The sequence below is a fragment of the Panthera pardus genome, unplaced genomic scaffold (genome assembly GCF_024362965.1).
Source record: "Panthera pardus isolate Hobbes unplaced genomic scaffold, ASM2436296v1 HiC_scaffold_23, whole genome shotgun sequence".
Lineage (NCBI taxonomy): Eukaryota > Metazoa > Chordata > Mammalia > Carnivora > Felidae > Panthera > Panthera pardus.
Window position 1 is genome coordinate 844,187 of NW_026526799.1, and position 281,414 is coordinate 1,125,600.

Genomic DNA, 281,414 nt, shown 5'->3' on the forward strand with positions numbered 1-281,414 from the left:
AACCTGGAGATTTCAAAGGCTGTGTGCATTCTGGTCGCAGTGACTTTGCTTGAGCTGTTCTCTGGGTGGAACTATCTTTGGCTGCCAATAAAGAGAGAATTCCCTCCCGTGGTCTAGATCCGTAAGGGCTTTCGTTCCCAGGTAAAGGAAGGCTGGAAGTAGGTGGTCCGGGGTGGGTCTGGTGGCTCACAGTCATGCGAGACCCGGCCTCGTTCCGTCTGTCTGCTCCCACCTTGTTAGCATGTTGCACGCATCTTCGAGGTCACAAGGTGGCTGCTGGCACTCTAGCCATCACGTTCAACTTCCAAGCAGGAAGAAAAATAGGAGGAAGCAAAGGGGCATTCTCTGCCTGATCTTTTTTTTAAGAAAAAAATTTTTTTATTACATTTCTTTATTTTTGAGAGGCAGAGAGAGACAGAGCATGAGTGGGGGAGGGGCAGAGAGAGAGGGAGACACAGAATCCGAGCAGGCTCCAGGCTCCGAGCTGTCAGCCCAGAGCCTGACACGGCTCAAACCCACAAACTGTGAGATCGTGACCTGAGCCGAAGTCGGACACGTAACTGACTGAGCCACCCAGGCGCCCCTGCCTGATCTTTTTAAAGGTGTCTGATCCTAGAACTAAGTGACCTACACGTGTGTGTCACTGGCCATCAGGCAGGGCAGATATTGCTGTTAAAAGCAGGTTTGTATCGCCAAGGAAGAAGGTGAGGACGAACACTGGCCGTGTTCTAGCACTCTCCAGCTCCCGATGTCCTCCTGAGAGCACAGGTGTGGTGGCCCCTCCCTTCCCGGAGTCCCAGGCAGAACTGCAGCCGCCCAGCCCCCCACGGACTCAGAGACCCCTCAGTGTTTACATCATTCTTATTTTTGCCCGAGAGGTGCTTACACCCCCATCCCCCTTGTACACCCCCCACCTCCCTGTGTGTTCAAGCTCGGCCTCAGAGGTCTAGCCCGTGGGGGCTTCCTCCAGGATTCCTTCCCTGATTTCCTCTGTCCAGGCCAAAAGTACTTCCTCGCCTCCTGAGTCCCACAGCACTTTGTGCAGCCACAGTAGGACGAGGGACTGGGGTGGCCAGCTGCTCTTGTTTGCCCCAGACCGAGGGTTCACGGGACTTTCAGAGCTACAAGTGAGACAGTTCTGGCAAACCCGGGTGGGTGTGTCCCCCTAAAGGGGACAGAACTCTGAGTGTGGCCGACGCAAGATGAGAAGGGGAACACCTGTCTGTCCTGCACCAACGGACCAGATGGTCTTGGGCCTCTCTGACCCTCGGCATCCAAATCTGTGAAGCGGGACTCCAGCCAGCTTGGCAAGGTCCCGAGGACAACGGAAGCGCTTTGCAAAGTGGTTCTGTGCAAGTGTGTGCGGTACTGGTCCACACCACCTTCCGTTTTCCCTCCTGGGCCGGGAACCTTGAGTGAAGCCCCATAAATCAGAAGGCTCAGCCGTCTCTTTGTAGCGGTTTAAGGACTGACCCAGTATTTATTTTTGTAAGTCACATTGAAAATGGGTAAGGGCTGCCCGTCTCCGTGCTCGTCGTTCCCTGGGGCGCCCTCCTCAGGGCGAGCAGGGTTTGCGTGGGCCAGGAACCTCCTCGAAGCTTGTGTCCTGCTGTGTGCGAGCTCACTCCCATGCCTCATGCTGGCTTGAGCCCCCCCCCCCCCCCCACGGCCCCGGGGAAGGCGGCCCCTCCCTCCAGCCGAGCCAGGCTCAGAGATGGTCTCCGTCCCTGGTCCCATGGGCCACCCAAGGAAGGTCCCGCTCCCTCCGCCCCCCAGGTGTTGCGTGGAGGTAGGTGACTCTCCCGGGTCATGGGGGTGCAGAGGCCGGCTCACCCCGCTTGTGAGGCCCGCTGTGGGCACCTCTTCTCACCTTCCCATTCACGCAAAGCCGATGGCCCTGGTGGGAATCTCTACACCACAGAGGTCAGTCCCCACCGCCAGTCAGGACCGTGTCCATTGCCCCGCGGGCAGGCGGCTGCCTTCTGCCAGCGCACCTCACGCCACGGCCGCTCTGTCGCTCTGTCTTGGGAATCTGGTCCCTGGGGGAGGGGCTGCTGAGCCTCCTCCTGGCATTCCAGAGCCTGTCGTGGTTGCCCTGGGGCAGAGAAAGGGAGGTTTCTCTCGGGTTTTCTGCACCTTCCCCCTCCCAGGCCTCGCTCCCCTGCTGCCGTGCTGCCCGGCCTCTTGGCTTCTGGGTCTCTTTGTGGAACCAAGCACTAAATGTTCCGTCTGGGAGGCTGGCTCCGACGAATTGCTCATTTTCAGATATTTATGCCTGAAACCGAAGACCAGATACTCCTGTTTCTTCACGACGTCATTAGTAGTTTTCAGGGGCTGGTTCTGTAAGTGCACCTGCCAGCTTGTCACTCGTGAGTTCTGTTACCAGTGACACTTGAAGAAATGCCCAGAATAACTGCTGCCAGCCTGCAACGCAGAACCAGGGGGACAGGAGCTCAGACCCACGGGTTTATGGAGAACCGTGAGGATCGCGTCTATAAGCCCGGTGATCGCTTGTATCTTTCTCTAAGGGGGTAGGCAGACTGTTGTTCCCTCCAGCCTCCTGCTCGGCACTCCTGTGAGGAGGGTACCGGGCAGAAGTTAGTGCCGTCAGGCTGTAGACGGGCCCACCGAGTGAGGCCGCAGACGGGCACACTGAGGTGCAGGACAGTTACTACAACTGCAAGAAAATTAAGTAGTAGACAGGAAGGATCGCTGAAGCAAATATACGCAAAGGAAGAAGTGAAGTGGGAGACGTGAATCATGCATTCATCCATTTATTTACTCAACAGGCTTCAATGAGCCCCTGTGTGCCAGGGTTTTTGCCAGGATGGGGAGAGGTACAGAGATTAATAAAACAGGACTCCCACTCTCAAAGAGCCTTCAGTCTGGTTGGAGAAGCAGACACTTAAGCAAATAATTTCAATGTTCTGTGTGCAGGCCCACCATGTACAGTTGTCCGGGTGCTTCACTGCACCAACCACTCAGCTGAAGGCACAAGGGACCTGAAATCTAGCCATTAAGCTGCTTGCGGAGCCTTTGCCCTGTCTGAGGAAGGGGTCCCTTTTTCTGGTGGTGAAAAACGTGGGTGAGCTCTGCTGTGGCCCCACATTTTTACCGCATCAGTCAATAAACCGTACCAGATACCAATCACAAATGGGTGTCCTAATAATCAACAGCAGCCACCTGCTCTGGGTTCTGGACTTCTCTCTGTCAGTGAGACGCTGTGCTTGCTCCCCCTCCCTGGGCCTCAGTCTCCCCTCTGCAGTGTCCAGGTGGGCAAGATGAGCAAAGGCCTTCGGGTGCCAGCCTAGGTGAGCACGGTTTCTTGCAGACCACCCTAGGGGCGATGGCTCTGACCGTTACACCTGCTGGCTGGATGTTGGGTAAAGTCCCGGACTTTACTCAGCACAGAAGGGCTGCCTGAGCCCCAGTGCCCAAAGGGTGGAGGAGGTCACGGCCATGCTGGCGGCCTTTCTGGTGGCGGGGTGATGGAGGTGCAGGTGATTGGAGGTCCAGGGGGTGGTGGTGGGTGTGCAGAGGTCCGCAGGGGGCCTGGGGCCGACTCCAGCTTGTGGGTCCCAGACTCCTTCAGAGTTTCCTTCAGCACAAAGGCCAGACTAAGAAGCAGACACCAAAGCCGGGACTGGGTCAGCATGGACATGTCGGGGGGGTGGGGTGGGGGGGGGCGGGTCGCAGGGGCCCTGGGGACACCTGGCACAGCCTTTCTTGGGTCTCAAAGCGGGGGGTCATGCATCAGCCGGGCCTGCGAGGACCCGCAGAGGCCGAGAACCCGGGCAGGGACGGGAGTTGCCCTTGACTGGGCCGGAGACCATGTGCGGCCGCGGGCAGAGCTTGGGCAGGGGCGGTCGGACATCGGGGCTCAACCAGCCCCAGGACTGGAGCCGGTGCGGCTCGGCTTCCCGCCCGTAGAACGGAGGTGGCAACGCTTGCCCTGCAGGGTGGCCGTGCGCGTTAGCGGTGGGGGGCTGAGGTCCCGGCACAGGGCTCAGTAACTGCTCCCGAGGGGCAGCGTCTGGGAGTCCCAGCCGGACCGTGGCACGGGCGTGAGCAGTGTTCTGCGTGGCGAGAGGGCACGTTCCGCCCGAGCTGCAGCGGCGAAAGCGCTTCCTTCTGCCGCGCGTCTGGATGAAGGAAGGGCCTGGGTGTCTGGCTTGTGTGACGGCTTCCTTTACTAGAAGGAATTCTAAGCCGGCCGTCACCAGGCTGTGTTCTAGAGACGGCGACAAGCCGTACCCAGGTAGCAGGCGGCCAGACTTCTATTTTGGTGACCGTGTCAAACAGATTCTCGCGGCGCGCTGTCACATCGGAACTACGGAGAGAGCACTGGAGACGGAGCCCGGGCAGGAACCTCACACCTCGGTGAGGCCGCGTCAGACAGCCGGCACGTGCCAGCGTGTCCGCGGGGCGATCAGACCCAGCAGCCGTGGGAGCGTCAGAAGGAGAGCGCCACGGATGACGGGGGACCCGCGTGCAGCTGTCACGGAAATGGGGGCTGGCGGGAGGAACTGGCCGCGGTCCCCACGCTTCGCTCCGCCCCACCGTGTGGAACAAGCGTGTCTCGTTGATCCTCCCAGCTACCCCCCCCGGGGGACGTGGTGCCCCCATTCTACAGACACAGAAACCGAGGCCCAGAGAGGATAATAGACCAGCCGGGGCAGTACGGCGTGGAATGGGGTGACAGCAGGACCAGAACCCAGGAGCCCGCTGCTGACGGGAGGGTCACCGCAGTGCGGGGTCCGTGCCCTCCAGAATTCAAGCCGGGCGGGAGCTAAGCTAATGAGGCAGATCTGGGTTTTTCCTCCTTTTTTGTCTTTTTTTTTTTTTTTTTTTCCATTTGTTGATCCAGCGTGGGAACTTTTTATTTATTTTTCATTTATTTATCTATTATCTATCTATCTATCTATCTAGACAGTGATCAAGCAAGTGCCAGCAGGGGAGGGGCAGACAGAGAGAGAGAAAAAAAGTCCTAAGCAAGCAGGCTCCCTGCTCAGCACAGAGCCTGATGCAGGGCTCGATCCCACGACCCTGGGATCCTGACCTGAGCAGAAACCAAGAGTCAGACGCTCAACCGACTGAGCCTCCCAGGCGCCCCCAGTCTGGGAACTTCACGCGGAGCGTGCTGGCCCCAGAGAAAGGCTGTGCTGCCTCCCCCGTGTGCCCTCCGGCTTCCCTCCCATTGACAGGGGTCATTGTGCTCTTGTGCGCCCACACCACAGGTGGGGTTTCTTACTCCTTCCTGGAGGGGCGAGTTTAAAGCCTTCCTCCACCGACTTCAGGCTCCCTGAAGGCAGGTCCTGCATCTCTGCTTGGGGTCAGTCTTGCTGGGACGCCCGGCGCACAGTAGTTGCTAAGCAAATGAAGACCATTGCCTCTTGGAGGAGGGTGGGATTTGGTCCAGAGGAGATGGGTGGTGGCCACTCCAGGTGGAGAGATGAGCTCAGGTGGGAGAAAAGCTGGACTGAGTGTCCACATCCTCTCTGCATGGGAAGCACAGGGCCCGACGCATAGTAGGTGCTAAATAAAGACGGATTGATCGAATACTGGAAGGGAGGGAGCAAGGTCACCAGCAAATCCTGTCCGGGGTTCTTTGTTCCTTTGGGTTTGTTTGCGTGGCTGGTTTGAGTGTGAGTGGCTCAAGCACTTGTGGGTCGAAGGGGCCAGAATGCAGAGAACCTGCAGGGGCCCCCAGACGTCCTGTGATACTGACAGATAGATGTCCCATTATCCTGGCGAGGGGACTCCAGGGCTCTGGGACTATACGTCAGTCACCTGGGTCCCCAGAGATCAAAGATTAAGCCCTGGTGTAGACTGACAGCCTATTGGGTACATCTCTAACCTCAGCCGGTGGGTCTGGGCTGCTGGGGACCCCCATGCCTGACACAGTGCCTGGAAGGGAGTAGATGGCCATCAACATTTGGACGTTGGGTTGATTGGACGGAGAATTATGTAACTGATCAAGACTCCTGAACTTTGGCCGCCTGGAAATTCAGAGCTAAAATCGTAAAGCAGCTTTCATAACTGTCAGGGTCTCCAGGTTGGGCATCTCTGTGTGTTGACTTCTCATCTGGGGGTGGGGGGTGGTAGGGAAGGGTTCGGCCGCCTGCGTTGCCGCCATGTTCTCTCGGCGGCCCAGAATGCTGGGTGAGTGTCAGAGGTCCAGGAGGGTCTGGGGAGGACTGCAGAGCAGGTGCGGTGAAGAAGGGGCTGGGTGGGGGGGGCGCTGAAGGCCGGCCTGGGGAGGGCCCTGGAGGGGGGCCTGGAGGCGGGGCTGTGAGGCCCTTCAAAGGGGCAAGCACAGGCCTCACCAGGTTTGGGTGGAGGGTGATGTCAGGGTCAAGGTCGCACCTGGTCCGCAGGTGACACCTGCAGAGACCTCTGACCCTCCGGACCCACACGGGCGCCCGAACGCGCAGGGGAGGGTCCCAGGGAAGAGGCCCCAGGAGGGGGCAGGAGCCCGGGCCTCAGCCACCCGGCTACCCTTGACTGGAGAGGACAGAGAGCAGAAGTGACGCCAGGTGACAGGAGTCCACCGGTGGGAGAACTTTCAGGGCAACAGAGCTCCAAGTGCCATCACCGGGGCTCCTTCCAGGCGACTGCCTGAGCTCCGTGTGAGCCGTGGGCTCTGCTGACGGCAAGGTGGTCACCGCGGCCGCAGGGCTCGCCCCGGGCCAGCGTCCCCCAGGGGCACCCTGGGAGTGAGGAAGCCCTCCCTCCCCGTGCTGGCTCCTGCCGACCACCGACCACCGGCGAGAGGCCGGGAGGCCCCTGCCCACAGCCGGCGGGCAGCAGAGGGCGGCGGTCCCCTTCCTGCCATCGAGGAGGGGTCTGTGCGCCAGGAGGCAGGGGCGCCCCGAGGCATCAGAAGCGGAGGTCGGCTGGGCCAGGAGGGCCGTGTTGCCCTGGGAGCCGGCAGGGGAGGCCGTGGCGGTGACTCAGCGTCTGGGCCTCGAGGGGCAGGGGCGGCCGAGGTCGGCTCCCGGCAGGGAGGCCGCGGGGACGCGGGCACAGGCTGCTTCAGGCGCTCGGCCCACACGCCACGCACGCACACATTCGTGCCCGCCCCGCGCGCTCGTGACCCTATGCGCACACCCGTGCCCGCCTGCACACGTCCGTACTCGTGCGCACACACCCGTGATCCCCCCCACCACTGCCCGCCCCGCAGGCCTATGCCCGCCCCCGCACACCCGTGACCCCACGCACACACTGCCCGCCCCGCACGCCTGTGCCCGCCCCCGCACACCCGTGACCCCACGCACACACTGCCCGCCCCGCACGCCTGTGCCCCACCCCACACACCTGTACCCCCACACGGCCCTGCGGCCCACAGGGTAACCTCCTGAGATGGCGCAGTGTGGTCCTCGGCCCAGGTGACAAAGGGGGGCCCGGTCCTTGTTCAGAGACCCCGCCCAGTGCACATCTCCACCTGGGCGTCTCAGTGGCCCTCCAGAGCCCACTGGCGGGCCGGCAGGAATCGGGGGGACTGGCTGGGCCCCTGGGTGTCCGCGGCAGGGCTGGCTTCTGACAGGGGGGAGGAGTGCTGGCTGCAGGCTCCTTGAGGCCTAGAACAGGACTCCTTTCTCCTGGTCTGGGCGAGGCCTGGGGCCAGCCCACGTCAAGGACAGGAGGGGCCGGCAGGGTCTCCCAGGGGAGGAGCGGCTTGTGCTGCAGGTAACAGGATCATTGGCGCCGGCTGGGAGAACCGGCCTTGCCCTCAGGCCAAGTCCACACTTGGGGGGGGGGGGGGGGCGGCCCATGGTCAGACCCTGGGGGCGGTGCTTGCGGTCTTCCGGTGCCCCACCCCTTAGTGTCCGAACCGGCCCCTGATAGGAGGGGTGGGGGCGGGGGGTGGGGGAGGTGGAGGAAGATGGTGGCCATCCCCCGACTTCCCACTGGGGCACCTAGACCCCATCGCAGACTCTTGGAATTCCTGCTAGACGGTTTCCAGGGCTTGTTCAGGGTCCTTTATTCACTTCAGCTCTGGAGGCTTCTTACCGTGCGTCGCTGGGTGGGGGGGGAGGCCACACCGTGGATTGTCCAGGGTCACATGCAGCCCCCAGGCTGGGCTCCTTAGCGGTGGACACAACCTCGGACTTTCCCAGGGTGACACATGGTTCCCTCTGCGTGGATTCTGGGGCTGGACTTGCACACCGGGCCTTTCCTCTCGCGGCCTGCCACCGTGCCCACGGCCTCCTGCCCCAGAGCCGTCACCTGAAGGAAACCACACAGGCAGAGAGAGAGATCGGCCGCCTGGAGGCGCGCCCAGCCAGCGCAGGGGTCACTGAAACCTATTGGGCCCTCCCAGCGGAGCCGAGTCCAGCTGAACCCCCGGCAGCACAGGGGCTGCCTGCCAAACGGCCCGGCCCGCCTGTCATCCGCTGAGTTCCTGACCCTCGGGACCTCCAGCAGAGAAAAACGGTTCTTGTGTTAAGCCCCTGTTTGGGGTAGTTCTGCAGCAACAGAGGGTGGAACCAGCACCCCAGGCCTCACGTGCTCACAAGCCCTAAGCACATGGGGCTCCCCGATTTCCCCGACACCCTGCCGAGTCCCCTGTAGGTCACAGACACTCAACACCCAGTTCGAGAAGCGGGGAATTCGGGCAGTGAGTGCCACCTCTGTTTCTGGGCCTGATGGGAATGGCAGAGCGGGACGTGCCTCCCCTCTGGGAAGCTGTCCCCTGCCGAAAGGCCCCCCTGGCCTTCTGGAAGCCCGTGTGATGATGCTGCCCAGCACAGCTGCCCGCCGACGCCAAGCAGTGGGGGGAGCTCCCTGCCCTGCTGCGACCTCTGACTTCTCCCCCAAGGGTAAGAACGGGGTGCCCAACTCCGCGGGCAGGGCCTGGGGAGGCCGCAGGGAGCGCTGAAGCACAGGCCGGCTCGAGCTCCCTCCCCAGCCCATCGGAGCCGCAAGACCCCGGTGCTGCTAACAATCTTGTCCGGGCCGCTAAGAATCGGCTCGGAAAACCACCGGTGCCCCCGAAATCCCAGAGCCGCGTCACAACACAAACCAGCGCGGTATTAAAGACCAATCATCCTGTGGGGCCTCTTGGTGAGTTCCGCTGCCGTCTGTGTGCAGAAATCATCACCTAATGAAAATGCCGTGTCTGAGCCACGGGGGTTTACATCCGGTGGCGAATGTGTGCCCCAAGGACAGGGCGAAAGAGATAAGCATAAATAGAAACAACCATAGTCACTAATTAAAACTTCTCCCCGCCCGGGCTAAGATCACCAAGTAGATAAGTCCCCCAAGCTGTTGAGCGTCCCCGGTCCAGATTTTATTGATAAAACCTAATCTGTTTCCCCCAGGTTATGGATTAAGTTCCCTGGTTACATTATTTATTCTCACCACCTTTTCTTCTTGAATCACAAAATAAATGTCAATTTCAAAAGTTAGATGGTGAATATTCATCTCTCTCTCTAGAATATTGTGGGTGGGAGGCTTTCTTCCTGATTTAGCAGGGGAAAAAAAACCCCACGATTTAAATATGAAGTACACACGAGAGAAAAAGCAATGGGAAATGTATTTTAAAACAGTCTTTTTTTTAAATTTCCTTTCGATCTGCATTCTGCGCTCTCCCTACCCTCCTCCCGCCAGGAGAGGGCTCTGATGTCTCTGCTGGGTGCTGCTTTTGGTGTCTTCTTGGCGTGCACTGTTGGGGTGTGGATGCGTTTTTTCATTGGTGTTCTTGGTGTTGCCATAAATCCCACCGCGTGTCTCAGATCTGTCTTTGCGGCCACGTGGACGTCTAATCTGTGGATGGCAGCTGAGGTGCCTTGCTCTGTGATGTGCGGCCTCCGCGTCCCGTCGGTCACTTCTGCCCGGGATGGACCTCCCAAGGCCTCCACTCCCCGGGCCACACCGTCCTCGACCCCCTTGTTCCCGTCTCCTCGCAGACCTGGTAAAACGAGTGTCTGTGCATGTGATTCACAAACCACAGCGTATGTCCCATGCCTTTAAATTTGGTGCAAAAAAACAAAAAAAAAATACATATCCATGAAGATTTATCCAAATTTAGATTTTCTCAATTCTCACTTCGTTTTAATAATGAAAATGTTCAAAGAGCCCAAACAATTGACGTGGCCACTTTGAAAACACAGAATCATTTTAGAAACAAATTATTTTCTAATTTGTTTCTAATTTAGAACATACCCATGAGGGGGAAAAAAACCCCACTAGAAACCGTCAAATCTGTTGTGTTAAAACAAGCACACACTGCGGGACGACCTCCTGAGGCCTGCACGAGGTGTTTCTCGGGCCAAGCAGAGTGTTGGGGGTTTGGGAAGGGCTCCCGGATCACAGGGCAAACGGATCACGGGGGCCTCAGGCGCCGCGCAGGGGTGCTTTCCTCCCCTTCCACTTCTGACTCCTGCAAGAAGCCCGATGCATCCGCAGGGGCACGTGGCTCGTACCGTGGATTCTTTTATGGGACCCTGACGCTCTCAGTCCACATTCCCGTTGGGATCTGGCATCTCCCCACTCGGAGACCGGCTTGCCTGGGAGCGGCTGGCCATACCCTGGTCACTCAGCGAGAGGGCCAGGCAAAGCTCACCGTTCAGAGGCCCTTGAGCCCTCCACGTCGCTGGCAGGTGAGTAATCGGGGGTGTGGTTTTTGTCATCGCCTCTCTACGTGGGTGCAGAGACCCTTGTGCGCGGTCAGAGGCAGTGCGCCTGAGGGCTGGGGGACCCCCATCCCTACCGAGCCGTCTCCTGTTTTAGACGAGGCAAGCCTGGTGTGCTGGGGTCACAATCCCCTCAGGTCTCAGCCCTCATCAGCTTCCCGCTAATCCTGGAACCTGGAAGCCTGCCCCTCGTTCCTCTGTCCGTGATGCTTCACCACATCCCCCTCCAATTCCTATTGAAGCCTCCTTTAAAAAGATGTACAAGAATAGCAGAACATTTTAGGGATGGTTATAAAGACGGGAGGGATCTCGATCAGGTACTACCGTGCTTTAAGTGAGGACAACTGAACTCGTTTGGGACCAGCACAGGGGTTGACAGATGACTGGAATGGAAGGGGAATCTGGGAATACTATATCCAAGGCTGGGAGTACCACCCAATCCTTGTGTGTGCATGCCGGGGATGGTTAGATCCCTACCTCACACCAGATACATGAAATACCTAAGTGTTCATAGAGAGAGTCCTCGGTAGACCAGAGAATATTGGTGAAAATTGTATCTAAACTGAGAATGAGGAAAGCTTTATAATCGTAGCAGCAAAGACAAAAACCATAAAGAAAAGTATTGATAGATTTCACCCAAACGGAAACTTAGGTAACTTCTGTATCTACAGACCCATTAAAAATAAAACTTAAAAGCAAAATAAAATAAAAGGGGGGGATGCTCATAGCGTGCATGGTAATCACTCGTATCATCAGTATTATTAGGAGCTGTCAGAGATCGGCAGGGACAGAGGTGAGGCTGGGCTGAGCCCTGGATAAGGCCCCGCTGTGCAGGGGAGCTGCTGGCCACGTGGGGACATGTTGACGGAATGAGACCCTTTGTCTCCATCTGGAGTTCTGTCTCCTGCACGTCCTGGTGTGCCTCGCGTCTGCCAGCGATCCCGTCTGCGGACAACAGAGCCAGCGTGTGGCCTCAACGCGAGGGACCCATTTCACTGAGGAGCAGGGGGCGGCACACAGCAGTGGGGTTTTCCGAGTCCCGATCGGCCGGAAGGGGCCAGCCCAATAAAACAGCCGAGTTACCTGTTGTCGCCTTAGCGGAGGCAGCTCTGGGACAGCGCCTGCCTGGGGTGTGCGGGGCCCCGGCTGCCATGTGCACGCCCCCCTCCCCCCCCCCCCCCCACCATGAGTGATGGTTGGCGCTGTGCTGCCAGTGGCTGGAGCCCTCGGGTCTGGGGACCCACCTGAGAAAGGTGTGTTCCTTCCCTGTGAACTGAGTCACTGTGGGATCAGAGCTCGTTTCCCAGGTGCAGAACGTTCTCGTCAGGGGACACAGTAACTCTGACCTTGAAGCCACGATCTTCTCACACCCACGGACCAGGAGGCAGAGAGAGGTGTCTGTCCTTCTGGTGTCCCTCAGTGGGGTCTCCGAGCAGCTGGCCCTGGCCCAGGGTTTGAGTGCAGATGCTTTATTTGGGAGGGGATTCCAGAAAATACCAAAGGGGACGGGGACATAAGACGGAAGCAGGAAGGAAGCCAACACGGGGTGTTATCGGGCAGGTTGCTGCTGTGGGGACCCCTGGGGGCTCGGGTGCCAACCTCAGAGCTGTCTCTGCAAGAGGGGCCCGGGCCCGGGGCTTTAGCTCCACACTCTGCACTGAATGGGAGCTGAGCAAGCTCCTCAGGCTGGAGGACCTCCCTGTCCCTCTCCTGTCCCCACCCCCTGTCCCCTGTCCCCCCTGTCGCAGCAGGGGGCACTGGTGTCGGAAGCAGGTGCCCCTGGGGACACAACAGCAGCTCTCTGGGCTCCGTGTTTGAGTGTGATCATCAGCACGCCTGGCCCGCTAGCTTTGGGGGATACCGGCCTTGCAGGGGTTCCGGGGAAGCCTCCTGGCTTTTACACCGCGTCCTGAGCTGGCGCCAGGCCGGTCCCAGGTTGTTAGTTTCTTTCTTCGCGGCTTCTGTGGCTGGTGACGCAGTATTATGCTTGTAATGACCATCGTCTCCTTGCTTTTCAAGCGTCAGAGCTAGTGCTGGACCGTGCACCCCCTCCCCCCATGTGGTACCTGGTGCCGGAACGCACACCCCCTCGCCCGGTGCACCCCCTCCCCCCAGGCACTCCCTCCCCCCAGGCACCCCCTCCCCCATGCGGTACCTGGGATGCTGGGGCACAGCTAGGGCAGCCACCACGCAGCGACCATGGAAGTTGGGTCCCTGTTGCCACCTTCAGTGAGGGACCCAATTCCAGAACGCCAGCCTAAGGGGCTGCTTCCTAGGGCCACTTCTGTTACCAGATGTTCTAGTTTGGGTTCCTTGCAAAGCAGGGTGGACCTTGAGGGTGAATAGTTAAGTTGGGGGGTGATTCCAGGAACCAGCAGCCAGGGTGAGAAAGTTAGACAGGCGAGGGGGCCCGTCCAGTGTGTGCGTTAGTGATCACAGGCCCCCCACCGCAGGCAGTGGGAGACCGCGGAGCAAGCCTCCCATCCCGGCCTCACTGGAGGGGCTGCGTAGCCGGAGACTGTCCCCCGGTGCCCGCTCCCCAGCACCCTTGACCTGGGCTCAGAGTGAGCCAAGCACCTCTCTGCAGCCAGAGGGTCTTGGGTGGGGGGGTCTCCAGGCCTGGAGGTACAAGCCACCTGTGTGCACTGACAGCCACACGCGTGCGGGATGTGTGTGATTTACCCTCATGCCACCAGGTGCTGGGTTGTCCTCCACAGCGGGGACAGGGAGGAGCGTGTCTGGAGCCCCGAGGGTTCACTGGACTTCTGTGCTGCTCCCCTTCCCGGTGACAAGGTGCGTGGGGAGTTTTAGCCGCTGGAATCGCAAAAGGGCGAGGCGGTAGAGGAGGCTCGGGTGACAAGCTGGGTCCCCCCACTGGGCAGGCAGCATAGATCAGCGTGCTGGTCGAGGCTGAGGGAGGTCTCTGGGTGGCAGGGGACGAGGAGGGGGACGGTTCTGCGTGCGTCCCACTTGACTCCTCAGAAGTCCCCTGGTGTGGAGCGCCGCTCCCCACAAAGGTGGCCAGATTGGTGGCCCGGTGGTTCCCCGTTTCGCTTCCCTGTCCCTCACCTCTGCTTCCCCGGGGTCAGCTCCCAGTAGACGAACCTCCTGCGAGCCTCGGGCAAGCACAGGCGGGCCTGCTGGAGGGCCCAGGATGTTTGGGATACGTTTTATTAAGGGTCACTTCGGCGTCACTTCCTTTGTCCCACGGGAACCTGACTGACGAACTGTCACGACACGAAAACTCAGCACCCTCGCGAGCTCGCCCAGACCCCAGGCAAGGCGCTGCTGTCTGCTTGAAGGCTCCAGCGTGGGTGACCCCTGACCTCACCTGCACGTGGGTGTCCTCGGTGGCATCGTAGAGGGTGACCCCCGGCCGGGCCCTGCTCGGGAGACCACCGTCTGCGGGACTTGGCCATCTCTGCACGTGCTACAAGCAGACGCTTTGTTCCAGACTTCTTCCTGACGTGTCCACATAGTGACGTGTCTACCTGACGGGTAGAGAGCACCTCCCTCGGGATCAACGGGCAGGCCTGTCCCCTCCATTTAGAACAGATCCAGCTTTCTAAGTTCAGGGTTCCGCTCCTGAAACACCGTGTCACCTGCCACTGTTCCTGCCACCTAGACCTCTTTGCGTCACCCTGTGAGGCAAAAAAAGGCGGCCACTGTGAGTCACAGAGGGCTCCGCCTCTGGCCCAGGACGCCGGTCTTCCGCGAGCACCTGCGGGGCTGTGATAGGCCGACTCGGTGGCTTGTGGGCGGGATAACGTCTTAGTTCTTCCGGATTTGCTTGTGCTGTTCCCGCCCTTGCTGAGACCCTCCCTCCACGTGGCTAACCCCCCACCGTGCTTTGCCCTCAGCCTCGGGTCACGAGGGTCACTCAACAACCACGGCACCAGTTTTCAGTGAGGACCTCCCGTGCGTCCAGCGCTGTCCCGAGTCCTGGAGACACCGCGCATGCACAGACACGGTCCTCACCCCGCGTCAGCACCGCCGTCACTGCCTCCCACTTTGAGGCTGGGAGCCCAGATCCCGGCCCTCGGCGACCTTGGACGGGCCTCGTCCACTCGCACAGCGTCCACGCGCTCATGCGGGATGGCGCCACGGGCGCGTCCTGCCGAGCTGTTGGAGGCGTTGGAGGAGGTCCTGGGTGTAAAGTCCCTGACTTTCTGGGCAGTGACCACTCATCCCGTTCCAACCCAGTCCAGCCCTAGCCCAGCCCCCAGTCCCACGCTTGCCCAGCCCCCCAGTCCAGCCCCAGTCCAGCCCCCAGTAAGGACAGGCTGGAAAGGGGGAACCCAAGTGCACCTAATTGTCTGCGTTTCTCCGATTTCGATTTCGGACTCAGGGATGGTCTGACATCACCTCCACTCTCACACCCTGATTTCCACACGGTCCACTCAGCCTACTCCCGCCCCATCGTTCGGTCCCGAACGGCCCCACCCTGAGGCCACGGCTCCTTGCGGCCCGCGGCAGACGTCCACCCCACCTACGCTGGGGCCACACGAACTTTGCTTCCGTGGCAGCTGCGGTTGGTTGCAGTCGCTGACCTTTGAGGCCCCTTACAGATGTGCAAACTGTGTTGCACGAGGTGGCTTCACATCAGTGAGAGTGGGTTCCTCCTGCTCTTAAGCCACATCCTTGAGACATCTTACCTCCACTCCCCGCTTAGAAGCACCTCGGGCGCCTGGGGGGCTCAGTCGGTTAGGCGTCTGACCAGCTCAGGTCGTGATCTCGCGGTTCATGGGTTCGAGCCCCGCGTCGGACTGTGTGCTGACAGCTCGGAGCCCAGAGCTGCTTTGGATTCTGTGCTCTCTCTGTCTGCCTCTCCCCCGTTCATGCTGTCTCTCTCAAAAATAAATAAGCATTAAAGAAAAAAAAAAAAAGGAAGACAAGGGGTACCTGGGTGGCTCAATCAGTTAAGCGTTCGATTCTTGGTTCCGGCTCAGGTCGTGATCTCAACGGTTAGTTGGACCAAGCCCCATGTTGGGCTCTGCACTGATGGTGCCCAGTCTGCTTGGGATTCTCTCTCTCTTTCTCTCTCTCTCCCCCCCTCCCCCGACTCTCTCTCTTTCAAAATAAATAAACTTAAAAAAAAAGAAGTGAAATGTTTGTTTCTGGTGGGCGTTGGGGGAGTATAATTAAAAACAAATCCCAACCCAGAACACCTTCACACAAAGGTAGAAGAGAAAGAAAACGATTTTCTTACTGAATAACTTAAAGCGGCATGTGATGTGCACGTCGGGCGGTCCGCCAGGAGACCGCAGGCACAGGAGTCCCCTTTACCCGGCCGAGCGCGTCACCCGATGGCACACCTGCTCTCCGGTGACAAGACAGTAGCCCTTGCTACTTGGGTGACCACCTGTATTCGCTAATCGGCTTGACCCAAAGGGAAAACGAACTTCCCGCATCTGACGGCCGGAGGTGGTTTGACAGCCTGGGGGGCCTGCCCTCAGAAACGGGGGCAGGCGAGCGCCAGCTGCCCAGGTGATGCCATCTGGGAGAGACGGCCCGTCCTTCAGAAGGACAGCCCCGGGTCTTAGAGCCGGCCAGGGGCTTGTCCAGCTTCTGGAGAAGATTGACACCCATTTCAACTCACAAGTTTTCTAAAGTAAAGGCTCCGAGAAGGGGGAAGGGGTGGGGGAAGGGCACTAAGTCTCTGGATTTTAATTTGTATTTACCCTTAATACATGGAGACACCCCGGGCAAAACTCTGTTTTAAAATGGCTCTTTGAACAAGTCAATTCTGAGGTGTTTCTTTTTAAAAAAAATTTTTTTTAAATGTTGATTTATTCTTCAGAGACCGAGAGAGAGTGTGAGCAGGGGAGGGGCAGAGAGAGAGAGGGAGACACAGGATCTGAAGCAGCTCCAGGCTCAAGGCTGTTAGCACAGAGCCTGACGTGGGGCCCCAACTCACGAACCAGGAGATCATGGCCCGAGCCGAGACCAACAGTGGGACACTCAAGCGACTGAGTCCCCGGTCGCCCCCAGAGGAAGGGCACACCAAGGGATCACAGAGGGGAGGCCGTTCTCACTTCTTTCACTTACTGTGTGCCGAGGAAGGTGAGGCCTTGGGAATCAGCCCTGGAAGTGGTCCCCTGACATCAGCCCTGGGAGACGCTGGTGTTCTTGGCCAGGTAACGTTGTAGGGTCTTTTTCTTTGCTTTTCAGAAAAACAGAAAATCACCCGAGTTTCAGACTCAGCCTAGACCTAACTCAAGGACCCATTGCGCCGGATGGGGACACGGGAGCCTGTCACAAATCCGGGGGGGGGGGGCCGCCTGTGTGGATGACACCCAGGTGTGTGCAATGTGGCCTGCGTCTCTGTGCGTCACAGCCATTCATCCGTGTCCCTTACAGAAAACCTGCGTACGGTTGACCTATAACTGTCTGTGGCTCCTGCCTGAGAAAGGCCGGGGCAGGTCCAGACAGAAAGCTTCCAAGTTTCCTGAGAACTGTTCCTGCTTCCTCGTGTCCGTTGATGAGACTTGGAAAGAGACTCGTACTTCCAAGCCTGGCTTCCTGCCGGCCTGGCCTCCAAGCCCCTGGCACATTTCAGAAGGAGCACTTTTGTACGGAGCTGTTGGGCCGTTCCGACTTTTATAAACGTGGGATCAAACTGTTTTGAGTCTTTGAAACAAAACCTAACCTCATGCAGTCTCCTGTTTCAGGTTTCCAGGTTCCCACTTTTCCAACGTCTCCTAGCGGCCCCGCCTTCCTCCAGTCTTTGGGAAACATGATAACCTGATGTTAGAGGGATGTCCCAAGAGGGCCAAGACCTCCAGGTGGAACCAGAGACTCAAGCCAACAAGGTCCTTACCCAAGGGGCCATTGAGACCCAAGCTGCCCTACTATTGGTATTCTGATGGAAGACAGAGAATGTTCCAGAAGTAGGGACCTTAGCCCACACTGCTGGGATTTAAATCCCACTAACCTGGTGAGAGTTAGGGTCAAACTGAGTGTAACAAACCAGCTCCCGCCAGGCCCCAGGCCCTCGAGGCCTCCGCAGGGCAGGGCTTGATCCACAGCGGCAGTCTGGGCCCCGAGTTACACGTCTGCTCAAGGACCCGAGGGGGCTTGAGACGTTTTGAACATAAAGGATCCGAATTCATCGCCAAGCAGAAGCTGCCAGAAACTCCTATTAGGAAGCAAAAGAACTTCAAAATGCTGTACTACTGTGGGGGAATTTTAAACTAGCACATTTCCCTAAACTAGACTTTCTTCTGAGAAATGACTTCTTTTCAAGACCATATGGCCGGAGCACACTCCGTGTACAATAACACGCTTGATTCTGGTGACAGTGAATAAGCTGTTGAGATGGGAACCATGAGCACACAGGTGCCACAGTCACCGAGAGCCGGGAGTTATGGCTTTCGGCGGTCTCTGAGGGCCCAAGATGGCTGCTCTTGGCCTGCTCGGCTCGGGGCTTGGAGAGGAACAGACGAGGAATGAGCGGGAGGGTGGCAGGAGGAACAGGGTGAAGAGAAGGAAATGATATAGAGAAGGAGAGAAAGAGAGTCCAATTTTTTTTTTTTTTTTGATGAAGTCATCGGACTGTCAAAGGAAGTCACTTTAAGGACAGACTCTGGTTTTCAAGGGAGCAGGGGTCTGTGTGGACCTGGTCGTCTAGCAGGGTGCTGCCTCCGGGTACAGTCCCCCTTTGGAGCTGGAGTCGCAGACACTGAGCTCATGGGAAGCAGAGGTGGGGAGAGGGAGGCCATGGGGGTGGGCTGGGCGCCGGTGGGTGAATGTCTTTATTTACTGGAGCTGAGCCTCCACTGCCAACCTCCCTAGACTGCAGACACACGTCCAGGAGTCTGTCCTTCAGGGGAAAAAGAAATACCCTGGAGGGCTGTCTCTAAAGACACTGAGTGGCTGGAGCCAGAAACGTCCCACCTGGTAGGTCGGAGTCACCCCTGCGAACCACCAACTACTCCTGCTTATTGCCTCCTGCATATGCAGAACTCACTCTCTGGCTTTCTTTCTGTTCTGTTACATATGAAGGGAAATAAAGGACCCTCAAACGTTTGAAGAAATCCTCCAGCATGAAAGAGAGAGACTGAATAAGCACACAGCCTGACCCTGGAAAAACAGATGAACTGGGGGGAGCAGAAGGGAGCTTAAAAAAGCAGCATATCCCAATTATTCTCTAGAAGATGTATTCAGTAACCAAGAACAGGACGTCATGAAAAAGTCATGCTCATGAAAGAAGGCGTGTAGACATTAAGACTGACGTTGCCCGGAGACGGCTCCGAGGAATAGCAAGAGGACATGTCCGAGGAAACGCTGTAGGAAGCTGAAGATGAGCGGAAGGAAGAGAGGAGGGATCCAGGTGAGGAGGCCAACATCCGAACAATGGGAACCCCGGGAAGTGGAAACGGGGAGAGCAGAGGGAAGAACACGGTTAAAAATCCAAGGTTCTTTCCCTGAGCTGAGGCCACAGAACTCTTGATTGCAAGGGCTTGTTGGGGGGGCGGGCGGGGGGGGCAAGAACGAGGGAGGAAGAAGGCCGCCACCCAGCCACATGGCTGCGCCATAGCCCACCCCGGGAAGAGCTGGGAGAGCTCCAGACATGATGCGGGTCAGCTGGAGGATAACAGGACTCGGATTAGCCATGGCTGTGTCACCCACCGTGCTGGGTTCTGGAAGACATTAGAGCCCTGCCTTCTATGTTTTGAGGGGGAATTATAATTACAATTTTTTTAAATGTACGAATCCATTAAAAAATAGTAAACCCATTACGTGTTAATATAAATGACAATTTCATGAAAGACAGCATTCTGGAAATCTCTTTAACGTCTGGCTTAGTAGATGAGGCCAGAGGGTCCTATCTGCTTCTGCATTTAGTCTGTTGTGATTTCTCGTTTTGGTTGAGGAACAAAGATTTTAACCTGGACATGAGAAGGTGGGAAGAGGTCATGTCAGACGTGCAGGGACTCTGAAACCTCACAAAGTTAGAAGCTATTTGAGAACATGCCCGAGCAAAGGAGAAAGGAGCAGACCAGGAAAGGCGGGGGGCTGGGGAGCACCAGACAGAATCCCCCTGGAAATCGGTGAAGAGGAAGCCAGAGGGTGCTTGGAGCCACTCCGTGAGGGAGGTCCCTGGGGGAGAAAGGAACTCGGTCAACCAGGTTATATTACGGAGCGTGTGAAACAAAAGGAAATAGTGATAATAGGACACACAGCGTCGTTGGAAACCGTAGGACGAGTGAGCGGCAGCCTGTGGGGCCCGGCTGTGCTGTCCGGCATCGCGGGACCACAAACACCGGCCAGCGTCAGCATCTGGCCACGTCCCACAGACAGAACAAAGGCAGCTTGAGTCCTGGGATGGAACAGAAGGGTCCGGCTGCCGGTGTTCAAATGCAGCGGAGACAGCGCAGCGGGCAGAGGCGGAGGGGGGCGGGTGTTCGACGGGGCAAGAAGCCGTGTTGGCTCGTGGCTCAGAGTTACAGAGGTCATCCAGGTGGAGGTCCAACTAGTCTAACATCAGGACGTTGCAGAGGGTGGAGGGGAGGGGGGTTTCGGGCAGCCACATCCTCATCCAGCACGGCAGCCGGCTGGCAAGTCAAGAAACAATGGTGGACGCCTGCCGTTCTGTACTATGGAGGTGAGAGCCAGGAGAGCCCAGAACATGGGACGAGGAAAGGCAGGAGGTTGCTGCTTTTATGGACCGTGTTTTAAAATTAACTTCAGAAAAAATAAATAAATAAAAAATAAAAAATAAAAAATAAATAAAATTAATTTCAGGACATAAAGAAAAAGAAACAGACTTGTGTGGGCCAGGCCACCGACAACCACGTCAAATTGGCCCAGTTCGTCCTTGTCTTGTTTGGTGACATTGAGGTTGGGGAGGGAGGAATCAGAATCTGGCCTGTTTTGTTTCAACCTACATCTCAAATCTGGATCAGAATGCTCCGGAAGAGCCTTCAGGATCGTGGTATGCAAATGAAGACCCACTCTTTTTCAAATAACATCCTTCTTTCTTATTGAATCTTATCTCTGTAGGAGGGTTGACAAATGTTCCCTGTTATCAACCACAACTTCATATACTGTCAGTGGAGGGCTGTGGAGGGTGCTGCTAGTCAGGGGTGGGATGGGACAGAAGACAATGTTCTCTCTTACAGCAGCGTCAGTGGTGTCCGTGACTGCCAAAGACACTCCCAGGAGAGTTTGATACGTCACCTGCCGCCATCTTGGTGAATGCCTTGGATGCTCGGTCCAGATACTAAAGGAACATCAGTTCTTCAGACGCAGCACAAGAATCAACCCTGAGGCTTACCTGCAGCTCCTTAACGGAGGGGGCAAAGCACACAAAGAAAGCGGCCTCTAAGACACCCCATTTCACCCAAACTGGCGGGTCCTGTGTCCGGCAACCGAACACATTGAGAATAACCACGCTGGTGTGCCAGGTGTAAACAGGGAGCCTGGAATGCCAAGAAAAGTCCCACATTGTCTGCCTGGAACAGGTGTCTCATTGTCATCTTGTGGAGACCAGAGAATCCTTCCAAGCCAAGCTTGTTCATCATGAAGTTCACGGAGTAGTAGTTATTTAGAGCCAACTTAATGAGATCTGGGGGGGGTGGGGAGGTTGAGAGAGGTTTATTGGTCCCAGTTGGATTTAACTATGAGGTAGCCTGCATGCCTCTGGGAGCTGGGCTCTGTAACTCTCAAAGGTATGGAACTTTGGGGTGCTGGGGGGCTCAGTCGGTTAAACGTCCGACTTCATGACTTCTGTGATCTTGCGGTTTGTGAGTTCAAGCCTGGCATCGGGCTCTGTGCTGACAACTCAGAGCCTGGAGCCTGCTTTGGATTCTGTGTCTCCCTCTCTCTCTGCCCTTCCCCACTCAAAAAAAAAAAAAAAAAAAAAAAAAAAAAAAATATATATATATATATATATATATATATATATATATATATATATGGAACTTTGGCCATTACATGATTTAAGTTTCCAGATGTGGATTTCTTGGCTGAAAAATAGACTTTGATGGTTGTCGTGGGCATTGATCACATATTACAGATGCTTAGAACGTTTTGAGTCACGTTGCTACATTCAGAGAATTACAGCCTTACAAGCCCCATCTTTTTTCCCTGAGGGAGAAACTTGGAAACTCATTTCCCCGCTGGCTTGGCGTCCAGGATGCGGGCATATGACCTTACAATCAGACTCGTGTCCTTGAGGTTCTGATGTGAGAGAGAGTGAGGTGAGGAATGGCTGGGGCAGGGTGGGGGCTGCCCAGGCGTCTGACTTTTGGTGACTTTTGGGGTGAAGCCTCTGCAAGGCGGGGCAGGACCTGGGGCAGTGGGGGAGGGGTTTCGTCGATAGGAGAGGTGCAGTTTTGAAATTTTTTTTTTTAACGTTTATTTATTTTTGAGACAGAGAGAGACAGAGCATGAATGGGGGAGGGGCAGAGAGAGAGGGAGACCCAGAATCCGAAACAGGCTCCAGGCTCTGAGTGGTCAGCACAGAGCCTGACGCGGGGCTCGAACTCACGGACCGCGAGATCATGACCTTAGCCGAAGTCGGACGCTTAACCGACTGAGCCACCCAGGCGCCCCAGGAGAGGTGCAGTTTTGGTCGTTGATCTAAGAACCTCAGATTCAAGTGTCAGCTTTCTCAAAGCACCCGGTGAGTGATGAACTGTCCTTCAGTGGACGCCTTTGCTGGGTCATCCGCTGGACACACTGTTGCTGATGGATATGGTGGTCTGTGCTGGTCAGAAGCACCAGGTAACTGCCAGACGGTTCAAATGCCGTGAACCCGTTGGTAATTGAGGTGGGCAGGGCACGTGACTGAAGTTCCACGTCCGGTTTTAGACAGTGCCCCAAAGCCCGATACACTGACGTTTTATTAGGTTTTCAAACTGAACGCTAGCTAACTTTGAGTCTGAATTATGGTGGCAGAAACGTCTGACAATATAATTATGATCGTACCTCTTAGCCGTTTCACGTTGTGCAAAAATAGATCCTTATTCCCCAAGGAACTTCTGGAGAATGGGGGGGGCTCTTCTGCCTGGGTGGTTATGAAGGGACTAAGGTTTGGATACCTTAGAAGATATTTTCATCGTGTTATTTTCCAGTGTACTTAAATCAAGTTGTTCTTTAAAAATTTCCAGAGAAATTCAGCTTCAGTAGGAGAACGTACCACAAGGCTGTACCCAAAGTCAGCACAGTCCAGCATTTCTAGGATTATCTCTAAGTGACAAAAATAACAACAGAGGGGCTTGAATTCAAAGGCCAATGAAAGACTTGGCAGGATTTCTATTGCGGGAATGTCAGCTCAAAGAAGACACCAGAACATTTTTTTTTTTTTTCTGGCAGAATATCAGAATTGTAAAGGAGTTTATGTGGTCTAATAGCCTAAAACTGGCAGGGTGGGTCTGTGTTTGCTCAAACTCGAAGGAGACTTCCAGGACCCCTTAGTTACACCAACAGTTAGGGGAAAAGGTTCAGAAGGAGAGTCCTCTCCCAAGCCCCCCTAATACATGGTCATGGGGAATAATGGGCAAGGGAGATGTTCTCAGGGTGCAAAGTTTGGGGCATCCGTAGTGACAGACCAAGAAATTCACTCCACGGCCACACAGTGGAGTCCGTGTAATCCTCGTGAGGCAGCGTGTGGCTTACACCATTCACTCGAGACTGTGCTCACTGTTTTCCGCTTTTCCAGTTTTCAACGTGTGCGTGCGTGCATGTGTGTGTGCACGTGTGCACGTGTGTGCGTGTGCATGTGTGTGCCAGTATTCCTCCGCCACTGTGTACCGAGCGTGTTTGGAGGGGGTAAATGATCGTCTGATCATAGGAGCCGCATCCAGATCTGATGGACAGAAATGTACAAGGTTGATGCATATTTGACACATGTGGGATCGTTGCGATGTGTTAGGTGGGCATTTAAAAATTGTGTGCATGGGAAGAGGTGTGTGTGCACACGCACATGTGTGTACACACACTGGGGACGTCAGGGGTGGGGTGTACCAGGCTCTGCTCTGGTTTCCGACTCTCTCACGTGGTTGCCGACTCTCCCGCGTGGTCGCCGACTCTCCCGCGTGGTCGTCGACTCTCCCGCGTGGTCGCCGACTCTGCCGCGTGGCTTCTGTATCCTTGCTCTGATAAAAGTAATCCACTTTTTCTTTGGAAAACGACCTCTGCCTCAAACTCTGGTGTGTGGATGAGGTGGTTAATCACGGCCGCTAATGTTACTTTGGCCACAGAGTTGGGGCAGGTGAGCCAGGTCTGTGCCGCCAGGAGTGGGCACGCTCTGGACCACAGGGACTGTTTCAAAGATGAGCATTTGTCGCACACCCGGCTGTCAGAGTCCTAGCTGAGGTTTTTCAGCTCATGGAGAAGACGGTCCCTTTTCCACCAGCCTTGGAGGGGGTGAGCCTGCAGCTCAGGCCACCAAGCAGCCCGCCCCCTGCAGAGGACGTGCCTCAGCAGGTGTCTGTGGAGTGCCGAGTGAGTGCCAGGCCCTGTGCCGAGTGCTGTGAATGCGTCGTCTCATCCAATCTGCGCAGCGATTCTATGAGATGGGATTTAGTGTATCCTCCCCCCGAGCGACGGGGAAATCAAGGCAGAGAGAGCCGAGGATAAATCACTTACATTCATGGTGCAGCAAAGACCCACATTCAGGAAGTGTGACTTTGCAGCGACACTGCCCTGCTGGGCAGAGCAGAGGAAAGCCGAGGGCAGGAAGAACCGGAAGGGGGGCGGGAAGGAGGCTGAAGCATCGGTTCGAGGAAGCTGAGACAGACAGAACCGAGGGACGCAGAGACTCTAGCGAAACACGGGAGCCAGCTGCGCACAGGGCTGTGCAGGTGCTGACCGCCCTCAGGGCTCTGCATGAGTTCGGGTGGGTTTTCGTCACCTGTCACGGCCACACGGCACATTCTGTTTTCCACCAGAAGGAAACGTTCCACGCTTGGGACGTCTGACACAGCAGCCACCAGCCACACGTGGCTATCGAATCACTAAAATGTGCCTAATGCACCGGGGAGCCGAACTTTTAGTTTTGTCAGGTTCTAATTAATCAAAATTGAAAGTTAAGTAGCTGGCAGGTCCTGTGTTGGACAGCACTGGTCTGGAGGTCTCTGTCCTCAGAGCCCTGCATTACTACACACGCAGGGCTGGAAACTAGTTTTTACAACCCAAGAAATTGGAAAGATAACAAAAAGCGAAAGCAAGGAGAAGAAAGGAAGGGTTATTACAACCTAAGAAATTGGAAAGATAACAAAAAGCAAAAGCAAGGAGAAGAAAGGAAGGGTTCACAAAAACGAGGAAAATTACTGGCTCAGAAAATAGGACACTAGCACATAAACCCAAAAGCCAGGTAACTTGAAAGAAAAACACACACGTGATGAGGGGGGCAAGACGCCCGCCAACCTGCACAAGGCCAAAGGGGAAAGCACAATCATACGAAATTAGAAGTGGAATTGGGAAATAATCACAGGTACAGAGGAAATCACATTTTAAGAAAATGCTTCACTTGTCTCTATGCAAGTAAATAGGAAAAAATTGGACTACTTTTTCTAGGAGAATGTAAATTTCCAAAACTGATTGTATCCTAGGTGGAAAATCTAAACCAGCCCGACGGCCCGCCATGGAGGAAGCGGCCTGCCCGAGTGGACGCTTCAGTAGCCTCGTAGCATCTCATCCCACATCCACTCATTCCTCGCTGCCCACTGCTGGGCGTTTGAGACTTGACTGTGCCTTTCAAACAAAGTGTCAGTTCCATGAAACTTGGAGGAAAGGAGGACCCCCAACTCCTTAAAGGGCATCAGAGGACATTTCACATTGAGCTAATGCCAACGTGATATGGATTCAGATCCGATGAGCCGTAAAAAAGAATTATAGAGGTAAACTTCATGTACAAAGATCGATACAAAATCCTGATAAAATACTAACAAGTAGAAACGATGACAAGGAAGACAGTTCCACTAATGGGACTCATCACAGAAGTTAGAGATGGTCCAGTACAGGGTCACGTTTCCTTACACTTCATTTATTATCACTCTTGATTTTACAGAGTTTTCATGAAATAGAAATTGAGGAAACGCCTACAAACACAGGTATTTCCTCAACAGGACAAAACTATACCTCAAGCCAGAAGTCAGCATGATTCTTAATGACGTAAACCGGTTGACGAGAGTGACTCCAGAATAAGACGTGGGTAGTTTTCCTGGGCTGCTCAACCATAAGAAAAGACATAGCGGTGTAAAAATTTTAAGGAAAGAGTCAAAATTGTTTTTTTTTCATGATACATGGAAGGATGCTTATGTAACTAGAAAACCCAAGGAATCGACTGAAAAACACTGGTAGAAGCAATAAGAGAATCCAGCTGCTGGTTTCCAATCGATACACAAAAATCGATAACTTTCGAAATGGAATAGCGTTTCGCTAGTTAATATAATGCACAGAAACACGTGAAAGCATGCAGACTCTCATTCCTATTTAGCGAATCAAATGAAAACAAGTACTCTTTCTTCACTTATGATAAAGTCGAGACAATGGACAGTAGCTAAAAGTCTAGGGAAATAGACATTGTTATAAAATACCAGAGAGAGAGCCAGACCGGTACAGCTTCTTTTGGGGGCGAGGAAACATTACGTAGCATCATAACCATAATCCCACTCTTTCGCTTTGCTCCCACACATCTAGGGGTTAACCCAACACCTAGCTTTCACGTGCAAACACAAATATGCAAGAGTGTTTACTGCAGCCCGGTTCGAAGTGCCAATACGTGTAAAATCAGAAATGTCCAGCAAAGGGAGGGGGGAAGTTATATGTGTTTGGAATGGGATACTACACGGCTGTTGAGAGGAATCTCCACGTGCAGATATGGAACAATGCCCAGTACATATGTTAAAAAGGAAAACCCCACAAGACATTGAGCAGTGCCCACGGTCTGTTCCTACTCGCGTCAAGAAAAAAGAGATCTAGCGATAATAATTCCTGGAAGATAAAGAACCTATTAGCAGGTGACCAGAAGTACAGACAAGAAGAAAGACTTGCTTCTTTTGTAATGTGTTAGCCTTCTACCACGGGCACGTATCATTCTCAATTAAATGACCGGCGTATCGATATATGAATGAATGCAGCCCCCATCTGTCATCTGTTCATCCTTTTGTTTGTTTATTCACAAAGCGTGTCCTGAGCCTCCTCCTGCTGGGCCCGGGAGGGACAGCAGGGAACAAAAATGTATGTTCTGGTTTCTTCCAGCGTGAAGTCTAGGCTAGGGCTTTGCTACTCAAAGTGTGGTCCCTGGACCGGCAGCACGGACATCATCTGGAGCTTGTTCGAAATGCAGCATCTCGGGCCTCACCGCACACCTGCCTTTGAGTCAGCCTCTGCAGCTTAGCCGAGTCCCCAGGGGGGTCCTCAGTGGGGTTTGCAAGCACGGTTCGAGGGACCATTCCCGAATACTGCACCCTCGCTACCTCACGTACAGTTTCTGGACAGGAGAGAGAGGGCACATTCGGAGCTCGCTGGGAACACGCTGGGTGTGCTCAGAGGACTGTGGGGGACGGAGGTTAAATACCCACGGCCCAAATTGCGCCGTAACTTGACATGAATCCTTGTGCCGACTTGTCTCTCACGAGTTAACCACAAAATAGCTTTGCTGTGCTGTTGCTACGGCGACGGGGTCTAATAGCGCTGTTACTTTTCCCATTTCCAGAGCCCGCAGCCCAGTCTCCCTGTCTCCAACCAAGCCTGTTTTCTGTTCGCCAAAGTTGAAATCAAACACCTGGCCGTGGGGGCAGTCACAGTCCCCGCGTGACTCGGCAGGTGCGTTCTCTGCCTACCTTTGCATTCATTTCAGACCGCCGGGCTACGCTCGGCTGATCCCCGCCTTTGGAACAGCCGCCCCTTCCCCCAGAGAGAAGAGCTTCCTTGAAAATCATACATTTTCATTTTTAAATGTCTGTAGTATTTGTTTGGTGTATATGGTGAAAAATGAGAAAGCGCAAATCAGCGGGACAAAAATGCACCAGCTCTCCAAGTGCACGCGTGTATCTCGATCTCGCTTTTAGTGCCTGTGGATTATTCCAGGCGGGAGAAATGAGGTGGTGCGCGGCCCCACATCCCGCGAGCCCACAAACCGCGGGGATTCTCATCCCCCCTTCTCCCGAGTTATAAGGCAGGTGCTGGCCACACTCCTTGCAGCGCTGACAGCTTCCGTTTGTCCCGAGTGGCATTACAGCCTTTCCGAAGTGCCTTCACAGGTACACGGGGTGTAGACACGAAGCCACAGTCATCCTTGCCTGAAGGACAGTGGCTGGAAATGCAAGCCCAGACACTCCACACGGGGCGGTGGGGGGGGGGGGGGCGTCCTTTAGCCTGGACCATACGTCAGCTCCTACTAGACCTTCCCTGGAGCTGCCTCCTCCTCCTTGTTTGTTTTGAAACAAATGTCTAGGGAATTTGGGGACGAGGGGGTCGTGTGCACCTTGATCCCGGGCAAGGCTCACCCATTTGTGGATGTGGTCACGGTGGTCCCAATAAGTTACACGAGGTCCTACACCAACCACGCTGATGGCAGAGGGGACGTCAGGTAGCTTTTCTGGGTCTCCTGTCACATCAAGAAGAAATTTAACATTTTGTCAGATTACCACATATGGCAGCCAAGTGTGCACATCTTGTGTGTGTGGCTCGGTGAAGCTTCACATATGTGCATACCCGTGTAAACACCACCTACATCAAGACATAGAACGGGGCCACAGACTCCCTCATGCTGTCTCCCAATCAACATCCCCACCAAAGAAAGTCACCATCAGCCTAGATTCATTCCGCCTGAACTTGTGATTCTGAGCATCTCAGGAGCTGCTCCTGCCACGGCCGTTTCACACGTGAGCAATTTGTGACCCTCATCGAGTAACAGCAGAACCATCTAGTATGTCACGACTGCTGCCTCTATGCCTGTGCACGTGCACACGTCACTCAGTGCTCACGCCTCCGTGCGGCTAACACTTTCCCACCCGGTGTCTATGGACATCTATCCATCCACCCATCCATCCATCCATTTAGCCATTCAATCTTCTACCCACCTTCCGTCTATCTGTCTATCTATCTATCTATCTAATCATCTGTCTATCTTACCGGGTTTTAACCTTCACAATGTGGGGCTGATTAAACAGTCTCTGGAAGGTTGTTTATTTGCGTCCGATGCCGGGCCTTGAATCCCACAGAGCAGGCCACGGGGGAGGGGGCTGGAAGGAAAGTAGGGGAGAGTGAGACCCAGCTGGACCCTGTAAGCCAGAACTGTGACCAGCTATCCTGTTTTTCTGGGACCGAAGGTGTTCCCAAGATGCAATACTTTCACTCTTGACATTGGGCAAGTCCCAGAGGGAGGAGGAGGTCACCCCAGCTGCAAACCAAAGGACTGAGAGCTGTGTCAGTCCACGCTATTTCCAGCCTCGATGGGGCCTCTCCTGGAGCTGGATACAGACCTGGCCTGGAAGACACAGAAACCGAGGGGGTCGAATGCAGGCCCCACACCAAAGAGGGGGGCCAGCAGATGGTGCCGCCCTACGTGAGCCCTGATTACAGGCTGTGGTTCAAGAGCTGCCTGTGTGCCTGGCACCCACCGGCGGGTGAAAAGGCTTCTCGGCCTGATGACGCGGCAGGGGTCAGCCCAGCCCTGCCCCAGGACCCCCAGCAGCCCCAGGACACGGAGACAGACTGGGGTGGAGGCCCGGCTCCCCTCCCCCCCCCCACCCCGGGGCAGGGGCAGCGGGAGGGCTGCTGAGTCAGGGCAGTGGTGCGGCCAAGGGGGCAGAGACTCCTCGGGGTTGTCACCTGCCACACGTCCCTCCCCCAGAGTGGCAGTTTTCAGAGAAGGGCTTTAAGACACTGGTCTGCCAGCCTGGGCCCCGGGTGTCAGCGGTGGGTTTTTGAGCATGAGGACAGTCCCAGCAGAGGGGGAAACAGAGCAGTGACCTCACTGCCCACTGTGCTGCCCACGGCTGCACCAGTTTCCCAGAGTTTGGTGCTAAATTTAGAATCCAGCTTCTTGGACTGTGTTCGGTTGGAGGAGGAATCCAGGGCCGATGAAATTCACCTGCCAGTCACCGCCTGGCTGGCAGGGGCCACCACCCATGGGGACGGCACAGGACACTGTCAGTGTCCGTGTGTGTGCCCTCGTCCTGGGCCACTCCCCAGGCCAGGGCTGTGTGGCCACCAGGGCAGGTCCCTGACCCCTACTGTGGGGCCGGAGGGCCTCGAATAGGGCTGCTGCTTTGGATTGACAATGATCTTGTGGGTGGAGTCAGTTCCACCTTTTCATCTGAAGCTCCTGCTGATTTCGAACTTGACCCTGGGGGATGGGATTCACCACTAGGGCTTCTGGGCCCCAGGGTCTTATCTACCGGTTCAGGGAATCAGTTATTCCCTAGGCCAGGGCAGAGCCCTGACTCAGTGGAAGTCAGCCTGGGGATTTATTGAGCACCTACTGTGTGCTGGGCTCTGTGCGAGGCCTGTGAAAACAGGAGCTGTCTGTTCAGAGCGGTGTTTAAAACTCAGACTTCTGCACAGCAAAGGGAACAGTCAACAAAACTAAAAGGCAGCTGTTGGAATGGGAGAAAAAATACTTGCAAATGACGTATTGGATAAAGGGTTAGTATCCAAAATCTATAAAGAACTTATCAAACTCAACACCCAAAAAACAAATAATCCAGTGAAGAAATGGGCCGAAGACATGAATAGACACTTCTCCAAAGAAGACATCCAGATGGCCGAGCGACACATGAAAAAACGCCCAACATCACTCATCATCAGGGGAATACAAATCAAACCCACCGTGAGATACCACCTCACACCTGTCAGAATGGCTCACATGAACAACTCAGGCAGCAACAGATGTTGGCGAGGATGCGGAGAGAGAGGATCCCTTTTGCATTGTTGGTGGGAAGGCAACCTGGTGCAGCCGTTCTGGAAGACAATGTGGAGGTTCCTCAAAAAACTAAAAATAGAACTACCCTATGACCCAGCAATTGCACTACTAAGAATTTATCTAAAGAGGAAAAAAAATGCTGCTTTGAAGGGGCACGTGCACCCCAACGTTTACAGCAGCGCCGTCGACAATAGCCAAATCATGGAAAGAGCCCAGATGTCCATTGACTGATGATGTGGTATATATACAATGGGATACTACTCACTGATGAAAAAAAAAAAAATGAAATCTTGCCATTTGCAACAATGTGGATGGAACTGGAGGGTATTATGCTAAGGGAAATTAGAGAAAGACAAAGATCATATGACTTCACTCATATGTGGAATTGGAGAAACAAAACAGATGAACACAGGGGAAGGGAAGGGAAATTAAGATAAAAACAGAGAGGGAGGCAAACCATGAGACTCTTAAATACAGAGAACCGTCGGAGGGGTGCTGGTGGCAGGTAGGTGGGGGACGGGCTAGATGGGCGATGGGCACTGAGGAGGGCCCGTGTTGGGATGAGCACTGGGTGTCATGTCTAAGTGATGGATCACTGGGTTCTACCCCTGAAGCCAAGACTACACTGTGTGTTACCTAACTTTAATTTAAAAACAAACAAATAAATAAGTAAGACAAAGTCAGAGTCGCCACCGTCAGTGGACCACGGAATCAGCTTGGGGGATCACAGGCGGCACTTAAGAAAATGAAATAAGGAGCATCTAGGTAGCTCAGTCGGACGTCTGGCTCTTGATTTCAGCTCGGGCCATGGGCTTGCAGTTCCTGGGATCCGGCCCCATGTTAGGCCCCAAGCTGACGACACGGAGCCTGTTTGGGATTCTCTTTCTGCCCCTTGCATGTGCTCTCTCTCTCTCTCAAAAAATAAACAAACTTAAAAGAAAATGAAAGAAAATAGAAAAGACCAGAGGGCACTGAAAGTAGAAAGGATATTGTTTCCTGAACTGTTTGTAGGTAAGGACTAGACTTTAATGCAAAATGTGTTTCTTGCCAAAGGCCAACGTCTAGAAGAGTTTCAGATACACTGGCCTAGAGGGGGAGGAATTGTAATGGAACCTGCAGCTGTGGGAAGGGGCAAGTCCTGGGTTTGAATCCTGGGTCCGTCCCTAGCTCTGCCATCTGGTGTAGGCAGTGACTGTAAGTGTCTATTTCTCTTTTTTTAAAAGATGGATAGTAATGTTTTCGAGGACGGATTTTAACAGAAGCTAGGGTGAAGCACAGGGTTTGGCATCACAGTGGGTGCCCAACACCGGGCGGAAGCTGGCGATGTTGTCCCAAGTGCCCAGAGTGATCAGGAGAGGGGGTGGGGCCAGCCCTGGGGCTGGTAGAGTCTTCATAGGAGAGCTGAGCGCCGGACTGAGCTTACGAGATGAGTAAAAGCCTGTGAAAGAAAGTGGAGGGCGTAGGGTGACCGTCATCTCTCGGGGAGGGGTACAGCAGGAGCGGTGAGGGTTGTCGGGCTGGCTGGCAGGTAGAGCTGGAGGCAGGAGGTGAGCCTGTTGGTGACATGGGGCCCCGTGAGGAGGGGGTCCTGGAATCACATATGGGGAGTTGGGGCATCCCCAGGATCCATCCAGGATCCATCTGGTACATGGTCAGATGTGCCTTCAGGGTTAGTTCCTTGCTCTGTATGCTTATTTCCATGATTTATTTTCAAAAAAACCCTCTCCCCTGGAAACTCAGAGTGGCCCCCAGCTGAGGCAGGGGCTCTTAGTCACATAGCTGCAAGGAATTGAATTCTGCCTGAACTAGGGGCGCCTGGGTGGCTCAGGAGGTTAAGCATCGACTTTAGCTCAGGTCATGATCTCGCGGTCAGTGGGTTCGAGCCCCGCTTCAGGCTCTGTGCTGACAGCTCGGAGCCTGGAACCTGCTTCTGATTCTGTGTCTCCCTCTCTCTCTGCCCCTCCCCTGCTCACACTGTGTCTGTCTCTCTCTCAAAAATAAATAAACATTAAAAAAAATTAACTTGAGGTTGTGTATATTTTCACAGGTTCAAGAAACATTTGTATTTTCTTCTCTGAAATCTGTGTTCATATCCCTTGCCCTCTTTCTTATTTGCTTGTTGGTTTTTTTTTTTTTCAGATTGATTTGTAGAGCTCTTTATCTATTAGGATAACTAGCCCTGTGCGATATGGATTGCAAATACTGTATTTTTCCTAGACTGCATTTTGACCTTGTTTACGGTGGCTTTGCAGTATTTACTTCTACAGAGCCCAATTTATTAGTTTTATCCTCCCCTTCCCTCCCTCCGCACTCCCTCCTTCCTTCCCTCCCTCCTCCCTTCCCTCCTTCCTCCCTCCCCCCCACCCTTCCTTCTCTTTTTCTTTCTTTCACAGCTTCTAAGTTTGCCGTCTTACAAAGTCCTTCCCCACTCAGAGACAATAATAACGATTTCCTATTATTATGCTTCAGAAATATCGGTAAATATGCCAGAAGGAAGTTGGTGCCTCTGAAACTGACCAATAAGAACATCTCTGGTAAAAACCACACAGGAAGCAGAGATTTCAACTTCTGAAGCCAGAAAACGGAGGCAGGTGCAGTCTGGGCAAAGACTGAGTGCAGAAATCAAAGAGATCCCAGCTTGGATCAGCCTGACCTCCTCAGTTCAGGGGCCTAGGTTTTGTACCAGTTCCAGGCTCTGTCACCCCCGAGGACCCGAGGCCCATGATACCAACAGGTGCCATCGACTTCATCTGTAAAATGGGAATGCCGTTACCTGCCCCACCGTGCCTGCCTTGCTGGGTTGCTGGGAGAAACAAACCCCATGAACCAGCCAGACAAGGCCTTGAAGACCTCGAGTGCTGTGTGCGCGCAGCTCCCCCTCCCCAGCATCCAGAATAAACATGTCCCGCCCCGTCAACACCTACGGCTTCAGCACGCCCCAAAGCGCCCTGGCTGGAGCACGCCACGGTCATGTTCGGCCCCCCCTTGCCCTACGTCCCCTGCGCCCGAGGACTTGCCAAGACTCGCTGATTCTAAGGCTGACATTTCTCTCGCACGTGTCTTCTCTTTTCTGTTTCCACCCGCCGATGCCACTATTCTGTGTGCATCATTTCCTGGTTCAGCATAATGTCCTCAGTGTCTGCTGGCCACGGCTCCTTGCCTTCTAGACCGCAGCCCTCAGTCCTGGCCTGTCCTTGGAGGGGAACTGACCACATGTGTTCGGGTCCATTTAAGCACAAATACCGGGGCAGAGAGCGGGTGATTGCCTGCTCGAGGGCCACCCCCTGCTTCCCCCTTGCAGACCCCAGCAGGAGGGGAACTGGGCCCTGCTCTAGTTCCGGGGGCGTGGCTATTACGTTAGCCAATCACGTAGGTCCACGCCCCTTGCCAGTGATTGGCTTAGGGACGGGGGTGGGGCACCGTACCAGCCAATGAGATGTGGCGGGAAGATTGGCCGGGTGATTCTGGCTCGAGGGTGGCCGGCGCGGAGCCCTTCTCCGAGGCTGCGTGTTTGCAGGTGCGCAAGGGACGTCCGCAACCGTGACACACGTTTTGGGGCTGTGACGGGGCGCGAGCCACGGCCAGCTGGTGGTGGCAGAAAGAGAGAAGGAAGCACCTGCGTGTGTGAGACTGTGAACTGCTGAGCGGATCACACCTGGACTTGCCCTACCTCGCCCCGGGGCCTGCCCGAGATCACAAGCGGGTGACAGGTTCTGCGCACCGGTTTCCGTCACTATGGCCACGGCAGTGTCACTGCTGAAGATACTAGGATGGCCTGTAGCAGCGGGACAGGGGGCCTGGCCGGGGCCGAGCCGCCCCGTGGGCACCCCCCGGCACGAGGGTTCTGCAAGCCTTTGCTGGTGTTAGCCTGTGGGGGGCTCGTCGTGTTGGCCTGGGGGCGGGGGGGGTTCGGGTACAAGCGGTGGTGGCGGAGATGGGAAGGAGGAGGATGGGGAGGGCCACAGGGACGCTGCTCCTACCCTCCCAGTGACCCGCCACCCCCACCCCCTGCGCTCTGTCTACAGAGTCCCAATAGGCTGTGAGCCTTGCTGGGGGAGGGTCGGGCCAGGGGTCATGCTCTTGAAGCAAGGCGGGAGACCCTGAGCCCAAACCGCGCCAGGCCCCAGCTGCAGGAGAAAGCGGCGGCAGGGGCTGGCCGGGAGGCTGCTGTGACAATTCACGTGGAGAGAAGGCGGACGGCTCGGGACAGGGGGGCCGCAGGGTGGGAGGGGGGCTGGAGGGGGCCGGGGGTCAGGACGGAGAAGAGCCCACTGAAACCTCGGGCCCGGCGAATGGCCGCAGAGCCGGGAGCCCGTGCGGGCAGGTCTGGGAGTGATGCCACGTCCTGGGGCCAGAGCGGGTCACGAGGGCGGCACACGGGGCAGCAGACAGGGGAGCGGGGCACCCCGACTCCGCCCGCGGCTTAGAGGCGGACGCGGAACAACTACCAGGTCTGGGAGGTGGGCCTCCTGTCTAAGCCAAGTCCCCAGTTTCTGGCGGAAGCAGGGGCTGTGGTGACAATGGTGGGTGGAGCCTGGGGGAAGCACCTTGTGAGAATCTGAGCACAGCAGCGCTCGCCCAGGTGGGGGTCCTGGTACCATCCAGGTTACAGCGGTCCCTTCCACCGGAAGAGGGCGGCACTGGGGCCCGTGCGCACACCCAGGGACCTGGCGTCCAGGAGGGCGAGTCTGCAGCCCGCTTGCCACCTGCCGCCCTGAGTCCCCCGAGGCTCCACGGGGCCTTTCCACGTTTGCTTCCTCCTTCCCCAGCCGGACAGCCCTGCTCAGACGCCATGGGACGCAGCCCTGCGGGCAGTGACGGGGGGGGGGGGGGGGGGGGGGGGGGGGCCTGCAGCTGCGTCTGTTGCCATAGCAACAAGGTAGGGAAGCCCGCCCCAGACCACAGCCCACTGCCCACCCCCCACCTCTGTCATCAGGGCACTGCGGCCCCAGAACGTCCAGGAATTTGAGAGGAAATTTGAGTGGGTGGGATCTTAGAGGCTTGGCCAGAGGACACTGTCCCCCCTTCCCTCCTCATCCGTGCCTACCGCCACCTGCCACCAATGTGCAATTTCCCCCGTCTCCTTGTGAATTAGCAGCGGCGCCAGAAAGGCGTTCCCACTTCCTGTCAACACACAGGCTTACGGAGAAGAAAACGTCTACTTGAGAGTGGCCTGAAAAATTGACTGATGCTCCCTCCGTCCATGGCCTGGCAGGGGCTCGGGGTGCCCCGGTCAACCCGGGCTGCCCCGGTCAACCCGGGCTGCCGTGACTAAACGGCCGGCTGGGCGGCTTTCACAGTAGACAGTCCTCACAGCTGTGGACGCGAGGCAGGCCAAGTCCAAGGTGCTGGCTGATTCGTTTCTAGTGAGGCTCTACTCCAGGCTTGCAGGGGACCACCTTCGAGAGGTGTGCTCGCACGGCCTTCCTCGTGCGTGTGCAGAGAAGAGCGTAAGCACGCTCCCGGGTGCCTCACGGGGGGTCTCCGCCCTGGGACCTCATCTAACCCTACTTCCCTTCCCACGGCCACACGTCCACATTCCGTCGGGAGCTTTGACATATGCCTTGTTGGGGGACACAAATGTCCGTCCATAACATGGGGCTTGCAGAAGTTGAAAGTGGCCCTTTACCTATCAGGGAACATTTATTTTCTTGGTTCCTTCCTTCACCCTTCCTTCCTTCCTTCCTTCCTTCCTTCCTTCCTTCCTTCCTCCCCTCCCTCCCTCCCTCCCTTCCTTCTTTCCTTCCTTCTTTACTTCCTCCCCTTCCTGCCGTCCCTCCCTCCCTTCCTTCTTTCCTTCCTTCCTTCCTTCCTTCCTTCCTTCCTTCCTTCCGTCCTTCCATTCCTCCCTCCCTTCCTCCCTCCTCCCTCCCTCCCTTCCTTCTTTCCTTCCTTCTTTACTTCCTCCCCTTCCTTCCTTCCTCCCTCCCTTCCTTCTTTCCTTCCTTCTTCCTTCCTTCCTTCCTCCTTTCCATCCCTTCCTTCCTCCCTTCCTTCCTTCTTTCCTCCCTTCCTCCTTCCTTCCTTCCTTCCTTCCTTCCTTCCTTCCTCCTTCCCTCCTTCCATTCCTCCCTCCCTCCCTTCTTTCCTCCCTCCCTTCCTTCTTCCTTCCGTCCTCCCTCTGCTTCCTTCCTTCCTTCCTTCCTTCCTTCCTTCCTTCCTTCCTTCCCTCCCTTCCCTCCTCCCTCTGCTCCCTCCCTCCCTCCCTGCCTCCCTCTGCTCGCTTCCTTCCTTCTTTCCTTCCTTCCTCCCATCCTCCCTTCCTTCCTCCCATCCTCCCTTCCTTCCTCCCTTCCTCCCTCCCTCCCTCCCTTCCTCCCTCCCTCCCTGCCTCCCTCTGCTCGCTTCCTTCCTTCTTTCCTTCCTTCCTCCCATCCTCCCTTCCTTCCTCCCATCCTCCCTTCCTTCCTCCCTTCCTCCCTCCTCCCTCCCTTCCTCCCTCCCTTCCTTCCCTCCTTCCCTCTCTTCCCTCTTTCCTTCCTTCCCTCCTTCCCTCCCTCCCTCCCTCCCTCCCTTCCTTCTTTTCTTCCTCCCCTTCCTTCCTCCCTTCCTTCCTTCCTTCCTCCCTTCCTTCCTTCCTTCCTTCCTTCCTTCCTTCCCTTCCTTCCTTCCTCCTTCCCTTCCTCCCTCCCTCCCTTCCTTCCTTCTTTCCTTCCTCCCCTTCCTTCCTTCCTTCCTTCCTCCCTTCCTTCCTTCTTTCCTCCCTTCCTTCTTCCTTCCTTCCTTCCTTCCTTCCTTCCTTCCTTCCTTCCTCCTTCCCTCCTTCCATTCCTCCCTCCCTCCCTCCCTTCTTTCCTCCCTTCCTTCCTTCCTTCCTTCCTCCCTCCCTCTGCTCCCTCGCTCCCTCCCTGCCTCCCTCTGCTCGCTTCCTTCCTTCTTTCCTTCCTTCCTCCCATCCTCCCTTCCTTCCTCCCATCCTCCCTTCCTTCCTCCCTTCCTCCCTCCCTCCCTCCCTTCCTCCCTCCCTTCCTTCCCTCTTTCCTTCCCTCCTTCCCTCTCTTCCCTCTTTCCTTCCCTCTCTCCTTCGTTCCTTCTAATATTTTATTTGACTACCAGACACTATTCCATGTCCCGAGGATATAACAGTGAACAAAACAGACAAAACTTCCCACACCACACGTCTCTCTGGCTTCCGGACAGACTGAAGCTGGTGTGGACCGTTCCTGTCTGTGTGTTACGATCTGTCTCTGGCTGGAGCGGTGGTGACCCCCCACCCCGCCCACCCAAGCATGCTCCGTGCCTTTGGCTTCCCCTTCTCTCCATTCGCCCCTGCTTTCCCCCAGTGTCAATTTTACTTCCTCTTGGTTTTTTTTTTTTTTTTAATCAAATTTGCCATGACATTTTGTCTGGGTGGTTTGAATATTAAATCTCTTCATTTCTGGAAAAGAAATTCCCATGCCATGAAGCTTACCTTTTCATGGCAAAGGATAGGAAAATTGGTAAGTAAGCAAGTAACTTATGAAATCTGTGAACGATAAGCACAATCAAAAAGGCACAAAGCAGGGGAGGTTGGTAGGGATGCTGGAGGGGAGTCGTTGGAAGGTTACATCTCCCAAAGCTGCTTCCTGCCAACTTCGACCTCCCCAGCGAGACCTGACCCCTCGTCGGCAAGCTTTGGCTCAGGGGTTTTGCCAAAACTTCCGCAGCCTGTACAGAACCCTAGGATGTTTCCATGATGCCTCGTCTCTTCTCTCCTTCCGTGGGGTCAGACTTCCGCAACCACCAGACCACAACCCTGGCCTCCCCCTGCTCATCCTCACTTCCTTTCATGAGGACATTTCCCCTAATGAAAGCCTTGCATGGTTGATCTCTCTGGTCCTTGGAGGACCAGGAGTAACACAGATCTAAAAAGTTTGAGAGCAAGCCCTGGGGACTGCAGAGGGAAAAGTGTTCCAGGCCCAGGGAACAGAGGCTGCAGTGGTCCTGAGGTTGGGAGCGTGGTTGGTTTGTGTTAAATCTGGAACATGATTTTACCCAACTCACTCGTAGGTAGTTAGCCGTTGTGGTCCACAGATGCTGGCAGGAGATACGAGTCTCATGGGTCACAAAGGACTTCAGTACTCAGGGCAACGCATTCCACGGGTCCAAACCAGACAATAGGACTGTCCAGCCTCGGGGGCGGGAGGTGGGGGGAGGAGGAGGGGAGCAGCTCTCCTCTTCCTGGGGGGAGGACCTGAAAGGTCCTGTTGCAGAGACGGAGATGCTGGGTACAGGGAGGAGAAACGAGTGCCACGGCAAGGGCAGGAGCCAGGGAAGTCGGGGCCTGAGGACTCAGAGGAATTCTTCCAGGGACCAATCAGTCAGCGCCTCACTTCCCCCAGGTCTCACCCAGAACCAGCGACCCATCCTTGCCGAGGGCCAGGGACCACCGCCCCGAGGGTCCTGGAGAGAGCCCAGCCACCCGCCCCCTTCCCTGCCGGCCTGAGACACCTTCCATTTTCCTGCCTCCTGTGTGGTGATGGGGGGAGGGGGTGGGGAGGGGGCAGCCTGGGAGCGGCACGAGCTGCCAGCTCTCACCTCCGCCATAATCGCCCGCGCCGCACCCCCACTCACTGCCGCTTGCCCTGCCACCGGGGTCCAGATTGCCACCAGATTAGGGAAGCAATTTGCTCGTGTGGAACGTGCCTCCGTTGGAGTCTCTCTCTGGTTATTAGCTAATTTGCCGTGCTTTAGCGTAGCCCTTGTTATCCATAACCATGGCAACAATGCAGCGCGAGTGCATGCCTTTGCTTTGGACTCTGGAAGCCCCAGCACGGTCTATTTCTGTCTCTGGGCTGCAGGGAGGCTGGGCGGGTCTGTGGGCACGGCACCGGGGGCCGCGGGATTTGTGGCACAGAACCCCAATTCCGGGGCCTCAGTGTCCCCGACTGGGAGGTGTGGGCGTGGGGGTCACGGCCTCCGGGGACCCTTCCAGCACCACGTGGCCGGCAGCGGGACTGGTGTGTCCGGGATCCAGCGGCCGAGTCCCCAGGGAGGCCGCCAGCCGGCCGGCTGTGAGCTGGGGACGTGGGCAGGGGTGTGCGGCTGCCGCAGCTGACGGCCCCTCTTTCTGCTAATTTGGTGCCTCGCTACATAATTATACTGTGAAATTCCCTGACTGAAGACAGTTTTTTTAAATATCCTTCCCCGGCTCCCACCTCTCACTGCCCGGATTCGTGAATGGGGAAAGTGGGTGTTCGCGGCTTTTGGCGGAGAACGAGGGGTGTTATGCAACCAGCCCTTCTCTGCATTTCCCCGCACCACCCCCACGCTGGGCTTGGGGGTGGGGAGGGTAGGCCCTCTCAGCGTGGGAGGATGTGGATTTGGACCTCCCTGGGGCTGGGTTTCCGAGATCTGTCGAGAGGGGAGGTGGTATCTTCCTTCCTGCGGAGTGAAGGGGCCTGTGCCTCCTGACCGCAGGGGGCGGGAGCAGAATGCGGGCGCTCTCCCTGGGCAGCTGGTCCTCCGAGCCTCAGTTTCCCCGTCTCTAAGTGGGGTCAACACTGGCTGTGTCACGGGGTGCTGTGGGGGGTTCAGTGGGTTACTGCCTGGCATGGAGTCGGTGTTCCGCGATTGGCATTTACCGTGATGGTTCGGGGAAGTTTGCCCTGTGCTGTGGCACCCTGCACGGACCCAACGGCCGTGGGCTGGGCCGCCAGCTCTGTGAGGTGTGGCCGGAACTGGCATCGAATGGGTCTGTCGGCTCCGTTCAGAGCACTTCTCGGAGCTCCCCCGAGGCGGGCGCCGATGCCACATCGATGAGCCACGTCCCTCTGATGCGCTCCTGACATTTCCGGCCTGACTGGGTCAGTGGTCAGTGGTCACACTGAGTCACAGCCTCGGCCCCTGGCTGCCTGCCGCCCCGGGGTGTGGGGTGGGGGTGGGGGGGACCGGCTCTGTATTCCTGTTTCAAAACTCTACAATTTGTTCCTTATTTAACACGCGTATCGTTGCGATCCCAACATAACAAAAACCCCCGGGATGCTTTGACCTGACTGATTGACCGCACATGTCACTGCATGTTTACTGGGACCCAGATGAAGGTCTGGAGGGCAGACAGAAGGACTTTAGCAGTTGTTATGGCTGGGGCGGGGGGCTGGGGCGGTGGGCTCAGGGCTCAGGCATACACTTCACAGACCCAACGAAGCGTCGGGATCAGCAAAGGTGTTAGATTTGGGTTTGAGTGAGTGTTCTTCTGTATCTCGTGTTTAAAAAGTTGAAAACTATAAACAAGAGAGTTTGTTTTGGAACTGGAAATACTTTTCAAAATTTAAAAAGACAAACGTTGAACATACCTTTCAGGAGGAGACTCATTTCCATCGTGTTTCTCTGAGTGTGTGGATGGGGCTGATCGCCAGGCCCCTGGGAACGGCCGCTCCTGCTTTCATCCTGTGTGGGGACGAGGGCTGCCGTGGGGACCCGGGGGGCAGGGCGGCCGCGGCCAGCTCAGGCCTGTTTCGGTTCTGTGAGTGGGTCTCTCCTTCCCTCGAGTGTGAGGAAAGATCCTGAGGCTCTGGGCCCACCTGCCTCCTGCTGATCCCCACCCCACCCCCACCCTCAGCCCACTGCTCCCCCCCCCCCTCCCCAGCTGGATCAGACTTTACAAAGCCCTTGGCACCTGCTGTATCCACGGCCTCTCTGCGGGAAAGATGCTCAGCAGTGTGGACCCTGGATGGCCACCCCAGCCCCAGCCCCACCCCCAGCCCCACTCCACAGAACATTCTGGAACGGTCTGGTGGGAGAGTCTCCCTTGAATGGGGGGGGGAGCGGTCTAGCCAGTGTGGACCACTTCAGGGGGGACAATGCGGGCCCCTCCTCCAGAACTTGAGAGTCCCCTCAGGTGGGCATCAGGGCATTTGCAAATTTCGGAAGAGGAGACTGAAAGCCCGAATCCTGGCTAGACCGGGGAGGACAGACGCCACAGGCTCTCGCTGGCGGGGGAGGCGTGTGCTCACTTCCTCTGGGAGGGGGCCGCGGTAGTCTCAGCAAAGGGTTTGAATCCCAGCTGTGCCACCAATCGCCGTGTGACCTTGAGTAAGTGACCGCACCTATCTGAGCCCCAGCTTCCTGATCTGTCAAAGCGGGATCCAAATCCCTCACAGGATTTTGAAAGAGGACTCCCATCCATGAGATCAAGTACGTAAGGTGCCCCAAGTGATGAACGTTAATATTAGCGCTCAGAAGACCAGCCATGACCGCCGTGTTGGGGGCCTCTGTGCGGGGCAGTCAGGTAGACGGGAGGCGACAGATGTCGCCGTGTGGGGGACGGCAGTGTCCTCTGTCCCTTGCTACCCCAGGTGTGGGGGCATCTGGAACCAACTCTGCCACTTACCTGCTGGATGACGTTCAGTGGGTTCCTCCTCCTCTCTGGGCCCCAGAGCCCGGCCGACCGTGTCCGTGCAAGGTGCGCATGTCCACGGGCCTTTGAGGCGTTTCCCTCCCGGCCCACCCCTGCTGACCCCTCCCCGCTCATGCAGGAGGGGCGCTGTTTCCGGGGGGAGGTGACAGGAGCCCCTTTCGGCCACCCAGCTCCTAGAGGAGGATGCATTCCCCAGCCAGTCAGACACCACAGGCCCCTGGACCCCCTGCCCCGGCCGTGGCCACCCCTGCCAGAGTCCTTCCCGGGGCCACACTGACCTCAGAGCCCAGAGCCCCAGGCCTCACATGGACCTGCTCGCAGGCCGGGGTTCTGGTTTTGGATCCCCTATTTCGATTTGGGTCCGTCGTTCTTCCCAGCTCTTGTGGGGTTGCACCCGCTCTGGTGCCCCTGCGCCCCTCTGCCTGCTGCCTGCCTGGTGGGCTCTGGAAGGTGTCCTGGCAGTCCCTTCCGGAGTCGGGCGGACGTGGCCCCGTGCCGGGGGAGCAGGTGACCTCTGTCCCGGGATGCTCCCCACTTTCCCTCCTTGGCCGCCTGGCCGTGGTCGCTGTGGCCCTGCGTGGGCCTCCCCCGGGCCCTACCCTGACCGAGCCCCAGGGCCCCGCAGGGCAGCTGGGGACGTGGTGAGTCACCGGCTCCTGGCTCAGCACTGTCTTTGGTTCTTCCTTCCTTCCAGACCAGCCTAAGGCCGCACGGCGTTCCGCTTCCTGCACCTCCCTTCCGCTCTTTGGACTGAGGGCGCCTGGCCCCAGGAACGCACTTTGCTCATCCAGCCACACCGGGAGGGCGGCGGGAAGGTGGGTGCTGTGGAGGCCACGTTTGGAGCCCGCACCCGGGCTGTGCTCGGCTCGCACACGGTCCCCATAAAGCACCTGCTTCTCAGCTGGTCTGGAGGTGGGCCCTCTGCGCAGATGCCCTCCCTGCTCCCCTCCCCCAAAGCTGGGAGCAGGTGTCAAATCCCAAGGCCGGGAAGGAGCTCAAGCCTGGCGGTGGTTCGTGGTGGGACACAGACTCCTCAGCCGTGGACACTGACCGAGGTCCCCTGACCCCCGGTTTCCAGCGCTCTGCCACAGTCTGGCACTAAGTGCTTGGGCTGACAGCGGCTCTTTCTGGCCAGCCTCCATCAGATCCGCCCCAGGCGAGGTTCCTGCGGGATTTACACTCACGGAGCTGTCCCGGGGCCTGGCCTCCGGCTGGCAGGTGACCGCCCCGGGGCCTTTGCAGCGGCTTAGCCGCCCCCTCTCTGAACTGCCGCTTGGCCCCAGGGCCGATAGACATAAAGGAAGACATCCAAGGAGCTGGCGACAGTAGAAATTAATAGGGGTGATTAGTGGCCAGGAGCGGAGACCGTGGCGACGGGGGTTGGGTGACAGAGTCAGAAACCTTGGTCCCTTTGCTGAGCTGCCCTCCAAAAGGTCCCCCTTCTTTGTGAACAGCTCACGTCAGCTTCGCGAAGAGCCCAGCTTTGGGGTCAGCCTTGATTCTGAGCCCTGCCCTCCCACCCGTCCTGCTGTGCTGTCCGGGCCAGTTCAGCCCACTTCCTTTGTGTCTCCACCTGCACGGCGGACAGAGGAACCCCACTGTGCTGAGCTCCCGGAGGGCCAACCAGACGGCGGGCTCTGGCACCAGCTTCTTGCCGAGTTCAGTTCCCGCACCGACACCCGTTAGCCGTCTGAGCCGCCAGGCCCTCGTCTGTCACCTGAGCGCTGGCTCCCTGAGCTGCCCTGTCCCGTCCCGGGGTGAAAAGGGGCTCAGGGCCCCCACCTGGCTTTCCGGGGGACTCACCCCTTCCCCGCCCAAGACCACTCGCCATCCAAACCCTCATCCCCTAAATTGCTTCATGAGACCACCATCCAGGCCCCTAACCCACGAACTTGGGTGTCCTCTTAAACGGGGTGGTGGAGTGCCTTCCGGACACAGGGACCGGATCGTAGGCAAGTGGCTGAATTGTTTGGGGCTGGGAGGGTGTGCGTGAGGGGCGGGGAGGTGAGCAGGGCCCGGCCCGAGATTCCCAACCCTACAGCTTGTGGGGTCACCGAGGAGCTTAAGGCCCGGGTCCACCCCGGAGATTCTGACTGCCTGGGTGATGCCTTAGAGATTTCCAGCTGATTCTAGCACCAAGTGGATAGCTGGTAATCTAGACGGTCATGTGAGGAAACGCAAGCCGTGTTGGGTATGTAGATGTGCTCTGTCTGATAAATTAATTACCTGTAAGTAAAATTAAACCCTCAGTTCCTCAGTCCCACGAGCCCACGTCAGGTGTTCCGGGGCCACCATGCCGGACAGCAGGGGCCCGCGCCAGCAGCCCCATCATCTCTGAAAGTTCTAGTGGGAGTGGCGGGACCGGTCATCCTTAAGTCCGCCTGGTTGGAATCAGAAGCCAGCTAAGCATTTGAAGGACAGCGTCAAGGGCAGGCTTTGCCTCAGACAGATCTGGGGGCAGGCTGGAAACTGGATCCAGTAGAAGGGGTGGCAGGCCACACTGAGTGTCCTCGGAGTAATTAGGGGACTGTTCTGATAGTTCGGGTGGAGGGGAAGACCCCACCGTTGGCGCTGAGACGTCGGGCCTGATTCGGGAGTCAAGCAGGTGGGACCAAGTGGAAGGCGGTGAGGAAGGCGGGGGGGTTGAGGTGGCCTGGAGGCCTCAACCAGGGCGATGTCGCCCTTGGGGGACATTTGGTCATAGCTAGAGATGGTGTAGGTTATCATCACGGGACTGGGGGTGCTCCCACAATCACCCCATGACTCCCAGGACGGACGTGAGAAACCCCGTTGTCTGGGCAGCAGAGGAGGAGGGAAGACTGGCCCAGTTGGGAGGGAGGACTGGCCCAGACTGGGGGGAGGACCGGTCCAGACAGGAGGGAGGACAAGTCCAGACAGGAGGGAGCACGGATCGATGCTCTCAATCCTTGTGAGCGTGGCTGGTGGCATCTCAGCAGACGGTGGCCCCTGGACCCGGAGCTCGAGGGCAGGAGGAGCGGGGAGCCCCCAGACACATCTGCTGCATCCAGACCACGTGGTGACCCCGGGGTGCTCAGTGAGAATCGGGGCCGAGAGTGGGGTCTCTGGGAGCAGCCACCCTCTGGGGACAGGCAGACGGGGGTCACCACATCTCTGGAAGCTTCTTTGTCTCGTGCCAAGCACTGTGTGTTCTGTAGTGCCCACGGGGTCCCTCCCCTCCATCAGGTATTGGTGGGCGGCAACCACATAGCTTTGCTGCCCCTCTGGCCCCCAGCACCCCGGCTTCACCCCTCCGGCCCCAGCACCCCAGGCCTTGGCCCTCCGGCCCCCAGCACCCCTGGCTTTGCCCCTCTGGCCCCAGCACCCCAAGCCTTACCCCTCTGGCCCCAGCACCCTGGCTTTGCCCCTCCGGCCCCAGCACCCCAGGCCTTACCCTTCTGGCCCCAGCACCTGGCTTCACCCCTCCGGCCCCCAGCACCCCAGGCCTTGGCCCTCCGGCCCCCAGCACCCTGGCTTTGCCCCTCTGGCCCCAGCACCCCAAGCCTTACCCCTCTGGCCCCAGCACCCTGGCTTCGCCCCTCCGGCCCCAGCACCCCAGGCCTTGCCCCTCCGGCTCCCAGCACCCCCGGCTTTGCCTTCCGGCCCATGTCCCAGGCCCCGGCTTGTTTGTGAGGGATATCTTCCAGACTCCTCGTGATGCAGGCCGCGCTCCATGGGAGGGAAGGGCCGGGAGGGAGCTCTCCCGTGCCGAGACCCCTCTGTGCCCCATACCCCACAGGCACGCACAGAGGGCGTACGGCCAGGTGGCCGAGCACTGGGCTCAGGACTGTGGAGTGGGCGAACAGTGCCATCATCAGCTTTGAAGGCTGTGCCTGTGGGCAGTTGAATAGGGTCCCCCGCAAATACACATCCGCCGGGAACCTCAGAACGTGACCTGATATGGAAGTAGGGTTTTTGCAGGTGTTCTCAGTTAAAGATCTCGAGGTGAGGCGCCCTGGATCTAGAAAGGACTTTCAGTCCAGCGAGATGTGGGAGAGGCAGGATGAGAAGACAGAGGTAGTCATGGAGCTGCTGCAAGCTGGGGTGGGAGGAGGGAGTGGGGGGCCGGGAGGAGGGAGTGGGGGGTGGGAGGAAGGAGTGGGGGGCCGGGAAGAGGGAGTGGGGGGGGTGGGAGGAGGGAGTGGGGGGGTAGGAGGAGGGAGTGGGGGGCCGGGAGGAGGGAGTGGGGGGGTAGGAGGAGGGAGTGGGGGGCCGGGAGGAGGGAGTGGGAGGGTGGGAGGAAGGAGTGGGGGGCCGGGAGGAGGGAGTGGGGGGGCCGGGAGGAGGGAGTGGGGGGCCGGAAGGAGGGAGTGTTTTTGGAGCCTCAAGGGGAGCACGCGTCCCACCTTGATCCCAGACCTCCAGCCTCCCCAAGACAGGCTGTCCTGTGACAACTGCTAGGATGGGCCGCTCTCGGCCCCCGAGACTGAGTCCTGGCCGCTGGGCCCTGTAAGCCTGTCCCCAGTGACTCGTCCGACCCCCGCGGGCCTCGGTTCCCTCAGCGAGGGGACAAGGCATAACAGTGACCGCCCGGCTGCCTCGCAGGGGTGGGGTTTGAATCAGGACGAGTCCAAGGTGGCACAAGTGGCTGCGGAGCCCAGAGCCCCCGCCCCGGGGGGCAAGGCCTTGCTCTGTGCGCAGACTCGCTCTCTGCTTCCGGGCTTCCAGTGTCGCTGTTGGGAACCTCACTGTCCAAGCGGGGGACACTCCCCACATCTACGGAGAGGGCGAGCAGAGGTCACTGGGGAGGGCGCCCGACTCTGCACACTTCTCAAATCCTGCCCTCAAAGGGCAGCTCTCCTCAGGCCCTGCTCCCATGCTTCCCACCTGGATTTGGTCAGAACTTTAAAAAAATGTTACAAGGATGTTGCAAAGGAAGGAAAAGACGGGAAAAAGCCCCTCAAGAATGGAGGGGAAGTGTGTATAACGTGGGACCACCATGTTGGCCACCTGAGCTGGGGGTGGTCTAACCTCCTCAGGCGGAGCACAGACCTTTGGTGATCTGACCTGCATCTCTCTCACCAGCCTGCTGTCTCCCGAGCTGCACTGGATGTATTACCAGTTAGGCAGATTTGAATGACTGGCTACCTTGTCTTTGCTCGTGCTGCTGCCTGGAATTCTCTTTGCTTTCCATCCAACAGACCCCTTCTCATACCCCAAATGGATTTACAGGAGGCTAAAGAACGTCAGCCTTTGGGCCTCTCCGGCACAGTCCCGTCCAAGGCCCTGCAAGGGGCCCTGGCAATGTGTTTATGTGACAATGAGTCATTTAGAAATTTGCCAAAGTAAGATATCCTGCCCGCACTTGTCTAAGCCCCCTGGCTCTTCCTGCTCAGAGGTCCTCCTGTCACACTGACGCTCGCGTCCGTGGCATTGGAGATGCCCCTGACACGTCCCAGTGCGGTACGACCCCTGGCCTGCGCTTCTGGGTCACGACAGCGAGGGGCCGTGGGGGTCTTACTCGAAGCCCCTCCCGCACAGGGGCGGCTCCCGCAGACCCCGCCACGGCTCCCCCCAACTCATGCCCGCCTCGCTGGAGCCCCAAAATGCCTGGTGCAAGCCGCGCAGCGTGTTCTCGCGGTGTCTTAAGGAACACACACCTACATTTCGAGTTGGAGGACGAGCTCAAACACTGACACAACATGCAACGCTTACTTGAAAAGTCTTTAAGCTCAAGTCCACCATCATAACTGTAGCTTGGAGGGAGGGGTTGGAATGTTTCCCCAGAACGAATGAGGAACCACAGACTCCTGACTCGGACAGTACGAGGGAATCCTTCTTCGGAGGCCGTTCAGCTTATTGGCTAGAGAGGGGAGAGGCTGTTCAAGTAAAGACAAGCGGGATACGGGGCAAAAGCTTCAAACGTGGGCAGCGAAATGGACAGCAAGCGATCCGTGCTGAGGAGTGAGCTCCCCGATTCGCTGAGGGCAACAACTGCATTTTCAGTGCGGAGAGCGGTTCTCGGAAGGTTCGACCGCGAAGGGAGCCGTCCTGTCACCCTGCTTGGAGGAGACTGAAACTTCCTGCTAATTTGGAACAAATACGAGCATCGACGAAGACAGCGTAAAACGTACAGCGTGCCGCCCGCCAAGCGCTTTGGTCACAAAGTCAACGGCACCATCAGTTTAAGGAGCATTTAAGACAAATCCTTGAAACCCTCGCCCCACCCCCCCCCAAAAAAAACAACCCCTTTGAAGTGCCTTGAAATCTTACAGTTCACCTGTGAAAGGTCCTTGACAGTGGTTTTCCGAAATCGGTAACCATCCTAAAAATGTACTTGACTTCACCAATAATAGGTGGTGACATTATGACAACAACACTTTTTTCTGATCCATCCGGCTGGTGGAAAGACAGATTCTCTCTACCAAAAAAAAAAAAAAAAGCCAATCGCACCGCCCACCGGCTCATTGTCACATGCAGAGGCCGTCAAAGGTTATGCGTACAAAAAATACAGGAGGCGAGTATTTTAGGTAGAAGCCAGGCATTCTACTAATCAAAATATGATGTTCTTTTTCTGACTTTCCTTGGTAATCTCCGGGCTCTGAAATACTGGATTTGTTGTGGTTTCTCTCCTCATTCCGAATCACTGTTAGATTTTTGTCCTCAATCTTGGCTTTGCGTTCCTTTACTTGCAGAAGTTTCCCGCCCCCCCTGCCGGGAGCACGCCCTCAACCGTCCGAGCGCCAGGCCCATCTCCCTGTTTAGAGAACCTGGCGGACTCCCCGGTAGAGGGAATGCTCCGGCTCCCGCAGGACCGCGGGGCACCCGCCCCAAACGCCCCTCACGCCCCCCACTGCTGCTGTGTTTTCGTTCCCGCCTTCCCGGAGGGGACAAGAGCATCTCGCAGATCTGGCTAGCTGCACCCAGCACTGGGCCTGGCCCGAGCAGACACCTGGAAAGGCGAGAGTCCGGGGGTGAGAGCACTGCCAGTAGGCAAGGGAGGGGAGGGGAGGGGGTTGGCCGCCCCAGGTGCCCGGAGGATAGGACTTCTCTCTTCTCTCCTTGCTCTCTGGAAAAGACTGGATACTCATTCACTGTGGGGTTCAAATGCTTCACTTTTGATTACACCGTGTGCCTTCCCGGGGCTTTCAGTTTTTCCACGGGGGGAGTCTTCAGCCCCAAGTATCAAGACGCTCGGTGGTGGGCCTGCGGGCATTGGGGAGCAGGGGAGGGGGGTTTGCCTGCACGCTGTCCGATCCAGGCAGCGGGCGTCTGGGGTCCTCATCTGTCGGAGTCCGGCTGGTGCCAGGAAGAGAAAGGCTGGGGATGGCCAGGGAGGAAAGGACTGAGCCTGTGTGTGTGTTTGGGGGGGGGGGGGATGGAGAGGTGTCCCCGAGGGGCGGGGGCAGTGAAGGGGCCACGGGTATGAGCCTGGGGGTGGGGGCGGGGGCACCTGCAGTTCTGTCTTCCATTTCTAGGGCTCCTCTGGAGAGACTGGGAGTCCAGAATAATTTCATCCCGGGGAACATCTGGCTCATGTTTCTCTCTCGAACATGATTTGAGCCTCTGTGTTCCCCTCCGTAATGCGAAGATCATCCTTGCAGACAGTGCTGAATGCTGGGAGAAGCTGATGAAATAGCAGACGTGAGATTATGCTCAGCAAACACAGCATCAGAGCAGGTGCTCAGCTAACAGGACTGATGCCAGGCAGGTGCTCGGCAAACAGGGCCGGGACAGAGCAGGTGCTCAGCTAACAGGGCTGATACCGGCTAGGTGTTCAGCCAACGCTGGTACAGAGCAGGTGCTCAGGTAACGCGTGTAGCTGGTTTGCTGAGTGAGCGTACCCCGAAGTCGGGAAGCCTGCTCCTGCTGGCTGGCTGCCTCCCAGGATGTCTGCCTGTGATCAGAGGGCCACGTGCCTTTGCCAGTTTGGAAACACCCACGTGTTCCTGGCGCGGAGCTGTGGGTTCCTGGGCCAGGGCACCCCCGGAGCCCACCTGGGACACGGGTCCTCAAACTGTTTTCACCACAGAATGCCTTGTTTGGATGAACAAAGCCCAGTGGAAGCCCAGTATGTAGACAGGTAAAAAGGGGCTGGTCGGGTGGCAGCACGAGGCGAGGGGCGCAGGGACCCACGTCTCGATCACTTAGTGTGCAGGTCTGGGGTCAGCCCTGGCTCCCGCCCCGCCCCCCCCATCCCATCCCCAAGGAGCTGCCATGACACCCAACATTCCAGTGTGGAAACGGATTTGGAAGGGGAACTATCATACAGGAGGAAGATAACTGCTCAGGAAACTCAAGGAGCCTTTCGCTTTCTCTCGGCCTCAGTTTCCCCGTCTGTAACAGGAGGGCAGGTAGTTGGATCACCCAGTTTGGAGGCGTTCTGGCCCGGACACCAGTAACACATGGCACAAGCGCCACCTAGTGGAGAGGAGGGGGCTATGGCAGCTAGCGCCGCCCACCCCCCCTTCCTGCCGGCCTGCCACTAGCCCCGTGTGATCTCGGCCAGCTCCCTTCCCCTCTGCATCCCCTCAGCATCTCCTCCTGCAACGCTGAGGGGCTGGGCCAAGGCTCTTCATGCGTGGTCCAGGGATCCGTGGCCGGGGATTTTGTGAATTCCCCGAAATTTCACGAAACTTGTGTGTGTGGGGGCGGAGGTCTCCGCCCCGCTCTCTGAGGGGCCTGCTTTCCTGGCGACGTCTCCTGGGAGCCCTTGCTCTAGATGAACCGCAAAGGCATCCAGGGCTCCTGAATTCCAGGAGCTTCCTCTCTGGAGTGTGCTCACGTTCAGACAACCCAGAGGGCCCACGCTGGGCACATGCATCCGGTCTCCCGGTGATGTGGGGAAGCCAAGGACAAATGAAAAGCAGCCGCCCAGGTGCACGCTGGTAATGGAGGGAATGCAGCTCAGCCCCCCCCCCCCCCAACCGTGCTCTGAGGTTGGTGGCTGCGCCGGGGACTCTGCAGACCTCCGCCAGCTGAGGCCGCCGTCTGGGCTTGCCGGCCCCTGAGGGGACCCCCGCGGCCCCTTCCAAGAGGGGGGGCCCGACCACGGCAGGACTGAACAACTAGTCCTCCGTCTGGCCCCCTCCTTGGGCTCACCCCCAAGGCCTACCCGCCCCCGAGTACCCCCCTCGCGCAGGGCACCGAGTGGGGGACGGAGGAGGGCGAGGAGGAAGGCACCAGCTGTCTCTGCCCCGGGGGCCGGCTCCGTGCTGAGCATTTTACCGCGATGAGTACACCCAGTCCTGGCTCTGTGAGCATCTCAGGCGCCGCCCCAGCTCCTGGCTGGCCGCCTCGTCAACCCGTCGGCCCGAAATTGCCCACTGACTCTGCCCTTTGGATGTCTCATTTCCCAGGGGCGGGTGATGGTGACCCAGCATCTGACCCGGACGCTCCCCAGACCACACCCTGCTCTGCTGTGTCCGCACCTTTCCTCCGCTCCCTCCAGGGCCCGCGGGCCGCCCCTGCCTGCCCAGAGAGAGGGCAGGTCCTGGCCGGCCCTACCTGCGGCCCCATCGGGGCTCCCAGCCCAGGCGGTGGAGCTGCCCCACTCACCTGTCCCCCAGGCAGCCTTCTGCACCCGGGGTTTCCTGGGCATCCGGGAGACTGTCAGATGTCAGGCTTCCCTTTATAAGCGGGCAGGGGGACCAGGGTCACGCGGACGCCCTCGGCTCCTGTCTAGAGCAGGGCCTCCCTGTTTCCTCTCCCTGTTCCTGCAGACGCCGTGAGCGGGTCAGAGACTGTCTGACCCTGCGCGGTTGTAACGAGGGAGATACTCCCCTGAGTGACGGTTGGGCCCCGATAACCAGCTGTGAGGGGTGGGTTTGATCCCGTGGACTCAGTTAGGGCCCGTGCACTTCCTCCCAAGGCCGTGCTGCCATCCGGAGGGGTCTCGGATCCCGACGGCATCATGCCGCCTGGTCAGCACAGCGCCCGACTCCGCAGGGCGTGCGGCTTCCACACCTTCGTGGCGGCCCCGTCTCTCACCTCCTGCCGGGTGACAGCCGCCTGCATTCCAGAGTCTTGGGTTAGATTTGGTAAGCTGGTTTCCAGCCCGCCTGGAAGCGTAATCATACGTCACCCCAACGTGCTCGCAGGGTTGTCGGTGCGTGCTCGCCTGTGGCGAATCCCAGATGGATAAAATAAAGGGAAGAGACCGGGTCTGTCATGACCTCTTTCCGGTGACATCCTTTCCTTCTTGGACGTTCCTCTTGGCTTCTGATTTACTTCCTTCGCCCACGTCCCTTGTCCCTCACTGGATGGCCCGACAGCCGCCTCGGTGCGAGGATCTGGGTCTCCGCTGTTGTGCCCCTGTTACTTTGGGTGCGGAGTGCCGAGCTCGGCCGCGGGCCAGGAAAACCGTGGTCTTGCCTTCCAGTCATTTGGGGTCCAGCTGTTCTCACACGATGACAGGGAGGAGGAACCATCGGGGGATGAGGACTTGGAACAAACCCGTGAGGGTCTCCTCCTCCAGGCTCCCACGCCCTGGGTCAGGGACAGAGGCCTCCTCCTTCCAGGCGTCACCTCCCCTTCCTGCTGTGAAGCTTGGAGCCACCTCTGATGAGAACCCTAACAACACGCACGTCTGCGAACCGGGAGGGAAGGGAGCCTGATTCCGACCGCAGACTCCTGATCGCACGCGTCCGCGTGCCCGTGTGGCGGGCGCACACGGTGTCTGCGTTCCAGAAGCACGAGGAGGTCACTGTGTGGGAACGCGGGGAGTGCACGCATCGTGTGACAGTGTGTTCCGAAGGGAGGGGTCACGGGTTCTCGGCAGACGGACAAGGGGAAGGTGTGGGACCTTTCTCCATCGTTCCGGCCCGAGCCGGGGGGAAGGAAGCATGCTGGGTGGCCTTGGTGCCCCAGCTGGACGGGCTCTTGGCGTCGCCCCGTCCTGCTGTCCCCGTGCTGCGGGCTGGCGGAAGGCCGGGTGTCGTCCAGAGACCAGAGACACACAGTCCCAGGAGGCGCTGGTGCCAGGGAGTTTAAGTAAGTTTTCACAATTAAGTAAGTATGCACAACTAGGTACAGTAGTTAACTTACATAGTAGTTAACTAGGTGTGGTATTTAATTAGGTATAGTAGTTAACTAGGTATAGTAACTAGGTGTAGTGGTTAACTACTTGTAGTTAACTAGGTGTAGTAGTTAACTAGGTATGTAGATAACTAGATATAGTAGTTAAGTAGGTGTAGTGGTTAACTAGGTGTAGTGGTTAACTATGTATAGTAACTAGTTGTCGTTAACTAGGTTTAGTTAACTAGGTTTAGTAGTTAACTAGGTCTAGTAGTTAAGTAGGTATAGTAGTTAACTAGGTATAGTAGTTACGTATGCACTGAACTAGGTATAGCAGTTAACTAGGTATGTAGTCAACTAGATATAGTGGTTAACTAGGGGTAGTGGTTAACTAGGTATGTAGATAACTAGATATAGTAGTTAAGTAGGTGTAGTGGTTAACTAGGCGTAGTGGTTAACTATGTATAGTAACTAGTTGTCGTCGTTAACTAGGTGTAGTAGTCAACTAGGTATGTACTTAACTAGGTATAGTAGTTAAGTGGGCATGTAGTCAACTAGATATAGTGGTTAACTAGGGGTAGTGGTTACATAGGTGTAGTAGTTAACCAGGTATGGTACTTAACTAAGTAGTGGTTAACTAGGTCTAGTAGCCCTTGAAGTGATTACACCACGATAACCAGGTGTTTCCGTTCTCTTATCTTCTAATTTCAGACAACTCGGACTAGATTTCTTTGTGTGAGTAGGGACATTCACTCTAAAGTTTGATGGCAATTTTATTATTCTGGGAGAAAGACCAATTCGAGCCTGCCTCGCCTCTCAGGGGGTCAGCGGACCTTTCCTACAAAGGGCGGGATAGTAGGGGCTTTAGGCCCCGTGGGCGGGCGCACGGTGGCCGTGAACTCTGCGGTGTGAGAGCCGCTCTGGACGAGGCCTCCTCGCACAGCCCCACTGTGCCCAGCGGGGCCACCGTCTCACGGGCCAGTAGGAAGAGGCTGCAGGGGGCCAAGGCCGCAGGGGAAGGGGCGGCGGCAGGTGCCAACCCGGTGTTCGCGGGTGTGCGGGGCAGCCCCGTGCCGGGAGAGAGCGGAGGGTGGGGCCGTGGGAAGTGAGTCTCCAGACAGAGGTGGTGGGACGCGTTCCTCCTGCCAGACCCACCGCTTACTCCCTGTGGATCTTCCACATCCCACCTGGACGCCTGCAGCTTCCCCGCGGAGGCGAGCCCACCCCAGGGCACCAGCCGATGGGACGTCGTCCCTACGTCCAAGGTCCGGCGGCCGCTCTTGGAGATGAGGGGCGACCCGGGTCCTTCTGGAACTCAGAGCCAGACCCGGCCTTGCCCCCGCATCTGCGTTTTCGTGCACCGTTGCAAGAAGGGGCCTGCCTCGGTCCCTGGTTTGCTCTCTGGAAATAGGGTCTGCCCTGAACTGGGCAGGACCCCAGCTACACGCCCAGGCGCTACTGCCCGAGTGCCCGCCTCCTAGCTCGGGTCCCACCCGGAGCTGCCACCACCTCACCCCCTCCCGACCCCGCGGTTCCGCGCACTTCCACCATCACGCGAGCGTCATCTGGTCCAGGAAGTCCACGGCCACCCCCTGGACAGAGCCCCTGGGGGCTCAGGGCTCCACCGGCCACTGTGACCCTCAACTCTGGGGCCCACGGCCGGCCCTGTAGGCCCCGAGTCCTCCCGACCTGAGCCCTCCTGACCGGAGCCCTCCTTCCCGAGGCCTCCCTGCCCGAGTCCTCCCGACCCGAGTCCTCCTTACCCGAGTCCTCCCGACCCGAGTCCTCCTTACCCGAGTCCTCCCGAGCTGAGTCCTCCCGACCCGAGTCCCTACCCGAGTCCTCCTGACCCAAGTCCTCCCTACCCGAGCCCTCCTTCCCGAGGCCTCCCTGCCCGAGTCCTCCCGACCCGGGTCCTCCTTACCCGAGTCCTCCTGACCCAAGTCCTCCCGACCCGAGCCCTCCTTCCCGAGTCCTCCCGACCCGAGTCCTCCTTCCTGAGTCCTCCCGACCCGAGTCCCTACCCGAGTCCTCCTGACCAGAGCCCTCCTTCCCAAGGCCTCCCTGCCCGAGTCCTCCCGACCCGAGTCCTCCTACCCGAGTCCTCCCGACCTGAGCCCTCCTGACCTGAGCCCTCCTTCCCGAGGCCTCCCTGCCCGAGTCCTCCCGACCTGAGCCCTCCTGACCGGAGCCCTCCTTCCCGAGGCCCCCCTGCCCGAGTCCTCCCGACCCGAGTCCTCCTTACCCGAGTCCTCCCGACCCGAGTCCTCCTTACCCGAGCCCTCCTTCCCGAGTCCTCCCGACCCGAGTCCTCCTTACCCGAGTCCTCCCGACCCGAGTCCTCCTTACCCGAGTCCTCCTGACCCGAGTCCTCCCTACCCGAGCCCTCCTTACCCGAGTCCTCCCGACCCAAGTCCTCCCGACCCGAGTCCTCCTTACCCGAGCCCTCCTTCCCGAGTCCTCCCGACCCGAGTCCTCCTTACCCGAGTCCTCCCGACCCGAGTCCTCCTTACCCGAGTCCTCCTGACCCGAGTCCTCCCCACCCGAGTCCTCCTTACCCGAGCCCTCCCGACCCAAGTCCTCCCGACCCGAGCCCTCCTTCCCGAGTCCTCCCGACCCGAGTCCTCCTTCCTGAGTCCTCCCGACCCGAGTCCCTACCCGAGTCCTCCTGACCGGAGCCCTCCTTCCCGAGGCCTCCCTACCCGAGTCCTCCCGACCTGAGCCCTCCTGACCGGAGCCCTCCTTCCCGAGGACCCCCTGCCCAGGTCCTCCCGACCCGAGTCCTCCTTACCCGAGCCCTCCCGACCCGAGTCCTCCTTACCCGAGCCCTCCTTCCCGAGTCCTCCCGACCCGAGTCCTCCTTACCCGAGTCCTCCCGACCCGAGTCCTCCTTACCCGAGTCCTCCTGACCCGAGTCCTCCCTACCCGAGTCCTCCTTCCTGAGTTCTTCCGACCCGAGTCCCTACCCGAGTCCTCCCGACCTGAGCCCTCCTGACCGGAGCCCTCCTTCCCGAGGCCTCCCTGCCCGAGTCCTCCCGACCCGAGTCCTCCCTACCCGAGCCCTCCTTCCCGAGTCCTCCTGACCCGAGTCCTCCTTCCCGAGTCCTCCCGACCCGAGTCCCTACCCGAGTCCTCCCGACCTGAGCCCTCCTGACCCGAGTCCCTACCCGAGTCCTCCCGACCTGAGCCCTCCTGACCGGAGCCCTCCTTCCCGAGGCCTCCCTGCCCGAGTCCTCCCGACCCGAGTCCTCCTTACCCGAGTCCTCCTGACCCAAGTCCTCCCTACCCGAGCCCTCCTTCCCAAGTCCTCCCGACCCGAGTCCTCCTTCCTGAGTCCTCCTGACCTGAGTCCCTACCCGAGTCCTCCTGACCCGAGCCCTCCTTCCCGAGTCCTCCCGACCCGAGTCCCTATCCGAGTCCTCCTGACCCGAGCCCTCCTTCCCGAGTCCTCCCTACCCGAGCCCTCCTTCCCGAGTCCTCCTTCCTGAGTCCTCCCAACCCGAGTACTCCCTACCCGAGCCCTCCCCACCCGAGTCCTCCTTACCCGAGCCCTCCTTCCCGAATCCTCCCGACCCGAGTCCTCCTTCCTGAGTCCTCCTGACCCGAGTCCCTACCCGAGTACTCCCTACCCGAGCCCTCCCCACCCGAGTCCTCCTGACCCGAGTCCTCCTTCCCGAGGCCTCCCGACCCGAGGCCTCCCGACCCAAGTCATCCCGACCGGAGTCCTCCTTCTCGAGTCCTCCCAACCCGAGCCCTCCTTCCCGAGTCCTCCTTCCTGAGTCCTCCCAACCCGAGTACTCCCTACCCGAGCCCTCCCCACCCGAGTCCTCCTTACCCGAGCCCTCCTTCCCGAGTCCTCCCGACCCGAGTCCTCCTTCCTGAGTCCTCCTGACCCGAGTCCCTACCCGAGTCCTCTTGACCCGAGCCCTCCTTCCCGAGTCCTCCTACCCGATTCCTCCTGATGTTAGTCCTCCCACCCGAGTCCTCCCTACCCGACTCCTCCCACCCGAGTCCTCCCTACCCGAGCCCTCCTTCCCGAGTCTTCCCGACCCGAGTCCTCCCGCCCGAGTTCTCCCGCCCGAGTTCTCCTACCCGAGTCCTCCCGACCTTAGTGCTCCCTACCCGAGTGCTCCCGACCTGAGTGCTCCCTACTCGAGTCCTCCCGACCCGAGTTCTCCTACCCGAGTCCTCCCGACCTGAGTTCTCCTGACCAGAGCCCTCCTTCCCGAGTCCTCCTACCCGAGTCCTCCTGACCTGAGCCCTCCTTCCCGAGTCCTCCCTACCCGAGCCCTCCTTCCCGAGTCCTCCTTCCTGAGTCCTCCCAACCCGAGTACTCCCTACCCGAGCCCTCCCCACCCGAGTCCTCCTGACCCGAGTCCTCCTTCCCGAGGCCTCCCGATCCAAGTCATCCCGACCGGAGTCCTCCTTCTCGAGTCCTCCCAACCCGAGTCCTCCTTCCCGAACCTGTGAGTGAGTGGCTGCGTTTCTCACACTTTTGGGAGAGCCCAGGGGTTATATTCACGACCACGCCCCACATGGCCACAGCTTTGAGCCCCGTCCGCCGGGTGTGCGGGCTTCCGCCCTCGTTAGAGGTGGCTTTGCTCTTTTGTGCCTCCCTGGACGTTCCCAGGGAGGGTGTGTTGGGCCGGTTCGGGTCTCGGCTTCTGCTGTTTCCTGCTGGCCTCTGTCCCTCTCCGTAGGCCTGTGTGTCCACAGATGTCCCTCAGGCCACAGCAGGCCCGGGGTGGGAAGCAGGAGAGGGGACGTATTTCTTATGACGGGGACCCCTCGTTTCCCAGGTGGTGCAGAAACCGGTCTGTACGTGCCTGTGGGACGTTCTGAAGCGCGCGGGGCGACGTCCCAGCGCAGCGCTCCCCGCCTGTCTCAGCCCGCCCCGGGCGGTGGGGCCCCGCCAGCGCCTCCGTGACAGCCTAGTGACTCTGACTCCCTGCAATCCGGGGCCCGGGAACGCTCGCTCCCTGCAACAGGGAGAGGACTGAGAACACGGTGGAACGGGTGCAGCCGCTTCCGGAAGCCCAGAGGGCCTCCCTTCGAGGCGCTTTCTGCGCAGAACCCTGGCTGAACGTCCCAGGCCGAGTCTCCTCAGACCAGGCCCCGCTTGCCTGTTGGCGGAGGTGCCTCTCACACGGGGCACGGATGGTGTCTTCCCCCGCCCAGCCTCAGAATGCCTGTCACCAAATCTACACTCACACAGCTTCTCGAGAAACCACAAGCTCGGGGCAGTGCGAAGCCGCGTGTGGAAATAACCAACCGAGTGTGCGGAGCAGAGGCTGACCCAGCCGCGAGCCGCGCGGGAACTTGACTCACGGAGCAGCTAGCTTCTTAACGAAAAGCAGGGGTTTTCAGCTGGGAGATCGGGAGCTCTTGGGGGAGGGTGGCCTGGGAACGGGCCTTTTCCAAAGCTCCCCGGGCGATCCTCGTGGTCCGAGAACCAGTGCTTTGAAGCGTCGACATCGAGGTGGCCGGTCGTGTCCGTCCGGAGAGGCCGGGTCGTGCTGCGGCGGCTAATTTGTCCCAGATCACAGCAGAGGGCTTTCGGCCACGCTGCCCGTGGCTTTCGGCCACGCTGCCCCATGCGGGAGGCGAGCGGCGTGCCTCCTTCTTCCGAGAGGGCTCCATGTTGGCACAGGGCCTCCTTGGCTGCAGGGGACGGCGCCCCAAAGTCACGCCAGGCTCTTCTGTGTTTGGGGCCGGAAGTGGCCTGTGTCATTCCCCCGAGGCCCCCGCAGAGCTGGTCAGGCAGCCCCCCCCCCCCACCCCTGAGGCAGGGAAGCTGGGGGCCGGGCAGGGGGCTGGGGTGTTGACGAGCAGCCCCTTGGAGTGCAGGCCCCCGTCACCCCCTCGGGGGCCCAGAGCTGCGTGCCGTGTGGTAACTTTCTGGCTTCCTCACGTTCCGCTGAAGTTTCACGAAACTGGGTGTTTTTACTGTGGTCGCTTACGTGTCCGGCCTGTCATCTATCTCAGGACCTGCCACCAACTTGTGGTGTTGTGCCGTCCTCGGGTCAGGGCCACGGCCTGGCGGGGACACTCTTCAGGCCAAGTCCCTCTCCCCACTTTTCACAGCTGCCTTGTTTTTCTCCCCCATGTGTTTATTTCCCCCAAAATTGCAAGGGAAAAACTGTTACAGAATTCGATTATGATTTTTCCTGGGATTGGGCGTCTTTATTTCGTTTGTTAAAAAATTTTTTTTAATGTTTATTTTGAGTGAGAGAGAGACAGAGTGCAAACAGGGGAGGGGCAGGCAGAGAGGGAGACACAGAATCCGAAGCAGGTTCCGGGCTCTGAGCTGTCAGCACAGAGCCCGACGCGGGGCTCAAACTCAAACTGTGAGATCGTGACCCGAGCCGAAGTGAGATGCTTAACCGACTGAGCTACTCAGGCGCCCCTAAGATTTTTTTTGATGTTTATTTTTGAGAGAGAGAGAGAGAGAGAGAGAGAGAGAGAGAGAGAGAGCATGAGTGGGGGAGGGGCAGAGAGAGAGTTGGAGACAGAGAATTCGAAACAGGCTCCAGGCTCTGAGCTGTCAGCACAGAGCGCGATGTGGGGCTCGAACCCACGAACCGTGAGGTCACGACCTGAGCCGAAGTCGGACGCTTCACCGACGGAGCCACCCAGGCGCCCCAGGATTGGACATCTTTATAATTTTATCTCTGCCTCAAGAAAATGCTCTGTAATTCTAATTATTAAAATCTTCTGTGTGTCCCGGTGTTTGTTACCACTGTGTTCTTGTAGGTATCACACGTGTCGTATTAAATGTATTCTCAAACATATAGAATATATATACATGTGCACAGTATGTGTGTGTCTGTATACTCATGTTTGTATAAACTGTGTGCAGGCTATTTTCCATTCACAATTCGAACTGCGATGTTTATTACGTTTAACGTCGGGGTTTGGGGATAGAAATCATTATCATATTAGCAAAATATTCTTAGTTCACAGAATACTTTTTTGGTAATAGGGGATGCTGGATTGTATAAAGTCCCCTTTGCCGATATGATTATATACATTTCCCTCCTTTTTTGTCCCTTTCTTTTATACCCTGTTTTTGTCCTGTAGATGTGACACTGATGATTTTTCCAGCATTGCACTAACTCTGGAGGAATAAGGGCAGAACTGTTGGCTTGGCGTCTGACAGCCTTTAATGACTGAGTCTGAACGGACGTTTGCAGATTGCCCCCTCACCTGGGACAGTTCTGGTTTGCACCTGTCGCCCAGGGAACTCACCACCCTCCCAAGTGTCATCGCCTGGGTGGGGCAGTGAGTTGTACGGTCACCCTCTCCTAGACAATTGTCCCTGCTCCGAAAGTGTTCACTCCCTCCCTCTGTGCCCCTGCACCTTCCTGGGCACACTCACACTGTGGCATTTATGACACGGTATGCCCCCCCCCCCCGACCCCGGCGGCTCTGGGCTGGTGCCCACAGGTGCTCAGTGCACTGGCCAGGGTGGTTGGTTGAGGGAATGAATGAACGAACAAATGACCTCCTTTTCAAAAAACAAGGGTGGCTCTCCTTCCACAGCACGTCCCCCCATAGTAGATGCCCTCTGAGGGTCTCTGATGGGCAGCACTGGCCACGGTGCGTGGCAGGCTGGCACCAGTGGCCGTATGACGTGGAGAGGCGGGACGGACCCGGGAGGGCCCCCCGCAGGAAGCTGGCTTCGTCGGGGCCGCTGGGAAATTCCGACAGCGGGCATGACCTGCCAGAGGAGGAGGAAGGGTGGAGGCGAGACAAGGAGGAAGGTGGGGGCTGGAGAGACAGGGGGGTGGAGGAGGCAAGGAGGTCGTGGCCGCCCCAGAGCTGGGCTGTGCCCTCTCTTTGCTCACACCGCTATTTTGGGGGTGCTAACTTCTTGGCGCTTTGGGGAAACTCCGCAGGCGTATTCACCTGCCTCACATGTCTTGGGCCTGTGATTGTGGAACCGGGTCACGTTCCTCTCAACCGCCCTCGAATAGAACAAACCTGTGCTGTCTTTGATGCGGAAATAACCCCCCCCCCCAACCAAGGGGTCCCGAGGCCCCGTTCCTGCAGGTCCTGGGGCTGCAGTCGCTGGCACGCTCAGAGGGCAGCTAGGTCAAGGCCATGCACCCTGGCCCCTCCTTCCTCTGCTCCTTGCTGCCTCTGGTGCCCGTGACAGGTGCTCCCACTGCCCTGGTCTCTGGGGAGAAGGACTCTGTCCCCCCTTGGTTCTCAGGCCCGCCCCTCATGTTTCTCTTTTTTTTAATTTTTTTTTTTTACGTTATTCATTTTTGGATAGAGAGAGACGGAGCGTGAGTAGGGGAGGGGCAGAGAGAGAGAGAGGGAGGGCAGAATCCGAACCAGGCTCCAGGCTCCAAGCTGTCAGCACACAGCCCGACGCGGGGCTCAAACTCACGAGCCGTGAGATCATGACCTGAGCCGAAGTCGGACGCCCGGCCGACTGAGCCACCCAGGCGCCCCGACTGCCCCTCATGTTTCTACAGCATGGCAGACCCCAGCCCCGTCTTTAATTAAGCTTCTCTGAGAGTCGAGAGAGAATGACGGGCACAGCCCCGTGGGGAGGTCACAACGATGCCTGTTTAGGGTCCTTTTGGGGGGACCTCGCAGCCCGGCCCCTCCCGCGAGCACTCAGCAGGGGCCCCTCAGCTCACCGTCCCATCCCCACGGCCACGTGGCAGCCCTCTCTCCCCCCAGAGCGGTCTCTGGGGCCCGAGTTAGTCTCCTGAGGGCTGTGACAAGCGACCACAGACCAGGTGGCATGAAACACGGACGTCTACTCCCACGGCTCTGAAGGCCAGAGGTTCAAAGTCAGGGGTGAGCCGGCTGGCTCCTTCTGGAGGCGGTGAGGGAGTCTGCTCCCTGCTCCTCTCCTGGCTGCTGGACGCCCTGGACGCCCCTGGGGCCTATACCCGCTGCCTTCCAACCTCGGCCTCTGTCTTCATTCAGCCTTTCCCCCCCGCGTCTCTGGATCTCTAACCTTCCTCGTCTTACTGTGATATGGGCCCGGTCGCTAGGTTCAGACCCTGTTTCCAATTAAGGTCACCCCCGCAGATACCAAGGGTTTGGACTCGGACGGGTCGTCTGGAGGCCGCGGTTCAGCCCGCCATGGACGCTCACTTCCTGTTTCAGGATGGGCACCTTCCGGGATGAAGAACCATTAATTCTTGACCTCCTGCAGGTGCAGTCCTGCCCCCTGACCCCCACATGGCGCACACGAGTCCGATATCCGTCCTTGTTGGATACTGTCCCTCAGAGGGGCCGCTGGGAGCTGCCGGTGGGTGGTGGTGCTCCGACCACTAGGGGGCAGCACACGCCATACCCGAGGGCCGTGAGTCACTAGCGGCTCGGGCGGGGACACAGCCCTGCTGGCGGGGGTCATTGGCCTCGCCTGGTAATCGCAGCTGGGTGGGGGGAGAGGGCTGGGGGCTCCGCGAACCGGGGGCCTCTGTAGGAGGAAGTACGCGCCCCAAGGCTAGAGGCTGCTAAGAGCCAGGTGCCGACTGCAGAACTAGAAGATGTACAGCTGTGTGAACCGGATCGTTTCCAGCTCTGTCTTCCCTTCCTAAGGACTGGACTTCGAGAATCTCTGTTCTCCGCTAAGAAGTCCTGGGCCTCCTTGACCAAGACCACAAAGAGGTCTGGAGATGTGGCTATTATTGTTATTATTAGTTAACGTTTTATTTTTGAGAGAGAGAGAGACCATGAGCAGGGGAGGGGCAGAGAGAGAGAGAGAGAGAGAGAGAGAGAGAATCCAAAGCAGGCTCCAGGCTCGACGCTGTCAGCACAGAGCCTGATGTGGGGCTCGAACCCATGAACCGTGAGATCATGACTTGAGTCGAAGTCAGAGGCTCAGTTGACTGAGCCCCCCAGGAGCCCCTGGAGATCAGGCCGTTATTTGAATGATTATCATCAGAAAAAATGTCTGCCAGGCCTCAACTGTGTAGATAATTCCTCTTCGAGTTGTGTTTTCTTCGCCATCTAGACGCATGGGCTGAGAAAGGGCTGGGTACTTCTAAGTTTCTGCAAGGTCTGTGGGAGAGTTGAAATGTCGGAACATGTTTTTCTTTGGCTGTGAACTTAGCCCGTGGCCTTGGGAGGGACCTGCCAGTTGGGTAAGCACATTGAGAGCCACGTGGCACAGAGGGTCCAGCCCCGAGTGCGAGCGTCCAGAGGGCAGAACTCCGGGCAACATTCTCCTCTGACGGCTTTAGATGCCCCACTGCGGAAGCCGGGGGCTGAACCTGGCCGACCCCTAGAGACCCCACAGCTGTAAAACTTGATGACGTGTGACCCCTGTTCCTGAAGGTCTTACTCCGAGATCCCTTGATTCTAGAATTCCTTCTGAAAGAATTTAGAATTCCTTATCCTCCTCTTGGTTCCAGATAGAAATGGGGGCTTGGGATCACAGATTGTATTCTTGGCAAAAGGGGTGTATGATGGCAGGAGACGGTCTTAGGCTGGGAGCTTCCTAAAGGACACTCTTTAAAAAATTTTTTTTTTAACGTTTATTTATTTTTGAGAGAGAGAGAGAGGGAGAGTGTTTGTACGAGAGTGCTCACATCATGAGTAGGGGTGAGGTGGAGAGAGAAGGGAACAGAGGATCCAAAGCGGGCTCCAAGCGCTGGGTTGACAGCCTGGTGCGGGGCTTGAACTCACGAACCGAGAGATCATGACCTGAGCCAAAGTCGAGCTGCCCGGGTGCCCCTGAAAGGGTGCTCTTAGGCAAGGTTGATTACAAGTGATTTATCTAGAAGGCTGACTAGGGAACACAGAGAAGAGAAGGAGACCAGTAGAGAGGGTGTGGACAGGTGGATCCCACTAGACGCCTCCGAGGGAGCGTATCCCAGAGCCGTACCCTGATGGCGGGGCGGCGGGGGGCAGCTTCCCCCTCACGTCTAGCTCGCAGTCTGCACAGGCCCAGGAGCTTCCTCCGGCCGGCACAGCAGCCACGTGCAGCCGGGGGCACACGCAGGACCCTGATGGCGTCCCCACTGGCGGTGCTGCGTGGGGCACGGCTCTGGTGTCCTGCTTGCTCACGTGCACAGGAGCTCTCTCGTGTACGCCTCCAGATATTCGTGCCAGCTCTGGAGGGTTCCCACGTCCCTCACTCGCCACTCAGGGCCCTCAGAGAGGGCCCCGTCCTCAAGGGGACACAGGGCCAACAGTAACTGCAGCGGGGTGTGGGGAAACGAGGCGCACGCGGGGCTGAGCCCGGGCGGAGCAGGGCGCCCCCTGTGACCGTCGGGGGGCGTGCTCACCTCCCAGCCTCCCGGGGCCATTTCAATACCAGTTACCACGTGTCTTTTCTTACACACCCAGGCCCTGAGTGAGGACGAAATCCTAACCAGTTTGGTTTGGGGGCCGTGGCTCCGTTTCCGAGCCCCTGTACATCTGTCCGACCACATCGGCGGGGCCGCTCAGCGCGCCTGCCCCCTACTCCCCACGGCCGCGGCTCCGGGGCGTCAGCTCGGCTCACGCGGTGCTTCCAGGTGGGCGTCAGAGGAGCAGAGAGGAGCGGGGTTCGGGCAGGGCCGCGGCTGGTTCTCGACCTACTGGGTGCAGCGGTGAGGCCGCTCCCAGGGGCGGCTCCGCGAGGTCGCTGCGGGCCAGGCCCGGATCACGTCCGCTGCGCTGCCCCATCCGTGCTGCAAATGCAGGCACGGAGCCCGTTCTGGGCGTCGCCTGCCCGCTGCCACTGCTGTTCTCTGAGGCCCGGGCCGGGCCGTCCCGAAGCAGATGAGCAGAGCCTGGGGCACGTTTCTGGGGCCAAAGCAAACAGCCGGCGTCTCAGCTGAGCACATTCCTGAGCTCATTAAACTGGGTGAAGTGAGCCCAACCGGATGGAGGCTGGGAGGACACAGGGGTCACGGCCCCGGAGCATGGCGGGCAGGGCAGCCGAGTCTGGGCAGGGGCTGGCCGGTGTCCCTCTCCCTCCCCACCTGTCCTGATTCGGTCCCTTCCACCGCCCGTCGGACACCCACCCAGGGGGCGTGTGCGTCTGTGCGGGCGCTTGGCTGGCTGGGGGTCGCCGTCAGCGCTGCCCGCGAGGAACTTGCTCACAGACAGGCTGTGGCGGAACCAGTCAGTCGGCAGGAAGGGATTATGTGCGATGCAAAGTGGATGTGACAGACCGTCCGGCCGGAGAACCGGAAAGATGGGGGTTTCGTAACCCACGGGGGCCCCGCAAGGCCAGAGAGGCCTGGCCGAAAGCCCGGGTCGGGTCCGCGGGGGAGCCGTTTGGACGGGCGTTCACGAAAGACGGGCCGGGCGCGGTTCAGCTTCTCAGGACTCACTCTGCTCCCCCTTCGAGCCTCCTTGGCCGTGACCGTCCCCCGGCCTCCGAGCTAACGAGCAGGAAATTGCTTCAAGAGTCACGCACGACCTGGCGTCTTCGTGAGAGGTGTTGACGCCCACCCGTTCGCTTGTGCCCTCGGAGAGGCCCGGTGGTGCAGGAGAAATGAAACGGGGCCGACATCTGGGGTGTAATTCTGACCAGCTGTGAAACGTCGGACACGTTACCTAACGTTTCTGAATGGGTTTTCCTCTGTAGAGAGTCGAACTGATCGCTAAGAAAATGTACTGAATCAGAGGTGGGCACACCCAAGTCCGCTAATAAATACACGAAGTGGCCGTTAGAAGGACGTATTCAGAGCTGCAGGGACAGGCCCGTTGGTGGCTTTAGAACACGTTTTGGTAAAAAGCCTTGAAGACACAACAAAAGCAAACAGGAGAGGCTGGAGGGCGATGCAGCTCTGGGGCCACAGAGCGAGCGAGCCGAGGGGACGGCCTGGGTTCGAGCACGTGGTCCAGCCGTGAGCAGGCGGCCCCCCCGAGCCCCCAGAGAGGGCCCCTGATGTTTCAGTCCCTACCGGGCGGGGCAGCCGGGGCAGGCGGGTGGGAGTGAGTCTGGGGGCGCGCACGCCTGGCGTTTCTCCTTCTGGCGCAGCCGGGACCTCGTAAGTTGTAAAGTGTTGCCGCGGGACGGTGGTCCCCTTCTCCGCTCGCCGGCCTTGCTGTCTGCGAGGGGCCTTGGGATGGAGGCCTTGGGACGGAGCTCATCTCACTCTGTGTCCCTGACTGCTTCTCATGACCCTCGCTGCGCCCAGGAGGGGCGAGCCCACCCGAGTACACGTGCTCAGGAGTGTGCATGATGTGTGAGGAACCCTGAGCTCAGCATCGGGCCCGTGGGTGCTACCCGGATGTAGTTGTTTGGAGAACGTGTTGTTTAAATTAAAGAAAAGGGCACCGTCTCCACTGCCATGGGATCGCTTCAAGCTCTTCCCCCTCACCCCCCTCACCTGCCCTGATGGTCCCTGACACCCTCCTCTTTCCAGACCTCCTTGATCCTTGTCGCCGTGTCATGTGACTTTCCTGGTGCTTCCCTGGTGGGACCCACACTAATGGAGCCGATGTCCAGCGTGCTGTGACCGGCCTGACCGTGTGCCTCCAGCCTCAGTGCACACGGCCACCCGGGGCTGTCCTGGACAATTGTCCAAGGACGGTTTGGGCCCTCGGGAGGAGGTGACTGGGCCCCGCAGGTCAGCGGTTGGCCAGCTACAGTGTCCCCCTCCTCCGCCTCTTGGGCCTCCTAGCTCCCGTTGGAAGACACCTGCTTTCTGGTCTGCATCGTAAGCGCGTTCTGGTCCAGGGTCAAGGACCAGAGGGCTGGAACCTTGGGACTGTGGCCGAGTTGCAACCTGGGCTGTGCTTTCCCACGGGTAAAGCAAGAAGGTTGGGCCAAGTAAGAACAGGCGTGTGGTCACCTTACAGACCAGCTTCCCCAAGAGGGTGGTCTGCGGGACGCTGACCTATGTCAGGTCAGGGTCAGGGAGCTCAGACCACCTCAGATCAAGGTGCTCCTCCCTCCCACACACCTGGACTCCTTGAGCATTGAGCGCTCACCTCCTTGATCCCGGGACTGGCGCCATCGTCCCACCGGCTGGAGCCCTGATTGCACCGTTTTTCTGAGCCCCAGACCTTTGACAGAGCGGGAGGGCTGCAGCTGTTATCCACCGCTCTTGCCGAATAAGGAGCTGGTTTCCGGAGCCCTGTGGGTCATCGGTGCCCTCTCTGTGGGGTGCAGGCGGGACAGGAGCTGGTCTGTAGGGCTGGACCCCGGGGAGTCCCTCCAAGAGGAATGGTGCAGCTTCTTTGGGAACATTAGCAGGAGTAGCCGCCACCTGGTGGCAAGGTCAAGGTCAAGGTCACTGTCCGTGCTTGTGTTATCCCGTTAATGACATCAGCTGCCCGTTTCTTCAGTTCTCTGTGCCTGTGGCCTTCTATAGCTCACCTCGGGTCACCTTGACCCCAGCCCCGTGAGGTAGGAGAGCGGGGATCGCTGCGGCCTTCGTGCGGATGCGGAAGGGAGGCTCTCAGAGGCCGGGGGACTGACATAGAGCCAGTGAATGGCACAGTCGGGACTTAAATCCGGGCCACTTAGCCTTACGCCGTTCACCTATTTATTCTGCACAGACACACCGTGAGGTAGCTACTAAGACCCCCCTCTGCAGAAGCAGCAGCTGGGATTCAGAGAGTTTGTGAGATCTGCTAAAGGCTGTGTGCCCTGGACTGGGCCCTCGGTACCAGCAGAGTGCTTTCTAGTCCTTTCCTCACTTTATTCTCAGAGGGGCCTGGGAGTTAGGCGGTGCTGTCTGTTTCAGGGATCAGAGGCTCGGAGAGATTCGGCAATTTGCTCCAGATTAGACAATGAGGAGGCGACCCAGCAGCCGGTGAGCAAGGCGGACGGTCTTTACACAGCGCCGCACTCCACAGGCATCCGTCCCTGAGCTCGTGCTCTTTGGGTTTGCCCTGAGGCAGAGAACAGCGTTCAGTTCTCTGCAACGGAAGCCGTGTCGCTGGGTTTTGGTTTCCAAAACCTCTGCACGGGTCAGTGTGGACGGTCGACAGTCAAGAGGGAGGAATCTGACGTGGTGGGGCAGGGACGGCTCCCCGCTAGACCCGAACCCCACCCCGACCGGTCGGTCAAGGCCCCATCGCCCCATCCCGGTGCACAGGTCCAGTCCAGCCCGGCGGATCTGGGCGGGTGGCCCCTGGCCTGGGGCCCGCACCTCTGGAGGACCAATCGCGGCCGGGGGGCGGGGACTCCGCCAGGGGCTTTATGAATGGCATGTGGGTGTGGCGGACAGACAGAGTCCCCCAGGAGTCGAGCGCGCTGGGCCTGCCCCAGACCCGTAAGGAGCTTTTGGGTAAAGACTTTGCTCGCTTTGGTTTATTTATTAACTTCAATATTTAAACTAGGTTAAAATTTTAATCTGCTTTTTAAAAAATGCGAGGAATCTACTACTTTGCATAGCATGTCTCAGTCTCTGTGTGCAGGAACGTGAACGTCCCGCCAGATGTCCCGAGGGGAGGCAGAAACGCAGGCGGAGCACCCCCCCCCCCAGCCCGGGTGCGGGAGGGGCCGCCGAGAAGTCAGCCGTCAGCTCTCACTGGTCCTGCAGACTTCATCAAACCCTCTTTGCCCGCCAGTCACATTCCCTTATCACTTTTCCAGCCAGCTTTGTGACTCTAAGTGTTGGACGGAGAACTGATAAGGGTAGGTGGTTGTCACAGCCTGCGGAGCCGCGAGGGTCACCCGCTCTGGAGGCGCCTGGACCCCGGCGGCCCCGGGACCCGGTCCGCGCTGCCCGCCGAGGATGCCAGGGCAGCTTTTGGGTTTTGTGCTCAGTGAGTCCCCCCCTTTGCTTCTTCCAGACGTGCCCTGTGCCGCTGGGGCCGGGGTCCCTGCGTGATGAGAACTCCTGTGGGGTGCCTGTCTCTAGTATCTGCTGGGAGGTGAAGGAAGAGACCAAACGGGTTTGGGAGTTTAGGCAATCTTGGAGAAAACAAAGCGAGAGCAGGAATTTCCATGTGATCCCGGTGAAGGTCCCCCCCCCCCCCCCCCCGACATTCTCAGCGGCCGGCAGATGTCAGACTCCGTGTCTAGGGACCGAATGTGAACGCGGAACGTTTCAGGGCAATAACCAAACTTCTTTTCTTTCTGCCCCATTAAAAATGGTTGTCTATCATGTTGCTGATTCAGTGCGACCCTTTAAATTCATAATGGCTTATATTAAAGCAAATTCCGTATGTTTCCGTTGAACTGGCAAATGGTGGGGACCGAGTGACACACACACGTGGAAAGCAAGACAAAACTGCAGATTCACGTTCCGAGAAGCACAAACGCCTCTACTCGGAGGGACGTGTATCAAGATTAGCACACGAGGGTTCGTGTCCCAGCCCAACAGGTAACCGGCACCTTTATTTTTATTTATTTATTTTTTTTGCTATGATTAAGTATCATGATTTTCCTTAAAGAGGAAATAAGAGTTTGAAAGTTGGATTAGCATGTGACCTCCTAACAGTGGCTCTCAGGCTTAGCTGCACGCTGGAAAGAGCCGGGCGTTTTGAACCACCTCACAGGCCCCGGCTACGTCAGAGTCTCTGGCAGGCCGTCGGCCTGGGTCTGAGTCGGTTGGGAACGCACCAGCAGGACGTGAACCGAGGCCCGTGGTGTGGCGGTCACATGGGGGCCTCCCGGCTCCGACCCGGTGCTGTCTGCCCTGGCCGCCCGATAGTGATACCAGGGGCTCAGAGATTTGTCCTAGTCCCTGCAGGGAGGGCACGCTGTGCCCGGCTGAGCCCTCAACTCCCGCCCAGACTCTACATATGTCTTTAACCCTTTTATGCTCCTTTCCTCCTCAGTAGTGTAGAACCTGGCACAGCCGGGGACAAACGTCTCCTCCAGCCCCTCCGGCTCTAGGTGACCCGGCCCCTGCAGGTCTCCTCCCTGGGTCCCGGCTCGAGGAAAGCCGCTCAGGAGGCCTCGAGGTGAACAGGCCGTGGGTGCCGGGAGGCACAGAGGGTCAGTGGGGCCTCCGTCACCTCCTCTGGATGCAGAGAGAGGCCGGTGAGGGGCGGGCTGGACAGTTTGATGGCCGAGCACCAGGAGACTGAGAGCTGCTCGTCCCCCGCGGGGTCCTGGGACGCTGGAAGTAGCCGGCGGTCGCCTGGCTTATGGCCTCAGGACGACAGCTGAAACAGAGCAGACGGTTCTCCAAAGGTTTGGTCTGTTTTCACAGCCCTGCCTGGCTCTGTCTGTGGGTGGTGGGCATGCTCCCAATTTGGTTTTGCTTTTTGGATCGGCCCAAAGACAGACATAAGGAAAGATAGAAAAATACCTTTTATTGTCCCTCGGAGTGAGGAATGCTAATGATTAAAAGTACAGCTCACTTTTGTTTAGGTCTTACCGGGAAATCTCTGTGCAGAGACCTTTACCTTTAAACGTTAGTAACTTTTCAATTTGCTTTTGTATTAAATCACTTAATTATCATTCTGACAGTCAGCTAAGGACCGCTACCAATCGCCTCCAGTTTATGGTCGGGGATACTGGGGTCCAAAGAGGTTAGGTGACAGGCCCCGATCGCACAATAGGGTGGCAGGTCGGGACTTGAACCCGGGCCTGTCCGACTCCTGCTCACCCACTGCTGACCTCGGGTGCGTGGCGGGGGCAGGCCCAGGGGGGTTGCACCTGTTCACCTATGAGACACCAGTCGATGCCCCCAAACCTCCTGAGAGGCAGGTTTTAGGGCCAGTCACATTGGGCATTTGGGGACACTGATCCAGAGCAGGGACCCGCCCAGTGACCTGCCGCGGCCGGGCGGCGGAAGGGTGGGGACTGAGTCCGCCTTTGCTAGGTCCGAGGCCCAGGTTCCTCCTCCAGCTCACGATACGTGCTTCCTGAGCGAAAGCCCCCCGGACCTGATGAGCTCGCAGGGCCAACCCCTCCCGACCCAAAGCAGCCTTTAGAGATTCCAGCTGGTGAACCGCCTCCCTGGGGGGGGAGGGGGAGGAGCAGAGGGCTTCCGTGGACAAGTCCCACGCTCTGGACCATGGCCCTGCACGTGTCCACCTTCCGCGCCCGGACTGTGCCAGCGAAGGCACAATGAACATCTCACGGCAGGTCTGGAAGGCGACCTCGGCCAAAGGCGGGGAGGACCCCGGGTGGCGATTCAAGCGATCTGGTTCCAGCCCACGTGTCCTCCCTCGCGAGGGGAAGACGCGCGTCCCTCCTGTCCCCGCGCGGCCGTCCCCGGGCCTGGGTGCCTCCCCTCGGCCTCCGTGCCTGGGGGCAGGGACGGGAGGGGCCCGTGCGTGAGCTGTCTGCAGAGACCCAGCTGGCCGAGCAGGTGCCCCCCACACCCCCTTTCTGCTCTGGGCTACTGCCTGATTGCCCCTGAAAGGAAGGCTTACTTGTGGCGGGAAACCCCTGAGGCAGCGGATTTCGGAGTGAGTAAGCAATTCCAGGGCATTAAGGGGAATACAGGCCTGTCTGCGGCCCCCAAAGCTGCCGGGTTAGACCAAAGAGGGAGAGGAAGCCTGGGTTTTCTCAGGGGCCAGGCACGCAGCCCCCAGATTAAGTCCCTGCGGAGGAATGTCTTCATCTTTATGGATGCAGGAGGAATCCGGTGTTTCGTGAACGGAATGGGGGCAGCAAAGCCAGATTCAGGAAATTCCCTTCGTCCTGGGCGTGGGGTCCAAGCAGCTGAGACCAGAGGCCCCTCCCGCCTCTCCAGCCCTCACCCCTGCGACCTCCAGGTGAACTTGCTGGGTTTGGATTTGTGTGGAGGACCCCGCCATCTCCGTGACGACGGCTCACCGTGGCCAGGGGAGGGTACCGTAGAAGCAGCAGCCGTCGCTGCCGTTCAGCGACAGTGTGCATGCACTCCGCCTAATTCGGTCTCGAACGGGTTTCCAGGTGAAGAGGCCGAAGTCCCCCCAGGTCTCTGTCCCCAGAGCCCAGCCGGTGAGACGCAGCCAGGAGCCCGGCTGGCCATGCGGTGCTGGGAGGCCTTCCCCGGGCCACCTCTGACCTCGCCCGCCCTCTGTCCGTCCCCCTCCTCCCTCCCGCAGCACCTCTGACCTCGCCCTCCCTCTGCCCTCCCTCTGCCCTGCACCCTCCTCCCTCCCTGCACCACCCCTGACCTCGTCCTCCCTCTGCCCTGCACCCTCCTCCCTCCCTGCATGACCCATGACCTCGCCCTCCTTCTGTCCACCCCCTCCTCCCTCCCGCAGCACCTCTGACCTCGCCCTCCCTCTGCCCTCCCTCTGCCCTGCACCCTCCTCCCTCCCCCTCATGACCCCTGACCTCACCCTCCCTCTGTCCATCCCCCTCCTCCCTCCTGCACCACCTCTGACCCCACCCTCTATCTGCCCTCTGTCTGTCCCCCACCCACTTCCCTCCCCGCACCAGGAGTCTGTCTGCCACAGGCCACAGGAGACAGGAGGGCGGGGGAGTGTGGGCCTCTGGAGGGCAGGTGCCGCCTCAGCTCCGGGTGCTTAGTCATCCGCAAGACGCTGGCCACACGCCGCGGGGTCGACAGTCCGCACGCTGGACGGGCCCCGCCCTTTCCTGGGTCACCAGCAGTGCCAGGGGCTCTGACGACCCGAACCGCAGTCGTGAGGACCACAGCCGCCCTCGCGTCCCGCGTGTCAGCACTGGGGCCCAGAGGTGCCGTGGCTCCCGCAACAACCCAGGCTGCGCCAAAGTGGCCCCACCGAGAGGCCGGAGACACCGGAGCTCAGCAGCCACAGGGCTTCCCAAGGCTCCTTGGCAGGAAGAGTGGAGCAAAGCCTCGAACCCAGAGCCTCCCGCTCCAACCCCACACGGTCACAGACTCTGTTGTACCTAATCCGCAAACAGGTGCCCGGACGCCTCTTGCCGGGTGCGGGCAGGGCTCTGAGCCGCTCACTTAGTTAGTCCATAAAATAGCGCAGTGAGGAATGTGCTGCTGATGTGCCCCGTTCCCTCTGAGGAAACTGAGGCACACGAATTTTCAGGGCCGAGAGCTGTAGGCCAGGCAGCCGGCAGCCGGCCGAGGCGGGGTTCTCCGGGGGCCCGTGCGCTCACCTCTGCCTCTGCCGTGCGCATTTGTCCCTGACGCGGACGCGGTGTCCTGGGTGAGGCCCCGATGGCCCAGACGCCGAGCACAGGAGCCGAACGTGGGCCCTGGTTGGTCTGGCTCCAGGGCATGGAGCCCCGAGCCCGCTTCCTGCTCACTTTGTGGGGGTCCCGGGGGCTGTGTCCACACCCGCAGGTCACACCCTTTAGTGGTGACCTGGTTGTGCTGGGGGTGGGTTCTCTGTGGAGCTGAGTTTCTAACTACAGTTTAAGCGGAGCCCCTCATTTGGGGACAGAGTCCGGGGCTTTGGGAGTGGCTGGGGGTGGGGACACCAGGAACCCCTGCAGTTGGGGCCGGGGCTCTGGTGCCGGGAGGACGGGGGCAACTCCGCTGGGGTCAGGCCCCTGTTCCCCAGCCCCTCCGTCCCCAGGAGCAGGGACGGCTCCAAACTTGGTTCAACTGTCTGCTCTCACCACCTTGGAACTCTTAATTGTTAACAAGGGGCCCTGGGTTTGTACTTTCCACGGGGCCCCCCACGCCGCGTAGCCAGCCCTCCCTCTGAGGGAGGCCCCTTTGCCGGGCCCTCATCTGAATCAGAAGAGTGGCTCCTGGGGCCGAGGGCCTGCCTGCACCCCGGCTGCTGCATAGGGCGGAGGCCCAACCCAGAGGCCGCTCACTGAGAGCACCCGGGCACCGGCCGGGGCTTCTGGTCCAAATCACCTTGGCATCCCTGCAGCCGAGCTCGGGGAACGCAGTTCTCAAGGGCCACGCTGCGGGTGCGAGGCACGTGGTCCCATCCCAGCTCACTGCCCGGGACCTGTCCCTTTGTCTCCGCTCCCGCAGCCCTGGGCTGCTTCCTTCCCGTTCCCAGGGGTCAGGCCCCGTCTTTCGCTGGGGAAGAATGTGCAATGCAGCGGATAGTGCCCGGCAGTGCAGGATAGGGGGCGACAGGTGCGCAAAGGGAAACTTGGGGCGGGCCATCGAACGCGTTATATTGCCACACGCATGGAACCAAATAAAAGTAGACGTCGAACCTCTCCGCATGCAAAGGTGACCTCTTTGTGGGTTGAAGATCTAAATGAGAAAAAGTATAAAAATATTAGAAGTAAAAACAAGTTGTTTTTTTTAAACAAACTTAGGGGTGGCGTTTATAAGAAAGAAAGGTATACCTAGTAGCCATTAAAAAAAATGTCAGATTTAACGATGTAAAAGCTTCAAACTAGGTGCGGCCAAAGGCATCACCAAAGAGGGGACGAGGGCGGCCGGGTCAGTGCCTCCGACGGCACTCGTGGATGGACACGTTCCGTCCGTCCCGAGCTGTCTGGGGAGGCAGCCGCCGGGCGGGGGTAGTCATCGGGCCTCCGTGAGGCTGGTGTGACTGAGGACACGAGTTAAACGGAATGAAATTTAGCGTAAGCGCGTGACCACGGGGGGTGGCTGGCCGCCATGAAGAAGCCCAGGTCTGACGGGAAATGCTTAAAACTTACATGATCCACAAAGGCAGCAACTCGAAAAAACAAACTCCCACAAAATGAGAGGACAAACAGGAAGGGAGGGAAACAGAGGACCCACGGGAGAAATTCCTGGAAGAGGCAATGGAGGTGGAGGGCAGAGAGCAGCCACCGGGGAACCGTAAGCTGCGTAGCAAAGTGCGCGTGTTTGCGGTCGCCCTGACAGCGCCCAGGGAGCCAGGAGCCCCAATGCTGCCAGGGAACCTCCGTTACCGGTAGGAGTGTAAATCGCTCTAGGTTTTGTGGGAAATTATCTACCGCAGCTGACAGCGTGTGCACCTTTGACGCAGAGCCCCCCTCGCGGGACGAGGTAGGAGAATGAGCGCCCGGGGTCAGAACAGGTGTCCCCAGCCCCGGACTGGAAACAAAGTCGTGTTCGTCGGGACGGGAACGGGGAGGGCTGGTCAGTTCTCTCCCGTACAAGGTTCCCCGGTGGGTTCTGAGGAACAGGCTTGGGCCCCGCACAACGAGATGCGCCAGCACCCAGCACCCAGCACCCAGCACCCAGCACCCAGTTCTCTACGGAACGTTTAGGTGGCTTTCAGCTTTTTTGCTGTTTCGAAGAATATTTTTTGCGGCGAAATCCTAGAGCACATCTTTCACTTCTTCCTGAGGATTGAATCCCCAAATTGGAACTGTTGGATTTAAGGGCACGTGCATTTTGGGAGGCTTTTCCTAAGCGTAGCTAATTTGGCCCCTGTCTGACCTATTTTATCCGATGATTTTGTTTCTTCATCGCGCCAACGATTTCTGCGTAACTAATCGTTGTAAAGTGTCATGGCTTAAATTACAACCATTTGTTTTGTTCCCGAAGCTGCCATGAGGCTGGGGTGTGTGTGGGGGGGTAGCTCCTCTTTGCCGCATGCCATGCCAGCCGGGGGGGGGGTCACCCGGAACACTCTTCACGGGGGACTCCTCACGGGGCTGCGTGGGGGTCCTCCCGGCACGGTGGCGGGGCTCCAAGAGCCGGCGTAGCCAACACAGCAGGAAAACCGAGTATCACCTTCTACAACCTGGCTCGGTTATGGCGGGGGGGGGGGGTGGGGGTCATACAACGTGGCCCCGCCGCAGCCACAAACCAGGTTGAAAGAGGAGGGAGCTCGGATCCCATTTCCTTTTGGAAGGAGCCTCAATGAGATCGAGTAAGACGGTCCCGTGGGAGGGAAGGGATTGTTGGGATCACCCTCGGAAAACGTAACCCACCACGTATCCGTCTCGGCAGCCCGGTTCTATGACTTTTCTCGACATTACTTCTTCGGTTGAAAGAGCTTTGAGTTTCAAAAATCTAAGCCTCTGCCAGAATTTCGTACTTTCAGTAAAGGATTTTGAGAATGTGAGCACTTCTGTCCGGGGCCCCCGGCTCGCGGGGCTTTATCCCGGGGACGTGGGGCATCTGTGGGCTACTGAAAAAGTTCATTAGAGGGCTGCCTAGGGGGCTCAGTCAGTTAAGCGTCCGACTTCAGCTCAGGTCATGATCTCGCTGTTGGTGGGTTCGAGCCCCATGTCGGGCTCTGTGCTGACAGCTCAGGGTCTGGAGACCGCTTCCGATTCTGTATCTCCCTCTCTCTCTGCCCCTCCCCTGCTCGTGCTCTGTCTCTCTCTCCTTCCGAAATAAATAAACATTAAAAATTTTTCATTATATTTTCTTTATAGTATATAATTAGGGTGAGTAAAATAACAAAAATATCAGAGAAAATACAAAATATTGGCTTTAAATAAAACTTAGAAATAAAATGTTTTCAAGTTTCTGAGTGAGAAACTTACTTGTGTTTGTGTCCATCTATATTTTTACTAATCAGGTTTTCTGCCTGAAACGGCTCCATGGAGTTTCTGATCAGGCTTTTTAAACCCAGCATACTGACTAGAAATATCCACCCCCCCTCCCCACCAGGAGAGGATAAAAAAAAAAAAATTAAGAGCCATTTCACCATTTGAAATTATGTTTGAAGACTGGAACATGCTTTCCCCTCTTTCTCTGGCACTTGTGATGTTGAATTTTGTTTTGGTTCGTGTGAACCGATCTTGAATCCAGCCAAACTTTTCTACGTCAAGTTTTTGGAAATAATCAGTGAGGCGCTATTTTGCAAAAGCGTGTGTTGTGAGAGCGGTCACCTGCCGGTGTCAGGGACAGCGTGAAGGGGCACACCGGCCGCTCACGAGCAGGGACTCGGGGAACCCGCCCCCGCCCCCACCCCTGTGCATCTCAGCGGTCACGTATCCGAGCACGATTCTGCACGCTCAGCAGCTGGCTCACGGTAGCCGCCCGGGGCCGAGGGCAGCTCTGGGCAGCACTTGGGGCCTGCATCCCGGGGACACTGCGGCCCCCCCGCCCCGCTGGCCGGCACCCTGCGGCCCGTGAAGGCCTCCGCACACTGCCCCCACCCAGGGCGCAGATCCCCTCCCCAGCGTGCACTCAGCACACGTCTGCTGGGAGCTGACTTGGGCCCTGGCAAGAAGCTCCCTGCCGGGGACATAGGAGGTGCAAAGTCAAGGTTTTCCCTCCGGGGGCAGAAGTGTGGATAACTCCAAATCACACCCCTCGTGTCCCCAATGCGGAGAGTGCTGCCCAATCTGTTCCTTTTTAGAAAAAATGTAAATGTTTATTTATTGTTGAGAGAGAGAGACAGAGACTGAGCGTGGGTGGGAGAAGGGCAGAGGGAGAGGGAGACACAGAATCCGAAGCGGGCTCCAGGCTCCGAGCCTTCGGCACAGAGCCCGGCGCGGGGCTCGAACCCACAAGCCGTGACATCATGACCTGAGCCGAAGTTGGACGTTTAACCAACTGAGCCACCCAGGCGTCCCTAGATATTTCTTTTTTTGTTTTGTTTTGTTTTGTTTTTACAGAGAGAGACAGAGCATGAGCAGGGGAGGGGCAGAGGGAGAGGGAGACACAGAATCCGAAGCGGGCTCCAGGCTCCGAGCCTTCGGCACAGAGCCCGGCGTGGGGCTCGAACCCGCGAACGGTGAGATCACGACCCGAGCCGAAGTCGGAGGCTTAACCGACTGGGCCCCCCAGGCGCCCCCCAATCTGCTCTTGAAAACGGCTGAGGCTGCAACAGAACGCGGGCAGCGGGCAGCCTAGCAGCTGGACGCCAGAGGGAGGACACTTGCGGCTTTGTTTGGGGGATGATTCCGGAGGGCAGCTGGCTTTAGTCAAGCCTGTCATGAGGTTTGTCACGCTGAGTGAGGGTCACGGACATATCATAGCAGAGACCTCTCCTATTGTCTGCCGCCCCAGCCCGGAGCCCGGCCCCTCCGCACAGGGAGAACACGTTCTGGAAAATGGTGCTTGTTTTCCAGGGAATTCGTTCACGCACTCATCCGTCCATCCATGTGGTCAGTCAGTCATTCCCCTACTCACGTAGCCATTCGCTAGAGAGACAGACACTCCTGGACGCCACGGCTGCGTCCTCGCCGGGTGCCGGGGGGAGAGCAATGAGGGGGGCCCTCCCCAACATTGGGACTCTGTCCATCTGGGGAGAGATGGCGTCACAAGCAGCCAGGGGCCACACCGTGTGACACTGCTGTGGAGACTGTGTGAGCTCAGAGGAGGCCACGCCCTGGTGGCTGGGCCAGGGCGACGTGATGTGTGACGCTGCCTAGCTCCAGACCTTTCCCTGCAGGACTCACGCACACACACACACACACACACGGGCCAGTCGCGGGGGCGCGTGTGAGTGGTCAGCATCTGTGTGGCTTGGGCTTGGAGGACAGCACCCCCTCGCTCTGCGGCCCCAGCACCCCCGCGTCCCTCCTCCTCACCCTCGGGCACAGGTCAGGCTCCTCGGGCTGTGCTGCCCCCTCCCCCCTGCCCTGTGATCCCAGCCGCCCTGAGCAGTGGCGGGGGGACCCGCCCTGCCACGCAGCCTCGTCTCTGCTCGCAGCCGTGGCCCTGGGCGCGGGCCTCGCCATCCTGCCGCCAGCTGCTGGAAAGCCCCGGAGCCAAGCGGTTTGCCTTAGCACAGCTCGTTGTGAAGCAGCTGCAACTGGCCAGGGTGTGTAGATTCCAGACGGAATCCAAACGGATTACTCGTCTCCCCTGCAGCTGCCCTGCCCTGGCCCTCCCTCTGGGCAGCGGCTCCCCTAGGGATGGCTCAGCCTCCTTCCAGAAAGTCGAGTGGCTTGCAATTAGGAAGAACTCGGCTCCGTTCGTGTAAAAATGTCCATCTCACATCTATTTAAAGCTTTTCTTCCCTTTCCCCTCAGAGCAGGTGAGACTGGGCCGGGCTGGGGTTTCGGATGCAGGCTGGAGGCTGGGCGGGGTGAGGGGCAGGTGCCATCGGCTCCGACTGCCCTGCTCCCGCCCTGGCGCGGCCCACGGAGCAGAGGTGGGTGCAGGGAGGGAGAAGAGAGGTTTTCTTCACACCCACCACTGCGGGTGTCCTTCTGTCCGGCCGGCCCTGCCGAGCCACCGCCGGCAACTGGGTGGGATCCGTTGTCCACCCTCCTGGTGGTCAGATGGGATGTCCCTGGCCTCCTGTACCCCTGCCTGTGGACCCCCCCCCATTATACTCTCTCCCTCTGGAGAGCCCCTCTTGGCTCTGGTCACCCCGGGGGTAGGTGGACGATTGGAGCCAAAGTCCCAAGGCTCCCAAACCGTGGGTCTCTCCTCTGGTTTCGCTGCCCTCACTTCAGCCCCCTTGGCAGGGCCCCAGACCTGCCCCAGACCCTGGGCCCCTCTCCGGGGGCTGCTTTTGCTGCCCGTTCACCTGCAGAACTGGCTGTGCCCCATGCACCTGCGGCCTGGCTTCCCTCTTGTCTGTGCCCTTGTCCCCAGACACTGTACGTGCGGCTACACAGATGCCCTCTGGGCCGGGCTCCCAGGGCACCCCCCTCCTCCTCCTCCACTGCACGTCCAAGCCTGACTCGTGGTGACACCGGGAGCTGACGCCCTCTGGAGCAGTGTGGCCACGCAAGCTCAGGGGGCTGGCCGGTGCCCCAGCCTCGGGCCCCGTGGCAGGCATGGGGGCAGGGCCGTGCACAGGATTGGGATGAGCTCCAGGCTATTTCAAACCTGTCCGACGTTTGGCCTGCATTTCTCTGTCCTTCTTCGTCTCAGAGTCATACTTGGACTGTTCTGCGTTGGCCCGCATCCTCGACGGCAGCCGAGGGCGCGTCTCATCGCAGAACGCTGCGTGGCCCCTGTTCGCGCAGGTGGGCTTGGAATTCCGCAGCCTCCCCGGTGCGCCACACCCTCATCCGTCTTATCTATCGGGTATTTGCCGGACGGACATCACTGCTCGAGCAGAATCCGTGCATCAAGCCCAGGAACCGTGGTTCTGAGGGCCCAGGGCCGGGCGTCCCGGCCGCTGCCTGGATCATCGAGGACACCCCAGCGGGCACATCTTTCTGAACCGGGGCAAGTCGCCTTTGTGGGCTCACTTCGCTCGTCCGTCACGACGAAGGACCCTGGTGATTATTCTAGGACGTGGGTTGCTATGGTGACGGGAAAGGGGGACTCCAGGCAGAGCTGACTTCCCCCCGTCTCCCCTGCCTTCCCCCTCTCCCTCAGCCCCCTCTGCGATGGTGCGCCTGCCCTAGAGAGCCCTCTTCTGTCTTCCTGTCCCCTGCGCCGTGGCTCCGGTCCCGGGGGTTCTGCAGGGTCCAGGTGTGGACGCCCTCTTGGGGAACCTCCCGAACCAGCCCTGCGTTAGGGCTATTTTTCCGGCCCCTTCTGCAAACATTGCTGATCCTGGTGATTTGCAGAGTGCTGTGTACGCGAGTCACTTCCAATCTGTTCCTTGGTGGCAGGACGGGCCCTCTGGCAGCTTCTGCCTCCCCGCCTGGTCTTCTGTCTGCTGCCCTCCCCGTGGCCCACGTTCCTGCCAGCTCTGGGACCGGCGGGGGCCCCTGGATGTCCTGCGGGATTGCCATGGCAACGAGAGCTTGTTTCAGCCCCTAAGGTGGTGTCTTCATTAAGCTCCTCTTTAAAAAAGCTTGGGCTGGAGTCTGCAAGCTGCATATTGAAGCAAGTCCTCTAATGTCAAAGTGTGTCTCCGGGTGAGACTCCAAATCGAAATATCCTCAGAACTTCTAACAAGTTAGATATCATTTTGTATTCAATTTATCATTTTTTAATGGTCTGTGATTTTTTTTTGTCCTGTTTAAGAAATATCACTGCTGTAAGATTACAAAGATATTCTCACATTTCCCTTTAGGAGCTGAATGGTGTCCTTTTTTTTTTTTAATTGAAATATATTTGACGTGTAACATTGTGCAAGTTCAAGGTGTTGATGTTGAGCTACGGGAGGAAAAATGGCCATCCCAAAATGCATCTCTTTGGCTTGTGGATTATTTTGGGCTAATTATTTTTGAGAAAGAGAAGACGCAGGAAGGTTTTCTTTTTCGTCTCCCGCCTAAATGCCTGAAAGAATTTACGCAGAGGACCTGCTCCAGGAAGGGAGCTCTCACCCCAACCAACTATGGGAGCACATGAACTAGGTGTGGCCGACAGGGACGAGCCCAGCAAGGCCCGTTGGATCGAAGTCCTCTCTCAGTCGTATTGTTTCTGGATGGCCCAGCACATGTTGGTTCACCAAACATTTTCTCTTTCCGTTTCTCCTGTGAATTGCCTTCCTTGCCTTTGAAGCTCACACCCATAGTTCGGGATGACCCGTATACCTCCTTTTGCCCAGATGTCTTTGGAACCTCTCATTTTGACGTGGATTCCCCATAGGTACATAATTAAATTTTATTTTCTCCTGTTAATCCGTCTCATGTCAATTTAATTCTTAGACCACACAAAAGAACCTTGAAAGTAGAGGAAAATATTTCCTCCCCGACACCCGACTTGATACGTTTATGTGTTGCAATAAGACTGCAGTTGTAAAACTGGACGATGTCTCTAGCCTGTCGCGAGTACCATTCTTTTTTGTGGTGGGAATAATCAAGGTCTGGTTTTGACTGAAGTATAACATCTATGCGGCCATTAAAGTATTAAAGTGCACTAATCTTAAGTGTACAGATTAATGAAACTAAATTCTTATGTATCTATGTGCCCGTGTAGCAGAATGAAGCGGGCTCTGGAGTTACATGCCCCTCCCCGCCCCCACCCTCCCCGCTCCCCCACCCCCCACACTCTCTTGCTTTTTAAATAGGTCCAAGAGCCACGTGGTTAAGAACAAGCAACGCTCACAGCCATTTCTGGATTCGTTTCACATTTGTACGTTTTAAAAAATTGTGGTAAAAGCCACGCAACGTGAGGTATACACGCACACGATGTTGTTAACCGCGTGCACACTGTTGTGCGGAAGGTCTCGAGAACTTTCCATCTTGTGTGCCCAAAACTCTGTCCTCACCGTACAGCCGCCTGCCATCTCCCCCCGCTCTTCGGCTCCTGGCACCCCTGCTCCACTTTCTGCTTCTGTGGGTTTGACTGCTTTAGATGCCTCATATAAGTGGAATCGTGCTGTATTCTGTCAAGTTCCTATTTCACAGAGCACAATGTCTCAAGCTTCGTATCATGGCAGGTGACAGGATTTCCTTCTTTTTCGATGTGGAATAGTCCCGGGTGTGTAGAGACCACACTTCCTTTATCCGTTCACCCACCGACAGACACTCAGGCTGTTTCTGCCTCTTGGCCGTTGTGACTAATGCTGGTCTGAAATGAGAGTGCACACACCTCTTTGAAATCCTGGTTTTCGGTTCCTTTGGACAAAATACGCAAGCATCATATAGTAGTTCTATTTTGGGGTTTTTGAGAAAACTCCATAGTCTCTAACAAGGTCGCTGCGCCATTTTTTCCATGTCCACTCACAGCGCACGAGGGTCCTAATTCTTCCTCACCCTCTACCTCCTGCTTTTTGTGACAATGGTCCTCTTAATGGGTGTGAGGTGGTACCTCGTTGTGGTTTTGATTGGCATTTCCCTGATGATCAGGCACATTGAGCATCTTTCATGTGTCTGTTGGCCATCTGGATGTCTTCTGTGGAGAAGCACCTGTTCAAGTCCTTTCCCGTTTTTCTTTGGGTCATTATTGTTATTGTTGTTGTCGTTATTATTTTGCTATTGAGTTGCAGGGGGTCCTTACACTCAGGTTTCTACTTTATTGCTGCCTCCCTGCATCCTTTGAGCCTCTGAGGGAGGTGACGGCTGAGTCCCACAGCCGGTAATGGGGGGCGGGCTCTGGCTCCTTCCCCTTGAAGTTCAGGGCAGTGGGGACAAATGTGTCCTTCTGGCGAGCACGTTGAGAGACCCAGGGGCCAGTCACAGGGTGAAACAGGCCATCTGTGCTGGTCTGGGGTTCCGGCGGACCCTGTGATCACAGGCATGGGGTTGAATTCCGGGGGGGGGGGGCGCTCTGCCTGGTGCTGACACGCTGGAAGCTTCGTGGGGCCCGGGCAGCAGCTGTGGAAGAGGGAGGTCAGGACTGCGATGATGCCCCTGATTCTTTGAAAATAAGTGCCTATGCCAGGGGGATGTGTGAGATCCTCAGAGGAACACATGGCTGGAGGTTGGACAGCAGGCTGAGGGTGCGGGGCGTGAACTGGAACACAGCCATGGATGCAGCGGGTTTGCAGGGGTACCGGGTGGTCCCCTTCTTCATACTGGAAACGGCAGCTCTCCCTCCAGCCTGGGGGCACCTCCCACCGGAAATGCTGCCATCTTGTAAGCATCTTCCTGGACTAACATCTCAGAAAAGGGAAAACTTGAGCACCAGTGAGGAACTCTTTCATGTCATGGGTTTGATCAGGCTTTGGGAGAAGGAGCAAGGAAGAGGTAGCACCTAAGAGAGCTGGCAGGGAGAGAAATTCCTTGTCTAGGGGACGGTAATTATTGTTTTTTTTAAATGTTTATTTATTTTTGAGAGAGAGAGAGAGACAGAGACAGAGCATGAGCAGGGGAGGGGCAGAGAGAGGGAGACACAAAATCCGAAGCAGGCTCCAGGCTCCGAGCTGTGAGCACAGAGCCCGACTCGAGGCTCAAACTCACAGACCGCGACATCACGATCTGAGCCGAAGTTGGACGCTTAACCGACAAGGGGAAGGTAATTATTATACAGATATCATTTTCCCTATAACAATTATGTTTGCTGGTTGTAAAAGTAAACTGATCCGTTGCAGAAATGTTGGAGAAGGCAAAAATCATAAGGAAGGAAATCAAAATAACCTATATATTGCATCTCGGAGTTTTGGTTTGTATGGGTTCTGAAATCAGATAAACTCGCATCGGAGTCTGGTTCCAATAACCACTGTCCTCTTTCTTCCCAGAACTTGGCCACAGGGCCCCTGGAAATCCCGTCTCCACGGTGTGGTCGTCTTTAGTGCTGGTCTCCAGATGTCGCTGGGTCCCCTGTTTGTGGGACACACTTCCCAGCTCCCTGGCCATTAGGCGGGGCCGAGCGCCTAGTTCTGACCAGTGGGTCGTGAGTGGAAGTGACGGGTGTCATTTCCGGGCTGGAGCTGTAAGTTGCCAGTGCCAGTCCGTCTAGTTTTCGTCCCCTCTGTAAGGATGACAGGCAGTGTACAGACAGCACCTTCTGTGTCACCTGGGAGGGACTGTGATGAGCCCGGTCCTCGGCGGACCGGGGTAGCCACGGAACATCAGCAAAAACGAATCATCCTTTGTGTTCTTAGAGCCCTGACCCCGTTGGGTTATTTGTTATCACAGCACAGCTCGGTTTACACTGACTGGGAAGCCGGTGTTCCTAGTCTACGGCTACTCTCTACAACCCACTTCAGCGGAACAACCCCGTGGCTTGCCTTCCCACTGCCCTCCCTGGGCCGCCTCGCAGCAGCCTCCGCCCCCTCCCCTCCACTGTACCGCCTCCTGGACCCCTCGCCTTTGCGTCTTAGGGACCTTTCAAGTGCTACAGCACACGTCCAGCTAAGCCCATCACCCGCTCACCTGTCGCCCAAGTGGGCGGCATCTCAGACGTGCCCCTCTCAGCAGACGGCACCTCCGTCACTACAGCGGATCAGAAGAGAAACACGCCGTCATTCTCTCCTTCCTGACCGTGACATCCAATCAACCTCCATGCTTACCCGCTCCGTCTCCGTAATCTCTCCTGAACGGTTCACTTCTCCCGGCGCCCCCTCGGGGCTAGGATCTCTTCATCTTTCACCCAGAGGGACCACAGCCTCCTTGGTGGCTCCCCGCTTACAGCCACGTCTTCCCCAATTCCTGTCCCAGGCCACGTCCCGTCCCTTGAAGACATCACACCCTTTATCACATCCCGGCTTCTGAACGCGACCTCTGCTCTGTTGGAAACATTCTTCCCAAAGCCCAGCCCTCACCCTGTCGGATCCCAGCCGCCGCTCAACGTCCATCGGGCAAATCTCACCCCCTCGTCCACCGGTGAGCCTGTGCGCTCCCCGCGGAGCCCTGGCTTACTCGGACGTGTTGTGGCGCCTTTCTTTCCCCGTCTCCCTACACCGTAACCCCTAGGCCAAGCGGCCCCGCGTTCAGCCGGCCATATCCGGCACACTGTTTGGCACATACAAAGACCTTAGCGTGGCAGCGGAACGTATAGCAGAAAAAGAAGGAGGCCTTGACGAGCATCCGTCGGTTCCTGGTCAGCACCCGAAAGTGCCCAGCGGCCGCTGACCTCACAGCGCAGGCTGCGGAGTCTGTCCGAGGATCGGAGCTCCACGGGCTGGTTTTTTTGGAGATGGGCCCTCCGCTCAGCAACAGGTGGCCTGGGGCAAATTACTTGGCTGTCTGTGCCAGAGTCTCTTTCCGTGTGAAATGAGGACAATATCTAGTTCATGGTGGTTTTGAGAGGATTGAGTAACATAATGCACGTAACCCCCGCTGCAGCGTGTCTGGCCCACCGGAGGGGCCCGTGTCGGTTTGCAAACTGGCCCCACACGCGGAGGGTGGGAGGGGGGGACTGAAGGAAGAGGCAGCCCGCTCCGATCGGCAGGTGGCAGATTTCCTAAGTCAGGGGATCGACACGGGAGGCTCGTCTCGACAGCCTCACGACCAGCGGGTCTTTGAGGCTACCCTCCGGGATCTTAACGCTTCATAGAGACGCCTTAACTGGGTTCAGCGTGCCCGCCGTGCAGACGGCCTCAACCCCACGTCACCATGTCACGTCTGCGTCCTTGAGCGTGGCTCCCATCGTGGGGACAGCAGCACGCTCCGAGGACGGGAAGGGGTGAAGAGCCTTCGACGGTCTAGGTCTGGCTCACCGGTCCCTGACTTCCCCAACAGCCCATTGAATTATTACTGACCACTGAGTGGCGGGGTGGGCTCCCTCACAGAGATCTGCAGTCCCACTCAACAGTTACTGAACTTGATGGCAGGGTCAGGGGTGGTGCTGGGGGGACAGGAGCGCCGGAGCGCCTCTGGTCCTGCCGGATTGCCTCTGGAGCGGGGCAGCCGCGCAGGTGAACAGGGGGACGCGGTCTGGGACAGAGAAGCCAGCGGAGGCCGAGGCTGCGGGCGGAGGCCGCCGTGCCCCTGTCTTCCTGGAGCGACAGTACTCACGTGTCCCTGCCGCTCTGGCTGACACGGCCGGGCTGCCGCCCGCAGGTCATCTGGGCTATTTTTGGAACGGGTCTGTAACGTTCTGCCTCCACGAGCGCGGGGAAAGCTTCGCAAATGTCTTTCCCACCCGGCAGGCTGCCTGCTGATGTTCCCAGAGACACTAATTGGGTGGCAAGTGCTTTCTCTTGCTGAAGGAAATGTCAGTTTCTAATAATATCCCGTTATGAGGCCACGTCAGCTCCTGCCTGGACAGTTCTAACCCTCAGCACTGGCCTTCCGGCTCAGACGCGCTCCTCCGTGGCCCGTCCTCGGCCCCGCCGCTTTGGGACCCCCGTTGCTCCTCTGGGCTGGCCTCCGTGGCTCCCCAGGTATGCGGGAAGCAGCGGGCCCGGCCGACGTGCTCCCGGCGCCCACGTGGGGACTGTGGGCACCCCGTGCCCACAGCTTCGGACTCTGTGGAGTCAGAGGTCCTGCCCCTCGGGCGGGGGACGAGCCCCCGAGGGCCGTGACAAGGGTTTTCCCCGATTTCAAGCTGCTGCCTGGCCCCGTTGCGTTCTTTGTGCCGACCGGGAGAGGAGTCACCGTCCTGGGCGAGGTCATCGCCGCTAACGTGAGGTCGAAACCCATCATCCAAAGGGTGTTACAGCCACAGCCTGAGACGGGCTCAGACCACAGGTCACCCGCGAGAGACTTCCCCCAGAGCAGAGGACAGGCTCACTCAGGGTGGGGGGTCCCGGATGCGCAGTGGGGGAAGCAGACAAGGACCGGCTGTGACCCCCAGACCCGCTGTGATGGCAGAAAGGCGGTGCACCCACTACCTTCTTCCCATGAGGGTGTTCTTGGAACGTGTCCACGGCACCGGGTGTGAGCACCATGGGGGGGGGCCACGCCGGCCACGTGTCCCCACCTGCAGGGCTGAACAGCCCCAGGGAATGGGCGCTTTCCAGCTCGGGCCCTCTCCTCAGGGCGTGTCCTCGGCTGGGGAGCCAGTTCACCCAGTCGCGACCCCTCCCGGCGCAGCCTGCGTCTGGTGACGGGGTGACCTGGGGCCAGAAGGTCTGGTCCCTTCGCTCAGTTTGGGAAATCTCTCGAGGGACACCTGAGCTGCAGAACCGCCCATAGGACCGGCTGAGGTCTCGTCTGACGCATCCGTTCAACCCTTCCTTCCGCCCGTCCTGCCTCCTTCCTCGCCCACGCGGGCCGACCTCCGGATCCATCCCGGCAAATCGTGTCTGCGAGGTGGCCTCCTGGGAGCCTGACCTGCACCAGCTCTTCCAGCCCCCCTCCTTCATCCGGCTGCTTGGACGGGGCTCCATCTGGGGCCCCGGCGACGTGGGTCACGCCCTGAGATTGTTCGAGCAGGAACCTAGTAGAGCCTGGGTCCCCCCGGTCACAGCGGCTGCAGACGGCTTATGTCTGAACTTCAGTCTTTCAAGGTCACTGTTACTTGGGGTCTTTGTTACCTCCAACCGAACGTTAATTCTGCCGCAGGCGCCCAAGGGGCAGGCAGGGAGGTGGGGGTGTGAAGCTACCCACGCACGCTTGGGATTCCACAGCACAGAGACGACACTGGAAGCCCCTGGGGGGTGGTGTGTGCACAGAGGAGAGGAACAGACTGACCAGCCAACAGTTACAGGGCGGGAGGGGAGCGGATCCAGACGAGGAGACCACATCGGAGCCGCTGTCAAGGATGCAACCCAGGAGCGCCCACGGGAGGGCCGTGGGTCCCCACCACGGACTCGGGAGAGGGCGCCCAAGGCCCGTCGTGGCCACGCCTGCCCCAGGCTTTATGATCCCGCGAGCCTGAACTGCTCTTCCCCCTCGGCGCCCGCCGCCCGTCACTGGCCTCAGTGCCTTCGCTCACGTGCGCTTCTGCCGGGAATGCCTGTGTCACCCTCACCAGCTGACTTCCACTCCGCCTCATGCTCTGCTCTGTTCTAGCTTCTCCAGGGAGCCCTCCCTGACTTCTCTGTCCCTGCCCCACCTCCCAGCCAGTGTTCTGTGCTCCTCCCTCTGACGGCCATCAGATCTCCATCCTGGGGCCAGTGACGCAGCTTTGAAGTCGGGGCTTTACCTCGTCTTCCACGGAGAGTCGTGAGCCTCTTGGTGGCAGAGGGTGGGACGATCACCTCCGTGCCACGTGTACCGTATGGGGCCCGGTAGGCGTTTATGGAGGGAAGCGACCGTTCCCCGCAACGCGCACGGCTTACTCGAGTGCCCATCTAGTTAGGAACCTCATAATAAATGCCTTTATGGGCCGTCACGTGCATACATCCATCTTACCTAAAGTGCTAAACTCACAGAAGCTCTTCGCAGATGCACTTGGGGGATGCTGCAGGGTCGGGTGGGGGCGGGCCCTGCGGGTCCTCTCTGGGTGGCCGCTGGGCCTCCTTCCACGCTGACCCCGCTGCTGTCCCCAGACCCGCTGGCGCGTCCCCGTTCCTGCACGAGGGCACTGTCGTTCGGTTTTCTCCATTTCCCCACCTACACCTTCGAAACCTCTTCTCGGGAACAGCACACCCTACCTCCCTCTCCAGACAGGTTTCTGCGCTGTTCTTAATTTGGAAATAATCACTACAAATTGGATTTCTGTTCAGCGCCTCCCACACTCCTCGATTAACTCCGGCACGTTAACAAACACCAAAATACTCCTGTGAAAATATTTCCCCCTCGGAGAACGCTGTTTCTTTTTTCAGCCCCCTCTGTTTAATGCCATCTGACGGGAGCTGACTGTAGACTTAATTATGCTCTTACTGAAGCCTGCCATGTCTCCGTCAGACACGCAGTGACAAGAGCCAGAGCCGGGATGGAGGGAGACCGTGTGCGAGGTGGTGCCTCGGAGCTGAGGCTGCCTCCCCGTAGACGTAACGAGACACAGAAGCAGAAGGCACGTTGGCAAAGAGCAAAGTGGCCACCATCAAACAGCTGCGGGATGGCAACCTCCAACCGTAAACGTGAAAGGTGTCACCAGAGATGGAAGTTTCTCAAATTCAAAGCAGGCGTTTCTCCACCCCTGGGAGGCAGTGTGCCTGCCACACAAGTCACGGTGACACCTCTATTTGGAGGGAACAGTTGGGGATCGGTGGGTGGGAGGCCCAGGAGAAAGGTGTGGAATGTACCTTCCAGATCAGGGATCTAAGCGGGGGAGACGAGCAGCAGTGTCTGGGGACATTCTTGGTTGTCACAGCCTGGGGGGGGAGGGTAGGTGCCACTGGCGTCTGGAAGGTGGAGGCCAGGGAGGCTGCTAAACATCCTTCAGGGCACAGGATGGTCCCCAACACAGGACACAGGACGGCCCCCCAACACAGGGAGCAGGATGGCCCCCAACACAGGGCACAAGGTGGCCCCCAACACAGGGTACAGGACAGTCCCCAACACAGGGCACAGGACGGCCCCTAATACAGGGCACAGGACGGCCCCTAACACAGGGCAAAGGATGGCCCCCAACACAGGGCACAGGACGGCCCCCAATAGGGTGATCTAGTCCGAAAGGCCCCTAGTGCTGGGGTTGGGATCTTCTACAGACATATAGGCCCCCACGGTCTTCCTCCCACAGATAAACTGTATGGCTGGGAGCAGAGGAACCATTCAGTTTTCCTCCAACTATATTCTCTGTGTTTAACCGGCTATTTGAACAGTATGTATCAGCAAAAACCCCGCTCTATGCTGTTTACAAAACAGCTCCTCTAAAGATGGCTGGTAAATTCAGGTCAATAAACGCGAACAAAACCAGCAGCTGTATATCAATAATGAGAAAAGTTTAATCTAAGGCAAAAAGAGAAAGACAAAAGGGGGAGCTTTATAAAGATAAAATTTGTAATTTCCCATGAACATATGGCTCTTCTGAATCCTTAAATAATGAGCAAAATAACATCAATGTAATTCTTTTTAAGCTGCAACACAAGATGGGAGCTGACTAGAGAGTATGGCCCATCTCACATTTCACAGAAGCTGCCCTTCTTTTCTTTTTGTTAATTTTTTGATATTTATTTATTTTTGAGAGAGAGGGAGAGAGAAAGAGAGAGAGCAGGGGAGGGGCAGAGAGAGAGAGAGAGGGAGACACAGAATCTGAAGCAGGCTCCAGGCTCTGAGCCATCAGCACAGAGCCTGATGCGGGGCTTGAACTCACGAACCACGAGATCATGACCTGAGCTGAAGTCGGACGCTCAACCGACTGACCCCCCCAGGTGCCCCCGCAGACATAACTCTTAATATGCGCTGGGAAACCAAAAATTCATTAGACTGGCTTTATTGTGAAATTTGCTTTATCGTGGTGTTCCGGAACCACCCTCCGGCACCGCCAAGGTGTGCGCATTATAAGAGACGTTAACTCAGTTCACAGTGGGTCTGGCAGACCTCCCTCCATAAAACAGGGATGGATATTATGAATAATGAAGTGAACTCTGCACCCAAAAAACAGACAATTCATATCTTTTCAGGAACCTATGGAATTTTAATTTAAAAATACAATTAATACCAATATGACAGTAAAACACAGAAATAGTGCAGAGCATATTCCCCGATCCAATGCAATCAAACTATAAAGACAAAAACATAAATAAAAAAACCTAGGTCTGCTTAGGTTTTCGTCTCCTTCTTAAACAACTCCGTATCGAAAAGGAGACCAAGCTGAAATTCTAATGTCGTGCTTCCCAGTATGGTAGCAATTAGCCACACGTGGCACCAGAAGACTTAAAACGAAAAAACAATGTAAACTATCTCATGAATATGTGTGTTTTTTTATTGATTACATGTTTAAATGATAATATTGGGGTTATTTTGGGGTTGAAGAAAGTATATCGTTAACATTAAGTCTACGCATTTCTTTTTACTTTTACATGTGGATACCATACACTTAAAAATGACAGATACGGGGGCGCTTGGGTGGCTCAGCCGGTTAAGTGTGCGACTCTTGATCTCAGCTCAGGTTTTGATCTCAGGGTCATGAGTTCGAGCCCCGTGTTGGGTTCCACGCTGGGCGTGGAGCCTACTTAAAAAAAAAATGACAGATATTTTCCCGTTGTATGTTTACGGGTAGATCTGCTCTAGGATATGAATAAAGTGTGATGACATAATAAACACTGTCTATCAAACCCTATAGAATGGGGCTAATGCAGTATTTGGAAGAAAATTTACTAGCTGAAATATTTACTCAATAAGGAGGATATGAAGGGAAATTAAACAATTAATTCAAGAATTTAGAAGAAATATAATGAAACAAACCTAAGGAAGGCAGAGGGAAAACACTAATGGACAGGAGAGCAGAAAGCAATTAAGTAGAAAAACGAAAACAGAAAAATTGATACAAAGATTCAAGAACCTACCCTCAATATCGGCTGAAAAAATTATTAAAACATGATAAACCGGAGTGCAGCCTATTTTTTGTAGAAATATTATAGTCACACAATGCTGTGCTTGTTTAAAGTGCGTGGCACATCTATACGGCACTCGGCACTCAGCTCGACAAGGGGGGGTGTCACCGTCTGTCACCACCAGATGCTGGCACGTGTCATTGATTACGTTCCCTGTGCTTTTCGTCCCTGTGACTTGTCTATTGTTTTTTCAAAGGAGAAGACTCAAGCAACATTTGAACCGAGAGCAGGGGGAGGACTTAAGATTTCGAGAAGGATTGCAGAGTGCTTTGCACAGCCTCTGTGGTTAAATATTAGACAATGTGGATGAAATGCATACTTTTCTTAAAAAAAATATGAATCACCAAAATGTACCAAAGAGGAGTCAGACTGTGGGAGAAATTGAGGAAAGGTGTCTGAGAGCCGTCCCTCTGCCCGTCCCCAACCTGCAGGCACGGGGCCGGCCAGCCTCGCAGGTGAGTCCCACATGCATGGATGATGCAGAGCCGTGAGGACCTTCCAAAGGTGGTAAGGTGTAGAAATCACCTGAGGACGTGAGAATTCAGCCACTGTCCTTGCGAGTGCTAAGGCCACAGGTCTCCCAGGTAACTTCTTGCAAATGTTTAAGATACAGATAACTACCGTGCTACTTCTGTTCCCAGACGGGGAGAGTCCCACCCAACGCTTGACCAAACCACAGGCCAAACGAGAAGCATCCAGGTCAATCTCGACTGTGATAACCCTCGCAAAATCTTAAATAAGATACCGGCAAGGAGGCCTCGGCATTAAAACAAAGACGCACAAAGAGAAATAAATCCCTGCCTGCACGGGTGGTTCGGTGTGGGAAAAGCTGACGCTTACGAACGGATTTGCTAGCCATCGGGCTTTGACGCGGTCTTTTTAAGGTGTCGGAATAGATGCTAACGGAGACTCTGTTCAGTGAGGACACTATAACCCTCCTCCCCCGGAAGCCAGCACAACCGGAAGGAAGTGCTCCCGGTCTCCCACATGAGAACAACGTAGGAGGCACAACACTTGCACAGGAAGAGGTGTCTGGTTATAAAGTTTGGGCCCCAATCAAAGCTTTACTATTACGAAGAATGACCGGTTAGAAATCTCGTGGGACAGAAGCCCTTTAAGCTAGAAACAAAGAGAAGCGTGAGGACGAATGTACTAAATGCTGGGGCTGCGTGCTGAAAATTGAAACTTCCTATTAAAAGCCATAAAAACGATTTTAATAAGTCAAAGCCTCCCTTGCTTTCCTTTGGAAGACTCTTTGGTGGGACACTTTCAATCCCTGAATCTCTAAATTCAGGGCCTTCCCAATCCAGTTCCGACAAAATTTTGTTGGGAACGTGATAAATTAAAACTAGATTGTGTCTGACAGAATAAACACAGGATTGGGATCGGATAAAGTTCTGGCGAAGGATAAAGAATATCGGGTATTAAAACTCTGGCCAAGGCCACAGACATTTAAAACAAACTTTTAGAGCAGGAGAGAGCGAGAGGTCACATAGGAGGATAGGGAGTCCAGACCCGAGTCGGGTACATACGGAATTGAGCATGTGATTAAAATGGCATCATTAAATGTATCTGTAAGAATTCAACAAACCTTTGGGAAAACTGGTCAGTTATCTGAAAGAAAAAATTTGGATTTCTTATTCTTCATGTGCAAATAAACGTTATGTGGACCCAAGACTTAAATATAAAAACTGGAACCATAGAAGATACATTCAGAGAATAACGACAGACGACTCTGCACGACGCTGTGGGAACAGGTCTAAACACAGATTTTAAAATGAAGGTACAGTCCCATGTTAAAAGGGGGGCCCCTCTCAGGGTGTGCGGTGAAAAGCACTAGGAGCCGGGTCTCCCCAGGGACCCCAGGCTGGAAGGCGTCCTACCAGGTGAGTCCTGGATCCCCTTGAGGTCAGGGAGTGGGCAGGTGGGACGTGTGCCCCAGGACAAGGCTGGCCCCCCAAAAGTCCTCCCTCCATCGTCCTTCGTCAAGGCCACCTGAGGCAGAGATGCAAATAATAAATACCAGGTCCCCAAACCTGGCACTATGCGTATTCAAACGATACCTTAAAGCAGACAAACGAATCTTCTGTGAACGGCTAGAAACGAAGCGGTTGGAGAAGAGGTCACCGGTGAACACTCAGGACACTGGAGGCACACAGGCCACGGTGTGCCAGCGAGACCTGTGCGTGGCAACAGAATGTGGCCACTGGTCCGGCACAGACCCGCCTGGGGAGGCCCGGGCCGGGCAGAGAAGCCCCCAGGCTTGGCTACTACAGCGCGGGCCAGAGTCGGGCCACAGCGGCACTGGTGTGATGACACAGGGATGCCCGGGCCGCGTGGGGTCCGGCTGCAACACCGGGGGCACCTTCCAGTTGCTTCTATGCCGCTGACCAGGCTGCCAGCACAGCTGCAATCTCAGAAGCCAGAAGAGGTCACCTTTGAGCAAATCTGCACGTCTTGAGTCCAGCGGCTCTCAAGAGCATATGACAGATCACTGGAAGTTTCCGAGTCAGCAGACCCGGGGCCGCGCCCAAGGATTTGCTTTTTCTAGCAAGTTCCCAGGTGCTGCTGAGGCTGCTGGTCCGACGCCACTCCGAGACTCACCGGATTCGTCAAATGTCTTCGGGGCAAAGCAGACCTAGCCCCTTGGGGTCTCCCTTGAACCTGCTCATCACGAGACTGATTTACACCTTCATCCCCGTGACTTTCAACGGGGGGCAGGCCTGGCAGGGGACCGTATGTGGGCGACCAACGGCCGTCACTCTTTCCTGCCTTCTTCCTACACTTGATCGGTCAGGAGGCGTGGGAGGGATGAATAGGTGTAGGGTTGGCCTTGTGTGTGCGTGTGTGTGAGAGTGTGTGCATGCATGTGAATGTGTGCACGTGTGCGTGTGTTTTGCATGTGAATGTGCACATGTGCACGCACGTGACTGTTGCTCTGCTCACCAAAATTAAAGTTAAACCTTTAAAAATAAGAAATCATAGAGGAAACCAGTACGGTCAGAATTGCCCGTGCTTCCTTGGAAGCAAGAACGGGGGGAAGGGGACAGCACCCGCCGAGCGTCCTGTGCGCCACAAGGGCACGCCCTTGTCTAGTTATTGCTTACAACAATCCTGGGGGACAGGTGTTACTCCCAGCCTTCATATAAGGAAACTGAGGCATAGAGAAATCCGGGTACCTCCTCGAAGTCAGATGGGGAGCAAGCCACAGCACCCCACTCTGTCGGACTCTGCGGCCTGTGCTGCCGGCCACTGCCCTCCAGCCCTCTAGCCCGAGGTGTGGGGGAGACGCCCGGTTCAGAAGATGAAGCCTAGTGCCGGTCCGGTCCTGGGATGGTGGACGAGGGACAAGTCGGAACCACGGTCGAGCGCTGGTCCAGCTGCCCCTTGACGAGTCTGGCCAGGAAAAGAGGGGCAGGAGATGCATCCCAGGGTCCACCTGCCTGGAACGGAGACAGGGACGAGTAGCTGGGTGCCAGGAAAGGTCGGGATGGCCGTTGGGGACCCTGGGGGAATTCACAAGCCGTGATTTGTTGCCCAGCCCCACCTGCTCCTGAAGCCCCAGCTCCCTTTTGCAAGAAGCCTGGAGAGGCCATGCGGTGTCACAAAAGGGCAGGTACCTCGGGGGACGGACACCTGGGTTAACCGTGCCTCCGCCCCCTCCAGGTGAAGGTCCTGGCCCCTCTGGGCCCTCTGCTTCCTCATTTGTGCATCAGGATAGCAGTCAGTGCCCCCCTCCCAGAACCCGTGTGACACAGCCGGTCCGGTAAGGCAGGGCAGGGACTCGACCAAAACCTGTTGAGGGAGTGAATATGTTCATTTGTTCCACGTGTATATTTCCTCATCAGCCCCGCGGAAAGCTGAAAGCCCAGAGAAGGGAGGTTTATCTAGCTGGTTCTGCTTGGACGACAAGAATCTCCCTTTTTCATCCTCTGCAGTTGAAACCTTCCAATTTGGGAAACTGGGTCAAGTCACATCACCGTGCGTTAATTACAAGCTGTGATTCCAGCAAAGCTGTGGAAAGCTGAGGGAACCGTCCAGCACCCACAGCCACAGACGTGCCTCGGGTGACAGCGCCATAACCCTCCATAACCTTCCAGCTGCATGGACCCGGGCGGCTCACAAAGAACCGCTCAGGCCCGTGACTGTGTATCCTGCTTTCGAGGAAGGGCATGTCATCCCATTTTGTGGATGAGGAAACTGAGGCTCCAGGAGCTGCTGATGTGCTTGTTGACCTTGTCACAGATTTCGAGGACGAAGCCCTGGGTTGTCCGACCTGGTACCACCTGCCTGTCCCCCCTGAGGCCCTCGGGGGAGGTTCTGAGGCTCCCATCTGTAGACTGCACCCCATTCTCCCTCCAGAGCCAGACTGGAAGCAGACAGGAGCGCAGCGGCCTTGATCCCGCAGACTCACGAGGCCGTGGGAGCTGCGTCCTTAAGACCATCGCACCCGCGACCTGGCCGCACGGCCAGGATGCTGTATCTTACTCTGGCACTGTGCAGATCTGGCTGTGACCCGGTCCAGCCCAAGGTGAAGGGCGATGGCGCTTACCTGGAGAGACAGGATGATGCACAGGTGAGGAAGAACCTGCTGCTTACTGGTTGCCTACTGTGTGGCATGTGCATGCATGACCCACGGTGCCCACGCATTCAGCAATACTGTCACTATTATTCCCCTTACACCGCCGGTGGGACAGAGGCTTGGGGAGAGACGTGGCTCCGAGCTGGTGGTCGTCTGGGACTGAAATCCCGTTCTGTTCACTGTGACCCCAGGCCCTTCTCAGCAAGGCTCCATGACAGGCTGAACTCTGATATCCTCCCTGCTTCCTCCGCAGAGATGAGTCACGGCCTTTGGTCAGGACTGTTCTGGGAAGGCACGAGTGAAGCTCTCCCTCGGAGAGCCCGTGTGGAGGGACAGGACCCACCTGCATCCTGCACATGTAGGAGGGGAGGACCATCAGGGAGAGCCAGCCCAGAGCCTGCAGCACAGGCAACTGGAGAGACGGCGCGGGGACCCCTCCTGGGACCTAGCACCTGCCACCTGCAGGGACAGGGAGCCACTGGCTCTTTGCTGCCTGAAGGTGGCCGTCCCTTCCCAGCCTGCCTCTCACTCCTGCGTCTCCTGGAGGAGGGGAAAGGCTGCTCCACTGGTGAGATCGTGCCTGGCAGCCCTTCCAAGGGTCCTCCCTTGTCCCCACCCACACGTGGGCACAGGCTTTCTTCCTGGTGCCCTCAACCCTGTTGCTGGCCGAGGCTGGCTCTGCCCTGGGCGGGACATGCCTGTCTGTAGTTTGAGGACGGGACGGGAGGCCCAGGTCAGAGGAAAGGAAAGAAGAGGGAAACCAGGGACGCCTGGACGGCTCCCTCCGTTAAGCATGGGACTCTTGATTTGGGCTCAGGTCACGATCTCACAGTTGGTGGGTTGGAGCTTGGCATCGGGCTCTTTCTGTGCTGACAGCCTGGAGCCTGTTTGGGCCTCTCTCTCCCTCTCTCTCTGCCTTTCCCCTGCTCACACCTCTCTCTCTCTCTCTCTCCCTCTCAAAATAAGGAAATAAACTTAAAAAAAAGAGAGAGAATAGGGAAACCAGACTGGGGCCTTGGAGTCAAGGCGCTTTCCCAGCGAGACTTACCGGCCATAAAGCGGACCCTCCCACATCCCTGTGCTGAATTGCCAGGGCCAGAGAGGGTGCTGGACTCACGTCCATCTCCGTGGTTAGTAGAGGCCCTGAAATTCCAACATGGGAAACGGAGGAGAGGAGAGAAGAGGCAGAGGTGGTACAGTCACACACTGGTGCACACACCCGTGCACACATGCGTGCACACACTCTTGCACACACTAGTGCAATGCGGTTGTTCCAACCTCCCAAGACGCCGGGCTGCCTGCCCCCTGCTCCGGAACACTCACCCTTCGCCCGGTACATCTGCGGGAGCCTGACGTGCAGACTTGGGCTCCACCCACCCGTCCAGGCCCCGCCCACCTACCAGGCCCCTCCCCCTCCCTCTCCACACTCCTCCCCCTGCAGGCTCCTCCCTCTCCCCCTCCCCAATTCCCCTCTCCAAGCCCCTTACCTTCCAGGCTCTTCTCCCCTCCAGGCTCCTCCCCCATGGGCTCCTCTCCCTCCACCCCCTCCAGGCCCCACCAACAGGTCCCTCCCCCTCCAGGCTCCACCCCTCCAGGCTCCTCCCCCACAGGCTCCTCCCCCACGGGCTCCACCGTCTGATGGGCACCGACTTGCCCACCCAGAAACCCCTGTCCGGCTGCTGCGTCCGTGTCGCCCTCCCCGCTGGCAATGCCAGGGTTCGGTGACAGAATGTGGCAGGACGTGAGGTCACCTTGCTCAGCCCTCATCTGAAGAAGGGGCGTGTGAACTTGGTTTTCTTGTTTTGCTCCTGGAGCAGCGTCTCCGGGACTTGGCATTTCTGCTTTTTCTGAGCAGTGTCTTGGGACAAGCGCTGTGTGCCGTCCGTGCCACGACGCGCGTTCCGGGCATCCCTGCCCAACCCTCTCTGAGCTCCTGGGCCCGAGAAGCCTGACGGCGTTCGGCCATTCGCAGGGCAGGCGGGAGGCCCCGCTGCCAGCTGCCTCGTTCCGTGTCTGGCGCCCTGCCCTCTCCTCTCCTGTGAGTGTGAGTGGTTCGTGTGGCTCGAGTGCTCCTTCACAGCGCATCCGTGCGCAGGGCGGTGACCCCATTGGAAAGGAGGTGTCCAGACATGCCGAGGGGCAGCGAGGTGGCCGCCAGCGGACCAGCACTGGGTCAGCAGGGGCAGGGCGGGAAGCACCAGCAGGAGAGGGCCTGGGGCGCTGAGCCCACCACATGCCTCAAACGTGCCCTTTTATCTGCAAGCGTGGGACAGACACGGACAGACAGCCACAGAGGCACGAGGAGGGTTTGAAAGAGGCCGGTCCTCATGTGCCAGAGAACGGCCCTTGGGCACTTAGGGTGCCGAGCTTGTCCTGGCTCGCCCAGGACTTTCCCGATTTTAGACCGACAGTCCCGCGTCCGAGGGGAAACCCAGACAGACAGGCCTCTGTACTTGGCCCGCCGGCTGCAAGGACCACCCGGATTATCAGCCTGTTTGTTGTCATCTGAGCAACACAAATTACACCGCACACAATGTTTTTGTGATAAAGACGTTGGTGAGTTGGCTGCAAACACTGGAAATATGCTGGCCGCAGGGGGATTTCTTTATACTTTTAACATACGGAGCAGCTCAAGCTTCTGGCAGGAGGACCAGGAAAATGCAGAAGAAGAGAGAGAGAGAGAGACAGCAGAGTTCGGGGTTGGGGCAGCGACAGCGCCCATCGGAGGTACAGGACGTGAACCCTTGTGGGGCTGAAGTTAGGGCTGGCATGGCCACAGGGCTCTGCGGGCCAGGCGGGGGACTCTGTCGTCGCCTCGGGGAGCCACACACCCTGTCCCGCAGACGAGTGTCGCGAGTGTCACGGCTCGATCAGAAGGTCCACACGGGTGTGTTTTGGAGAGCTGGCTAGGGTGGGGGTCGCAGAAGCCCAGGTCGGAGGTGGAGACCGTCCCAGTGCTGCCGGGACCATTTAGGAGGGATGGACGGGACTCTGCTGTCAAGGGTGCTGAGCGGTGGCAGGAGGTGGGCCGTTCAGCTCTGGGTTAGGGACGACAGAAGATCGGGGCTTAAAGAGGAAGGTGACTTCAGGGGGAAATGCTGCTTGGGCCCTGGGCCCTCCGAGTGGAGACTCCCTGCAGGCAGAGAATGTCTGAAAGGAGGGAGATATTTGGCTATCATCGGCCTTCCAGGTCCAAGGTGCCTGAAGCGGGCGGGTGTGAGCGGAGAGGTGGCCCCAGCCCCAGGCAGGGGTGCGAGGGGGAGGGACTGGGGGCTGAGCTGGGTCCGCCAGAGTGCTGGCTCCGACCGCTGTCCTCAGTGTCCATGCACACAGGCAGGTCCCGGGACCCATCCGGGAGGACTGTCCTTTCTCGTGTGACCCAGTTCCAGATAAGATGACACCAATAATACCCAGAGGAGTCGGCGGCTAATGTTTGCACTGGGCTCGTTATGAAACAGCTCGTCCTGAGGCACGGTGCGCTCGTCCTTCCTCTCCTCTCCCAGGATTCTGGAACGGTCTACAGCTGTCCGCACAGCCCCGGTCTTCCCCCAGGTGTCCGGAAGCCTGTGCCCGAGCATCTCTTGGAAACAACTGTCTTCATTGGCGGCCCCGCCTTCACACGGTCCAGCCTACAAGAATGCGCACTTAGAGTCCACTGCTATTTCTAGATGAGAAAGCACGGCCCCGGGGACTGAGCAGGTGGCTGCTGTGTGACCGAGGCCGCCTCTCCCTCTCTCAATTCCTGCACGCCGGGAATGTCGCGTGAGCCGGATGAACTGTGGAGAGCCAGCCCCGATGTGCCGGCCGTCTGGCGCTAGACCAAACGTCTCACGGTCCACCAGGGCCTGGGTCAGAAATACTAAAGTGTGTTTCGACACACGGAGTTAAAGACGCTGATTTTCATCATCTCGCTTATTCATTCCATAAATAGGTATGGAATGCCCGCTGGAGGTCGGGGACGGGGCCCATGCGGGTGGGGCAGTGGGGAGGGGACACAGGACGGCCCGTCTTAGGACTCCGAGGGAGACACATGCCGGCAGGAGCTGCAAAGCGGGGTGTGTGGGCAGAGGACCAGGGAGGCCGGGGTGGAGGCTGTCCCCACCGTCCCGGGGCCCCCGGCTTACAGGGTTCCTGCAGGATGTGCCGGGCCCACGTCCACCTCCGTGAGAAAAGCCGCCGAAACACCCAGAGGGTTCGGGGCACCCCGCCCTGCACACGGAGCACCCCGTCCTGGGGGGGCACGGCCCTTGCTCACTGCTCGAGCCTCACCGGGAGCTTTGCAGGTGGCGGAGGGCTGGCTCAATTGTGCCTGAACTATTTTTAACTGCCTGTCGCCATGGCAGCGTGAGAGCCGCTGGGAGAGATGTAGACTTCCCGACAGGGCTCAAGACGCCGCTGGCCTCTCCTCTCACTTAAGCCCCTGCGTGCCAGCACCAGAATAACCCGCGTCAACCCTGCCTCCTCCTGCAGACAAGCTGGCTCTCCTCTCTGTGCCTCCTCATCTGCAAAGGAGGGATTTTAATTAAAAAGGGCCCAAGCCAAACACAAACACCTCCCTTCCTGAATCGCCCCCCCCCCCCGGGGGTCAGGTCACGTCACCCACGCATGAGAGTCCCTGCGTGCCCCTGTTAGGTTCTGTCGCCGAGGTCTCACTCCCACTTCGGCCCCCCGAGCCTGCTAGCAGTCTAAGGAGTCTGCGAGGTCCGGAAACAGAGGGTATCATGTACTTGTTGACACAGGGTCTCGTCCTTGCCCCTTGACCACTCGTTTGCCCCCGTTTCCAGACCCTACGGCCCCCCTGGAGGGTCGCTGCACGCTTGCGTCCTGCCTGGTCCTTACATCCCGAGGGCAGGGACTGCTGTCTTCCCCTCGCCGTGCCCAGCCTGAGGACAGACAGAGACACTTGACTCATATTTGATGACTGAAGGAAGGAAGGAACACAGGGTCAATTGGGAGCACAAGTGAACTACTGTGATTTATAATAAGAAACACGTTTGGTCTGTGTCCTGCTCCCAGCACAGAGCTCCTAAAACGCATGGAATTTCCCGAGCGGTGAGACTAAAAAAGTGTCTGTCGTTGTGTCAATGAGCTGGCCTCTGGACCCACCGCTGTGGGTCACCTAAAGACGGGAACAGAAGTGTGATTGGGGCTTGGAACTCTCAAGTGTCTTCCCTCCCCCACTCCGGTGATGGGAAGGGGTCAGAGATCGCGTTCGGTCACGAGCGGCCAGTGATGTAATCAATCGTGCTTGTGCAGTGAAGCCTCCCGAACAACAGCACAATCGCAGAAGGACAGGTTTCGGAGAGCTTCCCGGTGGGTGTGGGGACCCACGGGGCCCCCGCCCCCTTCCCGGGGCCCCCGCCCCCTTCCCCACACCTGGTCTCCGCACTTGTTCTGTCCGACTGCTGCTGAATCATAACCTTCTAGAACCAGGAATCTCGTAGGTGAAATGTCTGAGTTCTGCAGCGGCTCTGGAGAATTAGCCAAACCGGAGGAGGGGCGGTGGGGACCTCTGATCTCCAGTCGGTGGGTAGAGGTGCAGGTGACAGCTGGGACTGGCACCCTGGACTTGTGACTGGCGTCTGAGGTGGAGGCAGTCTGGCAGGACTGAGCCCTTAGCCTGAGGAAGGTGACGCTGCCTCGGGGTAGATGGTGTCAGAACGGAGTTGAGCTGCGGCCTCCCATCCCGGCGTAGGGGCCTGACCGGTGTGGACAGCGCCCCCCCACCTGCTGGAACCGGGTGCAGAAATACAGCAAGCCAGGGGGGCTGCCTCTGAGAGAGGCTTCCCCAGGGAGGAAGGACTTGAGTCGGGGCCTGGAGGGTGGGGGGAGGAGGGGGAAGCCCCCCTGAGGGTCTCAGATGTAATCCTCACTTCGTCTGCACTTTATGGAAAAGAGGCTGAGGCCAGAGGCAGGAAGAAGGGCCCAGAACCTGTCGGTTAGCGAGTGGCTGAGAGAGATGCGCAGGCCTCGTGGTTAGGCTCCGGAGCTCTGGCTCTTTCCTCTCCGCGTGGCCCGGGGTGGGGTGGGGGGGGACGGGAGTTGGGGGGGAGGGGACGTTTCCAGCAGAAGGAGGACAGGCCTCCAGCTTGGCCGTCGTGAGCGCCACCCCGAGTCCGCCCGCCAGCGCCTGGCACTGGGCTCGCGCCATGGGCGAGCGTGTGGGCAGGTGCGTCTGGCAGGGGAGAGGCGCGCAGCCTCGCCGGGTTCCCTGAGGCTCCCCGAGCCTGGAGAAGGGACTCACTCTGTGGGCAGAGCTTCCTGGGAAACCACAGAGCCCGGCTCGGAACAAGGAGCAGAAGGCCGCCGTCGGAACGCGCTCCGGGTCTTGCGCCCCCAGCCGCCACTGCACACCTGTGTCGGGACACCTGCCCCCGCGTCCCCAACAGCCAGCGCGCACGCCTCTCCTGCCACCTCTCCCCCCCCCCCCCCCCCGGACTTCTGCGGCTGAGCTGTCTCCCGGGGGCTCTCTTCACACCCCTACGTCTGTCTGGATTTTCTAGAGCTCCCAGAGGACAACCAGAAGTTCCTGCTTTTCAAAATTTCTTTTGTCTGCGGAATTATCCTTTAAGACACTTCATTAAAAAATAATATTGGAGCAGAAGAGCCTCACAGAATCCGGTCACTAAGTAGCTCACTCCAAAATTTCCAGCTACAGACAAGGGCCTTAGACGTGGGAGGTGCAGGCCCCCGTGGCCTCTCCCACGTGACTGCCACCGGGGGCGGGGCCGGGGGCGGGGCCGCGAGGAGGGCAGGCACCTGCTCTGGAAGGAAGTGACGTCTTTCTGGAGAACAGCGGCTGTGGAGGGAAGGTGAGGTTCCGGGAGCGGGAGCCTGGGATGGGGTGGCCGCCCGCACGGGGTCACGGAGAACCGTCCGACCTGGGAGCCGGGGCCACAGGGGCCAAGCTCTGAGGAGGGGCCCCGGGAGGCGTCGACCTCCTCTTGGTTCTGCAGAGGGCCTGGCGGCATGCCCGCAGCCGGGGGCAGGAGCACATGTGGGGGGAACGCATCTTGGGTGATTTCCGCCGCGGGAGGCGTGGGGGAAAGTGGAGGGAGACATCTAACCCGAGAGGCTACGACCCTCTGCCAGGGTGGTTCTGCTAGAGACCGCCCTCCCCAGGGAAGGTGCTGCGGGCTTTTGCAGGTACCGAGTGGTGGTAGAACCTTCTGAGACCCACTCACGCGTGCATCCTTTGCCCCACCCCAGTCCGGAGGCTTCCCGGGAGGGCTGGACTTGAACGACGGGGGTCTGATCCATGCCTCCGCCAGGTCTCCCCCCCGCCCCCAGGCTGGCTTGTTTTCGGAAAATCACTCCTATGCACAAGTGACTTACCCTTTGGGGGAAATTGAGAAATACAGAAAGGCAAAAGGAAAAAGGGCCAGCTGTAGTCCAATCACCCAGAGTAACCCTTCTCCACATTTTGATGTCTCCTGTTCTGCGTGAGTGTTCATATGAATTATACATGCACATATGTGTGTGTGTTTATTTACATGCATCGGTTTGTGGAAATGCATACTTATGCAATGTGTGATTGTTCTTTAGAAAGAAAGCCGTCATATCACGTCTGTGAGCGCCGACTGCGGCCGCGCTGCCTGGATTCTGACCCGGCTCTGTCGTGTGCTGGCCGCGTGGCCCTGATCTTAACCCTTCGGAACCTCCGTTTCCTCATCTGTCGACGGCCAAATTCTGGCTGATGAAAAACAGAATCTCATCATGCCTGGGACTGCAGTCTGCCTGGTCATTCGTGTTTCTGGTAAGTCCCGGCTTGCGCCCAGCCCTCTGAGGGTTGGTGTCCTGTGTGCGAGACTCCTGCACCATCTGGGCCGTCCCCCGGTCTGGGGCTCGGACCCCACCCCGCCTCTGAGAGCCCATCACCTGTGCTGTGTCTTCAACTTCTGTCCATGCATTGGCTCCTTGCCGCATTCAGTATGACCAATTAACACGCTTGATGGGGTCCTGGAGCAAACGGTCAAGAAAGAATTCTCGAGGCGTCTTTGGCGCAAAAAAGGTGGTTTTATGAAAGCACAGGACAGGGCCTGGGGGCAGGGAGAGCCGCGCTGGGGTTGTGACGCGTGACTGCTTCTATACTTTTAAGTTAGTGGGCGTCAGGGACGGCGTGAGTCTCTAAGGAATTTGGAAGCAAGGCTTTCGGGCCCTTGAGGGGCGAGCTGCTGTTGAGATCAGGTTACCTGCAGTCTCTAAGGAAAGGACAAGGCGAAGGGAGTAGGGCAGCCACGATTTCCTGGAGCAAGGTCCCGCTCTGCGTGTCTGGGGGGCGTCTATCGGTGGCTGGGAGCGAGCGTTCAGGAGATTTAATTCAAGCTACGTTCCTCTTGCCTTTGTTTCCGTCATTATGTTGACTTTATCTTTTAATTTTTTAAAGTTTATTAATTTGGGAGGGGCGAGAGGGGGGGTGGGGTGACAATGGGGTGGACGGGTAGAGGGGAGGCAGGGAGAACCAGGCACGAGCAAGGAAAGAGCGACAGCTGTCCCGAGTGTGGGCGGGGAGGTCTGAGCACACCCGGGGCCGGACGCTGCAGGAGACAAGGGAGGGTGAGTAGAGGCCTGGAGACAGGAGGGTCAGGCCTCCCCCGGTGAGCTGGCGTCTGGGGAGGGAAGCGGCAGGCACGGGTCCCGGCCGTAAGGGTCTCAGTTAGGGTCCTCGGAGCCTCCGTTTTAGAAGTTGGGCCTTGTGTGGCCACGCTTGACGAACCCTTTCCCAGGTGAGTGAGCGATGGGGCTGTCTCTGCCTCGGGCCTCAGCCTCCTGCCCCCAAGCCTGCTGAGCCTGCTTCTGGAAGAGGGGCCTCACCAGCCCAGTGCCGTACAGACAGCATCCGCCGTGTCAGGACTCGGGTTTTCCAGAGCCCCTGCATCAGAATAGCCTGGGACACTGCTTGTTAAAAGGGTAGGTCTGGGCCCCGCAAGGGGTACGCAGAGTCAGGATGTTTGTGCAAACTGACGTTCTCAGTAAGCTGGCCGAGTCGTTCCCACGCACATCAGAATTTGAGCATCGCTCCAAGGGGGGTCCCCGCACCAGGATCGCCCGGCAACTTGGTAGAAACGCGAGCCTCAGGCCTCGTGTCCACCTCCTGAATCTGGAACTCTGGGGGCGGGCCCCACGCTGGGTCTTGACCAGCTTGCAGGGGATTCGGATGTGCGCTCAAGGGTCGGGACCACGAGGTCAAGGCAAAGGTCCTCGACCTCAGCTGCACGTTAGAAAAATCCCGAGGAGCTTATAGTGTTCCCAGTGCTCCCAGAGCCCCTGGTTTAGTTGGTCTGAGGAGGAGTCCGGGCCACCGTGAGCTCCTCAAGTGATCTGAACACGTAGCCCTCGATGGTGGTTAACTGGGGGCCCTTTTGCATCCGGGGGACACTTGGTGGAGCCCGGAGACATTCCTGGTTGTCACGCTGGGGAGGGGTGCCGCTGGCATCCAGTGGGGGAGGCCAGGGATGCTGCTGGGCGTCCTACAGTGTAAGCGATGGCCCCCTGCCACACCCTCCTCCCCCCACCCTGCATGGCTCCCCCCTCGTCCGCCAAGCCTTTGCTCAAACGTCACCTCACTGGGAAGTAAACAGCCCTCTAACCAGCACTCCCGACCTCTTTCACTTTGCTAAAAAAATTACAGAGTATCCGTGACCTTTTAGCATAACACATACTTTGTTTTGTTTTGTTTTTATTTTATTAAAATTTTTTTTAATGTTTATTATTTTTGAGAGCGAGACAGAGCTCGAGCAGGGGAGGGGCAGAGAGAGAGAGAGAGAGGGAGACGCAGAATCCAAAACAGGATCCGGGCTCTGAGCGGTCAGCACGGAGCCCCACGTGGGGCTCGAACCTACGAACTGTGAGATCGTGACTTGAGCTGAAGTCGACGCTGAACCGACCGAGCCCCCAGGCGTCCCCACTTTGTTTTATATCTGTGTCGCCTCTGACCACTTCGCTAGGCTTCACGAGGGCATCGAGTTCTGTTTCTTCATTGTTTCCCTAGTGACAATTTCTGGCATGTAATAAGCCCACAGTGAGTACTTGCTGAAGGAATGAATGAATGAATGAATGAACGAACGAACGAATATAGAATTCTACAATATAGAATTGCACCTGCAGGGACTGACTCAATTGGTGGAGCGACTCTTCATCTCCCGGTTGTGAGTTCAGGCCCCGTGTTGGGTGTAGACACGACCTAGAACTAAAATCTTTACAAATAAATAAAAATAAAATTGCACCCACAGTGTAATTGCAGTTTGATTAAAAAAAAAAAGTATGAAATATTTGCCATTTTATTTTCTAAAAACTGTGACATGACAGGCGTTTGCAGATTTTGTGATGCTTTTCTTTTCCTCCCCTTGTCCCTGAAAGAATATTCTGGGGGCGCCTGGGTGGCTCAGTCGGTTGAGCGTCCGACTCTTTTTTTTTTAATTTATTTATTTTGAGAGAGCGAGCGGGAGCAGGGGAGGGGCAGAGAGAGGGTCCCCAGCAGGCTCCACACCGTCAGCACAGAGCCTGACCCGCGGCTTGAGCTCCAGCACCGTGAGACCATGTCCTGAGCCCAAGTCGGACGCTTAACCAACTGAGCATCCCCTCCCGGCCCCAGGAGCTCCAAGCGTCTGACTCGATTTCGGCCCAGGTCATGATCTCACGTTTTGTGGGTTCGAGCTCCATGTGGGGCTCTGTGCTGACAGTGTGGGGGAAAAGAAAAGTGCTGTCACCGTTTGCTGGCTCCTTCCCCTCCCCCAGCCCGGACTCTCCCTGGGGACACCGGGCAAAGGGGCAGAAAGTGAAGGGTGAGCTACCAGGTGGGGCTCGAGCCCAAATGTGCTGGCGGGAAGGGGACGGAGGCCTCCGAGGAGGAAGACAGACTTGGAGACGGCTTGTGGGGTTGGCAGAGCGCTGGCGGTGGCTGGGAGGGCGACCGAGAGGGCTTTGGGGCGGCTGCAGGTGCTGGGGTCCAGAGGTCGTGGACGGGAAGGGAACGTTTAGGAAGTGCTTCTATGGATTAGAAATTGGACGTCTTTTGATTCTCTTTGAGCATCTCCAGTGGAGACCTCAGGTGCTTTTGATGACTCGCGGAAAGTGATTTTTCACGCCACATAACTGGGCTGGGACTGCACCGCGTGGGCCCCTGGCTTTTGCGGGAAAGAAATACATGGTGGTGTGACAGGTGGTTTGTTGAAGGTGGCGGTTCGTGTGAGGTTTGAAATTTATGGTGTTTCTGTACTTTTTCATATTTCTCGACTATAAATGTGTCCCTTTTATAATAAAGACACACAGGCTCTGACGGTTTTCTGTCCCTTTGTCCTTTGAAGAGTCTCTGTGTGGCAGGCAGTAGCTGCGGGGGGCCACTGTCCTCGCCTGTCTGGCCGCAGCCCCGGGGCCGGGGACGGAGCGTGGCCTGGCTGCAGTGACCTTGCTTGGCCCCTCTTCTGACCCCCACGCGACTCCCCCTCGGGCCGCTCTGCTCTGTGCTTGCCGCGGCAGCCAGCTGCTTTGGGTCACGTCCCCGGTCTTAGCTCCGGGGCCTTCGGACTGGATCACCCCTGGTGTCCCCCGGATGGGGGTTTGGTTACTGGCTATACCCATGGGACTCGCCTTACAGAATTCCATCGTGCTGCTGAGCTGAGGCTGTTTTTCCAGGTCGTAGGAGATGTGGCTTCTGGCTGCCCGCCCATGGTGACCAGTGGCCCTGCTTCGCCTGGGACTGAGAGGGTTCTTGCGTGGGGCCCAGGCCTTTTCAGTGCTGAAACCGAGAGTCCCTGACAAATCGGGACGAGCTGGTCCCTGCTGCCCCCCGGGCACCGGTGGACTTGACTGCCATTGTCTCAGTTGCTCCTGGCACGTAGCCGTGAGGACAAGGGTGCTGTCTCCACAATGGGGGGGGCGGGGCATGCCCCTTCCTCTCCTGGAGCAGGGCGGGAACCGGATTAGAACGCAGGGACGTCCCTCCACATCTGTCAGTGTGGAGGGAGTGAGAAAGGACGGGCTCAGAGGGTCCTCTGCTCGGGGGCGCCCCCCACCGCCGGCCAGTGCGCACGGCGTCCTGGGGTCCGTGAGCCAGAGCTGCGTCTCCACAACATGCGGGCCGGGCGCGTCCTGGAACTTGGCACGTGTGAAGGTCCTGGGGGGGGGCTGGGGAGGGTTTTCAGACAAAGAACGGCAAGACGCTCACAGGACCCGAAGCACGAGCTGACAGCTTCTAACTAGGTTAGCGAAACAAGGCCGTGCCTTGCCGAGAACCGCCAGCACCGCTCTATTTTGGGCATTTCAGAGGAACACTGGCGATCATGACTTATCCCGGATAGAGCGGCTCTTTGGGGACATTCATTTTTGCTGAAATATTTGCCGAGTGTTTGTATCAAGCGCCTCAAATCTGAGAAGGTGAAAACGGTTTCCGCAGGAGCCTTTGGAACAGGGTGGGGAGGAAGCCGATGGTGACCCCGTCTCCGCGAGGATGCCTTCCGCGTGGTCTGCACAGACACAGGCGATGGGAGGGGGAGGGGCCGGGCCGGGCACAGACCCAGCGCTGTGGGCTCGCTGCCCCTGCTGCTTCCCATAGTCTACTTTCCCCGAAGGGCAGGATAGGTCCTCGCTCCTGCTGGGCGAGCACGGCATCAGGGACCGCGGACCCGCTCACTAGCAGCCTCCCCCTGCTCCCCTACCGGACCCCCCACCCTGCACGCGCCCCCTGCAGCCAGCCTTGCCCTGCCCCTAGAGGAGGGAGCACCCATGAGGGCGCTGGGACGTCCACGGTGATGGTGACATTCTGGCTGGGGCGTCCTGGAGGAGACGTGGTGTGCCTCACCCGGCCTCCACGTTCCGTCAGCTGGAGAAGCTTTGAAAGCATCTCCGTGCTCGGGCCCCACTCGGTTTGACTCAGCGTCTTCCGAGGGGGGGACCCAAGTAACTCAGCGGGCGTCCCACCTTCCTGTGCTTCGGGCCGCCCGTCCCGGAGACGTTCCTCTCCTGAGTCAGCAGGCCTGGAAGCGGCCTGGGATTCTGCGTTGCTAACAATCCCAGGCGATGCTGCGGCTGCTGGAACCACAGACAGCAGGACGTCGTAGAGAGAACGCGCTGGGCCCGTCGCGGGGAGCCGGAGGGTGGCTTTGGTGGCCACGACCTCTGGGCCTGGGTGACGCGAAGGCCGGCTTCTCCACCCACGCAGAATGTCAGTTGGGCAAGGTGTCTGCCTCTTCCAGCCCAGCCGGGCCACGGCTCCGGGGGTGCGGACGGCAGGCGCTAGAGTCCCCTGCTTGCTCACAGGGGCGGGTCGTTTCCCAGAACTTTGAGAGCCTTTGTTGGACGTAACCATGACAAAAATTAATATACACACTTACAGTTACATTCTATTAAAAGCAAAGGTAATAGATACTCAGAATTCCTCCCTTCCTAATTATTTGACGCATTCCACTGCCGTCTGTGCTCCCGTGGCTCCCTGGATCTGCTGTGTCTGCACGGTGGGAACGGCATGGTGTGCCTCTGTCCCCAGTTCTGCATCATGACGGCCTGTTGGCAGCTTGGAATCGGACATTCTGGAAGCATCTGCACAACCGAATTGGCAGGTGTAACAACCCGGGGCTTGACTTACTGCTTTACCGATTGTCCACACTATCAGTGTTTCGTTCCGGAAGCATGCTTGTAATCCCAAGCACTCGTATATCAAAGCGAATTTCCCCACAAGAAATAATGGAAACTCGGGTGAATGGTTCCACAACCCAAAAATATTCATATAAAAACGATTACAATACTGTCATCTAATACAAAATAATAAAGAAAATACAAAATATAAAGAAAAACAAATTAACCAGCACTTACCTTCGAAAACCTTCGTGGCTGGTGTGAGGGAGACAAGAGAGAGAGGAGGGTCACTGTGGAGGACGACTTTCACCGTCACTAACGGCTGTTGACTACAGTACAGTATTACTAAACTCTTGTCATAGACTATATTGAATATAACTGGCAATAAGGCAGCAGAGGAAAGGGTCTGTATCAGCAGGCAGCCTGACCTGGAATGAGCAAAGCGTTCCTAAGCTCCCTCTTGGACGCAAAAGCAAAGGACTGTCCACAGGTGCTTGGAAGTGACAAAAAATACACAAGTGCCAGTTACGGGCACCTTCCAACGTGCCGAAAAATCACGGATTTCTGCCAAACACCACGACCTGAGACCGAGCATCCGAGCACGGGATATGATCACCCACAATCCCACAGTGAGAGAGAAAGAGAGAGAAGAACCATTCGCTCAGCTGTGATCATGTGACATTCGGCATCACGTCCTACTCGTATTGCAAGACATCGCTCGTTTATCAAGTTAAAATGTATTAGAAATGTTTGCTCGTCTTGCGGAACCTTCACAGAAAAATTCCTTGCAATCCAAGGTTTCTCTGTATATCAATGAAAGAGTTATAATAACGCAGATCAGACTTAAAGTTAGTGGGGAAACGGAAACAGGTTTTGAGTGTCACTAATGTAATTCGTATGGGGTGAGAGATAGTTTAACAGATCACATATCTGATGGTACGACAGTAAATTTTGGAAGGAAGGAGTTGGTGGAAGGGGACAAAAGTCCATTTGTGAGATTGTGCTTGGACTGCATTTGTAGACTGACTGGGGATATAAGAGTTTGTTAAAAATCAATGAAAGCGGGGTGCCTGGGTGGCTCAGTCGGTTGGGCATCCGACTTCAGCTCAGGTCATGATCTCACAGTCTGTGAGTTTGATGCCACGTCAGGCCCTGTGCTGACGGCTCAGAGCCTGGAGCCTGCTTCGGATTCTGTGTCTCCCTCTCTCTCTGCCCCTCCCCCGCTTATGTTCTGAATCTCCCATTGTCAAAAATGAATAAATGTTAAAAAAAAAATTTTTTTAAATCAATGAAACCATTCTATGAAAATCAATTGATTATACAGAATTTACAGAACATAATGTGTATTTTATTCTTATATGTAAGTAGAGTATTACATGTCATTTATATCAAGTTTAGAATAAACTTTTGTAGGTGTGTGTGTGTGTGTGTGTGTGTGTGTGTATGCACATACGTACACAAATACACATGTATATATCTTTACTCATACACAAATCCACAAGTCCTCACTGGGTACCAACTTACTCAATATGACTGCTTTCCATAGGCTGGTGCCCAGAGTTTTGAGGGGTTTCAGGGAAGTCTTACTGCTTAGGAAGCCAAGTGCCATGATGGTTTCCCATGATGGTTGCTTTGAAATATAATGTCCCTTCTAAGAGGCCTATTTCCCTCACCAGAATGGGTAATCCAGCCAATTGCTAAGTGTTTCCATGCTTACAGCACACACTTGAAGAAATAAAAACCAACCAACCAATCAGGAGTTATTTCCAGAAAACACCTCTTGTTCTCCTAGGAACCTCATCCAAGGGGAAAAGCTGTGAGTGTTGTGGGGAGAGAGTCATCAATGAACAGACACAGGTGACTGAACTCAGAAAGCTTATGTTGAGCTTGTGTAGACGGGCTTGTTCTTGGGCCACCATAACAAGACGCTGTAGATCGTGTGTCTCAAACAACAGACGTTTATGTCTCATAGATCAGGAGTCTAAAAAGTCTAAGACCAAGGTGCCAACTGATCGGGTGCCTGGTGAGGGCTCCTTATCTTCCCTCGGTGTCGGGATATGGTGGAGAGAGAGGAAGCAAGCTCCCTCTGTCTCTTCTTATCAGCCCACCAACCCATCATGAGGGCCCCCCCCATGACCTCATCTAACCCTAACTGCCTCCCAAAGGCCCACCTCCAAGTACCATCCATCACATGGATGTTAGGCCTCAACACAGGAATACTGGGAGGCCGGGGGTGGGGTGGGGTGGACATGCAACTCAGCCCATCAGCCCATTGCACAGAGTGAGGCCGGAGGCTCCCAGGCCTCTCTGAAGGTCTGCAGTGTGGTTCCACGCCAGGCTGCGGTCTTAAAAAAGAACATGAGACTTTTCACTGGAAATACAGACCTCCCAATTTATTTTCAGCAAAAAGAAGATTGTTCGGTAGTGTCGTTACGATTGGAAACAAACCACTATTTGACGAAAAATGTAGCCTTTACTATCTAAGATGATTTTAAGGTTGATCGGAAAGAGCAAATCTGTGGTTAAATTCAGGAAGTTTGGAAAGGACGTTTAAGGAGAAATCCACGCCGTTACATCCGAAACTGTAAGCTGCTGACAGTGAGAACGAGGTGGTACAAGGAGGGGCAGGTGGGTCGACAGAACAGAACGGGACGCTCACGAATAAAGTCGAGTTTTCGTGACATTCAAAAGCGGTGGGGAGAAGAGAGATTTCTTCACTGGGGTAGTGAGTCTGTGACTGGGAGCATGGTTCATCGCAATGCACTGAACAACAGCCTAGAAGGAGCAAACATCTGACTCCAAACCCCAAACCCCAAACCCCAGAGCCTCAGGAGGAACCTGGATCTTTCACAGTCTTGAGGCCAGGGCACTGTAAGTGTGGCGTCCGGAAGGCGAGAGTTTTAAAGGAAAATAAAGAAAGATTTAGACAATTTAAAAAGTAAAAACTTACGATAAAACTAAAACACAAAACACTGGAAAATATTTGTAATATGTATGACAGATTAAGAACATAAATACAAAATATGGAGAAAGCTTAAAAAATTAAGAAGTCAGAAAAATGGGAAAGGATATAAGCAGTCGATCTCACACATGTGCACATATAAACATAATACAGACAACAGGTAAACACAGTACATCAACATCATTAGTAACTGAAGAAATACAAAACTAAGATATATATATATATATATATATATATATATATATATATATATATATTTGTTTTTTTTTTTCCTGCTAATCAGATTGTTAGGGATTAAAAAGCTTGATGTTATCTAGACCCCATGAGGGGGTAAGACAATGGTTAGTATTGTGCTCTGTTGATGACAGTATAAATTTTTATAATCTTTCTGGAAGATTGTCTAGAAATATTTATTAATATGTTTATTCTTTTCCCCACATTCACTCGGCAATTTCTTTTGTAGATATTTACTCCTAGAGACTAGCTGGGCAAACGAATTATAGTTGTTTATCACGATGAAAACTTAGACATAACTTAGAATGTGCATCTCCTGTAGATGGGTTAAATAAATTATAATATATTTATACAATGGACTCATTGAAACCTATTATGTGTGTTACAGTCATTAACAGAAAAACAGTTTCATTATAGAGTATATTATTAAAAGTATGGCAGGACACCATTTGCATGAGATTTTTATATACATTTATTAAACAGAATTTCTGGAAAGATGTTCCCCAAAATGTTAACAATGGTTAACTCTGCAAAGAAGAATTTCAAGTGATTTTCTATTTTCTTTGTACTTTTCTATCTTCTTTAAAATTTCTAATTGTATTAAAGTGTCGTATTTTTCAAAAAGTGATTTTCGTTTTGAAGACAAAAAAGAGGGGGATTGACAAAGTTGTACCTGGAAGATACTTTGTATCCTTGAATAAAGTCAATTGTATGCAAAGAAGAGTAAGACAGAATTAACTATGAATTCAACTCAAAAAGCTAAGAAAACAAACAGCAAGAGAAACAGGAAAACAAGGGTAGGGAATTAATAGGAATGAAAGGAAAACATAGTGAATTGAAACTAGAAAAATACTACAATTAACAAATGTCAGAGATCTGTCTTTGGAAGAAAAACAATGAAATAGGTAAGCCCTGGTCGGGTCTCACCAAGAAAAAAGAGAAAGGAAGCCCCACAGAGCCAACACTGGGAATGCCAGAGGGTATGATCATGGACAAAGAGAAAAGCTTACAAGCACGCCTCTCAAACTGGCAAATATTTAAAAAAAATAGTATTACTGTAGGACTCCGAAATCTGACTTTGGGGTATTTATCCAAAGGAAATAATCACAAGATAGGTACATAGAGAGATCGATCGACATATAGATGGAAGGGAGACATCAGAGACAGAGAGAGAGACAGAGACAGGCAAAGAGAAAGACAAGAGGCAGAGAGAAGGCAAAGAGATAGAGAGAGAGAGACATGAAAGAGAGAGACAGAGAGAGGCAAGGAGACAAAGACAGACAAAGAGACACAGAGACAGAGACAGGCAGACAGAGAGGCAGACAGAGACAGAGACAGAGAGAGAGACAGGAAAAGAGGGAGAGGGAGAGGCATATAAAACCCATTATGAACTCCCATGAATAACTGGCGAATAATAGTGCTCATTTCTGGATAAGGAAATTATGAACAATTTTATTTACTTTATGTCCATTTTGTAATCAACTGTGAATCACCAGTACACCAAGAGAAAATTTAGAAGGTATAAATGAGCAATTGACAGAAAAATAGGCAATAAACACTTCTTTAAAATTCAGCCATGACTAGTAATAAAAGAAATACAAACGAGAACAATGACCTAATACATTTTTAATTATCACGTTAGCAAGTTTCTTCAACAATGAGATCTCATAAGGTGAAGGATGCACTTAGCCATGAGCAAGGGGTAATGAAAAGTGGCACGGCCTTCACGGAGCAGCCCTTTGCACTCTGTATGCAAATGGTAAAGTTTTGCATACCTTTCCCTCGGGAACCTCAAGTATTTTGCTCTTAGGAAATAATTCTGAAATTTGAAAAAGACCGACGAAAGGGCCTTCACCGGAGTGTGGTTTACGACAGAGAGAAGCCACGGGAGAGCGTCACATCTGAAACAGAGTTGGTTAAAGGTATTGCGGTTCACGCGCACACTCACGTCTCACGCAGCCACTGACAAGGCAGTAGAAGAACTCGCAGTCGTGTGGAAATAAGTCACAGAGGAACAGACCTCTAGATGGATGGCTTCGTAGCTGATTTTTAAGGAAACGAGACTAACACAGCGTACTCTGTTGTTTAATTCTAGTTTTACAAATTACACTTGTGTATTATAAATATTATATCAGCCTCTTTTTCTTGCTCATCGGCACCTCCCGAGTGTTTAATAACAAGCACTGTGACAGTCGTATTGTTCATTTCCGATCTGGCATTAGACCAGACCAAGGAAAGGAAGCATCTCTTGATCTAAGCCAATCATAGCAATCTGGCTTCCCGTTTTCCCAGCGTCCTCAGATTTGTCCCATTTCTAATAGATTCAAGGAGAACCCGGCTGTGCGATGTACTTCTGGGAAAGGCTTGCCCTTCGGATAAGAGGAGAGATGTGATTGCCTCCACTCCTTCCCAGTGGTCTGTCTGGGATGTGGATGTTATGGCTTGAGCTGACGGCAGCCTTCTGGAAAACTCCAGGGGGATGCCACAGGCATCAACTGCTGGCCCTGGGAGTTTTGAACCTCTGAACCATCATCAGCAGTGGCCCACCTTCAGACATGCTGTTGTGTAAGAAGATCAGTCCCTCTTTGTTTGAGACGGGCGTTCTGATACTTGCTGCAAAAAGCATATCCGATTTACATGTGCAATAAACGCATTTGAAAGAAACTTTTTTTTTTAACATTAAAGGTGGGCTAAAAGGACTGGAAGAACATGTCCATATCTTATCTGTATTTTCTAGGCAATACCGATAACACACTTACAATAACAATCTAGTAAAAGTTATTTAAAAATGTGTAATAGCCTGGAACACATCCAATCCCACGACACCGACCTCAAGAGACCTAGTAGACCTGGAATTGATTTGCTGTGTGATCTTGGGAAAACGCCTCATGGCTCTAGAACATAGCCTCCAAATCTGTGTACAGACAGTGAATCAGAGGACTTAAGGCTCCTTGCTTACAGCTCCAGCCAAGCAGCTCAGTATTGACCTCTGAGTCTGTCTTCCCTACGGACAGTGACTGACCAAAAGTGTACTCTGTGCAGGGAACCCGTTCAGGCTGGGAAATAAACACTGTCCCTGCCCTGGCTTGGAACGGAGTGTATACTCATGGACACAGAGAAGACGCTGGTGATTACCAGACACAGGATGGGGTGGGGAGCAAAACGGGAGAAGGCTAAAAAGTACAAACTCCCAGCTACAAAATAAGTCACGGAGATGTGATGTATCGCATGGGGACTATGGTTAGTAATAGGTTCTATATTATTACTTGAAGCTATTTTTTTAATGTTTATTTTTGAGGGAGCGCAAGCAGAGGAGGGGAAGAGAGGGGGTGACAGAGGATCTTTAGTGGGCTCTGTGCTGACAGGCTGATAGCAGCGAGCCCGGTGTGGGGCTTGAACTCATGGACCATGAGATCGTGACCTGAGCCAAAGTCAGACGCTCAACCAACTGAGCCACCCAGGCACCCCCATATATTTGCAAGTTGCTAAGAGAGTAGATCTTAGACGTTTTCATCACCAGAAAAAAATTGTAACTATGTAACGTGATGGACGTTAATCAGATTACCGTGGTGATCATTTTGCAAGATGTACATACAAATACTGAATCATGACGTTGTGCATCTGAAACTAATACGTTATATGTCAATTATCTCTAAAAACAAACAGAAAAACAAAAACAGTGCGTGGGAAGCATGGCACCAAGGATCACTTTCTAATGTTCTTTGTGGTGTCAGAATACTGTCTGACGTGATTCTCCTCTGTTAAGAGTGGAGCAAACCCTCCCCTAAGCCTCCCAACCAAAGCCCTAATTCTGCAGCACGCTCTAGCACCTTCTTGCTAAGATGCCCAATGCGTCCCGTCCAGTTATACACCTGCAAGTGTGTTCCTGGAGGTCTCAGGCTAGGAGGCATTGCCTACAGTGGGGATTCTTTTCTGCTACTACTAGTAAGGCTTATTTTTTGAAAATTGTTATTGTTGTTGTTAATCAAGTGGGTCTAGCACGTAGGGTGCATCTCTGGCAAAGGGGCGGAGACTCCACCAGAAGGCGGATTTGGAGGAGCATGCAAAGCGTTTGCCTCGTGTCCTTTTGTGTGAACGGGGGTCATGGAACAGCAGACCACTGATTCTCTCACACACACACACACACACACACACACACACACGCCCAGAGACATGCCGACAAATCCAGATTTTTAGAAGGGCCCTCCACGAAGGCAGAGAACTTGTCTTTCTTGTTCACAGCTCAGTCTCCAGCATGTACCAGAAATAAAATAAAATAAAATGAAATAAAATTAAAAAAATAAAAATAAAATGAAATAAAATAAAAAATAAAATAAAATGAAATAAAATAAAAAATAATAAAATAAAGTAATAAAATAAAATAGTGAAATAATAAAAATAAAAAATAAAATAAAATGCAGATTTGGTCACACGGCCCAAACTCGATACGTTTTTCTTGAATAATAAGTGAATTCAAACACCCCGAAAGTCTTTCTAACAGTTTACTTTGAATATTACTGGATCAGGTAGACAAACACAGCTAAGACCTAGAGAGCGCCGACTGTCTACCAGGCAGAGCACGGGACATTTTACGTGTGTTAGCTGCCCCTCCTCCCTGGCCCGATGAAGCAGACCCTTTCTTTTCTTTTTTTCCTTTTTCTGGTCGAGTACAGTTGACACATGTTAAATGTTGTATTAGTTTCGGGTGCAGCACAGTGATTCGGCCACTTGATAGGTGCCGCCATGCTCACCATAAACGCGGCTTCCATCTACAGTAGATGCTATTATTAATTCAGTTTTATGGAGGTGGAAACTGAGGTACAGACCGGTTAGTGACTCACCAGAGATCCACGGCTGGCAAGTGGTTGGGTTGGGATTTCAGTCCATGCAGTCTGACTCCGCAGTTGGCTCAGCTTCACCAATCCCGTCCTGCCTTGCGGTACAAAGTACAGGTGTAGAGGGTAGTAATAGGTCATGAACTTTACGGGTGTATTCGCACGCATGTATCCAAAAGCACGCATTGTTTCCTTCAGTTGAACAGTCGTTCACTGTTTCCTGCAAGGAGTAGGAGGAAAAATGCTTTCTGAGTTTATCGGTCCTTTAACAGGCCGCAAAATGGAACTTAGGCAGATCCCGTAATTCAACCACAACAAAGTAAACACCAAAACTACTAGGGGGAAAGGCAACCATGTCGGAGTGGAAAGGGGGTGTAAGGACACGTTTGGAAGAGATGAAAAATTACAAGGTGGTGACAGGTGTAGCTGTGAGAGTCCGCCGTTGTGAACGAGGTGGGCAATTTTGTAGGAAAATGTAAATGACTACGATTGACCCAAGGAGGAGGAGGGCCTTTCCTGTAGGAAACACTCACCCCACGCGTGCTTGTTTTCACCTAGACATGGGGGGGCAGGCCTCCGCGAAGCCGGGGCGCGGGCGCGCTCACCTTGCAGATACGATGCCACGTGCTTTGAGTCCTGGGCACCTGGAGCAGGTGCGCTGAAGGGCGGGGCTGGGATGGAAACAGATCCTCGAGCCCACCCCCCCTCCCCTGAGTCTTACCGCCACAGCCCCCCTCTTCCCGTCTTCTCCCGCCCACGCTGTGGGCGGACGTCCTGGATCCCAGGGCGTTTGACGAAGGAAGCCCGAGGAAGGCGGAACAGCGTGGACAGCAGAGGATCCCTCCCGGGGTCCGGCACGTGCGGCGTCAGGCTTGCGGCGCGCGCGCCCCTCTACCGGCCCCGGGGTCGCCGCGCCCACGCCCGGGGGCCCCCACCCGGCTGGGGCGGAGCCTGGCCGCCGCGGTCGGGGTGCGGGCGGGGCGGCGGGCGCCTCCGCCCGCCCCCGCCGCCCCCGCGGTGCTCGCTCCTCCCCGGCGCACACGCCCACACGGCCGCGCTCGGGGCGCGGGCGGGCGGCAGCGCTCGCCAGCCAGCCGGCGGGGCCCCGGGACGGCGCGCAGGGCCGGGCTGCGCAGGAGACCTGCAAGCCAGAGCTGGGCGAGACCGTCGTCTTCCACGCCTCCTTCTTTCTCTTTAAAGAAACTGCCGTGTTCTCGCTTGAACTGGGAGAAGCGAGGGGTGACGCAGAGGCTTTACTGACGAGCCTTGAAGTTCCGGGCAAGTCATTCTACAGGACCCGCGAGGCCCGGCGTGAACCCAGCGCCCGCGCGGGTCAGCCTGGCAGCGCCCTTCGGTAAGCGACCCGAAGCCAAGCCGAGGGCCCCTGACTTCGCTTCTGGAGCAATGACACTACCGGTGGCCTGCACTCAGGTGGCCTCGTTTGGTGAGCACCCCCAGCAGGTAAGCGCACCCGCAGGGGCCTCCGGTGGCTCACTATGTGAGAGGGATCTTGCGCTCCCCGAAAGTCAGCCCGCGCTGTTGAGCCGCAGGCAGGAGTGGGAGGCTGGAGGGGGGAAGTCTGGTTTTATCACAGGAAACTGTGGGAGAAGGGTGTGGAACACGGGTTTACATTTTTCATTTTTGCACTGACGCGTGGGGGTGAGGTGCGCAGGGGCCTGGATTTTTGTAGGAGATGGTTGCGGAGCGGGGCTGGGTGATAGGCGTCTGGATCTCTGCAGACACTGAAGGGGGAGCAAAGCTTACATGTTTGCAGAAACCTCTGAGGATCGACAGGGTGGTGAGAGGTTGTGATCCCGAGAATGCTCCAGAAATTGTAAAGAGTTTGAAGGCGAGCATTTCAGAGCAGGGATGGAGACGCACTTACCGCGCAGGGCCTTCTGGAAGCTGCGCACAGAGCCGGCGGCGTGGAGCGCGCCCCGCCGGCGTCCAGCACCTCGGACAGCGCCGGGCAGCGCGCAGAGCCCGGGCCGCCGCCCCCACCCTTGGCGGGGCGGGGGGGAAACGGTAACGCGGAGCTCTGCGTCGGATTCGCCTCTAACTGCTTCCCGTGACTGCAGAAGGAAGAGGCGGGGTATAAAATATCCCCAAGCTGCCGCGAATGCTACGGCCGAGCGCGGTGGCCTCCTGGATTTTGAAAGGCGCACCCAAACTCCTTCAAGATCTAACATTATGGAGCGCTCACCTGTGCCAAGGCCCTGTGCTAAGCGCCCCACCTGCGTTCTGCGGTTGTTACGCGCGCCGCGAGCTTGTGTGCCATTATCCGCGTGCTGCGGCTCAGAAAATGGGAGCAGAGGAGGCCAAGTCTAGTCCGAGTCTGTGCGACCACTTGGTGGTGTGGCTGCACCTGTAAACCGCACGCCAGGTGGCGGTAGTGGGGAGGTGTGCCTGAGCCGGCAGAATGTCCTCCGCGAAAGCGCCTAACTTGGGTTCAGAGGAACTAAGAGTTCGAATCCAAGCTACAGCTTACAAACATACGCGCTTGGGCAAGATCGCACAACCTGTCTGCGCGGCAGGCTCTGTATCTGTAAGGTTAAGATCATAAGGCTTCCCTTGCAAACGTGTGGGGGAGGGTGGTCAAAGAGATCTGTATGTGGGAAAACTCAGCAAATGGCCCATCGCGGTTGGGAGGCAGAGGACAGAAATGGGGAGCAGGTGTTAGTAGAGGGAGAGGTTGGGTGATGAATGGCAGAGGCCCTGGGGTGCGGGTTGGGTACCCCAGATCAGGGCTCAGAGGTAGGATCCTGGACGAGTTTAATGCAACATGATAATCCTTTAAATATCTACAGGACTTTGAAGAGTGTTTACCTATTGCCTATATTTGACCCTCATAACAATCTTGGAAGGCAGAGACAGAGTTCTGTGCATTGGGCAAAATGCTGCTGGCTAGCAATTAATTTCACAGCCACCTTGTAGCAGGGCTGAGCTTAGAACCCGGGTGGCCTGCTTCTCTGCCATAGCCCCACCATGACTGTGCACCCTCAGAAGCTTGGATTATGGGGCAATTGTGGACCTGAAGTGCATCTAGAGAAACGCCGTCCGTGCCAGCTGGAGCCGGGTGATCAACCGAAAACATGTTCAACCATTATCTTTTATTTTGTTCCACAAAGAATTTCAAGTGATGTTTAAAAAGATACACAAGAGGTCAGGTGGACACATACCAGAAGTAGCTGAGATTCATTAGGATATAATTGTGTGCAAACTTACGTGTGCAAACGTGGTCACAGCGGGATGCTGATCTCACTGAAACTGCAGTGAATAGAGCACATCCTTCAACTGGAAAAAAAACAAACACAAATTGAGAAAGTGGGGGAGAAACAAGATTAAGGCCACATCCAGAAACAAGAAGAACACAAAGCATGAATATTATAAAGTCCTAGAAACCCTGGGCCTCTAAGTACGGTCATGTGTGTCCCCAGTTCTTTCCTTGGGAACAGGAGGTGCTCTGCAGACGTTTGCAGGTGCCGGTGGACCCTCCTCTTTTGCCTCCCTTTCCCACGGGGGTCAAATACAGGTAGACTCGGAACCAAACGCAGTGCCTCAATCCTCCGATTTACCACGGTGCCAAACACGGCAAGGTTAGCTGGAAATCCGATGCCAAGGTGACTCGAGGAGGAGGAGACAAAACATGGTAGTTTATCTGCACTGAAATAATTGTGAGTCACTTTTTTTTTAGATATGAACTTAAAAATTTTTTTGCAACATTTATTTATTTTTGAGAGAGAGAGAGAGAGAGCACCAGTGGAGAAGGGGCAGAGAGGGAGACAGAATCCGAAGCAGGCTCCAGGCTCCGAGCTGTCAGCACAGAGCCCGACGCAGGGCTCGAACCCACGAACCGTGAGATCATGACCTGAGCCGAAGTCAGACCCTGAAGCCACTGAGCACCACCCCCCTCCGGCCGCCCCGTTAGTTACGTTTTTATAATGGCTTGCAGAAGCACACCCTGCTTTAAAGCTTACACAAAGGGCTTCTCCATCTGGTAGCTCAGCAGAGAGTCCTAACAAACCTGTAGAGGTTAAGAAGCTAGGAGGTGATGGGGACAACACAGACACAGCATCATGACTTGTGTCACAAGCATTTTACTTTTACACCCAGTGTCATAGACCCACATACCTACAAAGACCAGGAAAGTAGCCTGAATGTATGAATTGGGTCAGTTGTAAGACTACAGAGAGTGGCAGGGCCTTTGCCAAACTGAACAATGAATGATCCATTTTAAAATATTCAAACTGAAACAAAACTAAAACACTATGCCGGTCAAGCCAGACGTACCTGCCCCTGTGGGCTGCACTTGGCCCCTGGCCCATTACTGGGCAGCCTTGGTCTACACTGCTCAGGCAAAAGATGTGGGGCAGCACAGGAGTCAGAGAGCTTGGGTTCAGCAAGATAAAGGACTCGATCTGTCCTGAAATTCCCCATTTCTAAACTGGGAATGACTGGACAACACGGCCCCTCGCAGCCTCGGAAATCTTAGACTTTCATAATTCTGTGGACGGTAAAATAGCCCCAGGGCTTCTGGACGAACATGGTAATCACTTCCACCCACCCGCCCCTTCCATCAGAGAAAGCATCGTTTTATTTTTTTTCGGCGTTGGTGATATTTTAGTCTTCGGTGTGTCTCTTCCAGTCCCTGTGCCTTTGGAAGGCGTGCCCGCCCCATGATGTGGGGTTGAGACAGAAAACAGCCGTGAGGAGTGACCGGGAGAAGGGGCGGGCTGGGTGGGGGACAAGAGGAGAGGAACCAGGCACATTCTGCTCATTTCTCCGTTAACTCTTCTTCTGAAACACAGGGAAGAAAAACACCCACTTGGGGGCTGCTAATTTTAAAACATGGTGCCCAGAGCAGTCAAAGTGCGCGGGGTTTCAAAATTCTGGGCACATGTCAGCCCCTTTGGGTCAGAATTGCTTCCTTCTCTCTGACAGGCTGGGAAGCCCTGAAAGGCACGTGGTCTTTCGTGCATTAGGTGTTCCTGACGTTTGTCTGTGATGCACACACAGCAGGAGGTAAATGCCCAAATGCAAGTGACGTAGCTCTTGGCTGATGCCCTCATCCGATCGGTCACTATTGAATACATCTCCGGCTTCATGCTTCCTTAGTGTCCTCGCACTGCCGCTTCTGACCGTCCTCATCTCTCAGGGGCTCCCAGGTGACCTCCGGCCTCCCGCCGGACCTTCTGAGCCTGAATTCTACACGCTTTTTTGTCCTTAATGCCTTGCACGTGTATTGACCCTCAACATTTATATGGTGGCGAATGAATGAGTGGATGGATGGATGGGTGGGCAGGTAATCCCAGCGTGTCAGTCAAGGCTTACTCTGTTATAATAGAAATTAGTGCACATGTCATAAGCAGACACGAACTAGTTCATCAACGCTTTATGGGGTTAGGAGACCCGGGGGGCGGGGGGACGAGTGAGGGAATGACAAGCGGAGCAAACACGAGGGGCACGGCACTGAGCCAGCCACGGCCTGCCAGCGAGCGCGGCTTGCTGGGTTGTGGGAGCGGATGACCTACCGTATCCCACCCGCAGCCTGGAACCCGCCAAGAGCAGGCTCTGGCGGAAGACAAGGAAAAGAGTTTGCCTGGTACCTACCTCCCGCCGCCACGCGCTCTCGGTCCACATACGCTCTGGAGAGCGTGAACGCGCCCACGCTTCTGTGTTGCGTGGCTTCGCCACCTGGAGGCCTCCGGGGAGACAGAGTCCCCGGTCAGCCGAGCGCAGGTGTGGGCCTGGGCCCCTCGGCCTGACGCAGTGGGGAGGGGGCACGCCTAGAGGAGGCCACCGGGGCCAGGAGGCGAGGCGGTGGCCGAAGCCCTGAGGTGGGGAGTGGGCCCCGGGGCAGAGAGTGGGTCTCGAGGCCTTGCCAGGCGGCGCGCGGCGGGCGGCAGGAGAGCGAAGGGTCTGGTCTGGTCCTGTCCTCACACAAGTGTTTGTTTCCTGGCGTGTGTGTCACGTAAGGAACTTCCGTTGGGAGGCCACGTTGAAGGCTGGCCGGAGGCTATACGAGGAGCAGCTCCCCGCGCACAGAGAAGGTCATTCCTGTAGATGGGCTGGGAGCAACCAGGATGCCTGGGCTCCACCCTGTTCTCTCCTCAGCAGCGGGGGTTAGGGACGAGGCCGAGCTCCGGGCAGGAGGTGGCCCCTGACGCAAACGAAGGGAGACAGGCACCAGCTAGATGTCCCGTGCTGTCCCCTCCCTCCCCACCCCCGACCTTGAGGGACGTGGCCGGCCCCCCACACGACACGGAGAGAGGACCCGATTGTCCACCCACATGACCTTCCCCTTTTCTCTTCCTCATCCTCCTTCCAACTACCCCGAAGCCGATGAGGGAGAGAAGACAGTGTTCCTGCCCCGGGGGCTCGGGGGGTGGGGCCAGGCTCTCGGAGGGGGCTGGGCCAGGAGATGAACACACCAGGGCTCAGCACAGAAGGTGGCGAAGTATCAAGGAATCCAGGAGATGCGGTTATCAACCGTGTGTGTGTGTGAGTGTGTGTATGTCTATATGGGGGGGGGGTCTGTGAGTGTGAGTCTGTGAGAAAGAGTACCTAGTGTTGTATAGCATCCCAGTGTATGAATACGGCACAATTTCTTTATTTTCTTCATCGCAGGATGTCTCGCTTTTGCTTTTTGTGAATTGTGCTGTCGGGAACGCTTTTGTACCTGCTTCGCTGCACAGATTTATCGGTAATTATTGATATGAACGAACCTTCCCCAAACGAGTGGCTTAGAACCAAAACCACTTGTTTGTGCGTGTTTCTGCAGTTTGGACCAGGCTCTGGGCATGTCTGCTGCCCCCCCCGGGGTCCTGCCTGCACTTGTAACTATCAGGGGTCCGGGGCGGCCTCGCCCGCACGGTCGCGGTCAGCTGGGGCTCCCTGTGTCCTCCCCGGCAGGACAGCCCATGTGTCTTTATGAGGCAGCGGGGCTCCAGGAGAGCAAACTGGAAGCTGGGAGGCCCACGGAGGCCCTGCCTCGAAAGTCACAGTCACTCCTGCCGCATCTTGTGGGTCACACGCCGACCCCTCCTCTTGATGGGCGGGGGGGCACTGGCCCCTGGCGCGCGGTGTGCACGCTAGGACGGCAGGACTTTGTGGCCGTGTTTTCCGGGCTCCCACAGACAGAACCCGGGTGCGGAATTACCCGCTGGAGCGTTGGTCTCGTCCTCCCACCCACTGGGTCCCGTTGCTTCCTGTCCCTCCCCGGGCATTGCCAGGCTGGCTAATTTTAGCCATGCTAATTTGGACACGTGCCTCCTGGTATCTCACTGGGCTTTGATTTGGTTTCGTTTGACTACCCACGAAGCCGAACACCTGTTTGTGTGCTTACTGGCCATTCGTGGCTGGGGAAGAACGTGATCTGTGGGAGGTGTTCATACAGCCTGGAGCTGAGCCGGTTGTAACTCTACTCGGCTCTCTTCCACCTTGAGTGGTTTTTCTCTTGATTAGAAAGGAAGGAGCATTTGAGCCCAGGTTTGCAGGGTGGTGAATAATTAAACAGAGCGGGGTCTCTGTTAGACCTCACAGTTAGAAAGCGGCTCAGGGGGACAGCGAGCGGGGCGTCTGAGAGTCAGACAGACAGTGCGTGTGGGGCGGACAGCTCTGGGTGGACGGACAGATGGACGGCGTGTGCGGGGAGCAGGGAAGCCCTGGGTGGACAGATGGACAGACTGTGTGGGCGCGGGAGCCCTGGGTGGACAGACTGACAGACGGTACGTGGGCACGGGAGCCCTGGGTGGACAGATGGACAGACGGTGCGTGCAGGCGTGGGAGCCCTGGGTGGACAGACGGACGCATGGTGTGTGCAGGAGTCCTGGTGGCCCTGGGGGGCGATGCGCCAGCACACGAAGGGCCCTCGCTGAGCGGAGACCTCGCACCCTCACTGCACATTCCCGCTCCGTTATTTAGCGCCCGGAAATCCTGCTGCAAACGTCCAGGGCCGCACACAGACCTCGACACCCTGACCCTGTGTGCGCAGCGCCAGTGCCGAGCAGGGATGGTGGGGCCTAAGGGAAAGGCCAGCGCCCGTGTGTGCGCACGCGCACACACACACACACACACACACACACACACACCATGTGCACACGCCCTGCACACACACACACACACACGTACATGCTCACACTTATGTGCACACCCGCACGCACACCCCACACGTGCATGCGCACACCCGTGTGCACACCCGCACACACACAGACCCGTAGGAGGCTGAAGACGGAAGCATTGGGGGACAGAGACTCCCGACCGCACGGTGGCCACGTTGCTGCAGAAGATCTCGCGGGAACACCCACAACAGCAACGAGATCACACCGACACACGGCTGTTGGAGGCAGAGAGACGAGCTGGACCGTCCGCCGTCGTGGCTTCGGAAGAGAGCGACGTCGAGGCGCGCGTACGCGCGTGCGTGTACGGGAGCGTGCGGTTTGGGCTTTCTAGACAAACGGCAAGTGTCTGTGAACGTATGAAACGCTAATGAGGGGTGTGAGTCCCTCTCTCACGTTCGGCCAAGCCGGGCTCTGACTTCCAGGCCGGTGGACGTTGTGAACCACTGGCCGCCGCTCGCGGCAGTGGCGTCGGGAAGCCGTGGTGCCCACCGGGCGACGAGAAACCCCGGGAACCGCGGCCCCTCCTCGGCAGGAGGGACGGGAGTCCGCGTGGAGGGGCTGTGCCGGCGGACGCCTGGGCCAGGGAGGGGGCCCGCCTGTCCGAATTCGGGGAAGGCTCTCCGGCAACACCCGGCCTGGAGGCTCCGGCTGCGGGAACCGGGCGGCGGCCGCGGGGAGGACGAAAGCGGAAAAGCCTTCGGCGGCCGCAGACTCACCCCCGCGGAGGAAGCTGCAGCCTGAGCTTTGTGCCCTGTGTCGCCTGCGAGCGACGTGCGGTCCGGTCCGCCCTTCGCCTCGTACCTGCCCACGGGGAGGCCGTGCTTTGGCCTTATTCTGGAAGACTAGGGGGAGGAGGGGAGGGTTGTGACATCAGGGCTGCCGCGAGGTTGAGTTTGCTTTGCGATGATTCTCTCTCTGCTTCCTCCCCGATCGCGATAGTAACCCGTGTTTCTGGTGGATTCCCTCCCGGCCTTTCGGATGCCCGCCTGGGACGACAGCGCATCCGCTATCTACGAGGTGACCCATGGGGTGTGAATCGCTGCCCGATGTCGGCGCTGCGGCAGTGACCCGGGGGGACACACACCTTCCCTCGTGGGACGCAGGTGCCCGTGGGCATGGAGCGGAGTTTCCTAAGCGGCATTTGAGGTGAGTGTGGGGCGGGCAGCCCCCGCGTGTGCGATCGCTTGCCAGGTTTATGTCAGCTGCTGTCCTGTGTGGATGTTTTCTGTCCGCTCTCCCGTAACCCCCAGCGTGGCTTCACCAGGCGGCCGTCCCCGTCCCTCCCACCACATCACAGATGAAGAGACGGACGCAGACGAGCCGGACGATGCGGCCGAGGTGGCCTCACCTGGGATCGGGCGGGGACAGGACTGCGTCCAGCCCCGTGACAGCCGCACCATCAGCACCCGGGCGCCTCCAGAACGCACGCCATGCTTCTCTCTTCTTCCCTCGCTAGGTCTGGTCGCCGCGGTGGCTCGGAGGCACGGAGGCCAGCGCGATGGAGGAGGACACTGAACTGAGAACCGACGGAAACTCACTCTTAAAGGCTGTGTGGCTGGGGAGGCTCAGGCTGACCAGACTCCTCCTGGAAGGGGGCGCTTACATCAACGAGAGCAATGACAAAGGCGAGACGGCTCTCATGGTGGCCTGCATCACCAAGCACGTGGACCAGCAGAGCATCAGCAAGTCCAAGATGGTCAAGTACCTGCTGGACAACAGGGCGGACCCCAATATCCAGGACAAGTCTGGCAAGACGGCCCTCATCCACGCCTGCATCAGGAGGGCCGGAGGAGAGGTGGTCTCCCTGCTCCTGGAGAACGGCGCGGACCCCAGCCTCGAGGACCGCACGGGGGCTTCGGCTCTGGTTTACGCGATACACGCGGATGACAAAGACGCCCTGAGACATCTCCTCGACGCCTGCAAAGCCAAAGGGAAGGAGGTGATTATCATCACGACAGATAAGTCATCAGCGGGCGCCCAAACCGCCAAACGGTACCTTAACGTCCCTCCGTCACCCAAAGTGGAAGACAGACAGTCACCTCCACTGTGCGCGTCTCCCTCGGACGTCGAACTGAAGGCTCCGGGCCTGGGCGCTCCGCCCAGCGAGCGGGAGGACGACTTCTTCAGCGTCCAAACGGGGCATCCGAGTGGTTGCCACACCGCCAAGGCTCTCAACGAGCCTGGGTCACCCACCAGGAAAGTTGGGAACCTCAAGAGAGCCCGCCTGCCCCAGCTGAAGAGGCTCCAGTCCGAACCCTGGGGCCTGATTGCGCCGTCCGTGCTGGCTGCTAACGTGCGTCAGGACGACGCCCACGGCGCGGGCACAGACAGTGAGGTCATCAAGAGCATTAGCGACGTGTCCTTCCCCAAAAGGGGGCCGCTCTCCAGAGCCAGCAGTATCGACGGCAAAGACCCCGCCCTGTTCCCCACATTCACAGAGCAGATTCTGAAGATCCCAGCCTCGCCGGCACCCGCATCCTGGAAGGCCGCCTACGACAAGGGCCAGGCGTCCCACCCTCGTGTGGCCAGAAGAGGGACTCTCCCTGTGGAGCAGGAGAAGGCTGGAGTCAGTCCATCAGTGTCCCGCAAGCGGCTGGAAAACGACCCGTACGATTTCGATCTGCAGCCAGGGGCTGACCAGCTCAATCCCGTCTCCCTGGAGTCGGGCAAAGGGCCCCTCGAGAGGAAGAGGCTGAACGGCTCCCACGTGGCTCTCTTCCACGGCTCCCGCGAGTCCCTGGACGTGGCGCCCAGCACCTCCCCCAGCTCGGCGCGCCCCAGGCCACCGCCTCTTCTGGAAAGGCGAGGTTCTGGGACTCTGCTGCTGGACCGCATCTCGCACACCAGGCCCGGCTTCCTTCCCCCTTTAAACGTAAATCTGAACCCACCCATCCCAGATATCAGGCCCGGCGGCAAACCTTCTTCTCCACTTGCCGGCGGCCTGAAATCCATGCTGCCCGTGGCTCCCAGCTCACCGAAGAGAGCTGACTCGAGGAGTCAAAAGAAACTACTCCGGAGGCACTCCATGCAGGTCGAGCATGTGAAACAGCTGTCTGGCTTTGAGGAGATCACGGCCTAGACGCTTCCAGAGGGTCTCCACGTACCCGACGACAGGCACCATAATCCGGACCAACGCAGCCGCGTGGGCCCTCTTCCTCCCGCCCGTCCCCCCGTGCTGCTGTGCGGGCCGCCTCACAGGGTACGGAACAGGGCCCCGCTTCCCTTCTGAAATGATCGTGGGTTGTTACGGGTTTGCTTGAAAAGGGCCCAGGGTAATTGGGTTCTGGGGATGAGGTTACCGAGAATAAATTTCTCCAAAGGAAGGAAACCTTTGGGGGTTGAAAGTAACGCAGCTGGTACGGTGATCTAGGCCCCTGACATCAGTTCCTTTCCGCCAGACAAACTAGAATTTAGATCCCAGGACGGCAGTGAAAGCATGCCCTTAGTACTAAATCTATAAAGTGCCTACAAAGGAAATGAGGCTTTAGAATTTGTCATGTGTGCAAAAGCTCGAAACTGGCCCCTGAGCTGTGAGATCTGGCAAGCTGCGTGTTATGTGTCAGCCCAAGGCGGAGAAGGGGGGACAGAGCCCCCATCAGAAGCACCAGAAGGCGGGGAAGGGGGGGAGGCCCCCCTCCCATCACGGGGGCTCTGGCTGCCTGTCACCGGGTCATGGGGCAGTGTCCTGCTCGGCACGGTCACGGTCTTCCCAACCCCCGTATCGCACTGTGTTCACGTGCTCATCTGGCTGTGCTACGAGTCCCCAGATACAACTACATGTCCCCCAAATTCTGATGTGCCGTCGTCATCGGTGCGTCGGACGTGAAATTGGCCTCATCCGCCTGCCCTGACACGAGCCGTGCCAAAATCTTGGGAAAACACAGCCAGGGTCTGGTAATTAATTTGGAGGTAAATGTGATACAGTTTCCAGAATAGACCTGTTTCTTGCCTGTTCTTCCGAAAGGTCGGTGACACCCCCCCCCACCCAAAGCCAGAACAATACGTAGCGCTGGGCCGCGCACACGTGGAAAGCACAAGTGGGAGGTTCTCAGGCTGGAGGGAGTGGCGGGGACTGGATCGGGTGTTGTAGCCCCAAAACTTCCGGGGGTGCAGACTGGCGTCTCCCATGCTCTTGTCCAGGTAACTCCAGAGAAATCCGGTTTCTGCGAATTATCCGAAGTGTCTACGCGGCGGGAGGTTTGTAGAGATAACCCGGGTGACGCTTTCCAGCCGTTGCGCAAACCCAGGAAGGGAAGCAGAGACTTAGCGCGCTTGGTGTGACGGGGCCACATTTCAGATGACGGGCCTGGTCGTTTTCCCGTTCATTTTTCCCTCCTGCTGCTCAGATTTGTGTGCTCTGTGGTTGGAAGAATGTGGTCCCTGGGGGTCGCCTCCCATGGAGGACGAGTAGAGGCTCTGAGGTCTGGGTTTGCAACTCTGTTCCGTCATTTCCCAGCTTGGGGACTTCGGCTTTTCTAAGCCTCCACTCGGTTGTCTGCAAAATGGGCTGGCAGTGCTTCACCTGGAAAGGGCGTGGGGGCCGGTGCCAGAACGTGCCTGTGCTGCACCCGGGGTGAGGAGGGGTCGCCCAGTCTCCGGCACATCTCCGGGCCTCTGAGGCTTCAGAATCTACAAGTTATACATAATATCCTACACAGAACGCAGTAAAGTCCAGCTGAAAAGTTCAAGTGTCTCCTTGAGCTTCTCCGTGGTTCCGTAATTCTGAGCCCCAAGTACACTCGTACAGTAAATTCTGCCACATCCGCTTCTCGTACAATAGCGTCTCTGTGACGACACTTGCTAGACCCTTACCGGGGCATCCTGAACAAAAGTGCTGACGACGAACGATGCTCACAGATAAGCCAAATGTTCATTTTTTGATGCTTCCTCCAGGGCGGGCCTGTGCCCAACCTGGGCAGCACTGACACTTTAGGCTGCGTCGTTCTGTGCCGTGGGGGCTGTCCTGGTCCACCCGCTAGATGCCAGCAGCATCCTCCCCCAAATTGCGACAACCAAAAACGTCTCCAGACAAGGTCAGACCGCTGGGGGGCGCCATCACCTCGGCTGATCACCGCCGCTCCAGGAGAAGGCGGTGCCAGAACAAGTCAAGACCCACAAAGCCGCACGCGGTCTGGCTGGCTCGGCCCTGCCCCTCACTTGAAGCCGTTCGAACTGTGCTTCTGTAGGACGACTGTGGTCGGGCTCTCAGGATTCCCGGCAAACACAAACGGAAGTGCCGGTGGCCCTGTGTTCCTTTCAGGGAGGGAAGAAAAGCTCGTAAGCTCGCACGAACCGAGGGCTCGCGGACTTGGTTTAGTGTGGACAATCCACGTTCTTTCCAGGGCCCTTTAGTCTCGAATGGTTCCTACCAAAGGCACACGATGAGCGGCAGAGAAACAACCCTCCGAAGCATTACAGAGCGAACCTTACAGACAACCACTGTTGTCAGCACATCACGCACGCACACACTCGTGTGTGCACATGCACGTGTGGCCAGTGCTCTCCAAGTGTCGTTCGTGCTGGTGAAAGCCCTGCATCTAACTGTGGGGGAGCAGCGCTGCACACGAGCATTTGTCTGAACCTTCGGCCAAGACCGGAAAGCCTGATTCATCCTCGTAGCGAGCACGGCACATCCATAGCGATTAGCTCAGGTGAAACGCGAAACGTGGTAGCTACTCAGCCGGAGTGACCTGTCCGTCCCCGAATGCCTGTGGCAGGCGCTGTCGCGGCACTCCCCGCCTGCATCGGTCACTTGTGACCCTCTCCTTGGCCTTCCTCTAGACAGTCACCGGATCGTCCCTGTCTCATCCCTGTTTGACGATGCAGTAGCTGAATTAGGCCGTTCCAACCTAGTGTGCCCACCACAACGCTTTATCCTGGTTCGTGCATAAGTAGGCGATTTTGTCCAGGTTAACAAACCTCACAACGATGCTTCTTAAAAGCATATTTTAGATTCAAATATGCCTCGTAGGTCGGAGATTAGCTTTTCTTTTCGGGATCCTGGCGTCACTACAGAATTTCGCTGCCATCTGTAGTTTTCACAGCCCATCCACTTGAGACCTTCCGGAACGTTTATCAAAATATGGGACACGAGTCTAACGTTTAAAGTCTGGGACTTCGGTTTAATTTCTAGACACTCCAAAGCCGGTTTTTGTTTTACTTGTTTGTTTGAATCATTGTCAATTCTCTTAGAATTTCATCCAGTGAACGGTATCCTGCAAAACGCAGGCTGTGTCTGACCGTCTGCCTCTGTGTTGGTGCTTTGGACGTATCCCTGTTGCTTGAGCTCGTTCTCTACGGCGTTCTACTCTAGCCTCAAGCCGACGACGCGCTCAAAGATGTCTCAAAATCCATGTATCGTAACTGTTAGGCATTTCTAACACGTCAATAAAAGATACGCTGCAATCCTTCGGTAGCATTCTCCGTTTTTCTGTAGTGAAATCTCAGCGATAAATATTACCTTTTCCTTACGACGGGGTTGACGTGACTGCCCCACAACGTCTCCCTTAGCAGACACCCAATATTTTACACACTCATCATTTTGAAAATTAATTTTTGCTTACACAAAAGTGTAGGTGAAGTGTTGGAGTTTCGCTCTCCGTTAGAAAGGGGCAAAGGATGAGAGAGGCGTTTCCCCTGGGAGGGGTGGGCTTCACTTCCTTCCTCTGGCCTCACTGCTCGGGCCTCCCCTGGGGCTGTCTGACACACGCCACCTGTGGGGACTTAGCAGTCGCTGGGCTGGCCCTCCTCGGGCCCTGCTTCTAGTGTCGGCGAGTGTTACACGAGGCCCTGCTCCGGGGCAGAGCGTAAGAATCCAATGGACTAGCCCTTGTCTCTTGAAGTGCAGAGTTCTGTGATTCAAATTTCATCCACACTCCCTGACTCTCCGGACAGCCCCAACCTTACCTCTGGGGCCTCCCCTAGACGGTTGAAAGAAATTGTGTCAACAAAAACACAAAAAAGGACTGGCTTCAGGATGTCCCTTCCCCACTTCCGTCTTCGGGAAAAGCAGGCCCACAAGTTTCTGAATCCTGTGAGAGATTACGAGGGACCCTGCGGGGGGAGGAGAAGTGATGGGGGATAAGGCCACAGTGGCCCACCTGGAGTGGGGGGGGGGCGCATTCCCAGGATTGATAAAAGGCTTGGAAGTTTGGGGTCCCTTGAGCGGACCTCGCCCCCTTCTAGAACAAAAGGGTAGAGGGGAGTGGTCCATGGTGCATCCTGCGAGGCTGGGCGGGGGCTGCGCGGGGGTCAGGCTGGGCAGGGGCATCTGAGCCACTGGCCCTGCAGGAACCCTGCAGCTCAGACAGCACATGTATCCACGTGGCCAGTGAGCCTGTGGATGACACAGCCCGGGGACCGGAACTCCGTGAGCCGTTGAAGACCTACAGGAGACGGGCACGGGGAGCTCCCCCGGGACGACATGGGCACTCTTACCGTCTTTGTTAAGTGGGGGGGAGGGGAGCAGATCACTCTTAACTAGATTTAGAAGAGTAAAGGAGTGAGACGTTTCTCACACCCAAGGGTGTTCTAGAGCCCACGGCATGCACTGTGCAAAGGACAGAAGCGTCACCCATGGCATTTGCCCCCGGGGAGGTCATCAGGGGTAAGCAACAGACCTCAAGGAACAAAAGGGGGTAATGCTTTACAGCTATGATGATACCAGAGCAGGTCACGCAGGGAAAAGTGTCGGACGCTTCTCACCGGGCATCCTCAGCTGAAGGTGGTTCTGTGATCCAATTTCCGTGGACTGATCGTGGACAGGGGGTTTTGACATCACAGAGTAAAAAATGTAATGCGGTTCACAGAACAGGGTGAGCGTGATGTGTCAGGACTGGGGAGGAGGAGGATGGGAGGGGGGAGAGGTGATGGGGGGACAGAAGGTGGCACACAGGCCCTGCAGGTGTGGACCAGCCCAAAGAAACAGCCCGCAGAACACGACACCCCCCCTCCCCCGCCCCGGACCTCCGTTCTGGATCCTCTGCCTCATCCGGGATGATGAACCCAGAATCCTAGACATCCCCGATCCAGAGCAAAAAGAATTTCTCATACGGTGAGAGGTAAAGGTCTACGTTAATTTTGTAACGATCCCATTAGAATGTAAGAAGTATTTAATCCTTTCCCTGCCACGGTGGGCACTGTTGCTTGCCTAGCTGGTCTGATTCCTCCTTTCTTCTTTCCGTTCTGGCCTGATTTTGTTCACGTGGTCACCCCACATCCTGGCCTCTCTTTCCACTAAAGCGACACTGCTCCCTCCCCAGCTCCCTCCAAGGGAAGTCCTGATTGGTCTGAGTTAATCACGACAAGTCCATTCTCCTCATCAGTGATTGGCTAAAGGATCCAGCCTAAGCCAATCACCACACGGCCTTCCCTTCTCGGTGCCTTAGATCCAGAGAAGGAGACATGGCCTGACTGGACCAGCTGGGCTGAACCAAGGACATACATCCCCCGGTTGACAGATTTTCTCTACCTCCTACTAGATGTGACCCAATAAACATGTTGTTCCGAAGCTTACTTGTTTGTTTGTTTGGTTTGACAGCCCTCTTTTGACAATGAGAGGATGGAGTCAAAGGATAAACCAACGTGCAGAGGAGGGCAGAGCTGGTAGGGAGATGGACTGGAGCCTTGATCACGCTCTGCCTGGAGGCTGCATTACCTCTGAACTTCCTGTTACATGAAGTAAGATATTCTTGTATCATTTAATCTAGTTAGAGTTGTGTTTTCATTCACTGGGGACAACATGTGAATTGTTTGTTTACCCAGTTTCTGCTTGATGATTTTTTTCTTTAAAGTTTATTTATTTACGTTGAAAGAGGGAGAGAGGGAGAGAGAGAACCCCACGCAGGCTCTGTGCTGTCAGATGCGTGGCTCAAACCCACGAACCGAGAGATCATGACCTGAGCCAAAACCAAGAATTGGACGCTTAACCAGCTGAGCCCCCCAGGCGCCCCTAGCTTAGCTATTAACAAGCTGAGTTTGGGGACCCTGGCAGCTTCTTTTGGGGCCACAGATTCCTGCCACCCAATATACTTCTCCTCTGAACGTGACTTAGGCCTCCTCCATCCAGAGATGGAGTCCATTTTTTCACCTTGAACCTGGTCTGGCCTTGGACTTGCTTCGGCAAACAGAAAGTGACAAAAGTGATATTGGAGTGTAGTTCTTTGGGGGGGGGCCTTGCTGTTTCTGTCCTGGCCCTCGTGGGATGCTGCCCTGAGCCTGCCATATGAAGAAATCACGTAAACCACAAGAGGGAGACGATGCATGCAAAACTGAGCTGCTCTAGCCAGCAGCCCGCATCAGCCGGCCGCCTCTTCAGCGGGACCATCTTGGACCTCCAGCCCCGAGGACCCTTGGCTGAAGGCAGCTGCGTGAATAAGCCCAAGCAAAAACGGCTGAAGCACCACCCAGCCAACCACGAAATCACGAGAAATTGTGCGTCTTTGTTGGTTTAAGCCACTGACTCACACGGCAAATGCCGACCGAAGCAAATGCTATTTAATTAAACCTCCTGAGCTTCTGTTTCTTCTTTGTCAAAGGGGGAATAATAACACTTTTTTTTTTTTTTGTTTTTGCATGGCCGCTCGTGCAGATTAATTAATGCAAAATACACGAAGTGTGTGAGTAGCTAACACTGCAGGCCGGCACCTTGTAGGTGCTGAATGGTAGCTGTAAAGATTGCTGTTATGCAAACTTTTTAAAGTTAACACTTTCTTCATCCTTAGATTTTATTCTTCAAGGTTATATCCTGTTTCCTTTGACTTCACTTTGTTTGAGCAGCCTTCCTGGCAGCTTACTAGACTGGTCCCCTCCTAACTACCTCGCTGTGACTTATTCCCCTGTTTTATTCATGTCCCTCCCAAGGTAGTAACACAGATGTGCTCTGATCAGTGCCTGAGACAGTGTGACAGTTACTGCCTTCCACCCCTTAGGTGCTGTGACAGTTCTGTTCCTTTATTAACCCCCAGGGGGCGAGTCAGGCCTCCTTGCTCAGTTGGTGCATTCCCACTCTTACCCTCAGCTAAGTGTTGTTGAGGCTCAGGCTTCGAATGCCGTGGCCTGAGCTGCGGCCGCGTCAGGCTTCCCGCCTCTGAGCTTATGCAGGTGTTTTCTTGGAACTTAAACACAGGACTTAACATGTAACCTGGCAAAATTTCTTGTTAATCTTGGCACCGCAGCTGGCCAAGGTCATCTTAGTCTTACATCTGTCATTTGCTTCTTCCCTCGGTGCATCTAGATGAAATGATTATTTCTTACATGTTTTTTCCATATACATATATATCAATATATATGTATATATTGATATCGATATATATATATATATATACATATGTATATATACATATATCAGTAACTAAAAAATAATGTGCCGCAGGACAGAACCAGGGAAAGAGCCTCAAGGCACAGAACAACATACCTTCTCTGAGCCTGGTACAGAGTCATCTGATTGCTTTGACATAGCTTCGCACGTTAATTCACGGCCAGATGTGCCCCGCGGCGGTACACTTCCCTGTCGTCCACGTGGGGGTCTATATGGCGGTACAATTATTTGCGGAAATCCGGATACACATGTGATAACGCTGTCCCGAAAAATTCTTTACTGAGTAGCCAAACCACAGTCGGTGTCTTTTCTGTTTTACCTGCTCTTAGAATATCAAAACCCTGTAGTAGTGATTATACAAGATATCTTCTTAGGCCAATGGTAATGGAGAAGGCAGTAAGTCAATTTCCCCGCTTTCATGGTTTTGAGAAGGCAAAGGGAAAGAAAGAAGGAGCGTTTTATCCCAGGAGAACCTTCGCCTTGTCCTGATAGCCCAGACATCTGAGTGGCCGAGCGCAGCCTCAGTGGCCCCAGGGTGCGGGGCTCCCGCGCAGCGCGCCCGCCTGCCCCGCCCCCAGCCCTCCCGCCAAGCCGGGCGCCGCAGGGGGAGGGGGCGTGGCCTGCCCGGCGGAGCCAGTGCGCACGCGCAGCAGGGAAGGGGCGGGGCGCCTTCCCCGGAAGCGCCGCCTGGGCGCCACGTCCGCGCCCAGCGCCCCGCAGCCGCCGCCCCGGCCGGGACCGGACCGGAGCGCCATGGGCCCCGCGGGTGCGCGTCCCGGCTCCCCGCCGTCGCCACCGCTGCTGCTGCTGCTGCTGCTGCTGCTCCTCCGGGCCGAGCGGCCGCGGGGCGCCGAGCTCACCTTCGAGCTGCCCGACAGCGCCAAGCAGTGCTTCCACGAGGACGTGGAGCGGGGCGCCAAGTTCTCCCTGGACTACCAGGTGAGGCCGCGCCCCGACGGGCGGCACTGCGGGCGGGCCGGGAGGCAGCGCTCTCGGCCCGCCTTGTCCCGCGTGTACTCAAGCACGGCAGTGGGGGCGGGAGGTGGGTTCGTGGTCGTACTCCCCGCTTCTCCAGGGTTTACAGGCGGAGGCGGGGTGAGCGCAGGGGAGGGGACAAGGCGCAGCGTTTACCAGCAAGCAGTCCTGTTGTGGCCATATGCTGCCGCTCCTGCACTCCCACCTCCTCCCACAGACCGCCCGGCGCGGCGCACGGGTGGGGACTGGTCTCGGGTGAGGGATCTGCCCCGGAGGTTTAGTGGGCAGATCTGGGGTTGGGGTGCCAGTGGGAATCCTCCCCAGACGGCCACCTGCCCGTGGACACCTGCTCCCAGGCATTCCCGGGATGAGGTGGCGTGGGCAAGCAGGAGTGAGGCAGGCCCTTCATGGGTCCTCTCTGGCCAGAGCCACTGCAGGAGGCTTGTGCCTGGGGACAACATGGTGTGGGATGGCCTCTGGGTCGCTGGTATGGCCACTTTGACATCTCTGTGGACACCATGCAAATTGTGTCTGGGTTAACAGCCCCCCCCCCCCACCCCCGTACAATCACTAAAAACTGGTCATTATGAGGCTGGAGGGGCCTGGGAGGTGGTCTGGTCACTGCTAGGGCAGAAATGCCCTGTCAAAGGATGGCCACCTTGATTTCGGCACCTCCAGCAGCAGGGGGCCGACCACTTATAAAGGAAATCCTCCCATCTGTGCAAAGAAGAACTTTGGAAGTGGATGTAGGCTGCTGACTGTGTCCCTCGATGGACGTTGGTTATAGCCGATGACCACCTGTGTGATTTTGCCCAATGCCCATCTTGTCACTCTTATGTTTATAAAGAGTTTGAACTGTGTCATTCCCAAGGACCCTCCCACCTCTGATGGCCACCGGGTCTATGAGCACTCTAATCTGTATTTGCTTTTTGCATTTGATCAGTAATAATATTAACATTCACGAGACCCGTCTGGCAATTTACTTGATCTCAGAGCCTCAGTTTCCTCTTCTGTAAAAGGGGAAGGATTAAGCTCATTGTGCCCTTGCAGAGCAAAACCTTGGGAAGTCGGGCAGACGGGCATTCAAATCTTAGCCCTGTCCCTTTCTAGCAGTGTGGCCATGGCGGATTTACTTAACCTCTCCCAACCTCAGTGTCGTCCCCAGGACGACCGAGAGCATCCCAGCACCTGTTCTAGGAAGTTCACGGTGGCCGGTCGGCATTGCTCGCGCGCTGGTTGCCCCACTGGTAAAGCAGACGGTGGGTGTGTCTCTGGTTGTCAGGTCATTACCGGAGGCCACTATGACGTGGACTGCTACGTGGAGGACCCCCTGGGAAAGACCATCTACAGGGAAACCAAGAAGCAGTACGACAGCTTCACGCACCGGGCCGAGGTCAAGGGCGTTTATCAGTTTTGCTTCAGCAATGAGTTCTCCACCTTCTCTCACAAGACCGTCTACTTTGACTTCCAAGTGGGCGACGAGCCCCCCATCCTCCCAGACATGGGGAACAGGGTCACGGCCCTCACCCAGGTGAGTGGACGTCGGCGGCCGCGGGCCGGGCTCCGCCTTCAGCCCATTCCTCCCCTCGGGTCCGGTCCTGGCCTGCACTCAGTCGCCCCGCCTCCAGCTCCCGGCCTGCGTGGCTCAGTGTTGGCCTCACCTCCTCCTGCGTTCAGTCCTAAAGGACACGGTCCCCCTTGTGCTCTCCCTCTGCGTTGTTTCGCCGGATCCTCTGGAATTTCCGTGTTCCCACCGGCCTTTCAAACGGCATCGCTCGGGGGGCGTCCGTGCCTGCCCCCCCCCCCCCCCCCCCCCCCCCGCGTGTACAGTGTGTGTGCGTCATCAAGACCGAACGCCTGCTTCGTACGGTGTGTTGTTAGGGCCACGTGAGCTGCGACGGCAGATCAACCCCACGTGTCGGTGGCTTAACCCTGTGGCAGATCTTTTCTCACTCAAGCGGTAACTAGGTTGGTGGAGAGCTTTCCTCCACGGACTGACGTAGGAATCCGGGGTGCTGTCTGGTGGGCTCCCTGCTCCATTCCTCTGGGCTCTGAGCGGACTTCCTCCGGAAGTCCCGCCTGCTTCTTCAGACTCCCGGCCTGGGAGTCACTCGCCGCACTTCTGCTCAGCCCGTCGTTGCCAGGTGTCCCGCGGCCCCCTGGATGCCGGGAGGGCTGGCAGAGACAGTCTGCTTGGGGAGTGTACTCGCAGCCAGGGCCCCACACTCTGGAAGAGAATCGGGGATAGATGGCCGTGCATGGGCTCTCGGGGCCAGTGACAGACTGAGCCCAGGCTCCTTCGTCAGTCTCCCTCCTGCCCCTCACGCGCAGTGCAGGCTCTCGGCTTCCCGAGGCCCGCCCAGCAACCCGTGCCGTTTACCCTGGTATCCCCTGCCCCCAGTCGTGGCGCATGGCACAGACTTGCCACACGACTGCGTGGCGGGGCCCAGGGGACCCCGCAAGACAGGATTGACCGTCGGGGCTGCGCTGCTCCTGATCCAAAGCCAGAGCGTCTAAGTCTCCAGCGGGGCCAGGTCGCCTTCTGGGCGGCCTCTCGGTGGTCACGTGGTCACCCGCTCCCTTCCTCTGTGGCTCTGACTGTGGGTTCATCTGCCCTCCCTGATCAGATGGGGGTTACCGCCACCCAGTCCGGGGTGTGGCCTGGCCACGTACGGCTATTGCAACATAAGTTTATTAAAATGAAATTAAAAACTCGTTTCCTCGTTGGCTGCGTAGCCACATTTCCGGGGCCCAGCAGTCACAGGTGGCCAGTGGCCACGCGTGGCAGGTTCCGCCAGACGGCCCTGGGTCTGAGCCTGGCCGCGTGACCCGTGGCGTGTCCTGGGTGGGAGGTCCCACAGCCCGTACTCTTGGGAGTTCTGTGGCTCACCGGTGAAACAGCCTCCGTGCTGAAGATGTGGTAACTCTGGAAGCGGAGCCGAAGGTCTCCCCCTCTAACCTGTGGAAGACAGATCGGGTAGAGAAAAGGCTTAATGGTCACTGCGATCGAGAAATCCTTTCCTGGAGGCTTAGAATTAGATTTGGTTTTCTTGCAGGAAACTGACTACTCACCCCCTTCTGCGTGGCCGGATCTCCTGTTTTCTCCTGCCCAGCCTCCAGAGGGGGTCCCTTCCCCTGGTACCTCTGACCACCCCCGCCCGCCCCCACCCCCAGCCATGAGCACCGTCTGTCTGTGTCTACACCTGAGAGCCTGGCTCCCGTGTGGCGGGCATTTCCTGTGTGCTGGTGCCGGCTGGCGGCAGGCTGAGATGTGTGGCCATGTCAGTTAGCCACGGGGCGCTGTGGTCAGAGCTGTGGTTTAAGGGACGGCTCTCGGGAGGGGCCGGCAGGTGCACGTCCCTCCCCAGACCTTGTTTTCTTGGCGTGGCTTGGATCCCCCATTGGCCCCGGCTCTTTGCTCACACCCCCTGCCCCCCCCCCCCCCCAACCTCTTCCAGCACAGCGGTGGGCCAGAGGCCATGTTTTCTGGCCCCCGAATCCAAACTCTGATGGATGAGCGGGATCCAGAGTGACCAAGGTCCAGGCCGGGGCTAAGGCCACGGGGACTTGTCTCCAGCTTGGGTCCCAGCCTGACGAGGCTCCCAGGAGAGGGCAGGGGCCGGGAGGGTGCCCCTGGGGCGGCCGAGCTTCCTGAGAGTCCGGGCAGATCCCAGCAGAGGCTGAAGGTTTTCCAGCGGAGGTCAGAGGCCCCGGGCCGCTCACTGGTCTTCCGGGGAGGATTCAAGGTTCTCCCCACCTCTGCTCTGAGGTCAGCTCGTGCTTCCCTGGCTCCGAGCTCTTGAAGTCTGTAAGGACCCGAGTCCTCCTGTCCGTGGGGGCCCCGTGGGGTGCAGGCTGGGGGACCTTGCTGGTGGTTGCAGGCTGAAGACTGGAGCATCAACAGGCGGGACAGACAGGGTGAGACGCTGGTGTGGCAGCAGAGGAAGGGGACGGTCCCGGGAGGGGGACAGTTGTCTCCAGGGAGCAACTGTCACAAGGCAGAGTGACTGGAAACCCTGAGAGGCTCCCGGATTCCAGCTAGGGAAGCAGCCAGGGTGGAAGCCACACACCAGCCCAGGGGGCCCAGGGCCCTGAGAAAACAGGGTTCTTGGAAGCAGAAGGGATTCCGCAGGGTAGAAAGCAGGCTGGACGGGTTTTCCTAACGGAAAGCTCGTGGTCACGGGCCATGCACTGGCACAGGCGGGGGTCCCAGCGATGGGGACGTAGTGTGCCTTTCTGGGCAGGGGGTGCTTCGGTGGGGGGTGGTCGTCATGTGCTGTGTTGCCCCTGGGTCCCCGTGGCCTTGATGCTGGGAGAGCTACGTTCCCGCCCCGTTGCTGCTTTACCCTCCGGGACCTGATCTGAGACCTTCCTGTGAAGGCCACCGCCGCCCTCTTCTCAGAACCGCGGTGCCGTCTCTGGCCTGTGGGTGGGACGCGGCCTCCCACGTGGCACCTCGCACGGCGGACCCGACGTGTCCTCTGCCTCGGGCCTCTGCACCTGTGACTTCAGGGTCCTCCCTGTCTCTCTTCCTCTTCCCTCCCTCCTTTTCCAGTGATTCTGGGCCCTGGGAGGAGCCTGCACCTGCCGACCTGCACTGCTGAGCCCCCCAGCCAGGCCCAGGGCCCCGGGGAGCGCCCTCTCCGAGTGTCTGAATGAGCGTGGGACGGACCTAAGCGTAGAGGGTGGAATTCTAGCCCGGAAACCCACGTGGGCCCTTTGCTCGTGCTTAAAGGCAAAGTCTGTGTGTGCACGCATAGTGAGTGTGTGTGCGTGTGCAGGCCCCACAGGTGCGCATGCCTACGTGTGCGTCCCCGGCCCCCGCTGATCTCAGGGACACCCCGAACCTGCTTGTGGCGGGGCCCTCGGTGCCCACGTCTGTCCGCCGCTCTGTCCTGTCCTGCCCGCAGAACCGCAGCGACCGGTGCAGCTGGACTAGAGAGGCTTCCAGAAGTGCCGTGTCGTGATTTGGCCTGGACACGGCTCGCAGAGTAGCCTGACCCCACGCCGCGGCCTCCTTCCTAGCCCTTCCCGGTTTATCCGCTGTTCATTCTGCGATGGCGGACGTGCCTTCGTGAGCTCCAGAAGCGTCACCTGAAGAGCTGGGGCGGGGGGTGGGGGGGCGTCAGCGCCTACGAATGCCGCCGTGCGTCCGGCAGAGGTCTGTGCCCCGGGTGGTGGCCGGCATTTGGAGCCGGTTGACACATCAAGGAACTCGTTGGTGTCACGAGCCCTTCCAGGATCAGGTGGCCGCTTCTCAGCGTCTGACGCCTGTAGGTACGCGCCGCCTACCAAGTGTGGGGCAGGTGACGACCGCCGGGCGCCAGCCCGAGATGACAGGGTGTGCGGGTGTCCCCGAGAAAGTGGGTTTGTGACCCTGGATTCTGCCCTTTGAACTGCTGCCCTGTGAAGCTCCCCTAATTCCACCTGGGTGGCAGTGACCCTGTCGCTTCCTGTCTGGGTGGCACTTTGCAGCTCTTCCCCATGGACCCGGGTGACAGCAGCCGCCCGCGTGTCCGCGGGAAACCGTAGCCCTGGCGGCAGACCAGTCATCGGGTGGACACGATACGTGGCCTTGTAAACGCCGGGGCCGAAAGGAGGCCTCGTCCTCCCTCGCGTGGCCTCGTGTGGCGCCTGCCGTGGCCCGGAGTGAACAGCCCGTGAGGCAAGTAAGGGCGACGTTGCTTTTTTGGCCAGAGTCTCCTATTTGCCTCCCGGAAACAGTTCCATTTGTGACACAAGGGAGGGTGTTGGGGGTCAGTCAGGCGGTGGCTCCGTGACTCGGTCTCCCCTCCCTTCCTGCGCTCACGGTGTGGACAGTTCACCTCTGCGCTTCGGGGACCGAAGCAGGTGTCTCCGGGACGCGTTGCGAGCTTCTCTGGCCTTGTTGGGATAGAATCTTCTAGGTTTTGGATAAATGTGTGTCATAGGTCACCTGTGAGTGAGCCTCATGACCACCGCGGGCTTGTGACTCCCTTCGTGGCGTAACCGAGCGTCCGAAGCGGACCACGTGCACCTCAGGGCCGCAGGCGGGTGGTCCGGGCCACGCGGGTCCCCAGGCTGGGTCGGGGTGAGGCCGGGGATCAGCTTCCGCGCTCGCCAGACTGTTGGCGGGTTCGGGTCCTTGTCGGCTGTTGTGCCCTGGCCCCCAGAGACCTCCTCCGGTCCCCGCACGTGCCTGTGTCCTCTAGGCTGGCAGCTGGAGCTCTGCTCCCTTTCAGCGGCTCCTGTGGTCAGGTCAGGCGCTGGGGGTGGTGGCCGTGGCGTGAGGGTGGCCGTGCCGTGTGACCTAGTCACAGCTCATCGTGTCGCGGGAGTCGGGCAGGTGTGGGGGAGGGGGAACGGATTCAAGGTTCTGCCTCAGTACGCGGAGCCGGGTGAAGGGGGTCCCACGTGAGCGTGTGTGTGTAAGCGTGCACGTTCGTATGTGCGGTCGGGTGTGTGTGCATACACGAGAGGGGTGTCTTCCTGTGCCTGTGTGTTGTACAGGAACAGGCCCCCACGACTGTGACTCACGTCTCTGAGCTCGGGCAGGTCACACGGCCTCTTGGAGCCTCAGTTTTCTCATCTGTGTGCGGGGCCAGCAGTCAGTCAGGCCTCCTACCAGCGGGGTGGTGGCGATCCCCTCCCGCCACTGTCCCGAATGTTAGGTGAGACCCCAGGGCCGCGTTCGAAGGCCTAGGCTCGGGACTCAGACACGCGGGCTCCGCTCCTGACTCCGCCACCTCCTAATCGGAGCCGCGGGGCTCGCTGTGCGGTTTCGGTGCCGGCGGCTCAGGGGACGTGGCCCGGGTGTCAGCGTGGGCCGTGTGCGGATTGCACGCTCCTCTCGGGGTTAGAACATGACTGCTCTTCTCCTCCCGCCCAGATGGAGTCGGCCTGTGTGACCATCCACGAGGCCCTGAAGACGGTGATTGACTCCCAGACGCATTACCGGCTCCGCGAGGCCCAGGACCGGGTGCGCGGGCGGAGGAGCTGAACAGCCGGGGTCTCGTACTGGTCTGTCGGCGAGACTGTCGCCCTGTTCCTGGTCAGTTTCAGCCAGGTGCTGCTGCTGAAAAGCTTCTTCACGGAGAAGCGGCCCGCCCCCCGGGTGGCACACTCCTAGTCCCTGCGCCCCACCCCCCAGCACGGATGTGCCCTCCTAGGTCACGGGCTCCTGCTGGGCCGGAGGCAGAGCCACCCAGGGAGGGGCGGGGCGGGGGGGGGGGGGGCACCGAGCTCCCAGGTGCCTGCTCCCGGTGTCCCGGCGGCCGGCGCCCACAGAGCCCGGTGACGGGGACGCATCTGACTGCGTTACGTGCGCGACGCCGAGAAGAGCGAGTGGTCAGGCTGAGACCGGCCCGCTGTGCAGGGCCACAGGAAGTGACCCGCGTCTGGCCAGAGGAGGAACCCCGCGTGCCCAGGCCTCCTGGGGCGGCTCCGGGCACTCCCTCTGCCCCACGGTGCCCGGGTCACCCGGCCTGTGTGTGTCCAGGCCTCTGCGCAGAAGAAGGGGTTCTTTAGTCCGCTTCCCTCTGCGGAGCTGTCTGTGCCTGGAGAAGCCGGGGCCCCGGGGCGGGCGGCTTTGCAGAAATTTCCCATCCCGGGTGAGCGGGGTGCCCGCCATGGAAGCGGGAGGAAACCGGAGGCCGGTGCCCTCGGTCGGCTGTATCTCCCCGGAGGCAGCACGTGGTTTAATAAAAAACGAAGCCTGAGCACCGTGGAGACCTGTGCCTTTATTTCTTTGCCCTGGAGGAGCTTACAGACGAATGGGGGCTGTGGGCGCCCGTGCAGACGGCGTGACGGAGCAAGGCTGCCCTCGCGGGGTGTGCGGGGTCTGTGTGCAGGCGTGCGCAGACCGCGGGTAAATCTCCCAGGCGAGCGGAAGCAGTGACTGGGCCTCGGTTACTTTGTTGCCTCAGACTCGGGAGGTCACTGAGGAAGCAACGTCATCATGTGGTCCGGACAGAGGGGCCGAGAGCAGGGAGAAGACGGGGAGTGGCTGTGCTACGTGCCATTTCAGCAGCCACGGCGTCTGCTTAAAACTCAAGTCAGACCGTGTCATTCTTGGTCACCACCCCCCGTGGCTCCACAGGTCCCTAGGGTCACGGCAGAGTCCTCGCTGTGGGCCGGGAGATCCCGCGTCATCGGCATAACGGCTGCCCTGCTCCCCTCTCTCACTCCACCCAGGTCTCCTTGCTGTTCCTATCACACACTGGGCCTTGCCTCTGCCCCGGGGCCTTTGCACATGCCGTTTCCAATTAGAACACCATCTCTCTGACACCTGCGTGGCCTCCTTTTGGCTAAATGTCACATTAGCAGCAAGATCTACCCTAACGAGTCCATTCGAGATGGCACCCTCTCATCTGCCCCGGCCTCCTCATCTCCCTATCCCTGCTTTTCTTCGAAGCTAGTTTTGTCACCACTGACACATACGTGTACTTGTCTGTTTATTGTCCTTCTTATGCCACTACATGTAAACTCCATGCCGTGTCCTTGGTCCCCAGAATAGCGCCTGCCTTACTGATCACGTGTCTCCGTAATAGCTCTCGAAGGAAGATCCGATGTTTGCCTTAAAGTACCTCTACCAAGAAATCCGAAGCCCGCGCCGTCTGGCAGGTGTGAACGCGTCGTGGGCGAGGTGCACTGGGGCACGTCACGTGGAAACGAAGCTCCGTGAGGCTTACTTAGCTTAGTTGAAAGATAAATACTGCTTATCTGTGCCTATGTCCCTGATGGCATTTCCTCTCCCTTATTTAAAAAATTAATGCCCCGCTCAACTTAAAGCAGGACAGAGGTGGGGAGGAAGGAAATGACAGGTGTTGCAGATTCTGCAAAGTGAGGGTCAGAACAGAGCTCTGGATACACGGAAGCCCCGGGGCGGGCAGCCCGGGAAGAGGCCGCCGCCCTCTGACCGTGTAGGTGGGTGTGCAGGTGGAGGCGTGCGTGTGTGTCTTCCAGCCCCGTGTGAGACCACGTGAGTGAATGTGCACCGCGCAGCGCTGGGCTCAGACCCGCCGATTCCCTCTTTCGTCACTCTCTCCAACAAGACGGGTAAATAAACCAGACATAGTGGGACCTGAGAGGCTTCGAACGTCGAAATCTAAATGTGAAAACGTACAGCCAGCCGTTTGCGGCGTTCCCTGCCGGGCGGACGTTCAGCAGCTTGCAGTGGCTTGTCACCGGATGTCCCTGCCCGTGTGCTGTGCTCCTGTGACGGGTCCTTGGTTCTGCCGATCACGGACAAGCCTTGCAGAACTTGATGGGAAATAGTTGCCTGCCTGAGGCCAGCGAGGGCGGCAGAGCCCAGACAGGGCCATTCTGCTTTCTAAGAAGCTTCTGTGTGTCCGGGGGTTCGTGTGAGAGACCCAGGGGCTACAGGAGGAAGTGCCCCGCGTGTGAACTCCCAGAGGGCACCTGGCCTGCTGGAGAGGAGGCCGCTGCTGCCGCGACTCTCGGGGGGCGCCCACAGACCACGCTGTTCACGCTTCCTCTTGGAGTGCGAGGCCACGTTTGTTTTAACAAGTCACGTCTCTTACTAGTCGTGTCCCTCGCGGAGGGAAGGAGGCCCAGGTAGGTGAGGGGGCTGGGGGACACGGGGTCCCAGCTCTGCCGGACAGCCTTCAGAAGGGCGTCTGGCTTCTCCCGTGGCTTGCCCTCGCAGAGCATCTATGTGAGCTGCGTGTCCTTTTCATTTTTGACTTGTCGTATTTTAGGCAGTTGAAGTATTAACTGGAGTCTCTCTAATTCGCCACACAGGGCAGCTCATCTTAACGGGACTGGTTCTCAGGCAGGGGCGCGACCCTGGGGTGGGGGGGACTGCGTGTGTGAAGCGATCCTCGGTTTGTGCGTTTTACGGCCAGCGCTCACGAACGCGCTGGGTGTGTTGCCCTCGGACCGGCAGCTGGAGGCTGCACAACAGGGGAGCGTGGTGCGTGCGTGCGTGTGTGTGTGTGTGTGTGATATGTGTGTGCGTGTGCACGGTGTGTGTCTTAGTTTGTGTGCGTGTAAGCACGTGTGTGGTACGCGTGCACAGGCCTGTGTGTAAGAGTAGGCTGACGCATCCCGTGCCCCCTTCAGGGCGGTGGCCTGGCGAGCGGCCGTCCTCCAGACGCGGCCTGCAGGGAGGGCGCGGGCGTCCGAGGACGCGTTCTGTGCCCGCGACCTCGGGGAGGTGGAACAGCGTGTGCAGGAGCGGGAAGGGGCCGGGGCCGGGCCGGCACTGACGGGGGGACTTGGAGGACGGACCGAGGCCCCGCGCCCGCCTGTCCTGCCCGTCGGCCCGAGGCCACCAGGGCCCCCCGGAGGTCAGGAAGCCGGGACCAGCGGGCTCCCGAACGGCGAGCCTGTGGGGCGAGGGCACGGCAGACCCGACTGGCCAGCGGCTGATGGAGACGGGTTCCAGCTGCCCCCGGGCGTCCCCTCTTCCCTGCTGTGTCCCTGCGAGTCCCCGGGGCGGGGGGGTTAAGGTGCCGTGTGAGCAACCTGTCAGGTCCTGCTCTGCGCTGTGATTCTGCGTCCGGGGCGCCCTCCTCCCTCCTCGACTCTCCGGAAGATGCCGACCAGGGCCTGGCCTTGGCTTCTGGTCGTGCACGTTCCCAGGCCCGGGGAGCCTGAGCGCGCAGGCCGGGCAAACAGGCCCCCAGGGTCGCACGGAGCCACGCGACACGCCGTGGGGGGGGGGGAGGGCACTAAGGAATCTACTCCTGAAATCGTTGTTGCGCTATATGCTAATTTGGGTGTAAATTTTAAAAAAATAAAAAATAAGATAAAAAGACTATGTAACCAATTAAACAGAAACCCTCCGACAAAAGTGTAAGATCCAAGTACGTTTCCTTTAACAGACGGAGAGACGCGGACATTCAAAAAAGGACGAAAAAACTTGCCAGGAAAATACGCAGCAGACGAGGAGGTAATAGCCCTGGCATCTGGCAAAACCCCGTTGAGGCCAAGTGTCCCCCAACAGGAGAGTGACGCGTAATTGTGACACAGTGAGACGTGCACGCGTCCGCCTCCGTCCCCGGGTCCAGGCTCGGCTGCCGAGCCCCTTGTAGTTCCCCACGCGATCAGAGCACCAGGAACCGCTTGTTCTGGTACCTGGCCTTGAGCCTGGGTCCGACACGGCGCTCCTGGATCCTTTGTTCTAACGCGGCTGCGGATTTAAGAAATAATCCTAATCACGGCCACCGTGGAAGGAATCACTCTCCGCTCTTCCTTGTGAGCAAACCCCAAGCGGGAGACGCTTGCTGTGTGTCCCCTCGTTTAGCTCTCCAAATGGCTTCTGACGCGGGGACTCTCAACGTTCCCATTTTACAGTGGGGAAACTGAGGCACGGATCATTTACTCAGGTTTTCCCAAAGCCGTCCGGCTAGTACCGTCCGGCTGGTAAGAGTAAACTGAGGGCATGCTTTTTACTTCTCTCAAGAGGCTCTGAAAGATAAATGGCTTAGTAAAAACCCATTCCTGGTGAAAGCTTTGGATACAGGAGTGGGTTGGTCGGGGGTGAGGAAGGGTCGCAGGGGAATGTGGCTCAGGCTGGAGCTGCTGATTCTGTCCTTTGTGAATGTGGTGCCACCGAGGGGGGGGGACGTTTCTTCCAGACTGGTGTACGAGAAACGGAGACACAGACACGCCAGGACTTACCGTAGGTTTGCCGTGAGAACTGACGCTCGCGCTTACGGACGCTGAGAAGTCCCCGCGTCTGCCAGATGCAAGCCGGCGAGACCAGGAGGGCCAGAGGTGGTGTTTGGTCTGAGGCCGAGGGGTCTGTGGTGGAAACCCGGGCCCGAGTCAGAGCCCCGGGAACAAAGAGCCTGGCGTCTGCGGGCGGGGGGAGGACGGGCGTCTGGCTCGAGCAGAGGCACGGTCACCCTTCAGCCCGGTGAGTAAGGTACCGGGCACCAAGCGTGGAGTCGGGCGCGACCCCCGGTCCAGCCGCCCCTGGCCGCGTGCGGCCACTCAGGGTGACCCGCTGCCGGGCCGGGCGTCTTCCGTCTGCGGTGAGGAGCGAAGTGCCCGAAGGGAAGTGGCGTGAACGCACGTCGTTCCCGGCCAGCGCTGCTCCAGCTGCTGTGCTGAGTCCCTTGATGGCCTTTCCCGGAAACACTCGGGGCATTTCCTTTTCTGAGGGCTGCCGCGATACGAGAAACGACCACAAGAGGTCAGGGGTGGAAACGCCAGTAAGGCTCACCTTGGCTCCGAGGGCCGGGCTGGTTCTCCCGCAGAACCTCCGTTCACAACCTCCCAGCGAAGGCACTTTGCAATTCTCCCACTTGAAACTGGGATGATGCACGTTTGCTGCGGCGAATACTCACATCAGAGAGTAGCTTGGGTGCGGCTGCAGGTGCTGGAGGAGGTGGGGGAGGAGGAGGAGTTGATGGAGGAGGAGGACGGGGATGTGGAGGAGGGTGGAGGCGGAGGAGGAGGAGGAGGAGGTGGAGAAGGAGGAGGAGGAGTTGATGGAGGAGGAGGAGTTGATGGAGGAGGAGGACGGGGATGTGGAGGAGGTGGAGGCAGAGGAGGAGGAGGAGGAGGTGGAGAAGGAGGAGGAGTTGATGGAGGAGGAGGAGTTGATGGAGGAGGAGGACGGGGATGTGGAGGAGGTGGAGGCAGAGGAGGAGGAGGAGGAGGTGGAGAAGGAGGAGGAGTTGATGGAGGAGGAGGAGTTGATGGAGGAGGAGGACGGGGATGTGGAGGAGGTGGAGGCAGAGGAGGAGGAGGAGGAGGTGGAGAAGGAGGAGGAGTTGATGGAGGAGGAGGAGTTGATGGAGGAGGAGGACGGGGATGTGGAGGAGGTGGAGGCAGAGGAGGAGGAGGAGGAGGTGGAGAAGGAGGAGGAGTTGATGGAGGAGGAGGAGTTGATGGAGGAGGAGGACGGGGATGTGGAGGAGGTGGAGGCGGAGGAGGAGGAGGAGGAGGTGGAGAAGGAGGAGGAGGAGTTGATGGAGGAGGAGGAGTTGATGGAGGAGGAGGACGGGGATGTGGGAGGAGGTGGAGGCAGAGGAGGAGGAGGAGGAGGTGGAGAAGGAGGAGGAGTTGATGGAGGAGGGAGGAGTTGATGGAGGAGGAGGACGGAGATGAGGAGGAGGAGGAGGAGTTGATGGAGGAGGAGGACGGGGATGTGGAGGAGGAGGAGGAGGAGTTGATGGAGGAGGAGGACGGGGATGTGGAGGAGGTGGAGGCAGAGGAGGAGGAGGAGGAGGTGGAGGAGGAGGAGGAGTTGATGGAGGAGGAGGACGGGGATGTGGAGGAGGTGGAGGCAGAGGAGGAGGAGGAGGAGGTGGAGAAGGAGGAGGAGTTGATGGAGGAGGAGGAGTTGATGGAGGAGGAGGACGGGGGATGTGGAGGAGGTGGAGGCAGAGGAGGAGGAGGAGGAGGTGGAGAAGGAGGAGGAGTTGATGGAGGAGGAGGAGTTGATGGAGGAGGAGGACGGGGATGTGGAGGAGGTGGAGGCAGAGGAGGAGGAGGAGGAGGGTGGAGAAGGAGGAGGTGAGTTGATGGAGGAGGAGGAGTTGATGGAGGAGGAGGAGTTGATGGAGGTGGAGGACGGGGATGTGGAGGAGGTGGAGGGAGGAGGAGGAGGAGGAGGGTGTGGAGAAGGAGGAGGAGTTGATGGAGGAGGAGGACGAGGATGTGGAGGAGGTGGAGGAGGAGGTGGAGGCAGAGGAGGAGGAGAAGGCAGAGGAGGAGGAGGAGGTGGAGGAGGAGGAGGAGTTGATGGAGGAGGAGGACGGGGATGTGGAGGAGGTGGAGGCAGAGGAGGAGGAGGAGGTGGGAGGAGGAGGAGGAGTTGATGGAGGAGGAGGACGGGGATGTGGAGGAGGTGGAGGCAGAGGAGGAGGAGGAGGAGGTGGAGGAGGAGGAGGAGTTGATGGAGGAGGAGGACGGAGGATGTGGAGGAGGTGGATGAGGAGGTGGAGGCAGAGGAGGAGGAGAAGGCAGAGGAGGAGGAGGAGGAGGAGGTGGAGGAGGAGGAGGAGTTGATGGAGGAGGAGGAGTTGATGGAGGAGGAGGACGGGGATGTGGAGGGAGGGTGGAGGAGGAGGTGGAGGCAGAGGAGGAGGAGGAGAGGAGAGGAGAGGAGGAGGAGGAGGAGGAGGTGGAGGAGGGAGGAGGAGTTGATGGAGGAGGAGGAGTTGATGGAGGAGGAGGACGGGGATGTGGAGGAGGTGGAGGAGGAGGTGGAGGCAGAGGAGGAGGAGAAGGCAGAGGAGGAGGAGGAGGAGGAGGAGGTGGAGGAGGAGGAGGAGTTGATGGAGGAGAGGAGGACGGGGATGTGGAGGAGGTGGAGGTGGTGGAGGAGCAGTGGGAGGAGGTGGAGGAAGGCAGAGGAGGTGGATGTGGAAGAGGAGGAGGAGAAGGCAGAGGAGGTGGAGGAAGAGCAGTGGGGAGGAGATGGAGGAGGAGGAGGAGGTGGAGGCAGAATGACATCAGTAAGAAAGCAAATCCTGGGGCGCCTGGGTGACTCATTGTTACGTGTCCGATTTCAGCTCATGATCTGAGGTTCATGACTTCGAGCCCCGCGTCGGGCTCTGTGCCGACAGCTCGGAGCCCTGGAGCCTGTTTCCGATTCTGTGTCTTCTCCTCTCTCTGCCCCCTTCCCCCGCTCTGTCTCTGTCTCTGTCTCTGTCTCTCTCAAGTAAATAAGTAAATAAACATTGGGGCGCCTGGGTGGCTCAGTCGGTTGAGTGTCCGACTTCGGCTCAGGTCATGATCTCACAGTTTCTGGGTTGCAGCCCCGCGTCGGGCTCTGTGCTGACAGCTCAGAGCCTGGATCCTGCTTCGGATTCCGTGTCTCCCGCTCTTTCTGCCCCCCCCCCCCCCCCAACTCTGTGTCTCTCTCAAGTATAAACACACATTAGAAAAGTCACTCATTCGTGCATCCCACGGATTCACCGAGCCACGTGATGACAGGGGTCCAGGCTCGAGGCAGGGCATGGCTCGGGGAAGCCAGGACTTCGGGCTGGCCGGAGCGCGGGGGGCGGGGGCCACAGGTGTGCGAGGGGCAGGGCGAGGATGGAGAGGCAGGTGAGGGCCAGCAGAACAGTCCTGGGTCACCGTAAGAGAGGGTTGGGCTTCATCCCTCGGAGGGCTTTTAGGGACAGGCTTTGGGAGGGTCACTGGCTCCCCCTCGCCCCCCGTGTGGAGCGCCACCTGCCGTGCCCCAGGGGGGCTGGAGAAGAGGGTTGTGGGCGCTCGTTGGCTCCTGCTCCCTCGCCACACGCCGACAGGGGACGTCATGCCTGCCCCAGCACGGGCTCGTCCTCCACGCGAGAGGCTTGTGTCCTTCTGTCTCAGGGAATGAGCAACCACAGACGGGAGCTCGTGATCGATGCCAGTGGTTCTCGACGGGGAGAGAACCGTGACCCTGGGGGGGACACTTGGGGGGCTGCCCCCCTTGGCAGTGTCTGGACGTACTTTTGGTTGTCACAAGTGGGGAGGAGGCATCCGGGGAGGGGGGGCGTCCAGGATGCCACTGAACATCCCATCTGGGCCGTGCAAAGGCAGCCTCCACAGCAAAGCCGTGGACCCCAAAATGCCAGGAGTGCCTGGGTTGAGAAGCCCTGGGTCTATCCAAGGATACAGGATAAAAGGGAAGAAACACTGGGGAAAACACACTGAAAATGGAAAAACACTTACCAACAATGTTGGCATGGGGCAGATAAAAATTGTGACCAACGTGTCATTATCATATTAAAAACAACGAAGTCATTGCTTCTACAAAGATCTTGAAGCAGAGATACAAGCTGTAAAACTGGCGAAAAAGAACTAACCTCAAGTGTTTCTGACACGCAGACACAGGTAGAGGGTTAAACTCCCCTATTTGAAGGTAAAGCGTTGGCCGGGCTCACAGAGCCAAGATCTCGCACAGTCTGCACGGCGTGTGCAAGCTGTGGCCCGCCCAGAAACACCGCCAGAGCCCCCGGTTACCGGCAAACTTGGGAACAGAAGGGTTGGCAAAGGGGTACCGTGAGGATAAAAACAAACGTGAAAAGGAAGTGATGCTCACAGCTTTGAGACAAGAAGCAGCTCCTCTCTGCTTCCTGCTTTCCTGCCCAGCAGTTTCCAGAGAGGCAAACACTTGAAGCCTTGGCTTGGGAGGGGGTCCTTCTAGTTATGATACAATGTCCAGAAGGAGAAAGAAGGGAGTCCCGCCGCATGGATGTTTACATTGTCACACGGTAAAACCCGTGTGTGCGCTCTAAAGAGAACCCAAGGACAGACTGGGAGAGGCTTCAGCTTGCAACTTGTAACCGTAAGGACAACAGTCCCAGTGAATTGAGTAATCGATTCGGTGACCACTTATTGAACATCTATGTGCTGCACACTCGGGAGGTAATAACATAGAAACAAACTTCCTGCCCCCGTGAAGTTTACGTTCTCACAGAACAGTCTCGACACAGACGACCCAGTAAATACGTGTGAGGTCAGATCGCGATGGTGCGGTGAGGACAGGTGACGTGGGGTGTGCGGTAATGGAGTGAGACAGGAATTAGTGGGCTGGGTTCAAGGATAGGCTCACTGATGAGATGGCGTCTGAGCAGGAACCGTTCCAGCTGGAAGAGCAAGTGCAAAGGCCCCTGAGGCAGAGTTTCAGGGCATGTTTTGGGGAACATCGGAATAGAACGATAGGTGTGCCAGTGAGCAGGGGGGCTAGCGGGGACAGCTCAGGAGGAACCGTCTGGGTCACGGTGAGACTACATTCTCTATGCACAAGTGAGGCGGGAAGCCAGCATGGAGGTAGCATAGTCAAATTGTTCTTCTGCAGTTTTGAGTTTTAAATGTTCTTATTTTGAAATGATTCTAAGTTCACGGGAAGTTGCAGAAGGAGCACAGAACAGCCAAATCCGGAGCCCCTGACGACACCCCCGTGCTGGTGAGAACGTGGAGCAGAAAGTCTCGTTCATTGCTGGAGGGGACGTGGTGCGGCCACCCCGGGAGACAGCGTGGCGGTTCCCACAAAACCCCACACGTGACCCAGCGCCTTCGCGGCTCGGCATTAACCCCCAAGGAATAGACAAGTCAGGTCCACGCGAGAACCCTGCGCACGGCCCGTACTGCAGCAGCTTTTGGTCGTAATCGCCAAAACTCGGAGCAGCCAAGATGCCCTTCCGTGGGTGATGGATAAACTCTGGTCCATCCGGACAACGGAATATCATTCAGCATCAGCGGGAAATGAGCGAAAGGAGCCAGTCTGAAAGGCTACCTGTTACGTGGTCCACGACCACGTGACATTCTGGGAAAGGCAAAACCGTGGAATCGAAGTATAGTGACACACAGTGTTATATTAGTTTTGGGTGTGCAACACAGTGATTCAACAATCCCACACGATGCGAAATGCTCCCCGAACCACCTGTCACCATACAGTGTTACTATAACGTTGACTCTATTCCCCTGTGCTGTATTTTTGACCCCCTGCGACTTATTTATTTTATGACTGGACGGTTACGCCTCTTGATCCCCTTCGCGTATTTTGCCCATCCCCCCCACCCCCTCCCCTCTGGCCGGGGAGCCTTGTTTGCTCGTTTGTTTTACAGAATTCCACATACGAGTGAAACCATACGGTATTTGTCTTCTCGGACTTATTTCACTTAGCGTTACACTCTCTAGATCCATCCACGTCGTTGCAAATGGCAAGACCTCGTTCCTTTTTATGGCCTGAGTAGTATTCTAGTGCGTGTATGTAGCGTATCTTCTTTGTCTGTTCGTCATTTGATGGACACGTGGCTGCTTTCCACGTCTTGGCTACTGTACACAACGCTGCTGGAAACAGAGGGGTGCTTTTCTCTTCTTGACGTAATATTTTTGTGTTCTTCACGTAAACACTCAGAAATGGAATGACTAGGTCATAGGGTAGTTCTGTTTTTTAATTTTTCAGGACCCTCTGCTCTGATTCTCTGCTCTGATTTGCATCCAGGAGGGCCTTTTCTTCCTGCCTTGTGCGGACAGCACAGCGTCCCTGCATTTACTAGGGGTGTAATGGGGGGGGACACGAGAGCGATGCCCCTGACCTTGTATGTCAGAGCTACTGCTCTGGACACCCCGTGAGACGCTTGGACAAATTGGATTCTGCCCGGGAGGAGAGACCAGGTAGAGGAGGAAGCTTGTGTAGCCAGAAGGAGAAAACAATGCAGTTCAGAACAGGAACAGGCTGCGTGTGCGTCTGCACACTTAGACGGCACGTTGTGGAGATGGCGGTAGGATGGGAATCAAGGTGGGTCACGGTGGGTGGACGAGAGCCGAGGGAAGGACGGCCAAGAGCGGCACCCACAGTAAGCCCCCCGCCTCCCCGCCCCCAGGTCTCTGGGGATTCGAATCCGCTCAGAAATTCACAGGACTGTTGGGCTGGGGCTGGGCGCTGGGTGGGCTCCACACGGGACAGGGGATGGGACCTGAGCCATGTTAACCGTGTGTTAGAGCGCCGGGTTTGCCTGGGTACCCTTGATCACGCTGTCGGAGGAAGCAGGGCTGTTTAGGTTGGTAAACGGCAGCTTCTGGGGTCACCTAGTTTCTGTCTTTCACTACCAACGGGATGTTGCCGAAGCACAGGAAAGAGACCAGTTCTGTGTAGACTCAAGGGCAGAAGAAAAGGGGAATTGATACCTACCACTGTGGGTGTTTGACGTTCCGGGTTCTGTAATGAGGGCTCACTGCTCACACTTGCAGCTGTATACTGTGGCCTGACGCTGCTCCCTGGATATCCCTCCACGGCATGAAATCCGAGCGTCGCACCCACAGGGTTCTACGTGGGTTCCGGGTGTCCGCAGGAGACAGCACCCTCAGCTCTGTGCACCTGACCCGTGTGCCATGTGATGATGTCACTTCCCGTGTGTGCCGTGAGGTGGGAGACTGAGGGAGCGCTGGGCGAGCCGGTGTCGTCCCGGGTCGCACGAATTCGCGCGTACTATCCCCCATGATACATGCAGCTGATATTTTTACCCAGTCCCTGCATCAGGCTCCACGTCCGCCACCCGCCAGCGGTGTGGATCGGGGAGACTCAGGACTGTCCTGCCCGAGCTCCTTCATCTGTAACAGGAGGACACCGAGTTTTGTCTCTTGTGATTCTGTGAGAATGCGTTGAGGTAACTCCGCTGAAAGCATCTCATTTTAAATTGTAAACAAATGACGTTCGATGTTATGGTCTACACGTACTTTGCCCCCCTCGCTATGGAGCTGCTGATCCCGAGTTATCTCAACTGAAAGCCTTAGAAGGAACATGAGATTTCAGAACGAGCCAGGTTATCACAGAAATATGGCAAACTCAATCACAAGCGTTAACCACTTGCCTCACGTAATTAGTAAAAGATCTCATTATCTGAACATAAGATAACCGTAGGAATTAACAAAATTCTGTTTGGGGTCAGTGAGGAGAACAAAAGTTTGCTGATGTCATGAACTCTGGCTTAGTTTACATGATTTATATTTATAGTTATAGTTTTTACACGATTTATAATTCCTGGAGAGCAAACGCGATACAGCAAACCAATTGGTGAACACATTGAATATAATTGCAATGAGAGGTTTTGGGGGGACTTTACCAAACTATTTAAAGTTAACACAGAAGATTGATTTATGTGTGTGAATAGTTGTGGACATTTAAAAAAGAGGGAGAACGTGTGTTGTCACATAATCTACTGTCTCAGAGTTACAGGCTGAAAACTGTGTGGCCGGGTGCCGACTGGTCAACCAAATTGTCCGGATTCAGGGGCAGGTGCACAGGACAGCTCATGGGGCAGGGTGCACTGGTCAGAAACACGTTTGATCAGATCACTGATCACAGATCACATGGCTGGATTTTGTGTCTCATACCTGCCATAGCTCAGCATAAATTCCAGGTGGATTTGAATGCTAAAAAAAAAAAGAAAAGAAGAAAGAAAGAAAAAAAGAAAGAAAGAAAGAGAAAGAAAGAAAGAAAGAAAGAAAAAAAAGAAAGAGAGAAAGAGAGAGAAAAAGAGAGAGAGAAAGAAAGAAAGAGAGAAAGAAAGAGAGAGAGAAAGAAAGAAAGAAAAAAGAAAGAAAGAAAGAGAGAAAGAAAAGAGAGAAGAGAAAGAAAGAGAGAGAGAAAGAAAGAGAGAGAAGAGAGAGAGAAAGAAAGAGAGAGAAAGAAAGAGAGAAAGAAAGAAAGAAAGAAAGAGAGAAAGAAAGAAAGAGAAAGAAAGAAAGAGAGAGAAAGAAAGAAAGAAAGAGAGAAAGAAAGAAAGAAAGAGAGAGAGAAAGAGAAAAAAAGAAAGAGAGAAAGAAAGAGAGAGAGAAAGAAAGAAAGAGAAAGAAAGAAAGAAAGAAAGAAAGAAAAAAAAGAAAGAGAGAAAGAAAGAAAGAGAGAAAAAGAGAGAGAGAAAGAAAGAAAGAGAGAAAGAAAGAAAGAAGAGAAAGAAAGAAAGAAAGAAAAAAAGAAAGAGAAAGAGAGAGAAAGAAAGAAAGAAAGAGAAAGAAAAAAAGAGAGAGAGAAAGAAAGAAAGAAAAAAGAAAGAAAGAAAGAGAGAGAGAAAGAGAAAAAAAGAAAGAGAGAGAAAGAAAGAGAGAGAGAAAGAAAGAAAAAGAAAGAAAGAAAGAAAGAAAGAAAGAAAGAAAGAAAGAAAGAAAGAAAACCCCAGCAAACCCATAAAATCACTAGAAAGGAATACAGTTATCATTTATGTAACTTTTATTTTAGGAAGGACTTTCTAACCATAAAAAGGTAGGAATTCTAAGAGAAAAGACTGATCGAGCCAACTCATAAGTTTTGCACCTTTTGTAAGTCAAATACCAAAAATGACAAGCAGCACCCCAGGAAAAGCTGCCTGCCCACAGCGTCACGAAGAAATGGCCGATACCTTCGTACATAAGGAATGTTTACAATCTGCTTCTTAAAGACCTCGAAGTGAAAGCTGTCAGCAAAAGTCAGAAGAAGGTCATTCACAAACTACAGAAGCCAAGAAATACCTGGACGTGATTCAGCCCTCCTGAGGGTTAAGGTCGTACCAAAGCACTGAGGTGTTTGCAGCTGGGCGGTAGGAACCGTACTTGAGAAAGCAGGTCTCCGTTTTCCGCAGTTTTAACGTGAAACAAAGGCGCATCCGCCTGTTCCGCACCCCGACCTCCGTCCTCTCGTCCGTGCCTTCGGGAAGCCTGGTCACTGAGATCCCCAAAGCTGAGCACCCAGTGGCAGCCACGTGGCTGGTAGGAGCAGAGCCCTCGGCTGGCTTCCGTCATCTGATGCTCCGAGGTGATGATTAATATCCCGTCGGCCGTGTGACTGAGCACGGAGCCCCGGGGCCCCCCGCGTTTGGCAGTCCAGCACCCCTTTGTGCATTTCATGGGCTGACCTTTTCTCTTCCTCCCTCCCTCTCTCTCTCTCTCTCTCTCTTTCTTTCTTTCCATGCATTTTTTCCTTTCACTAATCTCCAGGTGACTGTGTTTGCACCCGCAGGATGGTAACGCCCGGGCTGGGTGCAGCCAGTAATCGTGGCTGGGTCAGTTTTCAGGAAGCACGGAACCAGCCTTGACCCCGATTTACGTGTTCCCTCAGACAAACCGGCTCTTGAACATTTGTGCAAAGGAGAGGCGGGGGGTGGATCTGTGTTGCAGAATCGTTCGGTGGTGCCCCCAGGCAGGGGTCCTCGTCAGGTGCCTGGAAGTCTGCCTGGGACAAATGTCATCTGCCCCCGGGGGAGAGAGGCCGGGCACAGGGTTCCCATGGGACTAGAGGCTCCTGAACTCTGCAGCCAGAATGCCTCCTCCCAAAGTGTCTACTGCGTTCCAGCATCCGGTGTCTAAACTCAGGCCGCGTGGCGCTCGCTCATGGGCTCCGCGTCGTGGGGGTAGCGGAGGGAGGGCCTGCCCCTCTGCGTTTCTCCACGGATGAGGGCAGTGCAGGGGCCTGCGTGCCTCATCACCCTGGCTCGTGTGTTTCCCCGATAAAACCTGTGCTTTGTGCTCATTCCGAGGGACCGGGTGGCACATGGCCGCACCTCTCTCCGCAGGAGGGGGGCCGCCCCTCAGCAGGTGTAATTTTCTGCAGAGCAGGCCACGCACCTCGATATTCACAATGGGCCCAATGCACGGTGGTTGGCGTGGGGGCCACGCTTGAGAAAAGCCCTGAGTGGCCCTTGGTCCTGGAGAAGGAAATAGGGACGGTCTTCGCGGACATTAACGATATTTAGCGATGGTCAAATGACATTATCGCTTTCATTTCTGTGTTTGTCACAAAGAAGACAAAAGTAAAATCTGCCGGTTGCCAAGTTCCTCCACAAATAATTGGATCCAGCCTCCTGGCTTGAATCCCCAGGTCCAGGCGGCTGAGAGGGGGCATCAATAATACAATAAGTCCCAGGGGAAAGGACCCCTCGTCGGTCCTCAACTTTCCAGGGCTGTCCCGGTTTCTGCAGTTCTTTACCTTGTCCCGAATCATACGCCCAGATACCAAACATTCAAAGATAAACAAAAATACACAGAGCCGGACCCGACTTTCACCTGTTACCCGGGAGTGGCGGGGTGGCATCAGCTTTTGGAATCCGTCAGCGACCGTGATGGATCTGGGTCAGCGCTGCTGATGGGGACAGTGACTGGCAGAAACGTGGCACGGGAGGGTCCTGGTGTGAATGGCGGCAGCCGCGAAGAGGGCTCTAGCAGACACGCGCTGTTGGAGTGGGGCTGGGGGCAGGCTCGCTGTCACCCCCCCCCCCCCCCCCCCGGCTCCTGGGTCCCGGAGCCGTGCTTCCCTCCAGGTGGGGGACGTGGGTGGAGGCCTGGAGGCGTCTTCCACGAAACGGGTCTTGGCCGGCACCTGGCAAAGTCCAGGGTCACACCAGCACAACAGGGCCAGGCAGCCGTCACCTGGGAGGGAGGGACACAGAGTTAGTGAAACGGAAGTGATTTCGGCTCAGATGGCAAAGACAGGGGTGACGACAGGCAACGTAGTGAGAGGGAGGACCATGCCGGTGAGGCACGACCAGCTGTGTGTAAGTGACCCCAGTGGCGGGGAGATAGCACAGCAGGAGTGTGGCGGCTGTGTGCCTCTCTGGCAGCAGGCTTGAAGCTGGATGGCGGGGACGTGGCGGGGACGTGGCCGGGACTTGGCAGGGACATGGCGGGGACGCGGCCGGGATGTGGTGGGGACGTGGTGGGGATGTGGCGGGGATGTGGCTGGGACATGGCAGGGATGTGGCGGGGACGTGGTGGGGACGTGGCGGGGATGTGGCTGGGACATAGCAGGGATGTGGTGGGGACGTGGTGAGGACGTGACCGGGACACGGCAGGGACGTGGTGGGGATGTGGCAGGGACACGGCGGGGATGTGGCAGGGACGTGGCCGGGACGTGGCAGGGACACAGCGGGGACGTGGCGGGGACGTGGCAGCCATGTCCCTCTCTGGCAGGCACTTTCTTGGAATCAGCTGGGCCGGGCCAGCACTCATCGCGGGGGGTCCATCACTCACTGGCCACGGCCGTCTCAGCAAGACGGTGCTGGGAAGAACCAATGACAGGGTTTGGGCTTGTGGGGGGTGACTCGGCGTGGGAGGCTAAGGAAGAGGGGCTTTGGGCTAGATGCCGCCGGGAAGCAGGGTCCCTCTGTGGTCCGGCATGTTAATGAATCTAATCTGGGAGGAGAGTGGAGCGAGGCCACAGCTTGGTAAAGGAGCAGCCGTGGCTGGTGGCTGGTGGCTGGTGGCTCGTGTCAGCCCGAGTGGGGGAGGGCTGGTCATTCTGTGGTTTGAGCGGCGCTCAGGTTGGGTCGGCGTCCACGCCCGATGCCGCGCGTTCTTGCCGTGGTCCTGCTCCGGGGGCCGGGTGAGCGGCCCGGTCTGAGGTGGGTGTTCCGTGAGGTGGTTGGTTCCGGGACATTCCGGGAAAACCCCACGTTCCGGGCTAGGCGTGCCAGGCCCGCCGCGGGGCTTCAGGCTGCTTTTCTCCGGAGGAGAGGCTGTCCTGCCCCTTCCTCCCTGCGTGTGACGTCACGTCCAGCAGGTGGCAGCAGCGGCTTGCGGCCACACAGGGCCAGGCTCCCGGACCCCCCATCCGCCTCCCAGGGCGCACAGACTCCCGAGTCCTGCAGACTGGTGCGGCGGCCTCACTGTTCGGGGGGGACCCCGCTTCCCACCCACACGGACTCAGCCTGCTCTCCCTCTGCCGCTTCGTCCCTTCCCACGCCCTGAAATCCCCGAGCGGCGTCTGTCTCCTCGGACACCGACTAAGTCCCTGCAACCAGGCCCGCTGCGCCACGTCACACGCCTGCTTTCCTGCCCCCGAAGTGACGGAGCGCGGTACTTTGCGGACCGAGGCCGTGCATCTGGAGGCAGCTGTGGGCGCCCTCCTGAGCTGGTGCAGCCGTGCGGCTCCCGTGGCTCTGCACCCGAGACACCCAGTCGTCACAGGCGTGAGCTTGCGTGCTCGGCCTGGCGTGGACACGCGTCGGCTCCGCTCCTTCCGGCCTGTCCTCTGTCCCCTGACCGTGCGCGCGGGCCCCGCGCTGACCAGAGCTCGGTCCCTGGGCCCGCCTTCCCAGCCGGCGTCCCCAGAGGGGACCGACGGACCATCGAGAGTTAGGTGCTAGTCAAACTGAACCGACATCCCCTGGACGCTCTCAAACCTGCCTCACGTTTTAGTCTAAACCAGTGGAGACCTGTCTTTTAATTTGCCGCGTAGACCCTACTTCTGCACACACACAAATGCCTGTTCTTAGAGGGATTAACCAGGACGCATGTTTGCTCATTCTGCTCCCTGATCAGGGACAGGAGGTGGGGTGACGTGTGCAAATGCCCTTTACACCCCAAATTAGGAGACTCCGGAGGGGCCGTAAAAAATGCCGTCTGTTGGTGGTCGGCCCCTGGTGGCTTTCTGGGTCACACTGAGAAGTAGAAGAGATGCCTGTGGCCCCGGGGGCCCCGGGGGGAGCGGGGCGACGGTGAACGGGGCTTACTGGCCCCAGGAAAGGGGGCGGCAGGTGGGGGTGGCAATTTATGAAGTACAGGCTATGCTGAACTGAATCCAGTGCTCTCCCGGTTCCTTCCGGGAGCTTCCCCCCCACCCCCACCCCAGAGCTTTCCAGGACCCTCCAGGCCCCCGGCACTCCTGTCCCTTCCCGCCCCACCCCTGACTCTGGGATTTTATCTTCCGTTCCGAGCTGGGTGACTCCAGTTCAGCAGGATCCTTCAGAATCTCCGTTCTTCTCAGCGTCCTGCTGGCACCAGGATGAGGGCCAGCCTTTTCCAGTGCAATGTCAGGGTATGTCTGCAAAATGAGTTTTCTCCTGGTTCCTCTGGTCCGTTTTAAAGGAGCAGACGCTCTTTCTCAGTTTCCTTCTATGGGACTGCAGGGCCCAGCTCTGGCCAGCCCCTCGATGGAAGGACGCGCGAGGGGAGGTGACGGAGAGCGAGGCGGGTGCTGCCCACGACGTGCGCCTGCAAACAAGTGTGTTCCAGGCATCCTGTTGCTACACGAGGAGTGTGTTTTTTGTCAGTGCCACTAATTATGCAGACGAGACTTGTCGTGGGCTGTTTTCTCTCCCATTCTTAGGTTCTCCTGGTGAAGGATGGAAAGGGTTTACCGGTCTGGGAGCTTTGTCAAGAACCTTCCATCAAGGCATCTTAAATCTCTTTGGTTTCCCTCTTGGGCTATTGTCTTTGGCCGCTCGATTGTCCCCAACTGCAAAAGGTTATAGATAGGGTTTAATGCGAGCAAGCCCATCTTCCGGTGAATTCCCCACGCCTCCCCGTGGTACTTAATCATCTGTCCCTCTCACTGCTGCGAATGAACACAAGATTAAGTGCCATGCGAGGACAGACTCGGCTGTCAGCTCTGAGGCTGAGCTGTGTTTCACTGGAGCGGTTTGAGGCCTTTCCTGCCTGAGGCCGGGATGTGTCGTGCAGCTGGAAAATGCCTGGAGGCTAGGTGGCCCCGGAGAAGCGTTCCTGCACAGATGGAAAGCGATGATATGGTTCTGTCTCCAGCCGCTTTCCGCCAGGGTCACCCGCCTGATTAACAAGGATCCGGGGGCTTCGGGATAATCTTGGAATAAGGATGGCTAATTTTGAGGACGTCCTTGTGGAGGCTCATCTGCAAATGGACCAGGGTGAGGAGGTGGGTCAGACCAACCGCGCCTCCTTTGTCAGATTGCCTCCCAGATACCGAGCCCAAGAAACAGGCTCCAGGGAGGCTCCAAGCAGACCGGTGCCCCCGCTCCTGGGGACAACACCTCCTCCAAGCCCCGCCTTCTCCCTGCCTTGGTCGCTGAGCGGGACAGCCAGGCAGACACATGATCTCCTGTCCACCAGCCGTCACAGCAGGGCCAGCCCTGAACTGCCAGTCCTCTGTCCCCACCATGCTGGACCCCCCCGCGGCTTTTCCTGACCTTCGGAATTCCACGGTGGCGCGAAAGCGTCTCATCCCCAAAACATCAAAGGGCCCTGTTAGGAGCTTAGTGGATGCCAGTTAGGCTGACATCCTCTGGCCTTTCAATCCTTGTCCTGTGAGGGGCAGTTCCGGGTCCTCTGGACCTTGCAGAGGGAGGAAGACACACCATCTGTCCCACTCTCCCCAGGCCAGCAAGTTGCACACCGCCCCGCCTCTGTTCCGTCCCCTCCTACCCGGATAACAGCAAACATTCCCCGTGCCTCCACACCTCTCTTCTGGGTTGATCCCGGGGCCTCTGGTCAAGCTGTTTGAGAAAGGGGGGTGGTGGGTGGGGCCAAAGCCACCGCCATCAGGAGAACTTAGGGGACGTGCTTTTTATGTGGTACCAGCAGCCATTCTGAGAAGGCAGGTGGTTGGTGGCTGGCTGTCAGACCCCTCCTCCCCAGCCCCACATCCACGGTAAAGGGTAAATTATGGTGGCCCTTGGGGTTGGGGATATCTAACCCAGCTAGGTGCCTCCTACCATAAATCCTCTGCTTACCCCTTCCAAGTTAGGGGACCTACGATCCTAAAACTTTATTTAGTTAATAAAAGGCTGTCTTACATTAAATGCAAATACAGCACCCTGTAATTTCTGTAGACCAGGCTACGGACATCAGGACCCTGTATATGATCACTTTTGGGGTTCTTGTGTAACAAATCAGAATAGCAGAGACAGAAGCCTTTTATCTTTTTATTTATTTTTTTAACCTGAAAGAGAGAGAACAGAGGGACCTGAGCCTAAATCAAGATTCGGGTGCTCAACCGACTGAACCCCCCCCCCCCCCAGGCGCCCCAGAAGCCTTTTGGAGGTAGATCTTATGGTCATTTTGCTTATTATATTTCAGGAAGTTGTGCGATGTCGAGATTTTGCAAAACTCCGCCTCGGGGTGATGTGCCCAGTTCCCCCCCCGCCCCCTTTCTCACTCGGGTTTGGTCCCATCACTGCCCATGTTGGAGTGGGGTCACGAAGGGACTCCGTCGGGGCTGCGGGGCCGTGGCAGAGCGTGGCACCCGGAGCAGAGGTGACCCGGCACGGGCCCATCAAAAGCAGCCCGCCCGCCAAGGCTGTCCTTACGGCCACCTGCCAGCCACGTGTGAACTGTTTTCAGTGGCTCCCCTGAGAAGTGGAAGTGGGGTGGGGGCTGTGAGTCCAGACACCAGCGGGTCTGCGTGAGCCGCGGAGCCTGGTTGGCTACTGGCTTTGTCGCACCGGGAACTGGCGAGATCCAGGACCCGGGGTGACAGCCGTCGGGACAAAGCACAGAATGTCCAGGTGAACGAGGCAGCTCTTTTCTTTACGGTTTTGAGTTGGGCCGTTTGCTTGCTCCCACGGCCCGTTTCCTGGGGAGGGGGCGCTGTCTTATTTATTCAAAATGGCGGACTCCAAATGGATGGAAGAATGAATGAGTGAGAGACCTCTCACCATGAGACTCCTAGAAGAGAACGGAGGGTAAAAGCCCTTTGACTTTGGTCTTGGCGGTGATTTTTTGGGGTATGACACCCAACCCACAGGCAACCCAGGCGAGAATAAACGAGTAGGATCGTATCAAGTTAAACAGGCCCGCACAGCAATGGAAACCTGGAGACGGTGAAAAGGCAGCCTACTGAGTGGGAGAGAAAGTTTGTCTGATCTCACGTGGAGTCTAACACAGTCAAACTCCTTGAACTAGGGCTAGAGCGGTGGTTGTCGGGGCGGGGGTGGGGGAAAACGGGGAGATGTTAGCCAAGGGGCACAGACTTCCAGGGATGAGAAGAATAAGTTCTAGGGATGTAAGGTACGGGATGGGGATTACGGGTGGTGATACTGGGTGATATACTTGAAATTTGCTGAGAGAGGAGCTGTTGAATATTCTCACCGCACACACGGATGGCAGCTACGTGAGGGGAGGAACGTATTACTTGGCTTGATTGTGATGATCACTTCACAATATGTACATACATCAAATCGTCATGTTCTACACCTTTAAATCTTGTTGTACATATATACAATTTTTGTCTTGATAAATCTGCAAAAAATTAAGAAGATAAAACAAAATAGCAAACTCTAGACATCGTGTGTGTGAGAGAGAGTGAGAGACAGAGAGAGAGAGGAAGAGAGACAGGGAGAGAGAGAAGAAGTGGGGGGGGAGAGAGAGAGGGAGGGCTGTTCCTGAGTGCAGTGCTGTCTGTCTCCCCTGTGCGGGTACAAAGCCTCTGATGCAGATTCAGGCAAGTCCAGAGTCGTCGATAAATGCATGTGCAGCGAATAATGTGAAGATATCCCAGCTCCAGAGGTAGATCCCCACTTACTAATTCGTGCTTTCCTAACATTTTGTGTATCTGCTGAGTACACAGAGTTTCCAAGTATTGAACCATTTTAAGGACGCTGTAGGGGAGACTCTGTTGGGAGCGCCAGGCAAGCCACCATCCTTTACAAGTGGCGAGTGAACAAACTCTTGTCCCCCTGAGGATGTTCCATATCATCCCTTTAACTCCTTGAATCCATTTTGCTAGTTCCCTTCCAGGGCACAGTTTTAGCTAATACGATACATTTTCGTGTTCATCGTCACTCCAGCCAAATTGTCTATACCGTCTAAGATTATGAATATAATGGGAATTGAATTAAAAATTTTTTTTTAATGTTTATTTATTCTTGAGACAGAGAGAGACAGAGCATGAGCAGGGGAGGGGCGGAGAGAGAGACACAGAGTCCCAAGCGGCCCCAGGCTCCGAGCCATCAGCACAGAGCCCGATGCGGGGCGGGGCTTGAACTCACGAACCGTGAGATCATGACCTGAGCCGAAGTCGGATGCTCAACTGATTGAGCCACCCAGGCGCCCCGGGAATTGAATTTTTAAATAATTTCCCTTGACCATAGGCTCTAAGTGCTAAAAGTCTCTTCCGGACCGAGTTACCAATGTAATTCATTATTAACACACATTTAAAAAAAACAACATAGATGTATTACGAGGATGACAAATAATGATTACGTGTTGTGTGATTTATTATGAGTACGATAAATAATGATTACATGTTGTATTGTTTAAGATGATGGCCGCTTAAACAAACCCCCGACTCCCGTCCCGAACGACTGAGGTTTGTCTTGTGCCCGCTGCCTTGTCTCAGGTGAGCAGCTCTCTGCCCAGTGACTCGGGGACTCGGGCTTCTGTCCGTTCCGTGGCTTCTCTCCTGGAGGGGCTGTCCCATCTTAGCAGAACCCACTGGGAAGATCGAGAGGAGGGCGTAGGGCCCTCCTCCACAGCCATGGCCTGGAAGTGACAGGCACCATGACCGCTCACTTTCTGTGGGCAACCGCTCTGGGCCACCGATGAGCAGCCCTTCTCAGGGAGGGACAGCTCCGTGCCGTGGGAGGGGGCACGTGGGGCACCCCTTTTGGCAGGCAGACATCCACACAAAGCAGCACACGTACAAAGTACAAAACACAAAGTTTGTTGAAAACACATCTTCTAACGCGATGGATGGCTGTTGAAAAATGATACCGTAACCCACTGATGAATTTTACGTGTTGCTGAAACGTGACATGATTTAGTACCTGTTCTGTCTCCGTTTTCTGTTCCTCCAGACGCAAATGCTGACAAAGCGTGTTCTCGGAGATACGTGGGTGGGAAAGGAGACCACCCCGCAGAGCGTCTCTCGATTCTGGCAACTCCCTCCGAGTTCCGACAAATCGGCGCCCGTGCTGACGTATCAACCTTTCCGGTTCAGTTCCTAACAGGCTGACGACCTCGTTAGGCCCGCCTGCAGGGCTGCGGGAGTCAAATTCACTGCACCGCCTTTTTTGCAAGTGCATGCCACCCACTGATTAAAGTTATTCCTCATTTAATCTTGTGGAAATATAACCAAAAACCCGGTGCAGTTCGTATTCAGTGACCATTCTCGGTACGTGCTGTCTGCACTTACAGCCCCTTGTTTAATCAGGAATGGCTGGGAAATTTCAGAGCTAACTTCTTTTTTTTTAAATTCATTTATTTATTTTGAGAGAGAGAGAGAGAGCGCGCGCATTGGTAGAGGAGGCGCAGAGAGAGAGGAAGAGAGAATCTCAAGGAGGCTCCACACTCAGCACAGAGCCCAGTGCAGGGCTCGATCCCACGACCCCTGGGATCATGACCTGAGCTGAAATCAAGAGTCTGACGCTCAGCCGACTGAGCCTCCCAGGCGCCCCATCAATGTCGGTTTCAGCATAACTTTGTCTATGCAATATTATGTTAAGTAAAGTGTTTTCGTCGCTTTGCCTGCTTTATGAACATTTTTGTCTTGGGTGAAACCTTGGACATTTAACTTGGCAAGTGATTGGAGAACATCTGCCCTATGACCCAATTAGCAACGCCAGTCTTTGCTGGCAGACCAGGCAGTCACGTCAGGCTTTCTTTCTTTAATAAAATTAGAAAGAGCCAACGATATTTGCCATGTGTTTTTAAAAAAACTTTTTTAATGTTTACCTATTTTTGAGAGAGACAGAGCACAAGCAGGGGAGGGGCAGAAAAAGAAGGAGACACAGAATCTGAAGCAGGCTCCAGGCTCCGAGATGTCGACACAGAGCCCGACGCGGGTCTTGAACCCACGAACCGTGAGATCATGACCTGAGCCGAAGTCGGATGCTTAACTGACTGAGCCACCCAGGCGCCCCTAAATAATATTATTTTAAAATGAACCATTAAGAAGTAACTCAGAGCACATCTCATGGGATATGTTACTAAAATCCGTCAATGGCACAGGGACATATATCTGATATAATTACTACTCTTTATTTAGTGAAGTGTACTTCAAATACTGTGATTTCTGAAGCTGTGTACATGAAGCATGGTCTTTGGGAAGTGGGTATATACTTGTGCGTTGCACACGGGCGTCTATCTTTTTGAGATAATTAAATAGGAATCACGTATGAGAATCAGAAGTAATTAATTGCGTTAGATCCCATAATCAAATTTTTCCTGTGTACTTAATTAAAGTGTGGAAGTGAATCAGTCTGACAACTAACACATCCTTGTCTGTCGTCGAAAGGAGATAGTAGAATATTAAACATTTTATGAAATGGAGTAAGAGGATGTCAGACTCTAATTGGGGTAAATATTTCATGAGATGATGTATTAAAACAGGCTTTAACTACCTTGTTGAAGGAGGTACCCCAAATCTGAAAGATGGCCAATGGCTCTTGTCGGTGTCTGCGGAAGGCCCCCCGGGAGCTCGGAAAGCGTCCCAGCCACGCAGGCGGGAACCCGTGGCGCTGGGCCCAGAGGTCCCCGGGCCACGAACGTCGTGGAAAAGAACGGCTTACCTTGGAGGTTGGGAGGGGACCTGCCCTCTGTTCTCGGGGGGCTCTCGGTCAGGAGGGACGTCTGATTGGACATCAGCGGGGCATGGAAGCCGGCCGACGAGCGCGGCCCCCATCGCGCTCCCCTCAGCAGGTGGCCCGCGGGCCCTGCAGACAGAGGCCACCTCCTCAGACAGGATGGTCAGCTGTCCCTGCTCTGTACCTGTGGGTTTTCACCGTGCACAGCAACGTGCGACGGTAAGATTCAGAGGCGCGGGAGTGCCTCGCTTTGTGTCCAGTTATGTAAGGCGGGAAAGGAGGTTCTGACGTCTCAGGTAGCTCACCATGGATTTCCTACCTTGGAAAATGGACTTCCCTTGACCTCTCTGCACAGTGTCTCCTCCCCACCAGCCCTTCTCCTGCTCCTTACAGGACAAGAGGAGAGTCTCGTTACAACGTGAAGCTCGATCATCGGGCCGGACTGGACACAGCACCCCCAGGACGCAAGTCTTAGGAACCGGTTCTGGGGGCTTTGAACACGGTCTGCATACATAGAAAGTCGAATTCATTAGGCTCAGCAAACAAGTTGAAACCTTCAGAGACAATGTCTATAAAACAGAACTTCCAAATGCCAGTATCACACAGATCAATGCATTAATTAAAAGAAGATCTGTTACGCTCCATCAAGGATAGCGGAATTTTCAGATCTTAAAGAATATGTTCTTGCAGTTCCCTTTGTATAGTTTTTTAATGTTTATTTATTTTTGAGAGAGAGAGAGTGGGGGAGGGGCAGAGAGAGAGAGAGACAGAGGATCCTAAGTGGCCTCCACGCTGACAACTGCCAGCCCCACGCGGGGCTCAAACTCACAAACTTCGAGATCACCACCTGAGCCGAAGCCGGCCGCTTAACGGACGGAGCCACCTCAGTGCCCCTACAATCCCTTTTGAACGTTTGTTTATTTTTGAGAGACAGAGAGAGAGACAGAGCGTGAGCAGGCGAGGGGCAGAGAGAGAGGGAGACACGGAATCGGAAGCCGGCTCCAGGCTCCGAGCGGTCAGCACAGAGCCCCACGCGGGGCTCGAACCCGCGAACCGCGAGATCACGACCTGAGCCGAAGTCGGACGCCCAACCGACTGAGCCACCCAGGCGCCCCTACAATCCCTTTTTGAAACCTAAGCAACCAACTCCCTCACAGAGAGAAGGGAAAGCTGTAACATGTTAAGCTTTTGCTTTTCTTGGCCAGACATCACACGAATGTGCTTTCACTGCGTCTGCCTCACTTTGCAGAGTCACTGTTTTGTCCAGTTTTGCTCTGAAGTTCAAGGTATGTGTGTACGTGTGTATTTTCAAAGCCCTTTATCGCGGATTGCCGCTCACGGGCTGACTGCGGCCAGGGGCGGCATTCTCGGGTTGTTGGCGGGGGTTAAGCGGGAGGAGAAAACGGCAGGTCTGTAACCTCGGCAGCCGTGAGCACATGGGCGGAAGCCAAGGCAGCGTGCACACGGTCCCGCGACCCCAGGGCAGGGAGCCCCCCGCAGGCGGGAGCCGAGGCCGGCTTGTCTGGGTCTCACATTCTGCTCCCATCAGCACGCACGGCCTGGAGGCGCACGCTCAGCAGAACGGGATGAAGGTGAGGTGAAGGATGTGTGGGGCCAGGGGGCGGGGCAGGGATCGGTAGGAACGGCCTTCGTGTCTCCCCGTGGGCAGCTTCTGCCCCGTGAGCGCCCGACGGGCTCACCTGGGCACCTGCTCTCTGGGACGACTGCTGAATGTCACAGGGTCTGTCCCGCTGCACCGGCTGCCCAGGCTGGAGGCCAGGTTTGGTCTTTGTCGTCGGTGCTGGGAGAGGACGAGAGCAGACAGGCGAGGCCACGGCCACGCCTACCAGGTCCCTGCCTTGTTGGGGCCACTCGTTAAACCTCAAGGGTGACACTTTCGTTGCCTGATTCTTTTGCTGCTTTAAAGTGCTCCGTGTACCATCACTGCAGGGTCAGCCCGGACCCTCTGACCGGCCGTGCCCGCAGCCTCTGCCCCCTCCCGGAGCCCCCCCAGCTTGCTACGCTGGGAGACATAGCACCAGGTTAAGAAATAGAGGGCTGCCAGGAGCACTTCTTGTGTCATTTTCGCCCCACAGCCCCCTCCCTCCTCCCCGCCACTCGTGTAGTAATCACTTGCTTGGATTTCTGTGGTTGCCACCTGTCCACACGTCCTGGGCGTAGAGCTTATCCGAGGCTGTTTCTGACCTTTACATAAGTAGAACCTCCTTTTGCTCAATGTTCCATTTTAAGGACTCACCAGTGTAATCGCTACATAGTATTCCCTCGTATAAGTACACTTGGATTTATTCACCCACTTTACTGTTTGCTGGACATTTGGGTTGTTTCCAGTTTGGGGCTTTTATGAAAACTTCTGCAGGGGGCACCGGCACGTGCCCAGCATCTCCACGATGTGGGGGATGCGTGTCTCTGCTTCCCTCTCCTCCAGGGTGGCGCCACCAATGTAAGAGTGCTCCTGTTTGTTTGTAGGAGTTCTTTATATATTCTGAGTACTAGTTCCTTGTGGGGTGCTCCTCCATGGAAGATGTGTTCCTTGCTCTGGAGTTACCTTTTCACTCTCTAAAAGGTGTCTTCTGATGAACAGTGGTTTCTAATTTAATGCAGTCTGATTTACTAATTGTTTCCTTTATAACTAACACTTCTTACGGCTTATTTTGAAAAAAAGCCAAATGGGGCACCAGGGTGGCTCAGCTGGTTAAGCGTCTGACAGGGTGAGGTCACGATCTTGTGGTTTGTGAGTTCAAGCCCCGCGTCAGGCTCTGTGCTGACAGCTCAGAGCCTAGAACCTGCTTTGGATTCTGTGTCTCCCTGTCTCTGCCCCTCCCCCACTCATGCTGTCTCTCCCTCTCTCTTTCTCTCTCAAAAATAAATAAACATTAAAAAAATTTTTTTAAAAAGCCAAACATTTTCTACCTCAGAATTAGGAAGAGATTCTCTTTTATTGCCACGAAAACCTCTATAATTCTGCCTTTCATCTCTAAGTCTGCAATCCACTTTTGCTGCTTTTTGTATTTCATTAGCATCCGACATTATTAGATTGTCCCAGCTGCATTTACTGGAAAGACCACCCTCTCCCCTCTGCTCAGCAATATGATCTTTGTCCTTGATCAAATTCCTACATATCTGTGGAGCTGTTTCCAAGCTCTTTGATCAGTCCCTGTACTTCAGCGGCCGCCAGTAACTTGATAAATGAAACTCTAGATATTTCCACGTATGTGTTGGAAACAGCCAGCCACACGAGAAACGAAAACCTAAACCCAGTACGACCCTGTTGGGATTTTCCCTGGGAGTGCACTGAGTCGAAAGGTGGTTTGGGGAGAAGGACCACCTTTCCAATATGGAGTTTTCTGATCTGTTCCTTTCCATTTATTTGAACCCTCCTCAAATTTCCCTCAATAAAGTTTTATATGTCTCTCCGTATAGGCTTCATGTATTTTTTAGTCTCTGTATTTCTAGAAGCTTGTCATTTCTTGGTGCTGTTAGAAATATCATTTTTGAAAATATTCATTTTTGCCTGTTGCTGCCACATGGAAATAAAATAGATTTTGTCTCCAGCGATCATTTTTTTTTTTTTTTACTAATCTTATTAGTTTTAGGATTTTATCTGTAGCGCTCCTGAAAATTTTATGAGCATAATCATGACACCTGAAAATATAGGAATTTTATTTTTTCCATTGCAATCTTTATATATTTTATTTCTTTTTCTTACCGTTGTGGGCTGGCTGGGTCCCCAGCAAGACGTTGCATACACGTGGTGAGAGTGGGAATTCGTGTCTCTTTCCCAATTTCAGCAGGCACACTGCAGTATTTTATCATCATTAAGTGTGATGTCCTCTGTTTTTTTTTCCTCCCCGTAAATTTCTTCGTCATGTAAAGGAAGTCCCTGTCTATTCCTAGCAAAATTCTGGCAGGCTGGGCCCAGATCATCCAGTCCGCAGTTACCAGAATTAGAAGCTGTTAGTATTTCCTTCTAGGAAAGGAAGCTGGACAGGGCTGGTCACGTCCTTGCAGAAGGGAGCTGAGTCTTGTCGGGGGCACAGTACACTAAATAACTGCCCCATGCGGGCACCCGGCTAAGCGCCAGGCGGGTAGAGGAATGAACCCGAGCGGCCGCCCTCAGGGCACGTGGTGTGGACACGTGCGCACAATGCCACGTGAAAAGCGAGGCGTTTTCATGTTTATTTATTTTGGAGAGAGACAGAGCGTGAGTGGGGGAGGGGCAGAGAGAGAGGGAGTCACAGAATCGGAAGCAGGTTCCAGGCTCCGAGCTGTCAGCACGGAGCCCGACGCGGGGCTCGAACCCACGAACAGCGAGATCATGACCTGAGCCAGAGTCGGACGCTCAACGGACTGAGCCACCCAGGCGCCCCAAAAGCAAGGTATTTTAAAAGATGTATGTAGATAAAGTTCTACGGAACTCACTCCTGCCTGGTGTCATTTGGGAAGGCTTCAAGCAGATGGGGTATTTGACCTTGGTCTCGAGGGGTAGACATGGTCGGTATTTTCTAGATTAGATACAGAAAGAGCAAGTGAGGAAGCCCTGGGGCGGGGGGACACAGAGGAACCCCACTTGGTTCCTTTGGGCATTCCCTCCTCTCCTGCTTCCTGCCTTCCCTCCCTCCCTTCCTTCCTTCCTTCCTTCCTTCCTTCCTTCCTTCCTTCCTTCCTTCCTTCCTTCCTTCCAGTTAGTTAACATACCGTATAATATTGGTCTCAGGAATAGACCCCAGTGATTCATCACTCACATACAACACCCGGGGCCCATCCCAACAGGTGGCCTCCTTGATGCCCGTCCCGCATCCAGCCCATCCCCCCACCCAACACCCCTCCAGCGGCCCTCAGTTTGCTCTCTGCCTTTAAGAGTCTTGTGGTTTGCCTCCCTCTCTGTTTTTATCTTAGTTCTCCTCCTTTCTGCTCTAATTTATTAACAGTCTCCAGTGTGAGTCTGGTTCTGAAGGGGTGCTCGCTGCTCTTGAAATCCTGAGTGCCAGAGAGGGGCGCGGACATGACGGTTCGCCTAGGCAAGCGGGAGACCTGGGAAAGCCGGCGGTGCTGTTCGACCTGCGTTTATCGAATTTTAACACCGTGCTCCTGTGATCGAGCTCCGTTGAAAGAAATCAAGCCTTGCAGGGAAATCGAGGCGTGCCATCCATCCGTTCCTGAGACTGGTCCTTGCTAGCCTCCACGTCCCCCGAGGCAAATACCGGGATGAATTTGGGTGTCATCCCCAGGGACGTGGATGCACACTTTCACTGTGGAGTTACGTGTTCGTACATGCCCCGCACGCAGTGTTGCAGACTCCCGAGCCGTGTACACAGAGCAGTGTTACCAATATAGGTGGACTCGCTTCTCTTCGCCTGCCCTCCCGCTTCCTTCTCTCTTCTCTGCCTTCTACTGGCTTGATAACGCTTCCTGCTTCTGTTTTTCTTCTTTTCAGTTGCTTTCGATTTGGAGACTACAGATAATGTTTCTGTTCATTTAATGGCTACTCTCCGTTTTTAAAATTGCATGTTTAACTACACTTAAAACAAGCAAGCCATATTTCCACTCTCCTCCCCGCCAGTCATTTGTGTACGGGATTTGTGTATTTAGATTCCTGTTGAACACCTACTACTTTTTGCTATTATTATTTACAATTCTGGTTTGACTTTTAAAAATAAGAAACATCAGATATTTCAAGTAGGTGTTTAACGAAACTCACCAACACGTGTTATCTGTGTTTTCACTGTTGTTTCCTCGATGGCATGGTTTCTACTTGTGTTTGAATATGCGCTCTAATGGCTTTCTAGTGAAAAGCCATTTCTGTGTGGGGTTAAGTCAGTCTTTAAACGTTTAAAAATGTCTTTGCTTTCATTAAAAAAAAAAAAGGCACCTGGGGGCTCGGTCGGGTGAGCGACCAACTTCAGCTCAGGTCATGACCTCACAGTTTGTGGGTTCGAGCCCCGCGTCGGGCTCTGTGCGGACAGCTCGGAGCCTGGAGCCTGTTTCTCATTCTGTGCCTCCCTCTCTCTCTGCCCCTCCCCTGCTCACCCTCTGTCTCTGTCTCAGAAATAAGCAAACGTTAAAAAAAAAAGTCTTTGCTTTGCCTTTTCTCCTAAAGAATACTATGGCGAAGAATAACATTTTAAGCAGATACCAGGTTCCCGAGTCGGGGCTGGGGGGCGGGGGGGGGGCCGGGAATGGGGGCCGGTGAGAGCAGGGCTGGCGCGGGGGCCACGTGCAGAAGAATCTGGGATTCCTTTCTCCTTGTTCTGCGTGTAATGAAGGGTTTTAAGCGAGGCAGAGACACGGTCTGATTTGCATGTCGCAAAGGTCTCGGACCTGCCTCCCTCTGTCGGGCAGAGCACTCCTGGTGTTCGTTCCTCAAATGCCAACCTAAATGGGTTCTGGAAAGGCCACATAAAAATTGCATCTGTGAGAACTGTCAAATGCAATCCTGCTCTTATCTGCAGTGACAGCTGAAATCGGGGAGCGGGAATCCCGGCCAGAGAGGCTGGTGCGGGCTCTGGGGCCGGGGCGGGGCGCCCCTCTTCTCCAGCTGTTTATCCGCCTAGCAACTGGGGTGAGTTACAGGGTACCCCGATCAGGCAACTGCCCCACCCCCACTGATGGTTTCCGTTGCCCCAGGGGCACGGTCCAGATGCCTCGCCCAGCCTCAAGGCCCTGCTCACTCTCCCTCCGGTGCCCACGACAGCCCCCAATATACGTGTGTTACCACGGATCCTCTGGCTCCCGCCCCAGCGGCAGACAGTGGGGACCGGAGGGACTTCCCAGCCCCAGGCTCCCAGCCAGCAGCGGTTTTGCCTCGAGGGGACACTTGGCAAAGTCTGCAAAAAGTTTTGATGCCACAACTGGGGCGGGGGGTGGACCAGGGAGGCTGCTGAGTGTCCTCGTCACAGGACAGACAGGACGGCCCCACAGCAAAGAATCGTCCGCCTCCAGAGGTTAGCCGTGCCCGGGTGGAGAGGGCCTGTGCTCCCTGCGCAGGGAGGACGAGGAACAGAGCGACCTCTGCCTCTGAACGCCACCGACCGCAAAAGGCGTGTCAGGTGGGGACGGTTAATGCCATTTTCTTTTTTTTTTTTTTTAACTGTAATGTTTGTTTATTTTTGAGGAGAGAGAGACAGACAGAGCATGAGCGGGGGAGGGTCAGAGAGAGAGGGAGACACAGAATCCGAAGCAGCTCCAGGCTCCAAGCTGTCAGCACAGAGCCAGACGCGGGGCTTGAACTCACAGACCACGAGATCGTGACCTGAGCCGAAGTCGGTCGCACAACCGACTGAACCACCCAGGCGACCCTGCCGCCATTTTCATTAGACGTGGTTATTGGGTCTTAGACAGTCAGGAAGTCACTTTGGAGGAGACCTTCGTCATTCAGAGGACCGTCAGCGGCCCGTCTTACGCAGAAATTAGAGCCGCGAGGAAGGTGGGGGCAGGGAAGAGGCAGAACTTCCCCTGCACCCCCCCCAACAGCAGGCCCTCTGATGGGGGCTCACGAGAAGGTGGTCTACTTTGAGAACTGACCTCAGGGATCGGGAGTCGCGGGGCAGGAGAGAGCAAAAGGGAGACTCAGATCGGAATGTGCCGGGACCTTCCGTGAAGCCGGACGGAAGGCGCTGCCCAGTTTTGCACCAGATATGGAAGGGGGGGGGGGCTGATCCTCTGGCTCCCGCCCCAGCGGCCGCGGCTGCCCCGTGGGGTGTCAGCACCCCCCCACCTGCACCCTGGGGAGAGAGCGCCCGGTGGGCTTCTGCAGGCGGCTCGGGCTCGGGAGAAGCCCCAGGGGCCGGGAGCAGGGGGTCCGTGGCGGAGCCCAGACCAGGTGCCCTCGGGTCACACTTGGCAAACACATTGTTCTGCCAGTGGGGGGGGGGGGGGGTCGAGCGGGAGGGAAGTCACTCGAGGTGGCGGATACGGTCCAGTCCTCATGCCGCTCGTGCAGAGTCCTGCCGCCACTCCGGCCACCGTCTCGTCCAGACCGCCTGCGGGAGGACCGGCAGGGTGAGCCCCGTGCCTGCCGCCGCTGGTCCTGAGGCAGGAGTGGACGGCGTCTCTCACCTCCCGTCCCGATCTCCCGCCCCTCGGTCCTGCACTGGCCTCGTCCAGGCTGCCTGCGGGCTGACGCGGACCTGTACCCCTGCGGGGTCTGAGCCCTTCATCTCCTCACCTTTGTAGGCGGCTGGCTGCTGCTTGGCCCCTTGACCACTGTTCCTGGGTGGAACCCCCCCCCCCCAACCCCGGGCACCTCCGAGGGTCCCCGACGTCCTGGGCATGGTCCTCTCAGTCCCCGCCGTGTGGCTGGGGCACAGGAGTGTTCTGACACAACATGTAGAGACAAGGGTCCCTGCCGGCCGGTCCACGGGCACGACGTGGTCCAGGTAGACGTGGCTGCCCGTCCAGGGGACCCTGGCTGTGTTCCTGGCACAAGAATCCCCTTCCCCGCTGGGAGTCGAAGCCAATGACCCAGCAGGACGGAGCGCGATGGACTCAGGAAGCATGCACTTTGTAACAACGTCACTGGGGACGGGGTGAGGTCGGTCCTCGGGTGGGCCAGCGTCGGTGGTCTGTCCTCGCCCCCCGCCCCCGTTCTTTCTGATCTCTGGTCTCCCCGTCTTGCTCCCTCTGGACCCCTGGACAATCAGTCACGCCCGTTGCCACCTCCCAGAAGTGGGTGTCCACTCTGTCTCGGGCCGACCCCTCCCCCTGTGCCCAGCTGAGCAGCGGGCGTGGCACACAGGCTCAGACCCCGTCTGCAGGAGTCCACACACAGAGTCACTCAGGTGGACAGCCACGGTCCCTTTGGAGGGGCCCCGGGAGAAACGTCCGTCTCCCCTGTGACGCGTGACCCTCGCCACTCTGGGGGAGCCCCGTCACTGGGGAGCCCGTCCGTCCAGGCCAGCAGAAGACAAGGCCACCGAGCGCCCCAAGGATGCCGGTGCCTCCGTCCGAGCCCTCGGCAGGCGTGTGATTGCCGTCTGCGCCTTCCCGGGGAGGGCATCGCTTGGGGGGCCCCTGGCCTCCTACCGCGTGTCCTTCTGACCCCAGGACCCTTCCTGGCTGTGCTCCCGACGGCTCTGGCACCCCTACATTTCCCGGAGGCCGTGGAGCCGAAGCTTCGAGGGATCTCCCGGCCGTGCGGTCGCCGGCTCTGGCTCCACGTGGACGTAGCTGGGTAGTGAGCCCTGCCTCGTGGGAACGTGACTGTATGTCGCCACGTTGCAGCCTCTGTTCTTTGTGCCCCCTTTCCCGGCGCAAGCCCCGCGCCCTCAGGATCCTGGGCCGTTTGTTCCCCCGGCTCCCGCTGGCACGTTCAGGTCCTGGACGCTCTGAGCGAGCACACGGTTTCTTCCCGGAGTGTGGAGCCCCTTTGCCTGCTCTGGCCGCGCTCAGGCCTGGATCTTGGTCTGGAGGCCGGGAGGGGGGCAGGGGCAGAGCTCCACGAAGCAGACGGCGTCTCCGGGGTTTCGTGCCGGTGGTCGGCCGCCTACAGTCTGCAGGCCCAGTCTGGCTCTCCCTCTGTTTTTGTAGGTCAGCTTTTATCGGAACACGTCTCCGCTCACTTGCGTCTGTGTTTCCTGAAGCCACGACAGCTGGATAGTTGTGACAGAGGCTCTCCGGCTCCCCGAGCCGGGAATGTTTGCCATCCGGGCCTTTTCAGAAGAACTTGCCGACTCCTGCCTCTTCCAGCGGCCGAGGGGGAAAGCAGCCCAGGGTCGGCCCAACATAACCAAGCGGGGGTATTGGGTGGCAAGGCGTGGGGCGTCGGGGGCAGAGGACCACCCGGCACGGCTGTTTCAGGTCCTCGGACAAGTCACCGAGCCTCCGGAACCCCCCGTTTGCTCGTTTATAAAACTGGGAGTTCTAGTTCATTCCCTCCCTGCTTTTACAAGGTCGTCGAAAGACCAGAGAAGACAATGGAGAGAAAATCGCCTGGGAAACCGCGAGGTGCCGTGAAAACGGGAAGCGTCCGTGTCTGCTCCACGCCGTGGCGCCGGGCAGGGAGGCCGCGGGGGAGGGTCCCCGGCCAGCCCCAGTCCTGGGTGAACGTCGTGTGGAGTCCTGGGTGCCCACGTCACCCCACGGAGGCCTGGCCTGGGCAGCCTTGTCTGCGGACCCTCCCCCGAGGGTCCGGGGCACCCGCTCCGTGGCCGGCCGTGGCCGCACCTGCTCCTCCTGGCTCCCGTCAGAAACCGTTTCAGACACCCCCAGTGTCTGTGACACGGGTGCAGAGGGGGCTTTGAGCTTCAGACAGTGGCTGGGGCGGCGGGAGAACGGGGCGTCTGCAGACAGGGGCCGTTTGACGCTCTGAGGGGGACTGACGGCAAAATCGTTCGAGGGGAGAAAATGGAAGTGACCCAGGAGGGGAACTTCCAAGAGGCCTACGTTTCATCGAGCGAAAGGAGGTTGTGCCGAGAAGCTAGGGCAGCATGAGACATGGCGGGAAACTCAGGAAGATCAGTATCTGGAAGCCGGAAACCCTGGGTCTGCTTCTGGGACTGTCATTCCTTTGCTGTGTGGCTTTGGAGAAGTCACTTGGCCTCTCTGGGCTGCAGTGTTTCTCACCCTTAGCATGGAGGTGGTGGGAATTCCTGCCGCCCAGGTTTGTCATGAGCTAGATCTTTCCGGGGAGGGGGAGGGAGGGTCCGCGGCTCCGCTGGGGTTACATTCTGCCCTTGTGCCTCCTGTTGGCCTCTGCACTTCCACTGTCCTCCCATGTCCGTTCGCACTTGGCGTCGGACAGCCTTGTGTGGATGCGCGGCTTCTCTGGACGCCGTGACCGCGTTCTCCCGAAGCCTGTAACTCGCGCGACCGCGGACACAGCTAGATGCCCCTGATGCTGGCAGCCGGCTTCCGCCCCGCGATGCGTCCTGTGGCGAGGACGGGTCAGGAGCTACAGCCTGCCGTGCAGAAAGAGGCTTTTCTCGGGGAGCAAAGGGTTATTGGTTCACGCGGGGGAGGCACCGCTTGGGAGCGTCCCGTCTCCTCCAAGGTTTTCGGAGGGTCGATGCCGGATCTTGTCGCCAAAAGATGTCCTCACAAGTTTCTATAGATAAAACCATTATAGGAAATCGATGTTTTCCTGCAGCTTCCATTATAACTCAGCCACCACGCCCGGATGCAGCCGGTGTAGCCAGAGACAGCGCGGGGCCGGGGCATGGGGGGACCTGTCCTGTGGGGGGCTGCTCTGTGGGGGGGGGGCTTCCCTGTGGGGGGCCTGGCCTGGGCGGGGGGGGGGGGGGCGGGGGACTTCTCTGGGGGGGGACTTCCCTGTGGGGGGTGGGGGGTACTTCCCTGGGGGGGACTTCCCTGTGGGCGGTGGTGGGGGGGAACCTTCCCTGTGGGGGGCCTGGCCTGTGCAGGGGGGGGGGGCGGGGGACTTCTCTGGGGGGGGACTTCCCTGTGGGCGGTGGGGGGGGGAACTTCCCTGGGGGGGGACTTCCCTGTGGGGGGCCTGGCCTGTGCAGGGGGGGGGAAGGGGGGGGGAGGACTTCCCTGGGGGGGGCTGCCCTGTGGGGGGCCTGGCCTGTGCGGGGGGGGGGGGGGGGGGAGGTGGGGGACTTCCCTGTGTGGGGGGGCTGCCCTGTTGCATGGTCAGCAGCAGTGCTCAGAGCTCATGGCAGTGGGCCCGCCCGCCATCGGCTTGCTGCACGATTATTTCCGTCGCTGAGCCTCAGTTTCCCCATCAGTAAACCCAAGCCATTGGAATAGATGGAATTCATACCCTGTTAACTCCACTGAACATTCCGCCAAATAAAAGCACTTCGCATGCTTTCCTCAGCCGCCTGTTTTATCAGAGTGAACATCTCCAGTTGGCCTGGGGCTTGCTGACCGCTACGTATTATGGGGGAAGAGGTGTTCCAGAAGGTGGGTGGGGGGCCGGGGTTCTCGTCCCGCAGCAGGCAGACAACCGGCCTGTGACTTTGGATTTTAGTCGTTTTGCTGCTCTCCACTGGATGAGCCACGGCTTCCCGAGAAACCGGTGCCCCTCAGCTACCCTGGGGCCAGCAGCTCGGTAGCTGGCGACCTTGTAGGTGGCCTTGGGCGAAAGCCACTCTGGATTTGTCCTTTTCACCGTACCCCGTGCATCTCACACGCATCTGCCACCTGCCCGTTCAACGAATCCGTGTTTAACATTAACTTAGCCCATAAACCCAGGAGGCTTACGTATTTCCTTCCAGAAACAAACAAACCAGAAACACACTATTGTGTTTCTCGCCCGGGATTCCGATGCTTAGAATGGTTCCGTGTTTCCGATTCCCCTCGTGCATCGTCCCCGCGACTTTATAAACAGGACGCTGGCATCGCGGCCCCACAGCCACCGAAGCAGAGTGGCCGAGGACGCGTCCCGTTCCTGACTGCGAAAGGGCGCCGTTCGTCCATCAGAAGGGAGCACGGCGCCCTGTGCTGGCGGTGCACAAGGTGGCGGGTCTTCCACGCGGCCAGAGCGCGTGCAGGGGCACGGGGAGGTGGCCGGCCACGGAGCACCACCACCACGAGGACAGCCGGCGCGCCAGGCGAGTCTTCGCTGCCGCGCTCGCGTGGAACTTGGTTCTGTTCACGTAAGAAGTTCCACCACCAACTCCGCTCGACGGGAAGTGCTTGTATTTGGGACCACGAATTGGGACCACGAATGACGCCTCGTGATTCACATAGGTTCCGGGTCCCGGTTGTGAGGAGCACGTAAGTGCTGTGTCCCCACAGAGGCGCACGCAAGGTGACGGTACCCGGGCTGCGGACGGCTGAGGCCGTGGCGGCTGTCAGCACAGCTCGGAAGCCACGTTGTGCAAGAGATTCGATCCAAGTTATGATTTCCTGAGTCTGTCATGATACGTTTCCACGGACGCGCCCTGCCTTTTTCATGCAGGATGTGTTGACAGGAACGCGGTACCCAAGGTGTTTCATGTGAGTCTTCCTGACCCCTGACCTTGACCGCTGACCCTGAACATCCTCTGCGTATTTGTCTCGGGTGTGAGCCTGAGTGCGGCTGGTTGTTCACAAGTGTCGAAGACAAAGGCATGCGCAGGCCTCTGGGGCTGACGGTTTGTGTCATCACTTAACGTGTGCAGGGAGAAACAATCTCAGAGACGTTGGGTAACTCTCCTGGGGCCACACGGCCAGCAGAGGCCGGGCGGGACTAAGGACAGCATACTAATGGCTCCCCGCTCTGGCAGGTGAGTATGTATCCTTCCCGGTCAGGGGCGGCTAGTGTGGTCCATGACCAGAGGTAAATCCTTCCTCGGAGAAGCTGGGCGGCCAATAGAAATACGGTGTGCGAGTCGAGAGCCCTTTCCTGGGCTGCTCATGGCTCTGAATTTCGTTGTTTGAATTCTTTTGTCCTTCTTAGCAATTTTGAGACTCCGTGGATGGCGATAGCTGGAGACCCCGGTGGTAGCTGGAGACGGGAAAGCCAGTCCTTGGCGTGGCCACGCTCGGGGCTCTGCGGGTCAGCCGTTAGCGTGGGGTGCGGGCCACGTGGGCTGTGGAACCCTCTGGAGGACTGGCATTTCCAAGCAAACCACCGAGAAGCTTTGATCGATCCTTTCAGAGGCCTTAGGGATTGGAGTTCTCACCTCAGCGGTGGACCCAGGACCAGGTTTGAAGAGGGGAGGCCGCCGTCCGGGTAGGGAACCCCCGTGTGGCCCCAGCTGAGCTGTGCTGAAGGCGTGTTCACCGAGCAGGGCCGTGCCCTGGACGCGGGAGGGCCTGGGAACGGGCGTCACGCACGTGGTGCCCTTCCTCGCGGGACCTTCGCGGTCTGGCTGGGGCGAGGAGGGATGTGCGAGTCTCGGGCAGGGCCCGTCGTGCGCCCGCCAGGGGCGAGGACGCCCTACTGTGACCTTGTCGGGCCTGCTGACGGTCTGACCGTTCCGGGACCGGACGCATCACGCCGCTCTGGCTTCGTGTCACTGAACGTTCGGGGCGTGTCCCTGGGATGGGCGAGAATTGTTCGTGCTGTGCCGCAGCCATCTACCGAACAGGGCAGCCGGCTTCGGCCCGCCCCACCGGGGCCTGCCAGGGCCGGATCGGGTCTGCCTTTACCCAGGTGGGCGCATGCCAGGGTCTTGGTGTGTGCCCTCCTTGAACGTGAATTACTGGTGGGGGCGGAACGCAAGGGCCGAGCAAGATGGCCAGGCACCGGTGCCTCCTTCTCCCCTTTGAGCAACCTTGCAGCCTTTCAACAACCTTTTCCCGTGAGCCAGCCGCGTGCGGCATCCGCGGGTGCCCTGTGACCCCCAAGCCACCTCTACGTGTGCGCACGCCTTTGATCTCGCTGGCCGCACGCCCCGCACACGGTGACTGTCCCGCAACCCTGCTGCATGGACGGGGAGTGCAGGGAGGTGAGCGGCCATCTAGACCCGTGGCACGGTGGGCACGGGCACGCGCGGTGGAGGGAGAGGACAGAAGGCTGCGGTGACAGGCGCACTAGGGACGCGCCCGAGAGCGAGGGACTTTGCGCCGAGTTTGGATGGGACGTGGTTTGGAGCAGGGGCCGGGGACGGTAAGGCAGGGGACAAGAGTGAAGGTGGCAGGTCCTGGCAGGACGGGAGGCACAGCATGGCCTCCCGGGACTGGTCATGTTTGTACTCATCAACACTGAGGACCTACTGTGTGCCTGTGAGTGTCCGTAGGGGCACTGTGGGTGCAGGGGTGAGCAAGACCCCGTCAGCCTGGGTGGGTTGGGGGAATTAGGGGAAGGACCCTACTCCATGCGGGACGCAGTGGGGGCTTCGCGCGGGGTGAGGGCGCCAGCAAATCCACGGGGAAACGCAGAGCTTTCCAGCAAGTGTAAGAAGGTTCAGTCACAAATTTCAGCAGGGAGCCCGAGATCGTAGATGGACTCTTCGGGGTCGGGTGTCAGGACCGGGACTCAGCAGAGAAACCACGCGGCCCCGGAAAATCCGGGGAGGTGTCAGGAGGGGCCCGGCTCAGGGAAAGGTGTGACAGGTTCGGGCGGAACAGAGGGGGTGGGGGCGGGAAGCACAGGGTAACGTGGGAAGCCAAGAGTTGTGGTTTGGCCGGAATGGGGACAGGGACACCCAGAGACGGGCGGGCTGCTACCGGGGCCCCGACTGCGGGCCGGGGTCTGCCCGTGGCAGGGTCAGCAGGGGGAGCCACGACGGGATTCTTTCACAGTCACAAGCCAGAATCGACAGCAGGGCTGGGAAACCTTTGCACGGGGGGCCTGGTTGTAGAAAATTGTGTGAAGGATTTGGATGAAGTCTCCAGTCGTTGGGGCCGCAAACAGGGACAAGGCAGACCAGGCTTTCCCTCTGTGCGGCTGAGAGGTCTAACGTCGAGCATGTCGGGGCCTGAGGAAAAGCAGTCCTCCCACCAAGGTCAAGAGACATAAAACACACATTTTAATTACAGGTCTGTGTGTGAGGCTATGGGGCCGGGAGACAGCTCTGGGGATGTAATAAACGGGGGCAGCTCCGCCGAGCAGGAAGCGCCTGAATTCCGTTCCTTTGCTTCCCCTTGGGGCAAGGTCATACTTGTCAAGGAAATTTTATGGGGGGAAAAAAAAAGAAAACCTGGCGACTTTTATTTTCTGCTCCTTACCTCCCAACCCCTACGCAGAGGTATTTTCTCTGTTGGGATGGTAATATATAGGATTCTTTTTGTCGTTCTTATTTTTATTTTTAGTTCGGTCCCTTGCGTACTCCTCCTTCTCTCTCCAGCTGCTTTCCGGGGTGGGGGGTGCTATCCTATACTCTCCCCCCGTCTCCGTCCTCTCTCCACAAGCAAAAACAGCTCCCGCCCTCCATGGCTCCTCTCCCCCCGCAGTTCGCCTCTCCACGCCTCTCCACGTACCTGCCGAGTTCTGTGGTTCAGTTTGTGTAGATTGCTGCGTTAATCCTCAAATCAGTTTTCTAGGTGTGCAGGATGGTTTAGCGTTGATCTGGCTGCATTTCAAGGACACACAAAACACTTGCGTGCTGTTCTGCCATCTCGGCCCCTCCCCCCTTATTTTATTTTTAGAATTTTACACATTTAAAAACATTTTTTCAAATGTTTTATTATCCAAACTTGAGATAGAGAGAGACAGAGTGCTAGCTGGGGAGGGGCAGAGAGAGAGGGAGACAGAATCCGAAGCAGGTTCCAGGCTCTGAGCCATCAGCACAGAGCCCGACGCGGGGCTCGAACTCACAAACCCTGAGATCACGGCCTGAGCCGAAGTCGGACGCTCAACCGACTGAGCCCCCCCCAGGTGCCCCTTGAATTGTACACATTTTTTAAAACAAAGTTTTGCTTTAGAAGGAGAGAGAGAGTCAGGGCGGAGCAGAGGGAGAGAGAGAGAGAGAGAGAGAGAGAATCTCAAGCAGGCTCCATGATCAGTGTGGAGCCCAACGCGGGACTCGATCCCATGACCCTGGGGTCATGACCTGAGCCGAAATCAAGCCTCGGACGCTCAATCCACTGAGCCGCCCGGCGCCCCTTTTCTGTAGTTTTAAAATACAGCGTCTGATAAACTGGTATCTCAGACATCGCACTAACTTTATTTTAGTGGCTGAAGGACAGGCCGGGGAGGCGAACGCACCATACTTTGTACACTCCTTCCCTTTGCCCCGAGACTGTCCTGCCACGGATACAGCTGCCACGGGCATCGTCCCGGACGGCTTTAGGGAAATGTCTCTCGTAGCTTCCTACCCTGACTTTTTATAAATCGGTCTGAAAATCCTCAGTTGAGGCCAGAACTTGGCAACTGGGATCAAAATTTCCAGCATCTGGTGAGTTTCTCGCCTGACGCATCTGGGAAGGAGGGGCCTCATTTGTGACGGGGACAGACGTCGCCGTGGCCAAAAATCCGGGCCTGGCAGGGTCAGCTGCTGGTGGTTGGACGTTCCCGGCGTGCCAGCTCGGTGAATGCCCCCAGGGGCTGCCTGTCTCATCTTACAGGGCAGAGTCATTCGCTGGCCGTGGCCGTCTCTCCCGTGGGGTCAGCGCCACGGAGCCACAGAGACACGGCCAAGCACTTGTGAAGTTTCATTTTCAAGGCAGATATGGGGGAGGGGACACAGACCCATCACGGAAATAACTCGAGACACTGGAGGAAGGTAGGATACAAAATGGGAAACGTGAGGGCGCCAGGGTGGCTCAGTCGGTTGAGCGTCCGACTTCGGCTCAGGTCATGATCTCGCGGTCCGTGAGTTCGAGCCCCGCGTCGGGCTCTGTGCTGACGGCTCGGAGCCTGGATCGGATTCTGTGTCTCCCTCTCTTTCTCTGTCTCTCAAAAAACAAATAAATGTAAAAAAAAAAAAAAAAAAGGAAATGGGGAAAGTGGGAATAAATCTGTCCCTACACCCTGACCGCCACATACTCGCTGTGACGGGACAGACAGGCAGCACGCTGGCCACCAGGGGCGCTGTGGGTTCACCTTCTTGGCTCAGGAGGGTCCGCCCCCAGCATGCGGTTTGAGGGGCGGTTAGTTGTGCCGTGCACACCCCTCCTCAGCGCCCGCATCCTCACTCAGTCAGCCCCAGGCTGGATACAGGGTGCCTCGTGACACCCGTGACGATGAACCCTTTCTCGGGGGAATCTGGGAGACCCCCATCTTCCTAGGAAATCGCAGTGTCTCTTTAGGTGAACAGCCACCAGGTGCCACGTTTGCAGCACGGGGCGGCTTCAGTCGGCTCGCCTGGCGGAGTCCTCCCGCGCAGAGGGCTGATGTGCTCTGCGCAAGGTCACTCCTGGCGGACTTCCTGGCGGGGGCTGCTCTTCTCTTCTGCCCACTCCGGACGCAAGGGTTTGGGCCGCAGACGTTCCGGGGCCCAGTGAGTTCATCTGCTTCTCTTTAACAGTAGCAAGGATGTAAAATACACAGTTTACGAGACTGTAAGTGTCCGTCTGTTAAACTGGAGGTGACTTCCAGGCATCGCGGGATGGTGCGTCTTATTACCTACCGGTTAACATGTCTGCTTCCGGGCGTGGTATTTCTCAGCCGGTGCACCCGTGGCTCAGGCCGTGGCGCCGTCTGTGGCACCGTAAAATGCGTGGATCCTGAAGACAGGGTCCTCCCGCAAAGCTGCGAGGCTTCCTGCAGAAATGGCGTCCTGCGTCTGGCCGTGGGCGGTACGTGCCCACCGGAAGGGCTGGAGGCCCCTCTGTGAGGGTGGAGGCCCCTTCCCCTGCATCCCCCCTCCCGCGTCCCCTTTCCACCAGCCGCAGCCGCCGTGGTTACAGAGTCTCCATTTGCCGCTGCAGGACGCGAGTCCCCTGCGTCACTGCCTCATTTCCGCTGCAGTGTGGGTCACGCGCTCTGCTGCGTGGCACGGGGTTTTTCCCGTTCTCAAGTGTGGGGCGGGCATGCGTCGGGGCCACGGGAAAGGAGCCGGGGTAACGCAGACGAGAGTCCCGGCCGCCAGGCCATCTGGTGTTTACGCTGTGGGTTAAAAGCTGGTTCCTGGTGGATGTAAATGCGTGTGTCGAAAATGCGCGCAGGGACTTGAGAAACAGCTCCTTCTTCAGGATTTTGAACACGGGTTTGGGAGTGTTGTTGACCCCGTTTATCTGCACTTTCCGTGGAAACAAAGATAAACTTTGGTCCAGCCACGGGATGATCACACATTCGATATTAGTGTCATCCAAGTTACCGAGGTTTTACGGTAAACCCAGGGGCGAAGGCAGGGTCGAGCGGGGCAGGACGGTTCGCTGGCTGTCCTTGGGGGTCACCGTGGGAGGCTGGGTGTTTGCGGGAATGTGGGGGTGGGGAGCCTGGCTGTGGCGGTCACACCGCGCATTTGATGTGTAAATACAGGGTTTCAGATGGAAAGAACTTACAGATCATCTCGTGGGATCGTTCAATTGCCACCGAAGAGATGGGAATCGGAGAGATGAAACTATTTGTCCAAAGTCACGCAGAAAAGCTGATAAGAGGCCCCGATGTTATTTAGATAAAATATTTCGGTGTAAACTTGTTTCCGTGCTGCCTCGCACGTAAGCAACCCTGGATACTCGTGGTCCAGGATCCGGGAAGGGCCCTGGAGGTCTGGCTCGGGAAGGGGGGGCAGCCTCGGGACACCGGGTGGGTGCTGGCTCAGAACGGAGGGACCAGAATCGGGGATGGGGGGGGGTCTGACGGCTGGGCTGACCCCACGCAAACGGTCTCCCCTCTCTCCGGGCAGCAGGAATGTTCTCCTGCGGGAAGAGTGATTGTAGGCACATGCACCGGGAAGGCCAGCGGCCCCTGAGAGGACAGGGGACGCTTGCGCCCGGATGCCCTGAGCCCAGCCACGTGGCCTGGCTCCAGCAGGCACCACGCATTCTGTGGGGCGGGGGGGGGGGGGGTCCGTCCCCTTCTCCTAGATGGCAGGTCAGCGGCCAGACCTCGGCCAGCAGGACCGGGCACAGGGAAGAGCCAGTAAACATTCGGGGAAAGCCAGTCCCCTGCAAAAGAGACAATGTGCCCAAACAAGGGAAGACGATTCTAAGGTGACCCATCTGGCTGGGCTGTGGCTTTGGATGTGGTGTGACTCTTTCACCCTTGTGGGGACGGACTGTGACCTGGGGACGGGCCGTGACGTGGGGATGGGCTGCTAGGGAGCTGGGAGGCACAGCAGCCCTGCTCCCTGGTGGTATTTGGACAACAAGGGACTGGACAGCCTCAGACCCGCTGTTGACGTGGCATTAACTAGCCAGGAGGGGCCGCCGGTGACTCGTGTGGTCCTGCAAGTCTCCGAAGCCATCACATGACTCAGAACAGCCTCTCCTGCTATTTAAACCAAGAGGGAAGCACTCACTATCGGGGGGAGCCGACCTTCCACTGGGCCCTGGGCGGCCGCGTCCCCAGCGGCGCACCTGTGCCTCTCCGCCCGCCAGCCGTGCGCGCCGCCCTGTGCCGAGGGGCCTTCCTGTCCCCCCAGCCCCGCCGACAGCAGATGCACCCGTGACACCAGAAAGACGTTTACGCCAAAGACCTTGCGACTAACAGCAAAACGCTGAAATCAAGTCCCCGGGGACTGAGTTGAATAGCGGATGGAAAGGGTTGTGAGTGAGCCGTAGGCTGAAGTGAGGCGTCCTCCCAGACCGCAGAGGAGGGAGGTGCGGGTTGTAGAAAGGAAACGTCCAGGGACGCGAGGGGTCAGTCCAGAGACGGAAGCAGCCATCTAACTGCAGCGTGAGAGGCAGAGAATACGTAGACCGGGCGGGGGCGCGGGATCGGGGAACCACGAGAGCGCGGCGTTTCGTCCAACTGTGGACAGACCGTGGTCCGCACACCTGCCACGTAGGGGGAGTTGAGGAGCAAGTCCGTGACGACAGCCGGCCGTGCGGTGTGGCATTTCAGCTGCAAGGACGTAGACAGAAAATTCTCCAAACTCCCAGAAAACACAGGCAGAATATCGACGTCCGAATGAGAATCAGGCTCACCCCAGCAGCCCGGGGTGAGAGAGGAAGTCTACAAGGTGCTGGGGGAGGAGGGGGTGTGTTTGCTGCTTGAATGTCCTCTCGGTGCGTCATCATCCGACTGGGGGGTGACACGCAGGCATTTTTTATAAGGACTCCGATCAGTTTACCTCCACAGACTCTCCGGAAGGGAGAGCTACAGGATACATTCCAGCAGGAGACAGAAAGATACTAGGAGGAAACAAAAAAGAATCAAGCGTGAATTTCACATATTAATTGTGCGATTAAGAATAATTTTTACAAGGGGCGCCTGGGCGGCTCAGTCGGTTAAGTCCGACTTCAGCTTAGGTTATGATCTCGAAGTTCGTGAGTTCGAGCCCCGCGTCGGGCTCTGTGCTGACAGCTCAGAGCCTGGAGCCCGCTTCGGATTCTGTCTCTCCCTCTCTCTCTGCCACTCCCCCACTTGTGCTCTGTATCTTTCTCTCTCTCTCAAAAATAAAAAAAAATTAAAAAAAATTTCATAAGATAGTTTTTAAAAGATAGTTTTAATTAGATTGGAAATCTCAAGGACATTATAATGGAAAAGGAAACAACCATACATTTGATGTTAAAAGCCTAGGTAATGAAGATTTAAAACAAAATGTTTTGAACACATGAACGGAGCTAAGACAGGATGTTCTCCTTGCTCTGCAGGGGGCGACCTACACCCATCCCCGTGTGTCCTGTGGGCACAGACCGCTCATTGGCACCTGTAGTAACTGGAGGAGGGAAGAGATGGGATCCATGAGGAATGTCCCCAAACGACCCCGTGGTCCTGATACGTGGGGGGTAGCGGGAAGTGCACACAGAGGGTCTCTGAAGACGGGGCTGGGAAGGCCCACCGGGGGTGGGGACTGGGGGGGTGTGCGTCGGGGTGGGGGCATCGGGGTGGGGGCTGGGGGGTGCCCACGGGGGGGGCTGGGGGTCCTGCCAGGTGGAGGCGCTGGAGTGGGGTCTGGGAGGGACCCCATGGAGTGGGCGGCTTTTATCCGTGTGAGTCCGCGAGTGCGCCTCGTGGCTGGAAAGTCGCCCTGGTGAAAACACGGAATCCCGTCTTGGTGAAGGACGCCGCTAGACGCGAGCGCAGGTCAGATGTTTCAAGTAGCGGACGAGCCCGCAGGAGCTCTTAAGGCCTTTGGTAAAGTGTAATTCCCGTGTACATTTAAGCTTATCACTATGCAAGCACCTGTTTGACAATAAAGCAATTTTGTTGCTAATCTATGTGCGTGTCCGCACAGGTATATACGCGTGTGTCCGCGTACGGGTGTAGCGTCTCGGTAGTAAGACGTGTGCGTACGTACGCACGCGGTCACGTGCGTGGTTGGCAGGGACGTGGGGCCGAGGGTGGAAGCGGTTGAGGCACAGCTGGAGCTTCCGCGCGGAACTGGAGCGGTGACCCCGTGACGCTGCTGTCACAGATGACCCCTCGGTGGCCCGAGACAACCTCTCCCCCGGATCCGTGGGCCGGAAGTCCAGGGGCCCCGGATGGAGCTGCCGGTGGCCACGGCTGGAGCAGCCGAGCCGGGACGTTCCCCGACGCTGGAATAAATACTCGGGGGTCCGCAGCGATTTCAGCGTGCGCCGAGGAGGTAAAGAAGCGAGGGAGAAAAGGCAATTGCGTTCGTCTGTTACCTGGAAGCAGTCGGTGTGGGATGCACGTGGCGCCTTCCTTCCAAGGAATATGGTTCAGAAATGGGGAAAAACAGGGCGACTTTGCGGTGGAGAAGCGTGACCCACGTGACCAAAAGTAGCAGCAACGGTGTGATGCGCCGGACGGGCGGTAGGTCCCTGCGGTCTGATGTGTGCCGAGGGCACTTCACCTCCGTGGTTCCCTCCCCCCAAACCAGAACCCGTCTAACTATGAGGAAAACCCAAGTGAGGGACAGTCTGCAAAATACTGACCCGCCTCAAACTGCCAAGGGCATCCCAAACGAGGGGGGGGGGGGGTCTGAGAAGCCGTCCCGGCCCCAGGAGACACGGCGGGGGAAATGCGACGCAGTGTCCACAGGGGGTCCTGGGACAGATCAAGGCAGTGGGTGCAGACGACGGAGGCCCCGGAAGATGTTGGGCGACCGGGAGTTCGTACGGACGCATCAACGCAAGGTCGTCGCTCGTGACGGGTGAGCCGTGTTAACGTCAGATGGTAGCAGCAGGTGGAATCCAGTCTAGGGTACGTGGGCATCTCTTGTGCCGTCTCTGCAAAGCCCCTGCGACTCGAACACTGTTGTTTAGAAGAAGCTTGGTAACAAATACAGAGCTCGGAGGCAAGCCTGCTTCATTCGTGTGTTTTCTTTTACCCTCGTTCTTTCAGATAATGAAAATATAAGTGACTGACTAAGTAAATGCAAAAGAAAACAAACAAAGGGCCAGGCCGTGGGCTTCCTGTGACAACCGCTCCTACCAGCATCCCGGGAGTTTGGAGCCCGGCTCACCTCTGAGGACGGGCTGGCTGGAGCCTGCGGTGAGCCTTCTGCGGGCATCTCCGCGCCAGGAGCGAACTGTCGAAACAGGCGCGAGGGCTCGGGAACTCGCTGTCCCTTAAGCACCTGGAATCACCGGAGACTTGCGACGTGGAATAATGCATCCGCCACACCCAATCAAACACTGATGATAATGCTGCCTTTGGATTCTGCCGGAGGGTTTTCATATCTCATTTTCTCGTCCGACGCCCGCAACCGCCCCTGATGCAGGCAGAGGCTGGCTGTCGCTGCGCTGGCCCCTTCACCGCCCTTTAACCGGCGGTGGTTGCTGCACACAGACAGTAACGGCGGGCGGGCTGAAGCCACCGCTGGACCCCACCGTCTCGCTGTCGGCTGCCCCTGACCACGCTGGCCGCTGCCGCTCTGGCCCCCGCTCCAAACCCTGCTGGTGGCATCTGCCCGTGGCCCCCAGTTTTGTCGGACTAGCACAGGCCCTCTTGCTGATATTGGCCCACCGTTCGCACATGGCTCTCAGCCTTGTTCACTCCCCCAGTGTTACACCCTCAGCCGGGGTCCCCACCCCTCCGCCGCTGGCCTCGCGGAGCATCCCCGGGGAGGGCTGGACATTTCCCTGAAACGCCGTCCTCGGAATCTGCAGTGTGAGATGCCAGTTGCTGTTTGTTAGGTTTTGTTGTTGACCCCACTTTGCCCAAACCCATACTTTTAATCAAATTATTGGGGGGGGGGGAGGAAAGAAGATGCACAAAAATATAAGCCAAATTGTTTATCATTAAATTCAACAGACAGGAAGCTGCTTTTGTAGAATTTATAAATGCGTCTTCCAGTTTCCGTGTCTGTGCCATGGTGGGTGGTCCGCTGTGGGTCAGCACCAGCCGGGGCGGCTGCGGCCTGGAGACCTGGGGCGAGCACCCAGACAGGCCCAAATGCAGGCCTGCTCACCCCAGGTCCCAGACCGGGGCCACCCGCACCTGCCGTCCCTGCGGCCTTGGCCCCAGGGTGGCCCCGTGGGAGGGCAGTCAGCTGGACCTTGAGCTGCAGGGGTGGGGAGGGTGACTACTCTTAGGCTGGACCCCCAGCGGACATCCGCAACAGAGCCCGTCCCTGAGGAAGCCAGGAGGAAACGGAGGGGAGAGGGCTCCCCCAGGCGGTGCAAGGCCCTGGAGCAGGGGGCGGAGGAGGCCCCCAAGGAGGAAAAAAAATCCTTGTGTTGGAGCAGAGGGTCGGGGGAGAATGTCCCTGAACCCCGTTTGACAGGGACAGGAAGAGCGGGGGGCGGGGAGGGGGAGCATCCTTGGAGATTTCTGTCCCCTGCCCAGGACAGCCGTCAAATATCCAGACACTGGATTTCACTGGGAGCCAGAGACCCGCGGGGGACTGGCCTGGGATGAGAAAGGGGTCCTGCGTGGAGGCCGTGAACCGCAGGCCAGGATTGTCCACTGGGCACACACCACTGAGTGTGAGTGGTGGCTTCAGCCACGGGACAGAGGGACCGCCTGTGTGCAGCTGAGGCTCCGAGTGGATGTGGGACGGAGCAAGGGGACGTGGGGGGGACATGAGGGGATGGGGGGAGACGCGGGGGGGGACATGGAGGGGACACAGAGGGGACATGGGGAGGGGGAGAGCACTCCCTGGCCCAGACCAGGGAAGGGAAGGGAGGTAAAGAGGCCGATGCACACGATGCACACGGAGGGGGCTGGCAAGGCAGGCCTGAGGGAGGGAGGGAGGGAACCGGGAGGGGGGCGAGCCAGGAGACATTTCCAGATCTAATTTATGAAAACTCTCCAGAAATGAAAGAAGGTTTGAACTTACAGACCAAAGGTATACACTGGGTTCCGTGAACCATTGATACATTATCAGCAACAAATAGTGTCTGCTAAAAGTGAGGGGGGAGTGAGGGAAGGAAGGAGGGAAGAAAGGAGGGAAGGAGGAAGGGAGGGGGGGGAGGAGAAGGGAGGAGGGGGGGAAGGGAGGGGGAGGGGTGAGGAGAGAAGGGAGGAAGGAAGGAAGGAAGGAGGGAGGGGAGAAAGGGAGGAGGGAGGGGGAAGGGAGGGGGGAGAAGAGGGGGGATGAGAGAAGGGAGGAAGGAAGGAGGGAGGGAGGGAGGGAGAAAGGGAGGGGGAAGGGAGGAAGGGGAAGGGGAAAGGAGGGGAGGAGGGGGAGAAGGGAGGGGTATGAGAGAAGGGAGGAAGGAAGGAAGGAGGGAAGGGGAAGGGAGGAAGGGAGGGGGAAGGGAGGAAAGGAAGGGGAAGGGAGGGGAGGAGGGGGGAAGGGAGGAGAGAAGGGAGGAAGGAAGGAAGGGAGGAAGGGAGGGGAAGGCAGGGGAGGAAGGAGGGGGGAGGAGAGAAGGAAGGAGGGAGGGAGGAAGGGAGGAAAGGAAGGGGAAGGGAGGGGAGGAGGGGGGAAGGGAGGGGAGAAGGGAGGGGGAAGGGAGGGGGGGAGGAGAGAAGGGAGGAAGGGAAGAGGAAGGGAGGAAAGGAAGGGGAAGGGAGGGGAGGAGGGGGGAAGGAAGGCAGGAGGAAAGGAATAAGGAAGGAAGAATCCTTTGAGCAGCCAGGTGAAAAGATTAATCACTTATGAAAAGAAGAAATACCAGCTGGTCTCAAGCTTCTTCAAGAAAACGACCCAATCCAAAAGGCAGCAGAGCAGTGCCAGTAAGGTGCTCCAAGAGAGAAGATGGCTGAGGATTTCATGGAAGAGGCTTTAAGCTGTTGCCGAGCATAAAAGCAAGAGAAAAATATTTAATATTTAAGAACACAGGGTGTGTGGTTTCCACACGGCATTCTTTTTTTTCCTACATTTTTAAAAATTTAAATTCTAGTTCGTTAACATGTAGTGTAATACTGGTTTCGGGAGTGGAAGCCAGTGGTTCGTCACCTACGTACAACCCCGAGCGCTCACGCTCGTCCCACAGGTGCCCTCCTAGCGCCCCTCCCCCGTCCAGCCCCCCCCCCCCCCCCCCCCCCCCCCCCCCCCCCCCCCCCCCCCCCCCCCCCCCCCCCGCCGTCAAGCCTCAGTTGTTCTGCATTGTTAGAGTCTCTTACGGTTCGCCTCCCTCTGGTTTTATCTTATCTTATTTTTCCTTCGCTTCCCCTCTGTTCATCTGTTTTGTTTCTTAAGTTCCACATATGAGCGAAATCCTGTGCGTTTGTCTTTCCCTGACTGACTTCTTTCACTTAGCGTCGTACCTTCTGGAGCCATCCACGTCGTTGCGGGTGGCAGGACTGACGGCCGAGTAACATTCCGCCATATAAACATAGAGAGACGGCTCGACGATGAAATTTAGCTACGCAAGAGACGAACGGAGTCACCGTCCACAACAAGACCGGCGAGGTAGGTCCGTTTATTGCCAGGCCCCCTGGTGACGCTCCACGCACGGACGAGAGTGCGCACGCCACACGCACGTTATGTTTCCAACAAAACCTGTGACTGGGACGAGGGGTGCAGGGGGTTGGCGTTGACTTAAAGCTGATGATCAAGTAATGAAGATGCGCGTGGATCCCCCATCTTGCAGAAGTTGGGGTCACGCCACTTTCTGTTTGTGAAAGACTCGGCCTCAGTGCCTGTTTCTGCCACCCCAGACGCTAGTGTCCCCCCAGCCGCGAGTGCCCCCTAGCTGCGAGCAGCCCCCGAGTCCCTTCCCTAGAACCACAACTCAGCACCTGGCATCCAGCCTCCAGAGCCCTGGACCCTCTGGGAGCATCTGTGCTTGTCTCCGCTCGGTGCGCTGCGTCCATCAGCGAGGTGTTGTCCCCAAGGTATGGGAACAGGGAGGAGAGCTTATTCTTTTCGTCTGGGGACACCCCATTCCCCACCTAAATTAACAGCAGTTGCATTTTTGTTTTACAGCATTCTGGGTTTGGAAGGTGTCCCGGGGAACGTCGTGCTTCTGGATAGCGGGGAAATGTATTTAAAGACATAAAGGTAAGTGTGTAAAAAGCCAGTATTTGGCAGAGGAAGAGCGTGCAGAGGGGAGACCCTAAGGGAGTGGCGTGGTAGCGACGTGTGACGGGAGTGACGGTAGCACCGTCCAAAGAAGTGGGTGGTTGGGTCCGTTACGGCCACAAAGGTGGGCGCAGACACCGCCATCTTTGAAAATCATCAAAATCTGCCCCCCAGATGCGAAGAAGCCGCAGCCATGTAGTGAACGGAAGGGTAATAGGAAGCCTGACTCTAAATGACCACAGAATTGAAACTACGACAGGTGTCCTTTTGATCTGTGCGAGCGGTTCTCACGCTGTGCGCGTCGGCTTGGACACAAAATCCTGAAAGCAGGTGACTTAGAGACTCAGAGATTCGACAAAGGCGAGCGGGGAAGACGGAAAGAGGAGAAAACCAGGCTGCAGCCTTGATCCCGAAGCGGGCAGGTGACGTTTGGATGTCTCTGCCCCAAGTAATCCGGGGTCAACCTTCACAGAGTGGTGCTGTGGGGCCGGGAGGGGGGTGTGGACAGAGAAAGGCGTGTCGCCACCAAGAAAGCTCCCTTGGGTCGCTGTCAGAGAGGGGAGCAGGCACAGGAGATCCAAACGCATTTAGACGGTAAGCGCGCTGACATATGTTGAACTCTGTCCGGCAAACAGAAATTCGAGAAAGGAATCTGACTTTCAGTGGGGCCATGAAGAAAATGTCACATTGTCCAAAAAATCGAAATCATGCAGGTAACTTTTTTCTGATCTGTTGGGAGTATGTGCTGGTATAACCTCAGTGCAGGGTGAATTTTTTTTTAAGTGTGTTTATTTATTTTGAGAGATACAGAGATAGCGTGCATAGGGGAGGGACAGAGAGAGAGGGAAGGAGAGAGAGAGAGAGAGAGAGAGAGAGAGAGAGAATCCCCAGCAGGCTCCACACTATTATCACAGAGCCCGATGCGGGGCTCGAACTCACGAAACCGTAAGATCATGACCCGAGCCGAAACCAAGAGTTGGATGCTTAACCGACTGAGCCGCCCAGGTGCCCCGGAGGGTAAATTTTTAATATCAGGAAGGTACAGTCACGTTTTGACTCATTGGCTCTACATTTAAGGATTTTTCCTGCAGGTGTTTGTTCTTCAGGGTGTGTAGTAGAAGCTCATTAAATACATTAAGGTAATTTGTACAACGGAACACGATGCAACCGTGCAAAGATCAAGCCAGCTACCAGGCGAATCTATGTGTATCTTGAGGTGAAAGTTCAGCTGGAGGGACTAAGGAGCCTTACAAGTACCGACATGGAGTGATCTCCAAAATATCTTGGTGGTGAAAACAATTAGCGTGCGAGATAACGTGTGCAGAATGTCGCTGTTTTGCAATAAGAAACACCGATCCACTTTTCCTTGTATGGTCTGTCTCTGGAGGAAGACACTGGTCGGGCAGGTATCTCTAGACAGGGTGACTCGTTGGTACCTTTTGGACGTTGTAAAATTTTGTGCTGTTGTGTGCGTGATGCACTCCAAAAAAGAAAAGAAGCAATTGCTTGGACAATAAGCAAGGTGACAGCGCTGTGACCCTCAGATGGCCTGGCCGCCTCCTGAGTATCCCCGTGCCCCTCTGTACTCACTGACCACCCTGTGAGCTGTAAGGACGTTCTGGGCACCTGCCCCTCCCCTGGGCCCCGAGGCTCTCGGAGCCCAGTGCCACTCATCTCTGTAGCGCAAAGACATGCACCAGGGGACCGTGTTCTAGAGAAGACGGCCCGGGCCAGCTCCCCGCTCGGGCTCCTGTAGCTACGTGATCCTGGAGAAGTAACGAAACCTTTCTGCTCTCTGATTTCCCGTCTGTAAAATGGGAATCGCGGCATTCCCTGCCTTAGAGGCTTTTTGTGAGGCTGAAGTCAGGTCAGTCTCAGAGTACGTGCCCGGCGTGCGGTAGCTTCTTCATGGGTACTTGGCGACGTCTCAGCTTTCCGGCGTAGCCGACAGAGGGCCTGGCACATCGTGGCCCTTGGCGTTTTCACGGAATAAACAGATGCGTTCCTCCCTGCGATCCGGTGCTAACGAGGCTGTGTCTTCTGCTTAGCTGGTAGGCGATTCTGGATGAGTCAGGTTATCCGGTAACCCGGCATCCCTGACGGGATACAGGAGAGGGCTATTTCAGGGGAAACCTGCAGGCGTGCCCGTTTGCCAACCCCTAAAAATATTTTTGTCGATCTCAGGGATCCGGGTACCGCCAGGGAAACGCTGGGATCTCAGAACGAGAGGCCGGCCCTGCCGCGATCACAAAACAGCCCACGCAGCACGGCCACCTCGGGGCGGCATAAATGGACTTCTGGCAAATACTCTTTTCCATCGAGTTCTGTCCTGGCGGGCGGTGTCCTCAGGCACGCTGGACCTAGAACCACGTTCTGTCAGAAGCTCAGTCTAGCCGGGACCGTGTTGCATCAGCCTGAGGGAAGGCCCGCTCTCTGGGGGGCCTCGGCGAGGTCATTTCCCTGCCCTGGCCGTGGCTCCATCCCCGTCTGTCCGGCCTCGGCAAGAGAGCAGATCACGCAAACCAAATCCACGCTGCCCGGCACCAGGTGCGTGCTGTGGGGTTAGCGTCAAGTCGGGCTGGGGGCCGCCCGGGTGAAATTCCGGAAATGGATGAGACTCACGTTCCGCAGTGTTTGCAGGGACGCCTGACTGTGTGACCAACACTGAGCCCCTGCTATGTCCCGGGCACTTCCAGGGGTCAGGCTTCCCGAATCCCCCGGGTGCCGTGGAGAGACCCAGAAAAGTCTAGTGACTCCCGCTGGGGACTCTCGCCGCACCGTCCCACGTAAGCAGTCACAAAGTCACGCCGCTCCCACGTGGCGCCCCGGATGCCACATGCCAGCCAGGGGTGGGACGGTCTCCGAACCGCCCCCAGATTCTTTGGCTCCAGACTCATGGCGTCGGGCAGGAGCCCTGGGTTGGCCAATACCCGCTCCCCGTCCGCCAGGGGTTGGGGGGGGGAGAGGGGACATTGAGGGTTCAAAATGGCAACTTTCTCCAAACTAAGAAGAGAATTTAGAATCTGGGCAGCCACAGAATGACCAATGTCCTCCGCACCTGCCAGACACCCCAGCGGGAGCCTGTGCCTGGAAGGGGCCACCTGCAAAGCAGAGGCGTGGCATCCGAGGTCCAAATACAACCGGGACGCGTCCAGCCTGGGACCCAGCCTTCCGGAGACGACCACGGGGCTGCCGGGCTCACCTCGGTCTGAAGAGGCCCCTGGTCTCCAGCCTCATCCGGGGAGGCTCCCAGGCAGCAGGGCGGGGCTCTGAGCACCCCCTCCCCCGACACACAGCATTCCCGGAGGTTTGGGCAGCGGCCCCCTGCGGACACCGAGCCCACGAAAACGTGGTCGGAATCTGCTACGACAGCCTCCCCCGCGCAGCCCACAGCCACGTGCTTAGGGACGCACGGTGACTCTGCACCCCACCAACCCCACGTTGTCTCAGAAGCCTGTTTCTGTGCCCCAAAGCCCTGCCCCTGCTGAGATCGGCCTGGGAAGGGACAGTGTGTCGCAAAGGCTTTCCTTGGGCCGTAGACGGGAGAGGCCGCTCCCCTCCTGCAGCTCGGAAACCAGGGTCTGAAATGACCCCGGACATTCATTTCTGTGCCATGTGCGTCTCTGGGAGTCCTCAGATGTGACCCAGGACAGGCGAGTTTAGGAGGATGGGATCCAGGGAGCCCCAGGGTCAGGGCCGGGCCGTAAGTGCTGTGCTGGCAGATGACAAGCCTGGGGTACACGGGACCAAGATACGGGGTTCCTGGATGGCTCAGGGTCAGAGACACCACCGGGCCAGCGGCATGGCCTTGTTGGCTCCTGGTGCCGCCGTTTTGTCAAGCCAGCAGAGCCACACTTCCTCCGAGAAGGAGACTGCGGCTGGGACTTGCAGCCCGGGGGTGGGGTGGGGTGGGATGGGGTGGGGGACAGCTTTCGTGGGCCTCAACTCCCCGGCTCATCGGCTCATCGGTCCACTCAGGCGTTTGCCTAGATGCCCAAGATGGCCGTCTGCCCTCCTCCCTCTCCCCTCCCCTCGTCCCTCCCCTTCCCCTCCTCCCTTCCCATCCTTTCCCCTCTCCCTCCTTCCTCCTCTTCCCTCTCTCCTTCTTTCCTTCCCTTCCCCTTCCCCTCCTCCCTTCCCATCCTTTCCCCTCTCCCTCCTTCCTCCTCCTCCCTCTCTCCTTTCCTTCCCTTCCCCTTCCCCTCCTCCCTTCCCATCCTTTCCCCTCTCCCTCCTTCCTCCTCCTCCCTCTCTCTTTCTTTCCTTCCCTTCCCCTTCCTTCCTCACTTTTTTCTTTCTCTTTCTTTCTTTCTTTCTTTCTTTCTTTCTTTCTTTCTTTCTTTCTCTCCTCTTCTTTCCTTCTCTCTTGTATCACCTTAAAAGCCACAAACACCTGCCAATTGTGAGACTTACACTTTGCATCTACTCAGGCTTCACAATGACCCCCCCAAAGGATCCTACCCAATTCTAGGAGGTGAGACTGAGCTCAGCAGAGGGTCCAAGCTGTGTCAAGTGAACCAGGACGGTGGGGGGGGGGGGGAGCTGGAGACAAGAGGCTTGTCTGCTGCTGCCACACCCAGCGCCTTTCCTAATACTCAGGAGGGCCTTTTAAAACGTGCCCAGAGGAGACCTAGTTATGATGGACCCTAAGGGGCTCTTGCATGAGTGTTCACAGGCTTCTCCCTACCTCTGTCACAAAAGGGAAGCCTGATTCTGACCGGTTCGCCCTTCCCCTCTAGAGGGAGGACAGCGAATATGGAGATCTTATAAAGCAGCGGGGGAAGGGGCAGAAACAGAAACAGAAACAATGTTTCCTACGGGAGATATGGGGGTCCAGGAGGGATGTGGGGGTCTGGGAGGGATGTGGGGATCTGGGAGAGATATGGAGGGTCCAGGAGAGCTATGGGGTCTGAGAGATTTGAAAGGTCTGGGAGAGATATGGGTGTCCTGGAGAGATATGGGTGTCCTGGAGAGATATGGAGGGTGTGGGAGAGATATGGGGGTCTGGAAGAGATATGGAGGGTCTGGGAGAGATATGGGAGTCCAGGAGGGATATGGGGGTCCTGGAGAGATATGGAGGGTGTGGGAGAGATATGGGGGCCTGGGAGAGATATGGAGGGTGTGGGAGAGATATGGGGGTCTGAGAGAGATATGGAAGGTCTGGGAGAGATATGGGTGTCCTGGAGAGATATGGGGGCCTGGGAGAGAGATGGAGGGTGTGGGAGAGATACGGAGGGTCCTGGAGAGAGAAAAGCTCTGAAATAACTGAGGTGAGGAATGACGAGAGAGGAAGACGCTGTCCTTGAGAAATTCAGATAAACTACTGGATTAAGGATAGATTTCTTTCGGCTGCTGGACTATGTTTCCCTGAGTGGGATACTGCGCTGAGACTGGGTCGCATGGATCCCCACGGATTTATTGGGTGTCATAACCAAGCTCGAATTCCGTTCCATGTTCTTCAGCCCAGACATTAAACCGAAGCAAAAGCAACATTCCGCGTGTTGCAGGGTTTTGTCTGTGTCCACACGGCTGGCTTGTATCACGGAGCAGACGTCCACACTCCCGTCTCCAGATCCCAAATTCAGTGCTGCCCCGCCCATTCCATCCTGGGGCCTCACCTGGGTCTGAGCGGTGTTGTAGGTGACACGTGGGGATCTGGGAGGGACGCACGGGAATGGGGGGTGGCGGCTGAAAGCCGGATGGTCTCTGGGTGCTGATTCCATTGCTGTCTCCATGTCAGGTGCCCTGCCCCGCCCCCGTCTCATCCCCTTGTCTCCTCCTGTTCCCCACACCAAAAAATAAACAAACGAAATTAAAAGCCTTGCTTATCCTGGGCGACGAAGGCATGCATTCCTCATTTCTCCCCAGCCTTTATGCTTTGGGTCCGTGGACGAACGGTGGGGGTGGTCTGGTCGCATTCTGGCCCTGGGGGTGGTGCAGAGGAGTGAGTCTGCCGGTGAGGACTCCCCCAGGTGGGTGGGATGCGGTGGGCACAGGGCTACCCGCTGTGCGCCCAGAAAAGTAAAGGGGGTCTCTCTTCCCAGAGCGTCGTGGGGGACAGCGCCTGGCTGAGGGCTAACCTGTGCACCTGTGCACCTGTGTCTCTCTTGGGGAGGGCTTAGTAGCCAAACAGGAAGCGGGGGGAGTGCTTGTGAAGGCCTGCGGGGGTGGGGGGAGTCTGGGACCGTCTTAGGGAAATCAAGAGGGGGGGGGAGGGGGAGGGGAGAGCACCACCGGCTGAGTTCTTTGTGACCGTGAACATCCCCTAGCAAACACCTGGCTGCAATCCAGGGATTTTTAGGGTCAGAGAGCTATAATCTGCATGTTCATTTTACGCCTTTTTAAATTTAAGACGGTTTCAAAACGGTTTTTGAGAAGAAAGAAATTAAATAAACGTCCAGCCTGCCTCGGCTGAACTGGTGGAGAAAAAAGCAGATTTGGGCTCATTTTTCCTCCCGGAACCTCTGTGGTGGCCCTTCACAGAGAAACCCTAGGAAGAACGAGAAAGGACGACCTGGAGAAGGGAACAGGGGCCTGGCACAGCCCCCGTCCCAATTGCTGCACAAGGCACCCCCGTCCTCATTTTTTTTTTTTGGAGAAATAGATCTGTATTTTGCTTGGGTCTGAAATCACCTGAACTCGAGGGGCCAGAGAGTCTCCAGATCTCTAGGTATCACCAGACTCCTTCCCTGACACGGTATTCTCTGGGATTACGCCTCTCTTTGTCACAGACCGTGTTCGGACCAGAGACCCGAGGCAGTGCTGGCACCAATTGTGAGTCCCTGAGCCGGTGGAAGGCACCGCACAAACTTGACTCACATCTTCGGCCTTGGAGTCCCCTTGTCTCCTCCACAGAAGGGGCTTGTACCTCCCGGAGAAAAGATACCAAGGGCAGGTGATTTAAAAACTCCCGCAGCGAGGAGCTTGGGGAAACTCAAGCCGCCCGCCCGGCTCACCCTGATCAGACCTTATTTGAAGTGTCCGTTCATTATCAGCAGGTTCACTCTTAGAGCCTTGCGGGAGCCACAGGCAGGCAGGGCGCACGGAGGGGAGGCCGGTGGGATATGCGTGCCCCCCCCCCCCCCCCGCCCCGTCCCGTCCCCCCCCCCCCCCTGCCCCGGGCTCAGACCACAGGTAGCAAAGGCCGCGCTGGCATCCTGGCTGTGCTCCGGAAAGAGCCACCGCCTGCGGCCCACAGAGAGGGCCCTGTCCCCGCTCAGGGACCGACACTCCATGGGGGTTTTACATTCCTTTTGAAACGGGATCGCATGGGCCTGAAACGACTTTTTCTGGCGCTTCTCTTGCCGAGGGGACCCGAAGGCTTTCAAGGCGAGCTTGGCCAGCCGCAGGGACAGGTCTGTAGAGACGGTGGCACCCGAGGCAGCAGCTGCGTCTCAGCCCCACTGCGACGCACAGGCGACTCGCCAAAGGCTGCCGGTGCCCATCCTTGCGCCCAATCTGACTTTTGCAAACCCACGCCTGGTTCGCCGGGCGAGTGTGTGTGTGTGTGTGTGTGTGTGTGTGTGTGTGTGTGTGTTCGGGATGGTCACATGACCTCCACTCGCCAATCTGGGTACCAATTAAGCCGAGACCGGCCAAGAGGGAAAATCAACGAGCGGAGGGACCACTTGGCCGCGGCCTCGCCACAGACTGCGGAGTCGGAGGCCCGGGAGGGGCGAGCCGGGGGCACCGGGCGGAGAGGCGAGGACTCCGCTCAGGCCGGCTCGGCCCCGGGGGCGCGGTCACCTTCAGCTCAGGGGACCCGGGGAGACGCGAACCCCGCTCCCTGCTCCCGCCGCCCGGCCGCCTCCAGCGCGCAGCCTCCGCTCGCTCTCCGCCGGCGCGGCGGCCGCGACCCGGGACCGAGCTCCGGCTGCGCCCGCACGCCCGCTCCCGCCCGCCGCAGCCTCCGGCCGCGCCCCTCCCCGGGCCCGCCCCTCCGTCCCCGGGGTGCGCGCAGTCACCGCCCCTGCGCCCCGCCCGCTGCGCGCCCCGGGGCGGGCGACCGCGAGCCGCCAGCCGGGCCTCTCCGCCGCCGGCTCCCCGGCCCCGCGCGGCTCTGCGCCCCCAGCCCGAGACAAAAGACCGGGGCCGGGGCCGCCCGGGGCCATGAGCGCCCCAGCCCGCCGCCCGCCCGCCCCGGCCCCGCCCGCAGCCCGGGGGGCGCCGCTCGGCTGAGCGCGGACCCCCCCCCAACCCCCACCCCGGGCTGCCCGTGAGCGGGGCCGGGGGGCGCGGAGCCTTCCCCAGAAGCGGCGTTGGAGGCCGAGCGCCGCGCCGCCGGAGAGAAGCGGGAGCCCCGCGGGGGCCTCGGAGGTAACTTCGGAGAGCCCGGGACGCGCGGGGCGGGGGCGCACGGGAGTGTCTGTGTGTGTGTGTGTGCGTGCGTGTGTGTGTGTGTGCGCGCGTGTGTGTGCGCGTGAGTGCGCGTGTGTGCGTGTCCGCCCGGCCCGGGGCGCGCCCCCTGCCCTCGCCGGGCTCTGAGCTCTGCGGGCCTGGGCGCTGCGCCCTGGGCTCGGTGGCAGAGGTGTTGGGGCGGGGGGGTGCGGGGCTCGGCCAAAGCTGGCGGAGACATCAGGGATCCGGGAAGGGGAACAGGGGAAGCGACCGTGCAGTTTGGGGCAAGTTTTCACGGCCGAAAATCCGCTTGTAGGAAACGGTATTTTGAGGGTTAACTTTATGAGCTATGTGTGCAGACAGCCTGACCCCTCCGGGGGGCGCAAAGTGAGCCGGAAAGCCGGGACCAACCCCAGGTGGGCCGTCCGGGGCCGTCCACGTCTTAAGTCCGGATGTCCAGTCACGTTGCGGTGGAAACGGGGTCCTCGTCGTTCCCGGGGCATCTGGTGTGCCCCTTCACCTGCCGGGAAACACCGAAGCCGGGCCCGGGTGGCCGAGCGAGCGCTCGTCTGCCGTCTGATTCGTGCACCCTGGCTCCCCTACCTGCTCCGCCCGCCGGCCCCGCCTGAGCGAGCAGTCGTGCTCCCCGCCGTCCAGTCCAGCCGGAGCCATCGCCTGTGTGCTCCCCGGGGTGCCGGGAGCCGCCGGTGCGGTGGCATTTGAGTCGCTTACCTGTCACGGCGCCCCATCAGCACTGCTCTGCGGGGAGAGCGTCCCTGTGTTCGCACACGTTGGGCGAAGACCTGAGAGGAGGGGAAGAACCCAGAGTCTCCGCTGTAAACAATAGAGGCCTATCCTAAGAAGCTGCGACCCCGGTTCTCTCGCGGGTGGGGTGGGGTCCCTGGGAGGGGGCAGGCTTCTTGCTCTGGCTGAGCCGGCTGTGGTTGGACGCCTGACGCGAAGAGAGGCCAGGAGCCTGGCGGCAGCTCATGAGGCCAGTGAGGCTCCGGTTCCTCCAGCAGCCGCTGCCATCACCTCCCTGGGACGGAGGGGGTCGGTAAAAGGTCCTTCCCTCCCCTTTTCGGGAACCACGACACCCGTGGAGCCTGCCCTGTAGGTGGAGGGCAGCGCCCTGCTATGGCCACAGAGGTCTTCTGGAATGAGCCCCGGGCCGCCGGCTCCCCGAGAGCCTGGCTGCGGTATTTCAAGCGGTGAAGAGAAGAGAGTGAGGGCGAGGCAGGTTCCCGGCACTGTGGGGAGAGTCGCACGACCCCCGAGCCCCGGGGAGGGGCCGCCTTCCCGGGCAGCACGGGAGGCTGGAGCAGGAGCCAGAGGCGAATCTGCAGAAAGAGAGCAGTTAGAGATTTTCTTAGCTTACTGGCGTCTGGAGGGAAAACCTTCAGCGTCTGGTAAATCAAGTCTGATTCTTACGGTGCGTGTGTCTGAGATTTGTGTATATCGGGGACTGTGTGAAAATAAATTGCCAGTTGCCAGAGAGGGAGCAGATCAAACAGTTTATTTGCATTTCTGATGAGTTTGGTGAGGAAGCTAGCGCACTTAGTACTTGGAAGACAGACAAAGAGGAGGGAGCCCTTTCCTTTCCCTGTCGAGGGCTGCGGGCAACACTGATGAGGCTTTCCAGCTTCTGAAAGCCTCCGTGTTCACCAACTCTCCGACGCTGCCTCTGGAACATTCATGCTCCACAGAGGTCAGGAGGTCGGTCCCGCCTCCGTCCACGGCACGCAGGACCCGCCTGGGGTTTTCTCACCCACGATGGCCGACATGCACCCTTTCTCGAATCCTGACAAAACGTGAAGCGGAAACTGGTGTTGCAGCTGTGACTGTGCCTGCAGGGCAGGGACGTGGCCCGCGGAGGACGAGAAGGCAGGGGACGGCCCTGCTCTCTGCTCCTGCCCGGTGGTGACGCCCGCTCTCAAACCAGCTGGGAAAAGGGTCCAGATTCCTCTGCAAACATGTCCTTAAAGCCTCCCTGATTAGCTTTGCCCACGAACGTTTGGATCTTAGTGTTTGGAGTTTACCTGCAGTCTGTGTCCGTTGAAATCAGAAAAGAAAGGAAGCAAAAGAAAAGGAAGGACAGAGTGCCGTGGAGGTTAGCGGCCCGCCTCAGGAGTGCTGCTCAGGGGTCGTATGAGCCTGGGGACGTAACTCTTCGGCGCGTTTATTTTCATACGTACGAAACGAGAGAGCAGCATCACATCAGATCAGCAGTCCCCCCGGTTTTAATCGAACCTTCTATGACGGTAAGTACACGAAACGGAGTGAAGAGTGGGGAGGAACGTGGCAGCCTGTTCACGCAGCGGGACTTCCCGAAGCCCCCTTCCGGAACCCCGAATGGCTCCCCAGAACACAGCTGGAGAATCACTGGAAAAGGCTTCTCTCTAGAACGAGGCACGTCTTCTCTCTGAGCGCTTGAAATACAATACTGTGGTCACCTTATCCTGTGTGACGGATGTGTCACTGGCACCCATCCTTCTTGATGGCTCGCCGTGTCCCCGCAACGTGAGCCCCCGGGGACCCTGACCCTGCGTCTCCTGAGACTAGCACAGTGCCCAGCGGGTGACGAGGTGCTTGGCAGATGCTGGCTGGATGGATGAGAGATGAGGAGGAGGTCATTTGGCCCGAGTGATGACAGCTGGATGATTCCACTACGTGTGGCTCTCGGGAGGCGGGGGCCGGCATTTATTTGCTGCTGTATCTCCAGCGTCTAGAGCGCTGCCTGGCTCCCCGTAAGAAAACGTTTAAAGTAGTTAGTGTTGTTAACTAGTCTTTTTAGATTTCCAGCGTTGGGGGCGTTGGGGCCCCCCCCCCACACAGGCAGCTCCTGGACACCTGCAGGGGGTTGGGAATTCAGTTCACTTCCGACCCTGGCTGCTGGAGACAGCGTCAGATCCCACAGGGTGAGGGCTCCGTCCCGCGGGACCCGGCTCGCCCTCCCCGCTCAGACAGCGGTGGTGAGCCCCCTCCCCCCCTTCAGACAGAGGTGGTGAGCCCCCCGCTGTCCCGTGTGCCTCACACGGCTGACCGGCTACAGATTGGAGGCTCCAACCGCCTCCCCCTTGCATTCAATTAATTTGCCAGAGCAGCTCCCAGAAACGCTTCCCATTTGCCATTTATTAAAGGATATGAGAAAGGATGTGAATCAACGGCCAGCCGAGGAGCTGCGGAGGGCAAGGGCCCAAACAGAGGAGCGTCTGTCCTCCGAGGGCTGGGGGCCCAGCCTGGTCCCTCAAACGTGGAAGCTGTCGGAAAAGGGGGCCAGGAAGCCCTCCTCTCAGGTTCTGCGGAGGCTTTGTTGCTACATGGTCACGACTGACTCGGCCAGTGGCCGTGGACTCAGCCTCCAGCCCTTCTCCCCTCCCTGCAGATTGGTCCAAGCCTCTAATAACACCCTTGGTCCTCCTGGCAACCAGCCACAGCCCTCGGGTGGGGTCCAAAGTCACCTTCATTAATGACATGATACCCACTCCACCTTTATGGCTCTGAGGCGTTTTCAGGGTCTGTGGATGAAGGCCAGATATATTTTAGAAACATACATCTTGGCCACCTGAAGCGTCGAAAATACACATATCTTAAGCTTGTCGTATTGCATCTAGGAACTGGGTTTCTCCAAAAGGTAATAAGCAGTGTATGTGGTGTGGTTCTTCATTCTGTTCATAAACATTCTGATTCTTTCTCCTTCTGGGCACGTGGAGGGTCGCTTTTCCCTGCTTACGTGACATCAGGCGCGGCCGTGCGCCTTGCTTGGCTGGAGAGATGTTGTGGGAGCTCTAAGCTCTAAGAGGACCTCACCGCGTCCTCCCTTCCCCTCTGCTCCGGTGATAGAGAAAGCCCTAGAAGGTGGCTGCTCCCTCAGCGTGAGTCCCGGAGGGAAGGTGACGCGGAGCACGGGCCCTCGCTTACTCGCTGTGGACACGGAACGTGGAGGAGAGAGTGTTTTGAGCGCCTGGAATCTGGGGACCGTTTGTGGCTGGAGGAGAGTCCGTCCTGTCCTGACAGGTGCACAGAGCTCAGGCCGATGCTGGCTTTGGGCCTGAGCCCATCGGGAGGGCCAGTGGTCGCTGAGACGGGGCTCCGCCGGGATCAGGACCGGGGGCTGGCCGCCACACTGAGGTTATAGTTGTCTTAGCTCGTTGGAGAGCTCCCTTGGGTCGGTCTTCTAAAGAAGGACGCATGATAACCCAAAGCCTGGTGCGTGAGCCGCAGAATGCTGGTGTAAGAGTCGAGGGGGAAGAAAGTGAGTCTGATAAATGTGTTCCCGGATCAGGAAGACTAGAAGCCAGATAACAAAGAGAAGCTGCCTGTGATCTGGGAATTAAGGCAGAGAGAGCCTGTGTTAGAGCTGAGTGGCCCGCGTCCGGTGGCTGTGGCACGCGGCCGTATCCGTCTTCCTCCCAGGCCGGGAGCCCCCTGCGGCCGGACCACACGCAGGTGCACCTGCGCCCGTGGGGGCCGTCCTGACGGCATGGCCTCCCGAGCACCATCGCCGTGGGATCTTCCGGTGCTCTGGGTGTGAGTGCCTACCCTCAGCTACTGAGAGCTTTCGTGGCAGCCTTGTCCCCCTGGCGTGGCCCCGGGGGGGTGGTGGTGCTGAGCCCTCCACCCCACCACCCTGCCCTGAGCGTCTTCCTCAGTGTGCATCCCACCTGCTGTGCCCTTTCCACCTGCTGCTCTGCTCTCTTCGGGGGGGAGGGGCAGTCGTGGCCGTCAGTGGCTCGTGTTCAGTGAGTGATTAGCACGAGGAGGCCCTGGGCTTTCGAGAAAGCCAAGATTTCTGCAGGTTTTAGGGTTACTCGAGGAGACTCGAGGACACGGCTGAGAAAACAAACCAAAAGGGTCAGCAGACCGGCAGGGATTGGTGGGGGTCCTGCAGTACGAAGGGCTTTAGACTGTTCTGGAAGCCTGTGGGGTGCCTACCGTTGTGCGACGGCCACCCAGGAGGAATCAGGAACGTGTACGGGGCTGAGGAAGGTGGGAAGTAATACCTCTGTGTGGGTGCAGGTTGGGGCGGGCAGTGGGTGGGGGTGGGGGTGGGCACGGGGGCAGGTGGGGGGCGGGCGGACACAAAGAATGGCCGTGGGCGGTGGGCAGTGGGCTCACCCTCTCTGTCCCCGTCACCATTGGCGCACTTCCTGGGGTGTGCTAACGGCCCGTCTGCTGGTCCGCCTCTCCCGCGGAGCTGGGAGGCCCCGGAGGGATGGGGACGGGAGGCTGTGTGTCGTCGCCCTGTGACTCGCACGGTGCCTGGCACAGGCTGGGTGGCTCCGGGAGCTGCCAGGTGAGGGAGGGGACGAACGGCGTCTGCATGACTCACAGCTCACTCTGCAGGGACGAGGGAGGCCTGACTCGGTGGCGGCAGCAGGAAGGAAGGAAACGCCCCGATCCCGCCCCCTGTAACCTCGGCGAGAGTCCCCGCGTGACCGAGGACCAGGTCTGGGCTGAGGGGGACTGTGCTCCGTGCCAGGACGGGGAAGCGACTTGCCAGGCACAGGGCCCAATCGGGAAGCACGTGAGGAAGAACCCCGGCCGTCGGCACTGAAGTGTGACTCTTCCAAAACCCCCCGCCAGCCGCCAGCCCTCCCGGAGCCTCTCGGGGCCCTTCCAGAATGCGGATTCCCAGGCTTTGCCCAGGGCTGTCCAGGCCGAGCGTCCGGGCTGAGACTCCGTTTACCCCACATCTTGCAAATGCCCGTTGCCGGGGGTGGGGGGACCCGGGTTCGAGCCCACATTCTGAGTCGCAGACCACGCCTTGTGGCCAAGTCCCATCAGCAGGAAGGTGCGGTGGCCGCAGCCGGTCGGGGCTGGTCAGAGGAGCCCGGACAGAGGGGCCGTCTGCCGACCCCGGGAGGGCTGCCCTTCACCAGGTCCCCGACATCTGCCTGGCCTGGGGCAGGGCTGGTTCCGGTGTGAGGAGCAGCCTCGTGGGGAGAGGGGGGCGCTGCCTGGTCTTGGGGGCCACTATGCCCACTGGCTCCCGGAATGGGGAGAGGACAAGGCAGTGTGGCCGTCCGCGTCTCCAGGACTTTCGGATGCGTTTCAGGACCCCGGACAGGAGAGCCCGTGTTGACCTCCCCGGTGATAACGGTCACCCCCTGGCTTGCCCGCCCACAGAGGGTTCTCACCGACAGGCTGGGCCAAGCAGGTACTGTTTTATCAGTTAGGGCAGAACATTCGCCGCTGGGAAGGACCCAGGTTTCCAGTTATGTCCCCCTAAGTACGAGAAAGCGCAGCGATGAGGTTTTCTTCCTTCCGTGTGCTCGGATGGGGGGCATGGGGGGGAGGGGCCCCCAGAACCTGTGACTGTTAAAATTTTTTTTTTAGTGTTTATTGATTTTTGACAGAGAGAGAGAGAGAGAGGCAGAGCGTGAGTGGGGGAGGTGCAGAGAGAGAGGGACACACAGAATCCCAAGCAGGCTCCAGGCTCTGATCTCAGCACAGAGCCCGACGCGGGGCTCCAACTCACGGACTGTGAGATCATGACCCAAGCTGAGGTCGGAGGCTCAACCGACCCACCCAGGTGCCCCCAGAACCTGTGACTGTCACCTTCACAGCAGCAGGGACTTTGCAGACTGATTAAGCACCTTGAGAAGGGGAGTACCCTGGATATCTGGGTGGCCCGTGTCATCACAACAGCCCATACCTGGGAAGAAGGCAGAAAAGTAGCAGAGGGAGGCGTGGCCTCTGGGGCAGAGGGGTAGTCACGTGACTGCTGGGTTTGGAGCCAGAGGAAGGGGCCGGGAGTCCTGGAAAGCCTCGGCCAGGGACCGAAACCCGCGAGGAAACAGGTTCCTCCCTGGAGCCCCTGGGGGGGTCGCCGCCTGGCCGGTACCTGGGCTTTAGCCCCGTGAACCCACGGTGGACCCCTCACGTCTGGGTCCCTCAGATGGCAGGTCGGTGTCGTTTTAAGGATCTGTGTTTGTGGTGACACGTCACAGCGGCAGGAGGGAGCACATACAGGACAGCGATTGACAGGGTCCCCATTTGCCGCCCACTGGGGCGGCACAACCCGGGCGATGCTCTGAGCTCCGGGGGCCGTGGACGCCCTGGAGAATCCGCCCGGATCTTCGCCCTGGTCAGCGTTTCTCGAGTCCTGACTCCACCCCCTTGGGACTGAGCCGCGGAGTCCAGAGGTTCCACGGGGCCCACTTTGGGAAGCTCGACAGTGAGAGCGCGACACCGTCGCCAAAGCGCATCAGGCACGGAAACCGCGGAGCCGCTCGCCGCTGTCCGGTGGGCGCACGTGGGATCTGGAGCCCGCGTTCGGATCGGGCCCCGAATGAAAACCGGTAACACGAGTTACGGCGAAGGAAAATGGCAGGACTCCGAGGGCGGATGCGGGGGGTTTCCTGGGCGCGAACGCACGGGGGGGTTCTTGTGCTGCCAGGCAACGTCGTGGCGTCCCTGCCCCTCCCCCCATGCCGTCTGTCTGTCCGTCTCCATTCTCTTGGCACCATCTGGTCCAGGGCTTCACCTCTTCCTGGAAGGTCACAGGAGGGAGGTGGCCTGGGGACAATTTCAGGCGGGGAGAGGGGACGTTAAGGGACCTGCTACCTCTCGTTATTAGTATTTTACTCTAAAAGGAAACACGAGCCACGCCTGAGCGTTAGGAAGGCATTTTTGGAGACGTTTTGGTAAATAATCACTTTGGAGCTAATACTAATACCTAGTATTTCTTTGCACGCGTTGCACGCTATATTTTATAAAATGCCTCTATGGGCAGCCCAACTTGCCCTTTAGGCTTCTGCCCCAGGGCCTTTGTACTAGCTGTTCCCTCTGCCCTGGATGCTTGCCTTCCCCCACCAGGGAGGGGACGCAGGCACATGGTTTCTTCCATGCGTGTGTGGGGACTTCGTCCAAATGCAGTCTTTCCCCTGAGGACTTGTCTGACCATCTTACTTAAAATTACCACCCCCTCTGCCCTGTTCTTCCCGAGCTCCTCTGTTTTTCTCCGTAGGTAGTTCGCCTCTAATGTACTGTATGTTTTACTGATTTATTTTGCTTATTATCTGTGCCCCACCTAGAAGACAAGCTCTCTAGGGTAGTTTTGTCTTAGCTTTGGTCTGCTCTGTATCCTGCGGTATCGCTACGGCTGAAAACAGTGCCTGGCATATGCCAGATATCTTTTGAATGAAAAAATGGATGTCTCATTTGACCCCGTTCGTGATCTCAGGAGGAGGAAGTGATACCTTCCTTTTCTAGATGAGAAAACCAAAGATCAGAGGTGATAATTTATTCCCCAATTTACAGTGCTGGGATCTGCCTGAAAATCCTTGCCTCTTTATTGTTCGTTAGAAAATCAGATGATTCAGGACATTTAAGTGATAAGAGACCTGAACGAAAGGAAGAAAAAATCAGCCAGGGACACTTACTACTAGTTTTGGTATATAGAGGGTGTGTGTTTACAGACAATTTTATATCATGTTATCACATACCATTTAGTAGCATACCTTTTTACTGACGAAAGGCCATTGGTATTAAATGTGTCAACGAATATATATTTGCAACATGATTTATGAATGGCCGCATGGCATTTCGCCGTATGGATGCACTACAATTTCACACGACCAGTTGTTGGAGACAAAGGGTATCCGCGATATTTTCTTACTATGAGCCATATTGAAGTGAATGTATCTGTAGCATTTTTTTTACACATATTTGATTCTTTCCTTTGGAGAAATGCTTACAAGTGTGGATTTGTTTGATTTAAAAATAGGTGTATTTTCATTTTAGGTGTTAAGTTTTATTTTAAATGTTACCGCTGATCACTTCCTACAACAGCCGTCGCACAGATGTGCCCTGGTGCCACAGTACAGGGGGCTGCCTGCTTTCCCACATCCCCCCGATAGTGGTACGAGCCTTCTGTTTTTGTTGTTGTTGTTGTTGTTGTTTATTTATTTATTTTTGGAGGGGAGGGGAGGGGCAGAGAGAGAATCCCAAGCAGGTTCCACACTGTCCGCGCACAGTCCGAGGCAGGGCTTGAACTCACGAACGGTGAGATCATGACCTGAGCTGACGTCGCACGCTTAGCCGACTGAGCCACCCAGGTATGAGCGTCCTGACCAGCTCCACTGCAGCGGGCAAAAAGTCTGTTTATTACGGTGCTTCTCCATTTCATAAAGAAAATATCAGCTTAAATACTTTAGATTTATAAATTAGAAGGTAGTCAAACACATTGCTGTTTTAGTTTGCTTTATTTATGACGATGCGCATTATTTTCTTAGCCTTTCTTTCTTTGTAAATTGACTGTCTTTTTCTTTTGGACTGATCCTCCTTTCCTACTAGTATTTAGAGCCTTCAGTAAGAGGCGAATAGCTTCTGCATTCCAGTTTTTTTCCCCATTTTTTATGACGTTTATTGGCATTGTAAGTAAGTCATTTCCAGTTATCCAAGCTGATCAGTCTCTTTCTCCGTGATTTCAGCTTCTGGAATCTTGTGTGGAAGACACTTACCCGACCTCCCGTTGTCTAAATCCCGACTAAAATCTCCTTCTTTGTATTTCATGCATAATGTCCTTTCGTACATGCCAACGACTGAGAACTCACTTAATTTTTTACCAGTTGGTTAAGCAGTTACTCCAATGATACCTAATATGGACGCATTTGTGTTTTACTGAATAAACCATTATTTTCTCATTGACCCAAAAGGCTACCTTCATCATACGTCGAATCCTTACCTGCATTGGGTCTTACTTCTTGTCTTTCTACTCTCCGTGGATTTCTCCACCAAATTATGATCATAGGAGCTTTATCATAAATTTTAACACTTGACTGTCCAAATAGCTCGGCGTTTTGACCGGAAAACTCATCTAAATTATCTTAAAGCAAGTAACTGCTCAGGGTTCCCTCCAGCACACAGAGCCTCTCACCATAAAAATGCAAATAGAACAAAGCAGAACATCAACAAAATGCTGTCTTGTCAATTTTCTTTTTTTCATTTATTATTTAGTTATTATTATTTTTTTAAATATATAGTTTGTTGGCTAACATATATAGCCATGTAACAAATATATAGTTTGTTGGCTAACATTTTTTAAACATATAGTGTGTTGGCTAACATACAGTGGACACAACGTGCTCTTGGTTTGGGGTGTAGATTCCTGTGATTCATCGCTTACATGCAACACCAGTGCTCATCCCAACAGGTGCCCTCCTCGATGCCCATCCCCCATTTACCCCCTCCCCAAAGCCCCATCCCACCGATGGACCTGGAGGGTGTTATGCTAAGTGAAATAAGTCAGGCGGAGAGAGACAGACGCCATATGTCTTCACTCATGCGGGGAACTTGAGAAACTCCACAGAAGACTGTGGGGCTGGGGAGAAATAGCGTCTTGTCGATTTTCTTAGTTGCTTGTTTGCGGCCTTATTTATAAAAATTTTCTTTTCTGTTGCTGGCAGGTCTAAGCGGGAACTTGTTTTTCTAGTTTTTAAAATGTACTTTAATTAGTATGTATTTTCAAAAGTGCGTTAAAGAGGAGAAAGTGACCTAAGGGATGTCCATCTGCCACCGAGGTGAAACGGGGGCTCCCATTTCGTCATTTTGCCGCAGTGCTTGTTGCTTCGTGTTTTCAAAGGAAAGACTGTGAGAGTCCTGCTCCCGTCCCCTGCCCTCCCCCCGTGTCGTGGGGTCTTGGGGGTGGCCACCCACCAAACACCAGGCGTTGGGCAGATGAAGCCGACAGTGGTTATTAATCGCACGTTCACAGCCTGGAGGAGGAGGACACGGGGCCACACGGGGTTTGAACTTGGGAGCAGACTGGACACACGGGCTGCGGGAGGCAGGCTTTGTCGTGACAAGACGGTGAGTGACCCGTGCTTCCCGTGGGAGGCCGTGATCGGCCTGTGTGCACGGTCCCGCAGCTGGCAGGGTACCAACCCCCGTTTGGCTGGGGGGTCTTGTCCGCAGGAGCAGACGGGGAGCCATTCGAGGCCCTCCAGGTCTCACCAGATGTCAAGGCAGCGCCTAATGCTGGGCCTTCATTTTAGGCTTCTCCACATCTTCCTCCCCCTCTGTCTTTCTCCAAAAGAAACCACTGTCCCAAACCTGGCCCATTTCATTCCACGTGCATTTTCGTGCTTTCCTTTTGATGTATACATTGCAGAACAATCTATTTTGTTCCAAATTACACCAGTCACACGACACATCCATTTGTAACTTTCTTTTCCATGCATTTTTATGTTTTTGTTTTTCTTTTTTTTTAAATTAAAAAAAAGTTTTTTTAACGTTTATTTTTGAGACAGAGAAAGACAGAGCATGAACAGGGGAGGGTCAGAGAGAGGGAGACACAATCTGAAACAGGCTCCAGGCTCTGAGCTGTCAGCACAGAGCCCGACACAGGGCTCGAACTCACAGACCGCAAGATCATGACCTGAGCCGAAGTTGGCCGCTTAACCGACTGAGCCACCCAGGCGCCCCAATGTTTTTGAAGTGTATCCTTAAATTTGCTGTAAATAAATTCATATTAGCTGTTGTATGATATCAATTATATGATCTCCCCACCCCCCTGTACTCTTTTACTATTAAAATCTGTCTTTAAGAATCAGCTTTGCGTCCTTATGAACCCTGTGAATGGTCACCTTGCTTTGTAACCAGGGGTGGATGTGGAGGGAGATAGAATTTGCTTATCTTGAGCTTTTTCTGTATTGCCAAATTGCCTACTCTTTTCCAGGCACTCATACATAAAACTCAGTCATGCAAGATCAGTACTATTACTGGATTTAAATTTGGGCTATCTGGCAAAAGAGTCTACGATCTTTAACTATTGTACTATTCTGCCTATAACAAACACCAACTGTATTCTGATTTGGTTTTGGCTGAAATTTCCTACTTCATCCTGATCCTTGCAGCCTTTCCGTGACAGTATGTTTAGGTATATCGCTCATAGGTGGCATCTGGCTGCAATTAAAAAAAAAAATTCCAAATGAGAGTCACAGACTTTGAGCTGATGAATTTAGCTTGTTTACGTTTATTGTGATTTGATGTATTTGGAAAGATTTCTGTCACCTTATTCGTGATTTTTACTTGTCTTACTTTGTCACTGCTTCATTTCCCTGATTTCTGACCTTCTATTGATTGATTGTTCATTTATTCTGTTTTCTCTACATGCGTTTAAAATTCTACATTAAGTTTTATAATTTCTTCCTGTTCTCCTGGTGGTGATCCATAAATTTTTTTCTTTTCTTCTTTTAAAATTTTTTAGGGGCGCCTGGGTGGCTCAGTCGGTTAAGCGGCCGACTTCGGCTCAGGTCATGATCTCCCGGTTTGTGAGTTCGAGCCCGTGTCGGGCTCTGTGCTGACAGCTCAGAGCCTGGAGCCTGTTTCAGATTCTGTGTCTCCCTCTCTCTGACCCTCCCCCGTTCATGCTCTGTCTCTCTGTGTCTCAAAAATAAATAAACGTTAAAAAAAATTAAAAAAAAGAAATCTTTATAAAATGTTTTAAATGTTTATTTTTGAGAGAGACAGAGTGTGAGCAGGGGAGGTGCAGAGAGAGAGGGAGACACAGAATCCGAAGCAGGCTCCAGGCTCTGAGCTGTCAGCACAGAGCCTGATGAGGGGCTGGAACTCACAAACCACAAACCTGATGAGGGGCTGGATCATGACCTGAGCCGAAGTCCTTTGCTTAACTGACTGAGCCACCCAGGCGCCCCTCCATAAATTGTTTTCTAACATACATTTTTGAGTTAACATCTAAATTTATTTAACATTCCTTCCTCCTCTGGAGGATACCAGGTAATGCTTAGGGAGTTTTAACCTAGATCCCCACCCCCCTTCTATTTTAGCTCTAAAAATAGTCATTAACATGGTTTTATACAGTTGGTGTGTGTTTAGAATTTACTATACGTTTACTGCTTTCTTCTTTCTGAATCCATCTTTCTTTTCTCTGAAGGAGCTTCTTCAGTAGCTTTTACAGTGAGGAATGTGAGCGACAAAGGCATCTTCGTCTGCAGTTAGTTTTAATCTTTATTTCTGAATAATAGTTTATCTGGTGATAGGATTATAAACGATAAGTCATTTTTCCTTAGCACTTTAAGAATTTTGTGTCTATGTCTTCTAGTTTTCTTTTTTGTGTGTGTCTATGTCTTCTAGTTTTTCTTCTTCTTTTTTTTAACTTTAAATGGACCAATAATTCTGGACATCTGTTAATGGAGTACGCACAATATGGATTTTGTAAACAGACCTCGGTTTATCTGAAAGATGGTCCAAATTACAATATCATTTTTATAGAAGAGAATAGTCTGGGTTTTTTTTTTAATTCTTGAAAAATCTGTTTTTAGTTTTATTCTTTTCTCAGTAATTCATTCCCTCCCCCACTGCCTCAACCATTTCAGGGCTTTCTCTTCATGTGTCTTTTGCTGTTTAAAGGTGAATTTATTTCTGTATGTCTTATTTGGGGTTGCTCTTTGAGTTTGAGGTTCATGTTTCCAGTCTCAAACATTTCTAACATTATCATTTTGATTATTGGCTTTCCACCGTCCTCTCTTTCCTGGAATACCTGTCAGGCATTTGTTAAAACTTCACCAACCATGAGATCATGTGAGAAATGTTGTGACCCAGGCTCGGGCAGAGGGCCGCTGACCACCGAGGAGGGCACGACTCCCTTAAACTCTGGGGTCAGTGAGGGGTGGGGGAGGGGCTGCCGCAGGAGCCCCCGGAAGGGGAGCAGGGTTCCAGCACGGGGAGATGTAGGGCACTCGGCAGGGTTGAGGGGGACGGTCCGTGGGGCCACACGGGGTCCTCAGGGGGCCTGAGTGCCAAACGCCCAGCTGCTCAGGGCCCCCTGAGAGCCCTCCCTGCCCGTCCGCGTGCCCACCGAGATTCATGAGGCCCGTGTGGCTGGCAGGTGTTGTGCTGGTGTTGGCCTCCTGGACCCGAGACGGTGGGTGTGTGGGTGCCTCGGCCGCTCTCCCAATGTGCTTTGGGCTGTGCTGGGAGCTGAAAGTGTTCACACCCTGAGGGACCGGCCCAGAGAGAGCTGAGAGAGAGGGAGGCTGAGTGAGCGGGGTGTGTGTCTCCATGTGTGTGTGTGTCTGTGAATGTGCACGTGTGTTACTGTCCCAAGCGCACCGAGAGCCGGGAAGCCCCCTCTCCGTCCTGTGGTGCGTGTTCCACGTAGGCCCCTGCATAGAGCCGGGCTCAGCAGGTGCACGGGCCAGAGCGGCCCCCATACCTGCCCCGACTCGGGCCCTCGGCAACTTGCGTCCCTTCTGGACGGGCGGTCACCCCTCCTGGGACCTCAGTCTCCGGTCTGTGAGATGGGGGCGGCATTTCCCCCCACTCCCCACAGGGCTGCCTGTGTGGTCGAGGGAGGGAGCCCGCCCGCGGCAGCTGGAGCCGGTCCCGCCGTTACGGAGCACCCGTGTCTCCAGGCTCCTGCCTGGTCTGCTCTCCTGTGGGGTTTCTCTGTGGCCATTCGCACACGGGCTGCCCCTGCATCCACACGCCCACTTGCGTGGCGGCAGGTGCCTTCCGCTGGCCGTCCGTGAGCGGTTTTAATAAAACATGACTCAGGCTTTCCAGATCACTCGTGATTCCTTCCTTCTCTGCCGGAGACCCTGGGCCTTGCTGACTGGGGCCGAGAAGTGTGTAGCCAGTGGGCAGGGGAGAACGTGGAGAAGCCCCCCCCGGGGAAGCAGAGTCGGGGTCTCCCGGGAGCCGTGAAGGGTCGGGGCTCGCTGCTCCCTGTGGCTGCCCTCTGCCCCCCAAGTCCGTTTCCCTGTCGGTCAGGACACTCCCAAGAGGTCTGGTGAGGCTGTCAGAGTCCAGGAAGAGCGTCTCTGCAGGTGCTCGGGTCCCCAGTGATCGAGCAGAATGTGCATTTGTCCCCCCCCCATCCTGCGCCCACTTACTCCACACCCGAGTCCCCTCCTTTAACAGATGGTCCCCACACCGAGCGCTTTCTTGGGGCGGGCTGGGTGGCCCCGTAGGGCGTGCTTGCCCGCAGCATGCTCTGGGTGGGAACGGGACCCCTAGGGCCCTCGTTGCCTCCTCCCCACGGGGACATCCAGACCGTGGCCCCTGCAGACACGTGTGGGAGCTCCTCGTGGGAGCTCTGCCCTCAGGAGGGACAGCCTGCTGCTGGGAGCCGCTGAAACCAGCCCAGAGAAAAGATGCGGTTCGTGTAGAAAACAGGGGAACAGGCTGGGCCTGCACAGACAGAGCGGCCTGCCAGCAGGTGCAGCCGAAGACACATGTCCTGGGCGTCCTGGTAAATCTCAGACCTGGTCCCCAATAATGGATGGGCTCTACTCTGTCTTAGGGAATTCTGTGAAACCCTCGGTTTGGTGTGTTTAATGTGTCCGTTCAGGGACTGGTTAACGTGGCTTTTCCGTCCATTTCGAAGTAAGGCTTATTATTTCTGTGTGCTGATTACGAAATAGCGGACATCAGGATTTCAGAGAGGATGGGAAATTATGAAGAAAAATAACATTACACATAACACATCAGAACACAGGGTGAAGGGGAAGGGGTACGAGGGAACTCTCTGCGGCACTGGGAATGTTCTAGATCTTTCCAGGGGGGGTTGGTTACTACACAGACGTGCTTTTATTGAAGCTTCAGCAAACGCACCCTTAAGATTTGTGCATGTAGATCTTATTTTTTTTTTTTAACGTTTATTCATTTTTTGAGAGACAGAGAGTGAGAGGGGGAGGGGCAGAGAGAGAGGGAGACACAGCATCCGAAGCAGGCTCCAGGCTCCGAGCCGTCAGCACAGAGCCCGATGCGGGGCTCGAACCCACGGACCGTGAGATCATGACCTGAGCCGAAGTTGGACGTCCAACCGACTGAGCCACCCAGGCGCCCCGTGTAGATCTTGTATTAAAGAAAAGCTGTGAAGTGTTGTTGGTTGGGACTTGGATTAATGATACGCATGATGAAACGCTCAGGGGAAGTGTTCAGATGCCTGCAATTTACTCTGAAGTGCACTAGAAACAAAAGAAGCTAGCCCGATGAAGGATGGATGGATATGTGAGGCACCAGATACGGTAAAATGTTAATGGTAGAATCCAGATGGCGGGTATAGGAGTATTTGCTATAAAATTCTCTCGGCTTTGCTCTGTGTTTGAAAATTTGCATAATAAAATGCTGAGGAACGAAGATTACCGTTCAGAAAAAAAAAGTCCATATTTACCATCCAAACGTAACCACTGTTAACATTTCAGTGTCCATTAATTTCTTTCACTGTCGTCTCCAAGAATATATCACTTTGCATAATGAAGACCTTCTCACATATACAGACTGATTTTCATTTTTTTCACTCAATATTGTGTCATATTTTTTTTTTGTCATTAAAAAGTCTTCCGTGTGTAATTTTTAAATGAAGGTGTAATTCACATGTAGCGAAAGCCACACGTGTTAGCACACGGCTGCGTGACTTTTGACAGATGTAGACGGTCAGGGAAGCACCGCCCGCCAGCCCCCGCGACCACCGACGTGTCTTCCCGAGCGTCATTAAAGTGGCGTCCTCACGCACGTGGCTTCTTTCGCTCACGCACAATGCCTGTGAGCCCCGTCCACGGTGTTGCCTGTGCCGGTCGTTTGCTCCTTTTTATTGATGGGTGGTACTCCATCATGAGGATGCACTTTAATCTAATCTTACTGCCTCAAAGAGTCATTGTTTATCATAACATATCTTATGTACGCATTCCTTTGTTATTTGGACACTCAAGATGTTTCATTTTTCCACTGTTATAGACGCCATCACAGCAAACATCTTTGTACATGAATCACGGTCCTCGACAATTTCTTTAAGGTGGGTTCCTGGGAAGGGACTTACAAGTCGTAGGCTATGAATGTTTCCGAAGCTGCTGATACACTTTTATTTATTTTATTTATTTTTTTTTTAACGTTTATTTATTTTTGAGACAGAGAGAGACAGAGCATGAACGGGGGAGGGTCAGAGAGAGAGGGAGACACAGAATGCGAAGCGGGCTCCAGGCTCTGAGCTGTTAGCACAGAGCCCGACGCGGGGCTCGAACTCACAGACCGTGAGATCGTGACCCGAGCTGAAGTCGGACGCTCAACCGACTGAGCCACCCAGGCGCCCCCTACGCTTTTAAATTAAAGAGCTCCTCGCGTGTCGCTAGGTTCGTAACTGGCCTGGTTTACACTGGTGTTTATGATCTCCCTCTACTTTGTGATGTTGTCACTGTAGAACGGACTGGAGCATTCAGCGTCGGCCGCGAGGCTCTGACGTCCTCAGCCATGGACACCAACCAGGACACTTCCCTCTTCCTGATGAAGATCTTGGAGGAGCTGGACAGCAAGCAAAACACCGTTTCCTACCAGGACCTGTGCAAGTCCCTGTGTGCCCGCTTCGACCTGTCCCAGCTCGCCAAACTGAGAAGCGTGCTCTTCTACACGGCCTGTCTGGACCCCAACTTCCCGGCCACGCTGTTCAAGGAGAAGATGAAGTGCCCCGGGAACAACCAGCAGTCGAAGAAGATCATGGTGGCCGCGGACGTCGTGACCATATTCAACCTGATCCAGATGAACGGGGGCGCGGCCAAGGGCAAGCTGCCCACGGGCCGGCAGAAGGGGCGCCACAAGGAGGCGCCCTTCGAGCCCTGCGGGTCGGACGCGGAGGCCTGTGCCGCGGCCCAGTGCGAGCCCCTCGGCTGCGAGCTGGGCGACAGGCCCTTCCGCCGGGGCTACCCCGCCCGCCAGGCGTCCCAGGGCCGGAAGGCGGACCCCAAGGACCGCCCGCCGCAGTTCGTGCCTGCCTCCGAGCCCAACTTCCTGCTGGGCGTCGGCAAGGAGCCGAAGAGCCGCGCGGCCTCCCTGGACCGGCTGCAGGCGCTGGCGCCCTACTCCATCGCCAGCCCCCAGCCCTGTGAGATGCAGAGAACCTACTTCCCCATGAACATCGAGAGCGAGCCCGTCTCAGACCAGGACTCCCTGCCCATGAGCCAGGGTGGCAGCACGGAGCCCTTTGTCATCCAGTCCTGTGTCCAGAAGAGGAACATCTTTAAGGAGGATTTTCACAACCTGATGGCCGTGTCGCCCACGCTGGTTGGCCCCGCCAGCAAGGGAGAGGCCGAGCGTGGGGAGCCCCGGGGGCACCCGGAGCCCCACGGGACACCCTTCTTCAACCGCAGCTTTGAGATGCCCTGCAACAGCCAGTACCTGAACCGCACGTACTCCCCGGTGCCTGACAAGAGGCGGGCCAAACACGAGAGCTTAGACGACCTTCAGGCCTCCACGTATTTTGGGCCCACTCCAGTGACGGGGGCGCAGGAAGCCAGGCGCTGCGTGGGGAGGCCGGGCAAGCAGACCCCCTGGCCGGCCAAAAGCTGGAGCCTCAACACCGAGGAGGTCCCTGACTTTGAACGGTCCTTCCTGAACAGAAACCCCTCTGAGGAGAAGCTGCGATATCCACACCCCAGCAGCCAGACCCCCAGTTTCCCAGCCCCAGACAGGCGGCCCACTTACCTCGCGCCAAGCGACCCACAGCAGGTCCTTCCCGGGGGCTACGCGGCAAAACCAGACGGGCTCAAACCTAAAGAGGTCTCGTCCCCCGTTGACCTGGAGAAGCACGAGCCGGTCAGAAAGTTCAAAGACAAGAGCATTAGCTGCACGGGGGGGCAGCTCAGCTCAGACACCAGCAGCGTGGGCACCCAGACCGAGCAGCACGTGTTGGAGCCCAAGAAGTACAAGGACCTGTGCGCCTCCGGGCAGAGCAAGTACAGTGACAGGCACGCCATGAGGCAGTCGGACGACGACTCGGAGGTCGTCAGCGATGACATCAGCGACATTTTTCGATTTCTTGACGACATGAGCATCAGTGGCTCCACGGGGGTGATGCAGTCCTCCTGCTACAACAGCACAGGGTCCTTGTCTCAGCTTCACAAGTCAGACTGTGACAGTTCGCCGGAGCACAGCGTAACCAAAATCGCCAACGGGCTTCCCGGTAGCAAAGGAGAAAAGGGCAGCCGGCCCGAAGGCAGCAGCCACCGCTCCGAAGAGGAGCTGAAGACCAGTGTGTGCAGGCTGGTGCTGAGGATCGGCGAAATCGAGCGGAAGCTTGAGTCGCTGTCGGGTGTCCGCGAGGAAATTTCGCAGGTCCTGGGCAAGCTAAATAAGCTGGATCAGAAAATGCAGCAACCCGAGAAGGCGGGTGTGCAGGTCGACCTGAATTCCTGGACGAGCGAGGCTCCGTCCGACGAGAGCGCCTCTCCCCGGATGTTTCGTGGGCACAGCGGCCCCCGTGGACCCAAACCCGAGAACGCGGCCGACTGGTGCTGCTCAGAGGCCAGCGGAAGCAACAGCGAGAGCCTCCGCGTCAAGGCCTTAAAAAAGAGCCTCTTCACCAGGCCGTCCTCGAGGTCCCTGACGGAGGAGAACAGCGCCACGGAGTCCAAAATCGCCAGCACCTCCAACTCGCCCAGAGACTGGCGCACCATCACCTACGCCAGCCGCGTGGGCCTCGGTGAGGAGGAGGTGAAGGACAGGGGCCCCGGGGAGAGTAAGGACTGGCACCAGAAGTCCAAAGAGGTAATTTAATCCGCGCCCACCCATCGGGGCCTTTGCGCTGGGACAGCCCCGGGGCGCATCCCCGGAGGAGCCTGGCTGTCCTTCCAGATCGGGGGCACTGTCCGCGTTAGGACAGGGAGGACGGCCCGGGCAGATGGTCCGTCCGCCAGTTGGAAGCAGCGTGCGCCTGGTATTGTCCACGGGAGAGACCGGGGCTCGGATTCAGGAGGGGTGGTGGAGCGGGGAGTGTGGGGGAGACGCGGGCGAGCCAGGGGTGACTGCTCCTGAAACAGCGGGGCGCAGGGAGCGGGCGGTGAGTCCCCAGTCAGGGAACGGCCCCCCCGCCCCCGACGGCAGCTCCCCGACACGCGACGCCCGTTTCCCCTGCCCCGTGGCTGTCTGCCATCGCAGCCGTGTGGTCACTCTTCCCGGGAGCCTCGGTGCCTTTGCATCTTGAGGGCCGACACGTCCCCGTCGGTGCCAGGGCGGGCGTACACGATGCTCGCGTCCCCTGCAGCGGGGAGCCGCGGGCCAGTGGCGCCCGCGGCGGCCCTCCTCGCCCCTTTCTGGCCAGAGCCGATGCCCTGGTTCTGCGGGACGGGCCGCAGGTGCTTGGAGGGGCCGGTGCCGGGGAGGGCGTGACGGCGGTGTGGGCTGCGGGCTCGCGAAGCCACGCGGGAGGCTGGCTTCCACGCAAGTTTTCAGTGTCCAGAATCGGAGGAAGGAGGGTAAAAGATGTGATTTATATACATATATGTATATACATATATATATATATATGTGTGTGTGTGTTAATCTTTGTTTAGGTGTATTTATTCTTGAGAGAAAGAGACAGAGCACGAGCAGGGGAGGGGCAGAGAGAGAGGGAGACACAGAATCCGAAACGGGCTCCGGGCTCCGAGCTGTCGGCACGGAGCCCGACGCGGGGCCCGAACTCACGGACCGCGAGATCCTGACCCGGGCCGCAGTCTCTGAGCCGAAGTCGGAGGCTCCACCGACTGAGCCCCCAGGCGCCGGAAGTGACCTTGTCCGATCCCAGGGAGGCATCTCCTGCCTGTGCTGGCCACCGCTCGGCTCTGGTGCAGCCACGTGCAGCCCGTGCTGTCGGGAGCCGGTGTGGCGCCAGCCGGCCCGGTCCACGTGCAGGCCCACGCTCACACACTCGCGCCTCGCGGCCCATCCCGCGCTCACGCACGCGTCCCCCTCGGGCACCCGCAGCCTCTCCTCCCTGCCTGCCCTGTTGTCCCTGGCTTCTCCGCGTCGCGTACACGGCTTCGTGTTTTGGTGTCGACCCCCTCTGACACACGGGTGGGCGGCCCTCTGCTCGGCCGTCCGATCTGGCGGGAGAGGGGGAGAAAGGCGGACACTGACAGGCCCCCGCTTTTACGGGCCTCGCCGTCCAGGGGGCGGACGGACGGGGAGCCGGGCAGTCACGGGCCTGCAGAGTGTGCAGAGATGGGGGCCCACCCAGGCTTGGCAGTCACCGAGTGCTTCCCGGAGGCCCTGTGAGACCCCCGTGTGACAGCTTCACGGAGAGCAGAGTCCCCCGGGCCGGGACCCCACGCTGCTGTCCAGCTGGCCGCTCCCCGGAGGGTCTCGGCACCACCGGAGGCTCCCGGCGTGTGCCCTCTGGCTGCTTCCCTCCCGAGGGGCAGGGTGGCCCGATGTCGGAAGCGCCTCGAGGGGAAGGGGGCCCGCGGTGCTTACTCCTCGGCACCAGGTACACACTGGGAAAAACGAGGGGCTGACACTCCCGGAAGCCCAGCTGGAAGCCGAGCCCCCCAGCGGCTGTGCCCCTGCTCCGTGGGGGCCTCGCCCCTGCTCGGCGGGGCCTCTCTGGGCTCCGCTCCGTGCCTGCGCGAGGAGGGCTGCTAATGGCAGTGACGCCACGAGGGCTTGGTCCGCGAGGCCTTGTTACCTGAGCTCACGTGAGGGCCATCCCATTGCACACTTTTCCTGGACACTTGCCCCCACTCCTGGCGTACCTTCTATCTGTGCTAAATCCCCACATTCTGTTCCCCGGACGCCCTCGGGGCCCCTGTTCCCCCGACGCCCTTGGGGCCCCTGTTCCCCGGATGCCCACGGGGCCTCGCAGTAGAAAGCTGCCGGCTGCCCGGTTGTGCCGTGAAATCCCACAGCCTCTGTGCTACTTTCCTGGCCTCCCCCTGTGCCCCTCTGCAGGCGGCCGGGCCATACAGCGTCCCCCCGCAGCACCGACTGCCCAAGCAGTGCAAGGACAGCTTCCTGGTGGAGCAGGTGTTCAGCCCGCACCCCTACCCCGCCTCCCTCAAAGCCCACATGAAGAGTGACCCCCTGTACGCGGACATGCGGCTGACGGAACTGGCCGAGGTGAAGCGGGGCCAGCCCTCCTGGACCATCGAGGAGTACGCAAGGAACGCGGGTGACAAGGGCAAGCTGACGGCCCTAGACCTGCAGGTGAGTCTCGCGCGGTCGCGGGCGGCGGGGGGAGGCCCCCCGCCCCACACCCCAGCCCATGCAGGAGGGACCTCGCCGTCCGGCGCCCCGGGGCCCCCGCCCCGGGATTCCGAACCTTGATCAGCCGCAGAGCCGAGACTTTAACACGGGGAGCGTTCCTTTGCTGATTTGCTTGCAAACATTTGGCAGTGGGAACGCGGGGTTGATTGACTGACTTTGGCCGCCGAGTAGCTACCGGTGCGTTTAAGGCTCCGTAGCGAGTGTACATCCTCCTCGTTCGTTGCCCACGAGACCTGGGACAGAGCTTCACGAAACACCAGCCGATTTCTCCTTCCACATGTAGCACGTGGGATAAACATATTTGTGGGAGCCAAGCCATGGATTATGTGTCCATGTGGAGCAGCCCCAGGTAAGAGCCACCCCCGGGAGCTCGGTGCACGCAGTCGTGGCCCGAGTCTGGCCACCACACGAGGGGCTGGGGTTCGGGCACACGTCGGTGGGCAGCCCCACCTGGTCCCGTGCACACTGCGCCTGCCCGTGTCTCTGTGTCACCACGGGAAAGCATCCCGTCCTCGCCTGCAGAATGAGCTTTGTGACCTGGCCTGTTGAGGGCTGTGGGGGAGATGCCAGTGGCGGGGGCCGGGGGGCGCGGTGTGGCGGGCAGAGACCTCGGGTTCCCCCAGCCCTGGGCTCCTCTGCGGAGGGACCCGGGACATCCCCTCTGCCCGCTCCGCGCCGTGCACTGGTCGTGCCCGTGTGTCCCTTGCAGAGCCGCTGTGAGAAGGTTTGGGAAGAAGGTACTGAAAGTCCCCAGCGGGAAGCAGGGGCTAGAAAGGATTTCAGGGGCCAGTTAAGTGATGCTGAAACGAGTCAGGTCTGCGTGTTCTTTCCCGGGAGGCTGTGAGCACGGGGCGCGGGGACCGTAGGGTCCTCGGCTTGCAGACGAGGAGATGCCAGTTCTGGGATCCGAGTGCCTGGCCCGGGTCGGACAAGCCTCAGTCTGTGCGGGACCCAGCCCAGCCCCTGGTCCTCCTCCTGGGCTGCCGAGAGAGCGGGGGCCCCGCGTGTCCCTGCAATGACCACAGTGAATCTGAGTGACGGCAGTTAGGGGAAGGGGCAGCCCTGGCTAGACTCTAACGGTGGGGCTTGTGCTGACAGCCCCCTCGCCCCTCTTACCCCCTGCACGCTGTGTCCCTGCGTGTGCTGTGTCCACTGTCCCTCCGGGCCGCTCCCTGTCCTGTCCTCCTCCTGCTCGTGGGCCAGGGCTTGGATGCCCTGCAGGTGGGCCCTGTGCGGCTTCGCGGTGGGGGCCACTCCCCCTGCGTTCCTGGGTCTCACGGCGTGGATGGTTCAATTAGTACACGGCCGTGAAAGGGTCAGATGAATCGAACGACTCATAGATCGACTAATGTCTTTATTTTAACGTTTATGTATTTCTGAGAGACGGAGACAGACAGACAGACGCGGGGTGGGGGGGAGGGGCAGAGAGAGAGGGAGACAGAGAATCCCAAACTGGCTCCACGCTGTCAGAGCAGAAGCCACCACGGGGCTCGAACTCACAGACTGTGAGGTCATCACCTGAGCCGAAACTGAGAGTCGGCCCTTAACCGACTGAGCTGCCCGGGGGCCCTGAAACAGCGTCTTGAAGTTGGGGGAGGGGGCCGTTCCCAGGCACAGGTGACTTTTTGCCCCTACAGATGCGTGACATGTTAACGTGCCACGTTTATAAGTATAAACACAAAATTGCCCGAAATAACAGCGGGCCTTCAGACTAGAGAGCTTTGGTGACCTCACTTAAGGTCGAGCCAAGGAGGGAGCGCCCTTTGCACAAAGCAGGAGGGGAGGGGTTGCCAGGAGGCGCGGCCTGACTCGTTCTCGTTCCTTTTCGGAAACTCAGGTGATGTCAGGACAGCTGTGCCATCTGGACGATCTCCGGGGCCCCGTGTGTCTGGGTGTGAGGTCGCCCGCTCGGGGGCGGGAGCAAAGGGGGGGCCCTGTTGTCACTCGAAGGGTCTAGGGGCCTGGTCACAAGCCACCCTGGCCCCTGGCCCTGGAAACTGTGGTATCACCGCTGTTTCTTGTCCTTAGAGCCTGAAGTTATCAGGAAGGCTAATAAAAAATAGTTTATTTTGCAGGCTGAGTCCCGGCCTGTAAGGTGTACGTGACCGTGAAAGGAAGCCGACTTCCTTCTGTTTGAGACAGAACCCGCCATGCAGGGTGGGCTTGGTTGGCTCCAGGCCTCCCTCCGTGACAAGACTGGGAGGCAGAGGCGGCCGGGCCCGTCTTGAAGGTGCAGAGTGGGGGGGGGGGGCTGCTGTTCAGCCGTCCAACCCTGGCAGGTGGCCGCTCACCGTGGCAGACCAGTCTGCCCGTGAGATTACCCGTCCCGGATCCCCCTCTCCCGTCCGGTGTCCGTGAGATGGCTGAAGGGCTTTCGTGGCCCAGCCACACATGGCAAGTGCCCGTGGGGGGCAGACTTTGGGGGGAGGGAGCCCTGGCTGGAGCCTGAAGACGGGTGCTCGTCCTAATGGCGGGAGCGGGCAGCTGGGGGAGGCCGGGGCTCCTGGGACTCCAGCAGAGGACGCGGCAGTGGGGGCTCCCGCAGAGACCCAGCCCCCTGTCCTGACAGACTTTCCGTTCCTGAGAGAGTCCCGTCACTCACGATGGCCCAGGAAGGGAGGGACTGTCAGGGAGGGGCTGTCACGGTGCGATGGGCAGGGTGAGAGCCCGGGGGGCATCCGGGCACCAGCACCAGGGACAGATGTCGTCGCCCGGGGATCTGAGGCCGAGGGAAGGGAGCTGTTTCTGAAACCCACCGAGGCCCAGGGCCCCGGAGCAGACGCCTGGAGGGAATTGGGAAAACGTCCCGTCCACTGACCGGGCCCACCTGGCGTGCGTCCACGGGGCCAGGCTGCTCTGTCCCCAGAGCCAGGTGACAAATATCAGAGGCGTGTCTGGAAGGACGGGCCAGTGAGTAACACGGGTCAGAATCACCAACATCCCCCCCAAAACACGCTACAATGCAGTTTTCAAACAGTTTTCAAAGGATGTGTTTTGTGATCTTGTGCGTGTGTCCGAGCGACTTTAACGTGCACGTTTTGAGCATTAAACAAGCCGAGAAAATCTCCAGAATGGATACGTTTGTTTGTGTTTCAGAGATTTAGGTGAGCTCGCTTGGGATTTCTGTGTTTGCTTTCACGTGACGCTACGTTATTAAAAGCTCTTGCCGGAGGGGGAGAACACTGCTCCCCCCTCCGCCCTGTTACAGGAACTGATTAGCACATCACCGGGGAGCGGGGTCCACGGGCCGTTCAGGAGAACTGTGGTGTTTCTCCTACAGACGCTGTGTCAATCTCAGGACACGGGAGACCGAGGTCAGCGCGGGCCTGCCATCGCGGACGCAGCCCGTGGCCCTCGGACCGTCTGCACGGCCCTGTGGACCGGGACTCCGAGCAGCGGCCTGACCGCATTTTAGATTGTGTGTGAGCTGCTCGTCTGGGACAGGACTTTGATTTCTCAGTAGCGCTTTTGTGTGGATCTGGGAACGGAATCAGAGCCACGAGAGAGCCCTGCCTCAAAGGGCTCTGTCCTTAGGGCCGGTAGGGGAGCATACCCGTCAGTGAGGTTCCCGGGTTGTCCCACGGCCCGGCCGGCCCGCTCGTGGCCGCAGACCCCTGGCGTTGAGCCCCGTTTGTCTCGGCCCTGATTTGCTTGCTCACAGCGAGAAGACCCGTGGTTTCCCCGTGTCAGACCCGTGGACTCAGGCAGCGAGGGCGGGGCAGGTGTAGTCGTGGTGTGTAGGAGCCCGAGGCCTCGGTGGCCCCTGTCAGGCGGGGCTGGCATGGCGGATGTCGCGGTGGTCCCGGGCTGCGGACGAGTCAGGCGCTCTGGGACCTGCTTTCAAGTACTTCCCGTGTCCCTAACGTCTTGTCGTTGCTTCTAGACGCAGGAGTCCTTAAACCCAAACAACTTAGAATACTGGATGGAGGATGTTTATACCCCGGGCTACGACTCGTTACTGAAGCGTAAGGAAGCCGAGTTCAGACGAGCCAAGGTCTGCAAGATCGCCGCTCTGGTCGCCGCTGCCGCGTGCACGGTCATCCTCGTGGTTGTCGTGCCCATCTGCACGATGAAATCCTGAGCCCGGGGCCGCCCCGCCGCGCACGGCTGGCGGCCGCCGGCTCTCCCTCTGTGGCGTGAGGCCTCAGGGCCGTGTGGCGACAGCTCGCTGGGGCTTTCTGCCGGTGGGCAAGGTGCGCTTCAGGAAGTGTGCGTTCTAGAGAGACCTACCCTCCTATTGGCTTTGACTCGATGACGCTCGGATGCGTTGTTAGAAGTGCAATATCTTTTCCTCCCAAAAGAATGTAACGGACGAGCAGAACATGCAAATTGAATTCCAAGCAAAAAAAAATTTAATTGGATTCTTTCCATTTTATTGAAGTCTCGCGGTGGGGAATATGTTACGCGGCAGATATTTGCTACGTGCCTGCCCGGGGCCGCGGAGGGAGAGAGCTGGATGAGTTCTGTTTTCCTTAATGTTGCGTTGCAGGTGAAGTCACAGGTTGTGTGTCCCCAGAGGATGCTACTTCTCTGCTGACTCGCAGGAAGGACTACGACTTTTCAATCTTGCCCTTTGGTCACCATTATGATCCTCGTTGCAGATCTTCATGGAACATTCCGGATCTTTCTCCTGCGCATGGCGTAGGGAGGAGCTCACCTGCCGAGTCAGGCATAGCATGGAGTGTGCTCCCTCTGCGTATGAGGCTGAGGGACCCGGGCCGGGAGATCTTCCTGTCCGCACCCCGGGGTGTGGGGAGAGCCGCTCACCAACACCGTAAGGTCAGTACTGGAAAATCACGGCCACCCACGCGGTCTCCCATGAGCTCCTTGGTCTTCTGTCTCCTGGTGGTACCGGGCACTCTGCTTCTCACACGCGAGTCGGAGAGTTTGGAACGTGTCCTTGTGCCTTGAGGAGTAGAGACGAGGTAGAAACTTTGACATTCTAACTGCGGACCATGGTTTCTATGTGCCACAAAACCACTTCCGGTGGCTTTCACAGGATCTTGAAAGCTTGTCAGTCACACGATAAAGGCGCGGAGGTGTTCTCCACAACGCAGCACCGACTCCAGAGTTCCAAATACTTGTCAGCAGCGCAAAAAAAAAAAAAAAAAAAAAAAAAAAAAAATCTCTATTTAACCATTTACGTATCTATCTGTGTATGTCTATCTGAACACCTAGTTTTGGTCTATTGTCCTTCTTTGTCAAATAACTTGAGAGCAAGGTTTCTCCAGCGTGCAGGAAGCTGTTGTAATTTGATCAGAATTTGATCCCAGTTTCCACCTGTTGAATGGTGCTTTGACATAATTGCACGGAGAGAATCCTTTTCAGCGTTTGACTCTAATGTCTTGCTACAGGGTCAAGGAAAAATGATTGGCAGAAACTCGCTACCTTAATTCTTCTGAGAACAAGGTGGGTTATGAACAAATGCTGAGAGTAGGAAGAAGCACTCCGGACGGCATAATAAATTCCCGAAAGAGGGGTTTGGGGAGCATCTCAGATTTTAAAGCAGCAGGATCCAGCATCCATTCCCAAGACCTTCGAATGACTCTCAGCTTGCTCTGTCGAGGTCTCCGTTTCCCCACACGGGGCAGCCGGAACGTTTCACGCTGTGAACAGCTAAGGGACGGATGCTTTTGTCTGTAGTGAGCCTTCATGTTTAGGGGCCTTTATGTCACTGTTTTTATTCTCCTGTTTATCTGTGGACTTTCAACTAGGTGACTGAAACTTAAGCCTTAGTATGCAGAACTGAGGATTTATCGTTGAAAATGAAAAATATGTATATATATACATTACTGTCTATTGTCAGAATTTTCGTCTTCTGGTGCTCTGTTCTGGGTTGGGTACGTTAAATAAGGTTGTTTCTTTCACCCTCAAAGGGGATACTGGGTTCCCACCTGTAAGAGTTGGGAGCTACCCTATCCGCTCTCCTGCCGTCCAGGACGGCTCTGTGACACGGTCCCCCTTATCACAGATTAAGCCACGAGAGCATCAGAGATAGGTAGCTCCCAACCTCTTGCTCCATGATTTGCAGAGAAGTGGAGATGCACCAACCTGGGATGAGAAAAACCTTGTCCAAGCCCAACCCCTGCTGTCCTTGCCAGGTAGGACCATGGCGGATGGACCAAACTGCCATCGCCTCTTCCTAATGGGCCCTGCCTGAGCCACGCGTCTAGCTACCGAGGCAGGGTGTGTGACCGTAAGCCCCACCCCATGTGAGGAAGAGAAGGGACTCTGTAGAATTTTCTTCTCCCCTTTTCCTGTCTGAGGAGGTAGCAGAGAAATCTCGTCTGGCCCTCCGTCTAGTGTGGCTTGAAAATTCAACTCGACATCATCGCCGCGTGACGGAGAAGAAACACCCAGGGCTGGTGGTGCCCCTGGGGAACCCGATGGCCCCAGTGGGGACGGGTTATCCCCAGCTTTATCGCTTGGAGTGTGGTACCAAGTTAGGGATCTTTGCCACAGCTTGAAGCTGACAGATGCTCGGAGCCTTGGCATCTAGAGAAGGTGGAGTTCACGGCTGGGTCTTTTCTCTGTCCTGACCCCATGCTTGTGACAGCCTTCTTTCCCCGGACCCCCTCACTCTAGCCGTCCCCCCTCCCCCACCCCTGTATTTGCAGAGCGGGGCAAGACCAGAGTCTGGCTGGGAAGGAGACTTCTCCTCGTCCCGTGCGGACTGGCCTGACTCCCGTAGCGGCCGTCACCTTGTACCACCGGCTCTGGTGCGTTCACAGGAAGTACGATTTCCCATGCCTGGCGCCTAGAATCATACACTATCAAAATTCACTTCGTTCCTCTTGCTTTTGAAAAGTGAACAGTCAGATGTTCTTACTTAAGGGATTGTCCTGAAATCAGATACCCTCAGCCAGTCATTAAATTCAGAATAATCGTATTCCTCTCTTCTAGTCTGAATTTGCTTCGAACACAGCCTTGCAGAAAAGCAAAAAAAAACGTCTCCCGGCTCGGTTTTCGGATATTTTACGCCACCACCCCCTTCTTTAAACTGCAGATACAGTCGAAGCAAGTTCCTGTGTATCACCATTACTAGCTGACCGTCGCGCATTAGTATTTTAGGGCATGGGGCTACGCGATTGCTACCTGCCAGGCCACTTTAGATGTGCCAACGCTCGCTGCTCTGATGTGCCGTGAGTCCCGATGCCCTTATCGGAATCGAGGCAGTGCTGTTTTTGTTTACAGTTTATCAGTGTACGAGCGACGGCACCTCGTTTTTTTAAACAACAACGGAAAAGTGCTGCCAACAGTAAATGATTCTGTTAAGAGGTGTAGCAATTTGTGAATGTTGAAATTCAACATGCGTCATATTATAACCAACTTGCAAGAATATCATGGTCCATCGTGTGAATAATACCAAATCAGTATATACTGTATATTGTACTACAGAGATTTGTATTTAAAGGCAAAGATATTAGTAATTGTCGGGGTAATTGGGGAAAGGGTATTAGATATTTATTGATGAACAATGAAAACTGCGACAGACTTCCTTATTTATGCCTTATGAATAAAAGGGTGTGACTTTTAAGTTCTATGTGCGAGACTCGGGGAGCAGTGGGTATTTTTGAAGGCGGGGACTGTCAACCTTTTCTATGTTTGCTCTGTACAGCTGTTAGCACACTCTTGGTGCTTGATCAACGTTATATAATACCAATAACTAAGCACATTTTTAGATCTTTTTTCAAATGGCTTGTGTAAAATTTGGTTAATGTACAATGGTTGGTTGGAAGCTATCATAGAAAATCTGCCTCTCCAAATATAATCAAAAATAAACTGAAAAATTATAAGATATCTTGCGGTGAGGTTTCATTTGATGCGTAAATTGTAAGTGTTCAGTTTTATGCACATATCAGAAGTGTCCAACTTGGTGATTTTTCATAAATTGAAACCATCCATGTAATGAGCACCCAGATTGAAAAAAAAAAAAAAACAGGACACTCAGACACCCAGAAGCCTCCCAGAACCTCCCTCATGCCCCTCCCAGTTAAAACCTGGTGAAGAAGAGTGGCCCTCCTGTTTTAAGGGCACACATTCGTTTTGCCTGTTTTTTTTTTAAACTTTATGTAAACGCATTCATGTACCTTGCACTTTTTTTTTTTTTTTTTTTTAGTGTAGTTGACACACAGTGTTACATTAGTCTCACGTCTGTACACTATGCTGGGCCCCGCAAGCATGGCCACCGTCTGTCACCACACAGCATTGTTACGGCACCACTGGCTGTATTCCATGTGCTGTGCCTTCCGTCCGTGGCTTCTTCATCCCGTAACTGGCAGCCTGGGCCTCCTCTCACTCCCTCTGGAAACCACCAGTTTGTTCTCTGTGTTTGCGGACCTGATTCTGCTTTGTTTGCGCGTGAAGAGAGAGAAGTCACAGAAACCATGTGATTTCACGTGCAGGCAGGCGGGAGGTAAGAAACAAATGAGCGTATACTTTGTATCCTTTGTGTCTGGTTTCTTTCACTCCACATGAGGCGGTGGAAAACATCTGTGCCGCCGTGTATGGTGGTGGCCTCCCCATTTTCACAGCGTTATCTGCTGGAGAATGTGGCACGATTTCTTTACCCACTGGTGGGCGTCTGGGGAGCTCCCGGTTTGGGGCTATGAACACGCTTATCCGTGGTTTTGGTGAATGCACGCGTGCATTTCTGGCAGTAAAGCTGCTGGTCCCCAGGTGAGCTCCCATGCTGCCGTGGCGGGTGACGCGGCCCCGAGGCTCCCCTCCGCAGTGCGCGTGGGGCTCCAGTTGCTCTAGACGCTACTCGCAGGCATGTTCCGTCTTAGCCCTTCTGCTGGGTATGCGCTGGTGTCTCGTGCATTTAATTTGCGTCTTCCTGATGATGAAGGAGATTTGCACCCTTTCATGTGTGTGTTGGCCCTTCGGATGTCCTGATCTGCGAAGTGCCTGTTCACGGCTCTGCCCATTTTCCATTAGGCTGGTTGTCTTTTCCTTAGCAATTTGTAGAAATTCTCTAGACGTTCTGAAAATGAGTTATTTGTCGGATACACATTACAGACACTGTTTTCCATTCTGTGAGCTGCACTTTTATTCTCTCGTTGGTACCTGATCAATAGGGGTTCTTTATTTTGATATAGAAATGTATCGGTTTCTTCATTATGATTGGCAGTTTGAGTCCTGTTGGAGACGCTTCGTACAGACTCCAAGGTCACGGAGATGCTCTGTTTTCTTCTTGAAGCTTTACTGTTTTACTTTTCTTGGTTGGAGCTGCATGTCTTCTGGAGTTGACATTACACTGGTGTCAGGTGGGGGTTATCCCATGTGGGTACCCATTGATCAGCACCGCTAATTAGAAAGATCATCCTGGGGACACCTGGGTGGCTCAGCTGATTAAGCGTCCGACTCTTGATCTCAGCTCAAGTCCTGATCTCATAGTTCGTGACAATCCCTGTATCGGGCTCTGTGCTGACAGTGTGGAGCCTGCTTGGGATTCTCTCTCTCTCTCTCTCTCTCTCTGTCTCTGTCTCTGGCTGCTCCTCCTGTGCTTGCTCTCTCTCTCTCTCTCAAAATAAATAAATAAACATTGAAAAAAGAAAGAAAGATGGGGCACCTGGGTGGCTCAGTTGGTTAAACGTCCAACTTTGGCTCAGGTCATGATCTCATGGTTCGTGGGTTCAAGCCCCGTGTTGGGCTCTATGGTATTGGTTCAGAGCCTGGAACCTGCTTCGGATTCTGTGTCTCCTTTTCTCTCTGCCTCTCTCTCTCTCTCTCTCTCTCAAACGAATAAACGTTAAAAATGTTTTTTTTTAATTAAAAAAAAAAAAAGAAAGACCATCCCTCCCTCTTTAACACAAGTCTATTGAACGTATATATGGCTTCCTGGACTTTCTATTCGGCCCTGTCTGCTCCTCTGTGCTTGTGTGAGCACAACATCAACATAGTTTTCTCCACCCCAGAGAGACGAAGACGTCCCTCACTGTGAAGTAAGTGAATCATAGCCGAAGGGGCAGAGGCTGCAGCACATTTCTTGCCCATGAAATCGTATCAGGGAGGATGCCGGAGAGAGAATTTATCCAGCTTCTTTAATGTTCATCCTGCCATTCGCAAATGTCACCGAGCTCCCGCTCGAGTCATTAAAGAAAAGTGACGAAACACTGTCCGAGCACATCGCAGAAGGCAATTAATATTTTGACGTCTGGACGCCAAAAGAAGTCTCTGATGAGGGCCTGGACCATGTCAGCGCAATGATACCACAGCAGGCTTAAGAACGCTTCTCACTTTTACAGTAAATTCTAGTTCAGACGTAAACCTGAGGTTTGCACACGGATCGACTGGATTGCATTTCGCCTGAGTGCTCTGAGCAAGTGAATTGAGAAAATAGCATGTATGTAATCTTGTAGGGAAATGTTCACTTTCCTCACGAGGACAAATGTATGCGCAATGTGCTATCGTAAGGCATTTTAATCTGTTGCTATTTAGATTCCTCCCCCCAAGTACCAGCAAGAGTCAACTTACGTCACACCATTGAATGCACTTTTAAAAAAGCACATCTCCCAGTGCTCTCTCTAGATTTCGGGCTTTCCGAAAGTCCCACCGGCCAAGTCACTGGGATTTGGCCGTTCCTGGGTTTGGATTCAATCTGGACTCGTCCTCGTAACGGAAAGGAGAGGGAGGAGGCGCACCCGACTTTAGACAGAAGCGATGTTATGAGAAAACGACACCAGCGTCCGAAAACAGGAACCGAAGGAACACGGGCGTTTCGGGCCGGACCAGGTACCGCACCCCACCCCCTGCACACACTGCTTCTTTGCGGTCTCAAATCTGACCCCGACTCAGCCGTTTTGGAAGATTCCTGAAAGATTCATTAAGTCCTGGACAGAATATTATTGTTGGGGTTCAGCAGCGCACGTGTGGTTAGTTGCAGATACAGTTTCCTTTCCTTTGCAAGGAAAACACTTAATAAACGAGGCCAAATCAGTAACTGAGTTGTCACCCCGTGAAGAGAAGAAATGTACACGGAAAGTTCACGCGGGCTGCTCAGAGGCACGTTCCACGGTGTGATGATTCTTGCATAATTTCCGAAGTCCTGGCCAGGAAGGCTTTCCCGGCTCATTTTCTCCGGGGCCAATGCTGTTCGACTTGGATGTCTCTGCCAGCCTACGTTAGCATTTTATTACTAAGTAGTTTTATTATTAAAGCACGGTTTTACCACTAGCGATGGGTATGTGACCTATTTCTTCCTGTTCTTTGCTCTATTTATTTATTCCTTTATTTATTCAACTGACATTTGTTAAGCAACTTGAATGTGCAGGGCACTGGCTTGGGGCTGAAGTATCGTCCCCAGAGCAACAATGTCTCGAACATAGTAGATGCTTAACGAATACTTGTTGAACGAACGAGGGGGGAAACGAATGCACGCAGTCTGAGATCGGGTGTCTCGGAACGTCCATTCCAACGGATGTACAGGTAACAAGGAAGTAAGCAAATAAGGGAAACGATTTCGAACAGCAAGAGGTTTCCTGAAGGAAGCTTTTCCCCTCAGAGGGGAGCAGAGGTATTGCCTGAGTTAGGGCAGCGGGAAGACCTGGAGAATGTGGTGTGTGGACGGCCCAGGATGAGCGCCCCTGGCAGAAGGAGCTGGCAGTGCAAAGGTCCTGCGGTGGGAATGAAGTCTGGGCAGAAGGCTAGTGTGGCCTGAATGTGGTGAGCGCGGTGGGAGGGACATCCGTGAAGCGGCAGGGGCCGTTAGACACGGTAAACAGGTCAGGTTTTATTTTCGGTACGATGTGAAGCCTGGGGACGGTGGCAAGCAGAGGGATACGACGTAATCCATGATCCGAGTTACGTGCTTACGAGATCACCCTGGCTGCAACGCAGAGAAGGGGCTGAAGGGAAGGAGGGGTGGGAGCCAGGAGACCCGTTCAGTAAGAGTGGGAGAGCAGGGAACAAAGAAGTGGCCAGGTTTTCCAGAAGCTCTAAAGAGGCTCCCGGGGACCCGGCGTTAGCGTCAGCAGCCCTATCGCGAGGGGGTCCTAACGTGGGGACGCTGTCACCAGGAGGCAGGAAAGCACGTGAGGGCTGGGGCCACCACGGTGAAGGCCTTCCCTGGGGTGTGCTGACCCAGAGCAGAGGGGTGGGCAGCTGTCGGGACCCTCACTCGGCCCTACGTCCACTGAGCACCCGCCGGGCCTTAACTCTGGTGACCGGGGAATAATAATAAGCACGACTCCCACCCATCAAGTCGGCGACCTACGACTTCCTGCTACCAATGAGACACGGGCAGAGACACAGGCCCTGGACTTGCTCTCTGTCCGTGGACAACCAGACGCGAAAGCCCTGTTTCCAGGCATTATTCACGAGGCACCCAGGACCGTGAGGTGGGGGAGAAGGTGGGCCCAGGCCTCTGCCTAGAAGAACATTCTGGGCTGCGGGGGAGCGGCCCCGCCCCCCAGCCCCGCCTCTCCTAACAGAAGCGTCAGAAACTGCCCCCTCGAGGTCGAGGTCGCGGAGACCTCCGTCCTGCGGGCCTTTCTCTGCTTCCTTCCGCCAGTCCCGCCAGTCCCGTGTAACCGCTGCACAGCAGGACGCGTTCCCCACCCCCTTCAAACCCTTTCCTCTCTGGGCCTCCCTCCTCCTTACCGGCCTCCCCTTCTCTGCTTCCTCCCCTGCCTCTCCCTTCCGAGCCCTCCTCCTTGCGTCCACGGTTCCTGGGATTGGACACCGTCCGGATACGGATGAGCCCGGTTCACATCCCAACGTCGATCCCTTCTCTGAGCTCCAGCCTAGATGGCCATCGCCGTGGGTGCGTGACAGGCACACTTCGTGCACCTGGAGGGGGCGGGCTCGCTCACCCCTCCCCACTGTCCTCCCCCCCCCCCGCCCCCGCACTGACTCGGGCGCAAACACACACTCGGCTCGCGCCCCTCCTGCACACCCAGGGTCCGCACCGCCTGGCCGCGGATTAGCTCGGGGTCCGACCCGCTGCTTGTCCTCCAACCCGACTCCATTCTCCGTAAGAGCCAAAGGCTCCCACCAACTGGATGAGATCCGGTCGTGTCCCCTTCCCTGGCTCCTGCCACATGTGGACTAAAGCCGCAGGGTCTCTGGCCTCCCCCCCACCCCCGCCGGGCCTCGCTCCCCTCTCACCGAGCCCCGGCTGCCTTTCTGTCCCAAGCACGGCACGCCTGTTCCCGCTCCGGACTTCAGCACGTCCCGGCAGGAAGGATCGTGTCACCGGCCCGGACCCCCCCCCCCCCAATGGCCTCACCCGAATCCCCCCGCCCTTCGTGCTAGAAAGCGTCCAGGCACTTGTGTCACCTCGCTGTGCGATGTCATTGTTTTTTACACTGTGTCCAAATCCCTGTAAGTGCTGCGTCAGCCCGCAGACCAGGGCCGAGCCCAGAGGCCTTTGGTGAGTATTTGTGGAAAGAACGGAGGGTTTCCTGATATTTGTATTAGAGGTGAAAAAGAGCTCACGTGCGGTTTAAAGGAGACGCTTCCTGCGACAGAAAACACGTTATTGATGTGGGTCTGGAGTGCCCACTGAACTCGCGAATGCCTGTCGATAAACTCCTGTGACACAGCTGGGACGTTCTCCATTTGTAACGAGAAGCAGCCTAGGCGGGTCTGCAGAAACGCCACGTGTCGTGATGGCAATAAGCCTGTGCGTAAGCAAAGACACGGGCCACGAGACGCGTTCACGGAGCTGTTTGGCTCCCCTCGCGTCTGCAAGGCTAAGAGTCAGAAGGTGCCTCGGGAGCCCACGATGGTACGAGATTTGTTTTTGGGGTCCCCGGGGAGAGCGCCCCGGTCAGCAGCCTGGAGGAGGGACGAAGGGGGACCGTGCGGCGGCAGCAGGGGCCTCGGCCCCTCCCCGGGGGCCCCTGGAGCCGGTGTCCGCCCCCCTCAGGGTTACACAGAGGGAGATGTGGGATTGGAACCCAGACATCCCGGAAGCAGCGTTCGTGGTCGTGTCTGCTCCGCTGTGCCACCTCCCGAAGCCTCTCAGATCTGCAGGCACAGACTCCCCCCCACCTTCACTCGACTCCTGGAAGGCGTCTTGCCCTGCGATGACACCGGGCTGACCCTGCAGTCACGCTGTCACTCACCTAACCCGCGACATGCCAGCTGTGCCCTAGACAGGGCTCTGGGCGCTGAGAGCACAGAACACACAACTCCCCGCCCTGAGCACAATTCCGTGAGGAGACCCACGGGCACAGCGGAGTCAGAGGCTGCGTGGCATGGGACAGGGGCCGAGGACGTCTGTCCCCACGGGTACTCACTCATCTTTAAGAAGTAGGTGTTATTCTAACCAGTCTGCAGACGCAGGAACAGAGGCCACGGGAGACCAGGAAGTGCATCTAGAGAGTCACAGGCAGCACAGGTGAACTTGGCTTTCATTCTGGGTTAAATCCACCTGTGACTCTGGAGCCCGAGCTCTTCACCGCGACGCCCCTGGGCCGCTGTTAGAGGAGGAAACGGCCGCGTTGATCCTCTGGGACGCGGGTGGGTGCGAGGGTGGGGAACAGCGTCTGAGGCTGGCGGGGGGACCCCTGGGGTCACCTCCTGAGCCCGCCTGGCCACAGCCCCGTCCGGGAAGGGGACCCCGCATCCCATTCTGAGTGAGAAGGCCACGCAGGACTGAATCAGTGAGAGGTCCTCTCTGGCACCTGTCCTGCTCTCGTCCGGACAAATGTGCTCTTGTAGAGGCAATCAAGAAAGCAAGGGGTTTGTCAGCGCCACACGCTCCCTCCTGGCCTTCACCACGAACTGTAGCGCTTAGAGTTCATCAATCACGCCCACAGCTGTTCCTGTGGTGCCCTCGACTCTGCAGAGGGTGTGCAGGGGTGTGAACCCGGAGCCCCTCCCCGCCGTGCGTGTGTACACGTGTGAACAGAAGCAGGAAGAAGGTCGTGTTCGCAACTATCCGCACCGGGCTCTCAGCTCCCAGCAGCCCTCCCTTACCCGGTGGGGGCGGGGGACGTGCCTTGTTCCCTCTGCAGGTGCTGTCACTGGGCTGCGGGGAGGTGGGGTCTGCAGGCAGAGCGGACACAGCTCGTGGGGACCGGGGCTGGGATACGAACCTGAACCCACATCCCTGGAGCCCTCCCTCATCTTCTGGGTCCTACTTGACACGGTAACTCGGTCCCTAAAGATTCCATCTGTGTCCTTCCCGAATCCCCAGATCCGAATTCCTGGGCTCTGTCCACACCAAGGGGACTGTGACAGCTCATCACACGTTCAAATCAGAGTCTGTGAGCCCTTCTCCAGCATGTCCCCAAACAGGAGGCAGTGAGACAACGGTTAGAACTTGAAGAAATTCGCCCCTACAATGCAGGTTAATTTGTCGTGACGTGACTGCTCCTGGAGACAAGATGTTATCGTGTGGCCCCGTGAGCTGGAACCAGGCTGTGTTTGGAAGAAAATCGATGAGATGATCTCTCCGCAGCACGGTCACTGCTTGTCCTCGACAGCGGCTTGAAGGGGACTCGGAAATTGCCTCCGTGTATCATGTCCAACCGGGCTAAATTCTTCCCGCGTTTCCGCGACAGATGCGCACGGCAAGCCCACACAAAGGCCCCCGAGTGAACCGTCACATGTCCCCAATTAACGTGGCTTTAATTCCGAGACAAATAGGATCTCCGTGAATTTCCACGCGTTTGACTTGGCCGGGATGGCGGGCGTGTGGAACTCGCGGGCTTTGGGCTGGAGGGTGGCAGTCGTTTCCGCGTGCTGGTTGCGAGGGGGCCCGAGCTGCACGTGCCAGCGTCTGCACCGCGAGGAACAGGGGCCGCGGCACCAGGTGCCCGCTCTGGACCCGCTGCGGCGTCCCTGGAGCCCGCGCTTCCCATTCTCCACCTTGGCCGCATCCAAACTCAGCAGAACGACGTCCCTTCGCTCTCACAAGACGGCTCCGGATGCAGGGATGCTTACTTGTCGTCGTGAGACCAACCATAGGAATGTTGTAGAAGGACCTGGAATGATCCACCAGGAACAGGACTCCTTCAGCTTTGATGTTCTTCTCAGGTCCGAGATTCTGGGCGCATCTGGCATCCGGTGGACGGGCGAGCAGGAAGAAATGGACCCGTTACCAGCGTAAATGTGGAAATACCTGTCCTTGTTTGTCACTCCCGTGCAGCCTCCCCACCAGGCCAGGCACTGGAGATGCCGAGGTGAAACGTCGGGAACATCCCTGCCCTCCAGGAGCTCTGAGTCCAGTGCAAGGGCACTGGGGTGCCTGCAGGGGGGCGTCTGGCCATCGGCTCTGTTTCTACATTACCTGCTGGGACACAAATGTCCTGAAAGGTAAGATCAGGTCCCACTACCGGATCTGTCCCCAAACCCGGACGGGACCTGGCACCTGGAATCCGTTCCCGCAGCATCAGTTGGAGGGATTAACGGGATGGAGGCAAGGTATGAGTAAGGAGCTTTTCAGAAGGTTCTGGGTTTCAGAGGGAAAGGCCACGGCTGGAAGGGAGCTCGAGGGCAGACACGTCCGTCGGAATCAGTGAGTGATATCCGAGACTGTCGCCTCGTGCCGCACGGGGGCACACGGCTCAGGGGCAGGAGCAGACGTGCGCCCGGTTCCTGAGGGCGACAGACATGAGCGAGCAGACAGTGTCCTGTGGCAGGTGCTGGTGGGAGGGTCAGAGCACGGGGCCCAGGGCACTCACAGGGCGTCATAGTCAGGATCCTGTCCTTTCAGGAGGAACAGGACGGAGAGACCGGGGAATCCGAGGCACGTCCTCTGGTGGCACAGTGTCTGTGTGGGGGCAGGCTGTGAGGACAGCATGCGGGTACCAGGAGAGGGCCTGTGTCGGGCCACTGAGTTTGAGTGTTGTTCACTAGGTGATGGGAGCCCCTGAAGGTTACTGAGCGAGAGCATCCCCAGCCGAGCACTCTGGCGGGTGCAGCTGGGTCCTGTGGGCAACACGGCCCACGTTCAAGCTCATCCACAGTCATCGGGCCAAAGAGCCGCGTGCTTGGAAGAAACCTTGGGTCACACACACCATTCGGGGAGGGCATCTCGTGTTGCCCGTGTGGCAGCCTCCTGCCTGAGGGGCGTCGGGCTGGTTTCAGGGACAGAGGCCACGTCCCCGGCCACCCGGAACGCTGGGAAGCTCTCTCTCACGTCGAGTCAGACTCCGGGGACGGCGGGTTTTGGTTCCTGCGATGGTTGGCTTAATGTGCCACCTGGACTGGGCCTGGGGGCCCAGACATTCGGTCAGGCGTGACGCTGGGTGTGTCCGGGGGGGTGTTTTGGGCGGTCAGAATCTGAATCGGCAGCCCCAGGGCCCCAGTCTTCTTGCCTGACTGGCTGGAGTCGGGACTCCGGGGCCCTGCCTTCAGACTCCAGCAGAAACATGGGTTCCCCTCGGGTCTTGGGCCCGGCAGCGTCCCCCCCAGGACTGCCGGGTCCCCAGCTTGCCGGCTGCACACCCTGGGACGGCTTCGCCGCCCTAATCCCACGAGCTGATCCCGTAGGGGAGGCGTCTTTGTGTTAGAAACACGGGCGTGAATGTCTCTCTCCCGTCGGTTCTGCTTCTCCGAAGAGCCTGACCGACCCGGTTTCCCCCGCAGACCTGCCCGTCGGTGCCCTTCACAAAGCGGGGTGTCGGAAGTGGCCGACGTGGCTCAGGTGCTGTGACCCCGCAGAGGGTACGAGTCCCTCCTCCCTTATTCTGAACTGCACCTCTTTACTGAGGTCACAGTGCGACCGACCCCCCGATCCCCACGGTCTCTGAGGAAGCTCAGAGGGGGCAGGAGTTGGTTCCAGGTCACACAGCAACGGAAATGACACGGATGGAACTCTGAGCGTCTGTTGCGCGAGCGACACGTGCTGCACGTCAAGCCTGGGCGTCCACAGGACTCCACCCCTGCTCTGGCCCGTACTGACATCTCACTCACCAGGTCCTTTGGTAAGTCGCCCCACCGGTCCCAGCAGGAGCCCCGCGGGGTGGACGACGGCCCTTCTCCCACCCCGGCCACCTTCCCGCAACCCAGCGAGGGTCGGCAATGACCTTGTGCTAACGGTGTTCTGCAGGCCGGACGACCACAGGTGCACGTGAGTCAGCGTCAGACGATGTCGGGACCGTCCGCTCCCAGACGGCACGCTGTGCACCCTCGCGCCGCGGGGCCTCCCCGACCCGACCCTGCACCCACCCACTCACTGCAGGGACAGCCCCGCCTCTCCGTGCTTCTCCCACACCTGCGCTGTGCACCTGTCGCGGCAGACCCGGCTTTAGGGCTTCACGTGTTTTTATACGGTGACAATGAGCAGGTCAGGCTTGGGCCAGCTTTTACAATTTTGTCATTAGCAACTTCGTCATTCAGAACGAGCACACGGGCAGCAACCGCAAACAGTGAGGGCTGCGAGTACTGGTCCCCCCGAGGTCCCCCTGCCCCTCGGGGAGGCCGAGACCCAGCTTCCCAACCACTGGCGGAAACCGCGTTCGTAACTGATGACCGGAAAATCTCAACTTCTATTCTATCCTTGACAATGGAAACGGTGCTCCGTCTTGGCAGTTTTCTATAGGCCCTCCTGCCATCGGCTCATCCCGACGCAGACCACCGGGACTGGCGGTGCGGACCCTCCCCCGGCCCCCGTCTCCTAAGCACACAGCGCTCGCGGGGAGAATGCCGTGCGGAGCTCAGGCAGGTGTCAGGGCCCGTGCAGGCAGATGAACTAACAGAAGACGGGACTGTCCTCCGCTCCCGTCCCGTCACTTTGTTTTATGCAAGGAAAGAACAGAAGACATGCCCAGATATAGAGGTGATACTGTAGAGATGCTCGGGGCTGGGGTCTGCCCTCAGCCGTGACCTTGCAAAGCCAGTCTCCTCCGCTGGACCTCGGTTTCTCCGCTAAAAACAGACAAGAGCAACCATAACCCGCCCGAGACGAGTTGCCGTGAGAATCAGGGAGCCCCCTCTGACCCTCGGTCCCACACCGCCTTCACAGGGTTCCTGCAGATATTTTAAGGCGGCCAGGAATTCTACGTGACATCACAGACATCCCTAAGGAGACTCGGAGGTCTCCCGTGAGCCTCCTACGCTCTGGTCATCAGGCTCAGGGAGGGAAACACCATTATTTTACAACGTCCCCAAAGAACAGAGCTCCCAAAATGTGTAATTCTGCAGACCTCACCCAACGATGCCCTCAGGTCTGTCCCCGGACTGAGGGGTCTCGTGCGCGCGCCCAGGCAGGGCGTAGGTGAACGTCCACGCGACTTCTTTGTGCTCACGGGGTCGGGTCTCCAAGTCCCAACAGGGCAGATGTACAGAGCCGGTCCCCAGGTGCCAGGAGGAGTAAAGGCAGAAGCCAGAGCGCCAGCAGGGGACCGCCGTCCAGGGGGTGGTAGCTGACGTACCAACACACAGAAAACCGATTTGTAACCCGCGGAGGTAAAGCCTGCTGCCCGCATTTGTGAACGAATGTCGAATTGTACACGAACCTCTTCATCACACAAGCGATACCGCGATACCCTCCCCTTCTGGGAGGTGAGCGGGACCCGCTCAGGGCACCCGCAGACTCACCCCAGTGCGTGTCGCGGCTGCACATCCCCCAGGACCGTTTCTCTTGCTTTCACGTAACTACAGGCAGAATCGACAGACGCACAAACGGTACCTTGTATCGGTCACTGGCGTCTGCACGGAGCTTCCTTCCACAGCTCGGCGTCGCTCGGTGAAACGACCCACATCCATCGCATCCCTTCCGAGCTTTCTGTTCTGAGCAGGACCGCGTGAACGTCTGGGCCCACGAGGGCACACGGCCCTTCGGAAGGGGCTGTCCTATTTCACAGTCCAATATTTCCGGGCTTAGTACCCACACTTTGTGTTTCCCAACCCTTCTGGTATCTCCGTGTTTGAAGTTATATCTCTTTTGTTATGAGAGACCCGGGCATCTCTTCTTGCGTGTTTTCTCTTATTTCCTGTGCGTATTATATGATCATTCTTCTATTGGGTTATTTGTGGGGTTTCTTCCTCAATTATTTTTAGGAATACTGATTTTTGTTTTGTAATATCTGCTGCAGATGTCTTCTCCCAGTTTGCAGACATTATCCCATTTTCCCCTTAATATTGTATTTTTTTATTTTACCCCTTAATATTTTAGTGTGTTTTTCCTAAGAATAAGGATATCCCTTTATGTAACCAAAATATTGATATTAAATTCAAAACATTTTGCACTGAGGATGTAATTTCACCTAATCTACCAACCACGTTCCAATTATTTTCTTGTCCCAATACTGTTCTTTAAAAAAAAAAAGAATTAATTAATTTTGAGAGAGAGAGAGAATGAGCAGGGGAGGGGCAGAGAGAGAGAATCTTTTTTTTTTAAATATGAAATTTATTTTCAAATTGGTTTCCATACAACACCCCGGGCTCATCCCAACAGGTGCCTTCCTCAATGCCCATCCCCCAGCCTCCCTTCCCTCCGACCCCCATCAACCCTCAGTTTGCTCTGTTTTTAAGAGTCTCTTATCTTAAGCAGGCTCCAGGCTCAGAGTCGAGCCTGATGCAGGGCTTGACCCCAGGTGAGGTCCCAAGTGACATCGTGACCTGAGCTGAAATCAAGTGTCAGACGCTCAACCGACTCAGCCACCCAGGCGGCCCCAGTATTGTTCTGAAGGGCATTCTTTCCCTCCAGTGCGTGGGGCTCAAGGCTTCACAAACACCGAGCTCCACGGGCCCCAAACACACCAGGCTCGGCCACTCACCATCGACAAAATCCAAAGGCAGAGAGACGAGTGGGGGTGAGACAGGAGAGAGGTTTATTTCCGGGAGGCCGGCACCCGGAAGACGGCAGACTAGCGTCTCAAAGACCGTGTCCAAAGCGCAGAACCACCTCTAGGTTTATCTGAGGAGACGTGGGGAAAGGTGGGGGGCCCGTGCAGGTGGGCGGGGAAGGTCAGGTGGGTCCCTGTCCTGGGGTCCATCTCGGGGTCCTGCTGGCTCGGGGCGGCCCGCATTGCTCGAGGGGTCGTTTCTGTCCCCGTCACGGGGTGCCCTGCCCTCGGGGTCTCCCACCTGAGCCCAGAGACCCGCCGGAGTGCTGGACGGTGTGAGGTCAGGGTGGGGCCGCCGATGCCCACTTTCAGCGCAGCCCTGGTTCCCGGCGTCCGTCACCCCGGACCCGTTCCTTCCACAGCCTTCCTTCATCCACTGACAATCCTGAGACGTGGGGCCCGATATTCCATAGCGCGTTCCTCTGGTTGGTTTGGTCTGGGGCTTGCTCATGCCTGGATTCAAGTTTTGCACGACCCTCCGTTTCTCCCGGGGCCTCACGCCTGGAGGCCCAAGATGTCCTTCTGATGCTCTGGTGACAGCCATTCTGACGCTGGACCAGGGGGTGATCAACACGGTCACCGTTTCCCTTGACCCTCATCAGAACGAGCCCCTAGTTCATTAGTGGTTCTTGCCCGGACCTGTCTTCACTCTGACGCTCACACGTCTTGTACCCTCGCCAGATAGCTCTCCACCCGAAGGGAGAGCCCTCTCCTCCCTTCCCGCGTCCGTTTCTCCGCTCACTTGTTGCCTATCCCCGCCCTCTCTCTTCCCCCATCCACCTACCGAATGGATTCAGGGGTTCCCATGGCATTGCTGACTCATAATCCACCGCCGACCGTATCAGTCTCCCGTGGCTGCTGTAACAAACGACCCCATCTGTTCCGACGCAGGTCGGAAGTCCACGGTCAGTTCTCCGAGCCCCAGTGAAGGTGGTGGTGGGGCCACAGGCCACCCGGAGGCCCCCGGGGGAGGGCCCTTCTTTACCCTTTCCGGCTTCTAGAGCCCAGTTCCTCACATTCGCCCACTTCTGTCCCCGTCCTCCACCTTCAGAGCCAGGAGGCAGGCACCCAGCTCTGGTCCATAGATGGTCTACTTCTTCTCCGTGTTCAGATCTCTCTGCCCTTTAATCACATCTGCCAATCCCTTCCACCATATAAAGTGACGTTCATAGGCAGTAGGGCTTAGATCCCCCGTGTCTGTGGAGGCCATCATTCAGCGGTCCCACTTCTCTTGTGCTCAAACTTTGGTGCTCACCTTATTCCAGCTTTGGCCAGTGGGGTCCCCTGCAAGCCTGTTCCTTCCTCCTAGTGACCAGCCACCATCATGTCACTCATTTATTCATTGGAACTTTCTGGCACAAGGTATCTCAGAACCATGTTGCCCATTCTCTTCTTGCCCTTGAGCCAAGCACCGTCCAAGAGACCTACTTCCATCTAGTGGGAATGACATTTGGGGACCATACTCCTGGGTCCTGTCCGCGGACAGACCTTGGAAATATGTACCTATTTACACGGGGTATTAATCTCTTTCTTTCCCTGTTCTGCATCTCCCTACTTCCACAGCAAGAACTGGGTCCCCGCAAAGTCCCCACGGTGTTCACTCGCTCTGTGCTGCAACAGACGTGTGGTTTCAGACCCCCAGCAGCCAGCGTGCTGAGACGATCCTGGTGGAGTCCAGGCTTACTGTCCCTTTGCTTGTCTGGACCGAGGGGCCACAGCCACAGCCACGGCATTGACTTCAACGTTGACCTGCGTTGGTTCTGCTCCCCCCCTCAGTGTGTTTATTCGTTTGAAATAGACTCATTATTTTCATTTTCCCATTTGGTTTTAGGTTGCCTTTTCTTCCCGGCTCATTGATCCTTCGGATGAAATTTGCCGGGTTATCTTTCCATCAGTTGCTGCTTCCCTGGGAAGGATGTGGGTGCACAGTGTCCCCCGAGCTCCTGAATATTCAAATCTGTCCTCTTATACACCTTGACAGCGGGACCGGGTCTAAAACTTGTGGCTCCTTCTACTTTTCCTTGAGTTTCCTGAAAATATGGCTCCACGCTTACCTTTCTTGTACGTTTCCCCTTGAGAAGTGTCTTGCCTGCCTGGTTTGTTACCCTGTGAATAATCCGATCTTGCTGATTGGAGACCCCGAGGATTATTTTTCTTGGTCTTTAAATCCTAATGGTTTTAATCATGGTCTTGGACCATTATTAATATTATTATTATTTATTTAATAATAATTAAATTATTTTAATTTAATACTATTTTTTTTTTAATTTTTTTTTCAACGTTTTTTATTTATTTTTGGGAGAGAGACATAGCATGAACGGGGGAGGGGCAGAGAGAGAGGGAGACACAGAATCGGAAACAGGCTCCAGGCTCCGAGCCCTCTGCCCAGAGCCCGACGCGGGGCTCGAACCCACGGACCGCGAGATCGTGACCTGACTGAAGTCAGACGCTTAACCGACTGCGCCACCCAGGCGCCCCTAATACTATTTTTTAATATTAATACCAATTAAATACTAAATTTAATACTAAGTAAATACTAATTTGATACTATTATTTAATAGTGGTCTTGGACTTGACCACTCCGGGTAAAATTTCCAGAGCATGCAGTAGTGCCTTTCAGTGCACAGGTGTGAGTTTTCTCTCACATCCGCAAAGTTTTCTTGGATTAAGGTCTTGAATATTAATGCTGTTCCGCTGTGTTTCTTCTTCTGGGACTCGTACCGACTTCCATTTCAATAACTCGCTCTCTGCTCCGTTTTTACTTCCTTCTTTAACTCAATTTCATTCTCTTGGCTACTTTTGTGCCTTGTCTTCAAGGCCCCTTATTAAAATTTAATTTGGCTCTTTTTCCCTTGGGCATGTTATGATTTATTTATCTTTTATTTTGAGGTGGTTTTGCCTTTTTATGCCATTTCTTTCCTGCATTCGCATTGCTTCTGTGTCTTCCTCTGGCTTACATTTCTGTTCTTAATCTTCGAGTTTCTTTCTTTTTCTTTCTTTTCTTTTTTTTTTTTGAGACAGAGAGAGAAAGAGAAGAGACAGAGCATGAGTGGGAGAGGGGCAGAGAGAAAGAGAGAGAGAGAATCCTAAGCAGGCTCCACACCCAGCACAGAGTCTGACTCAGGGCTTGAACCCAAGACCCTGAGATCACAACCTGAGCCGAAATCAGGAGTCAGACGCTTAAATGACCGAGCCACCCAGGTGCCCCTAAACTTCTATTTCTATGTGTTTTTCAGTGACTCCAAATGCTAGTTCGAGGATATTTGATTTGGTCTAAAGCGCATCACCTTACAGTCATACTTGGCCTCACGGTCTTGTGCCAAAAGAATGGTCACAGGCTAACATGTTATGATGCACATTTTAAATTTTCTTTTCAAGGCAGTTCGGTATAGAGTTGGCTGGCTTTGTTCTATAGGAGAAATTCTATAGAGGAGTTCTATGGGTCGGATTCCCAGGCAAATGCGCGGTAGCCCCTGATGCTGACGGGGGAGGTTGGTGGGGTTGAGGTGGGTTGTTCTTTCCCTCCTAAGGGGTCTCTGAATTCTGCCTCTGACTTCCTCCCTCCCTTTGATGCCAGGCCCCCGGGGACATCGCTCCTTCTCGGTGGAGTTTAAACCCAGAACCGCGTTCCGTGCTTCGTGTTAGGGCCAGCCTTTCCCTTCCGGAGATGACATCCTCTGCTCACTTCCCATCCCGGTCTCCTCGGCCCTCCCGCCCCCGCTGTCCCCACTCTCAGATCTGCGGTGGCCGTGGGGACTCTGGCGACTCCGTATTTGTCGCTGTCCTTACGGGAGACCTGATGTTCGTGGCATTCTCTCTTTCTTGGAAATGCCGACAGCACGCGTCAGGAGCTGCTTTTTTGTCCTCAAATCCCCGTTTCTGCACGAGTCCACTTCTGTTCCGTCAGTCCACGTCTCCGTGGAGCACAGGACCACGCTTTTTATTTACTATACTCTTAGATGTTTGGGAAGCTGGAAAGCTCACTCTTCTCCCTTTGATCTTTGTCAGAAATACCGTGGCTGCTCTTGCAGAATCAGTGCTCCTTGTGAACGTTGAAATCAGTGCTCCACACTAATTACAAAAATTTTGAGAGTGCCTGATACACAATAGGTGACTTATAACCTGCCTCACAGAGAAAGGAACTGGCAGCCGAAGCCGTTAGCTTCGCGGACTCCCCCTCCCTTCCGCGGTTAACCGCAGCCTCTTCCTGTCTCGTTACAATGAAGAACCTTCTCTCCCCTGTGTAAGGCTCACCCCTGCACCCCTGCTCTGGGCCCGGATCTTTTTATTTTGATTTATGTATTTATTTTTACAGCCCCACGGGCTCAGCACACATGTGGCCACCACCTTGGACCACAGCTCCCGCGTTTTGTCACCCAGCCTCTCCCCCCTGCCCCTCCCCATCGTGGAGCAGACGCGGGTCCCCTCCCCGGCTGGCTCTCGCCCACGTCTCCCGGCTCCTCTCAGCCTTCTCTCCTTGTCCATCCTGCTCTGGCCACTCCGGAGCCACACCCAGGCCCCACGCACATGCATCTTCCTTCGTCTTGGGCCCTGCAAACCTGACCCCTTTCCCCGCATTGCCCCAGGCTCCTCCGGCCCCCGGAACGACGCCTGACCTTCAGAACCTGGCTCAGATGCCCTACCCCTGAAGTTTGGTGGGTGCCCCCGCAAGGCCCTCCATCACCCCATCTGCTGCCCCAAGTCGCCCCAGGGCACTTGCCGGGGCACTGTCCCCCACCGGCCTGGGAGCTGCCAGGAGGCAGGGGCTGCGGTCACCTGGGAAGACCGGTCCCCATCACGGTCCCGGCACACGGTCCATGCCGACTTCCCGCTGGATTCCCGTCCTCCTTCCCTGCGAAGAAGGAAGCCCTCGGGACAACAGCAAGCGAGGGAGGACCCAATCCGAACAGCCACCGTTTACCCGCCAGAAGGAGCTCGCGGGTCCTCCGTTCGCCTCTCTCTCCGGCGGTGACGGCAGCAACCAGGACAGGAGGCAACATGGAGGTGAAGCACTTGACTCGCGGGGGCGCCCCCAGGGTCACCCCCCGATGGGGCCGGACAGGTCACCTGTCACCCCCATTCATCACTCTGTCCTCACCTCGCATGTGCCTTTCTCATCAGCATGGAAAGGATTTCCTCCTTTTCCAGGGCGACTGGGACTCCTACGAGCCCATGTCGGCCTTTACCAGAATCTTCCCTCTACTGGGCCAAACATCGTCGTGCCCTTCCTCTTGGGGCCCAGAGAACAGTTTTGCTGCTGGTCTCCTCGGGGAACCATCAATCTTCTTGCCTTATCTGGCGATGCTGGGGCCTTAGTTAATTTCAGTACGACAGACTGTCCCGATCAACAACCTCCTCGAGAATGAACACTCGATTACCGAATGAATGGAGCTCTGTCCGTCGTGGGTTCATCCTTTGTCCCCACCGGGGCTTTGGCCATCTGGAAAGCCGGGCCCGCTTCCTGTTTCCCATGATGACACAGGTCAGTAAGGTAGTCCAGACAATGGCAGATTGTGAAATTATGAGAATTAATAAATCGTCTGGGGAATAATCACATGAAGTTCTAGAATTGCAAAACTCGATTTCAATCACCCCAAAGGAGGAAAACCATCTGGAAGTGAACGTTTGGTCTCCCAAACTCCTATTTTACAATGGATTTGAATCAGAATTTCTGGGGTGGTTTGTGTGTGTGTGTGTGTGTGTGTGTGTGTGTGTGTGTGTTTTAGCTGAAGGTGCCTCTGTGGAGGGGGTGTAGGAACAGATATCAGCTAGGGGTCCTGGAGGGCCATGTGAGGTGACATGGGAGGAGCCAGCCACACAGCCCTCGGGGAAGGGCATTGTGGGAAGTGAGAGGAACACGTCCTCGGGGCTGGCAAACAGGAAGGGGGCCATGTGGGAAACAGACTAAAACAAACAGAAATGAATAGACACTTACGTTGTTCCTGAAATACACCATTTATGACCCTTCCTTTCGACACGGTTCCAATCACTTTATGGCTTGACTCTTCTCAGCACTGGCCAGCACGGCCCAGGTGGACCCAGCTAGATGCCACCTGTCACTCAACCATCCTCACTGTGGGACCCTCCGGGAGGATGGCAGGGACCCTCCCCACAACCCTCCCTGCCTGCCCCCCTCCACAACAGCGCCCGGACCCCCTCCCTTCATACATCTCATTGACGGGCAACGAGGGCGGCAGCCAAAGAGTGGCTTGCGAGGAAGACGAAGTTCTTGGCTTTGCACAAAGTCCTCAGGGTCTTTGCCCCCCGGGCTCTCTGGGTCCCAGGTGGGGGCCCTCTCTTGTTCTCACGCCAACCCCTTCCTCTAGCCAGTCGGCCCGGATGTACGTAAAGCCGACGCAACAAGAGACCCAAACGACCTGCTGTCCGAGGGCCTCCCGGTCGGCCCCCAGCTTCGTCGCCGTAGGCCCCAGGGCCCCGTGGTGGAGCCTGACCTGTCACAGCACGAGAAGGCCCAGCCACAGAGAAAGGAGCAGCCGCTGGGCACAAGGCTACTGCCGTGGCGAGTACTTTGGTCTCCTTGCTCCCTCGTCCTTCCTGGAGGCCTCAGCCTCGGGCTCTGACTCTCCACCACGGCCTGGCCAGCAGGAGGCGAGGAGCCGGTGACGGCAGGCAGGTGCTTCGGTCGGTAACTGTGGAGGGGCCCCGGCGGGTGGCAGAGTTCCCTCCTCCCACTGCGGGGGGGGGGGGGGGGCAGAAAGAAGCCGGTCCAAGCCGGCAGCTGTTATTTACACGTCTGAGTCACGTGCGAGGGCGGGGAGTGTCACAACAGTCCAGATGACTCAGGAGAGGAAAGAAATGAGGCCTTCGACAAAGCTGGGTACTATCTTTGTAAAACCCGATGCCTCTGCTAAAAATAGACCCCAGCACCCAGTGCTGGTTCCTGATGGGAGGACGACACAGATAATGAAGTTATTTCACGTCTGTCTTTCGCCCGGGCTGCCGGCCCACCTGTCTGCCACCTCGGTGAGCATCTCAATTTCCCAGCGGCTGCTTTCGGCAAAATATTCCAGAAGCTGCATGCCGCTCTAGTCCCGCCTCCCCACTACTGCTGCTGCTGTTCACCTTAGCTCTGGCGTCTGAGGGCAAGGGAGCAAAACGGAGTTTAATGCTCACCGCCAGTCGCACCCTTTCTGAACCCAAGAAACCACTTGGGCGGTTGACGGCTCGGATGGGAATGTCGAGTTTCCATGTCTAGGAGATGGGTTTGGAATGTGTCTCGCTCATGGCGAGGGACATCGTGCATGCGGAATGACTGACTTTCTGCGCCAAACCATTCGACCTGAATTTTTATGATTATGGTCTGAGATCAACCAAACCCACAAGATGAGGGGGAAACTCCACATAACTTTAAATAAATATCAACTCTTACCTGCACGTGAAATACACTAACTAGCATCAATGAGCAAAGAAGACAAAACATGAGTTGTTTTTTTAAATCATATGGTGAAAGTGTAGGAAGGGTGTGGAAAAAGGTGGCTGGGAGCTGCCCGTGGGGAAGACCGGAATTGATGACCAATGCCGTTGCGCATGGAGCCTCCTCACCCTCTCCACCCACCCGCGGGGCTGTCTCTCCTGCTGGCTGGTGGGACGGGGTGGGAAAGGGGGAAGCTGGCAGCTGGAAGTCCAGATTCGCACCTCTATGCATAGACGGAGGACTAAGGGAAAAAGGGGCTGCTCTTCTCCAGCTCAGATTGGGAAAAAATCTCAGGGCAGGACTGTGATTGGCCCACCTTGAACCGCTTGCCCGCCCATTGGACCAACTGTTCAAGGAGCGGGGGATGCCATTGGCTCAGCTTGGCAGCGGTGGGCGGGGCTCTGCGACTGCAGGAGGTGCAATACCCCACATGGCCGCTGGGGGGGCTTGAGAGTCAACAGCGACTGCAGCCCAGGTTGGTCCCATGTGGCCTCCATCTAGTTGTGCAGGAGAGGCTACTCAAAGGTGGGTCTCCGGGTTGAGGCCCCCAGGGAGCTTGACGGCATATACAATCGGCTTCGGTTTGGAACGGCCCCGCCCACTTCCTGGCAGGGAGAAGAAGGAGCTAGTGCTCTGGGGAGATGCACTTTTTAGGGAAGCAAAGGTTCCTCTCTAGGGAAATGGTTTTACAGGCTGTAAAAATTTCACAAGGTCACAGAATATTTTCTAAGAAAGGCACAATAAGAATTACATCCTTTAGCTCCATAGAGGAGGGAAAGAGGGGCTGTGCCTTGTAGACGGAGCGGAGTCAGGCTGAAATAAATACGCGGTTCCTGGGACTGGGGAGGGGTGGGCTTTAGAAGAGCCACCCGCGAGCTGAAGCAGTTCTCTTCCATTTTACACCCTTTAAGTTGGGGGATGCTTTTTTATGAGAATACCCAACCTCGGCGGGGTTCCAGGGAAGCAGGTACACGTGCAGGGTGCCCAGGGGACGGTGGGTCAGAAAGCGACTTGATAATATGTACTTGCAGCCACTAAAGCACTTGGCTTTTCCGACCCTGAGACCTCTCTTCGTGGAATTTCTCCTTAGGAACCCAAACGAAAATAAGGCAAAATGAAGATCCTCACCAAGCTCTAACTCCTACCGGGGAATTCCAAGGGCCAGGGTCGTGTTTTATTTATCACCGTGTCCCCAGCGCAGTCTCTATCGGGCCTGACACAGAGCCGGCGCTCCGCAATCTGTTAAAATAACAAGTGAAAATGCATGCCCGCAAAAGGGTCATTTCTACACTAATCACGTAGGATCATTTCAGTGTGAGAGGACGTTGTCCTCCGAATAAGAACTATGAAAACGATACTACAGAGTGGGAGACGGCAACAGGAAAACAAGCAATTATTTGTTGCTTTCTAGACGCTGAATTCCCTACCATACAGTCCCTTAATATGTACGCACTAACATGTTTTAAAACAATTGATGTGTTTGCGAAATGTGCTTTCGTGGCAGAACGGCCAACGGCACCAAATATGTGACGGGTGACGCGTGGCCGACAGGCACGTGGGAGGCTTCAACACAATATGAGCCAAGACAGACGTTTTCTTGTTACGATATTGTGATTTATAATGAGAAAGTTGTATTTGGTCCTCGTCCCTGTTCCTGGCACACAGCTCTTAAACCCGCGTCACCTCCCAAGGGATCAGAGCACCAGGAAACTCTTGTTCTGATACCTGGTCTTGACCCTGGTTCCCGACACGGCGCTCCTGGATCCTTTGTTCTAACGAGGCGATGCTAGGTGGCTCCCGGGTGGGGGCTGGACGCGGAAAAGACCCAGTTGCCGTCAGAAGCCTGGAACATTCAGTTCGCCCAGCCCGTTCTCCAGAGTGAGGGGCTGGAAAAGGGTCCCTCAAATGATGATCACGTCCACATGGTGAAGCCTCCGTAAAAGTCCCAAAAGTAGAGGGCGGGTGAACACGGGCGCATGGGGGGCGCTGGCAGAGGGGTGCCCCTGGGGAAGGGCGGGAGCTCGGCACCCCTCCCCGTACCTCGCCCTACGCCCCTCCCATCTGAGTTCACGGCCTCCTTCATCCTGTCCTCGTATGACAAACGGGTGAGCAGCGACCGCTCTGAGCTCCGTGGGCCCCTCCAGAAAATTATGGAACTTGAGAGGGGGTCGTGGGAGCCTCCCCTCCGGAGCAGGGAGGTCAGAAGCACAAGAGACAGCCTGGCCTTGTGACTGGTGTCTGAGGTGGGGACAGTCTCCGGGTGGATGGTGTCACAAGTGACTTACACTGCAGGACACCTGGCTGGGGCCGCAGAATTTCTTGGTGTGGGGAAAACCCTACCCCCCCCCCCCCCCCGGGGCGCAGCGTGTCCGCAGCACTGTGCTCCGAGTCGTGCAGGAGGAATGTGGGTGTGATCGGCACACTTACCCACCAGGCGTCTGTACAAGAATGGCTGCATGACTGGTAAGGCCTGGTAGAAAAGGAGAACGTGGGGACCCTGTGTAAAAAAATTACCTGGGGCACCCGGGGGCTCAGTCGGTTCAGCGTCCGACTTCGGCTCGAGTCATAATATCACGGTTCGTGGGTTTGAGCCCCGCATCGGGCTCTGGGCTGACAGCTCGGAGCCTGGAGCCTGTTTCAGATTCTGCGTCTCCCTCTCTCTGACCCTCCCCTGCTCGCGCTCTGTCTGTCTCTCTCAAAAAATAAACATTGAAAAAAATTTTTTTAACTAGCATGAATTTCAAGATGGCAGTAGCAAAGCATTATGTGGGGTCCTTTTGACCTTCTGAGGGTGACTTTGCCGCTGTGCAGGTCAGCTCCCCGGGGCCACCCTGGAGGTGCACATGGGCTGGGAGTGGTTCCGTGCTCCTGGGTTCTAGCGTCCAGCCCCCTGCCGCTGGCCTGCTGCCAGAACAGGGACACCTTCTCTCTGTGCCCCGTCTGGTCGCGGTCTGGCCTCCCTGCCAGCCCCGGCCCCTCCCCCCGACTCTGGGTCCAGCTCTGCAAGCCGGGAGCAGCTCCTCCGGTCCCCGTGGGCTGTGCTCCTTCCAGAACTCGCCACCGCCGGGGGAATGCGCCTTCAAATTACCATCTGCAGATTCAGCCCGACGCACCCTCCCCCTACCTTCCCATTAAAATACTCATAAAAAAAGATGAAAAGGAGAAAATTCACAGCAGCGGGGACATTATGGGTAATAAGCAACCATATGCCAGAGCCCCGGGTGCGATCACGTCCCGGCGGCCGCAGGGTTGTGGTTAGAAAAGCAGCCGCGACCACAGCTGACGCCCGAACGAGGCCCGCGGCCCTGCATCCAGCTGGGGTGGCCGCATCTCAGGCTGCGGGCCCCTCAGATACAGGCTTCTGGGGGGTCACCCGCTGCCTGGCCCCTGCCTCTCGCGCCAGCCCTGGGGAAACTGGGAAGCCTGGCTAACCCTCAGCCTCCCCTGCGTCCTGTACTCCTTGGTCACCCGGGAAGTCCTTGCCCGCTCTCCTGCCCGCCCCCACCCTCGCCCTCCCCAGCCCTACCCGCCCCTGCCGGGCTGCCTCTCCCTGATCCTGTGCCCGTTGCTCTCCTTGTGTCCCTTGGGACTCTGCCTCGTAACCCGTCAGGGTGAGTGTGCTCCTGTCTAAGAAGCCCGACTCCCCAGGGACCCGCTCAGCTCTCTTCCCATCCCCTCACCCCTGCCCACGTCCACAGGCAGGAAGGGAGGCCAGGCCATGCTAACACTCGGGGGTCCCGGGTGGAGTGACCAAGGAGAGGGACCACCAGCAGACATCTGACCAGATGGCTCCCCCCAGGCCACGGGAGCGGTGACTCCCAGGCCCATCTCCTCTGTTTCGCTCCTCGCTCCTGCTGCACAATGGCCATCCCCACCCCTGCACGGACAAGGGACCACAGTGAGGACGAGCAACCCCAGTTCCGTGAGGTCTCCGTGTCCCCGCTGAGCTGTTGGTGGCATCTTATGACCAAGATTCACCTATAAACAGGGGAGCCCCTGGCCTGGTCCAGATGGTGCGGCTCCCTCAGAAACCAGTAACGTTGGCACGACTGTAGGATTTCGGAAGAAAAGTCTACCCAAGAAGAGAAAGTTAAGATGCCTTCACTGTGTCTTTCAGGAGCTGCCTACACACTCATTTGTTCGAACCACGGGTTTCTCCTCGACTAGACCGATTCTCGGGACAACAGACGGGCTCACCTGATGAGCAAATGAGTCCCTTTCCAAACGGCTGCTGTCCCACCAGGGCTCCGTGGGAGAAGACCCTCCTGGTCTCAGTGCTGGCCGTCCTCCTGGCTCAACTCAACTCCGGCGGCTTTTACCTTCGGGCCGCCCGCCGCCCCGCAGCGTCCCGGACTCTGCCCGCCTCTCAGATGCCCGCGTGCGGTCCTCGCAAGGTGACCGGCAGCCGGTGCGTCCGCCACCCGCCCCCCCAGCCCCTCGTTGCCCCTCCCCCATGTGAAGGCTGCGCCGGAGGTGTTTGGGTCGTTGGGGAGCATTTACCGTGGGGGCAAAGACTCTGGCTCCGGAGGACGGCCTGGGGCCTAAACGAAGATCGGCGCAGTTAACTCAGCGAGCGCTGGCCCCGTGGAGGGACTGGGGATTGGGGAGCTGCGGGGACGCGGAACTTGACAGAGAGGGGACAGTTTTGTAAAAACTGGGATGCGTGGGTCGGCCCATCCCCAGGAGGAACCGCTAAGGGGGAGCGGGGATCAGGAGCATCAGGCCGCATCCTGACCCCCGGGGGACACGGAGGGTGCGTTAGGCCTCTGTTCGTCCCCACATGAACTGAGGGGAGAGCCTTGACCTCCCGTGCCTTCTGATGTCCACTAAGGTCCTTGGGCTGGGGACGTGCTGGGGCAGGGGCTGGGGAGACAGCCTGAGGGCCACCCTCCATGCACCGACGCCCCCCCCCCCCCTCACAACTGTAGCTCCAAAGGGCACAGGGTCACATGATTCACACAGACAAATGAGGGCGCCTAGCCGTGCACCCCCATCACATGACACAGAAACTGACTTGGGGTGGGGGGTCTTCCCACGGTCAAAGGGAGGGCCCGGGCCAGCACTCCACCTTCCAGGAGGTCCCTAAGGAAGGGCGGGGCTCGCAGAGAATTCCCCTCCAAGTCCATGGGTCATCAGGAAGGCATCTGCTTGACCCCTTCTCTCATTACTTCTGGAATTGAAAACATTTCAGGGAGTCCCACGTGAGGAGGGCATTAAGACAGGAGTGCCACGTGCCTAGACCGCGAACGGAGGGCCCAGCACCCGCACACGTATTCTGCGTGACCTTGAAGACACGGAAACCCAGCCAGAGGCTCCCAGGGCCCTGAGTGGGGGGCCGGGGGCTAGCGGGAGGATCACGGGAGTTTTCTGCCTTGGAGTCCGTGGCTGGGGTGGGGGCTCCCCTGAAAGGGCTGTGGTGTCCCCTTGAGGGGCCCTTGGTCACAGGGTCCCATGTGGACCCAAGTCCCAGCAGTGCTCACGGGAGCACCTGTGACCCCCCCAGCACACACCAGCGCACACACTTAGAAGATGCCTTAAGTCTGTTGAACGCATTTACTTTGTCCCCAGGGAAGGGACACGGGACACGCGAACTGAGATTCTACGGCGAACGTGCCTCCGGGGTCTCCGTCCTCCTTGTCACTGCAACAAGGCACGAGTATTTGAAGTCTTGCCTCAGAAGGTCTCTCATCGTCCCCAAATGTCCCCTCATAACAGAGATTAAGCTGCCCTTCACGCTTTGAGTGACTTCTCAAAAATAAAGTCAGTTTTGTCCCCGAGCCTTAAAACTGCCTCCGGTGACGGAAGGGTGGGTGCGATGTGCCGCAGCGACCCGTCATTTCTGCCGCAGGACGGCCGTGTCGGAGGGAAGCAGTCACAGCGGCACCAGCGTCCGGAGTTGGGATTTGGGCTGTGGGTCTGGCCAGCTGCTTCTGTCCGTCCGTCCAGGAGACTCACAGGCCAGGGTCCGGGACTGCTTAAATACGGAGCGGTCTGAGCTCTCACAAAAGGCTGAAGACGGGGCAGGTGACCGCTGGACGCGGCTTTGCCATGGTCTTGAGTGGGACATTAAGGGGCAGGAGAAACATCCGGAAACTCTGTCTTTGGTGTCTTAAAATTTTCCTGCCTTTGCGGCAGAGAAGTCAAGACAAAGTCTCCCCGAAAGGCGGGCATCTTCTCTGAAAGTGGGAGGTTTTGAAACAGGTGCACACAGCTGGCCGGGCCGAGGGAAGGTCCGCCTGACCGGGCACCGGCCAGCCTGAGCCAGGACACGGGCAGCAAACTCCTGCTCTGGCCACGGATGATGCACCGTGGCCAGAAAAGCCCGCCAGGGCTCTGGGGTCCACAGAGAAAGAGGGAGGGGAGCCGCCCTCTGTGAACCAGGCTCTGGCTCAGTCGAGTCCGACCCTCCGGGGCCCCCTCCCCGCTCAGCTTCTGTCCTCACTTCTGCCCTGAAGTCTGGACCCACCAGGCACCGCACACCCCGCTTTCCTCGGCCCTTTGTCTTTGTCGCACCTGCTGAGGACCCGAGCCTCCATCCACTCACCGGCCTGCTTCCTGCAACCCAGCACCCCGGCCTCTGAGCGCTTTGGAGCGAGCCGCACCGCATGACCAGGCGGTCGTGTATCATTATTGCCGGCGTGTGACCTCTGAGCGCCACGAGGCCCACGGCATCGCCTGGAGATACTTTATTTCTCAGACCAGCTTTCGTTTCCGTCTTGTCTCAGTTAAGCCCCCCTGACACCCCCCAGATGCGCTGCCCCACCCGCCTCCGGGACCCACGTGCCCGAGTTCGGACGTGCTGCCCGCCGGGACAGCCGCGGCCGTCACACTGGACCCCGCGGCACCCAGGATCGTGGAGCACGGCTGAGTCGTCGGGGTTCTGGTGTTTGCTGGGTCCTTCCGCTGCTCACGTGGGTCTTACTGGAGAGGAAGCCTGTGCGCATTGTCACTTCTCCAGTTCTCCTTCCACAAAATAAAACAAGAAAACAAAACAAAACAAACAAAACGCTTCAAAGGGAATGAAAACAGTGGAGGCAGTGCCCAGGCAGAGAAATCCGGGTTCGCACAAAAAGGAAAGTCAGCTGGCTCAGGCTTTGCCTTCACGGCACTAAATCCCGGAAGATGATGATGTGTTTGCAGAGCGTTTGGTGGGGAAGAAATCTAAATACACTAACGATGCTGACGTGAGAAGGCGGAGATCGACGTCACAGATAACGCACGCCCCCCAACTCGGACGCGGTTCTCGAACGTTCCCCTGTGGACAGAGGGACACGTTGAGCGCACACAAGGGCGGGGAAGCTCGGGGCTGAGAGAGCCTGGGAGGGAGCGTGGGTTTCTGCACGGCGATAAAGGGAGTGACATCTACGGTTTGCTAAATACGCTGCAGGAAGAGACGCGGAGGGAATTTGGCAAAAGCCGAGGGTCCCTTGTAAGGAATCAAAGAGGAACAGCCGTGCGGACGGCAAAGCCCATCTGCCTCCAGGTCCGCGTAGACGCCGTGGGGTGAGCGCCCGGCTCGTCACAACCGCCAATTCCCCGTGGCCGCCCGCTGTCACCAAAAGACCCCCGTCAGCCGCGTCTGTGTCGTGTGCTGTGCTTCCCTGGCCACCAGGTGGGCTTCTGGCTCGAGCTGGGCCATTAGATCGTCCCCACCAGAAACCCAGCCCTCCGACTGAGACACGGCGCCCGGGTGCCACTGGACAGCTAGGTGGGACGCCCGCCGTGGGAAGGCCCACGAAGGCCTCCAGCCAAGAGCCCCGGGCCGGCCTGGTCCCCGAGCACCTCAAGCCCTGGCCGTTCAGTCGTGGCGTGGACCTCGCGACTTCCCCAGCTGCCGAGCGGGAAACGTCCTCGCTAAGCTGGGCCAGCCGGAGTCCCTCTGCCACCACGGGCCAAATGAAACATGACGAACGTGGAAGTTGCTGCCAGGAGTGGAGACTCTGAGCCGGCAGGGAGGCGGGCAGAAGGAGGGTGGCAAGGAGCTTCCTATCCTGTCCGGAAAGACGCGCTCCTCGCCACCCAAAAGTGACGCTCGGGGAAGCCTCCCCTGTCTGCCCCCGGGGCTCCACTCGCTAGTGTTACCGGAGGATTCCAGCACATTCCAGCTACTTCCCGCAGCCTCCACGGTTCCAGAGAGAGACCAGCTCCTGTCTGAGAGAGCCTCCCTGAACGTGGACAGAGCGGAGCTGAGCATGTGGACGTGTGTGTCACGCACGGATGTCGCCGGAAATCCAGGCAGCTGGAGGCCAGTTCCATGCCCGGGCCTGACTCCAGCCACCACGTCTGCCCCTGCGTCCGTGTGGCACGGAAGCTAGTGTCCCGGCCACGACCCTGAGGAGAAGCCAGAGCAGCCCGGGACCCTAGAACTCCCCTCAGCCCCCTCTGTTCCTCCAAAGCACCCTTGAAAGAGAGAGAGTGGAAGGAGTGCTCCCCAGACTGTGTTCCCCAGACTGTACACCCACACGTGTGCCCACCCCACACGTGCACCCAGACCCACACACAGGCGTGCACACACAAGTGCCCACGCAGGCATGCACACTCACGCACACTCGTGCGACACACACACGCACACCTACACAAAGGCGTGCACACTCATGCAGGCACACAAGCGCCCACACACTCGTGCACGCCCATACACGTGCACACACAAGTGCCCACGCAGGCATGCACACTCACGCACACTCGTGCAACACACACACGCACACCTACACAAAGGCGTGCACACTCATGCAGGCACACAAGCGCCCACACTCGTGCACGCCCATACACGTGCACACACAAGTGCCCACGCAGGCACGCATGCTCACACACTCGTGCAACGCACACGTGCACGCCTACACACGCACGCACACCTACACATGGGTGTGCACACTCATGCAGGCACACAAGTGCCCACATGCTCATGCACGCCCACACATGTGCACACACAAGTGCCCACGCAGGCATGCACACTCACACACACACTCGTGCAATGCACACACGTGCATGCCCACACACGCACGCACACCTACACACGGGCGTGCACACTCATGCAGGCACACAAGTGCCCACATGCTCATGCACGCCCACACACGTGCACACACAAGTGGCCATGCAGGCATGCATGCTCACACACTCGTGCAATGCACACACGCACACCTACACAAAGGCGTGCACACTCATGCAGGCACACAAGCGCCCACACACTCGTGCACGCCCATACACGTGCACACACAAGTGCCCACACACTCATGCATGCCCACACACGTGCACACACAAGTGCCCACACAGGCATGCACACTCATGCACACACTCGTGCAACACACGCACACACACGCCCACACATGCACACAGACCCACACACAGGCGTGCACACACAAGTGCCCACGCAGGCATGCACACTCACACACACACTCGTGCAACGCACGCACACACGTGCATACCCGTGGGAGCGGTCGGAGGGTGGGATGTAGTGACCATCCGCCGCTCTGTTTGCAACCTGGTCCCGCCTCTCCGGGAATAGGCCTCTGAGTGGGGGTGGGGATCCCGCTCTCCCGTCCACGCAGTCACAGAGAGGGAGCTGTGCTTGTCCCACGCGGCCCCATCTCCCGGCCACCTAACTCGAGCTGTGCTGGGTTCCAGCTGAGTCGAGTCCTTTCTCCCAAATTTTGAATTTGAATTTAAGAAAATGGCCGCCAGCCCGGCTGCCCTGTGCACGTGGGCGACACCTCCGGGATCCTGTGCGGACACTATAGCAAACAGGACTGGGCCGGGGGCCGGGGCCACGTCGAGGACAGGGCCGGGCAGAGCACAGGAGTGAGAGCCGCCCCAGAAGCTGGCCTGCGGCCTCGCCCGGGACTTAGGATTTCCTCTGCCGGCCGAGTCCCCGCGTCCTCGGTACAGCCACCTCCGTGGCCACCCTCGGGCTTAAGCTGGCTCAAGGCTTCTATTTCTAGCAACCAAGAAAACCCTCATCTCCATCCCTCGACATAAAATTTACATTTTCTACCTTCACCTCTTTTATCCACCTCTTTCTCCAGCCCCACCGTGGTCAGAACAAGCCGCCACCGTGAGGCAGTTAATCGTTTCACACACGTGCCACCCACCGCCAGCCGGCTCGGGGTCCCACGTGTGGCCGGGCCCCCAGACCTCACCACAGAGCCCAGCCACGAGGTGGGCCGTGAGCAGACGGGGCGGCTCCCCCTGCCTGGGCGGCCGCTCCAACTCAACACGAGCTTCCCGCCCTCCAGCCCCACCGCGACCTGGTGACCCGGAGTCCAACATGGCCGGGAGCCTGGGGCAGCAGTGAGCCGGGCTGGGCCGGTGCCGTGTGGCAAGCGTAAGCCCTGATTGACCAGCGGACCTGCCCCGTCATCGGGCCCGGGGCACCACTGGCCTCTCCTCTGGGAGCCCAGGCTGCTTAGGATGGAAGAGGAAGCCAGGCAGTAGTAGAATGGCCGGCTAACGCAGTCCTGAAGGTTCTACCAGGAAGGCCAGGCGTGGGGCCCAGAGGACCAGGCGTGGGGCCCAGAGGACCAGGCGTGGGGCCCAGACGACCAGGCGTGGGGCCCAGAGGACCAGGCGTGGGGCCCAGACGACCAGGCGTGGGGCCCAGAGGCCCAGGCGTGGGGCCCAGAGGCCACCTGATTGTGGATGTGGAGAGGGTGGCTCAACCCGAGGGCCCTCCCGGCATGGCAGGATCCCTCGCGTCCCTCCGTGAGTCCTCGGGCTGGTTCTGGAGCCTTTGTGCCTGCAGGTGGGGGTCTCCCGGGCCACAGCGGGGACACACTGGGCAGGAGGAGGCCGGGAACTAGAGGGCACAGTGGGGGAGGTTCTGGGGAATCGTGAGGACATGTGGAGCAGGGCTGACCGACGGCCCGGGCACCCGCCTCACGTGGCTGACGGAGCGCCTGAAGCGTGGCGCGTGGGACGTGCCGTCGGCGTGACTGGCACCCGGGGGCCCGGCAGGGGGGCCGCAGGGTAAAGGGTCTTGGTAGTGACGCTGAGATCGACCACCTGTTGAAATGGCCGTGTGTTCCGTGTAGCTTTTGTGGGGGCTTGGACCACGGCCTGTGGCTCAGCGCCGTTTCCGTGGGAGAGTCCTGCAGACTTTCTCTGACCGGCGACAGGAACCAGGCACGAGGGAGGATGACGGAGAGGAAGAGGGTGAAGGAAGAGACACTGCTGTTTCACACGAGGAACCTCCCTCCTTCACGGACACCACGCGAGGGCACGGAGAAAGAACCCTTATACACGTACTTCCTCACCATTGGCAGCAGCCCCATAAGGTTTCTGTCCCACTGCCCCCACGCTGCTGGCGAGGAAGAGGAAACTCAGAAAAGCGTGGGCGACCGGCCCAAGCTGGACGGTCAGCGGCAAGCAGAGCTGGGGTGGGCGCCCCACGGTCTTACCCGCCGCCCTCTCCCCCTGCACCCTGCAGCCTTTGTCCCACGCCAGAAGGAGCCGGAAGCTTCACGGATGTTCTCGCCGGCCTCTCGGGGTCTCCGGGAAAGGCTGCACGTGTACTTTTAGTCGGGCAGAAAGCTCACCGTTTGTTCCTTGAGCAAAATTCAGAGGGGCTCCTGGTGGGTCCGGACATCAGACCCACTCGTGGGCTCACCGGGACCATCGCCACCTGCCACGCCTCAGTGGTAGACTCGGGAGAAGCCGGATCCCCTGAAGCCCTGACTCAAGAACTCAGCTGAAAACAAGGCTGCAAATTCCTCCTGACATATGAGCTCATCAAGAATCTGCGACAAAATTTCCAAGCTGTCCAAACAGTTTAATATGCATTCGCTGAGAGCGGGGGCGGGGAGGGGGGGGATGAAGAATTCCAATTCTCCGCCAGACAGCGGTGACGGGCAGAGAAAATGAGTGGCCCACTATGCATCTAATCTTCTGATGCTAATTGTCCCCGGAGCAGCACAGGACACAGCCACCATCCCTGCCCCCCGGCCCTGAGTGCAGCCGCCTTCCGCCTGGCTTCCTGTAGCCAGGGACCCATACCTGCGCTCACCTGACCCGGCAGGGGTCAGTCCTGGGCCAAGGTCAAGGGCTTTCTGGCCTTTCCTGGCACCAGACAGCACTGTCGGGTCCCTTCAGGCCGGTGAGGGCAGCAGGACTTCCTGGAATCTGGGGTCCCCCGGGGAAAGGGGCCGAGTGGCTCACACGTCCCAGCTGTGAGGTGTTCGCTTCTCGGCTCACAGAACAAAGTACCACAAGCTAGGTGGCTTCCACAACAGAAATGTCACCGTTTCAGAGGCTGGAGGTCCGACACCAGCCTCTCTGCAGGGAGGGAGCCTTCTGAGGGCTGGGAGGGTCTGTTCCTGCCCGTCTCCTGCCTTCTGCTGCTTTGCTGGCAGTCCGTGGTGCTCCGTGGCCGGCAGGTGCATCCGTCCCGCCTCTGCCCGCATGTGCACAGGGCGCCTCGCTGTTTGTGTCCAACTTCCTCCTCTCTATAGGAACACCAGCCACACTTGATTAAGGCCACCCCAGTGACCCCATCTTTACTTAATCATCTGCAGAGACCCTATTTCCAAATAAGGTCACAGTCACCGGTCCCAGGGCTAGGACTTCGGCATCATTCGGGAGGTAGAATTCAGTTCACGGCATCTGGGCGGCTGACACTCCCCGGGAGAACAAATCTGTCCCTGAGCAACAGTCCGATTGGGGGGCAGACGTCGTCTGTTAGCCCGACGAGTCCCTGCCACAGGCCCGGTTTCCCCTGGTTTTCCACTGTGGGGGCCGGGGCGGCCCCCTCCTCCTCACGTCCGTGGGGCCACGGCTGTCTCGCTCCGTCCTGGCTCGGGCACCCGGCTCTCTGGCTTACTCTTGTTCTGCACCCGTAACAGGTCACATGGCATCCTGGCACGCAGTCGAGTCCGGGCTCTGCCGTCTACCACCCGGGTGACCCCAGGCAGTTCTTTGACCTCGTTCAGCCTCACTTTTCCCATCTGTAAACGGGGCCGTGGATTTTCGATCCCTCCGCACGCTGTGCGGAGCAGTCCAGAAGGTGGCTCGGGTGAGGCACCGAGCCGTGTCTCGTGCAGCGCGGGTGCGTAACAAGCAGTGGTTTGTCACCGAGGCCCCTGCCGGGCCGAGCCTGACTTGGGGGGACCAGCTTCCCCCTGGTGCTGTCCTGAGGGCCGGCGTTGCCGGGAGCCCTCTCCTCCGACCGGCCCTCGCCCCGCACGTGAAGACCACCCTCTCCGTCCCTGCAGACGAGGGGCTGGGCTTTGGTGGCCTGGGCTGGGGCAGGTGGGCGGGGGGGGGCCTCATATTAATGAAGGCGGCTTGAACACGAACGAAGGATGCCGTCCAGCCGGATGCACCAGGAAAACAAAGTACCACTTAGCCAATCTCCCAGGGCCCAATTGGACCACGGCTTCAGCAAGCTTGATTTCGAGAGGTGAGCGGTCTCTCCTCTGCCTTACGGAGAGGGGGGAGGGGGCCACAGAGACGGAGGAGGCGGCAACACCTGTGTTTCCTCTGGTGACGCTGCTGCAGAAACTGGCCCTCAAGCTGGCCTCTGACCGCTGTCACACGGGGCCACCGTGGCCACCTCCTAGCTGTTCCCACGCGCCTGTGTGTCCCCTGGAGGTCCGTGCCACACACACCTGACCACCCATGTGCCAGATCTTCATGCATGGGACAGTCCAGGTGGCAGAGGCTTTGCCCCCCTCCCCCAGCGTCCCAGGTACACAGTGCTCAGAGAGGCCTGCTGAAGGATTGCATCAGCCCCCGGGGTGGGGACACGGGAGCCCATCGCGATCCCACGGGGGAGGACGGCCGGCAGCCACGATTCTGTCCCCGCGCATCCCCAAGGCCAGCCTGCCCTTTGTCAACAGCTGGGGTTCGGAGGAAGCCTGGCACCCTCGGATGCTCCCCCGGCCCCTGCTGACGTCGCGCCTTGTGTGGATGGCCCAGGCGGCGCGGGGGAGGGGCCCAGCTATTGCTCTGCTGAGCACCCATCCCGCTAGCGGGCTCCCCTCTGGCACAGCGGGAAAGGCCGCTGACTCAGCACCCCAAATTATGACTTTGGAAAAATACCAACATGGCAGCTGGGGTCTGTGGTAGAGGCCCATGGGTGAGGAGCTACAGGGAGTCTAGACTCCTCCTGAATCTGTCCACAAGTCATTAAAGTGTGAGTGTGAGTGTGTGTGTGTGTGTGTGTGTGTGAGCACGTGAATGAAGGATGGGGTGTGTGTGTCAGAGTTTTGTTTCCTTTGGTTTTTTCCCAACATTCGAAGGAGGAGGAGACCTGTATCAGGGCACAAGGGGATGAATTTGATGCAGGGAATTGGTTACACGGGAGACTACAGGACAGAGGGAATAATAAAGAAAAGAATGGGAATTAATGAAATAGAGGACCGGTCTATAATGCAGACGACCAGGCCGAATAATGGTTCCTTGAACAGACTAATATAGGGGTGCCTGGGGGGCTCAGTCGGTTGGGCATCCAACTTCGGCTCAGGTCATGATCTCATGGCTTGTGGGTTCGAGCCCGCGACAGGCTCCGTGCTGACGGCTCAGAGCCTGGAGCTGTCTGCCTCTCCCCTCCTCCCGCTTTGTCTCTCTCTCTCTCTCTCTCTCTCTCTCTCTGTCTCTCAAAAATAAATAAACGTTAAAAAAATAAAAAAGAAAAGACTAATAAAATTGGCACCCCTTTATGAGGCTTTAACATGTGTCTACAAATTCTTTGAAAATCTTCTCAAAGGTGGAGCCTGATTAGGCTCCTTTCAGTGTGGGCTACACGGGAGATTCTGACTTTCTTCTTTGTTTAGTATATATTTTTCTTTTACAAAGTTAATGCATATTTTTCAATGAATATTTATTTTTGACAGAGAGAGACAGAGCACGAGTGGTGGGGGAGGGGCAGAGAGAGGGAGACACAGAATCCGAAGCAGGTTCCAGGCTCCGAGGTGTCAGCCCAGAGCCCGACATGGGGCTCGAACCCACAGACTATGAGATCATGACCTGAGCCGAAGTCGGACGCTTAACCGACTCTGCCATCCAGGCGCCCCAATGTTTATTTATTCTCGAGAGAGAGACAGACAGAACATGAGCAGGGGAGGGGCAGAGTGAGAGGGAGACACAGAATCCCAAGCAGGCTCCAGGCTCTGAGCTGTCAGCACAGAGCCCAACACTGGGCTTGATCCCACGAACCGTGCAATCATGACCTGCCCTGAAATTGAGAGACGCTTAACGGCCTGAACCCCCAGGCCCCCAGGAGACACCTTAAATGGTTGTGATTGGGACGGTGTTGCTCGCATCTTGTGGGTAGAGGCCGGGGTGTGCTAACACCCTATAGTGTGCAGTCCTGTACGTTACTCGGTCCCAAATGTCAATTGTTACCGAAGATATAAAGCCGGCTCTACGGCAGGGACCCGGCTCTACGGCAGCCCCTAACGTTTGCAGGGTCCAGAACAAGCGTGCAAATGAAGGTCCGGCTCCTCCCGTACTAAGATAGGCCTTGCACACACACGTACGGACACCCCCGGCTGCAGATGGAACCCTGTCCACACCCCCAAAACCTAGAGGTGCGCACATCAGGGGCGGAAAAGAACTGGGTCCGGGGAAGAGCTGGTTGGGGCCAAGAGACTTGGGGCCACTGGGCAGGAATTCTGGGCCCCGAACACTAGCCACGATCTAGGACAGTTTCACTGCCCCTCGGAGCCAGTGCGGCCGGAGGAGAGCCTGACCAAGGCCCTGCAAGGTGCGGGGCTGGGCTCTGGCCCGGGTGTGCGTGCAGCCGCGGGGTCTCTTCTGTCACTCTGCCAGGAGCGGCTCCTCGAGAGGGCAGGACAGGGCCGGGCCGGGAGGTAGACCCAGCGTCAGAAGAGCTCGGATGTATTTGGCGCTGGCCTCTCTGTCGGCTGCTCACACCCCGGGGTTGGGGGGAATGCGGGGGCCTGAGGGGCAGGAGACCCCAGCGACGTCAGGAGAGCAGAACGGGAAGATATGGTACCAGCAGCCGAGGAAGATTCTAGCCGTCTGCCAGCCTCTGAGCTTTGATTCCTGCGACTCTGAGATGGAGACGCCCCACCCCCCACTTCCGCCTCCTTCCCCTGACCTGACTTCCCTGCTACGCTGTGGAAAATGGCCCGGTCAGAACAGTGGATCCAGACACAGAAACTGGAGAGTGGAGTTAATGCCTCTGCCCTCCCGGTACCCACACGCTGTGCATCCTGACCTCCCGGGTGTCCCCGTGCCGTCCCCCTCCGCCCCCCCCCCCCCGCCCCCGTCCCGGTCCCGGCACAGTTCATCCCCCTCAGGTGAACGGGGCCCCGATGCCGGTCTCCTCCACCGCATGCTCCACTCGGGCTGCCGGGGAACCTTCTGGTAACACACCTCCGGACACATCACCCCAGAGTTCAGAATCCTTCTGTGGCTCCCCCCTGCCCACAGGTCACGGCCCCAAGTCCCCAGCATGTCAGTGTCCCCTGACTGCCTGCTTTCTGCTCTGTCTTCAGACTCTGGTCTTCATGCCTGGACCTACCGGCCAGAGGGAACCTTCCAGATTTATCTCCCAGAACTCAAAGCCCCACCGGCCGGAGGGAACCTTCCAGATTTATCTCCCAGAACTCAAAGCCCCACCGGCCGGAGGGAACCTTCCGGATTTATCTCCCAGAACTCAAAGCCCCACCGGCCGGAGGGAACCTTCCGGATTTATCTCCCAGAACTCAAAGCCCCACCGGTCGGAGGGAACCTTCCAGATTTATCTCCCAGAACTCAAAGCCCTGTTACATCTGCAGTTACCCCACTGTGTCACTGGGGCCCAAAGCCTTTAGGGCCCCAGACCAGACCTCGCACACATTTCCAGCACAGTGACTACCGCAGGGGAACGGCTAACAAAGGCGTCACCACCACGTCTCAGAGAGGCTTAGGAAGCGCCATCAGGGCCACGGGCCGCAGGGGTTTGTGGGAGACACGGAAGTGGGTTACCAACTGCCTCCAGGGGCCCCGCCCAACTACAGGAGGGTGGCCAGGGGCCCTCAGGCACCGTGCCCGAGACCCCCTCCCTGTGCACGTTCTGTCTGGACACTGAGGTGGTGGGATAAAGGCCAGGACGCCGAGAGTTGCAAGAGAATTGGGCTCTGGCGGCCACTTCCTGCCCCAGAGCACCCCGCGAGCCTGGCAAAAACTTGGTCCAGCCCACTCTGCACGTTTGCTTCACCTTCTGCCCAGTTTGATTGGAAGATCCAGCAGACAGACGGTTTACCAAACCCGTCAGACAGGTGCCCCGCTGCACCGCCCCCCGGGGGTCTCCCCCGCCGGCCAGGCTGATGGCGGAGAGGCTGTTACACAACGTGGCTCGTGGGGTGACCGGACCCCGGAGCGACACAGGCGTAGGCAGTTAACTGCCAAGAACCAAGGACTTGCAGTACTGTAACGACCGGCAAGGACGGAACAGAAGCGAGGGACCGTGGCCAGGGAGCTCCTCAGAGCCGAACAGATGGGCCGTGGACGAGGACACTGGCCGGCAGGCGGCAGCAGCAGAAGTCAGATGACCAACAGGCTTATGGAAGTTGCCCCAATCCGATGTCACCAACCCTTGTCTTGTCTCCGTGCCGGAGTCGAATTTCAGATGGAGAGTCACTGACGGAACGGGTGGCTGGGTCTCCAGGAGGAAGGAGACGTCTCTCCAGACGGAAGGACCGTCTCGTCTTTCTGGCCAACACATACACCAAATAATCATCCAGCCCTCTCACAAAAGGACCGTCAGCCACTCAGGAGGGCCACCGGACAGCCAGGCAAGGAGAATGACCACATACTTCCAGAACTGTTTGTCACAGCTGACAGTGACCCCCCCCCCCGAGATCCAAATGCCATCGCGGCCCTGCTGTTGGGGTGCAGAGATGTGAGGGCCGTGTGGGGGATGGGTCCCTGCCCAGGACCAACTTCCTGAGGGCCCTCTGCAGCCACGGACCCGCACAGCGATCCCTTTCCCCGACTTCATGGACACACTTGGCAGGGCAGGTGACCGGCACGTTGGGTCCTTGGCCCGTGGGGCACTGGCCGTCGCGTGGACAGGCCAGATGGAGGCCTCCGAGATTACTCCCCCCGGACAAGACTAAATCAAAACTCACATAACGTCTCTGGGAAGATGGCAGAAGAAACCGCTGCCCTCAGAGATGGAAAGCAGGCAGAGGTGGCCGTCCCCACGGTGGCAGAGCCCAACCGTGACCAGGTGCATCCCGAAAATCCCGTGAGGAAGTTTACGCTGGGCCCCGGGATGACCGTGCAGGGAGGGGTCAGGGGGCAGAACCCCTCCATCCTCCCCCCCCTCCCCCGCCAAAATCTATAGACGTGGAGCTGAAGAATGTTAGTGACCCAGTTCAAGTGCGTTTGCTTCCTCTGGGGCGTGCAGGGGGTCGGCACGTCCCGCGGGGCATGAGGACCCTTCTCTGCAGACGTGGAAGCCGCTGGTTGTAGGTGGAGACACAGGGGGTGGCTGGGGGTCTGTGGACCCCATGGAACGGGTAGGGGGAGCCGGTCTAAGTACCTCTGCTGTCCTGCCATCAGCCCGGGGCCTTGCGCCGTCCAGCCTACGTGCCCGCGTGACAAGGGTTGTCACCTCCGGCCACTTTGGCCCCCGACCCCCACCCCCGCCTGCCTTCGAAGCAGACGCATTGGCGGCAAAACCAGGTTGTGCCAGCTCTGGAGGGAGAATCAATCAAGTCAATGAACTGAGAAATCAACTAACTTCACTCTTTGTAGTTCGTGTTTTAAAACCCACTCGATGGCTGCGGCTCTGCTCCCACTGAGAAGCCGGCTGAGAGCTTCCTGTGTCTTTTAGCTAAAAATGCCATAACTTTCTGGAAATAATTTACGGAAAACCGACTGTGTCGGCTCTGTCTGAGCTTCCACGTGTTTTCAAGAATGCCGGAGCTGGGGCGCCTGGGTGGCGCAGTCGGTTAAGCGTCCGACTTCAGCCAGGTCACGATCTCGCGGTCCGTGAGTTCGAGCCCCGCGTCGGGCTCTGGGCTGATGGCTCGGAGCCTGGAGCCTGCTTCCGATTCTGTGTCTCCCTCTCTCTCTGCCCCTCCCCCGTTCATGCTCTGTCTCTCTCTGTCCCAAAAATAAATAAAAAACGTTGAAAAAAAAATTAAAAAAAAGAATGCTGGAGCCATCTTAACAATATTAACGGTAACGGTGGCTGACTTCTGTGCACTTCAGTTTATCACAGTTCCCACAAACACCCCGTCTTGACCTTGACAGCGAAATGCGGGGAAACGCTCCTCCTTTAAAGATGGAAAGGCCCACCGGGTTTCAGGCACTGGCCCAGGACCACGAAGCTAAGAACAACGTGGCACAGCCGGCCTCACGGCGGCCCGGTCGGGACGAGACGAGAGGTGCACAGGGTCCCCATGCCGGTCAGTGTGTGAGGTTGCCTGGTTTCTAATCTTGCCCCAAAGAGGAGACTTATCCACCCAGCACGCACCCTGGGAGGAGAAACCGAGATAACGGAACATGTTAGTTGCACGCACGGACTTTTCGTGCCCGGGAATGAGCTCAAGCCTGGAAATACACGAGGCACCATCCGGGTGGGCGCACGTCAGGGCGCGGGAAGCGGCATCCTCCCGCGGCCGCTGCCTGTGGTCCCGCAGAGTCCCCGCCGCTGAGCTGGCCGGACCCGGCCTGGCGCCTCCCTCACGAGCACGGAGCGGAGAGGGAGCGAGACCAAGGCTAGCTGAGCAGCCACGGGACACCTTACCGTGTGCTTTGTGCAGCCACCCGCCACCAGAGTCCCCTGGTCCCTAAATTATAGACAATGACCTTGGAGAAGGAGGAACCTGAAGGTCACGGCTGCCAGCTCCTCGTCCTTGAATTCACCTTGAGCTGCCTGGAAACATCTCCAAGGCAGACCTCTGTCCGCGGAGCCCTGGAAGCATCCGTGCCCACCTCCCTGTTTTCCGTGGCGTTGGCCGTGTCCCGTGCTCGGCCTCCCCGCAGGGAGGACGATCCCCTCACCTGGTCAAACCTCACTCACTCCCAAGCCCTGACTCAAAGTCCGCTCACTCTGCAGGCTCCCACCTGCCCCAGTAGGATCTACCTGCACTCTGAGCTCCTCCCCAAGGGTCGGCCCCCGGGCCCCGTCCCCGGTGAACCCCCCAGGATTGTCCCGGGCAGACTCACAGCCCCGCTGGGGGCAACCCCCAACCTGTCAGAGACTGACGGGCGTCAACGGCACCGTGGCAGAATCCCGCGAAGGGGACCCCTGCCTGTCATTCTGTTTCCTACCCGGCACCACCCAGAAACACTTCGTGTTTCACCCTTTGTTCACGTGGCCCCTGTTGAGACTGTGCGCTCTTACGAATGCCAACGGGGGGTTTGGTTCTGGGCACCTGCATGGAGCCCAGAACAGCCCGCGGCTTCTTGAGGGAATGAGGAGGGCTCTCGCGCCCAACAGACTCCCGCACAACGGTGGCCTGAGCCATTCACCCGCGGATCTCACTGCCCACACAGCACCTGCCCGGGTAGAAAAGAAGACAAACTCAAATGTCCGCCGGGTTGGGAAAGGTGGCTGCCACGATGAAGACGAGAGAGTGGGGGTGCGGACCGCAGGAAACCCCTGGCCGTCGGGAGAAGAGAGCCCCACGGCCCCTTCTGATTGTTGGCACCTAGGAACCCGGGCCCACTGTGGCTGGATGGCCTGACTTCAGGAGCCCAGAGATGTTGTGACTCACAGCTGACAGTCCCCAGCACGGTCATAGGGCACATGGGCAGCCCAGATCCTGCCTGCCCCCCAGGAGGTGCTCAGTGGCTGGAAATGACTAAGAGACAAGCCCCCCGCCCCGTCAGGTGCTAAACCATTGTTCCGGCTTGAAGTATGGCCCTGTCGTGGGACCCCTGCCCCCAGCGCAGTGCTCCCCGGCTGCCTGCTTCCTCCAGTGAGCCCAGCTTCAGAAGCCCGGGTGCTGAGGGCCTTACACCCTCTTTCTCACTTGTGAGGGGTATGGATGGTTCCAAACATCTGTCCTCACGGTGGGCGCTAAGCCCTGGGCTCCTATGGCCTCAGGACAGGCTGCAGGTGCTGTGTTTCCCAGGGGGCTCCGGGTTGCATCACAAGGAGACTTCTTTACCTGTCTGGGGAGCGGTGGGTCCTCCCAGCAGGTGGGCTCTCTCTCTTATCTGCGGAGAGGCCCCGGGAAGCCGAGGATGGGGAGGATGGGGACCCCAGCTGTAGGCAAGTCAGGCCTCAAAGACCCCCTGGTGCTCTGAACCAGGATCTCTTGTGTCAGAGCCCAGAGCCAGCCTCCTCTTACTCTCGGGAGAATTCCCCAAGAAGCAGAAGCCATTCATGTGCACGAGTACTTTAAATTGTTTTGTCGATGTGCATTAAGTTGCAATTATCTGCCTTAAATTCATTAGCCGTCCTACCACCTAATTATCCCAGGTTCCCAGAGACTCGAGAGTCCACGGTGCTTCCCCTCCTGAGCCAGATCGTTTTGTCTAGGCCACACCTCCGTCTCCGTGCGGACACTGACTCAGCCTGGACGGGGCAGGGACGTGAGCGGAGGGAGCCGGGGGCCCAGAGACACGGGAGGGAGGCCTGCTTCATCCCCGCTCTTGCCTCCAGAGCAGGCCGAGGCTCCAGGCTCCTCTGTCCCTGGACTCTGACCCCTGGGGGCCTGGCTCCCTCCCCGAAGCCCCTCACGCTCTGAGGACCTGGGGGGCCCAGCCCATGTCTGTCACCGTCTGCGGGTGAGCAAGTCCTCTTAGAATTCCCAGTCACTCTGTCTCCTTCTCAGCGGTCGAGGTGGTTTGCCTGTAGCCAGAGGCACTGTGCCCAGGAAAGGCGGGAGGCTCAGAGGAGGCCTGGTCTGACTTCCTCCTCCTCCTCCTCGTGAGGATGTGGGGGCCCAGCTGGGAAGAGGGGGGCCGTGTCTCAAGTCCAGGCCCCAGGGCCCTGGGTTTGGCGCTCCTCCTCCACACATAAAAGAGGAGGAAATTCATGAAAATGGTGTTCTCTGGGAGCCTCAGAGGGGAATGAAACTCGGGGTGCAAGATAAGGGCTCTTTATTTTATGTTTTTAATGTTTATTTATTTTGAGAGACAGAGAGAGACAGAGCGTGAGCAGGAGAGGGGCAGAGAGAGGGGGAGACAGAGCAGGCTCCAGGCTCTGAGCTGTCCGCACAGAGCCCGACGCGGGGCTTGAACTTATGAGCCGTGAGATCATGACCTGAGCCGAAGTCGGACACTCAACCGACTGAGCCACCCGGATGCCCCCAATTTTTTTTCTTAACGTTTATTTATTTTTGAGAGACAGAGACAGAGAGTGAGCAGGGGAGGGGCAGAGAGAGAGGGAGACCCAGAATCCGAAGCAGGCTCCAGGCTCTGAGCTGTCAGTGCAGAACCCGATGCGGGGCTCGAACTCACAGACCGAGAGATCATGACCTGAGCCCAAGTCAGACAGACGCTCAGCCCACTGAGCCACCCGGGCGCCCTGAAGGAGGAAACTTTTAAAGGAAAGCACACAACCAGAAAGAGTCTGGACTAAACCAAGCACTGTTGTGCATATTAAAAAAAAAAAATCTCAAAGTACCAACAAATAAAATCGGTAATAAATAGAATATTCCAGGGACAAACTAAGGCTTATCCTGTGAATGTTAGGAGAGCATAAAATCTGTGACAAAGTCGGGGTTAGACCAAGCAGGAAAGATCTCACGGTCATCGTAAACAAGGCTGATCAAGTTCAACGCCCAGTCCCGACGGAATGTGCTTCCTGATAGGAACGCAAGCGTGCCCTCCAGAAGCGGCAAAGAGCCGGACGGAGCCACGTGCCAGGCCCTGGGCCCTCCTTCTGCGTTAACCGTCCCCGGGAACAGCACAGCCCACCCTGAAAACGGGGGGAAGAAAGCTTCGACGTGAGCAGTGTCCGACGCGGCCTGTGTAAAAGTTCACAGAACACTGGCCTGTACGTGATAAGCACCAGTTAACGGTGGGTGTCGTCACAGTAGAACTGCCCCAATCTCGGCGTCCTCAGCATTGCAGTCCAAGGTGACAGTGTGCAGAGATTCCCTCTCAAGCCAGGGGCACGGGATGCCCCCGGCCATTTGCATCTCACATAGTCTCGAAATGGCATAAGAAAGAAAAGAGACCAGGTGCCATTAAATATAGAAACTATGACCGCAGACCTACAGAAGCACAGTGTGTTAACTGACCGCCTTTAGAATTCACTGTTCTACGTGTACTAAGTCGACCAGGGGCAAGATATATAAAACGCAACAGTCACTTCCTTGCACGTGGTCAACAGCTAACTAAAAACCAGGTTTAAAAAGAAGCCCCGTCTAAATCATAGCGAAACGCGCTAATTATATTCAACGTAGCAGTATTTTTGTGAGAGTGATCTTTAGAAGGAAAATATAAAGCTTTTGGGCAAAGTAGAAGAAAATCTGTGTAAGAGGAAAAACATTATATTCACGAATGGTAGCCAGGTTATATCATAAACATATTGGTTTGTCTAAATGAATGTCCAGGCTAAATATCATTTCATAAATAAGTAAAAATAAATAAATAATACGTGACATCAACTGTAAGGAAATTCTAGGACGTATTAGTTCTGTCGGCTGTTGAAATTGATGCTAAATAAACAATAATAGAAGAGTATATAGTATTTGCACAAGAAAAAAACATATCACATGATGTGTGTGCGCAGGTATGTGTGTGAGTTTCTTTTTTAATTTTTTTAGTGTTTACTTATTTTTGAGAGAGAGACAGAGCACGAGCAGGGGAGGGGCAGAGACAGAGGGAGACACAGAATCCGAAGCAGATTCCAGGCTCTGAGCTGTCAGCACCGAGCCCAGCGCGGGGCTTGGACCCACGAACCGTGAGAGCATGACCTGAGCCGAAGTCGGATGCTCAACCTACTGAGCCACCCAGGTGCCCCTGAATTTTCTATACAACAAACAAAAGAGCTACAAATACCACGGAGAAATTGGTTTTGTTTCATGGTTGCAAAATCAAAGTAATTTAGAAAAAGAAAGAAGACTTGTGATTCATGCACATCAATCACGCGATAAATTTCAGCTGGATTTGAGACTTTTCAAAATTTGACCACAAGAAATGAAAACAAAACAGAAATAAATATTGAAGAAATGATAGGGGAAAAACCCATGAAGGATAAGATTCATTAAAGAATAGAATTATCTCCATGTTCCCCAAAAGGAACAAAAATCACAATAAAACTGGGCAAAATATTCTAGGAAAATCGCCTCATCAGGTTGCGGTGAGTGGTATTTTGGCTTTGACCTCCCTCCCTCTCACTCTTTTCCTCTCTCCTTCCATCTCCCCCTCCCTCTGTCTCCGTTCTTCCCTCTCTCCCTCTCCCTGTCCCTCGTTTCCCTGCTCTCCCTTCCCCTCCCCCTCCCTCCCCTCTGGCTCCCTCTCTCCCTCCCCCTCCCTCCCTCTCCCTCCCCTCTGGCTCCCTCCCTCCCTCTCCCTCCCTTCCCTACTCTTCCTCTCCCTCTCCCTCCCTCCCTCTCCCCTCCCTCTGTCTCCCTCCTTCCCTCTCTCCCTCTCCCTCCCCCTCCCTTCCCTGCTCTCCCTCCCCCTCCCTCCCCTCTAGCTCCCTCTCTCCCTCCCCCTCCCTCTCTCTCCCTTCCCTTTGGCTCCCTCTCTCCCTCTCCCTCTCCTTCCCTTCCCTGCTCTCCCTCCCCCTCCCTCTCCCTCCCCTCTGGCTCCCTCTCTCCCTCCCCCTCCCTCCCTCTCCCTCCCTTCTGGCTCCCTCTCCCTCCCTTCCCTGCTCTCCCTCCCCCTCCCTCCCCTCTAGATCCCTCTCTCCCTCCCCCTCCCTCCTTCTCTCTCCCTCCATCTCCCCCTCCCTCTGTCTCCGTCCTTCCCTCTCTCCCTCTCCTCCTCCCTCCCTCTCCCTCCCTTCCCTGCTCTCCCTCCCCCTCCCTCTCCCTCCCTTCCCTGCTCTCCCTCCCCCCTCCATAGCCCCCCCATAGAGCCAGAGTGCCTGGCTGGAACTGTTAATTACATCAGGGGCACAGGGCGAATGGCGGTTGATGAAAGCAGAAACCTGATGAGAAGCCCGAGCTTCAGGAAAAGGTTTAGGCCCCCCCAGCGGTCAAAGAATGGCGAATTAAAGCAGCCAGGCAGGACGGGCTCTCTCCTGGTCGTCAACACAAAGTCAAACAGAATCGCAGCCTGGTGGCTGTGGCCACTCTGGCCGCGCTGGAGCGGGTGGTTGCTGAAGATTTACGGTGATGACTTCAGCTCTGCAGCCTCTTTGATCTGCTTGCAAAAAATGCCGCGAAAACTAAGTGGAGGCAGCCCGGCAGCCAGAGACCCCCGATGCCCCATCTCTCTCCGGCAGCGGTTACTGACAGACCTCGAAAGGCGTTTAATTTCCTCTCCCTGTTCATCTGAGATCTGCTTTCCCAGGCAGCCGAGGCGCTGGGCGGACGCAGGGAAAGCCATCCATCAAGCGTGTGGCTGCCACAGCCGGACGACTCGGAACCTTGCAATAAAACAAGACGAATGGGCTTGACTCCAGCGATTTGACATTTGGCAGCCAGGGCTGTGTGCACCGGGTCTCTGCGCCCTTTCCTTCTTGGCCCCCCCCCCACCCCCCCCCCACTTTGTCATCAGGCGCCAGGTCCCTTCTGCTCCCTTGGATTCCTGAAGAGGAGCGTGTGTTGTGAGCCCTCAAAAGACAAGTCACTCTGGTTTCTCCTCATCTTCAAAGACCAGTGGGGGTTTTGGCGGGAAAAGGGCGCTCGCAGCCGTGCTGGTGGGACCCTGTGCTCATTATGTGATCACGTTACCGACCCGCCATCCATCAGCACGCATCGGGCCCCGCGTGACACCAGGGAGGCGCGTTGGGAGGCGTCCGTTCCGGGGGTGCTGCGGGCCGAGCTCGGGGACAGAGCCGGGAGGGACAGGCTTCCTGGGGGAGGTGGGGCTTGGGCCTGGCAGGAGCGGTCACAGGGCCACAGCAGGCTGGGGAGGTGCTCTGTGGGGGGGGCACGGGGCGGCCTGGAGATGTCCCCGCGCCTCCCCGGTACTGTGTCCTCGCGTGTGGACCCAGCTCAGACGCAGCCCGGAATCTGTCCACGGCACCTGCCCTCCTCCTCCAGGGGCTCCCCTGTCCTGTGGTCCCGGGACGAAGTGTGGCTGTTGCATCCCCTACCCTGCTTTGTAACCATTATTCTATTATTTTCAGTTTGCAGCAAATTGTTAGTCACCATGTCCTGTGACTCCTATATTGACACCGCCCCCCCCCCCCCCCCGCCCCATAGGTACTGAGCTTCCTACAAGAAGCAGCACGGTGCCGGGCACATTCAACTCACGCCGAAACGCGTCTGTCTGCGGCTGAGTTAAGGGCGATGACTGTGCGTGTGAGGCTCCGGGGTCCTGGCGAGAGCCGGGGGGCAGCGGGGAACAGCGTGGGGAACAGCCTGCGTGCGTCAGCACACTCCATCTTCACAGCAAACCTGACGAGGTGGGAGCTGCCGACACCCCATTTCACAGACGAGGGCGGGGTGGCCGAGGCCAAGGAGCCCAGTCCTGGCGGCCTGGGGCGGGGGTGGGGGTGGGGGGAGCGGGGGCGGGACACCGAGCTCGCTCTAACCTTGATGCCCAGAGGCCCCTCGGCCTCTCGTTAGACCGGTCAGGGGTGGCGTGGAGTGTCTGAGCAGGACCGCGACCCCCGCCCCTGCCTGAGTCCACTCGTGAAGCAGAATGCCGTGAACCGGGGGGACGACGTTTAGGTCACACGGTTCTAGAGGCTGGAATCCACGCTCCAGGTGCCAGCAGAGCCAGTGTCTGGGGACAACCCCCTTCCGGGTCACAGACAGCCAGCTTCTTGCCGTTGTCCTCCCGTGAGGACGGCTGGGGGGCTCTGTGTGGCGGAGGGCCTCCTGTGCAAGGGCACTTGTCCCATCCGTGGGGCTCCTCCCTCACAACCTGGCCACTTCCCAATGGCCTCACCTCCAAGCACCCTCACGTGGAAGTTAGGATTTCAACATACAACTTCGGGGGGGGGGGACACAAACATTCAGGCCAGAGCAATCTCCTACTCAGCAGAAGAATGCTACTGGGAGTGGGGCGCCTGGGTGGCTCAGTCGGTTAAGTGTCCGACTTCGGCCCAGGTCACGATCTCGCGGTCCGTGAGTTTGAGCCCCGCGTCGGGCTCTGGGCTGATGGCTCGGAGCCTGGAGCCTGCTTCCGATTCTGTGTCTCCCTCTCTCTCTGCCCCTCCCCTGTTCACACTCTGTCTCCCTCTCTCTCAAAAATAAATACACATTAAAAAAATTTAAATCCAATCATTTGAAAATCTCAAGAAAGCAGGATCCTAATTAACTATCAGGTAAAAGAAAAAACATCTGAATAGCAATTATAACGCTATACGTTAACTATACAGGAACTAAAATAAAATTAAAAATAGCGATTATGAAATGCTTAGAAAAACAACAAGAGAATGTTACATGTCAATACTTCAGCAATAATAAAAACAAAGTCATCACATACTATGTATGTATTACTAACAAATAAAGAATAAAGATATAAATAAAGAATTAAGTACTTAACTCCACATATAAGAGACAGAGGGGACACAGTAAGGAAAAGAGGAGGAAAAAATAATATGAACAACAATGAATAATCAGTTTTTTAAAAAAAGCAAAGTTAATAAGTTCATCCAGAGGCTGCTTTTTTCATTAATCCTATAAATTAGGCAAAAACTCATCTAATTAGGAAAAACAAGTGATTATTCAAATTTAGGGCTAAAGATGGATGTCTAGTTACAGATAAGGAGGAAATGAAACAGTATCACTTTAAACTGTACCCTGATAGATTTGATTTGGATGAAAAATGCTTTGAAACTGTACCCCAGGGCACCCAAGCCCCTGCTACTG

At 57.0% G+C, this 281,414-nt stretch overlaps 3 protein-coding genes and 2 long non-coding RNA genes across 7 annotated transcripts; 4 read left to right on the forward strand and 1 right to left on the reverse strand.

The window, feature by feature from the left end:
* Positions 1 to 77,688: 77,688 nt before the first annotated feature.
* Positions 77,689 to 81,199, forward strand: LOC128772679 (uncharacterized). The gene is made up of 2 exons (XR_008416828.1): positions 77,689 to 78,454; positions 79,303 to 81,199. It is a non-coding gene; the product is annotated as an uncharacterized LOC128772679 (long non-coding RNA).
* A 32,807-nt stretch (positions 81,200 to 114,006) lies between these two features.
* LOC109273574 (uncharacterized) lies at positions 114,007 to 119,244 on the reverse strand. The gene is made up of 4 exons (XR_008416826.1): positions 119,116 to 119,244; positions 117,764 to 117,901; positions 117,237 to 117,450; positions 114,007 to 114,296 (listed from the first exon to the last, which is right to left on the reverse strand). It is a non-coding gene; the product is annotated as an uncharacterized LOC109273574 (long non-coding RNA).
* Positions 118,186 to 129,285, forward strand: ANKRD34C (ankyrin repeat domain 34C). 2 transcript variants are annotated; one of them, XM_053888598.1, is made up of 3 exons: positions 118,186 to 118,691; positions 126,290 to 126,496; positions 126,807 to 129,285. In XM_053888598.1, the coding sequence occupies exon 3, from the start codon at positions 126,849 to 126,851 to the stop codon at positions 128,427 to 128,429; it is 1,581 nt and encodes a 526-aa protein (XP_053744573.1). In that variant the 5' UTR covers positions 118,186 to 118,691; positions 126,290 to 126,496; positions 126,807 to 126,848; the 3' UTR covers positions 128,430 to 129,285. The 2 variants fall into 2 exon arrangements, with proteins under 2 accessions (XP_053744573.1, XP_019316017.2); XM_019460472.2 differs by lacking the exon at positions 118,186 to 118,691 and adding an exon at positions 125,531 to 125,645.
* A 7,049-nt stretch (positions 129,286 to 136,334) lies between these two features.
* Positions 136,335 to 220,683, forward strand: TMED3 (transmembrane p24 trafficking protein 3). Of its 2 annotated transcripts, none has more exons than XM_053888601.1 (3): positions 136,335 to 136,607; positions 137,926 to 138,174; positions 220,574 to 220,683. In XM_053888601.1, exons 1-3 carry the CDS (start codon positions 136,422 to 136,424, stop codon positions 220,610 to 220,612), a joined length of 474 nt encoding a protein of 157 aa, XP_053744576.1. In that variant the 5' UTR covers positions 136,335 to 136,421; the 3' UTR covers positions 220,613 to 220,683. The 2 variants fall into 2 exon arrangements, with proteins under 2 accessions (XP_053744576.1, XP_019316016.2); XM_019460471.2 differs by lacking the exon at positions 220,574 to 220,683 and adding an exon at positions 143,512 to 144,348.
* MINAR1 (membrane integral NOTCH2 associated receptor 1) lies at positions 220,624 to 229,556 on the forward strand. The gene is made up of 3 exons (XM_019460469.2): positions 220,624 to 222,912; positions 225,073 to 225,327; positions 229,271 to 229,556. Exons 1-3 carry the CDS (start codon positions 220,624 to 220,626, stop codon positions 229,466 to 229,468), a joined length of 2,742 nt encoding a protein of 913 aa, XP_019316014.2. The 3' UTR covers positions 229,469 to 229,556.
* Positions 229,557 to 281,414: the final 51,858 nt, after the last annotated feature.

What these genes read in the sequence shown, in the direction of transcription:
- TMED3 (XM_019460471.2), top strand. Translation starts at nt 136,422, where the DNA reads ATGGGCCCCGCGGGTGCGCGTCCCGGCTCCCCGCCGTCGCCACCGCTG. An exon ending in AGTTCTCCCTGGACTACCAG is followed by an intron (nt 136,608 to 137,925) that starts GTGAGGCCGCGC and finishes TCTGGTTGTCAG; the next exon opens with GTCATTACCGGAGGCCACTA. An exon ending in GGGTCACGGCCCTCACCCAG is followed by an intron (nt 138,175 to 143,511) that starts GTGAGTGGACGT and finishes CCTCCCGCCCAG; the next exon opens with ATGGAGTCGGCCTGTGTGAC.
- ANKRD34C (XM_053888598.1), top strand. Translation starts at nt 126,849, where the DNA reads ATGGAGGAGGACACTGAACTGAGAACCGACGGAAACTCACTCTTAAAG.
- MINAR1 (XM_019460469.2), top strand. Translation starts at nt 220,624, where the DNA reads ATGGACACCAACCAGGACACTTCCCTCTTCCTGATGAAGATCTTGGAG. An exon ending in GGCACCAGAAGTCCAAAGAG is followed by an intron (nt 222,913 to 225,072) that starts GTAATTTAATCC and finishes GCCCCTCTGCAG; the next exon opens with GCGGCCGGGCCATACAGCGT. An exon ending in TGACGGCCCTAGACCTGCAG is followed by an intron (nt 225,328 to 229,270) that starts GTGAGTCTCGCG and finishes CGTTGCTTCTAG; the next exon opens with ACGCAGGAGTCCTTAAACCC.